The 203708-nt window shown below is 57.0% G+C and overlaps 11 protein-coding genes across 18 annotated transcripts; 6 read left to right on the forward strand and 5 right to left on the reverse strand.

Annotated features, from left to right (window-relative positions):
• Positions 1–510: 510 nt before the first annotated feature.
• SH3GL1 (SH3 domain containing GRB2 like 1, endophilin A2) lies at positions 511–25896 on the forward strand. Of its 4 annotated transcripts, none has more exons than XR_010028418.1 (10): positions 511–674; positions 16395–16463; positions 16566–16638; positions 17110–17253; positions 18680–18813; positions 19712–19870; positions 20264–20367; positions 20975–21099; positions 21535–21997; positions 22092–23402. XR_010028418.1 is itself a non-coding variant. In XM_063161135.1 (10 exons), the coding sequence occupies exons 1-10, from the start codon at positions 630–632 to the stop codon at positions 23603–23605; spliced, it is 1107 nt and encodes a 368-aa protein (XP_063017205.1). In that variant the 5' UTR covers positions 511–629; the 3' UTR covers positions 23606–25896. The 4 variants fall into 4 exon arrangements, 3 of the variants coding, with proteins under 3 accessions (XP_063017205.1, XP_063017207.1, XP_063017208.1); XM_063161135.1 differs by lacking the exon at positions 22092–23402 and adding an exon at positions 23409–25896 and having other exon boundaries at positions 21535–21591; XM_063161137.1 differs by lacking the exon at positions 22092–23402 and adding an exon at positions 23409–25896 and having other exon boundaries at positions 21538–21591.
• Positions 25897–26236: 340 nt separating this feature from the next.
• On the reverse strand, positions 26237–29659 carry MPND (MPN domain containing). Its single transcript, XM_063161327.1, has 11 exons — positions 28862–29659; positions 28029–28497; positions 27874–27958; positions 27698–27794; positions 27507–27579; positions 27358–27434; positions 27116–27284; positions 26969–27039; positions 26761–26850; positions 26468–26560; positions 26237–26394 (listed from the first exon to the last, which is right to left on the reverse strand). The coding sequence occupies exons 1-11, from the start codon at positions 29657–29659 to the stop codon at positions 26308–26310; spliced, it is 2109 nt and encodes a 702-aa protein (XP_063017397.1). The 3' UTR covers positions 26237–26307.
• A 509-nt stretch (positions 29660–30168) lies between these two features.
• Positions 30169–34472, forward strand: STAP2 (signal transducing adaptor family member 2). Its single transcript, XM_063161328.1, has 10 exons — positions 30169–30363; positions 30730–30801; positions 31208–31303; positions 31613–31669; positions 31744–31985; positions 32223–32363; positions 32584–32653; positions 33005–33101; positions 33907–34032; positions 34294–34472. Exons 1-10 carry the CDS (start codon positions 30169–30171, stop codon positions 34353–34355), a joined length of 1158 nt encoding a protein of 385 aa, XP_063017398.1. The 3' UTR covers positions 34356–34472.
• A 180-nt stretch (positions 34473–34652) lies between these two features.
• Positions 34653–41190, reverse strand: FSD1 (fibronectin type III and SPRY domain containing 1). Its single transcript, XM_063161131.1, has 13 exons — positions 41137–41190; positions 40295–40402; positions 40088–40219; positions 39449–39550; positions 38659–38681; positions 38298–38419; positions 37821–38030; positions 37633–37731; positions 37386–37545; positions 37231–37310; positions 36192–36443; positions 35042–35130; positions 34653–34963 (listed from the first exon to the last, which is right to left on the reverse strand). The coding sequence occupies exons 1-13, from the start codon at positions 41146–41148 to the stop codon at positions 34859–34861; spliced, it is 1494 nt and encodes a 497-aa protein (XP_063017201.1). The 5' UTR covers positions 41149–41190; the 3' UTR covers positions 34653–34858.
• A 3994-nt stretch (positions 41191–45184) lies between these two features.
• SHD (Src homology 2 domain containing transforming protein D) lies at positions 45185–48664 on the reverse strand. The gene is made up of 6 exons (XM_063160718.1): positions 48482–48664; positions 47841–47925; positions 47541–47753; positions 47111–47240; positions 46422–46541; positions 45185–45371 (listed from the first exon to the last, which is right to left on the reverse strand). The coding sequence occupies exons 1-6, from the start codon at positions 48662–48664 to the stop codon at positions 45185–45187; spliced, it is 918 nt and encodes a 305-aa protein (XP_063016788.1).
• Positions 48665–50351: 1687 nt separating this feature from the next.
• On the reverse strand, positions 50352–56671 carry YJU2 (YJU2 splicing factor homolog). 2 transcript variants are annotated; one of them, XM_063161147.1, is made up of 8 exons: positions 56577–56671; positions 55928–56028; positions 55542–55686; positions 53448–53582; positions 53080–53261; positions 52584–52707; positions 51397–51574; positions 50352–50488 (listed from the first exon to the last, which is right to left on the reverse strand). In XM_063161147.1, exons 1-8 carry the CDS (start codon positions 56598–56600, stop codon positions 50394–50396), a joined length of 984 nt encoding a protein of 327 aa, XP_063017217.1. In that variant the 5' UTR covers positions 56601–56671; the 3' UTR covers positions 50352–50393. The 2 variants fall into 2 exon arrangements, with proteins under 2 accessions (XP_063017217.1, XP_063017218.1); XM_063161148.1 differs by having other exon boundaries at positions 50358–50488; positions 52584–52704.
• An 837-nt stretch (positions 56672–57508) lies between these two features.
• LOC134420791 (heterogeneous nuclear ribonucleoprotein M-like) lies at positions 57509–65191 on the forward strand. Its single transcript, XM_063161149.1, has 3 exons — positions 57509–57639; positions 59828–59997; positions 64981–65191. The coding sequence occupies exons 1-3, from the start codon at positions 57509–57511 to the stop codon at positions 65043–65045; spliced, it is 366 nt and encodes a 121-aa protein (XP_063017219.1). The 3' UTR covers positions 65046–65191.
• A 178-nt stretch (positions 65192–65369) lies between these two features.
• LOC134420789 (heterogeneous nuclear ribonucleoprotein M-like) lies at positions 65370–75568 on the forward strand. 3 transcript variants are annotated; one of them, XM_063161145.1, is made up of 13 exons: positions 65370–65801; positions 65884–65977; positions 67191–67385; positions 67679–67832; positions 68739–68788; positions 69078–69138; positions 71038–71136; positions 71715–71759; positions 72172–72246; positions 72627–72725; positions 73541–74322; positions 74635–74686; positions 74971–75568. In XM_063161145.1, the coding sequence occupies exons 2-13, from the start codon at positions 65900–65902 to the stop codon at positions 75132–75134; spliced, it is 1854 nt and encodes a 617-aa protein (XP_063017215.1). In that variant the 5' UTR covers positions 65370–65801; positions 65884–65899; the 3' UTR covers positions 75135–75568. The 3 variants fall into 3 exon arrangements, with proteins under 3 accessions (XP_063017215.1, XP_063017214.1, XP_063017216.1); XM_063161144.1 differs by having other exon boundaries at positions 65425–65801; positions 71035–71136; XM_063161146.1 differs by lacking the exon at positions 71038–71136 and having other exon boundaries at positions 65483–65801.
• Positions 75569–76261: 693 nt separating this feature from the next.
• Positions 76262–91525, forward strand: TIMM44 (translocase of inner mitochondrial membrane 44). The gene is made up of 13 exons (XM_063161150.1): positions 76262–76318; positions 77117–77224; positions 77812–77982; positions 78424–78504; positions 78903–79052; positions 79745–79884; positions 80515–80600; positions 81237–81329; positions 82014–82138; positions 83875–83925; positions 85159–85248; positions 87958–88068; positions 90390–91525. The coding sequence occupies exons 1-13, from the start codon at positions 76295–76297 to the stop codon at positions 90507–90509; spliced, it is 1350 nt and encodes a 449-aa protein (XP_063017220.1). The 5' UTR covers positions 76262–76294; the 3' UTR covers positions 90510–91525.
• A 5336-nt stretch (positions 91526–96861) lies between these two features.
• CTXN1 (cortexin 1) lies at positions 96862–116096 on the forward strand. Of its 2 annotated transcripts, none has more exons than XM_063161153.1 (3): positions 96862–96903; positions 114141–114225; positions 114776–116096. In XM_063161153.1, exon 3 carries the CDS (start codon positions 114920–114922, stop codon positions 115172–115174), a length of 255 nt encoding a protein of 84 aa, XP_063017223.1. In that variant the 5' UTR covers positions 96862–96903; positions 114141–114225; positions 114776–114919; the 3' UTR covers positions 115175–116096. The 2 variants fall into 2 exon arrangements, with proteins under 2 accessions (XP_063017223.1, XP_063017222.1); XM_063161152.1 differs by lacking the exon at positions 96862–96903 and adding an exon at positions 108528–108630.
• Positions 116097–119252: 3156 nt separating this feature from the next.
• Positions 119253–188491, reverse strand: LOC134420563 (fibrillin-2-like). Its single transcript, XM_063160719.1, has 64 exons — positions 188337–188491; positions 181016–181098; positions 179957–180055; positions 177829–177924; positions 174687–174782; positions 167581–167778; positions 165559–165684; positions 160095–160220; positions 157138–157290; positions 156213–156413; positions 155699–155842; positions 155475–155594; positions 154744–154869; positions 154303–154425; positions 153285–153560; positions 152147–152200; positions 150740–150865; positions 149948–150073; positions 148809–148928; positions 148279–148416; positions 147975–148025; positions 147565–147690; positions 146925–147152; positions 146079–146204; positions 145706–145834; positions 143700–143825; positions 143178–143303; positions 142744–142866; positions 142398–142523; positions 142168–142293; positions 141706–141828; positions 140968–141090; positions 140123–140248; positions 139640–139762; positions 139268–139390; positions 138537–138698; positions 137673–137741; positions 137331–137456; positions 136870–136995; positions 136454–136603; positions 136109–136180; positions 135207–135332; positions 134797–134922; positions 133721–133846; positions 132481–132597; positions 132261–132389; positions 131740–131859; positions 131356–131481; positions 131126–131278; positions 130774–130839; positions 130388–130513; positions 130031–130150; positions 129409–129531; positions 128893–129024; positions 127854–127979; positions 127190–127396; positions 126210–126335; positions 125030–125152; positions 123701–123817; positions 121903–122031; positions 121383–121502; positions 120182–120413; positions 119901–120069; positions 119253–119627 (listed from the first exon to the last, which is right to left on the reverse strand). Exons 1-64 carry the CDS (start codon positions 188489–188491, stop codon positions 119253–119255), a joined length of 8610 nt encoding a protein of 2869 aa, XP_063016789.1.
• Between the last annotated feature and the right edge of the window lie 15217 nt (positions 188492–203708).

Consider the following 203708-nt stretch of genomic DNA (forward strand, 5'->3'; position numbering starts at 1 on the left):
CCGATGCCGCGGGGGACCGGAGTGGCCTGTCCGCAGCAGCGGGCGGAGGGGGCGGAGCCAGCACTGCCGCCCGCCGCGCCGCTACGGGCATTGAGCCAACGCGCGAAATGGCGGCGGCTCCGGCGGCCAATCAGCGCCCGCCGCTGCGAGGCGCAGGCGCAGTGGCTGTCGCAAGGGATGCTGGGAGTAGTAGTTTTCCATTTGGAGTGTGTGCTGCCCCCTTTTCCCCCTAGCCCTATGGCGGCGCTCCCAGCCCGGTTGTTCCCGTGTCGCACACGCGGTCCGCTCCCCACAGAATCATTCAGGAGAAAGACACGGCTGCATCACAGCCATCTCCCGATATGACCGCCAGTCCCGCGTGTCGCGACAGAACGACTCTCTCGCCGCTCAGTCGGTTCCGCCCGGCCGGCAGGGGGCGCGCTGCGCTGGCGGCGCTCGGGCCGGGCCGCTCGGTGGTGGCGGCCGGGGGGGCGGGGCCGGGCGGCGGCGGAAGCGGCGGCGGGGACGGGCCGGGCTGGGACGGGCGGAGCGTCCAGAGGCTCCCGAGGCTCCCGCCGCCCCCGCTGCAGGTCCCGCCGCCCGCACACCGGCTCCCCGCCGCCACCGGGCCAGGCACCGGCACCGGCACCATGTCGGTGGCGGGGCTGAAGAAGCAGTTCTACAAAGCCACCCAGGTGAGACACCGGCACCTCGCGCCCGTTCCCGCCGCCGTTGGGCTCCGGGGAGGCCGCTGTTCCCTTGGCGGTTCGGAGAAGCCGCTGCTGCCCCGGCGGTGCCCGCTCCCCGCCGTTATCCCGTGCCGGGATCCCGGAGCTGGGCCCGCCGGGCATCCCCGGTATCTCCCGGTGAGGCTCCCGGGGCTCGCTGCGGGCCGTGAGCGGAGCTCAGCAGCCGGGAAGGGCCCGGTTTGGGGGAGCTGTTCTCCGGTGGGACCGGGGCACGGAAGCTCCGGGGGGAGCGGCGGGTGCGGGGCCGGTGACACCGCGGGGATCCCGGGGGTGCTTCCCTTTCCCTAAACCGGGACAGATCCGGCCCTAAACCGGGACGGATCCTGCCCTAAACCGGGACGGATCCAGCCCTAAACCGGCCGGGAGAGGCGGAGGGAGCCCCGGGAGCAGCGGCCCCGGTAACCCCGGGCAGCTCCCGGTTCGTGCGGGGCTGGGGAGCTCCGGAGGTTCGGGAATCGCGGCCAGGACGGAGGAGCTCGTTCGGCCTTGGAGCTCTTCCCTCGGGTTCCCCGCCCTGGAGGTGCCCAAGGCCGGGCTGGAGCAGCCTGGCGCGGTGCAGGGGATGTTCCACGGACAGGAATATTCCATATTCCGCAATTCCCTGCGGGAATGAGCCCCGCACAGGGCTCACGAACTCCTTTCCCTCTCCCGAAACGAGGGGAGACCATCCCCAATCCCCCCGAGCAGAATTCCCCTTCCCAGCGCTTCCTGTTCGCAGCCGTGAGCTTTTGTTAGAGCATTTTGGGAACGGTTCAGGAATCCCAAATCCCCCTCTGCTGCTGCTGCTTTCCTGCCCCTGGTTTGAATTCCAGATGAATTTGGCACGGGTGGTGTTTTCCATCCCTGAATTTAAACCCTTGCAGCTCATCCCACCCCTGTGTGCGGCGTGTGTCGCCTTCCTCCTCGGCTCTGTTTCCCCGAAATCCATTTCATTTACCCAGCAAAGCAAGAGAACAAATTCCTGAAGTCATCCTCCACCCCCTTTCCCACCAGACCCATCCCGGGGTGCTGTTTTGGGTGTTTTTCCACAACTTCCATGGGGAAAAGTCGTGCTGGGGGCTCGCTGTGGGAGGATTTTGCTGTGCTGGGTGCCAGGAGGTGGAAACCCCTTGGTGACTCAGGACTAGCGTGTTCCTAAGCCCAAAAATATCATTTTGAACCCCAGATGAAGCAGTTTTTTTTTTGAGGAATTGCAAATTGCCACCCCTTGCAGTGGTGTCCATGACTTGGGGATGCTCTGACTGGAAACTGCAACTCACTGGTTCCAGTTTGGCCATTTTATTTGTCTCCCCCTTCCTTCCCTTTCCCCCCTTTCTCCCCTCTGGTCCCACTCAGCCCTTGGCTGAAGGAGAGCAGGATTAGTTATTTTTTTGGCTCCCTCCAAGCCATCAGAAGCTGCCAAAGCCCAACATGTGGAAGATCTTTCCTAAAACGTTACGTTTGTTCCACGTCTGTCCTCAATTGAGGGCAAGCAGAGCCAGGAGCGGGGTCTGCACGGACCCCAGAGGGTTTGGGGTCCCTGTCCAGGATCCAGGGGGAGCAGGGCTTGGCTCCTGGGGCTCCTCCATGTAATTCCTGCAAGCCCACGTCTCCCCTGGGTGAGGCAGCCGGGCGCCCACACGCAGGAGAGAGCCTGGAGTATCCTGGATTAAAAAAGAAAATAAATAAAATAAAATAAATCTGAGTCGTGCTGGCAAATGCTGCAGATGGGAAGCAGCTCTGAGTGTGTCCAGAACAGGTTCTGCCTGTTCGCAGCAAACTGTTCTCTAAAAAAAAATAAAAAAAATAAAAAAATAAAGATGTTTCTGGAGGAAACATCCTGAGGAAGGGGGAGAAAGAAACAGCAGCAACAGCTTGGAGCTGGGAACAGGGTGGGAAGTGCCTGGTCCAAGGTTCCATCCAGCCTGGGATTCACAGGGACCTTCTGGTGTGCAGACAGCTTCCTTTGCACCTTTTGGGTTTCGTACAAACTGCTGGGAATCCTCAAATCCTGCAAATCCTCCCAGGCAGTGGGCAGGACAGCGTTCCTGGGGAATCCTGAGGGGTGGGAGCAGCAGCAGGGCTGGGGGGATCCTGGGGTTCCTGCCTCACCTGGAGCAGGAGCAGGGGCAGGAGATGCAGGGATGGGTCTGTGCTGCTCACCTGGAGCTCTCCAGGGATGCAGGGATGGTCTGTGCTGCTCACCTGGACATGGAGGAGCTCCCTGGGGATGCAGGAATGGTCTGTGCTGCTCACCTGGAGCTCTCTGGGGATGCAGGGATGGGTCTGTGCTGCTCACCTGGACCTGGAGGAGCTCCCTGGGGATGCAGGGATGGTCTGTGCTGCTCACCTGGAGCTCTCTGGGGACAGGGGATGGGTCTGTGCTGCTCACCTGGAGCTCTCTGGGGATGCAGGGATGGGTCTGTGCTGCTCACCTGGAGCTCTCTAGGGATGCAGGGATGGTCTGTGCTGCTCACCTGGAGCTCTCTGGGGATACAGGGGATGCAGGGATGGGTCTGTGCAGCTCACCTGGAGCAGGAGCAGCTCTCTGGGGATGGGGAAATGCAGAAATGGGTCTGTGCAGCTCACCTGGACATGGAGAAGCTCTCTGGGGACAGGAGAATGCAAGGATGGGTCTGTGCTGCTCACCTGGAGCTCTCTGGGGATGCAGGGATGGTCTGTGCTGCTCACCTGGAGCAGAGCAGCTCTCTAGGGACAGGCAACCCAGGGCTGGTCTGTGCTGCCCACCTGGAGCTCTTTGGGGTCAGGGAATGCAGAAATGGGTCTGTGCTGCTCACCTGGACATGGAGAAGCTCTCTGGGGACAGGAGAATGCAGGGATGGGTCTGTGCTGCTCACCTGGAGCTCTCTGGGGTCAGGGAATGCAGAAATGGGTCTGTGCTGCTCACCTGGAACAGGAGAGGCTCTCTGGGATGCAGGGATGGTCTGTGCTGCTCACCTGGAGCTCTCTGGGAACGGGCAATGCAGGGATGGTCTGTGCTGCCCTTCCCAGGGCCCAGCTGTGGTGGGAGCTCTGGGATTCCCAGCACAGCTGCTGAGGGTGCTGCCCTGGAGCCCAGCAGGGTTTGGGGTGGAGGAGAGCTCAGAGCTCAGCTCCTTTCAGTGCCCAAGGCCGGGTGGGGCAGTGGCAGGGCTGGGACAGGATGGGATTAAGGTGCCCTCCATTCCAAACTGGATGAACGTGCTCCCAAGGCCTGTGTGAGCTGAGCCTAAACCCTGCCAGGCCTGCCCGGCCTCAGGAGCTCGGGCTGGCCCAAGCCACAGCCCAGACTCCTCCTCCTCCTCCTCCTCCTCACCCAGAGCCATTTTCCAGAAGGGGAAAAGGCAAGTGCTAATTAAATCTCAGCAGCCACACACACACACGTTTCCCTGTGTTTGATGACAGCTCCCAGGGTTTCCAGGGGTATTTTTGGCCACAAAGAGCCCCTTGCTGCCTGGGCCAGCAGGGAGAGCTTTCCTTGCCCTGGGAGCTCCCTCCAGGTGCTGCTGTGGGCTGGGGATGTGCTCCTGTGTGACACTGAGGGACAGCTGCAGCTGCCACGGAGGGCATTTCCCCTTTTTCTTGGCCTTTGTGGTCATTCATTGCTCTTGGTGCTGCTGAACTGGGGTTTCCTTCACTTCTCCCTGGGTTTCCTGTCTTCCTTCCTCAGCCCAGGTTCCCTCTGTGCTGATTTTGTGCTCTGCTTTCGCGCGTGGGGTTTTTCTTCCCTTTCCCAGGTGAACCTTTCAAAAACTCCTCTTTTTTTTGGTTCATTTTGGGTTTTTTTTTTTTTTTTTTGCTACTAACTCAGCCATGCTCCCATTGGCCTCTGCAGGCTTTCTCTTGGAGGTGCCTTTGGGGTAGTTTGGGCAGGAAGGGACCTTAAAGCTCATCCCATTCCATGGGCAGGGAAAGCTTGCACTGCCCCAGAGTGCTCCAAGCCTTGGATACTTGCAGGGCCGGGAGTGCTTGGAGGTGCCCAAGGTCCTGGAGAATCCATCAGGAGGGTCTGGGTTGCTCCAGCCTCCAAGAAAAGCCTCAATTCCCCCCTACTCCCAGGGCGGATTGCAGGGATGGGGCAGCCCCAGCATCTCTGGGGAGCTGTGCCAGGGCCTGAGCAGCCTGTGAGCAAGGAGGGGAGCAGGGAGTTCCCGTGGGAGGGATTTGGCAGCATCAGCCTCTAAGCTCCTTATCTGTACATGGGAATTTGGACTGGGAAGTTGAGGGATTTTTTTTTTTTTGCTGATTCCTGCCAGCCTGGAGCCTCCTGCCAACCTCTGTCCCACGGCACTGATGTTGCTGTGTTAACATTAACCTGGGCTGCATTCCCCTGCCTCTCCTGGGTTTATCTTTCCACATTAACCTGCTCCTGAGGCTGGGGCAAAGCTGGATTTGCTGGGGTGGCATCCTGCAGCTCTGCCAGGGAACGAGGGACAGGAGGGAGGAGCGGCCTCGGTGAGGCTGAAATTTGATATTAATGCAAATTTTTCCATGGAAAAGCTTGTCAGGCAGTGGAACAGGCTGCCCAGGGCAATGAGAGTCCCCGTCCCTGAAGTGTGGATGTGGCCCTTGGGGACTCAGTGGGGAGCCTGGTGCTGGGCTGGACTCAGGGCTCCTAAAGCTCCTTTCCAGCATTGCCCATCCATGACTCCACGTGTGGCAGGTGGAGAGCAGAGGCTGAGTGTCCCCAAACCTCCTGGAGACAGGGATGAGGTGCCAGGGCATCCCCTCAGGGCACTCACAGAGGTGCTTGTGCCACATCCAAGGGAACACCAGGATGATTTCCTGTGGATTCCCTCTCCTTTTCCTGGCTGATTTCCATCAAATTCTGTCCCTGCTCTGGCTGGTCAATCATTGCTGGAGTGAGCAGCCCCAGAACCAAGCAACTTTCATTTTTCCAGGATTGTTTCTCTGCAGAGTTTGCTATAAATTGGCTTTTTCCCCCCACCTTTTAAGGTTGTTTTTGCAGACAATAACAGGAGCTCTGATTCCTGGAAGGCAGAGACAGAAAGCAGAGCTGGGGAAGTGCAGCTCTCCATATCCTGCCCCAGAACCAAGCAGCTTTCATTTTTCCAGGATTGTTTCTCTGCAGAGTTTCTTATATAAATTGGCTTTTCCCCCACCTTTTAGGGTTGTTTTTGCAGACAATAACAGGAGCTCTGGTTCCTGGAAGGCAGAGGCAGAAAGCAGAGCTGGGGAAGTGCAGCTCTCCATATCCTGCCCTGTTTGCTCCCCTTCCTGTGGCTGATGTCAGCCAGGGAAAGTGTTATCCTGTGCCTGCAGCTGGGGGAATCTGGGCTCGGGGCAGGAGCTGTGACTCAGGGATGCTGAATCCACGTCGTGAAATGCTGGATTTATCCAGCTGCCTGCACAGGGGATGCTTCCTGCCTGAGCAAAAGGAAATCCTTCCTCCCCCTTTTCCCTGCCACTGCTTTGCTTTTTCCTCCTGGGAAAGAGCAAGATGGGGATGAGCTCAGGCAGCCTGGCCTGCCTTGTAAAAGCTGATTCATTTCTTCAGCACTTTATTTTTTTTTTTTTTCCCCTCCTTGTTCCTCCTCTCCCCCATCTCTGTGGGAAAACCTCAGGCAGCTCCTCCCAGTGCCAAAAGTGGTGCCTGCAGGGCTGTGAGGGGCTGATCCCGCTGGATCCCTCCCAGGCAGGATGGAGAGCCCCTGAAAAAGCCCAGAAATGAAAGAAATCCCTAATCCAGATGGTTTTGGCTGTGTAATTCCAGCTGAACTCGTTCACATCCCAGCCCTGGGTGTTTCATAACTCTGAGGTTGCTGTCCCTGCTCCCCCCCGTCCCCGACTGCACGGATTCACCCAGCCTGGGCTGTGATGCACAGAGTAGGAGCAGGCAGCAGGCTGAGCCTGCCTTTTCCCGTGGATCTGCTCCCTCTGGGCTGTGCCATGGCTGTGTCTCAGCTTCCCTCCCTGCATCAGATGGGAAAGATCCAGCTCGTGGCCCTGGGAGAGCCCCAGAGCATCCCAGAGCTTCCCTTTTCCTGAGCTGCTCCGTGACAGGACCTAGTGCAGGATCCAGCCCATCCTGGCCTCTCCCTGGGCTCACAAAAATGATAATTAATATCTTTTTACAGATTTCTTGTTCCCCTCAGCCCCATCCCTGCAGTCAGTGATCCCAGGGCTTTCAGGAAAGGTTCCTCTGGCAGGAAGGTCCTGGCCCAGTCTCAGAGCTGGGGCTTCCTCTCCTGCTTTTGGGGCTGGGAGTGCCTGGAGGTGCCCCAGGTCCTGGAGAATCCATCAGCAGAGTCTGGGTTGCTCCTGCCTCCAAGAAAAGCCTTAACCCCCCCTCCCAGCATTGCCACCAATAGCTAATTAATAGAAGCAGCCCTTTTAAAGCCATTGGGAATTTTAGGATCTCCTAATGCCTGGCTATTAATAAAGTTCATGGTACTGTCACTAATTAAATTGCTTTTCTGCTCCAAAGGAGAAAAAAAAGATGAGTTAAACATCTCCATAATGAAATTCTGTCTTTGAGACAGAAGGTTAAATTTGCATGATTAAAGCTTTTAAAGGGCTTTTCCTAATTGAGAAAATGCTTCATAATTCATACTAGAGCCTGAAAACCCGGCTGCACCCCCTGGCTGGGCCAGACTTTATTCCCCAGTGATAATTTATTAACCACTTTCCTGACCAAATCTGGTTTGGCATCCCAGGATTGGCTGCATTTAAACTTAATTTTCCCACTTTCATGATGAAAAAGGCAGAAGAAGGGTAAACAATTATCCACACCCGAAGCAAATCCCTCCAGGAGAAGGTGCTGGGTTGTTTTGGTTTTTATTCCTGATTTTCTTCCCTGGTTTAGGAACCATCTTTTGCTGCTGCTGTGAGTGTGAGGGAGCAGGGGCAGCACAAATGCAGAGTGCCAGATGTTGGAGGAGCTCCTGTCCCAGTAAAGCTCCTCCTGATTGCGCTGGGAGAGGTAGAAAGGGCAAAAGCTCTGTCCTTTTGTGCCTGCCTGGGATAAAACATCATCCAAATGTCATCTCCCAGCACTTCTGGGCCACCCCTGGCAGTGCCTGCAGGGCAGGAGGGCCACAGTGATGCCACAGTGATGCCACAGTGATGCCACAGCGATGCCAAGTGCTGGGGGGGATTTTATCCCAATTAAACCATCCCAAAATGAGTCTCAGTGTGCAGTCAGGGAAGAACCAGATCTCCAGCAGCACCTTGGATGGGCTGGAAGCTTCCAGAAGCCCTGGGACGTGGGGAAGGCCCTGGGGCAGCTCTGGAGGAGCTGATGCAGGAGTTTAATCCAACCCTGGCAGCCTTAGGGGTGCTGGGGTCGCCCCTTCCCACTCTCCCTTTCCTTAGGATGCTGTGCTGTGCTCTGATAGCCACAGAGCCTTTCCTAGAATTCAAAGGAGCGAGGAAAACGAGTGTTTACAGTGTCCTCAGCCACTTGTGTCCCCTTTGATGTGTGAGCCCTGCTCCCCGGGTGGGACGTGCTCTCCCACCCAGCCCACACCAGGAGCAGGACTTTGCCTTCCTCTGGGGGGATTTGGAGCTTTTCTGATGTCCCTGGTGGCTCTAGAGCCGCGTCACCATCTCTGTGTGTCCCCCCAGCCTGGATTGCTGCCATCGTCCTGCAAATCCAGAGGTTTTCTGGCTCCTTCCCAGCTCCTGACTTGCCTCCTGCTGTATCCTCACTTTGGGTGATCCCAGCACCTCAGGGAGGTGTTTCTCCTGCTTTTCACAGGGAGCAGAGATCCCTTGTGCTGCTTGGTGTGTTCTCTCCAGGGATTTACAGCTGTCCACACCCTCATTTTCCCCTTGTTTTTTTGGGAGATCCCTCAGAGCAGCGTGCGGGTGCCGACTGCAGCACAAGGCTGCTGCGTGCTCCTCCTGAAAAGGAGGAAAAGGTGGGGAAAAACCAAGGATTGCCGTTCCTGGGAGGCTCTTTTAGTGCTTTGCACTTTCCTATCCCATCTCAGGAGCAGCTCCAGAGCAGCTCCAAGGCTGCAGGGCGAGGAGCCTGTGCTGCCCCAGCTGCTGGGGCCGGGTGGAGCTGCCCAGGAGCGATGGCTCAGCAGCTTTGGGAGGGCCAGGCTGTGATTCCCTGCGCCAGGCTGTGCAGGAAGTCTGGGTGCAAGGCCACTATTCCATGTTTCCCCTCGATTTACTGAACTTCCTCTCAATTGCTGAAATCACTGGAAGCCTCTGAGGGGAGATCGCTGCTGGGAGAGAGGAGCTGCTGCTGCTGCTGCTGCTGGGTTTGTGTTTTCCCTGGAATTTGACCCAATTCCATGATTTTTTTTATTTTTTTTTCCCCAGCTGAGTAGAAATTGTGTCTGGTTTGGTTCAGAGCATGTGAGAAATAATAACAGGAGAAAACAGGCTGCTGGGAGGTGCCCCCATGCCTCCAGCACGGGCATTCCAACACTCCTGTGGAAACCTTGGCTTGTGCCCTTCTCTGTCTCCTGCTGGAAGAAGGAGCTGGGGGATCACCCCAATGAGCAGGGAGCTCCCAGGCAGGGTCTGGGCTCTGCCCTGCAGCCCAGGAGAGCAGGAATTGAATTGCCAGAGCCAGGAAGGAGCAGCTGCATTGCAGAGCATCCTCCCGGTGCCCTTGGCTGGCCCGGCCCCGGGGCTGCTGCTGCTGCTGCAATCCCGGGTTTGCCTTTAATTCCCGCTGTCCTCGTTCCTGCAGCCCATCTGCTGGATGGAGATGAGTCACCCGAGCCCGAGGAGGAGGAGGAGGAGGAGGAGGAGGGCTGGCAGGTGGCTCCTGGAAAGCTGCCTGTGCCCGTGCAGCTCTTCCCTGGCCGTTCCATGGGATAAGATTACAGCCCGAGGTCACTGGGAAGCCTTTCCTGCTCTGCAGAGGGAAGGGAAGGAGCTGCTCATTGTTCCAGCCTGACCTTCCTGCTGCAGATCAAGGAATTCCTGCGGTGCTGCAGGGAGGGAGGGAGGGATCCCAGGCTCAGCTGCTGGGGGGGTGGGAGGCTCGGGGTGTTCCGAGCCACGTTTTCCCTCAGCACGTGTCTGGAGGCAGCCGAGCACCCCCGGTGCCTTGGCACGAGTCCTTGCCAAGGCAGAGACTCCCTGGTCCCGTCATGGGGCTCATCCCCAGCTCTTGGGGGCGAGGCTCAGCCAGGACCGGCCTGTCGTGAAGGTGGGAATGGGAAATCACAGGGAAGGAGCTGCAGGAGAGGGCTGAGAGTTGGGGAATGGGGTGGAAACGTCCCTGGGAGCCGTTTGTGTGGAAAACCAGACAGTGGAGGGGCTGCTGGAGTGTCCAGGCGTCCCCAGGCAGGTCAGATCCGTGGGGGTGACGCTTGGAGGCAGCAGCAGGGTGTGCTCAGAGGGGCTGGAGCCTGAGAGCAGCCGTTCCTCCTCTTGCTCTGCTTTGCCAGGAGGGGATGTGAAAAATCCCAGAGTGGTTTGGGTTGGAAGGGACCTTGAAGGTCACAGAGCCCCCCCCTGCCGTGGCAGGGACACCCTGGACTGTGCCAGGCTGCTGCAAGCCCTGGCCTTGGGCAGTGCCAGGGATGGGGCAGCCTCTGGGAACTCGGGGTGTGCCTCCCTCTCCCAAGGCTGCAGGGAATTGTTCCTCCCCTCCTCTGCACAACAAACACTGGGATCTGTTTTCTTCTGCTCAAAGTAGGTCAGGAGTTGCTCAGATCAGGGTGAGCTGTGCTGTGGGTGTGCCCAGCTCACCCCAGCCCGGGCTGCCTGCTGCTCTGGGGCAGGCACGGGGCTGGGATCCAGGGATGGGATCCAGGGATGGGATCCTGGGATGGGATCCTGGGCTGGGATCCAGGGATGGGATCTGGGATGGGATCCAGGGATGGGATCCAGGGATGGGATCCAGGGATGGGATCCAGGGATGGGATCCTGGGATGGGATCCTGGGATGGGATCCTGGGCTGGGATCCTGGGCTGGGATCCAGGGATGGGATCTGGGATGGGATCCGGAATGGGATCCTGGGATGGGATCTGGGATGGGATCCGGGATGGGATCCTGGGATGGGATCTGGGATGGGATCCTGGGATGGGATCTGGGATGGGTTGGGATCCTGGAATAGACACAGCCCAGCAAGGCTGGGATCCTGGGATAGGCCGAGCCCAGTAAGGCTGGGATCCAGGGCTGGGATCCTGGGACAGGCTGAGCTTGACAGGGCTGGGATCCTGGGATGGGGTCCTGGGCTGGGATCCTGGGTTGGGGTCCTGGGATGGGATCCTTGGATAGGCTGAGCCCAGCAAGGTTTGGATCCTGGGATGGGCTGATCTCACCAGGGCTGGGACCCTGGGATGGGCTGGGATCCAGGGCTGGGATCCTGGGATAGTCTGAGCCCACCAGGGCTGGGATCCTGGGATAGGCACAGCTTTGGTCCAGGGATGGGCTGAGCCCAGCAGGGCTGGGATCCTGAGATGAGCTTGGATCCTTGGATAGGCTGATCCCACCAGGGCTGGGACCCCAGGATGGCCCAGGACCCTCCCAGGACCAGCTGGTTCTGCAGGGAGCTCCATGGAGCCGTGTGGGGCACTCCAGGAGAGCTTTTCCAGGCTGGTGAGTTTTTCCAGGAGGTTTTGGGACCTTTCCAGCCCTGCCACTGCCCAGCCCCACTGGCTGGGTGGCTGAAGGCCTTTGCTGTGCTCCCAAGCCCTCACACACACGCGGGGCTGGGCAGGGTCACCGTGGCTCTGCGGGATGATGGGGATGACCCAGAATGAAGCTGGATGCCAGGGAGTCACACCCTGCTCATTTAGCTTCCATGGAGCATCCCACAAATGAAACTGGGCACCAGCAATCCCATTTAACCCTGGCTCTCTTCACTCCTTCTCCTGTGCCAAACTTTGGGGGTTCAGAACATTCCCACCCCTTTTTCCCTGGGTTTGTGGGCTGGCTTTCTGCCCTGGGCTGGGATGAAGGCAGCCAGGGTAGAGCTGCTCCTCTGTTTGCTCATCTCTGGGTTTGTTTTTGTATTTCTTGAGGGGAACTCGCTGTTGGGAGGGTGGAGGGGAGGAAGAGGAAGGCTTTGATACCCCAGAGTCTGCAGGAATGAGGTTTTCAGTCGACTGTAGGGAACTGTTTTGATTGCAAGGATGGCAAATGTTTGATGTGTTATAAATAGGGCTGACTGCGATGGAAAAAAGAAAGTGAGTTTAAAAAAAAAACCCTGATTTTTGGGTTTCTCTTGGTGTGTTTTGCCTGTCTGAGGCTGAGGGAATTAGGGATAATTTTCCGTTTTAAAATATTTAAAGGCTGGAGAGCAAAATATCAAAATCTGTGAAATCCCGTGGGGAAGCTGGTGATTAGCAGAGTAACAGAGACTTGTGCTCCCTCATCCATGGGCTGGGCAGATGAGACCTGCAGGGTGGATGTGCTGGAATCTGCCCTTCTCCAGCTTTCCAGGAACTCTTTGGCTGCTGCCACCTTCCCAGGTTTAATCAGGGATTTTGCTGATGGTGCAGCCCAAAAATCACCTTTTATTTCCCACCTCCCCAGCTGGGACTGCCCTGCTCTGCTCCCAGAATCTCTCCTGATCCTCCCTGCTCCTGGATTTAGCCCAGCACACCCCAGCCCAGCTGCCAGGAGAGTCCCTGTACATCCCTCCTTGCCCTTTGCCATGCACACACACCATTCCTGCCTCTCCCCTGGCCACCCTGGCTCTTTCCAACAATGGTTCTTTCATTCCTGACATCTTCCCCCGCACAAGGGGAGGTCGGGATTGTTCCCATTCCCACGGCCCTGCCAAGGAATCTGCAGGAATCCCCTGTGAGCTGCAGAACAAAGCTGTGGAGAGGGGCTGTGGCCAATCCCTGTGGATGAGACCCGCCAAGGAATCTGCCGTGGAATCTGAAGGAATCTGAAGGAATCTGCCATGGAATCCCCCCCTGAGCTCCAAAACAAAGCTGTGCAGTGAGGCTGGAGCATCCTTGGCTGGACAGGGCCCATCTCCAATCCCTCTGGATGAGCCCTGCCAAGGAATCTGCCAAAGAATCTGAAGGAATCTGCCAAGGAATCTGAAGGAATCTGCCATGGAATCTGAAGGAATCTGCCAAAGAATCTGAAGGAATCTGCAGGAATCTGCCATGGAATCTGCAGGAATCTGCCATGGAATCTGCAGGAATCTGCCATGGAATCTGCCATGGAATCTGCCATGGAATCTGAAGGAATCTGCAGGAATCTGCCATGGAATCTGAAGGAATCTGCCATGGAATCTGCAGGAATCTGCCATGGAATCTGAAGGAATCTGCAGGAATCCCCCCCGAGCTCCAAAACAAAGCTGTGCAGTGTGGCTGGAGCATCCTTGGCTGGACAGGGGCCGTGTCCAGTCCCTGTGGATGAGCTCTCCTGAGGATGAGCCTGGCTGGGTGCTGAGCTCCCAGGAATGCTGAGGCAGTGCTCCCATCCCAGGCTGGAGCTGTCTGAGCACACTGGGGCTGTGACATTTTGCTGAAGTGAGGGGTGGCAGCTCCTGGCTCTCAGCTGGCTGCCCCAGCCCTCAGCTCAGTTGTGGAATTCCAGGTGAAATCCCTGCCAGGAGCAGCCAAGCAGGAGCAGATTGTGTCTGCCCAGTGCCAGCTGCAGCGCCCTGGGCCAATATTTGCTCTGGGAGGTGTTTGGCCAAAGGCTCCAGCTCTCACTGCTCCCAGGGTGAACCCCTTGGAGGTTTCCCATCCACAGACCAGGGAGGCCAGACTTGTTCTGCTCTTCCACTCCCAGGGAATGTTTGGTTTGGTTTGGTTTTGTTTTTTAACCATTCCCATGTCTGCCCTCATCCTTTCCCAGTCTGGCTTCAGGAGAGGTGAGATCCCAGCTGGGGGGAGCAGGGATGGAACCCAAACCTTCTCCTGGCTGCTCAGGAAATCAAAATGCAGAAAAATCGTCAGCACATCCTCCAAAAAGCCCCATAGCTGCTTGCTGGGGGAAGGGCTGCTGGAATCTGCAGCACCAGCATTCCTCCAGCTGCCTTCCTTAGGCCGGGCAATGGATGGATAAACCTTTCTTTTCCTTTTCCTTTTCCTTTTCCTTTTCCTTTTCCTTTTCCTTTTCCTTTTCCTTTTCCTTTTCCTTTTCCTTTTCCTTTTCCTTTTCCTTTTCCTTTTCCTTTTCCATTCCATTCGCCTCCCTGAGTGTGCTGAGGCTCCCCAGGTTAAACAAGAAGCTCATCCAGGCTCATGTCTGGGGGGTCTGTGTTGGTTTCTCTCCCTTCCTGGTGGGTTTGGGGGTGTGGGGATGGGGTCCCTCCTCCTTTCCTCCCACGCTGACTCCTCCCAGTTTAATTAGAGCCAGCAGGGAGAGAACCTCAATCTCATTATTCCCTCCCAGCAGGGCAGCAGCAGCATTTCTTGGACGTCAAAAGGAGGATTAAATTAGTCTGGAAATGAGGGGGTTTTGCTTCCTTCGCTTCTCTGGGCTCTCCAGAGGGTGTGGAGCCTCCAGAATCACTGTGGTGATGGGTTCTGCCAGCCTGGCACGCAGGCCCCTCAGAGCAGAGTCCTGCCAGGGGTTATTTACAGCTTCCCAGGCCACAAATCCAGGCTGAAAAGCGGGATTGGAACTGCTTGGGGTGGCTGCACCCTTCCCAGGTGTGTTGGGGAGCAGTGCAGGCTGCCAGGGCTGTGACCTCAGTGCAAGGGATCCCGTTCTGGCTGTGGTGGATTCCTGGCAGGGGACAGGGGTGGCAGCTGGGGCGGAGCTGTGCCCTGCTGAGCCTGTCCTGGCAGGCCTGGCAGCTGCTCCTGGCACCTTTTCCAGGCTCGAGGGAGAAGCGTGCCTGCCCAGCTCGGGGCTGGGGCGTGGAGCAGGCAGCCAAGGAAGGCAGGAAATCACACTCAGAGGGGTTCTGGGGCACCTGGGGGTGATGGGATCCCCTGGAGCTGATTCTGAGGGCTGGGCATGGCAGGGAGCAGGGAATGGGGAGCAGGGATTGAGAGCAGGGAATGGGGAGCAGGGATTGAGAGCAGGGATTGGGGAGCAGGGAATGGGGAGCAGGGAATGAGAGCAGGGATTGAGAGCAGGGAATGGGGAGCAGGGAATGAGAGCAGAGAATGGGAGCAGGGATTGGGGATTGAGAGCAGGGAATGGGAGCAGAGATTGCCCAGCCTGGTCGCTCTGGCTGTGTCCTCTGTCCCTTACCAGAGGGTTCAAGTAAAGAGTGAAACCCAGAGCTGGGTTAACAAAGACAGTTTTCCTTTCTCTTTTTCCCCTTCCCCTTCCCTTCCCTTCCCTTCCCTTCCCTTCCCTTCCCTTCCCTTCCCTTCCCTTCCCTTCCCTTCCCTTCCCTTCCCTTCCCTTCCCTTCCCTTCCCTTCCCTTCCCTTCCCTTCCCTTCCCTTCCCTTCCCTTCCCTTCCCTGTGGCTGCTTTGGTGTCTCCAGGTGCTTCTGAACCTGGACAATTCCCTAAATCATCCCTCCCCCTCTTCCTCAGAAAACATCCAGCCCCATTTTGTATCCTCACGGGAGCAGGAGTGTTCCAGAGGAAGAAAGCCTCGATAAAAATCAAATATTTGATGTTGGAGTAAACAAACCCGATTGTTCCTTCAGATCTGGAGTTTTCAGCACAAACAGGAGGAATCCTGGCAATGCCCCGGGGCAGGCCTGGAGCCCTGGCAGCCAGTGCCAGGTTTCCCAGACCACTTTGGATGTCTGGATGGGGAATTTGCTGTTGTTTGGAGCAAAATAATCACAGATTGCTCCCTGACAGGAGGGTGGAGCCAGGTGGGGTCGGGCTCTGCTCCCAGGGAGCAGCAGGACAAGAGGAAACGGCCTCACATTGCACCAGGGAAGGTTTAGGTTGGAAATCAGGGGAAATCTGTTCATGGAAAGGGTGGCCAGGCATTGGCACAGCTGCACAGAGCAGTGCTGGAGTCCCCATGCCTGGAGGTGCCCAGAAATCACACAGATGTGGCACCTGGGGACGTGGGTTGCAGGTGAACGTGGTCAGGCTCAGTGATGGACCTCAGCCATTCCACGGCTCCAGTTTTGGCCAATTCCCCAATTTGTCCTGCCTCCCCAGGCAGTGCAGGGGCTGGCAAGGGAACATTTCCCTGCCTGGGCTGCAGAGGATGGACAGAAGGACACTTTGGGGGGGTTTTGGGGGGCATTGGTCACCCCTGGGCAGGGAATGCTGCGGGTCAGGGGCTGGGGCTGTTCTTGGGCTGAGGGATCCCCTCAAGAGGCTGCTGAGCCTTCCCATGCAATGAGCCCTGACTTCCCAGCCTGTCAAACGTCTCCTCTGACAATTCCAGCCCCTGTCCCTGATCCCCAGCTGCTCCAGCAGTTCAGAGTGGTGGCTGTGCTCTCCCCCCAGGCTCTCCTGTGCTGCCTGCTGGGAGCTGAGTGTGTTCATTCCCTGTTTACTTGGATTTTGCTGTGTGTGAAACCGAGTTCCTTGGCTCCAAACGGAGCTGAGAGACGTTTGTGCTGCTTGTTTTTTCCAGCAGGCGTTGGAGTTGGAGCCGTGGGCTGGGATTTAGGGAGCTCTGGAGCTCCTGGTGGGTGAGGAACATCCTGGCTGAGCCAAGCTTTGGGTGCTCGGGGATGTTTGGGGGTTTGGTGGGGTATTTTTGAGGGGCTTTGGGCAGTTCCTGCTGCCTCCTTTCTCTTGCAGGAGCTGTGTGGACCCTCCCTGTTCCCATTCTGTCCCAGGGAATTGCTCCTTGAGGTGGGAAGGGTCAATCAGTGCCTGATCCTCCTCCCTTTCCTTTCCCACAGCTGGTCAGCGAGAAGGTCGGAGGGGCCGAAGGGACCAAGTTAGATGATGACTTCAAGGAGATGGAAAAGGTGAGTGGGGAAGCAGAGGAATCCCCCAAATCACCCCGTGGCTCCTGTGGGATTGGCTGAATCCCTGAGCTGACCCTCACTGGGCTCTTGTCTCTCCTGCAGAAAGTGGACGTGACCAGCAAGGCTGTCACAGAAGTCCTGACCAGAACCATTGAGTACCTCCAGCCCAACCCAGGTGAGGGCCTGCACCTGCCCTGGCCCCTTCCCAGGGAAAGAGGGAGCTCAGGGAGATCCCTTTTGCTCCAGGTTTGGAGCAGGGTACCCCTCTTGCCCTGAATCCAGATGCAGCTTTTGCCTCAGACTCAGAGGGGCCCTAAGGGGACCCTTTTTTCTCAGAATGTCCAGGAAAAGTGGTGTTCCTGGGCTGGGAAGGGGTGGCTGGCTCTGTCAGCCCTGCATCCTTCCAGCCAGCTGCTCCAGAGAGCACTCCAGGGACCTGGGAGGGCTGGGGAAGCTCCTTTGGCTTTCCCTAACCAAGCAGTGGGGAATTATTTTTGCTTTGTGTCTCGGAAAAGAACCGAGGGATGTTCCTGGGGGATGGAGACAGTGGAGCCTCTTGGCTTTGGGTGTAGCAGGGGGGGGAACAAACCTGCTGAGGGCTGCAGGGAATGCAGAGGGGGCAGAGGCTGAGGTGTTTGTGTGGCAGCTTCCAGAGCCAAGCTCACCATGCTCAACACCATGTCCAAGATCCGCGGGCAGGTGAAGAACCCCGGCTACCCCCAGTCCGAGGGGCTGCTGGGGGAGTGCATGATCCGCTATGGGAAGGAGCTGGGAGAGGATTCCAACTTTGGTGAGTGCCCCCTGGGCCTAGGGGGGGAGTGGGGCAGGCTGCTGGTTCACTGCTGAGCTGGCACTCTGAATTCTGGGAGGGTTTGGGTGAACTTTGTGGCACTGAACTGTGCGTGGGGCTTAGAGGGGTTCAGAAACTTCCAGAGGGAGGAGATTGCAAGGGAAAGAGGGGAGGTTTAGATGGGATATTGGGAAGAATTCCTGCCTGTGAGGAGGGTGAGGCCCTGGCACAGGGTACCCAGAGCAGCTGCAGCTGCCCCTGGATCCCTGGAAGTGCCCAAGGCCAGGCTGGAGCAACCTGGGACAGTGGAAGGTGGGAGTGGATGGGCTTTAAGCTCCTTCCATTCCATCCCAAATCATTCTGTGATCCCAGGTATCCTGGATGCCAATCCACTTTCTTATTAAACACTGAGATAAATTTGTATAAAATAAAAACTTCCCTCTGAGCTGAGCAGCGAAGCAGGAACGGGACAGAGCAAGACTGGGAGTTTCACACAGCTCTGAAGGATCCCTTCCAGCCCAAACCTTGCTGTGGTTCCATAGGGAGGCTGAAGCCAAGAAATCTTCTGGCTGTTCCTTGGAGCCACGTGTGGCTGGCAGGGAGGAGGGGGTGAAGCCTTTTGGTGACATCAGTTTTAATCCCCTGGAACCCGGGCCAGGCACGTGATGGCCCCCTGGCAGCACAGCTGGCCCTGCCAGGCCAGGGAGGAGCTGCCTTGCCTCAGGAAAATTAAAAACCTCTGGCTGCTCTTGGAACTGACAGAGGGTTTTGGAGATCCTCCCTGGCCAGCTCAGAGCTCTGCATCAGTCCTGGCTCACAGGGACTGAGGAGAGCGAGGCAAGGAAGCTTTCAGGAGAGCACAGCAAACTCTATTTCCTTGATGGCCTCCTTAAAGCAGCACTGAGGACTCCATCCCTCCCTTCCAGGTTATTCAGAGTTACTACAATTGAAAGAACACTTCTGGTCTATTGATTTTTCCAGCTGGACAGTGGAGAGATGTTTTCCCTTGACCCTCTCTCTCACTCCTGTATTTTCCCGTGTTCATGCTCTGCTGCAATTGTTGTTTTGCCAAAGCTGCACAGGAATCATTTCATCTCTAAGTGTTTCCTCTGCACTAAAAAGCCAGCACTGATTATGCTTTGCTGCAAGCCTGCCTGGCTTAAGTGCCAGAGTGGCCAGAGCCTGAGGAAAGGATGGCACTGAACAGGTTTCAGTGAGTGACACTGAGCTCTGGGGCTGCCCCAGGCCAGCTTGGAGCAACCTGGGATGGCTGAAGGTGGCACTGGATGGGCTCTAGGGTCCTTCCAAGCCAAAGCACGCCAGGATTGTGGGACACACGAGAAGGGAGAAGGCGGGGATGTGAGGCAGGTCCCTGGGCTGGGCTGTGTTTGATCCCCTGTCCCTGTCCCTGTCCCTGTCCCTGCAGGGGACGCGCTCCTGGACGCCGGCGAGTCCATGAAGCGCCTGGCGGAGGTGAAGGACTCGCTGGACATCGAGGTCAAACAGAACTTCATTGATCCCCTGCAGAACCTGTGTGACAAGGACCTGAAGGAGATCCAGGTAACCCCCCCTGTGCTCTGCTCTGCCCTCATCTCCCTGCTCTCTCTTTGGCTGCTGCTCTGCAGTGCTGGGAGCAGGGGCTGCCAGGAATTGCCTGCACTCTGTGTGTGTTTTATCCCTCCAGACTCTCTGGAATTTCCTCCCTGCCCCTCCTGAGCAGCCCAAAAGGCTGCATGCAGCTTGCAATGGTTCTCCATTTGCCATGTTTGATGGTGCCGTGGGAATACATCCCAGCACTCCTTCTGGGCTTGCTGAATTGGGCTCCCAGTGCTGGGAGCTTCCACATGGGATCAATTTGGGCTCCAAGCTCGGAGCAAGCTCCTCTCAGGAATCTACTCAGCATGCCAAGGAGCCCTCTGGGGTCTCCCTGGGAGAACAGGGAGCTCAGCAGCTCCCAGTGCTGCACACAGACAAGTGCAGGCCCTGTAACAGGATCCATCCCAACCTCCAATTCCTGAGGGAGTCTTCACTGTCACTGCTGTCCTGGCTGAAATAACCACCAAGTTACCTCAGTGCCTGTCTGTACCCACTTCCATGGGGCTGCTTTAAGCATCCCTGCCCTAAGATCCAGGAGTGCAGTGCCCAGACACCCCCCATTCCTGCTGTCCAGAGATCCCTGCAGCTCCTGGGGAGCTGAGAGGAGCAGCAGAGCTCTTCACCCTCCCAAAAAGCTTCTGTGGGGAGCAGACCTGGAATGGAAAGGCTCTGGAATTGTTCCTCAATGGAAAGGGTCTGGAATCATTCCCCCATCACACCCCAGGGCCTCTGTCCCACCTGGAGCAAAGGTGGGAGCCCCAGGAGATCAGGTTTCTGACACCAGTGAACTCAGCCTGTAACTGGAGCTGCCCTCCCAAGCCTGTGGCTTCTCCCTCTTCCCTGCTCTCTCCATCCTCCCCAGCACCACCTCAAGAAGCTGGAGGGGAGGCGCCTGGACTTCGACTACAAGAAGAAGCGGCAGGGCAAGATCCCCGACGAGGAGCTGCGCCAGGCCATGGAGAAGTTTGAGGAGTCCAAGGAAGTGGCAGAGACCAGCATGCACAACCTCCTGGAGACAGATGTGAGTGTGGGAGGGCACAGCTGGGGCCTTCTTGTGTCCCTGGGGTGGCATCTCCTGAGGGAGGCACTGATTGCACACCAGTTTCCACTTCTCCCGAGTGTGGTTCTGCTCCGGGAAAGCACAGAGCTGACAGCACAGAGCTTTGCTCAACCCCTGACCCAGCTCTGCCTGGCACCAAACAGGCTCCTCTTGGGGTGCTGGGGCATCATTTAGGGAGGTAACCCATCTGGGAAGGGTTTGGGAGGGATTTCCCAGCTGGCAAAGCCAGAGTGGCAGGAATGGGCTCTGTCCTGGCAATCCCAGAGCTCCTCCTGGGCTGCCCACAGCTGCCCCAGGGCTGTGCAGGGCTGTGCAGCTGTGGGCAGGTGCTGATGCCAGCCTGCTGTTGCCCAGATCGAGCAGGTGAGCCAGCTGTCAGCCCTGGTGGATGCCCAGCTGGATTACCACAGGCAGGCCGTGCAGATCCTGGACGAGCTGGCCGAGAAGCTCAAGCGCAGGTGAGTCCCCGTGGAATCCCCTGAGCCCCCCTGGAATCACAGAATCCCACAGGGGTGGGATGGGAAGGGACCTTGGGGCTCACAGAGCAGGGACACCTTCACCAGCCCAGGTTGCTCTGAGCCCTGTCCAAGCTGGCCTTGATAAAGCCAATTCCTTTGGCTGTTCCAGGTGGGATTTGGATTTAGTTGGGTGTTTGATCCAGCCCAGACCCTGGCTGAGGAGGGTTCGTCCCACCTCTCCTTCCTCAGCCTCTGGCAGTGCTGCTCTTCCCTCCTGGGAGCAGCTGCAGAGTGGATCCCGTGCCTGCCCTGAGTTGGGAGGAGCTGGGAGGACCCTGCCAAGTCTGAGCTTCCAAACTACAGCACGAGTGTCCTCTGCTGGCCCGAATTCCTGAGCATTCCCCAGCAAAACCCGGCATGCGTGGGCCCTGTCCAAGGGCAGATCCCAAACCCCGAGGAAATCCCACCTTCCAAAGGCTCCAGCACGGGGGCTTGTGCAAATCCCAGTCTCCAAAGCCCTTCCTGCCCTGTGCAGCCCCCAGGAGGATGAACACCATGTTGTTCCACTCCTCATTGCACTGAGCCTCTTTTCCTTCCCCTGTCCCAGGATGAGGGAGGCCTCCTCCCGTCCCAAGAGGGAATACAAACCCAAGCCCAGGGAGACCTACGACTTCAGGGAGCCTGACCAGTCCAACGGGGGCTTCTCCTGCACCCCCACCCCCAAAGCCTCAGGTAACCTTGTCCCAGGTGTTGCCTGGTGCCTCTGGAGCAGCCTCCCAGGGAAGGAGGGCGGCTGCTCTGCCTGCACGGGATGTTCCTGCTGTGCTGGAGGCTCCCGCACGAGCCTGTGGCTCTGGAAAACGTCAGGAATGCCTCCAGATGGGGCTCTTTTCTCCTGGGACCCAGGAGCCTTTGCTGTGTTGGCTTTGGGGATGTGCCAGAGGGGTCTCCAGCCTGGGCCTCTCGCTGTCAGTGCCAGACAGGAAAGCGAAGCCTCCATTCCTCCCTCCCTCCTTGTCTTCCCTCCCGCTGCCTCCCTCCCTCCCTCCCTGATCCTGGTGGGTTCCTAACAGCATGGGGGCCCTGCTGTTGCTGCTGACAGACCCCTGTGGGCCCTGCCTGTCCCTGTCTCCCGTGGTTTAAGCATGTCTCTCTTTTGTTTGGAAGCAGCTTCCACCTCTTTCCGGTCGGACAAGCCGTCCCGGGCCTCCGTCAGGAGTATCCGTGAGTTTCCTCCCTCTGCACTGCTCCCTGTGTGTCCCCCCCTGGCTGCTCCTCCCTGCTGCTGCTGCTCCTTGGAGCTGCTCATCCCTCTGTGCTGAGCCTGAGCTGAGCCCTGAATTAACCCAGCCATGCCCCAGGCGGATTTTTTGGGGGTTTTGCACCTCCAAAAATGGGACCTGGCTCGCCCGGAGGAGCTGCAGCAGCTCCCAGCACCCAGGCATGTCCTGATCCCCTGGGATCAACACCAGGCATGTCCTGCTCCCCTGGGATCAGCACCCAGACATGTCCTGGTCCCCTGGGATCAGCACCCAGGCATGTCCTGGTCCCCAGGGATCAACACCAGGCATGTCCTGATCCCCTGGAATCAGCTCCCAGACATGTCCTGGTCCCCTGGGATCAACACCAGGTATGTCCTGGTCCTCAGGGATCAGCACCCAGGCATGTCCTGATCCCCTGGGATCAACACCAGGCATGTCCTGGTCCCCTGGGATCAACACCAGGTATGTCCTGGTCCTCAGGGATCAACACCAGGCATGTCCTGCTCCCCTGGGATTAGCACCCACCCAGGCATGTCCTGATTCCCAGGGATCAGCACCAGGCATGTCCTGGTCCCCAGGGATCAGCACCAGGCATGTCCTGGTCCCCAGGGATCAACACCAGGCATGTCCAGGTCCCCAGGGATCAGCACCCAGACATGTCCTGATTCCCAGGGATCAGCACCAGGCATGTCCTGGTCCCCAGGGATCAGGTGCTTTCCCAGAGACATCAGACACCTCAAGGATTTCCCTGTTCTCACAAGCACCCAGCCTGGATCTCTCCCATCCTGCTCCCCATGTCCCTGTGGAAGGCTGGAGGGAGGAGGCAGAGCCTCAGCTCACGGAGTCTGTGGGGTGATGTGGGGTCTGTGGTTCCTCCTGCAGCACCCTGGGATGCTGGGGCTTGGAGCTGCTGTGCTGGGCAGGAGCCTGGAGCAGGGCCGTGGTGGTGGGGCCAGCCTGGTGCTTTGGGGAGTTCTCTCAAGGCCATCAATGTCTGGCTGCTGCTTGTGGTGATTTCTGAGTGCTCTTCCCATGCTGGGCCCTCCCTGCTGTGGGTCCTGGAATCATGGAATGGTTTGGGCTGGGAGGGACCTTCAAGACCATCTCATTCCATGGGCAGGGACACCTTGCAGTGTCCCAGGCTGCCCCAAGCCCTGTCCAGCCTGGCCTGGGACAGTGCCAGGGATGTGCCCTTGCTGCCATTCCCTTGCCCTGGCTGGGACAGCCCCAGCACAGTGGGGAGGGCTGGGGGGTCCTGCAGGTCTCTCTTAGCTCCGTCCCTTCCCACTGGGATTCTCCCAGCTCCAAAGCTGAGCCCCAAAATGCCAGCGCACAGAGCGAGCAGCAGGAAATCCCACAGAAAATCCCTTTGCAGCCTAAAGGTGATGCTTAACTCGTGGAGCTGAGCTGGGGGATGAGATTTTGGGCTTCTCCTGACTTTTGAGGGGCTGCTCGTGGATTTGGAGCCCTGTGGCCAGGGAGGCAGCTGCTGTGCTGTCCCCCTCAGGTGTGGGGTGATCCCATCAGAGTCCCACTTCATGTCCAATGTCACCACCGAGCTCCAGGGCAGGCTCTGAGCTCTCAGCTCGTCTGTGATCCCTGTGAGGTTGGGATTCAGGAGCAGCCCTTGGCTCTGGAGGCAGTGTGGGGCCTGCAGGAGCAGTGAGGGGCACTGGAGCCATCCCTGCCGGTCCCGGCTGGGTGCAGAGCCCGTGGCAGAGTGCCCGGTGTGCCAGGGCACCGTAGGCTCCTGCTGACGTGTCCCCACTGTCCCCGCAGCCCCCCTGGACCAGCCCTGCTGCAAAGCCCTCTACGACTTCGAGCCCGAGAACGACGGCGAGCTGGGCTTCAAGGAGGGCGACATCATCACCCTGACGAACCAGATCGACGAGAACTGGTACGAGGGGATGATCCACGGCCAGTCCGGCTTCTTCCCGCTCAACTACGTGGAAGTGCTGGTCCCGCTACCTCAGTGAGACGGCGCCGCTGCCCCCGAGCGTCCCGAGCTCCATTCCAGCCCCAGCCCCGCCTCCCGCCTCCCCTCGGGGCCAGGCGCTACCAGGGAACAAACCAGAAGGGTCCCACGGCCCCTTCCCCCTGTCAATTTGGTTATTTTCTTTTTTTTTGGTCCTTTTTTTTTTCTTTTTTTTTTTTTTTTTTTTTTTTTGTCCTTCTGGTGCTTGAACTTCGGTACTTTGTGCGCCCCCAGCCCCGGCCGTGCTGCTGGCACTGCCCTGTCCCTGTCCCTGTCCCTGTCCATTCCCATCTTCCCTGTGGGTCCAGCGCGTGGGTGAGGCAGGGAGCACAGCCAGGATGTGTCCTGGCACAGGGGGCACAGCCAGGATGTGTCCTGGGCACAAGTGGCACAGCCAGGATGTGTTCTGGGCACAGAGGTGACCTCAGTGGCACAGCCAGGATGTGTCCTGGGCACAGGGGGCACAGCCAGGATGTGTCCTGGGCACAGGGGGCATAGCCAGGATGTGTCCTGGGCACAGAGGTGACCTCAGTGGCACAGCCAGGATGTGTCCTGGGCACAGAGGTGACCCCAGTGGCACAGCCAGGATGTGTCCTGGCACAGGGGGCACAGCCAGGATGTGTCCTGGGCACAGAGGTGACCCCAGTGGCACAGCCAGGATGTGTCCTGGGCACAGAGGTGACCCCAGTGGCACAGCCAGGATGTGTCCTGGGCACAGGGGGCACAGCCAGGATGTGTTCTGGGCACAGGGGGCACAGCCAGGATGTGTCCTGGGCACAGAGGTGACCTCAGTGGCACAGCCAGGATGTGTTCTGGGCACAGGGGGCACAGCCAGGATGTGTCCTGGGCACAGAGGTGACCTCAGTGGCACAGCCAGGATGTGTCCTGGGCACAGGGGGCACAGCCAGGATGTGTCCTGGGCACAGAGGTGACCCCAGTGGCACAGCCAGGATGTGTCCTGGGCACAGAGGTGACCCCAGTGGCACAGCCAGGATGTGTCCTGGCACAGGGATGGCCCCAGGGCAGGGCAGCCCCAGTCCCACCCTCCTGCCCCAGCCAACACCGCCCCTGTCCCCACAAATCCCAGAGGGATCAGGGGAGGGGAGCTGGGGAACAGCAACACTAAAACAGCCAGAGAACACTAACACAGCCCTGCAGGGCAGGAGCTGAGCCCTGCCTGGGCTTTGGAGCCATCCCTGGGGCTCAGAGCCATCCCTGCCCACCCTGCAGGGACAGCAGGGATGTCCCCTGCCTGCCTGGCCCCCTCCCCACTGAGCTCAACCCCATGATGGGGGGCTGCTCCTTCTGCCCATGTTTTTTTCATGGACCTCAGGCTTTTCCTGCTCCACACTCTCCCAAGGCAGTCCCACCTGCAGGATCACCTGGAAGGGGAGGAACTGGGCCACAGCCCAGGGTATCTGTGTGATGGGACAGAGCTTGTGGCTCCTCTGCCCTTCCTGGGAATCCCTCCTGTGGCTGTGGCTGGAGCTCACCTGGCCCTCAGGTGCCTTCCCTGCACCCCCAGCCACCCTCCCTGCAACTGCTCTGCCCCTGCATTGCTGGGAGAAGGGATGGTTCATCTCAGTGGCACCTCTGCCAGCCCTTCTCCCTCTGCTGTGCTTTCCCTGGCCTGGGCGCGGGCACGGGGTGGGCACGGGGTGGGCATGGGGGGCTGCAGGGCAGCGTGTGCTGGGCCCTGTGGTTTCTCTTGCTGCAAAAGTGGGTGCTGCCCCTCGTGGGGCTGGGATGGGCCCTGCTGTGAGCCCCAGCTGTGCAGGGCTGTGCTGCAGCACCCCTGTCCTGCAGCTCTGTGAGCCCCAGCTGTGCAGGGCTGTGCTGCAGCACCCCTGTCCCTGCAGCACCCCTGTCCCTGTCCCTGTCCCTGTCCCTACTGCTCCTGCCCCGTTCTCTGTAAGGATTTGGTCCGTGCATGTCCACGTGTGTCTGACCCCCCCCCAGCAGTGACCCCGGCCCCGGGGGGGGCACAGGGCAGCCCCCCCTGCTCCCAGCAGGGCAGGGAGCCCATGGGACCGGAGCCCTGGGGGCCCTTCCCGCTGTCCCCTCCCCGCTGGGGGACGCTGGCTCCCGCTCAGGTGGATTGAAATTGAAATGCGTTCTGTCAGCTGGGGGACCTCGCTAGGTCTAGTTTTGGGTTTTGTTTTTGTTTTTGGTTTTGTTTTGTTTTTTTTTTTTTTTTAATGGTTTCTCCTGGTTTTTAGGGGGAAAAATGATGACCCACAATTCTTGACTTGTATCTCTGAATGAAAGTATTAAATGTTTTCTTCTTTCTAAGGGCTGCCTTGTGGAGTCAGGGAATGGCTCAGGTTGGATGGGACCTGGAAGGTCGTGGGCAGGGACACCTCCCACTGTGCCAGGCTGTTCCAGCGCCCATCCAGCCTGGCCTTGGGCACTGCCAGGGATCCTGGGGCAGCCACGGCTGTGCCCACCCTCCCAGGGAGGAATCCCCTCGCACATCCCCTATTCCAGGCCACGGCAGAGCCACCTGTCAGGAACCGCTCTTTAATCAAACTACCACTTCCACAAACCACCGAGCCACAGAGCCCGCGGGCACGGCCACCCCGGGGCAGGGCGGGCTCCGGGGCGCTCCGGGAGCTGCCCCGGCCGGGCCCGGGAGAGCCCCGGGGCTGCGAGCCCCGCCCGGGCTGCGGGAGGCGCCTGGTCCCAGCGAGGGGCCGCGGGCCCTCACCCGCTGAGCTTCAGCAGGCTGAAGATCTGCTCCAGGACGTGGCTGAAGCTCTGGTCTTTGGGGGTGCGGGAGGCCAGGGAGCCCTGAGAGGGGGGATCCCCGCTTGATTCCAGCGCAGGGAACAGCAAAGCCCCCTGCCCCGCCAGCCCTTCCCACCTTCAGCTTGTCCAGGTAGGTCTGATCCTGACTCCACAGCTCCTGGAACTTCACCAGGTCGGGGGCTCCCTTGTAGAACTCCACCAGCAGCGTCTGGAGGGGGGACAGAGGGGCAGCGGGCCTGGGGGTGCCCCAAAGCCAGGCAGGGGGACCCCAAACCTGCAGCACCAGTGGGGGCTGGAGAAGGGACTGCCACCATCAGCAGGGCTAAGGGCAGGATGGGGACAGGTGGTGGGGCCCCAGCCTGCCCCCAGTGGGCTCGGGGGGTTTGGGGGTCCCCACTGCTCTCTCACCATCTCCTGCACGACGTCGTTGGTGAGGAATCCGTCCTGGATGTAGGTGACCTCCACATCCATGGGGATCCCGTAGTCGTTGGGCCGTTGCTGTGGGATGGGGGAGCCAGGCAGGGGTCACCCCACAGCTCTGGCACCTGGCACCACCCTGGGGGCACCCGAGGATGCCAGATGGGGGGACCCCACCCCAAATCCTCCCCCACTTTACCTCTGGCGGCGGCATCACCCAGAAGGGCGCGATTTTGGACTCCACGCCGGGGTTGCCGTGGTAGAAGGGCCCTGTGGGCACAGAGGGGGCTGGCACAGGGGGGTGGCAGCAGCCCCGGCCCCGGGCAGCCCCGGGGGGCTCACGTACCGCAGATGAGCCCCAGGCAGGGCTGGAAGCCGTTGCCGCTGCCCTGCAGTTTGAGCTGATAATCCATCTGCGCGTCGATGTCGTGCAGGGACGGCAGCGCCGGCCCGAAGGGGTGGCTGTGGTACCACCCCACCAGCGACAGCCCCCGCAGGAACAGGCTCTGGCAGATCTGGGGGGGCACAAGCCGTGGGTGCGGAGCCTCCAGAGCCCCCAGAGCCCCCCAGGCTGGATCTGCCCCTCACCTCCTCCTCCACTGCGCCCGCGGCTTCGGCGTCGCCCAGGCGGGTCCGGCAGGGGAAGGCTCGAAGCACGGTCAGCACTGCGGGGACACGGGGCTGGTGACACCCCCGGGCCACGGCAGGGCCGCCCCCACCCCCCGGACCCCACCTACGCTGGGTGTTGGTGTCCCAGCGCCCCCCCAGGTACCCCACCACTTCGCTCCGCGTCAGGTGGCTGTGGAAATCCTAAAGGAAACGTTAAAATCGGCGGTTTAGCACGAAAATAATGGCACAAGGGACACCCCGCTGGCTGCAGGTGTCCCCAGCGCCATCGGCGATGTCCCGGCCTGGGGAGGGGACGCACCAGGAGCAGGAGGACGTTGCTGGAGATGGCCACGTTGAAGGGCTGGAATTTGTTGATGGCGGCAAAGGAGGTCACCTCCACCAGGGTCTGGGGGTTCCTGGAAGAGCCACGGCCCCGCTGTCCGCGCTGTCCCCGCTGTCCCCGGCCCTGCCCCGCGGTCCCCTCGGTGTCCCTACCTGGCCGAGTCGCGGGTGCCCAGGGTGCAGTAGCGGACGGGCACCCGGGGCTTCACCTCCAGCCTTTTCCCCGCGCTGCCTCCATCTGCCAAGGACACGGTCCCGTCACCGCGGCCGGGCCGCCCGGGCCCCCCGGCACCCCCTCGGCAGCTCACCCGTCCCCGCCGGCTCCGCCGGGCCCTTCCCCTGCTGCTTCTTGCTCCTCTCCTCCGGCCTTTTGGGAGCCGCCGGCTCCGGCACCGCCAGCCGACCCTCCCTGGCCGCCTCCTCCTCCTCATCCTCGGGCAGCTCCTCCTCCTCGCCCTCGCTGGCCAAGCTCTGCGGGCACACGGGGCTGGCACCCAGCTCGCCCCGCACGCTGGGGGTGCCGGGGGGAGGCGAGCCCGCTCCCACCTCGTCGGGGGGCGGCACGTTGGGCTGGTGCTTGCGCAGCCAGGCCGCCTTGTACTGGTCCAGCTTCTGGCCCTTGTAGCGCACCGAGGCCCAGCCGCAGCCCGACTTCTTGGCGGGGTTCACCAGGCGCTTGCAGTGCGTGGCCCAGGCGCTGGGCGAGTTGAACACCTGCCCCGTCTCCTGCCAGGTGATCGTCCCGTCCGAGCCCAGGTCCCCCACGAACTTCTTGCCCTGGGGACAATGGCGGGAGTCACATCCCCTTGTCCCCATTACTTCTCCTTCAGCTTCATCACTGTCCCTTGTCCTCATCCCACATCCCCTGTGCTCATCCTGTGTCCTGTTTCCCTTCCTTTTCCCTGTCCCATGTCTCCTGCCCCATCTCTGTCTCCTGCCCCATCTCTGTCTCCTGTCCCACCTCTGTTTCTTGTCCCTCTTCTTATTTCCAGTCCCCATCCCTGTTCCCTGTCCCCATCCCTCTCCCTGTCCCCATTCCTCTCCCTTGTCCCCATCCCTCTCCCTGTCTCCATCTCTCTCGCTGTCCCCATCCCTCTCCCTGTCCCCCATCCGTGTCCCCTGTCCCTGTGCCCAGGCTCACCAGGTAGTAGATGGACAGGACGCCCCTGCCCGGCTCCAGGAGCCCATCTCGGAGCAGGACCCTCAGGGTGATGCCCCTGCGGGTCAGCACCGCCCCCCGGGCCGCCCCCGCCGCCTTGGCCACCTCCGGCTCGGCCTCGGCCTCGTCCAGCCCCGGCTCCAGCTCATCCTCATCCTCCTCCAGCCCCTCGTCCCCGCCGGGGGAGGCGGCCGCGAGCGCTGCGGGGGGGACACGGTGTGACAGCGCCCCGGGTGTCCCCCCAGAGCTCCCTCGGGTCCCCCCTTGGTTTCTGCCTGCGGACGGGGACACCGGGACACAAGCGCGGAGGGGACACACGGACATGGAGGGGCAGGACACGGGGACAGGAGGACTCGGGGGTGGGAGGGGGGACGCTGACACGGGGACAGGGGGGTGAGGGCACAGGAGGGTGGCAGTGAAGGGCTGCGGGCGCGGGGACACGGCTGGCGGGGACGGGGACGGGCTGAGGGACGCGGGGCCGGGATGTCCCCACCGAGGTCCCGCGGGAGCGCGCTCGGGCAGGTGCACGCGCGTGCCCCGGGTGTACGGGGGCGGGGGGCAGTGACCGGTGCGCGTCCCCGCCCGGGGCGCGTGTCCGTGCGCGCGTGTCCGGTTCCCGGTGCGTGCCCGGTACGGGCTGCCCGCTGCGCGCCCGTTGTGCGCGTGCTCGGTACGTGTCCGGTGCCCGGTGCGTGCCCGGTGCGTGTGCGATTCCCCGTTCCCCGTTCCCGGTTCCCGGAGCCGGTGCCCGGTGCGCCCCCGCCCCCCGGTACCTGCCATGCTCCGCTCCCGCCGCTCCCGCCGCTCCCGCCTCCCCCCGGTGCGCGCGGCGGCGGCGGCGGCGACACGTGATGGGGCGGCCCCGGGCGCCCCGCCCCGCCCGGGGGGGCGAGGGGACACCGGCACCGGGGGGGGGAACGGGGGGGACGGGACAGCCCCGCACCTGCAGCACCGGCGGGGGGGACGCGGGGACTCAGCCCCGCGCTGACACACGGACACCCCCCCCACCCACCGGCGGGACCCCCGCCCGCCGCCCCGGCCCCGGGAACGGGAACGGGGGGACATCGGCACCGGCACCGGGCGGGGAACGGGCAGGAACCGGCCGGGCTCGGCCCCGCACCTGCCGCTCCGGGCGGGGGACGGGGGGGGGCTCAGCCCGCGCCGGTCACGGACCCCCAGCCCGGCCGGGACCCCCGGGAGGGGCACCGGGACACCGGGAACGGGAGCCTGTCGGGGCGCACCTGCTGCGTGCGAGGGGAGGGACTCGGGGGCTCGGCCCCGCACCGGGGATGCCCCGGCCCCGCCGGGACTCCCCCCCGCCGCCCTTCGCCCCGCGCCGGGCGGGGCCGGTACCGGGAACTGCGGGCGGCGACTCCTGCGCGGCGGCGGGGATGGAGCGGCCGGTGCCGCTGCCCCGGGGCACCCGGCCCCGCGCCCGGCACTACTACGAGGGATTCGTGGAGAAGCGGGGGCCAGGTGATCAGGTGGGCGACACCGCCGGGACCGACCCCGGTACCCCCGGGACCGACCCCGGTACCCCCGGGGCCGAGCGCCAAGAGCGACCCTCGGGGGTACCCGGGGACCCCGGGACCGCACCCGGCACTCCTGGGCACTGTCCCCCCGGGACCACCGTCTGTGCTCCCTGCCGAGCCCGGTGCCGATGCCAGTGCCGGCTCCCGGTGCCGTTTCCCTGTTCCCGATGCCTTTTGCCTGTTCCCGGTACAATTTCCCTGTTCCCGGTGCCGTTTCCCTGTTCCCGGTGCCGATTCTCTGTTCCCGGTACAATTTCCCTGTTCCCGGTTCCCGGTTCCCGGTTCCCGGTGCGGAACTGAGCCCGTCCCTCCCCGCAGGGCTACCGGAGGGTCTGGGCCGGGCTGCGGGGGCTCCAACTCGCCTTCTACAGCGGGCCCCGGGACCAGGAGGTACCGGGGCTCCTCCGGGCGGGACCCCCCGAGGCTGGGGACACCCCCGGGCTGGGACCCCTCAGGGTGGGACCCCCAGGACAAGAACCCTCGGGTGGGACTGGGGGGGGCTCCCCCAAACCGGGACCTCTGGGATCTGCTGGGGCTGGGACCCCCAAGATTGGGACCCCTCCATCCTCCTGCCCGTGCCCTGGAGATGCCCCTGGGGCAGGATCCCCCCAGGGTGGGACCCCTGTGCCCCCTCCCCAAGCTGGGACTGGTGAACCCCCCCAGGATTGGGGACCCGTCCCCATAAACCCCCCTGGGCTGGGCCCCCCGAGGATGGGACCTTCAGGGGACACTGGGGGGACCCTGCTGAGGGTGGGGGTGTCCCTGGGCCGGGGGTCCCACCCTTGGGTGCCCCCAGCCCCTGGAGCTGCTGGACCTGGGCGAGCTGGTGACCGTGCAGGCCAAGGACGGGCTGCTCATCCTCAGGCTGAGGGGACAAGAGGTGACAATGAAGGTGAGGGGCAGCCGGGGGGGCAATGGGGGTACCTGGAGGGGGGATCTGGGGTACAGAGGGGACACGATTTCAGGACTGGGGGGATGAGGGGACTGGGTTTTGGGACAGGGGCTGCAGGGGGGTAAGGGAAGGATTTAGGGACACAGGATTTTGGGACTGGGGAGACTGGAGAGCACAGCGGACGGACTTGGGGGTACAAGGGATGGCGGGTTTGGGGATTTGGGGCCAGGTTTACGGGGCTGTGGAGACCTGTGTGGGGCACAAGGGACAGGGCACAGGCCACCCTCACGTCCCTGTGCCCCCTGGCAGATGAAGAGCTGGGAGATGCAGGAGATGTGGCGAGGATTCATCCTGACCATGGCCAAGGTGGGTGCGGCACTGCCCGGGGCTCCGGGGGTGACAGGGACCCCTCAGTGCCACCTGCCCGTGTCCCCCCGCAGATGAGGATGCCCCCGGACCTGGCGCTGCTGCCCGGACACATCTCCCAGCTGCTGGAGGCTCTGCGGGAGGAGCGGCAGCGCAGGGGCACCTCCGTGTGTCCGGCCACCCCCGTGTCACCGGCCACCTCTGTGACCCCGGCCACCCCCGTGTCACCGACCACCCCCGTGACCCCGACCACCCCCGTGTGTCCGGCCACCCCCGTGACCCCGACCAGCCTCGTGTCCCCCAGCCCCTCTGAGCCGTGAGTTGGGGGTGTCGGGGGCTGGGGGGGTCCCCATCCTCCCTGGGGACCAGCACGGCCCAGCTTGGGTGGCCCAGTGTGGCTGGGCAGGGCTGGGGGTGACAGTGGGGGGGGGGTCCCCAATGCAGGGTATGGCTGTGGTGACATTGGGGGGTCCCCAGGACAGGGGATGGCTGTGGTGACATTGGGGGGTCCCCAATGCAGGGGATGGCTGTGGTGACATTGGGGGGTCCCCAGGGTCCCCAGCTGTTTTTTCCAGGTGACTCGAGCCGAGGCTGAGCTGCTGCTGGAGCTGAGCGCGCCCGGGGGGAATCTCCTGCTGCGGCCCGGGGGACACGGCCAGGGCGTCTCGGTCACCACGCGGCAGGAGCTGAGCGGGTCCGTGCCGGGGACACCGGGCAGGGGGGCCCCAGGGGGACGGGGGTGGCACGGAGTGAGGGTCCCCATGGGGTGCGGGGTCCCAGGGTGAACGGGGAACCCTCGGGGAGTCCTGGTTCGGAGGGTGGCCCCAGGGGAGGGTCCCTGTGTGAGGGGTGTCCCGCGGGCTGCGAGTGCCCCACAAGGGGGGTGCCCAGCCCCTGAGCCCCCCGACCCGCAGGAGAGCGGTGCTGAAGCACTACAGGGTGAAGAGGGAGCCCCGGGGCTACCTCATCGACCTGGAGAGCCCGGTGAGTGCCACGGGACAGGGCGGGGCTGGCCCTGGGGACAGGGACCCCAACCCCGGGCACCCCCTGAGCCCCCGGGGTGGGACCCTTGGGGTCACCCGAGGGACTGGCACCGTGTGGGCTGTGCCAGCCCAGGGCTGGGCACCCCCAGGGTGGCACCAAGGGGCTGGGGTCCCCCGAGGGCTGGGGCTCAAGGACCTGGGACCCCCAAAAGAAGGGACAGGGAGCCCCTCGTGTTTGGGACCCCCGAAGAGCTGCAGCCAAGGCCGTGGGACCCCCACGCGGGGCGCGGGGCGGAGGGCAGGGGATGGGGGGCACAAGGGGGGTCCCCGAGTGAGCCCCGCGTGTCCCCAGCACCGCTGCTCGTCGCTGGCAGACGTGGTGCAGTTCTTCGTGCGGAGGAGCGAGGGCAGCCTGCGGCCCCTGGAGCCCGAGTACAGCTCCCAGCTGGGTGGGCACGGCTGGGGGCACGGGGGGCTGGGGGGCACTGCTGGGGGGCCGGGGAACACTATTGGGGTGTCGGGGGATGCTATTGGGGTGTCGGGGACACTGCTGGGGTGTCGGGGGATGCTATTGGGGTGTCGGGAGACACTGCTGGGGTGCTGGGGGGCATTATTTGGTATCGAGGGACACTATTGGGCTGTCGGGGGGCACTGCTGGGGTGTCGGGGGATGCTATTGGGGTGTTCGGGACACTATTGGGGTGTCATGGGACATTATTGGGTGGTCGGGGGACGCTATTGGGGTGTCGGGGGGCACTGCTGGGCTGTCAGGGGATGCTATTGTGGTGTCAGGGGACATTATTGGGGTGTTTGGGACACTATTGGGGTGTCGGGGGATGCTATTGGGGTGTTCGGGACACTATTGGGGTGTCATGGGACATTATTGGGTGGTCGGGGGACGCTGCTGGGCTGCCAAGGGACACTATTGGGGTGTCGGGGGGCACTGCTGGGGTGTCGGGGGATGCTATTGTGGTGTCAGGGGACATTATTGGGGTGTTTGGGACACTATTGGGGCGTCGGGGGGCACTGCTGGGCTGTCAAGGGACACTATTGGGGTGTCGGGGGGTGCTATTGTGGTGTCGGGGGACATTATTGGGGTGTTGGGGACACTATTGGGGTGTTGGGAGCAGCCGTGGGAGGCTGGGGGGTGTCTGGGGTGCTCTGGAGAGTTGGGGGGCAGAGCTGCTGGGGTGCCTCAGCCTGGGGGGGCTCAGGGGGGTCTGGAGGGTCCGTGACCCCCCCCCCTCTGCCCCAGAGTTCGTGCCCAGAGAGGGGGACCCTGCCCCGGCTGCAGCCGTGCCCAGGGCGGCCCCGAGGAGGGGCAGGAGCCCCCCGGGTCTGGGGCTGGTGCCCGAGCAGCAGCTCTACATGAACGACCCCGGTGAGGCCGCCCGGGACCGCGGGGAGGGGAGGGGAGGGGGCACCCCCACACCGAGACCCCCCGACCCCGCTGGCACCCCCCAACACAATGAGGGGACACGAGGGTGGGGCAGGGGGTGGCAGCATGGGGACACCGGGTCCTGTCACGGCCTCGGGGGGCAATGGGGAGGAGTGGGGGGGTTCCTGGGGGGTTCCTGGGGGCAGGGGAGGGGGATTCTGGGTTCTCTGCCAGGTGCTCACGGCCCCCCCTTCCCTGGCACAGGCAGGAGCCAGGAGGTGCTCAGGGAGCTGCGCAGGAAGCTGCAGCAGCGCCGGGCTCAGTGATGGGGACACGCTGGGGACACCCCCTTGGTACCAGCAGGGGCAGCGGGACCCCCCTCACCCTCAGGGAAAGCTGTCCCCAGAGTCCCCAGTGTCCCCAGAGTCCCCAGTGTCCCCAGTGTCCCCAGAGTCCCCAGAGTCCCCGGTGTCCCCAGTGTCCCCAGTGTCCCCAGTGTCCCCGGTGTCCCCAGTGTCCCCGGGTTTGGGAACCCCCCTCATGTTTGCAAATAAAGAACCCTGTGCCCACCCCGCCCCGTCCCAGGGACCCCGAATGCCCCCCGTGCCCCATCCACGGCCAGCTCACACCTACATCCCAATTTATTCTCCAGGCCAGAAGCAGCTCTCGGTGCTGGGGGGGCAACGAGCCCCGTGACACGGGGGGCACGGAGTGGGGGGGCCGTGGGCAGCCCCGGGGCTGGCAGCGCCCGGCGGGCAGTGCTGGGGCTGGCAGAGCCCCTGGGCAGCGCTGGGGGTGGCAGGGGGGTACATTCAGTGCCGTGCCCAGCTCAGGGCAGGCTGGAGCTGCTGGCGGTGCTGTTGCGCTTCTGCAGGCACCGCACGGCGCTGGGCACCTGCAGGCCCGAGGTCACCTGGAAGCTGCCACACCACACCTGGGGGCACGGCGCGGGCTCAGGGGGCTGCGGGCAGCCTGGCAGCCCCCCGGGACCCCCGGGCCTGCCCCCGCTTACCATGAAGGCCGGCAGCACGGGCTGTGTGAACTTGGCCTTGAAGGTGTGGAGCAGCTGCTTGGTGCGGGCGTTGTAGAAGGACAGGAAACCTGTGGGGATGGGGCACAGGTGGGCACGGGGTGGGCACAGCCCTGGCACAGTGCCCGGGGTGGTGACAATGGCCACGTGGTGACAATGGAGGTGACAATGGCCACAGTGGTGACAATGGTGGTGGCGATGCCCATGGTGGACATTCGTGTCCATGCTGGAGTATGGACATGCTGGTGCCCATGGAGGTGACAATGCCCATGGTGGTGCCAATGCCCAGGGAGATGTCAATGCCCATGGAGGTGACTATGTCCATGATGGTGACAATGCCTACACCGGTACCCAGGGAGGTGCCAATGCCCATGGAGGTGCCAATGTCCAGGGAGGTGCCAATGCCCAGGGAACTGCCAATGTCCATGGAGGTTCCAATGCCCAGGGAACTGCCAATGCCCAGGGAGGTGCCAATGCCCATGGAGGTGACTATGTCCATGATGGTGACAATGCCTACACTGGTACCCAGGGAACTGCCAATGCCCATGGAGGTTCCAATGCCCATGGAGGTGCCAATGCCCATGGAGGTGCCAATGCCCAGGAAGGTGCCAATGCCCAGGGAACTGCCAATGCCCATGGAGGTTCCAATGCCCATTGAGGTTCCAATGCCCAGGGAGGTGCCAATGCCCATGGAGGTTCCAATGCCCAGGGAGGTGCCAATGCCCATGGAGGTGCCAATGCCCAGGGAACTGCCAATGCCCAGGGAGGTGCCAATGCCCATGGAGGTTCCAATGCCCATTGAGGTTCCAATGCCCAGGGAGGTATCAATGCCCAGGGAGGTGCCAATGCCCATGGAGGTGCCAATGCCCATGGAGGTGCCAATGCCCAGGGAACTGCCAATGCCCAGGGAGGTTCCAATGCCCATGGAGGTTCCAATGCCCATTGAGGTTCCAATGCCCAGGGAGGTTCCAATGCCCATGGAGGTTCCAATGCCCAGGGAACTGCCAATGCCCATGGAGGTGCCAATGCCCAGGGAGGTTCCAATGCCCAGGGAGGTATCAATGCCCAGGGAGGTTCCAATGCCCAGGGAGGTGCCAATGCCCAGGGAGGTGCCACCCCAGCCCAGCCCCACCTTCGTGGAAGTTGCAGTAGACGCCGATGCAGTCGGGCACGGGCACGTCGAGCGCCTTGGCCTTGTTGTTGTGCTTGGCGCTGAAGCTGACCTGCAGCCAGTTGTTGAGGTGCAGGCACCACGACGCCGGGGTCTTGCCCAGCTGGTCGAACTTGCCCAGGCTGCGGTAGGCCACGCCCACGCCGAAGGCTTTGCTGTCGCGGTCGTAGCGCACCTCCCAGTAGTGCTCGTCCCCGTCGATCAGGGTGTCCCCTGGGCACCAGCAGGGTGTGCCTTGGCACCAGGGCGTCCCCTGGGCACCATCAGGGTGTGCCTTGGGACAGGGTGTCCCCTGGGCACCATCAGGGTGTGCCTTGGCACCGGGGTGTCCCCTGGGCACCAGCAGGGTGTGCCTTGGGACAGGGTGTCCCCTGGGCACCGTCAGGGTGTCCCCTGGGCACCATCAGGGTGTGCCTTGGCACAGGGGTGTCCCCTGGGCACTGTCAGGGTGTCCCCTGGGACCGGGGCATCCCCTGGGCACGGCCACGGCTCTGCCCGGGCCGCCCGCGGCTGCCTCACCCTGTGCCCACCCTGCCAAGGGCATCCCCCTGCTCCCCTGGGTGCCTCCTGTGCTCTGGATCCCTCTGTGCCCCCTCCTCACCCGCACTCTTGGGTGCCCCCTCCTCAGTCACAGCCCTGGGTGCCCAAACCCCCCAGCCCAGGTGCCCAAATCCCCCAGCTCAAGTGCCCCTCTCACCCAGCACCATTGGCTGCCCAAACCCCCCCAGTCCAGGTGCCCAAATCCCCCAGGCCAGGTGCCCCAGTGCCCCCCATCCTGGGTGCCCAAACCCTCCAGCCTGGGTGCCCAAACCCCCATACCGATGGGTGCCCGAGTGCCCCACACCGGCTGCCCAAACACCCCATCCCGGGTGCCCCTCTCACCCAGCACCCCCGGGTGCCCAAGCCCCCCAGGCCAGGTGCCCAAACCCCCCAGGCCTGGTACCCCAGTGCCCCCTATCCTGGGTGCCCAAACCCCCGTGCCCCTGGGTGCCCCTCTCACCCAGCACCGTGTAGGACTCCGCAGTGAAGCGATCGCGGCCCCCGCGGCCCAGGGACATCCTCTTGGGCGACTGCACCACCCTGGCACGCGGGGACAGGGCAGGTTGGCACTGCCAGGCCCAGGGGCCGTGCAGGGGGGCCCGGGGGCGGCGTTACCTGGCAGGGGAGTTGGCAGGGGAGGCCGTCCTGCCCTTGCCATCCTTCTCACGAGCCTTGACGTCCTGCAGCTTCCCGCCCGTGGCGTCCCACTCCACGCTCAGCTCCTCCACCCGCAGGTTCTGGTGGCACGTGCTGGCGTCCAGCCGGAACATGAACGCTGGGGACAGCCCCTGTCAGCGGTGCCCGGGCCCCCGGCACCCCACAGGGCTGGCACGGGGGGCACGCGGGCACCCCCCGGACCCACCTCTGGTCTCCAGAGTGACCGGCTCCGAGAACTCGCCCGCCACCGCCTTGTTACACGCCCGCACCCGAAAATTCATGTACTTCATGTCAAACTTCAGCCCTGCGGGCACAGCGGGGTCACCAGGAGGGCACCGCCACCCCCGCGTGCCCTGCAGAGCCTGGGGCGGCCCCGGCACCCCGTGCCCTCACCGGTGAGGGTGTACTCGGTGCCCTTGATGCCCTCGATGACCATCCAGGGCTGGTCCTCCTTGGCACGGGGGGGCCCCTCGAAGTTGGTCCTGCGGTACTCCAGCACGTAGTGGTCGATCTTGCTGTCGTCGTCGGGCATCCTCCAGGCCAGGGTCACACAGTTATCGGCCACCAGCGACTCGGCCAGGTCGATCTCGGGGGCGCTGGGCACTGCCCGCAGGAGCAGCCGTGCCAGTGTCCCCCCTCCCTGCCGCTCAGGGGTTCCCCAGCACTCCCGGGCACCCCCAGGGCACCCCACGAGCTCAGCGAGTCACAGACCTCAGCGTGGCACCCCCGGCACCCAGAGACCCCCGCCGCCCCCCTGGGCACAGCACCCAAACCCCTCATCCTGCCCCCATCCCTGGCGCCATCCCCACGCCGTGCCAGCCTCCCCGGTGCCCTGCCCCGTGCCCCCGTGCCCCCCTGCCCTGGCAGTACCTGGCAGGAAGGCCAGGGCCTGCAGCAGGCGCCGCTCCTGGGCGAAATCCACCATCAGGTGGCTCATGTTGTCACTGACCTTGGCCTTGAGCGACAGCCGGAAGGCCGGGGCCATCGTCACACTGTGCCAGGACAGGGACAGGGCTCAGGGGGGCCGGGCACGCCCCTGCCCTGCTGGGCCCTGGGGAGGGTGGGCACGGCCACCCCAGCACCAACAGGGCCACCCCAGCACCAACAGGGCACCCCAGCACCCTCGGGACCAGCCCTGTGCGGCCCTGGCTGGAGGAGGAGGAGGAGGAGGAGGAGGAGGAGGAGGAGGAAGATGAAGGGTTAGTGGGTGGGGGGCTCGGGGGGGCCGTACCTATCCTTGATCTGTTTGGCCGCCTTGTGAGCGCAGGGGGAAAGAGGAGGAGAAAAAAGCAGCAGTGAGGCAGCAGAGCCGGGCACAGGGGGCACATGCGGGACCTGTACCAGCTGTGGCACCCAGCGGGACAGCATCCCTGCATCCCACAGCATCCCTGAGCATCCCTGCACCCCACAGCATCCCTGCATCCCACAGCATCCCAGAGCATCCCTGCATCCCACAGCATCCCAGAGCTTCCCTGAGCATCCCTGCATCCCACAGCATCCCTGGGCATCCCTGCATCCCACAGCATCCCTGCACCCCACAGCATCCCACAGCATCCCACAGCATCCCTGGGCATCCCTGCATCCCACAGCATCCCAGAGCATCCCTGCATCCCACAGCATCCCTGAGCATCCCTGCATCCCACAGCATCCCTGGGCATCCCTGCATCCCACAGCATCCCTGCACCCCACAGCATCCCTGAATCCCAGAGCATCCCCAAATCCCAGAGCACCCCTGCATCCCGCACCGGTTCCCCTGGCACAGCACCCCTGCACCCCTCTGGCACAGCACCCCTGGCACAGCACCCTTTGTGCCCCGTGGCCCTGCCATGGTGCCCCTCTGCGTCACCCTGGTGTCACCCCGGGTGTCCCCTCTCCCACCCAGCGCCGCCAGGCACAGCCAGCCCAGACAGAAAAAGGGTGCCAAGCCCAGGGTGGCATCGAGCGGGTGGCAAGGGGGGGTCAGGACACCCCCAGCGTGGGGACAGCAAGGCAGGGCCACCCCTGGCACCGCGGGCACCCACCTGGGAGAAGTCTTGGTGGTTGGCCGTGCCCAGGGCCTGGTTGGCCGCCTCCAGCAGCTCCTCGGAGCTCTCCAGGGCCTTGGAGCACGCCACGAGCTGGGCCTGCCCGGGAGGGAGGGCAGAGCTGGGGGGCTCCGGGCTGGGGGGGTCCCGAGCCAGGGGGGGCTCCGGGCTGGGGGGCTCCGAGCTGGGGGGCTCTGGGCTGGGGGGGTCCCGAGCCAGGGGGGGCTCCGAGCTGGGGGGCTCTGGGCTGGGGGGGCTCCAGGCTGGGGGGCTCTGGGCTGGGTGGGTTCCAGGCTGGGGGGGTCCCGAGCCAGGGGGGGCTCCAGGCTGGGGGGCTCTGGGCTGGGGGGCTCTGGGCTGGGGGGGCTCCAGGCTGGGGGGCTCCGGGCTGGGGGGCTCCGGGCTGGGGGGCTCTGGGCTGGGGGGCTCTGGGCTGGGGGGGTTCCAGGCTGGGGGGCTCTGGGCTGGGCAGGTCCTGGGACGGGGGGGGCTCTGGGATGGGGGGGCCCCGAGCCAGGGGGCTCTGGGGTCAGGGGGGTTCCAGGCCAGGGGAGTTTCAGGCCTGGGGGGCTCTGGGCTGGGGGGCTCCAGGCCAGGGGGGCTCTGGGACAGCGTGGCCTCCGTGCTGGGTCTCACCTGCAGCTCGTAGGTGCGGCTGGCTCGCTCCTGCTTGATCTTCATCACCATGTCCTCCTTGAGCTCGTCCAGCAGCGCGTAGAGCGACTGGAACTCGGCCTCCAGGTCCTGCTGCGCCCGCGCCGAGTTGGCCTGGGCACAACGGCGGGGCCTGAGCGGGGGCGGCCCCGCGGGGCCCCGGGGAGCGCGGGGGGCGGCCGGGGCTACCTCCACGTTCTGGAGCATCTGCTTGAGGGAGTAGATGAAGTTCTGGATCTCCTCATTCTTCACGGCGAGCGTGGTGATGATCTTGCGCAGAGACTCCTGCCCGGCGCCCTGCAGCGGCCGTCAGTGCCCGCGGGGCCCGCGCTGCCCCCGGGGCCTGGCCCGCCGTGCCAGGCTGTGCCGTGCCAGGCCGTGCCAGACCGTGCCGGGCCGTGCCAGGCTGTGCCGGGCCGTGCCAGACCGTGCCGGGCCGTGCCAGGCGCCGCGAGGACCCGGCCGGGCTGCCCGGCATGGCGGGGCCATGACTTGGCAGTGTGAGTGTGAGTGTGAGTGTGAGTGTGCCAGCCCCGAGCCCCCCGCTCCCCTCTGTGCCCCCCCACAGCCCTCCTGCACCCCTCCGGCGCCACCCTGAACCCCTCAGCCCTCCATCCATCCATCCATCCTCCACACCTGCGCTCCTCATCCCTGCTTCTCCATCCCCTCTTCCTCTCTTCCTCCCTTGCTCTTCCTCCCATCCCTCCATCCCCACTTCCTCCATCCCTCCTTCGTCTCTTCCTTCCTCTTCCTCCATCCCTTCCTCCTTCCCACCCCTCCATCCCCACTTCCTCCATCCCTCCATCCCCACTTCCTCCATCCCTCCGGCCCTTCCTTCATCTCTCCCTCTCCATCCCTCCCTCCTCCCTCCCTCCCTCCCTCCACCCGTCCATCCCCTCTCTCTCCATCCCTCCCTCGCTCCATCCTCCATCCCGCCCGCCCCTCCCGCTCCATCCCCTCACTCCCGGCTCTCCCGGTCGCTGCTCGGTGCCCCGGTTCCTGCCGCCGGTGCCGGGGGGTGCGGGCCGTACCTGGTCGCCCATTCCGGGCCGGCCCCGCCGCGCTCGGCCCCGCCGACACCAACAAAGGGGGAGCGGCGCCCCCGCCCCGCCCCCGGGGCCCCGCCCCGCTCCCGGCCCCGCCCCGCGCCCCGGGGCACGATGGGAGTTGTAGTCCGGGAGGGGAGGCTGCGACCCCCGCGCGTGGGGAGCGCTGGGGCCGAGGGGAGCGGTGGGACATTGTCCCGCGGGGGGGACGGTGGGGACACGGTCACAGTGAGGGGGGGTCCCAGATCAGGAAGTCTGAGCCCCCCCCAGCCCACTCGGGGCAGGAGGGGCTCCCCTGCTTGGGGGGGTCAGAGGAAATCCCCACGGGGCTCCCCCCAGGCTGGAGGGGGCCAGGATCAAAGGGGAGCCTGAGGAGGTGCTGGCACCTGTCCTCGCTCTGGATGGTGTCCCATATCCCTGTCCCCATCACTGTCCCCATCCCTGAACAAATCCTTGTCCCCAATCACATCACTGTCCCCATTCCTGTCCCTTTCCCTCTCCCTGTCCCCATCCCAGTCCAAATCCCTGTTCCCATCACTGTCCCCATCCCTGTCCCCAATCGCATCATTGTCCCCATTCCTGTCCCCATCTCTGTCCAAATCCCTGTCCCATATCCCTGTCCCCATCCTGAACAAATCCCTGTCTCCAACCGCATCACTGTCCCCGTTTGCCTGCCATCACTGTCCCTATTCCTGTCCCCATCCTTGTCCAAATCCCTGTCCCCAATCGCATCCCCGTCCCCATCCCTGCCCCCATTCCTGTCCCTTTCCTTCTCCCTGTCCCCATCCCCATCCCTGTCCAAATCCCTGTCCCCATCATTGTCCCCATCCCTGTCCCCATCCCTGCCCAAATCCCCATCCCCAGCCCGCCCCCATGTCCCCATCTCTCCCCTGCTCTGGTGCCACTCTCTGTCCCTGTCACCTCCCCCGTTCACAGGGCCGGAAGCCACAGTGTCACAGGAGCTGGCCCGGGTGGCGCAGGGCCAGGAGGCTTTGGGGACAGGCACAGCGTGGGGCTGGGACCCCTTGGGGACACAGCCCCTCGAGGGGGTGGCTGGGCTGGCCCCGGAGGGGGGATGTGGCAGCTCGGGGTCCTCATCCCCCTCCTTGGAGGTGAGTGGGGGACAAGGCTGGCTGGGGGACAGTGGGGACAGCGGGGACAGCGGGGACAGCGGGGACAGTGGGGACAGCGGGGACAGGGACACAGCGCCTGGGACCCTGTGGCGGTGCTGTGGGGTTGGGGACAGGCCACCCAGGGGACAACAGGGGGGCACAGGGCTCAGGCTGGCCCCCGTGTGACACCAGGGGTGAGGGGGGGACATCTGTCCTGGGAGGGAGACCAGAGAGGGGCTGGGGACACAGAGTGGGGGACAGGCATGGGGACAGAGTGGGTGACACGGCTGTGGCAGGGGTGGACAGGATGGAACCGGTGGGGGGTACACAGCATCAGTGGGGACAGGAAGGTGACAGTGGTGGGGGACAGGATGGGGTGTGTGGTCAGAGGTGACAAGGACGCGTGGGCAGCGAGCCTGGAGCGTTCCTGTCCCCCGTCCCCCGGGTGTCCTGGGGGTGCCATCCATCCCCCTGTGACCCCGGCTGTCCCCACAGCGGGCGCCCTGCGGGTGACCCAGGAGCCGGCCGAGCTGCGGGTGGCCGCGGGTGACACGGTGGCCCTGCAGTGCCAGGTGGAGGTGGCCGAGGGCGAGGTCCTGCTGCGGATGGAGTGGCTGCGGGACGGGGGGCTCGGGGCGCTCTGTGCCACCCGCCTGCGCCTCGGCACCCCCCTGTCCCCGCCGCTCTGTGCCCCGAGGGGGGCACGGCTGGCCTGGCACCCCCCCCGGGCCACCCTCAGCCTCCCGCAGGTGCGGAGCAGCGACAGCGGGCGCTACCTGTGCCGGGTGACCCTGGAGATCCCGCGGCACGACACGGCCACCGGCAACGGCACCGAGCTCCGCGTCAGCCCCGGTACCGCGGGGACAGCGGGGACAGCGGGGGGACAGGGGAGGTGGCACCGCCGAGGGGCTTGGGGGGTCACTGAGGGTCCCCAGCACCGTGGGCGGGGTCCTTTGGGGGAGATTCTGGGGGGAAATTGGGTGGCCACAGTGAGGGGGGACAGGAACGGGGACAGGGACAGGGATGGGAACAGGGACTGGGATGGGGACAGGGACAGGGGACAGGGACAGGGACGGGAACGGGGACAGGGATGGGAACAGGGACAGGGGACAGGGACAGGGATGGGAACGGGGACGGGGATGGGGACAGGGACGGGGACTGGGACAGGGATGGGAACAGGGACAGGGACATCTCTGACTCTTTCCCCTCACCGCAGCGGCTCTCGGAGGACATCAGCCAGGTAACTGTGTCCCCCCTGTCTCCCCCCTGTCCCTGCTGTGCCCTCCACCCCGGCACCCCCGGTGTCCCCGGGCAGGGGTGACCCTGGCTGTGCTTGCAGCTCTGCTCTGGGCGCTCCTGGCGGGCCTGGGGAGCCTGGGGGGCATCGTCCTTCTCCTGGGGCTGGCCCTGCTCGGCCAGCGCTGCTGTCACAGGAGCCCAGGTCAGCCTGTCCCCAAATCCCCTCCCTGACACCCAAACGCCCCCGTGCCCGCCTGCCCCACTGACCCCAAACCCCCCCAGCTTGTGCCCCACTCCGGGCACCCCGTGTGTCCCCCGAGGGCGCTGGCTGACAGCAGTGACCCCCACCAGGCGCTGTGCACCCCGACTCGCCCATCTACCTGAACGTGGGGTCCCCCTCGGCGCGGGGCCCCCCAAAGCCGCCGCCCCCCCAGCCGGAGATCAGCCCGTACCAGGTGGAGCCGCAGCGGGCACGGGGCCCTCCCCTGCCCCCCCGGCCCTGAGGGCGCCTCACAGCCTCCCCCGGCTCTGCCTTCCTCAGGAAACCCCCCAAAAAAGGTGTTTGGCAGCATCCTGTCAGCCGGCTCGGCGTGCTCTGTGTGCCCCCACCCCCGGGCCATCCGCTGCCATCGCTGCCATCCGCTGCCACCCGCTGCCATCCGGTGCCCCACGGGCCACAGCGTGTGGGCAGCTCGTGGTCACTGTGCCACAGGGGTGACAGGGACCCCTCGTTCAGGGGAAGCCACTCTGCTGTCCCTTGGACTCCATGGTGTCACCCAGAACCCGAGGGATGTGCTGGGGGTGGGAATCACGGGCCCTCCCCGGAGTGGCAGTGCCACCACCTTGTCCTGCCTTCTCCAGGGATAGCGCAGAGCTGAGTGCCCAGGTGCACCAGAGGGACCCATTCCTGTCCCTGTTCCTGTCCCCATTTCAGTCCCTGTCCCCATACCCATCCCTATCCATGTCCCCCTCCCTGTCTTAGCCTCCCATCCCATCCCATTATCCCATTATCCCATCCCATCCATGCCATGCCATGCCATGCCATCCCATCCCATTATCCCATTATCCCATCCCATCCATGCCATGCCATCCATGCCATGCCATCCATCCCATCCCATCCCATCCCATCCCATCCCATCCCATCCCATCCCATCCCATCCCATCCCATCCCATCCCATCCCATCCCATCCCATCCCATCCCATCCCATCCCATCCATCCCATCCCATCCATCCCATCCCATCCCATCCCATCCATCCCATCCCATCCCATCCCATCCCATCCCATCCCATCCCATCCCATCCCATCCCATCCCATCCCATCCCATCCCATCCCATCCCATCCCATCCCATCCCATCCCAGTGCCATTCCCAGTCCATCCCATCCCATCCCCATCCCATCCCATCCCATCCCATCCCATCCCATCCCATCCCATCCCATCCCATCCCATCCCATCCCATCCCATCCCATCCCATCCCATCCCATCCCATCCCATCCCATCCCATCCCATCCCATCCCTTTCTCCTCCCTGTCCCCACTCCTGTCCCCTTTCTCTGTCCCCACCCCTGTCCCGAATGCCCCCGTGCCCACATGCCCAGATCCCGCTCGGAGGCAGCACAGCGTCCCCAGCCCGGTGGGACAGGGCGGTTTAATGGGGCGGGGGGCGCGGGCGGGGGTCCCGGGCTCACAGGGGCTGCACGGCCACGGGGTAGAGCAGGGACAGGTGGCGGGCACCGCGCACGGGCAGCGCCCGCGCCGTGTAGTGCCCCACGGCCGCCGGCACCGACGGGAAGGCGGCCCCGGCCCGGCCCAGCGTGAAGTGCTGCTCCCGGGTCCGCGTCAGCTTCACGTGCACGAAACCCTGGCTGCTCCTGCGGGACAACGGGAGAATGGGAGAACGGGATAACGGGAATGAGGTGTGGGATAACGGGAGAACGGGATAACGGGAATGAGATGTGGGATAACGGGATAACGGGATAACGGGATAACGGGAATGAGGCGCGGGAGAACGGGAGAACGGGATAACGGGATAATGGGAAATGAGGTGTGGGATAACGGGACAATGGGAATGAGGCGCGGGAGAACGGGAGAACGGGATAACGGGAATGAGGCGCGGGATAACGGGAGAACGGGATAACGGGATAACGGGAATGAGGTGTGGGATAACGGGATAACGGGAGAATGGGAAATGAGGCACGGGAACGGGATAATGGGATAACAGGAGATGAGGCACAGGAACGGGATAACGGGAAATGAGGCATGGGAACGGGATAACGGGAAAACGGGATAACGGGAACAAGAATGGGAACAGGAGCGGGAACGGGATAATGGGATAACGGGAAATGAGGCACGGGAACGGGATAACAGGAGAATGGGAATAGGAATGGGAACAGGAATGGGATAACGGGAACAGGAACGGGAATGGGATAACGGGAAATGAGGCATGGGAACGGGATAACGGGATAATGGGATAATGGGATGGGATGGAATGGGATGGGATTGGGATGGGATTGGGATGGGATTGGGATGGGATTGGGATGGGATAATGTGATGGGGTAAAATGGGGATTGGGATAAAGTGGGGATCTGGACAGGGATGAGGATGGGGACAGGGATGAGGAGGCTGGGACAGGGACGGTGACAAGGAGAGGGATGGGAATGGGGACGGGAATGGGAATAGGGGTGAGGACTGGGGTGGAGATTGGGGCACAGATGTGGACAGCAATGGGGATGAGGTCAGGAATGGGGACCCCATCCAGAGCAGGGGCAGGGGCTGGCACTACCCAGCTCAAATCCAGCCTGTGCCATGCATGGGGACACACCAACACATCCCCACTGGGGCTGGCACAGCCAAACACGGATCCAGCCCCACTCCCAGCCTGGCACGGCCCCTGGCACGGCTGTGCCCGTGTCCCTGCTCACCTGAGGGACAGCGAGTAGTCCTCGGGGCTGGTCTCGCAGTCGCGCACCAGGAAGCTGCCCTCGCGGCACAGCGCCAGCAGCGTCTCTGCGCCCGCCCGCCCGATGGCGCCGTGGTACCAGCTGGGCACAGCGGGGTCACACGGGCACCCCCCGGGCCATGGGGGACCCGACCACACCATGGGGCACACCCTGGGCCACGGGGCACCCCCTGGGCCATGGGGCACCCAGCCACACTATGGGGCATCCCCTGGGCCATGAGGCCACCCAGCCGTGCCATGGGGCACCCAAACACACCACAGGGCACCCAACTATGCCATGGGCCGCCCAACCATGCTATGGGGCACCCAAACATCCTGTGGGGCACCCAACCACACCATGGGGCACGCAACTATGCCATGGGGCAACCAAGCATCCTATGGGGCAACCAACCACACCATGGGGCACCAAACCATGTCATGGGCTACCCAACCATGCTGTGGGGCACCCAGCCATGCCATGGGCCACCAAACTATCCCGTAGGGCACCCAACCCCATGGGATTCACCCACGCCACTGGCCCGTCCACACCCCTATGTCAAAGGGCCCAACCACACCAAGGGACACCCACAAGGAGCCACCCCTGGGGACCTTCCCCGGCGGGTTTGTCCCCGTTTGTCACACGCTGTGCGACTGGGACGCCCCCAGACTCACGCCTGCTTCTCCAGGGGCAGCGAGGTGTCCACGTGCCCGGGGCTGGGGGGGCAGGCGGGCCGGGGGCCGCGGGGGGAGCGGGGCAGCGCCCGGGACAGGCTGGGGGAGCGCTCGGGGCTCTCAAACTGCACTGCGGGGACAAAGGGGCGTCACCGGCTCAAAGGGATATCCCAGAGCGGCTCTGTGCCGCCCTGGTGTCCCACTGCTGGGGACAGGGTGCTCTGGGGGGTACCCATGGGGGGCGCGGGGTGTCGGGGTGGCAGGGGGACATGGCGGGGGGACCCCAGGATGCTGGGGGATGCTGAGATCCAGGTCGGATACCCATGGAAGCTGCGGGATGTGGGGTTGGGGGACCCTGGGGGTGTCCCCACAAGGAGGAGGGAGCCAGGAGCAGCGCCCACCCCGAGGTGGCACCCGGGGCCGCCGTCACCTGCGAACGCCCGTGAGATGTGATCCTTCTTCCACTCCCAGGGCTGGTCGTACTCGTCGGCCGGGCGCTCGTCGTCGCGGGGGAGGCGGCTCTGGCGGGCCGGGGGTGCCCCCGGGCCGTCCCCGGCCGTGTCCCACTCCTCGGAGGGGGTGTCGTACAGCTGGGCACCCCGGCGCGGCCGCACCCGCCGGGCCTCGCCCTGCCGCGGGCACCCTGCGGATGGGGAACGGGCAACGGGGCCGTGGGAGCGCCCGGGACCCCCGCGGGGCCGCTGGGGGGGCCCGGGGTGTCACCACCCACCTGTGGCCTCCTCGTCGCAGCCGCCCTCGGGCGCCGGGTCCTGCTCGCCCTCGAAGGGCTCCGAGTACTCGCTCTCACCTGGGCCCTGGGTGGGGGGTTTCGGGTGGGACGGGACCCCCACTGCCCCCCCCGCAGCCCCCCGGTCCCGGGGTGCCCTCACGGGACCCTTGGGGCTCCCACACCCCGGCACGGGTGTCCCCAGCCCCGTGCCCGCTCCCGCCCACCCGGTCCCTTTGTCCCCCAGCCCCTCTCCCCTTCTCCCCTTCCCCCTCTCCCGGTGCCTCCATCACCCCCAGCCGCCCCCCAGTTCCCCCTCCGGTGACCCCGGCTGCCCCCCGGCTGCCCCCCGCCCCCTTGGCTCTGCCCCGTTCCCGGTTCCCGCTCTCCCGGTCCTCAATCCCGGCCGCTTTGGGTCCCCGTCCCCGCTCCCCGTCTCGCCCATCCCCGTTCTCTGTGTCCCCCCATCCCCTCCGCTCCTCACCCCCCCGTTCACACCTGCCCGACCCCCCCGCTCCTCCCGGTACCCCCGTTCCCCTTCCCCAGCCCCCCCCGTTCCTCCGCCGCCCTCCCCGCTCCTGGCGCTTGGCCGCGGCTCCCGCCCGGTGCCCCCCGGTGCCCCCCGGTGCCCGCCGGTGCCGTACCTGCTGCAGGCGGCGGGGGCCGCCCCCCGGGCCCGCGCCCCCCACCCGCACGAGGCGGTGGCGCGGGGAGGCGGCGGCGGCGGCACCGGGGGGGCCCCCGGGCCCGCTGTAGTCGGGCTGGGGCGGGCGCGGCGGGGAGCGCCGGGCCCCCCGGCCCAGGTACTCCCGGAGCCACTTGGCCATGGCGGGGAGCGGCACCGGGACGGCCGGGACCCAGCGGCGGCACCGGGACCCGCCGGGACCCCCCCCCGCCGCCGCCGCCGCCGCCGCCGGAGCCGCTTTGTGTCGCCGCCGCGCGCGGCGCGGACCGGAGCCCCCGGAACCCCCCCGCGCCCGCCTCGCCGGGGGCACCGGCACGGGGGGGGCGAGACCACCGGGGGGACGGCGGCAGGGACGGCGAGGGCGGGAGCCCGAGAGGCGGGGGGGGCACCGGGACCGTGACACGGCGGGAGCCCCCAGTGACACCGGGGGGGCACCGGGACCGTGACACGGCGGGAGCCCCCAGTGACACCGGGCGGGTCCTCCCCGGTCACAGCGGGAAATGGGGGGACCCCTGCCCAGAGCCCAGCCATGGATCCACACGGGGCTGGGGGCTGCAGGGCTTTGGGGGGAGCGAGGACCCCCCAATCTCCGTCACCCACCGCGGGGAGCTCCTGGGGGGCGCGGGGGGCTCTGCTCCCCCCCGGCCGCGCGGTTTGGGGGGGCTCAGGCACCGCACGGGGGGCAGGAGGTTGGGACCCCCCTCAGCCCTGCCCCGAGTCCCCTCCTGGCATTGTCTGTGCCCAGAACAAAGGTTCCTCTCCCCGGGGTCCCTTTTTGGGTCCCTACTCTCGGGGTCCCTTTTTGGGGTCCCGCCTGGCGCTGGGGGTGATGACAGCTGGGCAGTGGGGGACACACCTGGGAGGACACGGCCTGAGACCCCCCCTCACGCCCCCCAGCCCCTGCTGAGCCCAGTGGCCAGCATTAATATTTGAGGAGGTTAATTAAGGCATGTGCACAGAATGCTAATTGGGATGGGGGGGGGGGGGGCTGGGTTTCTGTCCAGCTCTCCCTGACGCCCCAGAGCCCCCCCCGGGCCCCCCAACCCCTCTGTGAGGGTGTTAATTAACCAGAGGCTGCTCAGCAATTAGAGGGGGTGCCTTGATGAGAGGGAAGTTGATGGCCATGGGTGAGGAGAGCCCCACTCGGGGTGGGTGGGCACTGGGTGCGGGGTCCCTGTCACGGGGGTGGGTGGGGGTCCCACAGTGCCCACGTACAAATCAGTCTCTGATGAAGATGAAGCTCTGGGATGAAGCTCGGATCTGGCTCTGCCTGATCCCATTTATTCCGGAGTGTGGCTGCTGGAACGTGAGGATGGCTTTGTCCCCGAGCTCCTGGGGACATCTGGGGGGGCTGCTGGTGGCAGGACAGCCCTGTCCCCGCACCGAGGGGCTGCAGGAGCCCCCGGGGGTGTGCAAAGGTGGCACCTGACACACCCTGGGAGGGGAAGAGGGGCACTGAGCACCCACCTTCCCTCTGGAAGTTCAGCCCCAAGGTCCCCTTCCTGCTGAAGGGGAGTCAGGACACCCCAAACCCGACCTGGGCACGGTCACTGAGGGGCAGTGAGGGCAGTGGCACCCCCAGAACGGACAGAGCAGAGTCTTGTGCAGCCCTGGCCTTGCAAACACATCCTGGGAGCAGGGCTGGGACCCAGCAGCGCTGCTGCAGAGAAACACCATCCCTGCACCGCTGCTGCAGGGAAACACCTTCCCTGCATTGCTGCTGCTGCTGCTGCTGCTGCAGGGCTGGAGGTGACAACAGCACTGGCCAGGACCCCTCGGGCCCCCGGGGGCGCTTCCAGAGCAGCAGGAGCGGGGACAGCCCCGTCCCTGCCCCGTCCCTGCCCCGTCCCTGCCCCGTCCCCGCTGTCCCCTCAGTCGCTGGCGCTGTCCTCGCTGTCCGAGTAGGCTCCCAACAAACCCAGTGAGGACGTGGCTGCTGCTGCTGCTGCTGCTGCTGGAAGGGAGCCTGGAAGGGGAGGGAGGGAGAGGATCCGGTCAGGTCCAGCCTCCCCGGGGCAGCCTGGGGAGATCCCGGGTGGAGCCGCATCCCTGGATGGACCCTGAGCTCAGGGAGGATCCATCAGGGGATAAACAGCTCCTGCAGCCCTTGGCTGAGCCCCCCTCCTCTACTCTGAGGGAAACACCGAGGTCTGGGACCCCCTTCTCCCTCCACAGCCCCCCGGGAGGCTCCAGACCCTGGGAAGGGAGAGAGGAGCCAGCTCTGGGCTCCCACCACCCCAGGGGACAGCGGCCTGGAGCACGAGGCTGGGGGAGCCCAGGGACAAGGGGACACCTCCAAAAGCTGTCCCTCCCCAGGGATGCCCCAAGGGCAGAGGAACTCACTAAGCCAAAGGCTCAGAACCAACCAGCCCAGAACAAATCCGTCCCCCACGTCCTTCCCCAAACCCACGGCTCCCCTGGCTTGCTGGAAAAACCTTCCAGCTTGTTCTGTGGTCCTTAAAGCTTCCCAGCTCCAGCAGTGAGGCTGGATTTATCACCAGGCCCCAAACCAAAGCAGTTCTCCTGCTGTTCCACCCCTATCTATCTCACTGTTGTGACGTCCCCAGGGCTGTATCTGCTGTTTTGGAGCTCCTGGCCTTGCCAATCTGTCCCCAAGGCGTGGCTGAGAGCCAAGAGCCAGGAGGGAGAATCATCCTCACCAGGAAGCTCCTGGAAATGGGGACAACCCCCTGTTGTCACAGGAAGCTCCTGGAAATGGGGACAACTCCCTGTTGTCACAGGAAACCCCTGGAAATGGGGACAACCCCCTGTTGTCACACCAGCCCACCAGAGAGCCCAGCCCAGGCTCTGAGCACGGTGCCAACCCCACCCAGGAGGTGCCAGAGCCCCCCAGGGCCCAGCCAGGGCAGGTACCAGTGCTGGCCGTGGTGCCTCTGGTTTCCATCCCGTTTTCCAGGGCAGGATCTGCCTTCTCCTTCTCCTTCTCCTTCCTGCGGGCCACCAGCCCTGCCAGCTGGGCCTTGGTGCTCAGCTTGCCCACGCTGCGCTCCCAGCTCTCCATCCTGGGCCTCTTGCTCTGGGGCTGGGGGCCCTGTGGACACAGCCAGGGTCAGGGGGCTCCGGCTTGGAGGGGATTTTGGGGATAAAAGCAGCAGAGACACGAGGAGAGGGGGCTGAGGGGGGATTCTGCCCCTGCAGGGATGGCACAGGACAAAAGGGGATGTGGATCTGCAAAGCTGCCCCTGGAGATCCATGTCCCACAGGCAGAGAGCTAAAGCCAGCCTTGGGATGGCCCTGGGATGCTGAGGAGGCAGAGAAAAGAATCTTAAAGGACCTCAAAGCCCATCCAATCCCACCTTTCACTATCTTAGGTGGCTCTGGGCCCTGTCCAACCTGACCTTGGACACTTCCAGCCACAGCTTCCCTGGAAATCTGCTCCAAAGTCTCCTGAAACCCAATTCAACCCTCCCCTGCCTCAGTTCCAGCCCATTCTCCCGTGTCCTATCCCTCCCTGCAGGGTAGAAGTTGTTTTCTCTGTGTTTTATCAGCTCCTTTCAAGGCCACTGAGCAGCCCTGGGTGCCTGCAGGTGCCCAGCCATGGACCCAGTGAGTCTGGGTGCCCTGGGCACAGGGATTAGTGCCAGGCCAGGGAGCACGGCTGGGATTAACCCCAGGCACGGCAGCTTTGATCCAGCCCAGCAGCCCTGGGGCAGGGGGGACAGCAGGGGGAGGGCAGGGCTGTTTGCTGGGATAATCCCTCCCTCCAGCTCTTTTGTTCTGCCTGAATCCAAAGCCCGGCCCAGAGCACTGAAAGCCTGCCTGGAGCAGCAGCAGGGCCCAGCAGAGCTGCTCTTCCCGAGGAAGGGAGGGTGGGGACAGCGTGGGGACAGCTCCATGCCTGCCTTTGTCACCAGCTCAGCCTGGAATGCCCAAAGCTCTCTGGCTCCTCTCAGCCCAGCGCACAGGCACTCGGCCTTTGGGAGCTGCTCAGGCGTGACACGGCCCGGTGTCACCCACACGGGGACACAATGGGCACACACAGAGCCCCAGGACAGAGCAGAGGGGCTGGGGAAGGGCAGGGCAGCCCGTGCCCCTCTCACCTCCTGCAGGATGTCCGTGGGTTTGCTCTGGGCCGTGGGGTTGGGGCGGGCTTTGGTTGGCTCCTCGTCGGAGTCGGAATCCTCCAGGAGGCGCCGGTTCTGGGCCTGCTCCAGCATGGCCCTGCTGGGACACGGGAGGGCTGGGGCTGCATCCACCCCTCTGCCAGGCCCTGCTGGCTCCAGGGCAGCTGGGGACAGCACAGGAGCCTCGGGATCCCCCTTCCCAAGGGGCTCTGTGCCAGCCTGAGGGGTGGCAGCACTGGCATCTGGAGCTGCAGCCCAGAGCAGGGACTCTGCCCTTCCCAGAGGATTGGAACCCCCCAACAGCCCAGACCCCACAGGATCCCAGCCTGGCTGGGTGGGAAGGACCCCCCACACTCCTTCCCCCTGACCACTCTGCCAGGACAGGCTGGGATCTCCTCCCAGCCCCAAATCCTGGTCACTCATTGCCCCTCTCCCAGCCCAGCCTGGCTCATGGCACCCCCAGCCCTCTCACTTCATCTCCTGCTCGTCCTCCTCCTGCTCCCTGCGCCTCTGCTCCTCCTCCAGCTCCTTGTACTGCTTCAGCATGGCCTCAAAGTCCACGTTGGCCTGCCGCTGGTTGAGCTCCTTCAGCTCCTGCAGGTTCTCCAGGACCTCCATCTCCAGCTTGGAGTCCTTGGTCCGGTTCTCCAGGACCTGGGTGGGAGAAGTTGGGATACTTGAGGCAGCAGAGCCTGATAGGAGCCTCCAACACCTCCCCACAAGAGGATCCTCCTCATCCTCATTTGTGGGTAGGACAGGAAAGCCTGAATGGCTGCAAAGTCACTGCTGGGGCTGGGGGGGGTCAGGCAGAGTGGCAGAGGTTTCCTGCACTCCTTGTACCTTCATGGGATTGTTGAGCTCCTCCTCCTCCCTCTCCTTCTGCATCCTCTTCTCCTCCTCCTCCAGGAGCTTCTCTGCCTGGAAGTTCCTGGTGGCCCCGTGCTCCATGGTGTAATCTGTGTTCTCGGGGTCTGTCTGAGGGGGAACAGCAGCAGCACAAGCACTGAGGGTGGGGATCCTGCTCCAGAAACCCCACAGCCACCCCAGAGCCACACAGCCCCAGCCCCATGAACTGGGCAAGGGCTGATCCAGCCAAAACCCCACCCTGAGACTCAGCTGCTGTGGTTGTGTGGTTCCCCAAACCCACCACACTCTTTAATACATTCACCAGAAATTCTCAAATCGATGAACAAAACAAACCCCTCCACCAGCCTTTGCTGGGCAGGAGTCAGGAGATCATGGAACACCCTGAGCTGGAAGGGACAGCAGCTCCTGCCTCTGAGTGGGACAACCCCACCAACCCCACTGTCCAAGGGCTCCTGGCAGCCCCCATTCCCTGGGGGAATTCAATCCATCACCATGGGGGGAAAAACCTTTCCTTGATCTCCTACTGCCCTGAGGGGAAAAACCTTCCCCTGATCTCCATCCCACCATCCTGGGGGAAAAAACCTTTCCTTGATCTCCATCCCACCATCCTGGGGGAAAAACCTTCCCCTGATCTCCATCCTACCATCCTGGGGGGAAAAACCTTTCCCTGATCTCCATCCTACCATCCTGGGGGAAAAACCTTCCCCTGATCTCCATCCTACCATCCTGGGGGGAAAACCTTTCCCCTTTCCCTGATGTCCATCCTACCATCCTGGGGGAAAAACCTTTCCCTGATCTCCATCCTACCATCCTGGGGGGAAAACCTTCCCCTGATCTCCATCCTACCATCCTGGGGGGAAAACCTTTCCCTGATCTCCATCACACACCCCTGGAGGGGAAAAACCTTTCCCTGATCTCCATCCCACAATCTTGGGGGGAAAACCTTTCCCTGATCTCCATCCTACCATCCTGGGGGAAAAACCTTTCCCTGATCTCCATCCCACCATCCTGGGGAAAAACCTTTCCTTGATCTCCATCCCACCATCCTGGGGGGAAAACCTTTCCCTGATCTCCATCCTACCATCCTGGGGGGAAAACCTTTCCCTGATCTCCATCCTACCATCCTGGGGGGAAAACCTTCCCCTGATCTCCATCACACACCCCTGGAGGGGAAAAACCTTTCCCTGATCTCCATCCCACAATCTTGGGGGGAAAACCTTTCCCTGATCTCCATCCTACCATCCTGGGGGGAAAACCTTTCCTTGATCTCCATCCTACCATCCTGGGGGAAAAACCTTCCCCTGATCTCCATCCTACCATCCTGGGGGAAAAACCTTCCCCTGATCTCCATCCCACCATCCTGAGGGGAAAAACCTTTCCCTGATCTCCATCCCACCATCCTGAGGGGAAAACCTTTCCCTGATCTCCATCCCACCATCCTGAGGGGAAAAATCTCTCCTTAATCTTCATCCCACACCCCTGGGAGAAAACCTTCCCCTGATCTCCATGCCTGGCACAGCTCCAGCCTCTCCCTGGTGTTGAATTTGCAGCAAACCCCAACGAGGGGAGAGATGAGTGAATCTGACTCCATGTTCTTAGAAGGCTGGTTTATTATTTTATCATCTATATTATATTAAAGAATGCTGACTAAAGAATAGGGAAATGATATAGACAGAAGGCTTAACAAGAATGACAATGAACATTTGTGACTCCTTCCAGAGTCCCAAACAGCTGGCTGTGATTGGTCATTAAATAAAAACAATTCACATGAAACCAACCAAACAATCACTTGTTGGATAAAAAAAATTTCGAAAACACATTCCAAAGCAGCAAAACACAGGAGAAGCAACGAGATAATATTGTTTTCATTTTTCTCTGAGGCTTCTCAGCTTCCCAGGAGAGAAATCCTGGCAAAGGGGATTTTTCAGAAAATGTGACAGTGACACCCTGGGATGCTGAGGCCAGGCTGACCCTGGAGGTGATCTCAGCCAGGCAAGGAGAGCCTGGGGCTCAGGGGGGCTCACCTTGGGGGTGATCTCAGCCAGGCTGGGGCTCAGGGGGGCTCACCTTGAACGTGATCTCAGCCAGACACCGAGTGCACTTGATGTAGAAGCGGAAGATGGGCAGCCCCAGGTAGGACTCGTTCTGCACCGTCTCCTTGCGGGCGTTGAACTTCTTGCCCTTGTAGATGTACTCCCCACACGTCTTGCACCTGGCCAGCGGCAGGGACACGTCCTCAGGGGGCCGCAGGGAGGGTGTGGGGTGGTTTTGGGATCGCCAGGATGAAGGAGGGATTGAGAATCTGACTCTGTGTCCCTCCCTGCTCCTGGTGCTGGGGGGCTGTTGAGGCCATTCCAACCCATCCCAACCCATCCCAGGGGGTGACCCAATTATTCCAGCAGTGACCCCACACAGTCCCAGGAGTGACCCCACAGCTCCAGGGCTGCTCTCACCTCATGTTGAAGGGGGCCATGAGCCTCACCACGTACTGCCGGTCCTTGGGCAGCTTCAGCTTTGGGATCTTGGCCGGATCAAAGTCCGGCGGGTAATATTTCTGTGGAGAGAGGAGATTTGCAGGTTCTAGAAATGTTTCTATGGACACAGAGCAGATTTGGGGGTTCTGAGAGTGTTTCTGTGGACACAGAGTGGATCTGGGAATGCTGGAGCACCGGGAATCTCCTCACTCCCCACAGCTCGGACAGGAGGCTGCAGCCAGGTGGGGCTCGGGCTCTGCTGCCAGGGAACAGCAGCAGGATGAGAGGAAGCGGCCCCAGCGGGATTTAAACCGGACACCGGGAATTCCCTCATGGGAAGGGTTGGTAAATTCTGAATGAGCTGCCCGGGGGGGTCTGGAGTCTCCATCCCTGGAGGTGCCCGAGCACGGCCTGGACGGGCACGCGGTGCTCGGGGCTGGGGACAGGGCGGGCACCGGGCACCGCTGGGACTCGGTCCCGGGGCTTTTCCAGCCTCAGTGATCCCGGGATCTCGAGCGACTCCCGAACCAACCGGGACTCCCCAGAGCCCTCGGGGAGCCCTCCCCGGGCCCAGACCGGCTCGGGACGCTCCCGCGGCCTCTCTGACGGGGATTTTTCCCCAACTCACGTTCAGCACTTTCCGTTCCGACATCGCTGCGGCTTCTCCCGGTCCCCGGTGCTGCCGGTGCTGCCCCCGCGCTCCTCACCGCTTCCGGGTGTGGCCCGCCCCCTCCGCCGCTCATTGGCGCAGCGAGCCGCGGCCTCCCGCTCCTCGCTTGTTATTGGCTGATCCAGCTGCCTGTCAAGGGATCCGCCCACGGCTGTTGTACAACCCAGCCCAGAGTCCGCCGGAAAGCCGCGACCTCACAAGGGGTTCCGCACACTCTTGGGTCCTGGCGGGGGGCTGTCATTCGGCTGGGGGACCCCGGGGCTGCGGTCTGGGGCTGGGGAAACTCGACGTTCTCACAGCAACATGGACATCCCATGTGGGCCCCGGTCTCCCCTGATCTCCCCTGACACGTACTCATCATGTAGATAACACTCCCCAAACCGTCTGGTTTGTGTTTAAAATGTCACTTTCTTTCTAAAAACCAAGGACTCTGAGTCCTGTTGAATTTGCAGCCGTTTTTTCGCTCACTCCACTGAGCATGCGCAGCCATGGCAGCCATGCTGTACGGCACCTCCGCACTGCGCATGCGGCGTTGCCGTTGCCGCCATTCCGTACAGCGCACCGCCCAGCGCGGGCAGTCCCAGGGGCCGCTGCCGGCTGCCCCGCCCGCATCGCGTGGCTGCAGCCCTGCGCACTGTCAGATCCTCACTCGCCGGTGCTGCCCGCACCTCCTGCACGGCACTACCACACCGCGCCCGCGCTGATCCGCCATTACCGCCGGCGGTGCCGCCTCAGCGCGCATGCGCAGCGCCTCACGCGCCGGTTTCCGCCGCCCCGCGCACCGCCCGTTCCCCCTCGCGCGCATGCGCGGAGCGGCGCCCCCTGGCGGCCCGGCCTGCGCCGCCGTCCCGTCGTGCCCCGCGCTCCCCACACAAAGGACGCGCTGGGAAATGGCGGCGGCCGCGGCCTCGCAAAACGCCCCCGGGAAAATGGAGCCGCCCCCGGCGGCGGCCGCGGCGGCGGCGGCGGCTCCGCCAGCGCCCAACGGGGCGGCCGGCGCGGGGGGGCCGCCCCCCAAGAGGTAGGAGGGCCGTGAGGGGCCGCGCTGCCGGTGGCGCCGAGGGGCCGCGTGCGGCCTCCGCGCTCCTGGGCCCGGCCTGAGGGCGGCGGGGCGGACCGGGGCCGGCGAGGGGTCCCGGGGAGGTCCGTACCGGTGCGGGGCCGCTCCTGGCGCTGCGGCCGCTGCTCCCTCCGGGCACGCCTTGGGATCCCGGGCGGGGCCTTCCCGGAGGCGCCTCCGGGGCTCCCGCGGCGCTCTGGGCCCGGTCCCGGCGGGCAGCGAGCCCTGGGGTCACCCCAATCCTGTGGGATCCCCTCCATCTCCTGCGATCCCCTCATCCCCTCAGGAAAAGCCGCTGCTGAGTTCTGGCGGAGTTTGGGCGTATTTAAGTTCATTACTTTCTGTGTTCTCAGTAAGTTGTGAGAACTCCGTTGCTCTCAGCACCCCCCTGATCCTGCTGTTCGCTTTTTTGCTCCTTTTTGGAGGTAATTTACGCGTGAGGGGATTTAGGAGCGCAAACACCTCGAGGGTGAGAGTTTAAGGTGGTGCCGGGGAGGGGTTGCACAATCCCTCGGTAAAACGTTACAGAAATTCAAACCAGAATCGGCCCCGCTGCAGTTCCGGCTCTGTGAACGTGGGGATGAAGGGCACAAAAAGCCTCTGCTGCTTCTCACTTCCTCGTGTTGGTGCTCGATGGAAATTCCACAGTTGGCAAAGCCGGTTTTGGTGCCAAATGCACTGAATAGAAAGTTCTTCTCTCCCCCAGGGCGTTTTTGCGCTCGGTTTCATGGCGGGGTGATAAGGATCAGGTTGAACCTGGTGTGCTGTGATTCCTGCTGCAGACTCGAGCTTGGATTTGTGTTTCCCGGGAGCAGGAACAGCTTTCCACGTGTCGCTTTAGGGGAAAAAGATCCATATTCATTTTTTTTTCCATTGGAGAGCAGTCAGACTGTGCTTTGGGCAATAAAACAGTGTCAGACAGGATTTCATTGACTGCAGCTTGAGCCAGGCAGGGGCAGAGACACCCCAGGGACAGGGAAGGCTTTCCCACCCTGGATTTTGTTCCCACCACTCCTGGGAATGTGCAATCAGCAGTTTGTCTGCATGAGCAGCCAGTTAACTCCTGGAAGTATAAATAAAGGTATCTCTGCTGTGATTTTGCTTTTCCTGACCCTGTTCCGTTTGGGATGCCTCCAGGGAATTTGTGTCTGCAGGTGCAGTTCTGTTTGGAGTGTCCAGCTCCACATTTCCACAGGGATAACACCAACACTCCTGTGGCCTTGGGGAAATCCAGTTTAAGAAATAACAACTAAAATCTGAGTGCAGCTTTTAACACAGCTGCATTTTCTGTTATTTCATCAACCAAACAGAAATGGATTGTCCTATTTCAAGTCTAATTTTGGAGTTTTAATTGTTTCATTAATTAAGAAGCTTTTAAAAAGTTTAGTGAGAGAAAGACTGGAAAATTCCCATCCCTGTGCCTGGAGAAGCTTTGGCTGCTGAGTGATGGAAGCAGAACAGAAATATTATCAAAAGAAACCTTCAGAGGTTTCTACATTCTTAATTTCCTTTTTCCCTGCAGGCTGATGTGTTGGAATGGTTCTGAAGGGATTTCCTGGGATTTCTGACCTGGAATTTGCAGGGCTGCACAGTGCTGGGTTGGGAAAAGCTCAGGACAGAGAGATTGTACAAAATTCAGCTTTTTTACCTGACGTGTTCTGAATTCCACCTCAAGATGTGTTGGTGCATCTTCTCCAGCTGCACTGAGTGAGCAAGGAGATTAATTGGATTAGTGAAGAGAATTATATAAGACCGGGTCTGAAGCTTTTTCTTCACTTGGCTTGGTTTTTTTCCTTTCAAGATGGGCTGTGCTGAGGTCCCTTTCCACCAGACTGCTCAGGGGTTCAGTGCTGCAGGCCTGGTTTTGTTCTGTGTCCTTTCCCACCCAAACTGCTCAGGGGTTCAGTGCTGCAGCCCTGGTTTTGTTCTGGCCTTGCTCCATCCCCAGCAGCTCACAGGGCTCTCTGGTTTTGTCCCTCTGGTTTTGTCCCTCTGGTTTTGTCCCTCTGGTTCTGTTCTGGCCCTGCCCCATCCCCAGAGCTCACAGGGGTCTCTGGTTTTGTCCCTCTGGTTTTGTCCCCTGGTTCTGTCCCCTGGTTCTGTTCTGGCCCTGCCCCATCCCCAGAGCTCACAGGCTCTCTCCCTGCAGCGAAGGCGAGCGCCCGGCCCCCAATGAGAAGAAGAAGGAGAAGGGGATGAAGAGGGGAGGGAATCGCTTCGAGCCCTACGCCAACCCCGCCAAGCGCTACCGAGCCTTCATCACCAACATCCCCTTCGACGTCAAGTGGCAGTCCCTGAAGGACCTGGTCAAAGAGAAAGGTAAAGTGCAGCTCAGGTGGAGAGGCTGTGTGTGCTCCAGCCCGTGCCTGGCTCTCTCTGCAGCTCAGCACTCACCTCTGGGTGCACTTGGCCAGAGAATTTGGGAAAGCTCTTCCCGAAGCCTCCTGGGTGTTGCACAACCTCGTCCCCGGCAGCCTTCCAGGGATGGTTCCTGTGGCATGCAGCTGATAGAGCCTCGTCCCAGCATTAGCAGTGTTTTCTTAGGGATCCAGCCCCAGGATTTCAGCAGGTTTTAGTGCAGCAGAACTTTCTGAAGCATGTCAATGTTTCTGGGCATTCAGGGTTACGTGCTGCTCTGGTGTGTGGATATCCAGCGGTGTCCCCAGACTCACAGGGGTCTGGGCTGGCTCCCAGAGCCATTCTGCCATGGCTTGCAGTTCAATGTGTGGAAGGGTGACCTGCACAATCAGGTTGGTGCTTTGGCATGTGCTGCAGCAGAATCAGGGCTTTGGAAATCAGGTTTGTGGTGTTCCCCCTTCCACAATTCCCTTTAATTCCATGTGGATGGGAGCTGCCTTTGCTGACCTGAACACCTTCATCTCTTGAGGAAGATGAAGAGATTGAGCTGAGTACTCAGGTAGTGACGAGTCTAAAGTGGTGTCATTTCTTCAGGCTGGTGCCCAGCTTTCTAGTTTTCAAGTCACTTTGGAAGTGCAGTGGAGTGTCCAGCCTTAAAATGTCTAAAAACCAAGTTCAGAGTACCAGCACAACATTTCCTGTGGGCACTTCTGGATGCAGAGCCTCAGCCAGGGTAGTGGGCAGTGGTCATTGTGCTGGAGCTGGGCAAGGACTGACAGCTCAGGTGTTTGAGGTGTGGCCTGAAGAAGGGGAAAACAAAGTTCCAGAGGGTCTCAATGGTTTGTCTTCGGTGGCAGAAGGGAACAGAGTCTGGAACAGCCATGGGGACTGGGAGCTTCCCTCATGAGGGGCTGTTTGAGGGGCTGCAGTGGCTTTGTGCCACGGCAGCAGTGCCAGCCTCGAGGGCTGCTGGAGCAGACCCTGATGGTGGATGGAGCCCTCAGTGCCCCGTGGCTGCCCCAGAGCCGTCGGTGTTCGGGTGTGGAGGTGTCCAACTCTCTGAGCTGTGTGGGATCCTGTTCCCAGTGGCTGTGGTTTCTCTCCAGTTCCCGTGGATGGCAGAGGCCGGGCTGGGATTGTTTCCTGCCAGGCTGTTCAGCTGCTCATTCCAGCAGGAGCTCCTGAGGGAACCTTGGAGCCTTTTCCTTCTGGCTGCAGGGCTTGTCCTGCTAAATCTGGGGTCATTCCTGGGGTTTGGCACTGCTGGTGAATCCAACAGTTTGGATTTGCCCCAGAGCTGTTCTGGACTTCTCTCAAGCTGTGCTCAGTCCTTGGCCCGAGGCAGAGCCGTTCCAGGCCCCAGGAACTCCCACCCCTTGGAATTCTTGCTTTGGAAGCGTAAGAACGCCAGGCCAAACGTCCCAGGCTCTGGGAGCAGGTGGAGTTCTGTGCCCAAGGGGAAACCCTGGGTGTGTGAGGGCTCTGCAGGGCTCTGTGGCAGCAGGAGCTCAGCTCGGGGCTGTCCCTGCAGCCTGGGGGTGGCCAGGCTGTCCAGGTGCCACCTCTGGCTCTCCCCACGCCGTGGCTCGGGCGTCCCAGTGGATTGGTTGGAGAAACTCAATTACAGGTATGCAGTGGGGATGTTGGTAATGCAATGAAGAGATGTTCTTGCTTGGCACTCCCAGGTTTAGCTGGCAGACACGAGGTGTTACCTTAGTGCACAGTCCCCAGGATTTGGTCCCAGTGTGGGGTTCTGGGGAGCCAGCGAGGGAGGGATGGGGAAGGGATGTGCTGTTCTGCCCTTGGCCTGTTCCCCCTTCTGTTTGCTGGTCTCTGATCAGTTGCTCTGTTTCCCTTGGGCTTTCACCATCTTTCCAAGCAATCTCAGCCCTTCCCTGGCTGCAGGGAGCTTTTCACTCCCTCTGCTGCCCAAGCTCTTCAAGAGCCTAAATCACCTTGTCTGGGTGTTCTCTTGCAAAAGGGAAGTTTCCCTTCCCCATCTGTGACAGAACTGCTGACTGCTGTCTCTGCTTTGGGAAGGTTTTCCTTCTCCCTTTTCAGCCAAAGCTTTGCATATGTAAAACTTGCTCCTCTTCTCCCCCCTGTAACTTTTCAGGGGTTGTCTGTCCCAAGCTTTTGCCTGTGATTGAGGGAGAGCTGTGGCCAGCTCTGCTTTGCCTCACACTGCAAATGTGAAGCTTTCTGATCCTCTTGGATCACTGGTTCTTCACAAGATGAGGAGACATCCAGCCAATTTGGAGTTTACCTTCCATATTTAGTATTTACTTCTGGCCCTGGAGGCCAAGGAATAACTGATTTGAAGCATTTCCCCTGTCCCAGTTCTGTGCTTGCTCCCACTTCCCTTTGAACCTTTCACACCTCTCAGAGCTCTGTGGTTTGTCACAAACTGTTCAAATCAAATTGCCCAAGCTAAAGTTGTTATTTCTGTCTGAGCTGGTTCTGGGGAGTTCCCAGATGTGTCTTGAGGGCCTCAGATCCCCCTGTGAATCCTGACCTGAGATTCCTGGCCAGGCCCTGCAGGGTACTGGAATTCTGCTGGAGCAGCCCAGCTTGGCATTTTCTGTACTGATAAACTTTGGGAAGTGATGCAAAGTTTTAAAGCAGATTAAAAATAATGCCTGTGACAAATAGCACTGAAGCTTCCTTCAATTAGGATTTCTGCTTATTGCAGTAAATTCTGCTCCAGTCTCTTGGTTTGGGAAAAGCTGCATTTCCAAACTTTAAGTGTGAGATTTAAATAAATCCATCAATCAGTCTCCCCTACATGAAGTCTTGAAGACACCATGGGGAAGATGTTCCTTCATGGAACCTGCAGTGACTGGAGCCAGTGTCTTTGGGAAGTTTCCTCCCTTGGGAAGCTCCTGAAGTGACAGTGTTTGTGCTTGGATGAAATTTCTCTGGGATGTTCCCTGTCAGAATCCAGCTGTTCTCTGGCACAAGGGAATCTTGCCAGGGTTCCTGGGCACTTATCCTGGTCCAGCACATGGATATCTGCTCCTGGTACTTTTCCATGCCATCCTGTGCTTTGGGATCTACACAAACACCCCAAAACCCCAAATAAAATGTGACCCGGCCTGGCTTCTTAAAAAATGTTTCCTTTGCCAGCTGCAGACAAGGTTCTCCTGGCAGAGGGGTTGGGTTGGCTCCTCTCACACATTTTAAGGTGAAATTAAAGCATTTTCATGGCAGTGGCTGTGGGCTCTGTCTTGGCTCAGAGCTGTGGCAGTGGGGGTGTCATTGCCCCCTCCTGCTGTTCTGAAATTGGGCTCTTGAGGAAGTTCAGGTGTCCTTCAGAGGAAAGCAGCCACTTCAGGCTGGACATTTGGATTTTCATGGATCTGGAAGGCTCCAGCAGGAAGTTCTGAGCAAAATTGGCACAGACTCAACTTTCCAAGGGATTCCTGGAGATCTTGTGCTTCAGAGTCAGGGACTGGTTACAAGAGCAGATGTCCAATTGTACTGGATATCCTCAAGCTTGGCAGACTCCTTGGGAGCTGTTGGTGAGGAGCTGCAGGTGGGAGAGGAGAGCCCTCACTCTGGGCATGCCAGACCTGGAAGCTGTGGCTCAGAGAGGATTTGGAGTGGAGCTCACTGGGAAGAGCTGAATCCTGCCCAGGTGAGGCTGGGCTGTGGCTGCTGCTGTTGAGCTGGATGGCAACAGAACCTCAGGGCACTGCTGAGCCCCCAGGGCTCCTGGGGAACAGCCCCAGGGTGCTGTGGGAGCTCAGAGGGATTACAGCTGCAATTCCTTCTCAGGCTGATCCCAGCGTGGATCAGCTGCTGGAGCTGTGGCTGGTAATGGACACTGGAGTCCCTTTCAGAGGGACTTGCCAGCCTTCTCCAGCCTCAAACATTGTCCTCCCAAAAGCAGGAGTGGATCAGAGCTGTTCATCCTGTTCTCTGAATGGAATGCTCCTACTGCTAAATTATTGTTTAAAATACAAAATGGAGATTACAAATCAGTGGGTTTGTTGAGCATTCCTGGTTTTTTTCCAGCTTCAGGAGAGCCCTTCCAGGCTGTCAGTTCTCCACAGTGTCCTGTAAATTGCTGGGCCTGGGGAGGTCAGGCTGAGAACCTCCCTGTGTGCCTGGCAAAGTCCTGTGAAACCCCAGTTCAGCTATTCATACTCAGCTGCCTCGTGGTTTCCCACAAATAAAACATTCCACCGTCCAGATAATGCAGCTTGGAGTCCTCCTGGTTTAAATTTAAACCCTAGGACTTCTAAAACCAGAAATGAAAAATATTTTTAGAAAAGTGTTTATTCCATTCTTCTGTATGCCAGTCCCTTCAAAGGCAGCAGCCATTTGGGTAGGTGCATTCTGGAGGTCCCTGCCAGGGTTATTTGGGCCTAGAGAGGCAATCCCAATCCTGTGAGGAAAGGTGGAATTTTTTATAAATTGCCTTTTGCTGTTGACAGTTTTGTCTTGAGAGCAAACATGGCAGATTTAATGCTAAAATAGAATTTATTGTGGATTAAAAACCTGTTAAAATAAATAGCAGGCAGTGATCTCTTGATCTGTTGGTTCAGTGTGACTCCTTTTTTGTTTTTAAATCCTGACAAAAACAAGTGAAATTCTGGATTATGGATCCAGGACTGCATGCTGTGGGAAGCGAAGGAAATTTGTTCCTGCAGCCTTTCCCATGGGTTTGGATTGCCTCAGGTAACGAGTGGGCACTAAAGATCCAGGGAACTGTGGAAATGTGTCTTTTGAGGTGGAGGAAAACCAAGAACATATTGAAGTGCTTGAAGCCTTTACTGCATACCTGTAATTGTCCAGTTTTGTGGTCTAGAGAACATGGAGTGTTTCTGGGCTTTCTTATAAGGCAGAGGCTCCATACACGGTTGTTGATTGTTCTAAATTCCCATTGTTTTCTTGGCTTTTCTCCCTTGGTATCTGTGTCGTCTGGAATCTGATTTGTAGTTGGTGAGGTAACATACGTGGAGCTCTTAATGGACGCTGAAGGAAAGTCAAGGGTAAGTGTTTGAGAGTTTCTTTGTGGATTTTCTACCTGAAATGTTTCTGTGTGCTGGACAGGAGGCCAGGGAGGCTCAGAGTGTGGATGTGCAGTGGCTCTAGGCCAGGAGTGCCGTGGGATGGGAGGAGGTGGGGTGGGCTCTGCAGGCAGGAGCTGTTCCCCGCGTGCCGTTGGCGTTGGCCGTGTGACCCTGGAGCCCAGCAGGCAGGACAGGGCTCTGCAATATTCCTGTGCTTTGGAAAAGTCACTCGAGAGGTTGGCTGAGTTTGGAAGGGCCAGGGTGCGACAGCAGGTGCTGCAAGCTCCACTCCTGGGCCAGGAGAGAGAGGGAAATTGAAATTCCTAAATGTAAACGTTCAGTGCCTTCATGGGCCTTGAGCCCAGGATCAGGGAGGACAACAGGAGCACTCCTAAGTGTCCTGAAGGATATGGATGTAGGGTGAGAGTGTGGAGGGTTTTGCTGTATGCCAGGGAAGAGCAGGTCACAGGAAGCGTGTGGCATTTCTCGGAGAGTCGGGATTTAGTGTTTGTTACCAGCTCAGAGACCCCAGGTTAATCCTGTTAAGGCATAAGAAGTTATGGAATTCCACTATTGGAGGCTTGCCTGTGTAAGGTTACATTTATTGTCTCTGCTAGGGCTTAACTGATGTGATTTGGCTTTAATAATAAAATAGTTTTGTGTGATTTGGGCTTTCACTGACTTTATTTCTTCTCTCTTCCCTCCTGCCTGTGACTGCCCTGGGGAATCACCTCGCCAGGGATGCGCGTAAGTTCACTCTGAATTTTTACCAGAAACCCAAGGAGGCTTCTCCAAACAAAACCTCCTGAGCTGTGCTGTGTCCCCACAGGGTGGTTGAGTTCAAGATGGAGGAGAGCATGAAGAAGGCTGCTGAAGTTCTGAACAAGCACAGTCTTGGTGGGAGACCCCTGAAAGTGAAAGAAGTAAGGAGGGGATCTGTTCTGGCAGGGGTGCAGGGAAGGGGGAGTTCTTGTTGAGGGTTTAGGGCTGACTCAGAGGATAATGGACAGAAAGCAGGACTTTAATAGGATAAAAAACCCCAGTCAGCCTTTTTCTAATCGTTTTAACCACTGCTGAACTGTGATTATCAAGACTAAATTTGATGTGGCAACAAAGCAGGAGTTTGGCTTTAACTGCAGTTCCTTTGTTAATGATCTGACACAGAAACCCTAATGTTTGTTCTTTACAAACTTCCCTTTGGATCTGCATCAGAATGAATGGATTCCACCACCAATTCCATAGAATCAGCTTTTTCCAGGAATACCTCAAAGATGTGTTTCCATTTTAGTGGCTTTGCTACTGACAGCCAGGCCTGGGAGTTCATTCCAGACCCTCTCCAGTGCCACTGGGGGTTTATCAGGGTTTGGAACAGTGTAACAGAGGTTTGCTCTTGGTATTAATGATGAATAAACACCTTGAGAACCAGGAAAATGCCTGGGGAGGAATAACTCAAATAATAAAGGGAACCAATAATAAAGGTGCTGAATTTGCAGGCAACCCTGACAAGGGAAGAGATGCCAATCTTGACTCCATGTTTCAGAAGGCTGATTTATTATTTTATATTATATTAAAATAAAATGATATATTAAAAGAATAAAAGAAAGGATTTCATCAGAAGGCTAGCAAGGAATAGAAAGGAATGGAATAATAATAAAATCTTGTGACTGCTCACAGCCTTGACACAGGTCGCTGTCATTGGTCATCAAGTAAAAACAATTTCACATGCTGGACAAACAATTCTCCAAATCACATTCCAAAGCAGCAAAACAGCTGAAACTTCCCAGCTTCTCAGGAGAAAAGATCCTAATGAAAGGATTTTTCATAAAATATGTCTGTATCATTTAAATGATAAAAAGGTGCTGGGTGTAAATAAAATAAATTGCCAATGAAAGGGAGGCAGTTGGCTGGGATTGCTTGGGGAGCAGATATCCTGGGATAAAGGGAAACTGTCTGTGGCTGGGATTGCTTGGGGAGCAGATATCCTGGGATAAAGGGAAACTGTCTGTGGCTGGGATTGCTTAGGGAGCAGATATCCTGGGATAAAGGCAAACTGTCTGTGCCTGTTGGAGCCCTGGCACTGACTGATGGATGGGGGATCTCATCTGCTCTGCTCTGAGTGTGTGTTTGTGTCCCCAGGACCCCGACGGGGAGCACGCCAGGAGGGCCATGCAGAAGGTGATGGCAGCAGGAGGGATGGGCATCGGGCCCGGCCCTGGTGGCCCTGGCATGATCAACATCCCCCCCAGCATCCTGAACAACCCCAACATCCCCAACGAGATCATCCACGCCCTGCAGGCCGGCCGCCTCGGCAGCACCGTCTTCGTGGCCAATGTGAGTGCTGCAAATCCTGCGTGGGAGCCCCTCAGCTGGGGCAAACTGAGGCAGGAAAAGCCTTGGCAATGCCAGGAAAAGCTCCTCTGTGTCCTGTTGGTTCTCTCTGCAAAGGAGGTTCTCAGTTAAGGTGTACCACGGTGTCTGTTAATTGGCATTTTTGAACAAACCTGTGTACTTTAATTGAATTTTATCTCAGCTCTCTGACAGCTTCAGTGCCAATACCAGGCAAGGACAGGAGCCCACTGAAGCTGCTTTCTCTCTTGCATTTCCAACGCTGCCCTGTTTTCCAGCTGGACTACAAGGTGGGCTGGAAGAAGCTGAAGGAGGTGTTCAGCATGGCCGGGGTGGTGGTGCGGGCCGACATCCTGGAGGACAAGGACGGCAAGAGCCGCGGCATCGGCACCGTCACCTTCGAGCAGGCCATCGAGGCCGTGCAGGCCATCTGTATCCTTGGCAGCAACCTGGCAGTGGGGCAGGGAACCCAGGGAACACACCAAGGGAGAGGGGAAACTGGATTCCAGAGGAGGATGTTGCCATGGCAGGGAAGGTCAGGTGGTAGTGGATGGAAAATGGAATTTTGTCTCTCTTTCGTTTTTCCTTCTTGAAGGAATTGTTGCAGTTTGCTCAGGATCTTTACCAAAGGAAATTCTCTTTCCTGCGTGGATAAATGTGCTTCTATCCCAGATGAGTTTCTGTCTCTAGGTTGTAATTAGCATTAAAATGCAATTGTCTGGAAAGGGGGAAGATCCCCGTGCCAAGGCACACAGAGCTGGTGTTTTCCTGTTCCCTTTCACTGGCCAAGCAATGATTTGCCACCTAGAAACCAAACAGCAATAAAATTCCAGATATGACTCTCTCAGCTCCTGGTTATGGTGTGGATAGGAAGAAAATAATCTCTCTGTCCTTTCCCAAAGTTTCTGTTTGAAGTGTTAATTCCCTTCTGCACTGCACCCACTAAACCTTGTGTGAGCCAGACTTGAGCAGAGGATTTGCTGGCATGGCACACTTCAGAATGTGGTGTTGCTGTGGAGGTTTTCCCTGTTTTCAGTGGATAAAGTGACTGAGAAAACACTTAAACACTTGGGCTGACTTAGAGTTACATTTTATATCTCTTTGTGAACTTAATCTTACCCAGAAATGCACTTTTATCATTCTTTTAAATTTCAAAAAGCCTTTTTTTTTTGGGGGTGTTCAGTATATTTGGATTTCAAGGCTTTTTAGTTTTGGAGAAGGCAGAAGCATTTGGGATAATCTGTGACTGATAACTGAGGAGAGGAGATTTTCTGAGGGTTTTTTGTGCTCCCTGTCAGAGCCCTCAGTGCTTGAACAATGATCCTTAACAACCCCCAGCCATGTTCAATGGGCAGCTGCTCTTTGACAGACCCATGCACGTCAAAATGGTGAGGACACCCCCATTCCCACTGACTGGCAATGCCCTCCTGATCTGGGGGGAATTTGTGGTTCCCAGGATAGATCAAAATCCAGAGGGGGAAATGTGTGATTTGCCTGTTGCCTGCTGAATTGATGTAATCTGGGAAGGTTAATTCAGATTATTTTGCTAAAAGACAAATCAAAACTACAGTCAAGACTGCTTTAACTGAAATTCCTGTATTTTAATTCAAAGTTTAAGGAACCAGGAAATAATTTCCTGATTTCCTTGCCAGCTTTAACGTGTTGAATTCCTTTTAGGATGAACGAGCCTTCCCCAAGGGAGATTTCTTCCCTCCAGAGCGGCCCCAACAACTCCCTCGTAAGTGTCCCCTGCATGATTCAACATCTTCTGCTTTTTATTTGGCTGTTCAGCACCTGGGAGCCAGTCCCAGCCCCAGTAAAACTCTGGTTCAGACTGGAAAACTGGGATCCAAATTCCTGAATCATTTCAGAAAGGGGAATAGTGAAGAAGAGCTGCTCAGTGATTTTTTGGATACTTCTTTCAGCTCATGGCCAGAAGCTTGTCTTAAAACATTCACCTTCTCAAGGCTTCCAGAGCTCTCCATTGCAATTCCAGGATCCCAGAGCCTTCCATTAATAGTGGGATTTAATGGAAAAGCAGTGAATCAGCACCTCCTTCTGTGGGATGGTGCTCTGGGAATGGAATGTTCTCCCTTAAATTGGAAGGGCTGAATTCAGGACTTGAGAGCTTTCCAGGCCTTCACATTTCCAAAGGAGATCTTATCAATGTATTAAATATGGAAAGAAGAGGGGAACCAGGCTCTTCTTGGAGGTGCAGGATGCAGAAAGCATCAACCAAAACCCAGGAGATGAAAATTCAGAATAATTGGCTGCCCCAAGCTGCTCCTTCCAACTTGGAATTTGAATGAACTAAAAGATCAAGTCTAAAGCAGCAGTGGAAATCCACAGGCTCCACGTGGATGTAAGGAAACATTCCTGGGAGGGTGACTGGGTTGCTCAGAGCTCCTGAGGAGTCTCCATCCCTGGCAGTACCCAAAGCTGTGGATGTGATCTGGGCTGAGCTGAGGCCCCTCCCAACCTTGGCCATGCTGGGATGAGATACTGGAATGCTGAAGAGAAGAGTTGGGACTGGAAGAGCTGGAGGCTGAGCTGGTTCAAACATAGCTAAATTGGGGCTGTTGGTGGAATTTGAACTGCCCTGAGCAGCCTGGGCTGTGCAAGGGCAGGGGCTGGGAGTGGATGAGCTTTAAGGTCCCTTCCAACCCAAACCAGTCTGGCATTCTGGGATTCTCTGAATTCACACAGATGCTGTTTTCTTCCTGGGAACCAGGCCTGTGGTGTGCTGCTAAATTGCCCATTATTAATGATCATTAATTAGTCCCTCCCTAGTTCAGCTCTCAGTGCCTGTCTAGGCCCTCCTCAGCAGCAGTGTCACTGTAAGGATGTTCCTCTCTCCAGAACAAACTCACTGGGTTCCAGTTCCATGACCTTGGTGTAAAAGTCCCCAAATCCCTCTGGAAGCCTGGATTTTGGCCTTTCCTGGGGCGGGGAAGGGGGACCTTGTGCTGTTTTAAAACAAGATTCAACACTCCTGTGTTCAGTGCCGAGCTGGAAACGAGGGAATCCTGCAGGCAGAGGATGCCATGAGCTGTTGTTTGTGCCAAGCAGAGAGCTTTCTTCCTGCTTCAGGAAAAACAAAAAAGGGCTTTTCCTTCTTTCTTTGGGCTGGGGAATCCTTGAGGCAGATTGGGCTCCACGCCTGTTGTGTTTGCTCAGAGAGAGGCTGGCTGTGTGCTCCAATTCCATCGGTGGCTGTCAGTGATCCATGGGTGCCTCAGTTCTCCCCTGGCAGGGCTGGAGGTGAGAACTGTGCCCAGCTTTAGGGGATCTTCTCCCCAATTGCCCACTCCACCCTCCTCACATGAGGGCTTTGCCCAAATGAAGCAGTGTTCTAGCCAGTTATTTTTCAGGAGTCAGCTCCAAACCAAGTTTTCTCAGCAGTAAGATGGAAATTTAAATATAAAACCAAATAATTGGAGATAGTTTTTAGCCTGTTTCAAGACACATCTACTCTTGAGTTATTCCACACTTCCCTGCTTTCAGTACACACCCCACAGGGGGGACACAGCAAGCTTTTTTTGGAGAATGAAAGTCAATTACTTAAGAAATAAAACTTGCTGTTTTGTCAAACTATGGACAGAAGGCTTTTTTGATATCTGAATATTTTCTTCAGATGGTCTTGGTGGTATTGGCATGGGATTAGGACCTGGAGGTCAACCTATTGATGCAAATCATATAAACAAAGGCATGGGAATGGGCAACATGAGACCTGGAGGTAAGAAGATTACTCCTATGCTTTTGTTTCATGAGAGCTTTAAGCTGTGTAGAAGGTAGATAGCTTTGTTTGCCTCCCCAAAAAGTTGGTAGCTTCTTAGGAATGTTAAAGCCAAGTGAGTTTTTTTGTTCAGCTTGATAATGGAAACTTGAATTTAACCAACTGCTCCATTTTTATTTTTTTTTTTTTTCACTGTGGACAAGACACAGCTCTCATTTTCTGACTCTTGAGCATGAGCAGCAGACACTGCAAAGATCCATGAAACTCCAAACCATCTCTCACTTTTAACACCTCTAGTGGGCTTGCAAATCTTTGGTGAGGATCTCTTGAAATAGCACAAGTTTCAAAGAGCCACCTAAAACGTAGCACACACTCAGCTTTCCGTGTTGAAATGCCAGTGGGTTTTTCCCCTTTGCTGCTTGATTTTCTGAGCAGGAATGTTGAAATCTACTCAGACTTATCCCATGTAAGCTCTTCAGCCCAAGCCACGGATGTGTTGTGTGGTTTGAGTTCTGCAGCCTTTGGCTGGAATTTTTTGGGTGACACTTGCTATATAAAGCTTTCTCTTTTATTTTGAGGAATGGGAATGGAAGGCATGGGCTTTGGAATGAATAAAATGGGAGGTAAGCTGTTGGTTCTTGATCTGTTCATAGCTTTGTGCAAGTCCTGCAGACTGAGCTGTGTGTGTGTGGCAGGAATTGGTGTGCTGGGGAATCATCACCAATTCGGCAAGAATTGGGTCCTTTTTGGGCATTCCAACTGCTGCAGGTGTGTGGGGAGGGTGGGTACATCCCATAAAACATGGCCTGTGCTTCCTTAGCTCGGGAGATCTGAAGGTGCCATCCCTGGGGCTTGGAACTGGATCCCCAATATCCCAACCCCTCTGTTATTCCATGGTTTTTATAACACCGTGCCCAAATCCTGACCCTTTTTGGGAACTGGTGCTAGGGAGCAGTGTGGGAATGCTGTGTGGCAGCAGGTGCTGGCTGTGCAGTGTGGAATGCCCTGCTGAAGAGCCCCAAATGTGTTTTTCAGGAATGGAAGGTCCCTTTGGTGGCATGGAGAACATCGGCCGCTTCCCCGCCGGGATGAACATGGGCAGGATGAGCGGTAGGCCCTGGCTCTGTGTGTCCTGCTGCCTTCTCTGGCAGATCCCTCTTGCCAAATCCTCTTCTCAGTTTTATGGGAAAAACTTGGGGTTTTTCTAGTTGTATCCCGAAGTTCCTCGTGGTTTCTGAGCTACACAAACCCAGTGATTTATTGATGGAACCTTGTGGGGTTATTTCAGAAATATTCTGGCTCTGTCCCATGTGTTTGGGGTAAATCCTGCTTTTCCTTGGGGCTTTGGGCTCCTGAAGCCATGACAGAATGATCAGGAGAAAATCACAAAAACCTTCCTGTGCTGTGAATCTTCAGGATGATTCCTGTGATAAAATGTTCTCTTAGGAGACATAAAACCCCCTGCAAACTTCTCCACTTCCTCTTTGCAGAGATGGATCGAGCCATGGGAGGGGGATTTGAGAGGGAGTTTGGAAGAAATGAGATGGGAATGTCCCGGAGTTTTGGAGAGCCCCTGGAGAGGGGAATAGGTGAGTGCAGTGTGTGAAATCCATTTCCTGCCTGATTTTCAGCCCTGAACTGCTCACAAAAATTTTGGGGCTGTTACAGATAAGAAAAGCAGATTTTAGATTAGCTGTAGGAATCTGCTGTCTGGCTTTTAAATACTGTTGGGAAGTTTTTCATTTTTGTCAGTGAAAACAAAATCCTGTTTCTCCTGCTACCTGTGTCACATTTAACTTCCAAGCACGTTCCCTGGAAATATTGGGCAATCTCAGTAATGAAGGTGCAGAATTTCAGGAGCAAAGCTGAACCCAAACATTTCTGAGCAGGCAGAGCTCCTCCATCAACTTCCAGATTTAATTTGGTTTAACGACCAAATCACAACATTTCAGAATCAAGGGAACAATTCCCTGTGTCCTGTCCCTCCATCCCTTGTCCCCAGTCCCTCTCCAGCTCTCCTGGAGCACCTTCAGGCTCTGAGCTGTCCCTGGAGCCTTCCCTGCTCCAGGTGAGCACCCCCAGCTCTCCCAGAGCTCCAGAGGGGCTCCAGCCCTGGGAGCAGCTCCGGGGTCTCCTCTGGACTCTCTCCCAGCACCTCCACGTCCTTATTTTGGGGTCCCAGGGCTGGGCTCTCTCCAGCACCTCCACATCCTTCTTTTGGGGTCCCAGGGCTGGGGCAGCTCTGCAGGGGTGTCTGACCTGTCCCTCTGGGTTTCCCTCACCCTGCAGGCGCAGAGCCCTGGCCTGGGGGAGCTCTGAGCACTGGGAATTGATCCCAGCAGAGCGAGCAGCCCTCAGGACTCTGCGCGCCCACCCTGCTGACGCCGTCTGTGCTGTGTTGCAGGTGGTGGCAACGCCAGCATCCCCGGCATCGAGAGGATGGCGCCTGGCATCGAGCGCATGGGCTCGGGCATCGAGCGGCTCCCGGCGGGGATGGGGCACGGCATGGAGCGGGTGGGCTCGGACATAGACAGGATGGGGCTGGTGCTGGACCGCATGGGCTCCAACGTGGAGCGCATGGGCTCGGGCATGGAGCGCATGGCCCCGCTGGGCATCGACCACCTGGCGCCCAACCTGGAGCGCATGGGGCCGGGCATGGAGCGCATGGGGCCGGGCATGGAGCGCATGGGCTCCGGCATCGGCTTCGGCATCGAGCGCATGGGCGCCGCCATCGAGCGCGTGGGCGGCGCCATGGACAGGATGGGCTCGGGCGTGGAGCGCATGGGGGCGGGCATGGATAGGATGGGCATCGGCCTGGAGCGCATGGTGCCCGCCGGCATGGGCGCGGGCATGGGGCAGGTGATAGAGAGGATGCCCGCGGGGCTGGAGCGCATCGGGGGCCCGCCCATGGACAGGATCGGGATAGAGAGGATGGGAGCCGCCCCCATGGACAGGATGGGCCTGGAGCGCATCGGGGCCGCCAACATGGAGAGGATGGGGCCGCCCATGGGGCAGGGCATGGGGGCGGGCATGGAGCGCATGGGGCTGCCCATGGGCGGCAACTTCGAGCGGCCCATGGACATGGAGCGGGGCAACTTCGCAGGGAATTTTGCAGGGTCCCTGGGAGGAGCCGGAGGCCCTGCGCCCGGCGTGGCCCGGAAAGCCTGTCAGATATTTGTGAGAAATGTGAGTGCCCCTTCTTCTCATTTTTGTGCTGCCCCCTTCTCCCACTCCTGGCCTTTCCCACCCCTCCCTTCCCACCCATTGTGACTGACGTGTTGATCTCATCCATGCTCGGTTTCCAGTCCCAGTGTCTGATACTGCATGCTGCCACTCTTTGGGGACAGCTGGAGCCATTTCCTTACCAGGAGAGCTCCTGGCTGCTCATGGTTTTACAGCAGTGGCTGTCCTGGGATAGATTCTGGTTTTGGGGAGCTGGGGGTGCCTGCAGGTCATTCAGCAGAGCCTCAGTAATGGCTTATTCCTCTCTTCCCACAGCTGCCTTTTGATTTTACATGGAAAATGCTGAAAGATAAATTCAATGAATGTGGTGAGTTATTTTCCTCACTGTGAGGAATTAACATGAATAACCTCCCAGAGCTCTGAGTGCCAGGGCTAGGGTGGGGAATTGGGGACTGGATGGAGAGTGCCAAAGCCAAGGTGGGGAGGTGGAGAATTGGGATTGGATGGAGAGTGCCAAAGCTGAGGCGGGGAGCAGTCCTTGGGATAGGGAATTGGGATTGGATGGAGGGTGGCAAAGCCAGGGTTGGGAGCAGTCCCTGGGGTGGGGAACAGGGGCTGGGTGGGGAGTGCCTGACCGTGCTGTGCCCGCAGGCCACGTGCTCTATGCTGACATCAAGATGGAGAACGGCAAGTCCAAGGGCTGCGGCGTGGTGCGCTTCGAGTCGCCCGAGGTGGCGGAGCGCGCGTGCCGCATGATGAACGGGCTGCAGCTGCGCGGCCGCGAGATCGACGTGCGGATCGACCGCAACGCCTAGGCACCGTGCAGGGCTGTGCTGCACCTCTGCAGGGCTGCACCGCTGCAGGGCTGTGCTGCAATGCTGCAGGGCTGCACCGCTGCAGGGCCCGCGCCTCCGCCCTGCACCGCTGCAGCACCACACCTCTACAGGGCTGCCCTGCGCCTCTGCCCTGCACCTCTGCAGGGCTGCACCTCTGCCCTGCGCCTCTGCAGGGCTGCAGCTCTGCCCCGCGCCTCCTCCTTCTCTCTGACTGGATGTAAAGCTGTTCAGCCCGACCCGGTTGCTTTCTGGAGTAATTTTAAGTCCTTTTTTTAACCGAGGGAGCCCCGTTTTACTGGTTTTTTGCATTGGAACTGCCATGTGCACAATCTTTTTTTGTAGTTGTGGCATTTCGTTGACCTGACAGATGTAAACAGTCTGACTTTGATAATAAATGCCAGTTCAGTATTTCAGTCGTAGCATCCTTTACTCTGCTTAAAATCCCTGCCAGCTCAGTTAGGTAAACTCCAGTTTGTCAGAAAAAAATTCAGTGTTCCTCTTGACTTCTGACAGAATCTCTTTAAGATGTATCCAAGGGTGCAGGATCTTCCCTCTTCTCTATCCCACCTAATCCACGGGCTGTCCCAGCTCGAAGATTTTCTCTAGTGGCAATGTTGGTTTAAAAATAATCTTCCCTGCGTGGTGTCGGTGCCAGTGGAAAGGTTTGAACTGAAAATGGGGTTAAAAACCTCTTTATTCTCTCCTGGAGCAGAGGCAGGTAAGGGGCAAACACCTGCTGCAGCTGCAAGGGGGGGAGAATTCCCCTTTTGCTGCAGGAAACGCTTTGAACACAAATGGATCGGGTGTGGGACATGGAGGGGCACTGGGGTGGGGGGGTCCCGGTGGGGCAGGGGACGGTCGGGACAACCTCGAATGGGGAAGGATCGGGGTCAGCCCCGGTGGGGCCGGGGAGGATCGGGGTCAGCCCCGGTGGGGCCCGGGAGGATACGGGACAGCCCCGGTGGCTCCGGAGCAGCCCCGGTGGGGCCGGGGAGGATCGGGGTCAGCCCCGGTGGGTCGGGAGCAGCCCCGGTCCCCCCTCCCGGTCCCGCCGTTCGCGGCCACGTGGCGCGGGCGGCGCGCGGCAGTGACGTCACGGCGCGGCGGCGGCGCGCGGAGGTCACGGGGCGCGCGGGGCGATGGCGGCGGCCGGAGGGTGCCGGGTGAGCGCGGGGGCACCGGCCGGGAGCGGGCGGGACGGGACCCCGGGGCCTGCCCGGCCCGGCGGGCACAGCGAGCGGCGCGGCGGGGCCGGCCCGGAGCCGCCGATCCCTCCCCGCCCGCCGGGCCCCGGTGCTGGCGGCCGCCGGTGCGGACACCCGGCCCGGCGGGGCTCCGGTTCCGCGCTCGGTGCTCCCGCCAGGCCCGGCGGGACGGAGCCTCCAGCGGGTCCGTGACCCCGAGATTGGAGGGGTCGAGGCTCCTGCAGCCCAACCATTCCGGGATCCCGCGGTTCCCGAGCCCGGAGCTGCTCCCGGGGCCTCTCCCGGGGTTCCCGAGCCCGGAGCTGTTACCGGGGCTCTCCCGGGGCTCCATGGGGGCGGTTTTACCGTGAGCTGCCCCCGGAGCTCACTGGCCGGGATGAGCCCGGTGTGCCCGGAGCCTCGGGGTCTCTGCTCCGTTCGTGCCTCTGCTCGGGATCGCTGTCCCGCTCCGCGGCTCCCGCCCCCGGTGCTGCTCGGGAGCCAGCTCAGATTTTTATGGGATTTCCGTGGTTCTGCCCTGAGCTCAGCCCTGACCCCTTCCAGAGCTGGATCTGCGGGTTTGACCTCGGCAAGGGCAGCAGAATCATCCTGGGGTTGTTCTGGGACCCTCCAGAGCTGGGAAAAGTTGGTTTTGGAGGAGTTTTCCCATAAAAACCCCTCAGTGCTTCTCCCATTTCATCTCCGGGTGGATTTGTGCCTGGGTGCCGGGAGCCCTGGGTGCTGCCCTGAGCTCCCCCTGTGCTGTTTTCCTTGCAGAAATGTCTCCTCAGCGGGCCCTGGCTGCTCTCCCGGCGTTATCCCATCCCTGCCTTCCCCAGGAGCGCCCTGGTCAGGATCTGCAGCCCTGCCCTGGGCACCCCCCAGGTTGGTCCCCCCTGAATTTATTCCATTTGCACCCCAGGGTGTGTTCCCAGCAGAGTCCTCAGCCTGATGTGGCTCTGCCAGTTCCAAGCTGGGAATTTCCATTTTTAAAATGGAACTCGAGGAATTTTTGGGGACAGTTCCAGGCTGGAAATCTCCACTTTTTAAATGGAACTCAAGGAATTTTTGGGGACAGTTCCAGGCTGGGAATTTCCACTTTTTAAAAGGAACTAAGGGAATTTTTGGGGACAGTTCCAAGCTGGGAATCTCAACTTTTTAAACGGAACCCAAGGAATTTTTGGGGCAGCTGAGGTTGGACAGGGCGTGGCGCCCCCTGGGGTAGTGGGAGGTGTCCCTGCCCGTGGCTGGGTGGGATTTAAGATCCTTTCAATCCAATCCATGCTGAGATTCCATGAAATCCATTGGCCATGTGGCTCTTTTGAAGGATCAGCTGCTGCTTTTCCAGGCATCTCCATGTTTCCACACATTCTAAAAGTGATCCAGTGATCCTCAAGCCCAAAACTTGTGATTTTTGGGTCCTGTCTGCTCTAATTCCATGGGATTCTCCAACATGGAATGGTTTTCTCCAGTCCAGATGCTACTCCTCGGGAGGAAGGAAGGGATTCATCTCAGGTTTTGTGGAGAACATCAAACAGGAGTTAGCCAAAAACAAAGAGATGAAGGAAAGCATAAAAAAATTCCGAGATGAAGCAAAAAAGCTGGAGGAGTCGGATGCTCTGCGGGAAGCCAGGAGGAAATATGTGAGTGTTTGGGGTTTCCCTGGTTTGTTCCTTGGGTTGTTCCCTGGATTTTTGAGCTTTTACTGCTCTGAGTGAGCATTAAATCCACAGCTGAGCTGTTCTGCCTGGCTGGGAGCACTCAGTGCTAGATGGATGCCTCAGAATGTTTATTTGTTGGAATGTTTTGGGGTTTTTCATTCTAGCGGAAAGTCCTTTCCAGCAGACACTTGGCTGCATTTCTGAGCAGATCAAATAATGAGGCATTAAATTGAGCATCAAATGTTTCCTTTGCATTGTTCAGAGAGCTCTGAACATCATCATTTGCAAAGCTGCTGCTGACTCAGGCCATGAACTCCTGAAATGTTCCTTTTTCTGCCCTCAATTCCAGCCTTAATGGATTGTGCTCCATCCAAGCTGGGTTTGAGTAGTTTCTGTCTCTTGATTAATGTTCTCTTCCCCCAGAAAACCATTGAATCTGAAACAGTGAAGACCTCAGAAGTGATTAAAAAGAAACTTGAAGAAATAACAGGGACGGTTAAAGAGGTAAAAGGATTTTTCCTCAGGGCAGCTCTGCTCAAGTTGGGCTTTTGAGGGGGCTGGAATTGTCATTGCTTGGGGCAGGTGCTGCTGCTCCTGGAGCTTTTAAAACCAGAGGCATTCACAAAATAATGGATTGGGAGTGATCAGAGGAGACCCAGACAGGGATTCCTCTGGGATTTGGGGAGATGGAGAAGAGGGACACCCCACCTGCAGCCTTGGGAGCACAAAATAAGGATGGAGAGAATCCAGAGGAGCCCTCAGGGCTGGAGCCAGGCTGGGAGTGCTCAGGGAGAGCTCAGAGCCTTTCCAGGGGTTGGAGAGGGGCTGGGGCCAAGGTCTGGAGCTGCAATGACTTTTCCCTTCTCCCTTCTCCCTTCTCCCTTTTCCCTTTTCCTTTCCAGAGTTTGGACGAGGTCAGCAAGAGCGACCTGGGCAGGAAGATCAAGGAGGGGGTGGAGGAAGCTGCCAAAACAGCCAAACAGTCTGCAGAGTCTGTGACCAGGGGAGGGGAGAAGCTGGGCAGGACTGCAGCCTTCAAAGCCATCTCCCAGGTACTGCTGCTGCTGCTGCTCCCTGGGCTCCCAGGGCACCCAGAACCTCGGGAGAGCCTTTCTGGGGAGGTTTGGGGTGAAATCTGAAATTCTGCAGGCCTGGAATCTGAAATTCTGCAGGCCTGGAATCTGAAATTCTGCAGGGCTGGAATCTGAAATCCTGCAAGGGTGGAATCTGAAATCCTGCAGGGCTGAAATCTGAAATCCTGCAGGGTTGAAACCTGCATGGGTGAAATCTGAAATCCTGCAGGTCTGAAATCTGAAATTGTGCAGGTGTAGAATCTGAAATCCTGCAGGGGTGAAATGTGAAATCCTGCAGGGATGAAATCTGAAATCCTGCAGATCTGAAATTCTGCAGGGGTTAAATCCGAAGTCCTGCAGGTCTGAAATCTGAAATCCTGCAGGTCTGAAATCTGAAATCCTGCAGGTCTGAAATCCTGCAGGTCTGAAATCACACCTCCCCTGGCAGGGCTGAGCTCCCTGCATGCAGGGTTGCAAAATGTCCCTCTCCAGAGGAATTTTAGCTTTCTCAAATCCCTCTTTTTGCAGGAAACACAGAAAATACCCAATGTTTTATTGCCAGGCTGCGGCTGCCCCACCCCTGCCCCACCCAGGTCCCAAAGCATCACAGGATGGGGATTTTGAGCTGGGAGAGCAATAAACCCATCCTAACGGGGCTGTTTTCCTCGCAGGGAGTGGAAACTGTGAAGAAGGAAATAGATGAGAGCGTTTTGGGGCAGACTGGTCCCTACAGGCGCCCGGAGCGGCTGCGGAAGCGCACGGAATATTCCGGAGAGAGGATCAAAGAGCAGCGAGTGTTTGAAGCCAATGAGTGCGTGAGGGGTCCTCAGGGGGGGATGTTTCTGTGTGTAATTTGATGGGAAAGGTGAAAAAACGGGTCAGGGATTAAAATCCAGGAGCTGTGGGGAGCAGCTGGGGCTCCAGCACGTTCCCAGCAGAGAGTGGGTGATCCCGGATCTTCCTGTGGTAAAACTGGAAATTTCAAATTCTAAAGGTGAAATTTGATGTTCTGAGGTGAAATCCTGAGCTGGGCATTGTTCTGTGTTCAGTTTTAACTTGCAGCTGGGTGATGCTGGCAGGACTAAAGCTCAGCTTCTTTTTTCTGGGCTGCTTTGCTCCTCTGAGCTGAGTTTTATTTGTCTGCTGCTTTATTTATCTGGAGTTTTGTTTATCTAATGTTTTATTTATCTGGGTTCTTATTTGCCTGGTGTTTCATTTATCTGATGGATCATTTATGGGGCTATCATTTATGGGGCTGCAATTTATTGTATAATTGATGGGGCCATCATTTATCTTGTAATTGAGCTCATCATTTCTGTGCTGTCTCAGCCTCAGTGATGCCAACTGCTGCAGGGATATTCCTCAGGGCGTTGTCTGTGTTTGTTACAAGCTAATTTTTCCCAAATATCCACATTTTATCCCTGTTTTCTGCCCTCTCTAGGGAAGCCATGGGCATGGTGCTGCATAAAGACTCCAAGTGGTACCAGCAGTGGAAAGATTTCAAGGACAACAATGTGGTTTTCAACAGTGAGTTGAGCCCATTCCCTTCCCAGCCCTGCTCCCATCTGGGCCTCCAGCCCCAGCAAATCCCAAATTCCCACTTTTCTCTGTGGGCTTGGAGCCTGAAACAAGGAAAATCCTGAAAAATCGAGGGAGGTTCACACAACTTCCAAATTGATGAAAGGTTTAAAAAAAAAAAATTTAAAATCGTGGGATCTTTCTGTCATGTGAAGCTGACCTTTGATATCATCCGAGGCTGTTTCTGGTGCAAATGCCCTGAAAATAATCCCAGAATTTAGGTTGGAAAAGCCCTCCAGGACCTTTGAGTCCAACCTGTCCCTGATCCCCACCTTGTCACCGCCAGTGCCACCTCCAGGGATGGAAACAGCACTGCTCAAAGTGAGCCTGATCCTGGATCTGCTCATTCCATTGGATAAATAGCATTCCCAGAGGGGTTAAATCTGGGTGTTAGCAGAGAAGGAGTTGCTGAGAGATCAGAACATTGCAGGAAAATGGGGAGGAAAATGGGGAATAAAATGGAGAGAAAAAATGGGAATAAAATGGGGAGAAAACCAACTCCCAGGTGATGCCTGGTGCTGGACAAAGGGGTGGAGGAGAGGCTGGGCCCTGCTGGGAGGGCTCTGAGCTCTCTGTTCCCTGCAGGGTTCTTTGAGATGAAGATGAAGTACGACGAGAGCGACAACGCCTTCATCCGAGCGTCGCGCGCCGTCACCGACCGCGTCACCGACCTCATAGGTACAGGGACAGGGACAGCCTGGAGGGGCTCGTGGGGACAGGGAATCAGTCTGAGCTGCTCCTGCAGCCGGGGCTGCCAGCCCTGGGCACGTCCCAGAGCTCTGCAGCACTTCCAGGGTCACTGTGTGGGTGAGGGATGGGAGGACAATCCTTGGGATCAACCTCAGGTTCAGCTTCAAGGTTGGAGTCATTCCCGGGGTGGCTTTTTCTCCTGTCTGTCCCTGTGTCCTGGTGGCTTTTCCTCCTGTCTGTCCCTGTGTCCTGGTGGCTTTTCCTCCCTGTCTGTCCCTGTGTCCTGGTGGCTTTTTCCCCCTCTGTCCCCAGAGCTGTGTCCCTGTGTCCTGGTGTTTTTTCCTCCTGTCTGTCCCTGTGTCCTGGTGTTTTTTCCTCCCTGTCTGTCCCTGTTCCCTGGTGGCTTTTCCCCCCTCTGTCCCCAGAGCTGTGTCCTTGTGTCCTGGTGGCTTTTCCTCCCTGTCTGTCCCTGTGTCCAGCTGTTTTTCCCCCCTCTGTCTGTCCCAGAGCTCTGTCCCTGTGTCCAGCTGTTTTCCCCCCTCTGTCTGTCTGTCCCAGAGCTCTGTCCCTGTGTCCAGCTGTTTTTCCCCCCTCTGTCTGTCTGTCCCAGGGCTGTGTCCCTGTGTCCCTGTGCTGGTGGCAGTGCCAGCACCCACTGGGCTGTTTTTGCAGGGGGATTGTTCTCCAAGACCGAGATGTCCGAGGTGCTGACAGAGATCCTCAGGGTGGATCCCTCCTTTGACAAGGATCGCTTCCTGAAGCAGTGTGAGCGGGACATCATCCCCAACGTGCTGGAGGTGCTCAGCAGCTGCTGCCCCTTCATTTCCCCCTCATTACCCCATGGAAAATGTTTTTTTTTTTCTTTACTTTTGCACTGCTAAAATCAAAAGTTGGGTCAGGATTTGCTTCTCCAGCTTTGCACAGGAAAGGTCTTTGCACAGACCTTGGGAAAGGAATCACATCCCACACTTAGGTTGAAACCATGGGATAATAAATGTATAAATAAATACATAAATATTATAAATATATAGATAATTCCTATTATAAATATATAAAAATATATATAAAGGTAGGTTGAAACCGTGGGATAATAAATGTATAAATAAATACATAAATATTATAAGTATATAGATAATTCCTATTATAAATATATAAAAATATATATAAAGGTAGGTTGAAACCATGGGATAATAAATGTATAAATAAATACATAAATATTATAAGTATATAGATAATTTATATTATAAATATATAAATATGTATATAAAGGTAGGTTGAAACCATGGGATAATAAATGTATAAATAAATACATAAATATTATAAATATATAGATAATTTATATTATAAATATATAAATATGTATATAAAGGTAGGTTGAAACCATGGGATAATAAGTATATTAATATGACAAATATATGTAAAAATTATATTATAAATATATAAACATATGCTATTAACTATATTATAAATAGATATGATTTATATGTTTAAATATAAATATAAATTATTTATAGATATCTATATGGAGCTATATATACATTATATTATAAATATAATATAAATATATATGTTATAAAATATATAATATATATGCACATATTTTTAATATTTATATTTAGACATAAATGCAAATTATATAGATATATAAAATATATAGATAATTATTTTCTGGCCTGGAAAACAGCAAATAGGTGGGATCAGATGGAAGTGGGTAAGCAAATGGTGATAGCAGAGGGATAAGGGAAGGAATTTGGGATTTTCTCCTGGGCTTTTTGATCTGGATTTGGGAAGAGCAGCAGGTTCTGACCAATGGCTCAGTGGTCATAGAAATGTCTGGAATTTGAGGTTTTTAGGGACTCATAGTGATGGGAGATGTGACTGTAAATGGATGTGGATTCCTGTCACTGCAGCAGGAAAGACAGAGGGAATTTGAGATTTGAAATAGAGCAGGAATTGTTCTGAATTTGGGATTTGGAATAGAGCAGGAATTGTTCTGAATTTGGGATTTGAAATGGAGCAGGAATTGTTCTGAATTTGGGATTTGAAATGGAGCAGGAATTGTTCAGAGGGACTCAGGAGAGCCTGGAAAAAACTGGGATTTAAGAAGCCAAACGTGGGATTGTTCTGTTCCTTCTGTGCCCAGGGTTTTGCAGTGTGGGAAATTGCAGCTCTGCTCCCGTTTGATCCCAGGATTTGTGAGCACTGGGAGCTCTGCTGGCTCCCTGGCAGCTTGAACAGGAGGATTTAATGGGAAGGTTCAGCTGGAAGCTTTAAGAGAGTTTAATTATCCCAAGGTTTATGTCCCTTGGCCTCAGCTCCTGTGTTTTTATAGAAATCCTTTTTCCTGTTCCCCTTTTGCAGCTCCAATTTCCCCCCAGAGTCCCACAAAACGTGGGATTTAAGGCTGGAAGGGCTGATTGGTCCCACTTTGATATAGGAGGAGCTTTAAAATGTTCTGTTTGATTTCCTTTGATATAGGAGGAGCTTTAAAATGTTTCTTTCTTTAAAATGTTCCCTCTGATTTCCTCCTCAGGCTCTGATCTCGGGGGAGCTTGACATCCTCAAGGACTGGTGCTATGAGGCCGTGAGTGAAGCTCCCAAAAAACCTCCCCAAAACTTGGGATTCTCCCTTGAAAATGAGATTCTTTTATTCTTTTGAGGGCTTGGAATTCAGGGAGTAACTTCATTCCTCCAAAATTATTGTGCTGTAAAATCCAAAATAATTCTGCTCTTCCAATTCCAAAATTAATCCAAGAACTGATTTTCTCCAAGTGCTGTTCCCCACCACCAGAGGGCTGAAAGAGCCAATTTTTTTTCAATTTAATAAATCCTGATGAGCTTTTTTTTTTTTTTTTTTTTTTTAATATAACAATAATCCAGTCTGAAAGCAAAGAATCTTCCCTGCTTCCAGCAACCTTGGGAATGACACCTTGGATTGCTCTGGAGGGAAGCAGCAGCTTCCCTGCACTTTGTGAAGCCAAAATCCAAAATCAAACATTCCCAAGGCAGCTGGAATTGCAAATGAAGCTCCAAAGTCCAGAGTAATCAGTCAGATAAGCCAGGGGAGGAAATGGGAATCTTATTCCTGAGAACCTGGGGGATAAAACCTCTTAATGGATCCCACGGGTGCTGAGATGGTGATTCTGGTCACTGAACTCCCTCATTTCCCTGCTTTTCCCCTGTTTTTTCCCAGTTTTTTCCCGTTTTTTTCCCAGTTTTTTCCCAGTTTTCCCCCTGTTTTTTCCCAGTTTTCCCCTGTTTTTTCCCAGTTTTTCCCTTTTTTTTTCCCCAGGTTTCCCCTGTTTTTTCCCAGGTCTCCCCAGTTTTTTCCCCATTTTTTTTCCCAGTTTTTTCCCCAGTTTTTTCCCCAGTTTTTTCCCCAGTTTTTTCCCCAGTTTTTTCCCCAGTTTTTCCCCAGTTTTTCCCCTGCTTTTTCCCCTGCTTTTTTCCCCTGCTTTTCCCCCTGCTTTTCCACTGTTTCCCTCTGCTTTCCCCCTGCTTTTCCCTGCTTTTCCTTTATTTTCCCAGTTTTTCCTTTATATTCCCTGTTCCTGCTGTTCAGTCCAGCTGTGAGTCCCTCAGCTCTCAGCTGCTCTCAGGTCCTCACATTCTTCCCAGTAAAAATGGGATTTTTGTGAATCCCAAAGCATTTCCTGCAGTTCTTTAATCCCTTCCTTCACCACATTTACAAAAAAAAAAGTGAATTTTTCTCATGAGGTTTTTTTTTTTCTCTCCAAGCAAAAATTCCTTTTTTTTTATTCTTTGATGACAGAACAATCCCAAACAATTCCCAACCCCAGTTTGTTCATCCCTTTAGACCTACAGCCAGCTGGCCCATCCCATCCAGCAGGCCAAGGCCCTGGGGCTCCAGTTCCACTCCAGGATCCTGGACATTGACAACATCGACGTGAGTTCCCTGTAAAACTCTTCTTTTGGGGGAAAAAAATCCAACTCAGGGGATCAGGAGGGGCTTTTTAGGATCAGGGGGATTGGGAAAAACCCCTCCAGGATCATCCAGTCCAACCTTCTTTGCTCTGAATGCTGGGTTTGAGCTCTGGGGTTTGGGATTTCTGCTCCCAGAAGGGAAATCCCAATACTGGAAGGGAAATCCCATTGCTGGAAGAGAAATCCCATTGCTGGAAGGGAAATCTCATTGCTGGAAGGGAAATCCCAGTGCTGGAAGGGAAATCCCATTGTTGGAAGACAAATCCCAGTGCTGGAAGGGAAATCCCAGTGCTGGAAGGGAAAATCCCAGTGCTGGAAGAGAAATCCCATTGCTGGAAGGGAAAATCCCATTGCTGGAAGGGAAAATTCCAGTGCTGGAAGGGAAATCCCATTGCTGGAAAGGAAATCCCATTGTTGGAAGGGAAATCCCATTGCTGGAAGAGAAATCCCATTGCTGGAAGGGAAAATCCCAGTGCTGGAAGGGAAATCCCATTGTTGGAAGACAAATCCCAGTGCTGGAAGGGAAATCCCAGTGCTGGAAGGGAAAATCCCATTGCTGGAAAGGAAATCCCATTGCTGGAAGGGAAATCCCATTGCTGGAAGGGAAAATCTCAGATATCCAAGATATCTAAAGTATCTTGCAAATTGAGTTAGGCTTGGGTGGAAAATTGGGGTTTTTTTGGATGGATTGAGCTCCAGGTGTGGATTGGGATCAGGGAGCTCATTCCCTGGGATCAGGCATGGGAACGTGGCAGAGCTGTTGAGATTCCCTCAGGGAACAGGAAAATCGCCCTAAAAATAAATTTATTCCTTTGTGACACAGCCCAGCCCTGTCCTGCTGCTGCTTCCTTTATTAGGGATAAAACAGAATGTTTGGGAACATTTCAGAAGAGGAAAATCCTGCTGTCCTCAGTGCCTGTGGCTCCTTTTGGGGCAGCACAGGCAGGAATTCCTGAGCTGAAGAGCAGCATCCCAAAAAAAGGGATGCAAAGAGATTGCCCACAATGGGCAGAAAGAGAATTTAAAAAGAAAAAAGCTGAATTTTCACTCCTCTTGCATTCCAGTGAATATAAAGTGTTTAAATATTTAATGGAACAGCCTGGGAGTAGAGGGGAAAAAATCCTGGCAAACAAAAGTTCCCACCTTGAAGTGTTTCTGGTACAGTTTTTGTCTGGTTCAGAACAATTTCCTGGCAAAAACGGATTTAAAAAAGGAGAAAAGCTCTGTTTGATCCTTGTGGGTCCCTTCCAGCTCCGGATGTTCTGGTTCCAAACATTTCCTTCAGAAAATTGCGGTTTTTTGGAGAGCAGGGTGTCTTTGAATTTGCTTTCTAATTGGAGCTAACGGTGCAAAGCTCGTTCCCATTTCCCAGATTTATGGACTTGGGGAAATAATGAAAAAACCCACAACAGTTTGGGGAAAGCTTTGGGTTCCCAAGGTTTTACTTGGGATTTTTTTTTGGGGGGGGAAACAGCTTTTCCATCCTATCAGAATGATGGAATTGGTGTGGTTGAGCAGCCAGGGGGAAATGGGGGTGTGGGAGATCTTCCATGGGCCTGCAGGAGTGGGGTGATGTCCATGGGGAGGTGTCCATGGGGTTATGGGGTGATCTCTATGGGGTTGTGGGCTGATGTCCATGGGGTGATGTCCATCGGGTTATGGGGTGGTGTCCATCAAGTTGTGGGGTTATGTCCATGGGGGTTATGGGGTGATGTCCGTGGTGTTATGGGGTGATGTCTGTGGGATTATGGGGTGTTGTCTGTGGGGTTCATGGGGTAATATCCATGGGGTTTATGGGGTGATGTCCATGGAGTTTATGGGGTGATGTCCATGGGGTTTTGGGGTGATGTCCCTGGGGTGATGTCCATGGCTTTATGGGGTAATCTCTGTGGGATTATGGGGTGATGTCCATGGGGGTTATGGGGTATTTTCCATGGGGGTTATGGGGTGATGTCCATGGGGTTGTAGGATGATGTCCATGGGTTTATGGAGTGATGTCCATGGGGTAATGATGTCCATAGGGGTTGTGGGCTGATGTCCATGGTGTGATGTCCATGAGGTTTATGGGGTGATGTCCATGGGGTTGTGGGCTGATGTCCCTGGGGTTATGGGGTGATGTCCATGGGCTGATGTCCATGGGGTTCATGGAGTGATGTCCGTGGTGTTATGGGGTGATGTCCATGGGCTGATGTCCATGGGGTTATGGGGTTATGTCCATGGGGTTCATGAAGTGATGTCCATGGGGTTACGGGGTGGTGTCCATGGTGTGATGTCCATGGGATTAATGGCTGATGTCCATGGGTTTATGGGGTGATGTCCATGGGCTTATGTCCATGGGTTTGTGGGCTGATGTCCATAGGGTTTGGGTTCATGGGCTGATGTCCATGGGGTTATGGGGTGATGTCCATGGGGTTCATGAAGTGATCTCCATGGGGTTACGGGGTGGTGTCCATGGCGTGATGTCCATGGGATTAATGGCTGATGTCCATGGGGTTCATGTCCATGGGGTTGTGGGCTGATGTCCATGGGGTTCATGGAGTGATGTCCCTGGGGTGATGTCCATGGGATTAATGGCTGATGTCCATGGGGTTGTGGGCTGATGTCCATGGGGTTCATGGAGTGATGTCCATAGGGTTTATGGGCTGATGTCCATGGGGTTCTGTCCCTACAGCTGGCCATGGGGAAGATGATGGAGCAGGGGCCCGTGCTGATCATCACCTTCCAGGCCCAGGTGGTGATGGTGATCAAGAACCACCTGGGGGAGGTGGTGGAAGGGGACCCGGTGAGTGGGGACACGTCTGGGGCCTGGGACAGGTTTGGGGTTTGGGATTTATTTGGGGTCGGGGACACGTTAGGGATCTGAGACAGGTTTGGGGTCTGGGTCACATTTGGGATCTGGCCACATTTGGGGTCTCCCAGTGCATTCCAGCTCCATCCCATTCCCCCCTGGCCCTGCTGGGGTTCCCTCCCCTTTTCCTTTCCCTGGCTGGGCAGAGCCCTCTGGCGAGCAGGGTGAGAGCAGGGCTGAGTCATTGCATCCAAAAAACCCCAAATCCACATTTTTAGCTCCCCACACTCCCACCAAGAATGCAGGAATTTAATTCCATGAAAATCTCCCAGGGAACTCCCACCCTTGCCTGGAGCTGTGTGGGGTTTTTGGGGAGCAGGGAATGATCTGGGAGACAAATCCCTGGCACCTCTGGGGTACCCTGGGCTGCCCCTGGAGCTCTTCCCTCCTGGTTCCAGGCTCAGCCTGGCCCGTGGAATTCCCTGAATAAATGTTTCTCTCTCCAGGAGGAAAAATAAAAATAAAATAAAATAAAATAAAATAAAATAAAATAAAATAAAATAAAATAAAATAAAATAAAATAAAATAAAATAAAATAAAATAAAATAAAATAAAATAGTTATTATTAATATATAATGAATATAATATGTAATCATTATCTATTATCTATAATTTATATTATATTGTGTTATATTCTATTATATTGTATATAATAGAAATGTTATTATTATTGATGAATATATAAAAATATAATATATATTTTATACTATGTATATATTATATTATATTATATTATATTATATTATATTATATTATATTATATTATATTATATTATATTATATTATATTATATTATATTATATTATATTATATTATATTATATTATATTATATTATATTATATTATATTATATTATATTATATTATATTATATTATATTATATTATATTATATTATATTACTGTTATTGTATTTCTCTCTCCAGGCAGCTCATTTTCCTTGTAATTAATACGGGCATTTAACAAATATTGGCTTTTGCAGCCCTGGCCTTTGGTCCAGGCTGGAAAAATGGGATTCATTTGAATGCTGGGGCCCATCTGGGCTGATTCACAAGCAGGGCAGAAAGAGCTGATCCAGAGATTCCCTGCATTAAACTCCTGCATTCCTGGGAGATAAATATTGATGGGATAATTATTGAACAGGATATCAAAGTCTGTTTGCTGTCAGATCCCTCCAGGGCTGCAATAAATCAGGGAGAGGAATTGAAATTCTCCAGTGCAGCCCAAAGCTCAGCTTTAATCAGGAGCCTGGGCTTGGGTGGAGCTGCTGGAATATTGAACACAGGGAGGTTTGGGGAGAGGGGAGCCTCAAATCCCCTGAGTTTGGGGGTGGAAGGAGCTGGGAGGGTTGGAATTTAAATTTTGGGGGTGGAAGGAGCTGGAAGGATTTGAATTGAGTTTTGGGGTTGGAAGGAGCTGGAAATATTTGAGTTGAGTTTGAGTTCTGGAGCTGGAAGGAGATGGATCAATGTGAGTTTTGGGGCTGGAAGGATTGGAGTTCTGGAAGGAGCTGGGAGGATTTGAGTTTGAGCTTTGGGGTTGGAAGGAGATGGAAGGATTGGAGTTTTGGGGCTGGAAGGAGCTGGGAGGGTTTGAGTTTTGAAGGGTGGAAGGATTTGAGTTGAGTTTTGGGGCTGGAAGGATGTGAGTTTTGGGGCTGGAAGGAGCTGGAAGGATGTGAGTTTTGGGGCTGGAAGGATTGGAGTTATGGAAGGAGCTGGAATGATTGGAGTTTTGGGGCTGGAAGGATGTGAGTTTTGGGGCTGGAAAGGATGTGAGTTTTGGGGCTGGAAGGATGTGAGTTTTGGGGCTGGAAGGATGTGAGTTTTGGGGCTGGAAGGATGTGAGTTTTGGAAGGAGCTGGGAGGATTTGAGTTTGAGTTTTGGGGTTGGAAGGAGATGGAAGGATTAGAGTTTTGGGGTTGGAAGGAGCTGGAAGGATGTGAGTTTTGGGGCTGGAAGGATTTGAGTTTTGGGGCTGGAAGGATGGGAGTTTTGGGGCTGAAAGGATGTGAGTTTTGGGGCTGGAAGGAACTGGAAGGATTTGAATTCAGTTTGAGTTCTGGGGCTGGAAGGAGCTGGCAGGATGTGAGTTCTGGGGCTGGGAGGAACTGGAAGGATGTGAGTTTTTGGGGCTGAAAGGAGCTGGAAGGATTTGAATTCAGTTTGAGTTTTGGGGCTGGAAGGAGCTGTCAGGTGCCCTGCTGGCAGCCTGGCCCTGCCCCTCAGATCAGCCCTCTCCTCTCTGTCTCCCCAGGACAAGGTGCTGAGGATGCTCTACGTGTGGGCGCTGTGCCGGGACCAGGACGAGCTGAACCCCTACATGGCCTGGAGGCTGCTGGACATTTCCTCCTCCAGCACGGAGCAGGTGCTCTGAGCAGGGCTGGGCTCAGGGCTGGGCCCTTCCCACCCTCTGCAAGCTGCTCCAGCCTGGAACCCCCACGGGGAGCTGGGGGATTTGGGATTTGAGCTCCTGATCATCCCAGTCCCCGAGGAATGGGAATCCCTGCTCGGGGACACCTGGGACGAGCAGCTGCTGCTTCATCCTCGTGCCTCAGAGGCTCCTGGGCAGCTGGGGACCCCAGAGCTGTCATTCCCACCTGCTGGCACCCTTGGAGATCCCTGGAAGGGCCTTGGAGGGGCTCCTGGCTGCCAATGTCCTGGCCAGGCTCCAGCCTCGCCTCCCTGCCGTGTCTTGCACTTTCCCAAACCAAATACAACCAAGGACTTTGCACATGGAGGTGTTGGATCCTCAGGTTGGTGGTGGGGTGGGGCTGATAGCTGAATATCCAGGGGGGAGATTTGATTATCCACAGCTTGGAAGGGGGAATGTTGTTGGTTCTGGTCACAAAGAGCCACGGCTGCATCCCTTGGGGTGGTGGGGAGGCTGTGGGACAGGAGGGGAAGGGCAGGGGGAGTGTCTGAGGAGTGGGACTGCTTTGGGAACGCTGAATTTTCCTGTCCCATCCTGATTTTCCTGTCCCGTCCTGTCTCACTGTGCTCCTGGTTCACCTCCCCGGCCTTGTCTGCTCCTCATCCCTGCACAGAGCCCAGATCCAGGAGCAGAAATTCCCCAGTTTGCTGGGGTGAAATCCCAATCTAAAAAATGGGATTGAAAATCCCAAATCATGGAAAAAAAAAAATCCCCAAATTCAGATTCCAGTGGCAGCATTTTGGGGCCCTCACCTTGAGCTTCTTGCAGGGGGAATGGCTGAGAGGGAGCAGAACTTGTGGGGTTTGGGCTTCTGGAGGGGTTTGGGAGCTGAGGAACCCCCTGCCCGTGGAAAGGGAGCTCGGGAGAAGGTTTGGAGAGGAAATCCAAGGATTGCTGTGGTGCTGAGGGTGAGGCAGGCCAGCTCTGCCCTGCCAGAGTGATTAAAGAGAATAATTCCAGTTCCTCTTCTGTGCATGTCTGCAGCTTTGAACGTCCCTGGGATGGGACAGCCCCGGCAGCAGAGGCTGCCCCAGCCCTTGGAGCACCCCCAGGCCCTGGGGGTGCCACATTCCCCGTTTGTGTCATCCCCAGGGCAGGCTGGGGGTGGCATTTGGGTCACAGCCAGCCCAGGGGACGCTCCAGGCTGGGATGGAGCAAGTCCAGGGGAAGGTTTGGACCCCAGGAAAGGCTGAGGGAGCTGGGAAGGGGCTCAGCCTGGAGGAGAGGAGGCTCAGAGGGGACCTGCACAGAGGGGACAGCCAGGGGACAGCAGGCTCTGCTCCCAGGGGACACCAGGACAAGAGGGAACAGCCCCAAGCTGTGCCAGGGGGGGTTTGGGTTGGATATTGAGAAAATTCCTTCATGGAAAGGGTTGTAAACCCTGGCACAGCTGGAGCCCCCAGCCCTGCAGGGATTTAAAATCCTTGGGGATGTGGCACCTGGGGACAGGGCAGTGGTGGCACCTGGGGACAGGGCAGTGCTGGCACTTGGGCACAGGGCAGTGGTGGCACCTGGGGACAGGGCAGTGCTGGCACTTGGGCGCAGGGCAGTGGTGGCACTTGGGCGCAGGGCAGTGCTGGCACTTGGGCACAGGGCAGTGGTGGCACCTGGGGACAGGGCAGTGGTGGCACCTGGGGACAGGGCAGTGCTGGCACTTGGGCACAGGGCAGTGGTGGCACCTGGGGACAGGGCAGTGCTGGCACTTGGGCACAGGGCAGTGGTGGCACTTGGGCACAGGGCAGTGCTGGCTTGGTGCTGGTGGCCCTGGGGGCTTTTCCAGCCCTGGTGCCAAGGCCTGGGGGGTTCCATGGATCCGGGGCACTGCCAGCCCTGCCCTGGCTCCACGCCAGGGATGCTGCAGGGTTGCCATGGGGATGGGGATGCTGGCATGGTGACTCAGAGCTGCTCCTGCTGCCTCTGACACCCCGTGGGCCGTTCCCATCCCGCCGTGGGGGGCTCTGAGCCCCCACATGCCCCAGGCAGCTCCAGCCCAGCCCCGGGCACTGCTGGGGGTTCCACAGGGCTGGAATGAGATGATCCCAACCCCTTCCACATTCTGTGATCCCACAGCTGCCCCTGGGCCATCCCTCAGTGTCACCCCGAGGCTTTTGGGGCTTTTCCCCAGTTCTGTGCTGGATCTGATGGGATGGGATGATGAGGGTGTGCCCAGTGATCCCTCAGTGCTCTTTGCTCCCTTTCTCCTCCCTGCAATGCATTTTTTGAGGGACGCAGCCCCTGCTGCCAGGTGGAATTGTCCTCCCTGGGCCTTTCTGGCACCGGGGCTCCTCTTTCCAGCCTTTAGCACACAAAGCCTCCGTGCCAAACGACAGCTCTGAGCCAAGCCCCGAGCACCAAGCTCGTTTAGGAACAATTCATTAGAGGGGGGAGGATTTTTTGAATGAGGTGTTTTTCATCTGGGACAGATCCATGGAGCAGCAGCCTCCTGTGCTGCCTCCTCTGCCAAAGCCTCGGAGATGGTTTGGGTTTGTTTTATTTTTTTGTGGTGAACGATTCCAAAATGATTTTTCTCCTGTCTCAGATCAGCTCCAAGAGCTGTGAGCTCTCCCTGGAGCTGCTGGAAGGAGCGGGGGCTTTGTCAGGGATGAGTTACTGAGGGATCCTTCTGCCTCTGACTGTTGCTGCCAATGAAAAGAAATAAATAAAGCTCAATTAAGGCAAAGGCTTGGAGAACGCTTCTCCCCACGGAGCACGGGGAGGAAATTCCACTTGCAAAGGTTCTGCCCCATCCCTGGAGGTGTCCAGGTGTTGGATGGGGATGGTGGGAAGGGGTGGGACTCCATCTCGCCTTTCCCTGGGATGTTTTCAGCTGAGGTGCTTTTTAAAACAGCTTTAATTCGTTTTCCCTTGGCTGCTGCAGTGCTGCTAATTGGGAACTGGGACTATCTGACAGGATTTACATAGATTTTGAAACGGGAAGGGAGAAACTTCCAAAAATACCTCCCTTTCTAAAGGCAAAGGCAGCAGAAACTTCACGAAACCGTTTTCTTAAAATACCCTGAAAATCCGCCGTGATTGCCATGGATGGGTCCTCTCTGCCAGCGAGGTTTGCTCTGGGAAAGGAGGGATCCAAACACCCAGGGAGGGTCTGATGGCAGCGGGGCCTGTGGGTGCTGCCCGGAGCTTTCCTGGGATCCAGGGAGGCTCAGCATTAACTGGGATTGAGAGAGGCTCAGCATTCCCTGGAATTGAGGTTCAGCATTCCCTGGAACTGAGGTTCAGCATTCCCTGGAACTGAGGTTCAGCATTCCCTAGGACTGAGAGAGGCTCAGCATTAACTGGGAAACAGAGAGGATCAGCATTAACAGAGAGGCTCAGAATTCCCTGGGATTGAGGCTCAGCATTCCCTAGGATTGAGAGAGGCTCAGAATTCCTGAGATTGAGAGAGGCTCAGCATTAACTGGGAAACTGAGAGAGGCTCAGAATTAACAGAGAGGCTCAGAATTCCCTGGGATTGAGGCTCAGCACTCCCTGGGAATTGAGAGAGGCTCAGCATTAACTGGGATTGAGGTTCAGCATTCCCTGGGAAACTGAGAGAGGTTCGGCTTTCCCTTTGAACTGAGGGTCAGTTTTCCCGGGATCACAGGCTCAGCATTCCCGGGATCACAGCCTCAGATTTCCGGGGAACACAGGCTCAGATTTCCCGGGAATACAGGCTCGGCATTCCCGGGAATACAGTCTCATTTTTCCCGGGAACACAGGCTCAGATTTCCCGGGAATACAGTCTCATTTTTCCCGGGAATACAGGCTCCGTTTTGCCGGGAATAGTCTCATTTTTCCCGGGATCACAGGCTCGGCATTCCCGGGAATACAGTCTCATTTTTCCCGGGAACACAGGCTCCACATTCCCGGGATCACAGCCTCAGTTTTCCCAGGAACATAGCCTCAGATTTCCCGGGAATACAGGCTCCATTTTCCCGGGAATACAGTCTCATTTTTTCCCGGGAATACAGGCTCATTTTTCCCGGGACCGCAGGCTCAGATTTCTTTGGGAAGGTGCCGGGGCTCTGCACCCGCGGCTCCCTCCATCGCTCCCTCGCCCCTCCTGGCGCTGGTTTGGATCCCGGGCTGTGAGTGGGACCTGCCCTGGCGGGGATGAGCCCCGCGGTCTCCATTGGCACCGGCACGTCCGAGTTCCCCGGGAACGTCTGCCACGATCTCCCGTAGCCATGGAGACCCCGAAGCCGTGCACAGAAACACTTTTCCAGGCGTTTTTTTTTCCCTTTTTAATTTTTTTTTTTAATTTTTTCCCCCTCCTCTGCCATCCTCCTCGGGTCCGTGTGACTCTGCTGTGCCCACAGCAAGGGCTGGTGATTTTAAGGAATGGTGGAATTTTCTGTGGAATGCCAGGTGGGAGCCCTGGCAGGGCTTAGCCTTGCTGCCAGCTGCTCCCAGGGTCTGTGCCACCCCAGCGGGCACTTCCCCATCTCCAGCCCAAAGGATTCCATGTGGGACGGGGCTGCGAGAGCCGGGCAAAGGAGGGGTCCGGGGAGAGCTCAGAGCCCCTGGCAGGGCCTGAAGGGGCTCCAGGAGAGCTGGGGAGGGACTGGGGACAAGGGATGGAGGGAAAACAGAGCCAGCCCCTGCTCTGCCCCGCGGATGTGGAAGGCAGCGCTCCAGAGGGACGCATCCAGCCGGGAACGGTGCAGCTGCAGGGATGGGCTGGGCTGCAGGGATGCTCTGAGGGTGCCAGGAGCTCCAGGCTGGAGAGGAGCAGCAGCTCCATCGCCTCGGTCCTGTCCCTGCTGCCAGCCCGTGCTGGCCATGGGAGCATCGCCGGGATCCTCGGCAGGACGGGATGGGCACAAGCGGCAGCAATCCTGGGATTCCAAGCTGGCATTTCGAAAGGATCTTGGCCAAAAAAAACCCCCGTGGGGCCTGGATCCTTCCTGCCTGTCCCAGCACGGGGCTGCTCCAGGGTTTCCTGCCTCCCCCATGGCCCTCCTGTCCCCCACACCCCCGGGGCCGCTCCCATGGATGCCCCTGCAGCCACCTGGACCCCCCAGTCCCGTATTTTCACAGCATCCCCGTGGCTCTGCTCCTCCCTGCATCCCCGGGGTCCTCCTGCAGGACCACACCCACTGCAGCCCCCTGTCCCTGCTGCCAGGGCCGCTGCTGTCACCTCCCCGGGCGTGCCCAGCACGCTCCTTGGCATTGCCCCCACACAGCACAGCCCCTGCACCCCCAGGGACATCCCTGAAACCCTCCCAGGGTATTGCATCCCTAAATCCCCCCAGGTTACCACATCCCTAAATCCCCCAAAGGTATCGCATCCCTAAATCCCCCCAGGTTACCACATCCCTAAATCCCCCAAAGGTATCACATCCCTAAATCCCCCCAGGAACCACATCCTTAAAATCCCCCCAGGAACAACATCCCTAAATCCCCCCAGAAACCTCACCCCTAAAATCCCTCCAGGAACCACATCCCTAAATCCCCCCAAGGTATCACGTCCCTGAAATCCCCCCCAGGTTACCACATCCCTAAATCCCTGAAATCCTTCCAAGGAACCACATCCCTAAATCCCCCCAGGAACCTCATCTCTAAAATCCCTCCAAGGACCACATCCCTGGAATCCCTCCAAGGAACCACATCCCTGAAATCCCCCCAGGAACCACATCCCTGAAATCCCCACAGGTTACCACATCCCTAATATCCCCCCAGGAACCACATCCTTAAAATCCCCCCAAGGACCACATCTCTAAATACTCCAGGAACCACATCCCTGAAATCCCTCCAAGGTGTCACATCTCTAAAATCCCCCCAGGTTACCACATCCCTAAAATCCCCCACGGACCACATCCCTGAAATCCCTCCAAGGTGTCACATCCCCGCATCCCCCCACTCCACCTGCATCCCCGGCTGACCACGTCCCCCAAACCTCCCCCCGCGCCCCCCGGCCCCACACCCCGCGCACTTTTCCGCATCCCCCCGTGTTATCCCATCCCCCGCACCCCCTCCCGCCTCCTGGCAGCCGCCGCCTCCCCCCCACGCCGGTACCACACCCCCGCATCCTCCATCTCCCGCATCCTCCTCGCATCCCCCGCATCCCTCCCCGCCCTCCGCATCCCCGCACCCCGCGCATCCCTCCCCACCCCGTGTCCTCACTCCGCCCCCCCGATCGCAGCTCCCCCCGCGTTCCGCAGCCCAATCAGGGCGCCTCGGAGCAATTCAAACCCCGGCCCCGCAAGCGCCGGCGGCGGCTCCGCTCCGCTCCCGGGCCGGGCAGGCTGCGCCGTGCGGCGGCGGCGGGGCCGGTCCGGATGGGCGCGGGGAGCGGCGGGGCGGGCGCGGCCCCCGCCCGCCGCCCGGAGCGCAGGTGAGCGCGGAGGGACCGGGGGGAACCGGGGGGAACCGGGAAAGTTTGGTGGTGGAGCCGCGGGGCTGCACCGGGCACCGCCCGGCCGCGGCTCCGCAGGGGCGGTGCGGGATGCGCGGGGATCCGCTCCCGGTGCCGCTCCCGGTACACGGGTGGGCTCCTTGCGGGGATGGGGGGTCCCGAGAGCTGCGGTATCCCCGGGTCGGGGGTCTGTGACAGCCTGGGGTGGGCGGGGGAGCGGGAAAAAAAATGGGAATTTTGGAATGAATATCGCTGTTAGATAAAATCTGGGATGGGCGTGTTGGGGAAGAAGAAGTGGAAAACAAGGAATTCCCGCAGCTGCTGCAAAGCCGCTGATTTTGGGGTTCGGCTGTGGGGGAGCCAAGGGGCGGCTGCCGGAGCCCCCGAGGGCTGAGGGGGTTTGGGGGCTCTGGGAGACGGGGGAGGGCGGCTTGGGGGAAACTTTGGGATGAAGCGGAGCCGCTGTGTCCGTGCGGGAGCCGGGGGGTCCCGCAGAGCCCCGGCACAAAGGGCTGAGCCCCGGAGGAACCGGGGCCGTTCCGCTCTCAGCCCCTCGGGAGGAGCCCCGGGAGCGGCACCGGGCATTGGGGAGCTCTGGGCTGGCCGGGGCAGCGTTTGGTGCAGAGCCCCGTGTCGGACACGGGCTGGAGCTCCAGCAGGGCCGATTGAGGCGCTTTGGGACTGCCCGGACCCCGCCGCCGGCCCCTCCTTGTGCCGCTCCCGGGGCTCTGCCCGCTCCCTGCCCGGTGTCCCGGAGCCCGGCAGGGACAGGGCGATGCTCCGGCGGCTCCGGCGGTGCCCGGGCTGGGCTGAGCGCGGGACAGGAGCGGGGATGGCTCTGCTGGCCGAGCGAGGGGTGGCAGCAGGATGTGCCCGGTTGCTGTGGCAGCGCTGCCGGCAGTGCCCAGGTCCTTGGGTGAGGCTCTGGTTTTCCCTGAGCAGCCCTGGGAGGACGCCTGGGATCCGTTCGGGGTCTGTCCCCGCGGTCCCTGTGCCGGCAGGGGAAGGGAGGGAGGTGGGATCAGCCCTGAAAACCGCACGGGTGGAACCCCCGGGCTGAATCCCCCTGGAAAGGAGAAGGACAGGGCCTCAGGCTGTGCCAGGCAGCGTTTAGGCTGGAGACTGGGGGCATTTCTGCACAGAAAAGCTGCTCGAGCCCTGGCACGGTGGCACCGGGGGCGTCCCCATCCCTGCGGATGTGACACTTGGGGACGGGGGTCTGTGGTGGCCTCGAATGGGCTCGGTGATCTCGGGGGCTTTTCCAAGGTAAACAATTCCCTGGCTCCGTGCCCTGGGCCGGCTCCAGGGCCATCAGCAGCGCCTGCTGTCCCCGAACCTCCCCGCACCTGTTGCCGCCGGCCCCGGCCGGGCGCTCCCGCTGCCCCCGCGGCTCCTCCCGCTGCCGGCGGCATCTGCTCGGTGCTCGGGGGCCGGGGCAGCGTTCCCGGGGCTCCGCGGGGCTCCGCGGGCCGTGGGCAGCCCGGGCAGGCCGGGCCGGGGCTGGAGCAGCAGCAGGGCCGTGGGCGGATGCCGGAAAAGCCGAGCTGGGAGCGGCGGCCGCGGTTCGTGAGCTCCGCGCCTCCCCCGGCGCCCGCCACGGTGACAGCAGCGGTGACAGCAGCGGTGACACTCGGGCCGAGCTCTCTGGAGATGCCGAGCGTTGGTAAATCCCGAGCCGAGCTGTGGCAGCGGCTGATCCCGGCAGGAAGCGCTGCCCGGCTGGAGCTGCCTCCGAGGGCTCCCCACAAAATCAAATTGATGGATCGGAGCTCCCGGAGGGACCCCGGGGCCGTGAGGCCGAGCTGCAGCCCGGGGCGGGGCAATAAACCCGGGATTAAAGGAGTGACCGGGGATGGAAAGGGGATTGCGGGATGGGAGCGCTCCAGGGCGAGGGGCAGGGATGGAAAACTGGGATTAAAGGGGAGCTGGGGGCTGTTCCCAGCTGGAACCTGCAGGGGAGAGCTGTGGGGACCCAAAAGAGGGACCTGGAGTGGGTCTGGGATTGTGGATCCCAGTGGTGCCTGGCTGGTGGGACAGGACCAGCCTATCCCCATCCCCATTCCATTCCCCATCCCCATCCCCATCCCCATCCCATCCCCATCCCCATCCCCATTCCATCCCCATCCCCATCCCCATCCCATCCCCATCCCCATCCCAGCCGTGCCTGGGGTTGGCTCTCTCTGGAAACCACCCGGGATGCCGAGACCATTCCACAGGATCCTGTGCTGTGGGCAGGGCAGGATGCTCGGTGCAGCTGGGCTGTGCCTGAGGTGCAGAGCTGGAAGCTCCCAGCATTGGGCAGCACAGCTGAATCCATGGATTTTAACATCTTTAACATCCCCCAAGCCCTTGTGTGGCTTTCCCTCCCTGGCCTGGCAGGGCTTGGTGCCCACCAGGTCTCTACATCCCAACCAGCCAGGCAGAACCTCGTACAGGGGGGATTTTTGGAATCCAAACCTTTCTTTGGAAGCTTCTGCTGGGATTCCCTGGTCCATGGGATGGTTTGGAGCAGAGACCCCTGAGCCCACAGGAGAGCCACAGCTTTGGGGTCATGGAGAGGAGCAGAGTCCTGAGAGGCAGGGCAGGAGCTGCTGGGTGCTCTTCCAGCCTGGAATGGCTCCGGAGGCCAAGCAGGAGCTCCTGGATGCTCTTCCAGCCTGGAATGGCTCCACAGGCCGGGCTGGTGGGGTTTGGAGCAGCCTGGGGCAGTGGGAGGTGTCCCTGAGCCCATTCCATGATGCCACAGCTCCTTTGGGGTGTCCCACGTGAGCAGAGGTGGCTTTGCCGTCCCGGCCTGGCTGTCCCCGTGTTCCCACTGCCCTGGGGCTGGCCCAGGGTTTGGGAATTCAGCTGGGAAATCCCTGGATCGGCCCCGTGGAGCTGCCTGGGCTCCTCAGGGCTCCTCAGGCCGGAGATTCCAGCCCGTGGATCCCTGAATCCCCGGATCTCCCGCAGCCCCTCTGCATTGCAGGGCTGCGGGTTTGTCTTTAATTGTGCCGGGCTGTGCTAACGAAGGGATTAAGGCCTGGGAGGGCGAGCGGTGCCGGCCAAATTCCCGTCCAGATTCCCTCCCTGCTCCAAGGGCTGTTTTGTAACGCTCTCCTTTCATTCCTTCATCCCTGCCTGGAGCATCCCGCACTGGGATCCAGATCTGAGCAGCTGCTGGGGCTGGGCCACGAGTCCCCAGCACTGCTGAGGCTTCCAAGGACTGAGGGATGAGGGAGCTCCTGGATGGGATGAGGGAGCTCCTGGATGGGATCCTCAGCTGCTCCATCCTTGGGATCCTCAACTGCTCCATCCATGGGATCCTCTCCTCTCCAGGTCAGGGATGCACCGCAAAGCTCCTCCAGGGCCTGGAACCAGAGCTGCTGCCAGGGTCAGGAGATGGAGCAAACCCACGGATTGTGCAGGGCTGTGCAGGACAGGGCCATCAGGAACATTCCCTGGGAGCAGCAGGGAGGGAGCCTTGTCCCCAGGGGACCTGGTGTCCCGCCAGGCTCGGGGCAGACGCAGCCCTGGAGCAGCATCCCAGCCCAGCCCGGCTGCCAAGGTGCTTCCAGGAATGCCTGGGGCATGGCAGGGACACCAGGCAGGCGGGGATGGAGAGAGCTTGGCACCGGCCTGGCACAGAGTGTCCTGGCACAGGCGGGAGCAGCCTGGGATGCTGGAACAGGGATGGAGCCACGGAGCTGCAGCCCAGAGCAGGGGGGCACACCCTGGGCAGGATGGGGGTCCCAGCTGTGGATGGACAGAGCTGTCCCTCTGTCTGTCCCTGCCTGGCACAGAGGGAGCAGGACGGGGAAGGGTGCCAGCAGTGGGATGAGAGGATTTGGGCTGCTGGGGATGCTCCTTCCCCCCTGCTCTGCCTCTGTCCCGTTTGTGCCACTCACCAAAACCCAGACCAGACACCCCTGGGGGAGCCATGGAGGAGGTGAGAGATGGGGACGGGCCAGGGGCACCTGGACCTGCTGAGATCCAGGACCCTGCTGGGACCTGGACCCTGCTGGGATTTGGACCCTGCTGGGATTTGGACCCTGCTGGGATCTGGACCCTGCTGGATCCCCCTGGTTTTGATGGAGATTTTTGGTGATTTCGTGAATATTTCGGGGTTTTTGTGGGGATTTTTTGGGTCTGTGGCCATCCCTGCCTTCCCTAACCCCCTCCATCCCACAGCACACCCCTGGAGCACAGTGTGGGTGTGGGGTCTCAAGCAGCTCAGGGCAGCCCCTCGGATCCACCAGCAGCTCCCAGTTCCTTCCCCTGCCCGGTTTGGCCCAAATTCTGGGAACTGTGGCCAGATTTGATCAGGGCCTTCCCCGAGGGAGGCAGCAATGGGATCCCCCTGCAGCCCCTGAGCCTGGATAAAATCCCGGGGAGTTCTCAGCATGGGAACGGCATCATCGATTTCCCGGAGCTGAGCCCTGGCCCTGCCATCGATCTGCATTTTTATCAGCATTTTTATCAGCTCATCTCGGTGACTGAGAGGCTCTGGCACTGCGGGGAGGAGGAGGAGGGAGAGAGGAGGAAAAGGGAGAGAGAGAGAGAGAGAGAGAGGGAGGGAGGGAGGGAGGGAGGGAGGGAGGGAGGGAGGGAGGAAGGAAGGAAGGAAGGAAGGAAGGAAGGAAGGAAGGAAGGAAGGAAGGAAGGAAGGAAGGAAGGAAGGAAGGAAGGAAGGAAGGAAGGAAGGAAGGAAGGAAGGAAGGAAGGAAGGAAGGAAGGAAGGAAGGAAGGAAGGAAGGAAGGAAGGAAGGAAGGAAGGAAGGAAGGAAGGAAGGAAGGAAGGAAGGAAGGAAGGAAGGAAGGAAGGAAGGAAGGAAGGAAGGAAGGAAGGAAGGAAGGAAGGAAGGAAGGAAGGAAGGAAGGAAGGAAGGAAGGAAGGAAGGAAGGAAGGAAGGAAGGAAGGAAGGAAGGAAGGAAGGAAGGAAGGAAGGAAGGAAGGAAGGAAGAAGGAAGGAAAGGAAGGAAGGAAGGAAGGAAGGAAGGAAGGAAGGAAGGAAGGAAGGAAGGAAGGAAGGAAGGAAGGAAGGAAGGAAGGAAGGAAGGAAGGAAGGAAGGAAGGAAGGAAGGAAGGAAGGAAGGAAGGAAGGAAGGAAGGAAGGAAGGAAGGAAGGAAGGAAGGAAGGAAGGAAGGAAGGAAGGAAGGAAGGAAGGAAGGAAGGAAGGAAGGAAGGAAGGAAGGAAGGAAGGAAGGAAGGAAGGAAGGAAGGAAGGAAGGAAGGAAGGAAGGAAGGAAGGAAGGAAGGAAGGAAGGAAGGAAGGAAGGAAGGAAGGAAGGAAGGAAGGAAGGAAGGAAGGAAGGAAGGAAGGAAGGAAGGAAGGAAGGAAGGAAGGAAGGAAGGAAATCACGGAGCACTTGGCATTAGATGTTTAGATTTGGATTTGCAGGTTTTTAGGGGTTTTCTCACAGAGCCTCGGATGCTGCTCCGGGTGTTGCTGCACGTGGAGGGCGGCTCCAAACAGCGCCTCCGACCCAGGAGTGATTAAAAATCCTTTAATTGCAGAGCCGGAGTTCTTGGGAGCTGAGTCTTTGCCCATTTGCTCAATAATTCATGGCAGAGCCCGGTAATTAAATGCTAAAGACCCGATTTGCCTGGCATTGTTTGCAGTTCCATTGCTGCTTGAATGCAAGAAATTACCGAGTCATTTAATTGGTAATTAAAAGTAATGATTGCTTCCCGTGCTCCAGGAATTACTCAGCATTTCTGGGGTTGTTTGCACACAGCAGAAACGCCCTCCCTGCTTTTCCAGGCTGAATTCCTGTGAATTTATCCCTGGGTTGGTGCTGGGGGGGAGCCTCGTGCTGCCCCATCCCCTTTCAATGGCTCATAAAAAGCAGGAAAAATGCGAATTAACACAAAATGAGAAAACTCCTGGGTTTGATCCCATTCCAGGCTCTCCCACTGCCCTATGGCCTTGCACGGGCGGGTTTGGGGGGATTTGGGAATGTCCAGGCGCTTTTGGGGCTGGGTTTGGGTCCTTGGATAAGGAAATGTGGGGCTGCGTTTATAAATAATCCACAATTCCCGACAGGAGCAAATCGGGATCTGCTCCCGGGGAGCAGCAGGACAAGGGGGAAGCTGTGCCAGGGGGGGTTTAAATTGGATATTGGGAAAATTCCTTCGTGGAAAAAGGATTGTCAGGGTGAAGGGCCGGGGGGTGGGATGGGATGGGATGAGAATGGCACTGGGATGGACTGGGAGTGGCATTTGGATGGGAATGGCACTGGGATGGGATGGGAATGACACTGAGATGGGATGCGAGTGGCCCTGGGATGAACTGGAGTGACACTGGGATGGGCTGGGAATGGCGCTGGAATGGGTTGGGATTGGCACTGGGATGGACTGGGAATGGCACTGGGATGGGATGGGATGGGAATGGCACTGGGATGAGCTGAGAATGGCGCTGGGATGGGTTGGGAGTGGCGCTGGGATGGATTGGGAGTGGCTTTTAGGGCACTCCAGGAGCCTTGCCCAGGTTTTGATCCCCAGGCACAGATCCTGGAGTTTTCAGCGTCCCCACATTTGCTGCGTTGACAAAACCCTGAATTTCCTCCCCCTGGGGCTCAGAGACCCCAACCCCGATGGAAACATCCCCTGAACTGTGCAGGGCCCTGGGGGGAGCTGGGAACCCCTCTCAGGGCTGGAGCTGACGCTTCCCAGAGCCTCAGGGAGCGCTGCCCCATCCTCAGACTGGGATTGCAATTCCCAGGTTTGGGACAGGGAATAATTTCATTTTTGTGCAGAGCCGTGGAGCTGAGCGTGTTCCATGCACAACTCCAGGCACGGATAACCTTTGCTTATTCCCAGCCTGGAGTTACCCTGGGCTGGGTTTTTGCTGCCTAAGCCCTTCCAGCTGCCCTTTCCTGCTCTGATTCCCAAATCACCAGCTCTGGAGGCACCTCGGAGCCAGAATGTGAATTAATAATGTGCTAAGAAAATAAAGACACTTCAACAGCCTTTAAATCAAGGGGAACAGCCTGTTAAAGGCTTTGGACAAATCCCATTACTTTGTGTGCAGTTTTAGGGCTGGCAGGAATAAATCTCCGGGCAATTTATGGATGGTGACAAATTTCTTTCAGGAGGAAAGAATCCCATGGGGGGATGCTCCTGGTTATCCAGAGATTCTCCGAGGAGTTGTGGAGTTATTGATGTGTCCCACTGGGAGTGACAACAAAATTTGTGGCCTCTGGGTCACCTGGGTTGGCATCAAAATCCATTTTGGGAGGCTGGGATGCTCCTCCCTGGGGCTGGGGTGGCAGGAGCAGAGCAGGAGAGGACAGGGATGGGAGTTTCCTGTTGTTGGTGGAGGGGACAGGGATTGGGAGTTTCCTGTTGTTGGTGCATGGCCAGGAAGGAGGGATCAGGGAATTTGGGGGCTCTGGAGCTGCTGGAGCCTCTCCTGGGGTGGCTGCAGGGACCTGGAGCCTGTTGGTGTCCCCAGAGCTCCCTGTCCCCTCTCGTCCCATTTTCGGTGTCACAAACCTCTCTAAGTTAACCAGGAAAATCTGGTTTTGACGGAAACCTGTAGGAATTTGGTTGGGATTGTCCACAGCCATGGATTGCCCCGGCTGCAGCCCCCAGTTCCTGTCTCAGGGCTCCCTGGGAATTGGGGTTCCGTCCCTGGAAACTCCTGCTCCAGAAATTTCTCTTTTCCCCTTTGGAACATCCAAAGGAGCAGGATCACCCTCGTGGGCTCTCCTCAGTGGTTCAGGGGAGCTGCAGGGCTGGGGTTCTGTGCAGGGAGCAGCTCAGGTGTGACACATCCCTCACCTGTTCTGGGGTTCTGTGCAGGGCTGGGGTTCTGTGCAGGGAGCAGCTCAGGTGTGACACGTCCCTCACCTGTTCTGGGGTCCTGTGCAGGGAGCAGCTCGGGTGTGACACGTCCCTCACCTGTCCTGGGGTCCTGTGCAGGGAGCAGCTCAGGTGTGACACATCCCTCATCTGTCCTGGGGTTCTGTGCAGGGAGCAGCTCGGGTGTGACACGTCCCTCACCTGTCCCGCAGGGCTCTGCAGGGCTGGGCTTGGCTCGGCAAGGGGCAGCGAGCTGGAATTCTCTGCTTGAGCAGGGGAGCCTGGAGAGGACAGGACAGGACAGGACAGGACAATCCCTCAGTGTCACCAGGAGTGTTGGGAATGAGGTCTCAGACCTCGGGAAGGGGCTTTGGGCCCCCTCAGTGCTGCCCAGGAGGGGAGTTTTGGGAGGGCTTTGGTGTCACCCAGAATAATTCTGGAATTGGATAAAACCTCCATGGCTGTAGGGCCCAACCATCCCCAGCCCTGCCAAGGCCACCCCTGTCCCCAAGTGTCACATCCCCACTGATTTCAACCCCTGCAGGAATGGGAATCCAGCCTGTCCACCCTTTCCATGGGGAAATTTCTCCTCCTGCAGCCACCCAGGCTCCCAATAAGCCCAAGGTGATTTTCTTTCATTTCCATTGGCAGTGAAATCCAGCCTGCCATGGCTGGGAGCTGCAGGAAGCACAAATGGTTTTCCCCCAGCCACGGGCAATGCTTTTTTTTTTTGGGTTTTTTTTTTCACCTGGAACTGGAGCAGCCAAGTGTGGGATTGTCCTCCAAGCAGGAACAGTCACTCGGTGCCACAGGGCTGTACCCAGAGCAGCCACTGCAGGTTCCACAGATCCCTTTGTCAGCACTAAAAAGGGCTCAGATCCTGCTGGAGGCTTCTGGCATTTCATGGGGGAGCTCAGATTAGAGGAACACTGGGATTTTCCTCTCCCCAAAATGCAGGGCTGAGCGTGGGACAAGGCAAAGGCTGAACCTCATTTCATTGCCCAGCAGGAACCTGCTCCTTCCCCCAAAGCCCAGATCCCCCTGAGGCTGCAGCTCCAAAGCTGGCTCTGAGGCAGGGCTGGGGTTGATATTCCTGAGTGCCAGAATGCCTGAATATTCCTGAATCCCTGTGCCTCGGGGCACCTCTGTCCCCAGCTCCCCCCTGAGACCATCCAGCTTTTTGTGCTGTAGGATGAACAATTCCTCAGCACGAGGATCCCTTCCAGCTCTGAGAGCCTTCCAAGGAGAGAGGGCAGAGGGGGAAGCTCCACACAGCAATTCCCACGGCCAGGGGCTCTTTGTCAAGGACTTTGGGAGAGGCAGAGGAATTTTGGGATGAAAGTCTTGAAATTAAACTGGAATTAAAGCCACAAATCCCAGAATGGCTTCAGCTGGGAGGGATCTCAAAGGTCTTCCAGTCCCACCCCTGTCCCAGGGTGCTCCAAGCCCTGTCCAGCCTCACCATGGATGGATGGATGATGGATGGATGGATGGATGGATGGATGGATGGATGGATGGATGGATGGATGGATGGATGGATGGATGATGGATGGATGATGGATGGATGGATGGATGGATGGATGGATGGATGGATGGATGGATGGAGGGAGGGATGGATGGATGGATGGATGGATGGATGGATGGATGGATGGATGGATGGATGATGGATCCATGGAGGGATGGATGGATGATGGATCCATGGATGGATGGATGGATGATGGATGGATGGATGGATGATGGATGGATGGATGGATGATGGATGGATGGATGGATGGATGGATGGATGGATGGATGGATGATGGATGGATGGATGATGGATGGATGGATGGATGGATGGATGGATGGATGGATGGATGGATGATGGATGGATGGAGGGATGGATGGATGGATGGATGGATGGATGGATGATGGATGATGGATGGATGGATGGATGGATGGATGGATGGATGGATGGATGGAGGGATGGATGGATGGATGATGGATGGATGGATGGAGGGATGGATGGATGGATGGATGATGGATGGATGGATGGATGGATGGATGGATGGATGGATGGATGGATGATGGATGGATGGATGGATGGATGATGGATCCATGGAGGGATGGATGGATGATGGATCCATGGATGGATGGATGGATGGATGGATGGATGATGGATGGATGGATGGATGATGGATCCATGGATGCATGCATGGATGGATGGAGAGGGAATCTCTGAGCACCTTGCCCATGTTTTGACTTTGGGGACAGGGACAGAGGATGGATTTCTCCAGAGGGACTCTGGGAACTGCCAGGGCAGCCTCACCAGGCCCCTGTGGCTCTTCCAGGAGCAGGTGGGGAGGAGACCTTCAGGAACTGTCCATCCATACGAGCAGAGCAATTTTAATTTGCCCCTGCTGAGCTGCCCTGTGCCCCGGGCACCAAGCGTTCCCTGCGCTGCTGGAGTGTGGAAAACTCCCCGTGGGCACCTCCCAGGAACCCAAACTCCATCAGCACCGAGCCTGGCAGAGCAGGAAAGCTCAACTCCAGCCATTCCCATGGAATTCTCCCTGTGGGAAGGGGACAGCGGAGCTGCAGCAATTTCCATCCCAAAAAGCTGCATCCCTGCGGATCCTGGGGAGGGGGAATGTGCCCAGGTGTGACCCCAGCGTGTCCCTGAGGCTGATCCTGCTCTGAGTGCCGTGAACAGGGGGGGCAGTGCCAGCCTGGGAATCCTGGAGCATCCCTGGACACGCTGGGGACAGTCCTGGATCCCGGGGGCACAGGGGTGCAGGAGCTTCCCGGGGATCAAAGCAGGAATTTTGGGATGCAGGAGCTCCCCGTGGGATCAGAGGGTTTTTTTGGGGATGCAGGAGCTTCCCGGGTGTCCCAGAAGATTTTTAGGGATGCAGGAGCTTCCTGTGGGATCACAGGGGGGTTTTTTGGGATGCAGGTGCTTTCCAGGGGATCAGAGCAGGATTTTTTGGGATGCAGGAGCTCTCCGTGTGATCACAGAGAATTTTTTGGGATGCAGGTGCTCCCCGTGAGATCACAGGGAATTTTGGGGGATCGCAGGGAGGTTTTCGGGATCACGGGGAATTTTTGGGGATCGCAGGGAGGTTTTTGGGATCACAGGGAGGTTTTGGGGCTCACAGGGAATTTTTTGGGATCACAGGGAATTTTTTGGGATCGCAGGGAGGTTTTCGGGATCATGGGGAATTTTTGGGGCTCACAGGGAATTTTTGGGGATCACAGGGAGGTTTTTGGGATGCAGGCGCTCCCCGTGTGATCACAGGGAATTTTTGGGGATCACAGGGAGGTTTTGGGGATCACGGGGAATTTTTGGGGATCGCAGGGAGGTTTTTGGGATCACAGGGAGGTTTGGGGGCTCACAGGGAATTTTTGGGGATCGCAGGGAGGTTTTCGGGATCGCAGGGAATTTTTTGGGGATCACAGTGAATTTTTGGGGATCACGGGGAATTTTTGGGGATCGCAAGGAGGTTTTTGGGATCACAGGGAGGTTTTGGGGCTCACAGGGAATCTTTGGGGATCGCAGGGAGGTTTTTGGTATGCAGGCGCTCCCCGTGAGATCACAGGGAATTTTTGGGGATCGCAGGGAGGTTTTTGGGATCACAGGGAGGTTTTGGGGCTCACAGGGAATTTTTGGGGATCGCAGGGAGGTTTTTGGGATGGCGGGGATGCGGAGCCGGGGCGGGGGCGCAGCTCAGCCCCGCAGCCCGAGCACTCCCACGGTCTGGCTCTCCCGGGCAGGCGCCTCAGGAAACTTGCCCGGCTCCGATCGCTGCGCTCCACCTTTTATTCTAATGGGCTCCGCATCGCCATAGGAACCCGAGCCCGCCCGGGCGGCAGCGAGCGCCGCCGCTCCCGGGGCCGGGCACGGCCGGGGATGGATGCGGGAGCCCGGGGCAGCCGCCAGGTACCGACCCGGGGGCACCGGGACCCCCAGCCCTGCCCGGCCGGGGGGAGCCGGGAAATGCCCCAGGAGGGTGGGGGGAGAGGGCAGGGAGCCGGGTTTGGGGTGGGAACAGCTTTTCCTGGGGTTGGGTGGGTTTGGGTGAAGGGTCCTTGGCTGGGTCGGGGGTCTCAGAGGTTGGGATTTGGGGTGGGAACAGCCTTTCATGGGGTTTGGTTTGGGTGAAGGGTGCTTGACTGGGTCGGGGGCCTCAGGGGTTGGGATTTGGGGTGGGAACAGCCTTTCATGGGGTTTGGTTTGGGTGAAGGGTCCTTGGCTGGGTCGGGGGCCTCAGGGATTGGGATTTGGGGTGGGAACAGCCTTTCATGGGGTTGGATCGGTTTGGGAGGAGGGTGCTTGGCTGGGTCGGGGGTCTCAGGGGTTGGGATTTGGGGTGGGAACAGCCTTTCATGGGGTTTGGTTTGGGTGAAGGGTCCTTGGCTGGGTTGGGGGCCTCAGGGATTGGGATTTGGGGTGGGAACAGCCTTTCATGGGGTTTGGTTTGGGAGAAGGGTGCTTGGCTGGGTCGGGGGTCTCAGAGGTTGGGATTTGGGCAAATCCATCCCTGCGTGGCTGGCGCTGGGCTGAGCCTCCCCCATGGCTGCTCCTGGAGGGGATGGGACATCCCAGACACTCCGCGGGGCTGATCCACGGGATCTCCCTGGATCCAGGCTCCATCTGCCCCACGCTGCTGGGTCCGGGCAGGATTCCAGCCTGGGAGAGGGGCTGGAGCCCTCCCGTCATCCACAGGATGCTCCAGCAGGGCTGGAGAGGTCCTGGGAGCAGGTTTGGCATGTGAGGGGACACCAGACATCCGAGGGATCCTGACGAGGCTCGGGATCCTCCCTGGGCACAGTGCAGACCCTCCTGCATCCCTTTGTCCATGGCATGGAGAGGGGATGGGATGGGAGGGAGCCCCTGAACGCTTCTGGATGCTCGGGAAGGGCTGGCACTGCCTGGTTCTGGCTTTTCCTCCTCCTCCAGGCTGGGATGGATCTGCTGGAGAGTCGGGAACAGCCAGGCTGGAGGTGCAGGGGGGGCTCAGCATCCCTGGGCATGGACAGGGTGGGGAGAAGGGTCCGACCCTAGCAGGGAATAACGGGGAGGCTGGGAAGGGGAGGTGGACCCCAGTGGGTCCCAGTGGACCCCAGTGGACCCCAGTGGGTCTCAGTGGATCCCAGTGGACCCCAGTGGGTCCCAGTGGATCCCAGTGGGTCTCAGTGGATCTCAGTGGACCCCAGTGGGTCCCAGTGGATCCCAGTGGGTCTCAGTGGATCTCAGTGGACCCCAGTGGGTCCCAGTGGATCCCAGTGGGTCTCAGTGGATCTCAGTGGACCCCAGTGGGTCCCAGTGGGTCTCAGTGGGTCTCAGTGGATCCCAGTGGATCCCAGTGGATCCCAGTGGGTCCCAGTGGACTCCAGTGGATCCCAGTGGATCCCAATGGATGGGATTCCTGCCATGGGGAGCACCTTTACTCCTGCTGGGCCTGGCACAGGGCAGAGGAGCAGCCCTGAGCTGGGGCAGGAGCAGATCGCAGGGGTGACACAGCTTCGGGATTCACAGCAAGGGGACACAGGAAAATCAGGATTCTCCCAGCCCTGTAAAACGGGAGAACAGCCCTGTGCCCTGCAGGAGCCTCACACCCCGCTTTGGCCGGGGCCAGCTCCGTGCCCAGGGCTCGGATCCTGCTGGGAGTTCAGGATTCCCTGGCACAGCCCCTGGATGAGCTCCAGAGGCTGCCAGGCCCCGTCCCAGCAGCTGCATTTACTGAAAAAGGCAATGCAGGGATTGCAGCTGCTCCAGGGCGGGCAGCAGCGTGTCCAGAGAGGGGCACGGAGCCGCCTCTATCCGTCTGTCCTGCTGGACACGACACCAGGACCCGCTGCTGAGGAGGTGAAGGGAAGGAGGGAGGGACCCCCATGGCCCTGACAGTGAAGCCTTTCCCCACCTTTGAGGAGTTCAGGCACCAAAAATCGCGGAAAAAACATTCCAGGGAGATTCTCCAGTGCTTCTCCCATGAGCAAGATGAGGGTGGGGAAGTGGTTTAAGGGAAAAGGGGAGATTTGGGGTGGTGGTTTTAAGGGAAAAGAGGGGAGATTTGGGGTAATGGTTTTAAGGGAAAAGAGGGGAGATTTGGGGTGATGGTTTTAAGGGAAAAGGGGAGATTTGGGGTGGGAATGGTTTTAAGGGAAAAGAGCAAGATGAGGATGGGGAAGTGGTTTAAGGGAAGAGGGGAGATTTGGAGTAATGGTTAAGGGAAAAGGGGAGATTTGGGGTAATGGTTTTACTGGAAAAGAGGGGAGATTTGGGGTAATGGTTTTAAGGGAAAAGAGGGGAGATTTGGGGTAATGGTTTTAAGGGAAAAGAGGGGAGATTTGGGGTGGTGGTTTTAAGGGAAAAGAAGGGAGATTTGGGGTAATGGTTTTAAGAGAAAAGAGGGGAGATTTGGGGTGATGGTTTTAAGGGAAAAGGGGAGATTTGGGGTGGGAATGGTTTTAAGGGAAAAGAGCAAGATGAGGATGGGGAAGAAGTTTAAGGGAAGAGGGGAAATTTGGGGTAACGGTTTTACTGGAAAAGAGGGGAGATTTGGGGTAATGGTTTTACTGGAAAAGAGGGGAGATTTGGGGCAATGGTTTTAAGGGAAAAGAGGGAGATTTGGGGTAATGGTTTTAAGGGAAAAGAGCAAGATGAGGGTGGGAAGTGGTTTAAGGGAAGAGGGGAGATTTGGGGTGATGGTTTTAAGGGAAAAGAGGGGAGATTTGGGGGAGTGGTTTTAAGGGAAAAGAGGGGAGATTTGGGGTAATGGTTTTAAGAGAAAAGAGGGGAGATTTGGGGTAATGGTTTTAAGGGAAAAGAAGGGAGATTTGGGGTAATGGTTTTAAGAGAAAAGAGGGGAGATTCGGGGTGGAATGAGGCAGGAATTTGTTAGGATGAGGGCGGGGAGGGGTGGGATGGAATTCCCATCCCTGGAGTTGCCCCAGGCTGGGGTTTGGAGCAGCTTTGGGCACTGGAAGGTGCCAGGGCTGGCCCTGGATGGGCTTCAAGGTCCTTCCAACCCAAACCTGGATATGGTGCCCTCCATCCCACCTGGATCACACCCAGATCCTGCCTGGCTCCGCGCTGACTCCCTCCTTTGTTCGCAATAAGCATCTCATTAGATATTCCCCGTTCCCAAATTAACATTTAATTCGTGCCTCGTTCCCAGAAAAAACCTGGGCGCAGCCTCCTGGAATTGTTGACAGTGATCCTGTTCCTTTGTGAGCTCTGTCCCTATTAAGCAATTTCCTCGCCTGTGTCTTTTGAGTTACTAAGGGAACAGGAATAAAATCTTAATAAAACTCCATCAACCGTTCCTGAAATAACAGCAGCTCCTCGGAGGGGCCTGAGCAAGGGATGGGGCTCTGCTCCAAATTCCCAGGAAATCCAGAGCACAGAGTCAGGGGTGGGGTGAGTTGGAGGGCTCAAAGCTCATCCAATTCCACCCAATTCCACCCAATTTCACCACCCCAGGGTGCTCCAGCCACAGCTGCTCTGGGAGCCCCCACTGATGAAAAGGCAGCAAATCCCAAAAGGGAATAAATCCTTTATTTGCAGGATAAATAATATTAAATATAAATAATATATAAATTGCAGAAATAATATATTTTGTATTAGTAATATAGAAATATATATAGAAAATAAAATAAAAATATTAAATATAAACAAACACATTAATATTAATATATTAATAATATATAAATAATACCAGGGTTAGCAATTAGCAGGAATTTTTCTCTTTTGTCCTGACTGTGCCTGATCCTCCCTGGATTTGGGACCTGAGCCATTGGGCATCTCCAGATCCAGGATTTATTGCTGTCCTGAGCACCACCAAGGGGAATTTTTCAACCAAATATATCCATGGGAAGCACGGAGAGAGGTTTAGGCTTGGTTTAGGATATTGGGGGAATTCCTCCGTGGAAAGGGGTGGAATCCCCATTCCTGGGGGGGTTTAAAATCTTGTGGATGTGGCACCTGGGGACAGGGTCAGTGGTGGCCTTGGGATTGGTCTGCCTTGCCCTTCCCCATGGATATTGGACATTAAATATTAGATATTGGATATTAAATATTGGATATTGGATGTTGGATATTGAATATTGGGTATTAAATATTGGATACTGGATATTAAATACTGGGTGCTGGATATTGGATATGGGATGTTGAATATTGGATTTTGGAGATTGGGTATCGCTGCCAGGGGGGAGCAGGGGATGTTCCTGAGCTCTCCCAGGGAGATTTTGGGGGTTTTTTTCCTGGAGCCTGAATTCAGGCTCCAGGATGCTGCAAGGGGATATTGGGGTGGATATTCCAGGGCCGATGGTGCGGATATTTCAGGGATATTGATGTGGATATTCCGGAGACTTTGGTGTGGATATTCCAGGGCTGATGGTGTGAATATCCCAGGGCGGATGGTGTGGATGTTGAAGGGATGATGGTGTGGATGTTGAAGGGATGATGGTGTGGATGTTGCAGGGGGGATGGTGAGGATGTTGCAGGGATATTGATGTGGATATTCCAGGGATATTGATGTGGATGCTCCAGAGACTTTGGTGTGAATATTCCAGGGTGGATGGTGAGGATGTTGCAGGGATATTGATGTGGATGCTCCCGAGACTTTGGTGAGGATGTTGCAGGGGGATGGTGTGGATGTTCTCCTGAGGGGGTGGTGTCAATGTTCTCCCAGAGAGGATGACGTGGATGTTTTCCCGGGGAGGTTGTCATGGATGTTCTCCCAGGAATGTTGGTGTGGATATTGCAGGAATATTGATGTGGATATGCCAGGAATATTGATGTGGATGTTCCAGGGACTTTGGTGTGGATATTGCAGTGACATTGATGTGGATATTCCATGGATATTGATGTGGATATTCTAGGGAGGTTGGTGTGGATATTGCAGGGAGATTGGTGTGGATATTCCAGGGAGGTTGGTGTGGATATTCCAGGGAGGTTGATGTGGATATTCTGGGGATGTTGGTGTGAATATTCCTTGGATATTGGTGTGGATATTCCAGGGACTTCGGTGTGGATATTTGGGGATATTGATGTGGACATGCCAGGGACTTTGTTGTGGATATTCCATGGATATTGGCGTGGATATTGCAGGGACATCGGTGTGGATATTGCTGTGGATATTTCATGGATATTGGTGTGGATATTGCAGGGACATTGGGGTGGATATTCCATGGATATTGGTGTGGATATTGCAGGGACTTTGGTGTGGATATTCCATGGATATTGGTGTGGATATTGCAGGGACATTGGTGTGGATATTCCATGGATATTGGTGTGGATATTCCGGGGACTTTGGTGTGGATTTCTCCTGTGCGAGCTCCCCCGGTGCTGGGAATTCCAGAGGCGTCCCGGGATGTGCTGCTGCGCTCCCTGCAGTGGCCACAGCCCCTGTTTGTAACCCTGTCCCTGTTCTCTCTGTCCCAAAGCCCTGGAGAGCCGGAGCCCAGCGCGGTGACGGGGCCCTGTGGGCACAGCCTGGCCCTGCTCCTGTCCCCACGCAGCTGCAGCCAGGTGGGTGCCCCTGTTCCTCGGGAATCAGCTCCCCCTGTCCTTGTTGGGTCCAGGCCTCCCTGAGCAGCCCCTGTGTCCTTTTTGGTGGGGATCCCCTGGGATTTGGGCTTCCAACACCAGCCTGGGCCTCTCCGGGGATTGCTGGGCATTCATGGCCAGAGGAGCAGCCCCTGCACCAGTGCCTGGAGCTGCCCACCCGTGCCTTGTGCCCTCACCAGTGGCTTGCCAGGAAATCCAGAGCTCCCTGAGCACCTCCTGATCCTGTTGCTGCATCCCGTGGCTGGTTCCTCCTCCCCAGCCATCCCTGCTTTCCCCACATCCCATTCCTTCTCCTCCACCATCTGTTTTTCCACATCCAATCCCTCCTCCCTCACCATCCCTGCTTCCCCCACACTCAATTCCTCCTCCCTCACCATCTCTGCTTTCCTCGTGGCCAATTCCTCCTCCCTCACCGTCTCTGCTTTCCTCGTGGCCAATTCCTCCTCCCTCACCGTCTCTCCATGCCCGTACCCATTCCCTGCTCCCTCACCAGCTCTGTTTTTCCCTCCAGGAGCTCTGGGCTCTCCCAGGAGCCGATCCCGAGGGTTTCCCCATGGAATAGGCGCTTTTCCAGGTGCCTGGGCACACGAGAAGCTGAAGTTGGTCGCCCCGGGGCACCCGAACCCGCCGTGCCCTGGAGCCCCCGGCCTCTGCCATGAATGATGCATCCACCATGGATTATGAACTGCTCTCCCCGTCCCTGGTGGAGCACCCCGCCGGCGCCGCGGGCATGGATGCCGAGCAGAAAACTGTCTTTGCCTTCGTCATCTTCCTCCTGGTGTTCCTGGTGATGCTGATGGTGCGCTGCTTCCGCATCCTGCTGGACCCCTACAGCCGCATGCCCGCCTCCTCCTGGACGGACCACAAGGAGGGCTTGGAGCGGGGCCAGTTCGACTACGCCCTGGTGTGAGGGGAGCCCGGGCCGAGCTCCAGCCCCGCTGCCCCTCCATCCATCCATCCATCCATCCATCCATCCATCCATCCATCCATCCATCCATCCATCCATCCATCCATCCATCCATCCATCCATCCATCCATCCTTCCCTCCTTCCCTCCCTCCCTCTGCAGGGATGCTCCGGGCCGGGGGGGGGGCGAGCAGGGGGTCCGGCCCCAGGGAGGTTTTCTAGGCGTTTCTCTCTTTTCTAAGCACTTTTCATTTCTCTCGGCAGCCCGTGGGACGCTGCGGGTGGGACAGGGGGGCTGGACGGGGACCCCGGTGCCCCCCGTGCCCCCGGGCACCGCGGACGGGGCATGGCGGGACCTGCCCTCGGCCCGCGGGGCCCCCGGGCTGGGCTGGGCTCTGCCCGGTGCCAGGCCCGAGCTTTGACCCCCGCCGCCCCCCGTGAGTGCCCCCGTGGTCCAGTGCGTGTCCGTGTGTCCTGTAGCTGAGCCGTGTCCGTCAGGGGTTTCTCGGCACCGGCGCCCAGTGCTGGCTTTGTTCCTCCTCTGTGCCACTCCCGAGCCCCCCAAAAGCGAGGGGAGGCTGGAGACCCCCCCTGTGCAGCCCCCCTTGGGCTCCAGCCCTGTCCGTGCCCAGCTGGTGACAACGGAGCCTGGGGACACCAGGACGGGTCAGGGCTCCCCAAAACACCCGGGAGAGGCTCCTGGGCCATCCCTGCCGGGGTGTCCGGCCCTCCCCGGGCTCTCCGGGGCTCTGCAAGTGGCCCAGGGGCTGCCAAGGGCCGTGGTGGGCAGCGGGAGGGTCCTGCCAAGGAATTTGGGCCAGGGGGGAGGGAGAACCTCGCCCCCCTCCATGGAAATGAAGGGATTTGGAAATGAAGGGATTTGGAAATGAAGGGATTTGGAAATAAAGCAGCACCGTGCCGACCCCAGCCGGCTCCTGCTCCGCTCTGTGCTGCGTGCCGGGAGGGGAACGGGACCCTCCAAAACCCTGGGGGCAGGAGGAGGAGGAGGAGGAAAAGGAGGAGGAAGAGCGAGGGGTCATTGTGGATACTGCAGGAGTGGCCACCAGGTCACTCTGTCCCCAGGGCATGGGGACCCAGCCCGGCCACCTCCTGTCCCAGCACGGTCCGGCACGAATCCCCGCTCACGCACGGAGCTGTTCCGGGACATTCTGCGGCTGTCCGAGCCCCTGTTTGCCCCTGCCCGGGTCTGTCCCCTATGTCCGGGTCTGTCCCCTCTCTCCGGGTCTGTCCCCTCTGTCCGGTGCTGTCCCCTCTGCCCGGTGCTGTCCCCTCTGTCCGGTTCTGTCCCCTCTCTCCGGTGCTGTCCCCGCTCCCTGCCGGCCCCGGGTGCCGCAGTCCCGCCCGCCCTCTGCTGGCACCGGGAAGAGCTTCCAAAAACCGGGAATATCGGCCTGGAAGGAGCGTCTGGGCTGGACCACATCGGCCCGACCCCGGCCGAGCCGCCCGGTGCCACCCGTGCCATGGCAGGGACACCTCCCACTGCTCCAGCCTGGCCTCGGCACTGCCGGGGATCCACAGCTGCTCCGGGAATTCCATCCCGTTCCCTCCCAGCCAGGAATTCCTTCCCAATACCCACCCAAATTCCCCAGTTTGGTCCAGTTTGAGGCAGTTCCCTGCGTCCTGTCCCTCCATCCTTGTCGCCAGCCCCTCTCCTGGAGCCCCTTTAGGCTCTGAGCTCTTCCCCAGAGCCTTCTCCAGGCTGGACAATCCCAATTCCATCTCCAAAGAAAGGTCCAGGCTGGGAGCTCCCAATCTGTGCCCCACACAAAGACACAGCTCCAATTAACCCAAAATAATTTTATTGTTGCCGTTGCTTCTGATACAAAAAAGGAATTCCACAAAGAGCCACCTCTCTGTGCGGGACAAGGGGCACAGGTTTGGGGTTTCAACACTTCCCCCCGAAAAAACCAACCAGCAAGAAATGTCAATATAAAACAAATTAAAAAAAAAAAAAAAAACAAAAACAAAAAAAAAACGAACCAAAACACCACACCAAAGAGGAGGAGAGGAAACCTTGAGCTTTGAGACTTTGGCTCAACACACGCACACAAACCCAGCTCTGCTAATTTATTATTATTATTATTAATACTTTTTGGATTTTGGTTTTTCTTTTTTTCTTTCTTTTTTTTTAAAAAAAGCACCTGTTGGAAAAAAAACAAACCAAAAATAATAATTAAAAAAAAAAAAAAACCAAAAAAAACAATCCCAAACATCAGGCCACCCATCCTGTCACAAGCTCTGGGACTCTTGTAAAATCCAGAGTCTGGAGCTGCTTTGAAGAGTTTTCAAGTTTGCCTGGAGCCCCGATACAGTAAACACACACATCCCCCGCCCCAGAGAAATTCCCACCCCTCCAAAAAAACGTAAAGCTACAGGAAAATGCACTCCTGACAGCACCGAGCCAGCATTGCTTTGGTGGTTTTCCATAAATATGGGAGGGTGGATGGATGGACACAGTGCAGAACGCTGGCCAGGAACCAGCACCCAGGAGCTGTGAGCACCTTGGACTGGGGATGAGGCAGCTCCTGGGAATGAGCACCTTTATCCCGGGAATGAGCACCTTTTATCCCGGGAATCAGCACCTTTTATCGTGGGAATGAGCCTCTTTTATCCCGGGAAGGAGCCTCTTTTATCCTGGGAATCAGCACCATTTATCACGGGAATGAGCACCCTAATTACAGGAATCAGCACCTTCTATCTTGGGAATCAGCACCTTTATCCCAGGAATGAGCACCTTTATCCTGGGAATGAGCATCTTAATCACAGGAATCAGCGCCTTTATCCCGGGAATGAGCAGATCCTCAGCTGGGAGTGTCCTGGATAAGGGGGAGAGGTGGGAGCAGAGGGAGGGGAGTCCCTGCTCAGGAGTTTGGACTCTTTGGCTTTTGGGAGCTTTGTGAGCTGTGGCTCGGGCTTGGTCCCCAGAGCAGAGCATCCCCAGAGGTGCTGATTCCATAGGGACATTCCCCATGGCTGATCCCACAGGGACAGTCCCCATGGCTGTCCTGGTGGTGGCTGATCCCACAGGGACATCCCCATGGCTGTCCTGGTGGTGGCTGATCCTAGCAGGACATCCTCCATGGCTGTCCCAGCAGGTGCTGATCCCACAGGGACATTTCCCACGGCTGATCCTAGTAGGACATCCCCATGGCTGTCCTGGTGGTGGCTGACCCTACAAGGACAGTTCCTGTGGAGGCTGATCCCACAAGGACAGGTCCTGTTGGTGGCTGATCCTACAAGGACAGTTCCCATGGCTGTCCTGGTGGTGGCTGATCCTACAGGGACAGTTCCTGTGGAGGCTGATCCTACAAGGACAGGTCCTGGTGGAGGCTGATCCTACAAGGACAGTTCCTGTGGTGGCTGATCCTAGCAGGACATCCTCCATGGCTGTCCCAGCAGGTGCTGATCCCACAGGGACATTTCCCATGGCTGATCCTAGCAGGACATTCTCCATGGATGTCCTGGTGGTGGCTGATCCTACAAGGACAGTTCCTGTGTAGGCTGATCCTACAAGGACAGGTCCTGGTGGTGGCTGACCCTACAAGGACAGTTCCTGTGGTGGCTGATCCTAGCAGGACATCCTCCATGGCTGTCCCAGCAGGTGCTGATCCCACAGGGACATTTCCCATGGCTGATCCTAGCAGGACATTCTCCATGCATGTCCTGGTGGTGGCTGATCCTACAAGGACAGTTCCTGTGTAGGCTGATCCTACAAGGACAGGTCCTGGTGGTGGCTGACCCTACAAGGACAGTTCCTGTGGTGGCTGATCCCACAGGGACATTTCCCATGGCTGTCCTGGTGGTGGCTGATCCTACAAGGACAGTTCCCATGGCTGTCCTGGTGGTGGCTGATCCTACAAGGACAGTTCCCATGGCTGTCCTGGTGGTGGCTGACCCTACAAGGACAGTTCCTGTGGTGGCTGATCCCACAGGGACATCCCCATGCTGTCCCAGCGGTGGCGGTGGCGGTGGCAGGAGAGGATCCCGTCGTTGTTGCCGGGGTGGGTGGCGAGGGGCAGGGCTGCGCTGTCGGGTGGGACTGGGGGGGGGTCTCTGGTGGCTTTAGTAGAGCTGGAGCTGCAGCTTCATCCTCAGTGCCTGGCCCAGCTCCCCCGCCAAGTAGTCGAGGTGGTTGTCGGCCTCGAGTTTGTGCAGTTCCCGCCGGCGGGGCAGGCCCACGCTGACGATCTCCAGCACGTAGGTGCCCGGCAGGATTTTCTTGCGGCCCAGGTGCAGGAAGCTGAGCCCGTCCCTGTGGTGGATGCGGAACAGCCCCTCCTCGTTGCCCTGGGCGATGGCGTAGCGCACGCGGTTCTCCAGCGGCTCCAGGGCCGGAAGAAGCTCCAGGATGTGCTCCTTGTGCGCCAGCTCCGACAGGTTCAGCGCCATGGACAGCGGCGCCTCCACGTCCATGCTGGCCAGGTTCACCTCGTGATCCTGCTGGGAGCAGCAAAATTAACACACCAACAGCACAAAAACAAGACAGAGGAGTCCTGACTCTCTTTGAATAAAGGGAGAACCGTGCTGGCCAGGTTCACAGTGGCGTGATCCTGCTGGGAGCAGCAAAATTAACACACCAACAGCACGGGTTTGTGCCCAAAAACAAGACAGGGGAGTCGCTGGGGTAACGGGATCCACTCCAGGCCCTGTTCCTGAAGGGATCCAGCCCCTGCCTTGCCCCAGCCCCTCCAGATGCCCCGGCTTCCTCACCTGGTGCCTCTCCGTGCCGTTGACGCTGCGCCGCTGCCGGCCCCTCTTGGGGTACCCGTTGATCTTGCACTCGTAGCACGTCTCGGGGGACAGCAGGTTGTCCTCATCCTCCTCCTGGGGCGCAGGCAGGTAGGGACCCTTCCCAAACCCCAAGCCAGAAATGCAGTGGCTGGTGGCAGGAGAGCAGAGGGAATCCGTGAACCCAACGGGAACGTTCAGCACTCCCGGGTTCCCCGTGTGGGAGGGAAACGCCCAGAGGGCCACGCGTGGACGTGCCTTACCCCTGTCCTGCTCTGAAGTACCCGCCGGGGCAGCCGCACAGGTACCCCCCGTCCGTGTTGGAGCAGCCGTAGCTGCAGGGGCTGCCCCCGGCCGAGCACTCGTCCACGTCCTGGCAGCCCCCGAAGGCCTGGTCGAAGTCGAAGCCCGAGGGACACACGCACTTGAAGCTGCCCAGGGTGTTGTAGCAGGAGGCAGAGCCGCAGGCAGAGGGGCTGGAGCACTCGTTCTCATCTGCAGGGAGACACGGAGGGGGAAAATGGGGGAGTCAGGGAGTCACAGAGCCGTGGGGTGTCACCCATGGGTGCAGGGTGCAGCCCATGGGTGCAGGGTGCATCCCACGGGGACACGGTGCATCCCAGGGGTACAGGGTAACTCCCATGGGTACAGGATACACCCCACAGGTAAAGGGTGACTCCTATGGGTACAGGATACACCCCATGGGTACAGAATACATCCCATGGGTACAGGATACACCCCATGGGTACAGGATACACCCCATGGGTACAGGATACACCCCACAGGTAAAGGGTGACTCCTATGGGTACAGGATACACCCCATGGGTACAGGATACACCCCACAGGTAAAGGGTGACTCCTATGGGTACAGGATACACCCCATGGGTACAGAATACATCCCATGGGTACAGGATACATCCCATGGGTACAGGATACACCCCATGGGTACAGGATACACCCCACAGGTAAAGGGTGACTCCTATGGGTACAGGATACACCCCATGGGTACAGAATACACCCCACAGGTAAAGGGTGACTCCTATGGGTACAGGATACACCCCACGGGTACAGAATACATCCCATGGGTACAGGATACACCCCATGGGTACAGAATACACCCCACAGGTAAAGGGTGACTCCTATGGGTACAGGATACACCCCATGGGTACAGGATACATCCCATGGGTACAGGATACACCCTACAAGTGCGGGGTGCATCCTACAGGTACAGGATACACCCCACAGGTATGGGATCCCTCCCACAGGTACATGATACACCCCACAGAACGCGCCCCACACGTATGGGACACCTTCCCCAGGTATGGGACACTTCCCCCAGGTACAGGATACACTCCTTAGGACGCATCCCACAGGTACAGAATGCACCCCACAGGTATGGGACACCTCCACCAGGTGTGGCACCCCTCCCCAGGTGTGGCAGCCCTCCCCAGTGCCCCCACTCACCCACGCACTGGTTCCACTGGTAGTGCTGCACGTAGCCCTGGGGGCAGCCGCAGCGGTACCCGCCCAGCACGTTCTGGCAGCCGTGCTGGCACCGGTGGTTCCCGTCGCACTCGTCCACGTCTGCACCCAAGGGACACACAGGGACCTCACACACTGTCCCCTGGGCCTGGGGGGGGCTCAGGGACCCGCCTGGCACCCTCCAGGCTGCTCCTGTGCCCCATTCTGGCCCTGCAGTGACACCCCCAGCTCCCACACAGCCCTGCTGGGATGGTCCCTGATCCCAGCTGTGGCCTGAGCTGTCCCCAGCTCTGCTCTGAGATCTCTCCTGCTGGAATGTGGCACCATTCCCTTCCCCAGGGATCCCCCAGTGCAACCCCCAGCCCTGCCCAGACCCCCCAGCAACCCCACCCCATCCCTGAGAGCATTGTCCAAACACTCCTGAGGTTCCCATCAGCACCGAGGCTCCTCAGGGAACCCCAGAGTTCCTCCCCATGGGAGCTCCCTGGAGGCCCAGCCCCACCTTCACAGTTGACCCCGGAGCTGTCCAGAGAAAATCCCTTCTGGCACTCGCAGTTGTAGCTGCCCGGGGTGTTCAGGCACTGCCCCTTGGCTCCACACAGCGAGGGCTGGGCTGTGCACTCGTTGTTGTCTGCAAAACACCACCAGCAGGGCTTTGTGGCCACGAAATCCACCTGGAAATCCACCCGGAATTCCACCTGGAAATCCACCTGGAAATCCACCCCTGACCACCTAGAAATCCACCTGGAAATCCACCTGGAAATCCATCTCTGGCCACCTGGAAATCCACCTGGAAATCCACCCGGAATTCCACCTGGAAATCCACCTGGAAATCCACCTGGAAATCCACCCCTGACCACCTGGAAATCCACCTGGAAATCCACCTGGAAATCCACCCCTGACCACCTGGAAATCCACCTGGAAATCCACCTGGAAATCCATCCCTGGCCACCTGGAAATCCATCCCTGGCCACCTGGAAATCCACCTCTGGCCACCTGGAAATCCACCTGGAAAGACATCTCTGGCCACCTGGAAATCTATCCCTGGTGACCTGGAAATCCACCCGCAATTCCACCTGGAAATCCACCCGGAAATCCACCTGGAAATCCATCTCTGGTGACATGGAAATCCACCCCTGACCACCTAGAAATCCACCCCTGGAAATCCATCCCTCACCATCTGAAAGTTCATCCCTGGTGACCTGAAAATCCATCACTGGCCACCTGGAAATCCACCTGAAAATCCCTCTGGAAACCCACCTGGAAACCCACCCCTGGCCACCTGGATGTCCACCCCTGGCCCTGTGGCCACCTCAGATGGAGAGGCAGAGCAGCAGAGGGGCAATGCAGCCACTGGCAGGGTGATACAGAGGGACAGGGCTCAGTTTGGGGAGTTTGGGGGCTGGGAATTCTCTCACATTCTCTGCTGAGCCAGAGCAGCTCGGTGGGAACGGGAAGAGCAGGAATTAATTGTGCACTGAGGAACTGGGCACTGAGGAATTGGGCACTCACCAGTGCAGGGCAGGAATTGGGCACTCAGGAATTGGGCACTCACTCAGGAATTGGGCACTCACCAATGCAGGGCAGGAATTGGGCACCCAGGAATTGGGCACTCAGGAATTGAACTGGGCACTCAGGAATTGAATTGGGCACCCACCAATGCAGGGCAGGAATTGGGCACTCAGGAATTGGGCACTCAGGAATTGAACTGGGCACTCAGGAATTGAATTGGGCACTCACCAATGCAGGGCAGGAATTGGGCACCCAGGAATTTGGCACCCAGGAATTGGGCACTCAGGAATTGAACTGGGCACTGAGGAATTGAATTTTGCACTCACCAATGCAGGGCAGGAATTGGGCACTCAGGAATTGGGCACTCAGGAATTGAACTGGGCACTCAGGAATTGAACTGGGCACTCAGGAATTTGAATTGGGCACTCACCAATGCAGGGCAGGAATTGGGCACTCGGGAATTGTGCACCCAGGAATTGGGCACTCAGGAATTGAACTGGGCACTCAGGAATTGAATTGGGCACTCACCAGTGCAGGGCAGGAATTGGGCACCCAGGAATTGGGCACTCAGGAATTGGGCACTCAGGAATGGAACTGGGCACTCAGGAATTGAATTTTGCACTCACCAATGCAGGGCAGGAATTGGGCACTCAGGAATTGGGCACTCAGGAATTGGGCACTCAGGAATTGAACTGGGCACTCAGGAATTTGAATTTTGCACTCACCAATGCAGGGCAGGAATTGTGCACCCAGGAACTGGGCACTCAGGAATTGAATTTTGCACTCACCAATGCAGGACGAGTGGTGCTGGGTGAAGCCAGGGGGGCACTTGCAGTTGAAGCTGCCGATGACGTTGACACAGAGGAACTGGCAGTTGTGCTGCTTGGTGGAGCACTCATCCAGGTCTGGGGGGACAGGGAGAGGGTCTCAGTTTGTCCCCTCTGAGGCTGTGACACCTCAGTGTCCCTCTGGATGCACAGCAGCAGCCCCAGCTCCCCTGAAGTTCTCCCAGGGGAAGGACAAACCTGTCCCCACCTCACACCCATTTATTTTCCTTGTTTTTCCTAATGATTTCCCCCAGTTTTGCCCATTATTATTTTCTCCCAATTTCCCCATTATTTTTCCCATTTCCCCCCTATTTTTCCCCTATTATTTTCCACAATTTTCCCTATTATTTCCCCCATTTTTTCCCAATTATTTTCCCCCATTTTCCCTATTATTTTCCCCCATTTTTCCCAATTATTTCCCCCATTTTTCCCCATTCATTTTCCATCATTTCCCCAGTTATTTCCCCCCATTTTTTCCCAATTATTTCCCCCCATTTTCCCAATTATTTCCCCCTGTTGTTTCCAGTTATTTTCCCCCAATTTTCCCAATTATTTCCCCACATTTTTCCTAATTATTTTACCCCCATTTTTCCCTGTTATTTCCCCCCATTTTTTCCCAATTATTTCCCCCCATTTTCCCAATTATTTCCCCCCGTTTTTCCCAATTATTTCCCCCCATTTTCCCAATTATTTTCCCCCATTTTCCCCACTTATTTCCTCCCATTTTCCCCACTTATTTCCTCCCATTTTCCCAATTATTTCCCCCCATTGTTCCCAATTATTTTTCCCATTTTCCCCCATTATTTCTCCAAAATTTTCCCAATTATTTTCCCCCATTTTCCCCAATTATTTTCCCCCCATTGTTCCCAATTATTTTTCCCATTTTCCCCCATTATTTCTCCGAAATTTTCCTGATTAATTTCCCCCAATTTCCCCATTATTTCCCCACCCCACACAGACCCATCAGCAAGATGCAGGGGTGTTCCCCTGCCTCTCCTGCAGGTCACAGGTCCTCCCAGATCCCGAGGCCAGGTTCCCACACTGTGGGGTGGGCACAGCCCCAGCCTGGCTGGTGACAATGCCACGTGCTGGGGACATCCCTCTGAGCTCCCCGGAGCTCAGGATGTGCTGTGCAATCTCCAGGGCAGAGCCAAGAGCATTTTTCCCCTGATGAGCCACACCTGGAGCGCGGAAGGGTCAAACCCTCACGTGTGGCACCTCTCCCCACATCTTCCTGCTGATGTTTTTCCCACATCTGGCTGCCCTGTCCCCAGCTCCCTGCTCCTGTACCTTTGCAGATCTTGCCATCCTCCTGCAGGACGTAGCCCCGGGGGCAGGAGCACTGGTAGCTGCCCTCGGTGTTCTTGCAGATGAAGTTGCAGGGCTTCGGGGACTGGTTACACTCGTCCAGATCTGCACTCCAGGGACACAACACATCAGCTTGTGCTGCTGCTTGGGCAGGGTCCCCTCCACCCCTCCCAGCCCACTCAGGGGCTCCTGAACAGAAGGTTTTGGGCTCAGGGCTGAGATATCCCCATGGATTGTGGCATTCCTGGACAAACACCCCATTGTCACTCTCCAGGAAGCAGCTGAGGGCTTTGGGGCAGCAGCTCAGTTCGAGCCAGCACAACAAATCTGTGACAAATCCTGCAGGGAGAGCGCTGTGATTCCAGATGTTTATGCCAACATCTGGATCCCAGCAGGGCGCTCAGCCTGCCTGGAACCAGCTGTGCTGCCTGGAAGGGGCTGGCAGCTCCCAGATTTCAGCTCAGATCCCAGTCCTGGGCTCGGGGAAGACTGAACTCATTTTTAAGGAGTTAAAGAAAGACTTGGAAGTGAACAGGGCGGAGATCCAGACCCTCAGCTCTGGGGAGTCGAGGGGAGGGTGGGTCCCAGGTGGGGTTAAGGACCAGGAAGGGCAGCCCAGGTGTAGCAGACTCCATGGAGGATTGAGATTTAACAGCAGGAACTGCTGAGTTATGATGAGACAGCAAAATAAGCTCCTGTCTTCTGTCTCGACCTATAGGTTATCTCTGTAACCCCACAGGCCACTTTTCCCTAACCCTTACTATTGGGAAATCTTGGATCCCCCTATACCCTATAAAAGGGGCTGTTTTAGCCCATCTGACAGAAGAGGAGCTGTCACTGGAACCCTCCACAGATCCCTCAATAAACCATTGCTGTGGAACCACAAGGACCTCTCCTTCTCCTCTCTCTCATCTGCTTCTGCCCCAGCCAAAGAGCCAAAGGTGCCCTAGCCAGCAAAGAGCTGAAATCACTAAAGAGCTGAAATCACTAAAGAGCTGAAATCACTGAGCTTGCTAAGGGTAGCCAGCTGACGGGGTATTCGGGCACTCTGTCTCCAAGAGGGACTGAGGTACCCGGAATGGCCTGCATCACTCTGAGATAAGCCCAATATCTGGGTTCTGTCACCCGGGGCTGGTGTGGCTGTGCCCAGTGCCCGGCTCACCCTGGCAGGCCGTGCCCGTGATGTCCGGGGTGTAGCCCAGGCGGCAGTGGCAGCGGAAGGAGCCGATGCTGTTGATGCACTGCCCGTTCCTGCACAGGTTGGGCAGCACCTTGCACTCGTCGATGTCTGCGAAGAGAGGGGGACAGGAGGAGCTGTCAGTGCCAGCGCAGCTCACTCCCCACAAAAAGCTTATCTGGCGCTCGTTATCAGATAATTCACGCAGCTCAAGTGTCTGGGGGTTATTTTGGCAGCTCACAAGTGGCAATAAACATCCCCCTGCTGGAGTGGGAGCTGGGAAGGTGAACTGGATTTGTGGCTGAGCTGTCACAAAGCAGAAATCTTCTGCACATTCCCTGGAGGTGCGTGGGGTTTGTCCCCAGAGCAGGGATGGAGGCTGAGTGAAGGACTCTGTTAATTAATATACTATACTATACTATACTATACTATACTATACTATACTATACTATACTATACTATACTATACTATGCTATAATATTATAAATATAATATAATAAATATAATAAACATAATATAATATAATATAACGTAATGTAATATAATATAATATAACATAACATAACATAACATAACATAATATAATATATATTGTATATTACTAAATCTATATTCTATTAATATTATTAATATTAATACATCAATATAAATATCAATATATTAATATATGTTATAATATATAATATGATATAATACATTATTATCTTATATATTAATACATTAACATAATATTAATATATTAGTATATTAATGTTAATATAATTAATATTGTATATTGTTATTAAAGTTATATTATATTATATTATATTATATTATATTATATTATATTATATTATATTATATTATATTATATTATATTATATTATATTATATTTATCATATCATATCCTTCTAAGAACATGGAGTCAGATTCATTTCCTCCTCCATCCTGGGGACCCAGCAAACACCCCAGTGCCCCACTGACCTCTGCCATCCGTGGAGTAGCCAGGGCCGTGGGGACACATCTTCTTGTAGTGGGCAGTGCCAGGCAGGGGGCAGAGCTCGCACTGGGGGCCCCAGCTGCGCCCGCTGTTGCAGCAGCACTCGGACTTGGTGACCAGGTTGCGGTTGGTGGAGGACATCTGGCACATGGTCTGCAGCACCTCCGTGAAGCAGAAGCCCTGCCGGGTGTCTGGGCACAGAAAGGGGGAGACACAAATTCAGGCTCTGGGGCAGTGCCAGCACCAGGGGGAACCCAGGTGGTGCCGGGGAGCCTGGGGGAGTTTGGATAAAGGGGATGCTCCAACAGCTTTCCTGCTCAGGAGCAAAGAACCCCAGAGTGGTTTGGGTTGGAGAGACCTTAAACCCCCCCGGTGCCACCCTTGCCATGGGCAGGGACACCTCCCACTGTCCCAGGGTGTCCCAAACCCCGTCCAACCTGGCCTTGAACAGTTCCAGGGGCAGCCACAGCTGTGCCAGGCCCTCCCCACCCTCCAGGGAACAATTCCTGCCCAGTATCCCACCCGCCAGCAGGAATGCATCCCCTGTATCCCTGTCCCCAGTCCCTTCCCGCTCTCTGAGCCCCTCCAAACCCCCAACAATCTGCCTGTGCTGCCGGGGGGCACTGCAGCAGCCCAGCAGGGCATTACCGATGCACTCGGTGCCCGAGGCGCTGACTTCGAAGCCCTCGTTGCAGTCGCAGCGGTAACTGCCGGCCGTGTTCACGCAGCGCCCGTTGGGGCAGATCCCCGGCTTGCTGCGGCACTCGTTCTCATCTGCAGGGAGGGCACACACTCAGAGCCCTGCTGAGGGCAGGCACAGACCTGCCCGGCTCCCCACTGCCCGTGGAGAGACCTCACTGAGCCCCTGAGGGTCCCTTCCGTGTCTTTGGGCAGCTGGGAGGAACCTCAACCTGGGGTTCCTCCATGGGGAAAACATCCACCCATCCCAGAGCTCTTCCAGGGCAGGGTGGCCAGAACTCAGCTTCCCTGGCTTGGCCATGCTCCAGCTGCTGCTGGGATTGGATTGGGTTGGGTTGGGTTGGATTGGATTGGGTTGGACTGGGGTTGGGTTGAGTTGGGTTGGATTGGATTGGGTTGGACTGGGGTTGGGTTGGACTGGGGTTGGGTTGAGTTGGATTGGGTTGGACTGGACTGGATTGGGTTGAGTTGGGTTGGGTTGGATTGGGTTGGACTGGACTGGATTGGGTTGGACTGGATTGGGTTGGGTTGGAGTGGATTGGGTTGGGCTGGGTTGGACTGGATTGGGTTGGACTGGATTGGGTTGGGCTGGGTTGGGTTGGACCGGATTGGACTGGACTGGATTGGATTGGGTTGGACTTGATTGTGTTGGGTTGGAGCTGTCTCTGTCCTGTGCAGCTCTGGGCTGTTCATTCCTCCCCATCCCAAAGGCAGCTTGGAACACTCAGAAATACTCAAAGGCAAGGACACCTGGCCCAGGGCGGCTCCAGGGATGGACAAAGGTTTTGTGTGTCCTATTGGGACACTCAGAAAGTTGTGACATGTGGGAAAGCCCAGGGAGGAGCTCAAGGATGTAAAACAGAAAAGGGTGTAAAGCACAGAAGGATGTGAAGCAAAGAAGGATGTAAAGCACAAGTCTGTGGATGATCCCTCAGAGAGGAACACTGCTGTCTGTGCCCCAGGAATGCCCCAGGAATGCCCCTGGTACCTGTGCAGCCCTCGCCGTCGGGCCTGCGCTGCATGCCAGGAGGGCAGATGCACATGAAGGTGCCAATGAGGTTCTTGCAGAGCATCCCCCGGGACTCACAGTCGTGCAGCCCCTCTGCACACTCGTCCAGATCTGCAACGAGACCCATCAGAGCCCCTGCCAGCCCTGCCAGCCCTGCCAGCCTGCACTGCCCCATCCATCCCTTCAGCCTCAGCCAGCCTGGCTGGCACTCAGGTTAAAAAGTGTCATGGAATGAGTTGGGACTTTGACACTCATCCAGTGCCATGGCAGGGACACCTTCCACTGTCCCAGGCTGCTCCAAGCCTTGGACACTTCCAAGGATCCAGGGGCAGCTTTTCTGGGAAACCTGCCCACCCTCCCAGGGAACAATTCCTTCCTGCCAGGACACCGAGGTGGGTGACGGTGAGAAAAGCCAGCTCAGAATTCCCACCTGGCCAGGTGCAGGGGCTGGGGGCACTTTGGGCCGTGCCCTGGGGGCTGCAGAAGGGGTTTTACCTCTGCACATCCTCCTGTCCTCCCGCAGGGCGTAGCCAGAGGGGCAGGTGCACTCGTAGGAGCCGAAGGTGTTGATGCAGCGGAAGGCACAGAGCAGGGGGTTCAGGGAGCACTCGTTGATGTCTGCAGGGAGGAGAGGACAGAACTCACCTGGGTGCCCTCAGGAGCTCCCCAGGGCACATCCACCTTCCTGGGAATCCATCCCACACCACAGCTTTGCTCCACCAAAGCCTCCTGCTGTCTCTGCCCTTGCAGAGGGACAGACCCCTGGTGTCCCAGCAGCTTTGGGGGGAATGGCCTGCTGGTCCTTGGGGAGGCAGCTCCTGTGTTCATCCAGGGCTCCAGGCTTCCTCCTGGGCTCCACAGGGAGCAGAAGGAGCCCAGAGTGGAGAGGAGCCTCACCCAGCTTTCCACACCACCCATGGAGGGCTGGGCCAGGCAGGGAGCAGGGGGTCCCACAAAGCCCAGGGTGGTGGGAATGAAGGGGCTGGGCCAGGCAGGGAGCAGGGGGTCCCACAGAGCCCAGTGGGGTGGGAATGAAGGGGCTGGGCCAGGCAGGGAGCAGGGGGTCCCACAGAGCCCAGTGGGGTGGGAATGAAGGGGCTGGCCCCCAGGTCATTACCTTCACAGGTCATCATGGGCCCCGGCTCAAAGCCCTCGTCGCAGGCGCACTCGAAGCCTCCCACCACGTTGGTGCAGGTGCCATTCCCACAGGGATTGCCAATGGAGCACTCATCCGTGTCTGGGGAGCACAGAACGTGAGGAGGAGGAGGAGGAGGAGGATGGGGAAGGGCTGGGCTCTTGCAGGCAGAGCACTCCAAGTGTCCCAGCAGAGCCGGGATGGAAGGGAAGGGGTGAGGGAGCAGCGATTCCCTCTCTCCACGTGCACATACGGATCCATCCCCTCTGGAGTGATGGGGATGGAGCAGGAGGGAGCGGGGCACCCCCCCAGGCCCCCCAGGCCCCCCCAGAGCCTCACCCACGCAGTTGACCCCGGTGTAGTCCAGGTTGTAGCCGAAGGGGCACTCGCAGCGGAAGGAGCCGTCGGTGTTGATGCAGGCGCCGTTGATGCACACCCCCAGGTTCTCCGAGCACTCGTTCACATCTGGAAATGGAAAATTGGCAGCTTCACACGGCCACAAAAATGCCCTGTCCCCTCAGCACTGCCAGGGGATGCTCAGGGAGTCTCATTTCCTCTGCAGAGCTGAAGGATGAAGCCCTGGTGAGCAGTTTGGGGGATTTGGGGTGCCTAGTCCGGTGTGTCCCCCCCAAGATCCCACCCTGCTCTCCAGCAGCCCAGGACTCATCAATTGCAGGCAACAACCCCCAGCCCAAAGTTCTGCTCGTCCCTCCACACAGCCTCACCTTCCCGGGTGTCACCTGGGCCTGGGATGGCCCCGTGGCCATAGGGACACAGCTCCTGGAAGGCAACTGGGGGAGGAAGGAAAAGCGGGAATGAAAAGACAAAGAAACGCGGGATGTGCTGATGGGGTTCTGCTCCCAGCAGCTGAAACGGGCTTTGGAGGCTTCTGGAAGTGGGGACACACCAAGGACTCTCCCGTGGGGACACAGCCACCGTTCCTACGGGGACACACCCATCCCTCCATAGGGACACACCCATTTCTGTCCCCTGAGGACACACCCATGAGGACACACCCATGAGGACACACCCATCCCCGCTCCCCTGGGGACACCCGTGTCCCCGTCCCCTCCCTACCGTTGCCCTCCTGCGGGCACAGCTCGCAGGGGTCTCCCCAGCCCTCCCCGGGCATTTTGCTGCAGCAGCACCGAGCCTTGGTGGTGTTGAAGGCCTTGGGCACCGAGCACTTCCCGTTGTCGAAGCGAGTGAAGCAGAAGCTCTGGCGGGTGTCTGGGGGAGGATGGGGACGTGCCAGGGTCAGGGAGATTCCGGGGATCCTGCGGGAACCCCAGGGATCGGGCACTGACCGAAGCAGCGGCGGCCGTTGTCAGACAGCACGAAGCCGGGCGGGCACACGCACTGGAAGCTGCCGGGGGTGTTGGTGCACGTCCCAAAGAGGCAGATGTTGGGCTCCTCCTCGCACTCGTTGATGTCTGGGAGCAGCAGGGACACAGCCAGGGGCCATTGGAGGAGGTGAGGCGGGTGAGCACCACCCCTGCCCCACCCCAGAGCCCTCCTGCAGGGGAAATGGGCACAGCAACGCCCCAAAGCCTCCTGTGCCACCAGGGCTGGGCTTGCCTGGCTCCCTGAAGGGATTTGGGGGTGCTGACCCGCCTGGGGTGCCCTGGCCCCCTCAGGAAGGACAGATGGGGTGTGCAGGGGCTGCGATGGGGGCACAGGGCAGGCCTTACCAATGCAGTTGTCGTTCTGCACCTCGTAGCCAGGGGGGCAGATGCAGCGGAAGGAGCCCTCCAGGTTCTGGCAGGTGCCAGGGGAGCAGGTCCCGGGCAGGCTCACGCACTCGTTGATGTCTGGAGAGGGGAAAACAGCCAGGGGTGGGGTCTGGGCTCTGCTCTGAGCACCTCAGGGTGCACCAGGCCCCGCCTTGCCCCAAAGGTGATGTGGAATGGGGGAGATATTTCCAGGATGGTTCTCAGGGCATCCCTGGTAGGACTCTGGGGCGTGGACAGGATGTTCCTCCCACTGCCTGCAGGTCCCAGCTCAGGGAGGGACAGGCCTGGAGGGAGATGGAGGCAGCGAGGGGCCAGCCCAGCTCTCCATGGGCATCTCAGTGAGCAGGCTTTGCTTCCAGGAGACTTTGTGGGTGCTTCTGGAGAATGGAACTGCTGGGAGCAGCTTGGGGACCACATGGACAGCACCAGGCAGGCCAGAGGACCCTGGCCATGGAGCGGACACTGGGGTGGACACTCACCCACACAGTTCTTGCCGTCGGGGGTGCGGTCGTAGCCCTCCTGGCACAGGCACTGGAAGGAGCCCACGCTGTTGATGCACTGCCCGTTCCTGCACACCTGCCCCACCAGCGACGAGCACTCGTCCACGTCTGCAGAGCCACAGCAACAGTGCCAGGCGTCACCCGCGGGTGCCAGCCAGCAGGGCCGGCCCCGGGGGTGTCCCCAGGGCTGGGCACTCACCCATGCAGTCGTTGTTGTGGGTGAGCTCGAAGCCAGGGAAGCACAGGCAGTTGTAGGAGCCCACGGTGTTCTTGCAGGTCCCGTTGCCGCAGGGCTGGCGGTCACACTCGTCGATGTCTGCGGGGACAGGGACACACCTGAGAGGCCAGGGGGCTGCAGGGACAGCCTGGGGACAGGCACAGGCTGGGGAGGGCCCGGGGACAGCCTGGGGACAAGCTGCAGAGCACAGGGACAGCCTGGGGACAGGCTGCAGGGCAGGACACTCAGCTGTCCCTGGCAGAACCCCTGGAGTGTCAGGGACTTGTGTCCCCCTGGGGTGGCACTGACCAGTGGAGTGACACTGACCCAGGTGGGTGACACTGACCCAAGGATGTGACACTGACCCAGTGACCCAGGGAATGTGACACTGACCAGGGGGATGTGACACTGACCCAGGTGGGTGACACTGACCCAAGGATGTGACACTGACCTGGGGATGTGACACTGACCTGGGGGATGTGACACTGACCCAGGGTGGGTGACACTGACTGGGGGATGTGACACTGACCCGGGGGATGTGACACTGACCCAAGGATGTGACACTGACCTGGGGGATGTGACACTGACCCAGGGTGGGTGACACTGACCCAGGGTGGGTGATACTGACCCAGGGAATGTGACACTGACCTGGGGGATGTGACACTGACCTGGGGTTTGTGACACTGACCCAGGGAATGTGACACTGACCCGGGGAATGTGACACTGACCCAAGGATGTGACACTGACTCAGGGTGGGTGATACTGACCCAGGGAATGTGACACTGACCCGGGGGATGTGACACTGACCCAGGGAATGTGACACTGACCCAAGGATGTGACACTGACCCGGGGGATGCGACACTGACCCAGGGTGGGTGACACTGACCCAGGGTGGGTGACACTGACTGGGGGATGTGACACTGACCCGGGGGATGTGACACTGACCTGGGGGATGTGACACTGACCCGGGGGATGTGACACTGACCTGGGGGATGCGACACTGACCCAGGGTGGGTGACACTGACCCAGGGTGGGTGACACTGACCCAGGGTGGGTGATACTGACCCAAGGATGTGACACTGACCGGGGGATGCGACACTGACCCGGGGGATGTGACACTGACCTGGGGTTTGTGACACTGACCCAGGGTGGGTGATACTGATCCAGGGAATGTGACACTGACCCGGGGAATGTGACACTGACGGGGGGATGTGACACTGACCCATGCACATGGTCTGCTCCCCGGTGGCCTTGAAGCCGTTGTGGCAGATGCAGACGTAGCTGCCCTCGGTGTCCACGCAGTCGCCGTGGCTGCACACGTTGGGGATCTCCTGGCACTCGTTGCGACCTGGAACGGGGCCCAGGGGGTGCAGGTGAGGGGCAGGGAGGGGACAGGTGGGGAGAGCAGAGCCCCACCCATGGTTCTGGACAGGTGACTTGATGGACAATGAGATTTGTGTGCTGTCATCCCAAAAAAGGGGGGTGTGATCAGGTGTGTGTTCAGGGTGTGATCAGGTGTGTGTTCAGGTGTGATCAGGTGTGTGTTCAGGGTGTGATCAGGTGTGTGTTCAGGTGTGATCAGGTGTGTCCCAGGTGTGTTTCCCAAGTGTCTCCAGGTATGACCAGGTGTGTTCCAGTGTGTTTCTCAGGTGTGAGTGGCTCAGGTATGATCAGGTGTGCCCAAGTGTGTCCCAGCTGTGATCAGGTATGACCAAGTGTAGACCAGGTGTGTTCCAGGTATGTTTTTCAGATGTAAGTGGCTCACATATGACAAGGTGCGTCCCAGGTGTGTCCAGGTACACTCAGGTGTGTTTCCCAGGTGTGTCCCAGGTACGACCAGGCGTGTCTCAGGTGTGTTTCTCAGATGTGAGCGGCTCACTTATGACCAGGTGCGTCCCAGGTGTGTTTCCCAGGTGCACCCAGGTGTGTCCCAGGTGTGCGTCCCAGGTGAGCTCAGGTGTGTCCCAGGTGTTACCCAGGTGTGCCCAGGTGTTTCGCCCAGGTGTGCCCCAGATGTACCCAGGTGTGCCCCAGATGTACCCAGGTGTGCCCAGGTGTTTCACCCAGGTGTGCCCCAGATGTACCCAGGTGTGCCCAGGTGTGCGTCCCAGGTGAGCTCAGGTGTGTCCCAGGTGTTTCCCAGGTGTGCCCAGGTGTTTCGCCCAGGTGTGCCCCAGATGTACCCAGGTGTGCCCCAGATGTACCCAGGTGTGCCCAGGTGTTTCGCCCAGGTGTGCCCCAGATGTACCCAGGTGTGCCCCAGATGTACCCAGGTGTGCTGCCCAGCTGTGTCCTTACCCACGCAGGCTCCCCCCGGGGACAGCCGGTAGCCCGTGGCGCACTCGCAGCGGAAGCTGCCGGGGATGTTGACGCACTCGGCGTGCCGCTGGCACAGCGTCTCCCCGCTGCTGCACTCGTCGATGTCTGCGGGGACAGAGGGCACGGGGACACTCTGGGGTGGCACCGGGATCAGTGCAGGGGGATCCCGGGAACGGTTGAGCGGGGCTGGGATCACCGATCCCGGTGGGAACAGCTCGGTAAAGGACCACGGGGATTGGGGCGTGCAGCTGCCAGTGCTGGGCGGGCCATCCCAAAAATCCCCTCTGTGGAACAGGACACCCCAAAAATCCCCCCCGTGGAGCTGCCACAGCCCTGCGGCAGTGTCCCAAGCCAGGAGGAGCTGGGACTCCCCGGAATTCCCGAGGTACCTTCGCAGATGAGCAGGATGTTGTTGTAGCTGAAGCCGATGGGGCACTCGCAGCGGAAGCTCCCGATCTGGTTGATGCAGACGCCGTTGGTGCAGATGGCCGGGATCTCGCTGCACTCATCGATATCTGCACCAGTGCAACATCAGCATCCCACCCTCTGAATCCCAGGAATGCTCCACAGCATCAGCATCCCAACCCTGAATCTTGGGAATGCTCCTCAACATCAGCATCCCACCCTGGCATCCCAGGAATGCTCCACAGCATCAGCATCCCAACCTCTGAATCCCAGGAATGCTCCACAGCATCAGCATCCCAACCCTGAATCTTGGGAATGCTCCTCAACATCAGCATCCCACCCTGGCATCCCAGGAATGCTCCACAGCATCAGCATCCCACCCTCGGCATCCTGGGAATGCTCCACACCATCATCATCCCATCCCTGCATCCCAGGAATGCTCCACAGCATCAGCATCCCACCCTCTGAATCCTGGGAATGCTCCTGAGCATCAGCATCCCACCCTGGCATCCCAGAAATGCCCCTCAACGTCAGCATCCCATCCCTGGCATCCCAGGAATGCTCCACAGCATCAGCATTTTGGGAAGGCTCCACCCAGGACACGGCCCCTGCTTGCCCTGAGTGTGTCCCTGCAGTAACAGCTCAGCTCTGGGGATGGAAATGGGGAGCCCAGGGGGTCACTGGAATACTGGGATGGCTCTGGGGTCCCACCATCTCCTTCTGTTGCACTTCCTTCCCAGGAAAGAAGATTAACTCATCTCCACCTCTTCAGTCCCCGGCACTGCCAAGCCTCTTCTCCTTGCCCCAACCTTCCATTCCCTAAGAAAGAAGCTCCCATGGGATGACAGGGGCAGCCCTGGCCCCATGGGATGCAGGATTCACTCACCAATGGGCTTCCCTGTGTGGATGTCAATGATGAATCCAGGGGCTTGGTTCCCACACAGGATCTGGTACTCGGCTGGAAAGGGAACACCGAGCTCATGGCAGTGCCCAGGGAGGGCCAGGAGTGCTGGAATTGGGCTCTGAGAGGCACCAGGGGCTCCCCACTGTGCTGGGAGTCACCCCCAGAACGCTCTCCTTCCTCCCCATTCACTTGTTGGTGCCCACGCCCCAAATTTCATGGGAAAATGGGAAAATTGATGGGACAGGAATCACATGGGAAGGCTTATGGTGGGCAGGGGTGGCACAGGGACACTGTGAGGGCACTTAGGGGTGGCACAGGGACACTTACCGCTGGCAGGGGTGGGACAGGGCTCGCAGGGTTTGTTCCAGGCCTTGCCAATGTTGTAGGAGCAGCAGCACATCTTCTTGGTCATGTTGAAGGACAGCTCGTTCTCGCAGGTGTCGTTGTAGTTGCGGTAGCAAACGCTCTTCCTCATGTCTGCAAGGGCAGTGCCAGGCTTGGGAGAGCCCTGGGAGTGGCACTGCCAGCCCCAGGAATGGCAGGAAAGGCCTCCAAATGGAGCCCAAGCCATCACTCAGAGCAGAGCACCGAGCGCCACATCCATCTCTGAATCCCAGCTCCTGTTTCCAGCACTTCTGCTCCATCCCCTCTGGCATGGCAGTGCCAGCCCCCTCCCCAGAGATCCGGAGCATTCCCCATGGATTTGAGCCCTCCCCAGGAATGCAGAGCACCCAGAGCCGTACCCATGCAGTTGTTTCCCCCGTTGACCTGCATGTACTCAGGTGGGCACACGCAGGTGTAGTTGCCCAGGGTGTTGTAGCAGGTGCCAGGGCCACAGATCCCGATGTGGGCAGAGCACTCATCAATATCTGTGGGAGGAAGGAGGCAGAGCACTGGGCACGGGCAGAGAAGGGCACAGGTGGGGTGGGGGTAGGCTTGGCACGAGGGATGGGTGGGTTTGGCACGGGGAGCAGGCTGGGGACAGGTTGGTGATGAGGGAATCTGGAAAGGGGAAGGGATGCTCCCAACCATTCCCGGGGCAGCGGGCACACGTGGTCATCACCTTGGCACACACACAGTTGCCACCCCTGTGTCCCCAGCCCCTGGAGGAGATGCCACCCCTGTGTCCCCAGCCCCTGGAGGAGGTGCCACCCCTGTCCCCAGCCCCTGGAGGAGGTGCCACCCCTGTCCCCAGCCCCGGTACCCTCGCAGATCCGGGTGTCCTCGTTGAGGTAGTAGCCCAGGGGACACTCGCACTGGAAGCTGCCGAAGGTGTTGACACAATTGCCGCCCTGGCACAGCCCTGGCAGCTCCTGGCACTCGTCAATGTCTGAGGAGGGACAGCAGGGGGACATTTTCAGTGCCTGTGCCACCCCCCAGCTGCAGAGAGCTCAGCCCACCGTGCCCAGCCCTGCTCTGCACAGCCAAGGATAGCCACGCTTTGTGTCCATCACTTGGGGGGCCATGGCACAGAGTGTCCCCACAGCCCTGGGGTCCCCCAGCACCCCATCCCTCAGGAAGGGCCATGGGAACAGGGGTAACTCACCCTCCAGGATGACAGTGATGGGGTTGGGCCGGAACCCTTCTCCCCCAGGGCACAAGGTCTTGTACTCGGCTGTGGAGAAAGGCAGGGGGAGCTGAGGGGGCTGAGGGGCTCCCCTGAAGCAGGAGGGTGGGGAGAGCCAGGAGAGGCCCAGCAGGAACAGCCATGGGGCTGTGGAAGGGCTGGGATGGAGCAGCTCCGTCCCCATCACCTGCTGAGCCAGCCCACAGCCTGCCCTCCCTTCCAGGGGGGATCCCACATTCCCTCCCCAGCCCACTGGGAAGGAAAGATCCCAACCTGGACCCCCAAACACAACAGCCTGGCCTCCCCCCCCCACTTCACCTCTGCCCTGCCCCGCGTGGAGCAGCAAATCCCAAACTCAGCACCTCCAGTTTGGGCTGAGGATCCATGGGGAGTGACCCTGCCCCTCTTCCCTCCTTCTCCCCGTGTCCATCCCAAACTCAGCATCTCCAGATTGGGCTGAGGATCCATGGGGAGTGACCCTGCCCCGGATGGAGCAGCAAATCCCAAACTCAGCATCTCCAGTTTGGGCTGAGGATCCATGGGGAGTGACCCAGCCCCTCTTCCCTCCTTCCCCCCCTGTCCATCCCAAACTCAGCACCTCCAGATTGGGCTGAGGATCCACCAGGGAGTGACCCTGCCCCGGATGGAGCAGCAAATCCCCAACTCAGCACCTCCAGATTGGGCTGAGGATCCATGGGGAGTGACCCAGCCCCTCTTCCCTCCTTCTCCCCGTGTCCATCCCAAACTCAGCACCTCCAGATTGGGCTGAGGATCCATCTGGGAGCGACCCTGCCCCTCTTCCCTCCTTCCCCCCGTGCCCATCCCGAGCCGTTCCCCACTCACTGGTGTTGGCTGGAGGGCAGAGCTCGCAGGGGTTGCCCCAGGCACGGCCCAGGGAGCAGCAGCAGGAGGCCCTGGTGACCCCCACGCCGATCTCGGCGCTGCAGGAGATGCCCCCGTCCCCTCGGTCCTGCGTGTCCAGGAAGCAATTCCCAACGCGGGTATCTGCACAGACACGGGGCTCTGAGCCAGAGAAACTTCTCCTGGAGAGCTTTGGGGGTGCAGGAGGGATGGGATGGTGGAATTGTGGAATGGTTTGGGATGGAGGGGACCTTAAAGGTGACCCCGCTCCACGCCCTGCAAAGGAATGGGAAATCTTCCAGGGATAAGGGAAAATTGGGGGTTACTGGGGCCCTGTGCTGGGAGCGGTGTGGGATCATGGAACCCCAAATGGTTTGGGCTGAAGGGACCTGAAGGACCATCCTGTCCATGGGTGGGGACACCTTCCACTGTGCCAGGCTGCTCCAAGCCCTGTCCAACCCGGCCTTGGGCACTGGCAGGGAATAAAACAGCTCCAGAGCTGCCCTGGAGCAACAAGAGTGCAGTGAGAGTGACACCAGGTGGGACACACTCAGCGGGTCACGGGTTCTGCTGCTGCTGCAGGGTTAAATGCATGGGGGACAGCCAGGCAAGGAACAGGCACAGAGGGACAGCCACCCTCGTTGTGTCCAGCTCCAGCCACACAGGAGCACCAAGAAGGACCCCCAGGTGGGTCAGGGTGGGGTCCCACTCACCCACACAGCCCACCCCCGTGGGGTTCAGCTCGAAGTCCTGGGGGCAGTTGCACAGGTAGCTGCCCGGGGTGTTGACACAGAGCCCGTTGATGCAGTTCACAGGGTCTGCACACTCGTTGATGTCTGAAAGGACGGACAGATGGACACTGAAGATGGAGGTGAGCGCTGCCAGGAAAGCCCAGCCCAGCCCCAGCTCTGTGCCCAGGTGTCTCCCCTGGCAAGCCCTGTGCCACCCTCAGCTCCCTGCCCAGAGGAGGAGCGCAGCCACACTCAGCTGTGCCCCCGGGCCACCCCAGCAGCAAGGACACCACAGGGACCATGGGCTGCTTTCAGGCTGCCACGGATGGGCCCAGCAGAGCCCAGAGCCCTGACCTGTGCAGTTGCCCCCACTCCTGTCCAGCTCATAGCCATCGTCGCAGGCACAGCGGAACATCCCGGGCAGGTTCTGGCAGGTGCCAAAGACACAGATGTTCTGGAAGGTGCATTCATCAATGTCTGCAAAACAGGGACAGCTGGGGACAGGCTGGGGCAGCCTGAGGGCCAGGACAGGCTGCTCCTGCTCCCACCTCCTGCCCAGCTGTGACCAACCCACCCCAGGATGGTCCTGGTGACATGTGAGACAATCTCCTGGGGGAGCTGGGCCCCCCCCACCCTCTCCCCCTCTCTCCCCTCACCCCTTTTCTCCTGGTTTTCCATTTTCAGGAATCCAGGCTCAGTCCAAGGCTGGGCACACCAGTGGCACAGCTGGCACCTCAGGAGCCTGGCACCAGCAGGTGCTGGGGGCTGGCTCATGGAGCAGGAGGTGCCAGCAGAGGCCAGAGAGGCCCAGGAGGGGCTCAGGGCCCGGGCACTCACCCTGGCAGGCCTTGCTGTCCTCGGTGGGGTTGAAGCCCATCTCGCACTCGCAGCGGTACCCGCCGGGGGCGTTGAGGCACTGCCCATTCTCACACAGGTTCACGTTGTCTGCACACTCATCCACGTCTGCAGGGAGGGACACGGGGCTGGGGGCTGCCCTCTGCCAGCCCGGGGAGCCCAGGAGGGTGCCCACCCATGGCTGGGAGGCTGCAGCTCATGGCCCTGAGCCTCCCCTGACACCTGTGAGGAGGGGCTGGAGCCCTGTGGCACGGACCAGGCTGTGCTCTGGGCACCACCCAGCCAGGCTGGTGGTTCAGAGGGGCTGGCCTGGATTGGAAGATAATGTGTGTATTCTATTTCCATATTTGTCAGAGGCGGGGCAGTTATCTTCTGCTCATTGGGCAGTTTTCTTTATTTCTTCCACAACCAATCCTCCCTCCAGGAGCGATCTTCTGTTAATGGGCCATCAATTATTAATCATCTTCTGTTAATGAGCCATTGAGTGTCACTGCATGGCTGATAAAATCCCATCATCCCATTGGGAGATGCTCCACCCAGGGGGAGGAGCCAAGCATTCCTTCCTGGATATAGTCTGAGGTTTTGGGATACCAGAGCAGCATTTTCCCACTGCATTTTCCTAGTGCAGAACTGTTATTCCTATTCCCACATCTTTCCCTGAGAGCGAGCCCCTTAATTTCAAAATTACAATAATTCAGAGGGAAGGGGTTTACATTTTCCATTTCAGGGGAGGCTCCACCTTCCTCAGCAGACAGAATCTGTCTGTTCAAAGCCGGGCAGGGGCTGGGCTCTGTCCCAGCCCTGTTGTGAGCCAGCCCAAGGCTCACCTGAGCAGGAGAAGCCGTCGCCGTTGAAGCCGTCGCGGCAGGCGCAGCGGTACGAGCCGGGCGTGTTCACACAGTTGGCGTTCAGGTTGCACTTGTGCTCCTCAGTTGCACACTCATCCAGGTCTGGGCATGGATAACAGCCTGTCAGTGCCTGGCCTGGCTAATCGGGAATGAGCTTGGGCTCCTGGATGGGCTGGACTCACTCATGGAAGCACGGAGTGGTTTGAGTGGGAAGGACCTTAAGGATCATCCAGTTCCACCCCCAGGGACACCTTCCACCAAGCACTGCCCAGCCTGGCATTTTCGTGGCTTTGCCCTGAGCCTGAGCAGCTACAGGGGCACACAAATGGCCCAGGAGACTGTCTGGAGGCTTCAGCACATTCCCTGAGAACTTCTCTGGTCACCACCAGGACACTGCTGACCCACTGACCATAGTCACCAACTACATCTACATGGCTTTAAATCCCTCCAGGGATGGAGACTGTGCCAGGGCTGGACACTTCCACGAAGACATTTTCCCAATATCCTACCTAAACCCCCTCTGGCCCAGCCTGAGGCCGTTCCCTCTTGTCCTGTTGTCCCCTGTGAGCACAGCCTGACCCCTCAGCTGTCCCCTCCTGTCAGGGACCTTTGCAGCTCCCCTCTGAGCCTCCTTTTCTCCAGGTTGAACCCCTCCATCTCAGCCCAGGCTCCCCAGAGCCCCTGGAGAGGGCTGGCCCTGCCCTGGTGAGCACTCACCGTTGCACTTGAGCCCGTCCCCGAGCCAGCCCGAGCGACACTTGCACTTGAAGCTGCCGGGGACGTTGATGCAGGAGGCGTGCATGTCACAGTTGTGGGCTCCAATCTCACACTCGTCGATGTCTGCAGAGGAAGGACACCAGGGCTGGCCCAGCTCGGCTCCCCCAGAACAGCAGGGCTGAGCTGGGCTGATCCCACTCCCACAGCTCCCGGGGATTTGGGGGAGAGGCTGCCTGGGCTTGGGTGCTGGAGCTGAGGAGCTCAGCCCTGGCAAACGTGCAGGAGGAAGGGCTGGCTCCTGGCTTGGCCAGCACCTGGGAACAGGTGTGTCCTGGCACTGTGTGCCTGCCCAGCACATCCCACAGCATGCCCCACACAGCACCCCGGGCTGGGGCTGCCTCCAGGGCGGTTTCCCAGTTTTCCTCACTGGCAGCCCCAGCTCCAGGCGTGCTGAGCTCCCACCTGTGCACCCCGTGGTTCCCTTCTTGACGAAGTAGCCCAGCTGGCAGTGGCAGATGAAGGAGCCCTTGGTGTTCTCACACTCGCCGTGCAGGCAGATGTTGGGGTTGAGGTCGCACTCGTTCACATCTGCGGGACAAAGGCACCCATGGGACACCCCGAGGATCCCCCAGTGTGGCTCTGGGGACAGGAGGCAGAGGTGGGGCACGCCCAGGGCACAGCCAGGGCCTCACCAATGCAGGTCTTCATGTCCAGGGATGCCATGAAGCCGTCGAAGCAGAGGCAGCGGTACTCGCCGGGGATGTTGGTGCACTGCCCCCCGTCACAGATCTCGGGGTTATCCTCACACTCATCAATATCTGCAGAGAGGAGACCATGCCAAGGTGAACACAGGGAAAGCTGGAGCACCAGGGGGGAAGGAGGAAACCCCAAATTGTGAGCGGCTGGGTGTGGCAGTGCAAAGCAAAATCATCCATCTCTGGAAGGGACTTAAGAATGAGACCCCTAATCCTGGAGCCAGCTGTGGGGGACAGAGAGGTCCCTGGGGCAGCACCTGCAAGAGCCAAGGTGGGCACTGACCTGCACAGGACCTCTTGTCTGGCATCAGGGCGTAGCCTTCGCTGCAGCTGCACTCGTAGCTGCCCTCGGAGTTGGAGCAGTGGGTGTCACAGCCCCCATTGGTGATGGTGCACTCGTCGATGTCTGGGGACAACCACAGCACCCTGAGCTGGCAGGGACCCACAGGGACCCAGCCCTGCACAGACAAGGGCCCAGGCAGCAGTTTGGGTGGCAGAAGAGGACACAAATCTCCCCCAGCCACAAGGGAACACCTCATTCCTTCTGCCCAGCCCCTGGCAGTGCCCTCAGAGCCCTGTGCCAGCAGCACAGATTTGGCTGCCGCCCATCCACGACATTCCCCGTTTGCTTTACCCTCTGAACACAACACCTACAAGCCCAGGAAGGTTCTGGGCTCACCCCAAGGTGCTTGAAGGACCCTTTGGAGGAGCACTCACCCACACAGCCCTGCCTGTCTGGCGTGGCCTGGAATCCAGAGTCACAGGAGCACTGGTAGGTGCCGATGACGTTGACGCAGCGCCCGTTGCGACAGAGGTTGTCACTGAGGGAGCACTCGTTGATGTCTGAGGGGACAAGAGCACTTGGAGCAGCCAGCCCTGCTCAGGCCATCAGCTGGTGCCCAAACTGAATTTTTTCCCACTGGTCAAAGGGAGCAGCAAAATGAACAACACCAATGCAACAAAACGCTGGGAATGAGCTTGGTCTGGATGAGCTCTTGGCCTTGGAATGAGCCCCTCTGGGATGAGCTGGACCCACTTATCATGGAAGCACAGAAGGGTTTGGGTGGGAGGGACCTTAAGGATCGTCCATGGGCAGGGACACGGCCAGGGACCCCTTCCCCCAGCCCAGGCTGCTCCAAACTCTTGGTCACCTCCAGGGATGGGATGTACGGGATGGGAAGGAGACACGCACAGCCCCGCAGGAGCTCTGCCTGTGGGGATTCCCTGCTGAGCCCTCACCAATGCAGGTGTTGCCCTCGGCTGTCAGCTCGTGCCCAGGGGGGCAGATGCACTCGAAGCTGCCGTCGGTGTTCATGCAGATCCCGCCCCGGCACAGCAGCGGGTCCCGCTCGCACTCGTTGATGTCTGCGTGGGAAAATGGGATTGGTCCCTTCCAGAGGCTCCTCCACTGGGGGAGCACCCCAGAACGGGGAATATCACAGGGTTAACAGGGCAGGGAATGTAGGGCTTGGATCCCAGAACAGGGAATATCACAGGGTTAACAGGGCAGGGAACGCTGGGCTTGGCTCCCAGAACAGGGAATATCACAGGGTTAACAGGGCAGGGAAAGCTGGGCTTGATCCCAGAACAGGGAATAGCACGGGGTTAACAGGGCAGGGAAAGCTTGGATCTCAGAACAGGGAATATCACAGGGTTAACAGGGCAGGGAACGCTGGGCTTGATCCCAGAACAGGGAATAGCACGGGGTTAACAGGGCAGGGAAAGCTGGGCTTGGAAAAGCTGGGCTTGGATCCTAGAACAGGGAATATCACAGAGTTAACAGGGCAGGGAAAGCTGGGCTTGACTCCCAGAACAGGGAATAGCACACAGGTAACAGGGAGGGGAATGCAGGGTTTGGATCTCAGAACAAGGAATATCACAGGTAACAGGGCAGGGAAAGCTGGGCTTGGCTCCAGTGGTCTCCTGGTTAGTTTGAATGTTGGGAAATCCCACCTTGTGCCTCAACCTCAGAACCCAAGAGCCCCTCAGAGACAGCAGAGAAAGGAACTGAGGTTGGATATATTTCTAAAAACTCATTTTCCTCTCACGTTTATTTTCCTGACTCCAGCACTGAAGTTAAGAACGGGTTATTTTCCCTGACTTGGCAAAAACACTGATGAGATTTTCAGGTAAAGAGGGCTGGGATACGCCTGAAAATGGGGGTGACAGGTCCCTACCAAACACCCCCAGATCAGTGGGAGCCTGTTCCTGGTGAATCCCAGGCTGCATTTTCACTGCTGGTGCTGTCCCCTGCCCCAGGCTGCACAGAATTCCTCCCTCAGGAGGCTGAAGCCAAATTCTTTGGCCAAACACAGGTGGGAAGAAGTTAATCCTTGACCACAGGCAATGACAAAACGTCACCACCCCCTTTGGGGTGAGATGACTCAGCTCCCTGTCACCCAGAAAAAAAGGATAAAGTGGAATTGGACAAGTAAGAGCGAGCATTAAATTAAAAAAAAAAAAAAAAAAAAAAAGAACAATGAAATTTATATCCTTCTATAAAGATTAGAAATCAGACTACTGCAAGAAGGCAGCAGGTCATGGGTGAGGACTGTGACATTCCCAGGGTCCCAGAAATGGAGCAGGAGGAGGAGGGTGATCAGTGGGAGCTGTGGAAACCCACACTACAAATTGTACGGAAAAGACAAAGCCCCTGCCAGGGACAGTGATTTATTTTAAAGAGCAGAGAGAAGAAAACACGAAAAATAAATAAATGGTGTTGAATCATGGCTTGAAGTGGTTTGAAAGTCCAAGCCAAAGCAGAATATTAAGAGCAGGTCAGTGAGACAAGTGAGTCTGGCTGGACAGAGGACAGGAACGTGGAATGCCAGGAATTAGAGGACAGCAGGAGTCTGGCTGAGCTGTTGGAGACAAACTGAGGTACTGAGGTCACTGATGGGATTTTTTAAGCTCCGAACGAGAAATTATTCAATTGAAAACAGATGAGACTCTGACAGAATAAAAACAAGCCTTGGGCAGGCTGGAGGAGCTGTAAGGAACTGTGTGTGAGGATAGAGGGAGATTTAAAAGGGCAGGTGAAGGGAGCCCCTATAACTGAGAGGGTGGAAGGGGGCAAAGGATGTCCCAGAGGTGGAAGGGGGCACAGGGCGTCCCAGAGCTCCTCATGGAAATGGGAATTGATCCATGCAGTGTTTGGGGAGCTGGGCACCTCTGGCTGTGCCCTGCCTTTCCTCAGGGCCCTGCCCTGTCCCAGGAGGTGCCCTCAGGGGCTCAGCCTTGCTCACCCATGCAGTTCTTCATCATCATGAAGCCGCTCTCGTAGCCCTCGAAGCACTCGCACTCGAAGCTGCCCGGGGTGTTGACGCACGAGCCGTGGCCGCACAGGTCGGGGGAGATGCGGCACTCGTCGATGTCTGGGGGACAGGAGAAGGTTTTAAAATCATAGGAAATTCGGGGAGTTGGAAAGAAAGCCAGGCTTAGTAGGGAAAATGTTAAAGGTAGGCCCTGGGAAGTGTTAGTCCTTGTGTTTGCTGGATCGTGTGAAGCTGCACCAGTGTTGTCAGTATGTGACAAATGATATAATTGTTAGATGTGATTGGATATAATTATTGTTGAAAGAATCGTGAGAAACTATGTTAGGGGTTGGGGGTCCCTCACCTGTGCAGTTCCTCTCCTCAGCATCCAGAGCGAAGCCGTTGCCGCAGATGCACCTGAAGCTGCCGATGGTGTTCCTGCAGGTGCCGTGGGTGCAGAGCCCGGAGAACACCTTGCACTCGTTCACATCTGGGGGATCAGACACATCCAGCCAGGGGGGCTCGCCATGAACCCCCTCGCTGCAGCTGAGAACCTCCTCAGCTCACGCGCCAGCCCTGACTGCCCTTCCTCACCTGCTGCAGTGTGATTTCAGGGTTTACCTCAGAACCTGGGTCCCTCCCCTGAAGATTCCCTCCCAGGTGTGTCAGTCCCCTCTCCTTTCCCCTCCCTGACCCCTGCCCAGCACTGTCTGTCAGTCCTGGCATTCCAGAAGGGATTGGGCAGATTCAAAGGATGCCCTCTACCCCTGGGGGGCATTGGGCCATCCAGGTGTCCTTTGTCCCTTTGTCCCTCCCCTCCTGTCCCTGCCTGGTGGCTCCCTGCCCCTTCCCTGCCCCTCGGGGTTCAAAGGAGCAGCAACCACGGGCTCAGGGAGTTCTGCTGGAGCTGGTGCTGCATTCAGAGGCCAGAACAAAGCTCTGGATCCAAACCCTCCATCAGAACTGACTCCTTTCCTTCACCATTGCCTTAAAGCTTCTCCACAGAGGGAAACCTGAGGAGCAGACTCCACCCCACCACCACCAGAGCTCCTGCAGGCCTGGACTTATCTCCACACGCCCAGCTGCAGCACCCAACCAGCCAAAAGCGTCCTTGGGGTGAAACACCACAGTGCCACTATTTGGTCCAGCACCAAGGGCCAGCCAGTCCGAGGCGCATCCCCACTGTGACACCGGTGGCTCCAGCACCCACCTTTGTAGAAGGGCCGCCCCGAGAGCACGTCGCCGCGGTTGGCGAAGCCGGGCCCGCGGGGACACAGCGCCTTGAACTCGGCAGAGCCCGCGCGGGGACACTCCTCGCAGTCGGAGCCCCAGGCCGAGCCCACGGAGCAGCAGCACATGTCCATGCGGAACTTGCCGGGCAGCGGCTCCGTGCACTCGTCCTCGTCCCAGCGCATGTAGCACTGCTCCACGCGCACGTCTGGGGACACAGTGTGCACACGCGTGGGTCTGCTGCCCACCGTGGGCTTGTCTGACGCGTTGTGGTGTCTCAGAAACCCAATCCCTCCCATGATCATTCCCTCCCAGCTGTGTCAGCCGCCTCTCCCTTCCCCTCTCTGACCCCTGCCCAGCACTGTCTGTGAATCCTGGAATTCCAGAATTCAGTTAGCAGATTCAAAGGATGCTCTCTACCCCCCTGGGGGCATTGGGGCCATCCAGGTGTCCTTTGTCCCTTTGTCCCTCCCCTCCTGTCCCTGCCTGGTGGCTCCCTGCCCCTTCCCTGCCCCTCTCCCCGGGGTTCAAAGGAGCAGCAACCACGGGCTCAGGGAGTTCTGCTGGAGCTGGTGCTGGTGGGGAGGTGGCAAGTGGGAGGGCAGAGGAGGCGTCCTTACCCACACAGGTCCTGGCAGTGCCATCCAGGGTCAGCCCCTCGGGGCACTCGCAGCGGAAGGAGCCGGCCGAGTTCACGCAGCGCCCGTTGGGGCACACGCCCGGGAACACCTCGCACTCGTTCACATCTGTGGGGTGGCACGGGTCAGGGATGGTGGGGGGACGGCACGGGGACACGGCCAGGGGGGGCTCAAGGGGCTCCTGGAGGGGCTGGGAGGAGCCCAGAGCTGCCCACCGGGATCCAAGTGGCAACTTAGCCATGGAAACCGGGCAGAAACAGAGCCAGGATCTGGGCACAGACACACAGACAGACACAGGGCAGAGAGTGGAGATCCCCCAAGGACTCAGAGAGGCAGGAGAACAGTGACCACATTCCCAAGAAGAGCAGTTTTCCCTCCCTGCAACACTTTACCTTCACAGGTGACGCCCTTCATGCGGGCGTAGCCCCGGGGACAGGCGGTGTCTGCAAGGGACAGGGATGTCAGCAGGGAAACCCTTCCAGCTTTCCCACAGAACCACGGAACACCCAGAGCTGGGAGGGACCCACAGGACCACCCAGCCCAGCTCCCGACCCTCCACAGCCCCCCACCAACCCCACCGTGTCCCTGAGAGCGCTGGCGGTGCCCGAGCACCCTGTGGGCATTTCTCCCTGTCCCTGCTCTCCATCCCCACACTCCTGCATTTCCCGGCAATGCCCGGGCCTGGCAGAGCCTCACCGATCTCGCAGCGCTCGCAGGGGCTGCCCCAGGCTGCCCCCAGCGTGGCACAGCACTCGGATTTCAGCGTGGCCCCGTTGATGTTGACCTCGCAGCGCCCGTCCTGGATGTTGAGCCAGCAGGTGCCCTTCATGCTGTCTGCAGGGACACACCGGGGGCTCAGGGGCTGCCCCGTGCCCCCAGACCCGGGGCTGGCAGCCCTGAGAGGCAGCTGGGAGGAGCTGTCCCTCCCAGGGAGTCACTGATCCCTGAGGACGTGGTTGTTCCCACAACCCAGAGCCCTAAAACCCTTCCAGTGCCACCCCTGCCATGGGGACACCATCCCTGGTGCCAAGGTGCTCCAGCCTGGCCTTGGACACTGCCAAGGACCCACAGCTGCTCTGGGAATTCCATCCCAGGCTCCCAACACCCTCCCAGACAGGAATTCCCCCCCAGCATCCCATCCATCCCTGTCCCCGTGCCAGGCCGGGTGACGGCGCAGGGTGACGCTGGCAGTGCCACCCGGGCTGGCAGGAGCTGGCCCTGCTCACCCACACAGATGGTGCCACTGGGGTCCAGTTTGCTGCCCGGGGAGCACTCGCAGGCGAAGGAGCCGGCGTTGTTCCTGCACAGCCCGTTCACACACGGGTTGGACGTGCACTCGTTGATGTCTGAGGGGACAAAGGGACAAGGGGACAAAAGTCACAGAGGGGAGTGACAGGGACACGGCCCTGGGGGGACAAAAACTGGAGGAGGTGAGAGCACAGGGAGTGAAAAATTGTGGGTTTAAATTGTTTTTTACATTGTTTTAAATACAATAATATAATTTAAAATATGTTAAAATATATATTTATATATAAAATATAAATGCATATAAAAATATAAATGTATAAAGTGTGTAATATAAAAATATGTTGTGATATAATAATGATGTAGAACATAAAAATATATTATATAATATATAATGCTGGTATATTATATAATATACCAATATCATATATATAGTATATCATAAATATTTATAATGTATGGTATGTTATATATATTATATAATCGAAATTATATTTATATATTGTATATTATATATTCTATTCTATATTATATATAATATATATAATATACTGTATAATAATATAGCGTAGAATGTAAGAAATACTACATAAATAATAAATTATATAAAAATTCCATATAAATATATAAATTATAGCTAGAAACATGTAATATAGAGAGCCCTAACAACAATATAAAAAAAATACAAGATTTACAAAAAGTATTTGGATTGAGGGTGGTTGGAGCACTTGTGTGCAAAGTGCCAGTTCTCAAATATTTGAGGCCTCTGCGCACAGGAAACCATTTTTTCCTCCTCCAAATCACAGCCTTTCAATCAAATTCCCCAAACCTTGCAATTTTGGTCAGGCCTCAAGCTCAAACTCTGTGGCCCTGGAGGAAATTGCTCTGGTTTCCAGGCTCAGATGTTTTGGGGTCAGGTGCCCATTCTGCTTTGAACCCAGTGTGAAATATCACTAAAAACCACAGGGAAAAAAAACCCTAAAAATGAGGTAAACCCCCCTGAACCCCAAAGGTGCAGCTGCTGCAGTGCAGAGCAGCGCAAAGGGAAGGGAAGCAGGGGTTTGCAGCCCCAGGCAAGAGCTCAGGCTGTGTTTCTGCAGGTGCTGCCCGGCCCCGTTACCTTCGCAGGTGTCGGTCTCGGTGCGGAACACGAAGCCCTTGGGGCAGGTGCAGGTGTAGCTGCCAGGGGTGTTCCTGCACAGCCCGTTGTCACACAGCAGCCGGTTGACGCTGCACTCGTCCACATCTGGGGACAGATGTGGCACCCGTCAGCTGCTTTGGGCTGGGAAGGGTTAATTTCCCCCACGCAGTCACGGGAGGGACCCACGGGATCATTGATCCAACCTCAGCCTCTGCACAGGCTCCCCAACAATCCCAGCCTGTCCCAAGGTGTCCAAAGGCTCCTGCAGCTCTGGCAGGGCTGGGAAGGGACCATTCCCTGGGGAATTCAGTGCCCACCACCCTCAGGGGGAAGAACCTTTCCCTGATCTCCCTCCCAAATCCCAGAACCTTTCCTGATCTCCATCCCAAATCCCAGAACCTTTCCCTGATCTCCATCCCAAACCCCCTGAACCTTTCCCTGATCTCCACCCCAAATTCCAGAACATTTCTCTGCTGTCCATCTTCCACCTCCCTGGCACAGCTCCAGCCATTTCCTGGCTCCTGTCCCTGTTCCCAGAGCAGAAATCAGAGCTGCTGAACACCCAGCCCACGGGGAGCAGGGCACGAATTCCTTGTTTTCCTTTCCCCACTGAAATCCTTATCCCAACCCATGAGCTCCCCAGCTTCCACCCTTCCCATTCTCACCCCAGCCCAGCTGCTGGGGGGAATTTGGATGATGCTCAAGGGGCACCAGGTGCTGCAGCAGCTCCTGGAGGTGCCTGGCACCCCCTGAGCCCCAGCCCTGACTCACCCACGCAGTTCTTGCCCGTGGGGTCGGACTCGTAGCCCAGGTTGCAGATGCAGCGGTAGCTGCCCCGCAGGTTCTCGCACATCCCGTTGGGGCAGATGTCGGGGTTCAGGGCGCACTCGTTGATGTCTGAGAGGCAAAAAGAGGCGCGTGAGCTGCAGCCCAGCAAAGGCAAAGACAGAAACCTTCCATCCCCTGGCTCTTCGCCGCAGGAACCATGGAGTCTCAGAGTAGTTTGGGTTGGAAGGGACCTCAAAGCCCATCTCGTTCCAATTCTACCATTCCAGGCTGGCCTTGGAGAGTCCAAGGATGGGGCAGCCACAGCTTCTCCCTGTCTTGAGCCAGCCTGGGGCTCTGAGCTCAGGAGGAGAGAGCTGGGTAAGGGGCTGGGATAAGCCCAGTTTAATGTCAAGGGCTCTCAGGTCCCAGTGTGACATCCCAGAGTGTTCTTTATCCCAGTTCCAAGCTCAGGAATTGAATTATCCCTGGGTTCAGCACTGAGTGACCCAGAAGGGTGGCAGCCAGGTGGGCACTGCCCCTTCCCTGCAGCAGCATCCCTTCCTCTGCTCTTTTGGAGCCAAGCCCTGGTGCCAGGGCAGAGATTTCAGCCTGGCAAGCCCCAGCCTGGCCCAGCCCAGGCAGTCTGTGCTGGCACCACAGCGTCCCCGCAGTGCCAGATGGCCACGGCTGCCCAGGCACTGCTGGCCTTTGTCCCCACACTCTTGGAGCTCAGTTCCATCGAGGGAAACCCAGCCTGGAGAGCTCTGAGTGCAGCCCTGGCTCCAGGCAGGGGTGGAATGACCAGAGCGTGGCCTTGCTAGAAGGAGTCTCACCATGGCCATGGGACTGCCTCTGGCCAGGACAAGGAGCCCTGGATGGGAGCCCAAGGAGCCACCAGGGCTCTGCCTCTGGCTCCTTCCCTCTGGAAGGCTTGGCAGGGCTGCCTGGCTGCTCTGTGCTCTCCTTGCTGATCCAAGCACTGCCCAGGGCTGGCACTGGCACCTCTTGGAACTCAAAGCCGCCCCTTGGCAGCACAGTTTGTCACCTCCCTCTGCCTGGGACACCCCAAGGAGCAGCTGGAGAGCAGAGGAGGGAAGCAACCAGGAGGGTCCCACTGCTCATTCCCGTCACAGCAGGGATGGGAGCCCAAGATCTCCTGGCACAGCTCCCACAGGAAAAGCAGCTGAGGGTGCTGTGGGATGTGCATGTGGAATCCTGCATGCCCCTGGGGAATCCTGCATGCCCCTGGGGAATCCTGCATGCTCCTGAGGAATCTTGCATGCTCCTGAGGAATCCTGCATGCCCCTGGGGAATCCTGCATGCCCCTGGGGAATCCTGCATGCTCCTGGGGAATCCTGCATGCTCCTGAGGAATCCTGCACATCACATCCCTCTGGAATTCTGCACCCACCTCTGCCATCAGCCGTGATCCCGATGCCGCTGCTGCAGAGAGCCTGGAATTCCGCTGGGGACAGAGCACAACAACAGAGCCATCAGCCTGGCAGGACATTCCCCTCAGGGAGCTTAACGGAGCTGAGGGCTTCAACACACCGAGGTTTAATCCTGTGTTTGTCACAGGGGCAGTTCTAGGCCTGTTTATGCTCATACAACACAGTCACAGGTGTGAGGTGAATTGGGAGGGACCCCAAGGATCATCCAGCCCAACCCCTGGACCAGCCCAGGCACCCCAACAATCCCACCCGTGCCTGGGGGCGCTGTCCAAGCTCCCCTGAGCTCTCCCAGCCTCGCTGCTGTGACCTTGTGCATTTAATGCCGATGCTCCCACTTCCAACTTCCACCCCGTTTATAATTTATCCATAAATTATGGATTATGGATATGGATTATGGATTTTCATTATGGATCTGGATTATGGATATTCATTATGGATATGGATATGGATATGGATATTAATTATGGATATGGATATATTATGGATTATGTATATTGGTTACGGATGTTCATTATGGATTATGGATATTCACTATGGATATGGATATATTGTGGATTATTGATATGGATTATGGATATTCATTACGGATTATGGATATTCACTATGGATATGGATACAGTATGCATTATGGATATTGATTATTGGTTATTGATTATTGATTATGGATATGGATATATTGTGGATTATTGATATGGATTATGGATATTCATTACGGATTATGGATATTCACTATGGATATGGATATAGTATGCATTATGGATATTGATTATCGGTTATCGATTATTGATTATTGATTATGGATATGGAATATGGATATTGATTATGGATATGGATATAATTATGGATTATGGATATTGATCATGGGTTATCATTGTTGATTATGGATATGAATTATGGATATTGATTATGGATATATTATAGATCATGTATATGGATTATGGATATGGATATATTATGGATTATTGATATGGATTATGGATATTGATTGTGGATATGGATTATTGATTATTGATTATGGATTATAGACTGTGGATTATGGATTGCAGATTACGGATGATGTCCCAACCAACGCCACGGCCCAGCCCGGCGTGGCCTCACCCGAGTTCTTGGCCGGGCAGGGCTGGCAGGGCTCCCCGAAGCCGTGGTCGGGGTTGGCGCAGCAGCACTCGGACTTGGTGACGGCGCCGGGGAAGGGGCGGGCGCAGGTGCCCTTCTTGATGCCCCCGTAGCAGGTGCTGCGCATGTGGGTGTCCACGCAGACGCGGCCGTCCACGCCGATGGCCAGGCCCCCCAGGCACTCGCAGCGGAACGAGCCCTCGGTGTTGATGCACCAGCCGTTCATGCAGATCCCCGGCGTCTCGCACTCGTCGATGTCTGGGCAGGGCAGGGCGGGAGAGGGGTGAGATCGGGGAGGAGGGACACGGGGAGAGGGGTGGGGGACAGGGAGAGAGGGGTGGGACATGAGGAAGGGGGACTGGGACACATGGAGAGGTCTGGGACACATGGAGAGAGGGGACTGGGACACACAGAGAGAGGGTTGGGACGTGAGGAAAGAGGACTGGGGTACAGGGAGAGGTCTGGGACACATGGAGAGAGGGTTGGAACATGAGGAGAGAGGATTGGGACACACAGAGAGAAGGCTGGGACATGAGGAAAGGGGACTGGGACACATGGAGAGAGGGCTGGATATGAGGAGAGGGCTGGGACACATGGCCAGAGGGTTGGGACATGGGGAGAGAGGGCTGGGACACATGAACAGGGGCAGAACACGTGGACCGGAGCTCAGGACATGCAGAGAGAGGCTTAGGACACACAGGGAGGGGATCAGGATGCATAGGAAAGGCTCAAGTCACACTGAAAGAGGCTCAGAACACTAAAATGGAAGGTCAAAGACACTGAGAGAGGCTCAGGACACATAGACAAGGGCTCAGAACATGACAACCTTTCCCCTTTTTGCCAATTCTGCCACAAAGGCCCAATGTCTGGCAGCACAGCAGGAGCTGCCTGGCCACACCCTTGGATTTCTCATCTCCCCTTGCCCTGAGGAGCTCACAGGTGCCCTGAGGAATGTGGGCAGGGGCTGGGGCTGGGAAGAGCCCACCCGGGGCTCACTCACCCACGCAGTAGCGCCCGTTGGGAGCCAGGACAAAGCCGGGTTTGCAGATGCACTTGAAGCTCCCGTCCTCGTTGATGCACATCCCGTTGAGGCACATGTTGGTGGTGGCACACTCGTCGTGGTCTGGGGGCACACACAGCACCCCGGAGCTGCAGCGAGACCCTCCTGTGGCCCAAACCCGCCCTGTGCCCCATCCCATGGCCAAACTGTGGGTGCTGGGCCTCCAAGCAGAAAGGGAGATGCTTGGGGAACCTCCAAGAGCATCAGCTGCAAGCCCAGGGTCACCTTTCCTGGTCAGAGCTGCCCTGCTGATCCCTGCACCCCAAACCCCCTCACAGAAACACCTCCCCAGCCCTCTCCTGGGGCACAGCCCAGGTTAACAGCCCAGGGAGGAGGTGGCCCCAGCCCAGCCCTGGGCTGCTGGAGGCAGGGGAGCCTCACCCACGCAGTTCTTGCCGTCGGGGGTGATCTCAAAGCCGGCGTTGCAGATGCACTGGAAGCTGCCGTCGGTGTTGACGCAGCGCCCGTTCCTGCACATCACCCCGTTCATGATGCACTCGTCAATGTCTGCAGGGAAAGCACCAAAAGTGGCAGCAGGGAGAGACAGGAGCGGCCCCAGCTCAACGTCCCCTGTGAGAAACTCTCAGTGCCCTCGGACACGGGAATTCGTCCTCAAAAATCCCACTTGGGAAATCGGAATCTTTTCGCCTCTCCGGGCAGTGGGGGAGGCTTTGGAAGCCACTTTGCAATGGAGGGAGAAAATGAACATTTCAGAGCTTGGGCACTGCCATGGGAATCTGCCTTTTCTCGTTGTTCCCATGTGGAACAGTCCCTTCCCATCCCTCTTTTTTGGCAGTCCCTCACCTGCAGCAGCCTCTTGGCAGAACAGCCTCGCTGGAAATGCTGCATCCACACCAACGTGGCCCAGAACCCCCACTTTCGTCAAATGAAGCTCTCCCAACAGAATTCTGTTCTTGGGGAGGACTCTGCAGCTCCCTTGATTGCCACCAGAAAATTTTAGGGAAAGCCAGAGGAAACTTCTGGAGAGATTCCATCTCACACCCAGCCCTGCTGGGGTCCCCTTTCTGCATTTCACCCTACCACCCCTTTTTGGTGCCGGGGGCTCTGCTGACCCCTCTGCCACCCCCCAAAAAAGGGGGCACAGCCCTTACCAATGCAGGCCTGCTTGGTGGGGGTACTCTGGAAGCCCTCGTGGCACTTGCAGTGGTAGGAGCCCGGCGTGTTGACGCAGTCACCGTGGACGCAGGGGCTGCTCGAGCACTCATCCACGTCTGCAAAAAACCCCAGGTGTGAGGGACCCTGAGGCCCAGCAGAGGCCAGGAGCAGCGAGAGCAGCCTGGAGGAGCCCTGGGAGCTGTGGGACAGCCCCTCTCACCGATGCACTCCCCGCGGACGTCCTGCTTGTAGCCCATGTTGCACTCGCAGCGGTAGCTGGACGGCGTGGGGATGCAGCGCCCGTTCAGGCACAGGTTGGTGAAGTGTTTGCAGATGTCGATGGTCTGGTTCAGGGTGGCTGTTCCTGGCGGGCACACAGAGGGTTGGGGAGCCCTTAGGGGAAGCACTGGGAAGGGTTATGGAGCCCCGGGATGTCCCCAGGACTCAGGATGGGGTGGCAGCTCCTGGAGGACACAGGAAGGGTTGGGGAGCCCTTGGATGAAGCACTGGGAGAGGTTATGGAGCCCTGGGATGTCCCCAGGACTTGGAATGGGGTGGCAGCTCCTGGGAAGCACAGGCAGGGTTGGGGACTCCTTATGGGAAGCACTGGGAAGAGTTATGGAGCCCTGGGATGTCCCCAGGTCTCAGGATGGGGTGGCAGCTCCTTGGGGCTGGGACAAACCGGGACAAAGGCGGGACAAACCAGGACAAAGGCAGGACAAAGGCGGAATTACCGATGCTGGAGCTCCCCTGGCTCATCCCGGGCAGCCCCGGGATCCCGCCCTGCCCGTTGGCCCCGTTGGGGCCGATGCCCCCGGGCCCGTTGAGTCCCGGCCCGACCCCGTTGGGCACGAATGAGGGAATTCCTGGGAAGTTCATGCCGGGGAAGCCTGGCATGACCGGGAGCCCCTCGATGCACAGCCTGCGGTACTCGTCTGAAACGAAAGAGGGCTTTGGCTGCAGTGCCGGCAGCAAAGGGTGGGTCCTGGTGGGAATGGGGGTAGGAAATGTGGGAATGGGGCAGAAGGATGAGGAGGGACTGAACATCCCTCACCCCATGGTGGGGAATTGGGGTAGGGAATGATGGGAATGGGGCAGAAGGATGAGGAGGGATTGAACACCCCTCAGCCCATGGTGGGGCCGGGGGGTCTGGCAGAGGATTTTTGGGACACCTGGCACCGAGTGGTCCCTCCAGGCAGGGAAGGATGGGCATGGAGAAGCTCTGCCCTGCTCAGAGCTGGGGCTGAAGGAGGGGATGCACAGTTTGCTTTGCTGAGAGGGGAGGGGAATGGACCAGGTGCTGGTGCCTCCAAATAGCTGGTGCACCTTGGGGACAGGGTTTGGTGGCACCTGGGAAGCTTTTCCAGCCTCATTTTCCAACAGGCAGGGTTTTGGAGTGCTGGTTTTGGGGTGCAGGGCTTGAGGTGGTGGTTTTGGCGTGCCGGGTTTGGGGTACAGAGTTTTGGGGTGCCGGGTTTGAGATGCAGGGTTTTGGGTCCTGGTTTTGGGGTACAGGGTTTTCCGTGCCGAGTTTGGGGTGCCGGGTTTGGGTGCAGGGTTTTGGGGTGCCGGTTTGGGGTGCCGGGTTTGACATGCAGGGTTTTGGGGCACAGGGTTTTCTGTGCCGGGTTTGGGGTGCCGGGTTTTGGGGTGACTCACCCGAGCCCCGCACGGGGCACACCTCGGGGGTCTGGCCGATGGCCCAGCAGCGCCCCGAGTCGCAGCAGCACTGCATCCTGCTGGCCTGGCCCGGAACGTCCCCGGCACAGCGACCGCCCAGCAGCGCCGAGAAACACGTGCCCAGGCGCTGGTCTGAGGGGACAGAGCGGGGACAGCGTGGGGACAGCGCAGGGAGAGGAAGAGGAATGGGAAGAGGGACAGGGATAGGGACGGGGAAAGGGAGAGGGATGGGAAAAGGGGAGAGGGACAGGAACAGGGATAGGGATGGGGACAAGGACAAGGACAGGGATGAGAACAGGGATGAGGAGAGGGAGAGGGAGAGAGACAGGGAGAGGGACAGGGATGGGAACAGGGACAGGAACAGGGAAAGGGACAGGGATGGGGACAGGAATGAGGAGAGGGAGAGAGACAGGGAGAGGGACAGGGATGAGGACAAGGACAGGGACAGGGGTGGGGACAGGGAGAAAGAAAGGGAAAAGGACAGGGAGAAGGACAGGGAGAGGGAAAGGGACAGGGAGAGGGATGGGGAAAGGGACAGGACAGGGATGGGGACAGGGACAGGGATGGGGACAGGGACAGGGACAGGGATGGGGACAGGGACAAGGAGAAAGAAAGGGAGAAGGACAGGAACAGGGACAAGGACAGGGAGAGGGAAAGGGACAAGGGAGAGGGACAAGGATGGGGATGGAGACAGGGACAAGGACAAGGACAAGGAAGAAGACACAGTCACAATGTGGCACCACCACGCTCTCAGGCAGCTCCTGAGGGCCCATCCCCATGGAATCTCTCCCTGCCATCCCCTGTCTCAGCCTGGCCCCCCCTGACCCCAACCCTGCCCCTTCTGGGGGGATTTTGTGGCTCCTGGCCAAGGCACTGAGGGTCTCTCACATCCAGCAGGCTCCATCCACCTGGCACCGAGCCCTGCAGGAAAACCTGGAATCTTCCCCTCCTGCTCTCCCACCTTGCCTCCTCTCAAGTGGGTTAATGAGGGGGAAAGTCTCCCGGGGTGTGGCTGCCACTTCCCGGGAGTGTAATTGGGATTAATGGCCCGGGGCTGTTTGATCTGGGGCTGGGGGTGCATTCTGCTCCCAGCACAGCTCGGGGACCCCCAGGGCACAGTGACCCCAGTTCAAACCAGCAGCTCCTTCCCCAGAGCTGGCTTCAGGGGGGATTGCTCCTTTCAGGAAACTTTACCCACCAAAAACACCAGCAGACACAAAGCCAGACCTGGAGAGGGGGATTTGGAAGCAAAGCTGGATCAGCCCCTAATCCTCAGGAAGGGGAGGAGAAGCCCTGGGGGTGTTTGGGACCAGCGTGCACAAAACCCCAGAAAAGCAGAAAATGCTGCGGGAGAGAGGGGAGGGGAAATTCCTGCTGGGATTAGGGAGAGCTCAGAGGTGGGGATTGAGCCCTGGGGGTGACCAGGTCCAGCCAGGATGGAAGGGCAGGAGGGGAAGGGAAGGGGGTCCTGCTCATGCTGAGGGGACAGGAGTGATTCCAGGCTGGGTCTGGGGTCTGGCAGGGCAGAGGGGAAGGGGGTCCTGCTCATGCTGAGGGGACAGGAGTGATTCCAGGCTGGGTCTGGGGTCTGGCAGGGCAGAGGGGAAGGGGGTCCTGCTCATCCTGAGGGGACAGGAGTGATTCCAGGCTGGGTCTGGGGTCTGGCAGGGCAGGGGGAAGGGGGTCCTGCTCATCCTGCTGGTGCCCCTCAATACCTTTACATTGTCACCTCTAGGGTATGGCAATGTCCCCTCTCCTGATGCTTTAAGTGCCCACATTGTTCATTATTTATCCATTTCCACTTCCCTGGCTTTGTTTCACGGGACGGGAACCTTAAACTCCCCACACAAAACCCTCCTGGGACAGAGCTGGCACGGTTTGGGTGCCAGGGCAGCCCCAGCCCAGCGGGAGCTGTGGGTGGTGCCAGAACAAACCCAGCCTGTCCCAAAAAGGAGCTGCAGCACCCAGAGCCAGCCCAGGTGCAGTCAGAGCCCACTGCAGCTCCATCAGCTCCACACTATTTTTAAATCTGGGCTTCCGAAATTTATTTATTTTCGTTTCTCGAAGCTCTTGGTTTCAAGGAAAGTGGGGAATGTCCCCATGACTCATCCCAGAGCTGTCACACCCCTCTGGGCTCATGGCAGGGCTGGGAAACAGCAGGGAAAAATTCCATTCCCATTAAAATCTATCAGTTTCCCAAACAAGAGCACTTGGGCTTTACTTTTTACTCACACTTCACAACATTTTTTTTTTCCCTTCTGGAACTAAAACATTTAATTCTGCTCCAGGATCCGTGGCTAGAAAAGAATTTGGAGCTGATTTTTTTTCTTTTTTTTTTTTTCTGAATTCATTTCCACAGAAAGCTGTGCCTGCACCACCAATCCCTGCCTGTGCTGGAGGAATTCCTCTTCCCAAATCTCCTCATTCTCATCTTCCTGAAGGCAAACGGAATTTCAGACCAGGGCAAAAAAAACCCAAAAAACTGGGATTTATTTGCTGAGTGCGAGTAACCACAGAGCTGCTCCCCTATCCCATGAACTGGGGTTTGGTACCAATGGACCATCAGATATCTACAGGAAAGGGAGTTTTGATCTGTTAAAAATCCAAACAATTCACTGCAGGCTATCTGGAGGTTGGAGCGGATTTTTTGAATTTTGGATTTTTTGAAGACATTCCTCCCGATCTCCTCCTCACTGCACCCACATTCCCAGCCCCACACCTTCCTCCCGGCCCTCCTCCTCCTCCTCCTCACACCCTTCCCACCCCATTCCACCACCGAGACCCCTCCACACCCCAAATCCTGGAGAGGAACGAGGACCAAGCCATCCCAGCCGGGCTCGGGACAGAGAACAAGGAACATTCCCCACCCATCCCAAAGCCCTGTGCGGGCATTCCCGGCCCAAATGCCGCCCCAAATCCCTCGTTTTCCCCCTCACCGAGGCAGCGGGAGCCGTCGGGGCTGGTGATGAAGCCTCGGGGGCAGGAGCACACGTAGCTGCCCGCCGTGTTGGTGCACTCGCCTCCGTCGCACACGCCCGCGATGGCCCCGCACTCATCCACGTCTGCAAGGCACAGAAAACACCACAAGGAGCATGGAAAATGTGCCCTTCCCCACCCAAAGCCACGCAGGTGGGGTTTGGGGCGGTCAGGGGGTGATGGGGGTCTGCAAAACTCTGCCATTCGTGGAGTCTCTGCTTCTCTCCGCAGCCTCCCCAAGGGGAAGTTTGGGATGGACACCAGGGGAAAATTCCTCTGAGAAACAGGGACTGGAGACTGGAAAGGGCTGCCAGGCAGGGATGGAGTCCTGGTCCCCAAACCCCATCCAAATCCAGAAAGGCTGGGAGTTGGGTTGGGCCGTGAAGGGTCTCCAAAACTCTCCCATTTGTGGAGCTTCTGCTTCTCTTTACAGCCTCTCCCAGGGGATGGTTAGGATGGACAGAAGGGAATAAATTATTCCCAGAAACAGGGATTGGACATTGGAAAGGGCTGCGAGGCAGGGATGGAGTCCTGGTCCCCCAGGTCACCTTGGTCATGGTCTGCATGCCCAGCCCTTGGTGATGGGTTGGATTTGCAGCCCCCCTTGAGCCCCTCCCAGCCCAGGACATTCCACAATTCCAGTCCCTGATTCTATCCCAGTCAAGAGGAGAGCACAAATCCCAGGACATTCCACAATTCCATTCTCTGATTCTATCCCAGTCAAGAGGGGAACACAAATCCCAGGACATTCCACAATTCCATTCTCTGATTCTATCCCAGTCAAGAGGAGAGCACAAATCCCAGGATATTCCACAATTCCATTCTCTGATTCTATTCCAGGGGAACACAAATCCCAGGACATTCCACAATTCCATTCCCTGATTCTATCCCAGTCAAGAGGGGAACACAAATCCCAGGACATTCCACAATTCCATTCTCTGATTCTATCCCAGTCAAGAGGAGAGCACAAATCCCAGGATATTCCACAATTCCATTCTCTGATTCTATTCCAGGGGAACACAAATCCCAGGACATTCCACAATTCCATTCTCTGATTCTATCCCAGTCAAGAGGGGAGCACAAATCCCTGCTTGGCTCTTCAGGACTCTCAAATTCTGCCCCTGGTCACCCTCTTAGGGGTCCCCTGAGCCCCCCAGTGCTGCTCTGGTTCTTTGATGCTCAGAACAGCCCTGAGAGCTCCCAGGGCAGCAGAGAACACAGAAACACAGAACACAGAAACGCCTCCCCCACCTGGGCCCCTGCAGCCAAAATCAGATTTTATCAGCCAGCCCTGCCCTGTCATCCAACCCCAGCCCTGCCCTGGGCTCCAGCCCACCGAGCTCTGCAAAATAAAGGACTTTAGGAGGGCAAAGCTGGAAAATCCCAGCCCAAAACTTGGGGTGGCACTGGGGAGAATCTGCACAGAGCTTTGCAAGGAAAAGAGCTTTAGGAAGGCAAAGTTAAAAAATCCCAGCCCAAAGCTTGGGGTGGCACTGGGGAGGCTCCCAGACCTGGGGCTGTGCCTCTGCCATCCCTCCCTCACCCCAAGGCAGCAGAGAATCCCATTCCTATGAAAACCAGGGAACCAAAGAGCTTCCATCAATCTGCAGCTCTTTTTTTTTTGCTGAAATCCCTTGAAAATCCCAGCTCTGAGAGCAGGAACAGAGCCCATTCCTGCAGGACTCCACATCCTGTGCTCCAGGAACCCGATCCCTGGGCTTTGTTGTGCTTTCAGCCCATTTTCCTGCTCGGTTTTCCCCTCTGTGAGCGTCCCGTGGTGGTTTGGAGCCGCGCTGACCCGGTGGGAATGGGTTCATTAACAATTAACGCCCCTCTCATTAACGCCCAGAGCCGGGAGGGAATCCTGCCAGCTCCAGCCTGGCTCCTTCCCGGCTTTTCCAACCTTCTGTTCAGAATTAAAGCAGGACCCTGAGCTCTGCTGCTCAGACAATGGCAGGATTCAAGGCAAACGTTGATTTTGGAGCCGGGCTGGGACTGGAGTTGGAATTGGCCTCGTCCTTAAAGGCTGGAAAAGCTTGGAAAAGCCAAAGCTGCAGAGCTGGAGCTGCAAAGCTCATCCCTCATCCCACGGCTGTGGGAACCCCAAACTTTCCTTGCGCTAAAAATCCCCAGGATTTGACGGAGAAAACACCCCCGGGGCTCGAGCCTTGGGATCAGGGACTCGTGAAAGGAAGCACAGAGGGGAAAGTGGGAGCTCCAAACCACCCAGGCGCAGGGGAATGAGCTCTGCACGGAGCCAAACAATGAGCTCTTCAGAGGGGCTCCGCGAGGAAATGGAAAGAAAGTGGTTGTGGGGTTCCATCCACCCGTGGAAAGCTCTGGGGAGCTTCCTCTGGTGCAGGAGCATCAGGAAATTCAGGATTTTGGGCCCTCCTGGCCTGTGGGGGCACATGGAGCACCTCACACCTGAAGGGGTGAGGAACAGAGGTGAGATTCGGGATTTGTTCCCTCCGGCAGAATGTCCTGGAGAGGCCAAAAATGGGCGAATCCTGGCTGAGCTTGTTGCCTGGAGCCTTCCTCTCCCTCTCCTGGTGTCTCTCCATGGGTTTTTGTTTTGTCTCTTATCACCCAGGATGGGTTTTGGATGCAGGACACGTTCCTTTGGGGAGCATCCTGTAGAGGCACTGGCATTACCTCACTGATAGCAGAGCTTGGCCTTTGTCCTGCAGTGCAGGAAGGGCTGTTAAAAAGTGAAATTCTTGGCAGAGAAAGCCTGGAATTATGGCAGGAAAAGCTTTGTCCAGCCAGTGATTCCCCCTTAGCTCCACGCCACGGAATTGCTCCCTTCGGTGTCATTTTTCCAGCCGCTTCCAGGATCATTTAAAAGTGCCCCCAGCCCCCCCTTTCCCCTGTGATTTATGGCTCCAGGTCTCTGGAGCAGCAGGATGTGTCCCAGCTCAGCTTTGATGTTCCCTCTCTCCACTTTGCACCAGGAATTTTCCTGTGTCCTCAACAATTTTCCTCCTGCCGCGTTGAGAACTCGGCTGGATCCCAACCTGCCTCTCATTCCCTGAAAACCTCAACACAGATCCTGCTTTTTTCCCCTTTTTCCACCATAATCCAGCCGTGAGATGGGTTAATTCATCCCTAACCTGGCAATTCCTGCCCTCCTTGCTCATCTTTTTGCGCGGCACAAACACAATTTTGGGTGCTTCCCAAGCCCACCTTGCCTCCAGCGGTTCTTAGGGAGCAGCCTGAGCTTCCCCCTCCCTAAATCCAACATTTCCCTGTTTTCCAGCCCGCCCGGCAAGGGAGCAGTGCCAGAAGCTCCCATCACCCCCGGAGCTCCTCGGAATACAATGGACAATGGGACAAACTCAGCCACCCTCTGGAAGTGCCCCATCCACCAGGGATGAGCCTGGAACGGAGCAAGCCCCGACTTGGAGGAGCTTCAGCTCCAAATCCGGCCTGGATCTATCCCTGAGAGCCAAAGGATTGGTTTTGCTGCTGGATCTGAGCATATTCCAGCTGCAGCTCAGTTATTCCAGTTATCAGCGTGGAATATCTGCCTTGGAAAAGCGTCCTTATCCTCCCCAATTCCAGGTGTTGGCAGATAAGGTTTGGGTTAGGAGATAAGGAAGGCACCGCCGTTATCTCCGTCCCCAGCAGTTCACAGCAGATTATGGCACTGTTAATTAGGGGACGCCGTTAATGAGGGGACGTGGTTAATCCCTGATTCCCCACAGGAATCCTCCAGCACCAAACTCCAGCTCTGGGCAGCTGGGGAGAAACCCCCCCAGAGAGGTTTAATCGGGGTTTGACATTCCCTGGATGCCAGGCTTGGATGGGGAAGCTGAAAATGAGAGGGAAGCAGAGAATTCCCTCCTTTCCCCGGTGTAAAATGAACCCAAAACTCAACGAGGGAACTCCTGCCCAGCTGGGATCGGGGCACACCTGGACCACAAATCCATGCTCTGGTTGTGCTTTGATCAAACCTTGGCTCAAAGTGAGGACCAAGGCAGAGATTTTGGCAGTTTCAGCAGGAATGTGCAGCTCAGGAATTTGATGCTCCATCTGCTGGACCAAATTCCTGATGGATCAAAGGCTGCAGGAAACTCGGAGATGTTCAGGGAGCTCGGGGCCCAAATCTTCAATGTGTCCATAAAGGAGCCCTCTCCGTTCCCCTCTCCACATCATTTTAGGGAATCCCAAAGGCGATTCCACTTTCCTGGGATCCTCCTCCCCCCCTTTGGTGGCCCTGTGGGGACGTGGAGGTGACAGAGCTGGGAGAGGAGCCCTCAAACCTCAAATCCCTGCTGTTTGTGTCGTTCCCAGCAGGACCCCAGACCCAGAGGGAAGCCCCCAGTCCGTGGTGGTGATGCAGGGATGCAGCAGCTCCTGGCAGTGCTGGAGTTGTCCCTTTCTGGGGGCAGTTTGTGCCCACGTGGGGCTGCTCCTCCGGGCTCTGGGGGGAGTGGGAGGCCCCTCACATCTGGAGGACAGACCCAGACAATGGATTTGGTTTAATCTGGGGATGGAGGAGATTCCAGCTCAACCGGTTTCAGATGTGCTCTGCTTCCCCAGCTGCTGGGGGAGAGGCAGGAGCCCCTGCTCCCACTTGGGCCAGGCGAATTCCTGGAATATCACTGGATTCGGGGAGCTGCTCCTTCATCTGACACACAAAAGGGGCTGGTTTGGATTGCCCTGCTTTCAATCCCTGCATGTGGAGCTCGGCAGGAATCCTGTCAGGATTTTAGAGAAAGTCTGCTGGCGCCCTGCCCAGGAAGATGCTCAGACACAGATGTTTCCTGGGGATGCAGGAATGTCCATCCCCCAGCAGGGACTGACCTCTGCAGCTCCTCTGGGCTCTCTTTGGAAACGTTTCCCGAGGGGCTGAACCCAGGGCACAGAATCCTGGAATGGTCAGGGCTGGAAGGACCTGGGAGATCAGCTCATGCCACCTCCTACCATCCCAATTCCAATCCTGGCATTCCAGAGGCAGCCAGAGCCCTCCCTGAGCTCCCAGCACCAGCCTGATGTCCCATTTCACAGTGATTAAATCTTCCCAGCCCTAATGAGGAGCCTCCAAATTAAAAGTTGCTGAGTTTTCAAGGCTTGATCAGACCCAGAACCTGGCAGAGTTTTGGAGGCTGAGCTGAGCCTGGCTAAACCTTCCACAGATCCCTCCAGTGCCATCAGTCTGTGTTCCCATTAAAATATTCTTCCAAAAACCCCTCTGTGAACAAACCAACCCATTTCCTTCTGGTCTGAGGCAAGATCAGGAGATCAGGCAAAGCCCATTCCTCATTTCCTGCCCTTGGCCTGTGGGCAGCAGACCAAAAACCCCTCTGGCAGGGCTGGGCAATGGGATCCAGCCTGGAATGGGAGCTCTGTCGCAGCTCCACTCTGGAAAAAGCCAGGAGTGAGATGTTCCTGGGGCTTGGGAAGAGGAGCATCCCTTACCTTCACACCTGTGGCTGGTCTCGCTCTGCTTGTGCCCTGCAGGGCACTTGCACTCGTAGGATCCCACGGTGTTGATGCAATTCCCACCTTGGCAGAGCCCAGGGATGGCCTGGCACTCGTCCACATCTGCAGGAGGAAGAGGAGGAGGAGGAGGTGTGAAGGAACAGCAGCCATGGATCCATGGGTTTCCCTGTGCTCGAGGAGCTGGATCACATTCCAGAGGGAATTTCCCCCTAAACTGCACCAGGGGATGGACAGGAGTCAATTCCTGCCTCAACAAGAGGGAGACTCAAAGGATCAAAGGATTGGGAGTGCTTCCCCAAAGGATTTGTCCATCCTGTGGTTCTTTGGGAGGAGCAGCCTGTGGCATGGAGGAGCTCACCTGAGAGCCACAGTGTGCCCTGGATCTGTGTGGGATAAAATGGGAGATCCCAGGGGACCCTCCAGGTCCATGGAGGTGCTCCCTGACACACAGGGGGGATTTGGGAAATTCCACAGAGAGTTCTGTGCTTTGGGGCTCTGCTTTGGGGGTTTTGCTCTCTGTATTCTCTGGTTTGGGGTTCTGCTTTGGGGCTGGTTTAGGCTCCTGTTTCAGAGGACTGAAATGGTCTCAGCATTCTCTGTTCTGGGGCTGGTTTAGGCTCCTGTTCCAGGCTCTGCTCTCAGCACTTTGGGGCTGTTTCAGTCTCCCATTCCAGACTCTGCTCTCCCCATCCTCTGTTTCCTCCATTCCAGTCTCCTGTTCCAGACTCTGCTCTCAACATTTCATCCATTTCAATCTCCTGTTCCAGACTCTGCCCTCTACATTTTGAGGCTGTTTTAGGGTCCCATTTTAGACTCTGTTCTCAACACTTTGGGACTGTTTCAGTCTCCTGTTCTGGGCTCTGCTCTCAGCACTTTGAGGCTTGTTTAGGGCCCAGTTTTAGGCACTGCTCTCAACATTTTGGGGCTGTTTTAGGCTCCCATTTTGGGCTCTGCGCTCAGCACTTTGGGGCTCTTTCAGTCTCCTTTTCCAGACTCTGCCCTCTGACAGCATTTTGAGGCTGTTTTAGGCTCCTGTTCAGGACTCTCCTCTGAGCACTTTGGGGCTGTTTCAGTCTCCTGTTCAGGACTCTGCTCTCAGCACTTTGAGGCTCTTTTAGAGTCCCATTTTGGTCTCTGTTCTCAGCACTTTGGGACTGTTTCAATCTCCCGTTCCAGACTCTGCTCTCCCCATCCTCTATTTCCCCCATTCCAATCTCCATCCCTGAACTCTGCTCTCCCCATCCTCTATTTCCCCCATTCCAATCTCCATCTCTGAACTCTGCTATCCCCATCCTCTATTTCCTCCATTCCAATCTCAATTTCTGAACTCTGCTCTCCCCATCCTCTATTTCCTCCATTCCAATCTCCTGATCCAGACTCTGCTCTCTCCACCCCGTGCCCACCCCTCTCACACTGCCTGCCCCTCCCACCCCATGCCCACCCTGTACCCATCCTGTGCCCACCCCGTGCCCGCCCCTCTCACACTCCCTGCCCCTCCCAGCCCTGCCCATGCCATGCCCACCCCATGCCCACCCCATGCCCATCCTGTGCCCACCCCTCTCACACTCCCTGCCCCTCCTGGCCCTGCCCACACCATGCCCACCCCATGCCCATCCTGTGCCCACCCCGTGCCCACCCCTCTCACACTCCCTGCCCCTCCCATCCCTGGCAATGCCATGCCCACCCCATGCCCATCCTGTGCCCACCCCGTGCCCGCCCCTCTCACACTCCCTGCCCCTCCCAGCCCTGCCCATGCCATGCCCACCCCATGCCCATCCTGTGCCCACCCCTCTCACACTCCCTGCCCCTCCCAGCCCTGCCCACCCTGTACCCATCCTGTGCCCACCCCGTGCCCGCCCCTCTCACACTCCCTGCCCCTCCCAGCCCTGCCCATGCCATGCCCACCCCATGCCCACCCCATGCCCATCCTGTGCCCACCCCTCTCACACTCCCTGCCCCTCCCAGCCCTGCCCACCCCGTCCGTGCCCCGTGTCTGACCCTGGCAGGCGCCGGTGCGGATGTTGGGGATGAAGCCGCGCCGGCAGGGGTGCGGCTGGGCCGGGCACATCTCGCAGGGGTGGCCCCAGGCGCGGCCGATGGTGGCACAGCACATGGTCTTGGTGCACACGATGCCACTCAGCTGGCCCTGGCACATCTGGTTGTTCACCTGGCTGAAGCACGGCCCCGTGCGGTAATCTGGGCAGGAAGGAGAGAATACCCGGGTTACACCTGGTGTCACCGCGTCGCTCCGCACAGAGGAAAGCAAGGCACAGTTCCTACCAAGAATATTTCTTTCCCGAGAATAATTCTGGGCTTCACATCCTCTGAACCTCAAAGAAAGGCAAAACAATTTTTTTTTCCTTATTTTCTGTGCCTGCGTTTTTGCAAAAGCAGAATGCAATGTGGGGGTTGTTGGTGTTTTGGTTCCTTGGCCTGTCAGGGCCAAGTGTGTAGTCCCACATTTCTCTTCACAGAGAAAAGCAAGGCACAATTCTTCCCAAAAATATTCTTATCTCATTTGCTGTGCCTGTGGTTTTGCCAAAGCAGAATGTAATGTGGGGATGGAACTTGGAGCACCCTGGGATAGTGGAAGGAGCTGGCAGTGGAATTCCATGGGTTTTATGTTCCCTTCCATCCCAAACCAGTCTGGGATTCTGGGATTCCTAAACTTTCAACTCCCAAACATCCCCTGGCAATTTCAGCTTTAAACCCCAGACACTGCATCTTTCCCACTCCCAATTATGATCCTCCCATCCCTTCAACCCCAAGGATTTTTAACCCAATTTTTTGCAGGGTTCTGCCCTCAGGAATGTGGCTTTGCCACTGCCTGGGCTCCCGTGACCCTTGATGAGGGATATTGGCACAGCAGGAATCCGGCAGGAAGTAAAATCCTTCCTGTGGGATTTTCCCTTGAGGTGGTGGCACAGAAATGTTTGATCTGTGGCTGGGGAAAAAAAAAAAAAAAAAAAAAAAACAACAAGAAAACCTTGGAGCACGTCCTGGTCAGGGCAGAAAATTCCCCGTGGAGTGTCTGAGCAGTCAGGTGCTGGTCAGGCAGCCAGAGCTCAGGGAATTTCCAGGCTGGAATCAAGCAGTAATTAGGAACTGCCCTGACCTCAAATCCCTGCTCCTGGGTTAACCCCCAGATGTCCCTGCAGGGAGAGGTTTGGGTTTGATGTGCTTGAAGCAATAAAAATATTTTAGGAGGGGGGGTGAGAGCACTGGGAGCTCCAGGTAATCATGTCCCAAAATCCATGGAAAACACCCAGGAAATCCTGCTGTCTGGGAAAGAATCAATTAGCAAAGAATTCCTCGTTTCCAGCTTAATGCTCCCTCTGGTTTGTGTGCTGGAGCAGTTTTGTGCTGGGAATTAAAGCTGAGGTTGAGAGGAGAAGGATTTGAGAGGGAAAGAAAAGGAATTGTCTGGAAGTTACATCAGTGTGGAGGTGATGGCATCTCCCAGAAAATCCTTTTTTTGGGAATCTGACCAGAAACATGAACCATGTAATGATCCTTTTTTTTTTTTTGACCCAAATTTTACAAGTTCCCATCGCAGTGCAGGGTGGACCCCCCCAAAAAAACCTCAGGTTAATAAATGAAAAACCCCAAAGTGATGCTCTGAACAGAGAGAAAAGTGGCCAAACCTGCACCTCCCACCTCATCTCCTACCTCATCTCCCCCAGGCACTGCAGGAATTCCTGGAGAGGGATAATAAATGCGGGATTGTGAGGAGAACACCCCCTTTTAAACCCATAATTGCCCAAAATAACTTTTCCTATGCAGATGACTCCTCTGGAGGGAATGAAGCCAAGGAAATCTCAGTCTGGAGAGCCCTGGCTGCCTCCCAGCCCCAGCTGGTGCTAATTTTAATGGGCAAATGATTAAATTTTTAATGAGGCACCGATGAAATTTTATGAAGGAAACAGGGACGCTTAGGAGATGTCTGAAGCCTTTCCCAGTCCCTGCATGGGATCTGTGTTCCAGGAATCCTGCTGCAGGTAGCTGTCCTGCAGGAGCTGGGCTTTTTCCTTGGGAAAGCTGAGGGAAAACTGGGATTGCTGTTCCCTCAGCCTCACAAAAGCAGAGCCCAGAGTGGGACCCAGCTCCAGGTAAATCCCATTAAGGGATTGCAGGAAATCCTGAATTTGGGGGGATTTGGGGAACCCCATGAGCTCTGAATCCCTGGCAGTTCCAATGGCAATTCCTACTGCAAGAAATCCTGGATCTGGGGAGGATCCAGATTTGATCAGGAACTTCTGAGAATATTCACAATAAAAAAAAGTTTCCTCCACTCCTGCAACATCCATGGAGCCAGGAGGGTGTCCCTGAGTCAATTCCAGTGGGAATTCGGATCCCCAGAGAGGGGAAAGTGGGAGAATTCCAGGATTTTCTGTGCTACCTAAAGGACAATCCCAGCCACACAAATCCATCGTGGGAGCAGGTCCAGCACGAGGGAAGGGGAAGGGAATGAGGAGCTTTTCTCTGCTCCCACCCTCTGGAATTCCTTCTCTCCAAAACAAACAAACAGAGCTGAGGAAGAGGGGCTTTTTCCTCTGCCAGAACTCCAATCCCCTCTCACAACAAACAATGGAGGCTTTGCCTTGAAAGCTGCAGGACAAAAGGGGCCTGTGGAGCATCCCCAGGGAGGGGATGGAGACACAAATCCTGGGATTGGGCAGGAGGCCACGGCTGGGGCTGAGCCAGAGCCACCAACGGGAGGGACTGGGACTGGGATCAGGGAGAGACAGGGATTGGGATCAGGGAGAGACACTTCTCCAGGTGTTGTCCAGCCTGGATTGATTGTCCATGTTGTTCTTCAGTGTTTTCCAATTGTTTCTGTTGTTCTCCAGGTGTTTTCCAATTGTCCCTGTTCTTCTCCAGGTGTTTTTCAGCCTGGATTGATCGTCCTTGTTGTTCTCCAGGTGTCTTCCAATTGTCCCTGTTGTTCTCCAGGCATTTCCCAGCCTGGATGGATTGTTCCTGTTGTTCTCCAGGTGTTTTCCAATTGTCCCTGTTGTTCTCCAGGCATTTCCCAGCCTGGATGGATTGTTCCTGTTTTTCTCCAGGTGTTTTCCAATTGTCCCTGTTGTTCTCCAGGCATTTCCCAGCCTGGATGGATTGTTCCTGTTTTTCTCCAGGTGTTTTGCAGCCTGAATCAATTGCTTCTGTTCTTCTCCAGTGTTTTCCAGTTGTCCCTGTTGTCCTCCAGGTGTTTCCCAGCCTGGATGGATTGTTCCTGCTCTTCTCCAGTGCTTTCCAATTGTTCCTGTTGTTCTCCAGCTGTTTTTCAGCCCGGATCAATTGTCCCTGTTGTTCTCCAATTGTCCCTGTTGTTCTCCAGGTGTTTCCCAGTTGTCCTGTTGTCCTCCAGGCATTTTCCAGACTGGATCAATTGTTCCTGTTCTCCGGGTGTTTTCTGATTGTTCCTGCTGTTCTCCAGGTGTCCCTGTTGTTCCCCAGGCGTTTCCCAATTGTCCCTGTTGTTTCCCAGTTCTCCCTGTTGTTCCCAGGTGTTTTCTAATTGTCCCTGTTGTTCTCAGGTGTTTTCCAGCCTGGATGGATTGTCTCTCTCGTTCCCCAGGTGTTTCCCAGTTCTCCCTGTTGTTCTCCAGGTATTTTCCAGTTGTCCCTGTTGTTTCCCAGGTGTCTCCCAGCCCGGCCGTGTCTCTCCAGCCCCAGAGCTGCCCCAGCCCCTCCGTGGCAGCCCCAGGTCCCCCCGAGGGGCTCCTTTCCCATGGAATGCTTTCTCCAGCTCGTCATTTCCTCCCTGCACCCAAACACAGCCACATTCCTCCAGTTTAACTGTTTGGACTTGGTGCAGAGAAGAAAAAGCTGGCGGGGGCACTCTCTAAGGCCAGACATTCCAAGTGCTGGAAAAACACATCCAAAGGAAATTGTAGAGGGGGGACTTTTTCTGAGCTTTCCTGTCCTGCTTTTACTGTTTCCTGATGAAGTCTCAGCCCGATGAAACCCGAGAGAGTTTCAGGGAGGCACAAAGGGCACAGGGAAACGTGGAGCTGGTGGGTCCAGAGCAGGAGGGATGGGTGGAAAAAAATCAGAGCAGGGTTTGGGAACGCCTGGGAGAGCCCTCGGGGTCAGGAATTGTCCTGGAGGGGCTGGGGTGGCAATTCCAGAGCTCCAGGCTCTCCCCAAGCACTCAGGTGGAAACCTGGCACTGCTCAGGGTCCCCTTTGAAGAGACCACAGCTCCTGGAGCCCAGGAAAATCTCCTGGATCCCAAGGAAAAGCTCGTGGATCCTAAGGAAAATCTCCCGGGAAAAGCTCCTGGATCCCAAAGAGCTCCTGGATCCCAGGGAAAAGTTCCTGAGAAAATCTCCTGGATCCCAAGGAAAATTCCCTGGATCCAATGGAAAAGTTCCTGGGAAAAGCTCCTGCATTCCAGGGACAGGCTCCACAGGGAAGATTTAATTTTGGCTGGAAAAACAACCCTAAATGAAAAAAACTTCATCCCTGGAGCCCCAAACATCACCTGATGAGTCAAACTCAGTCACTTTTTCCTGCTTGAGGGAGGGTGGAAGCGGAGCCATGACATCAAAATCCTTCATTCTGCTGTAAATCCACGAGCAGCCCCCGGCCCCACCAGCCCCAGCCCTTGTGGGCTGCAGCTTTTCCTGCCACACTGATGTAATGGGAGCTCAGGTTCCACAAAATATCCCCCCAAAGATGTCAGGGAGAGGGAGGAAATGATGCTGGGATGCTGTGAGTGCCTGCTCCAGGGTATTTCCCTCTGGAGGGGGGAATTTCCTGCATGAGGTGTGAGGGGGGTTGTTCTGCTCCCAGCACAAAGCAGCCTCTGACTGGGGCCGCTCTCAGCACTCAGAAATTCACTTTGTTCCAATTTAAAATTCAAATTATTTCTCGTTGCGGCGGCGGAGAAGTAAATTCAAGTAAATCTGGAGCTGCTGGATGGGTTTGGGGTGGGTGAGCTCTTTTTGCCAGGGATGGGGCTCACAGAATCCCAGGATCCTGGGCTTGGGCATCTCCCAGAACAGCCCAGGGTCACCTGGAGCAGGGGACACAGAACCTGGCAGCTCCCAGCAGGGCCCTGCACTTGGCCCTTGGCAATGAACCCCAATTTCCATGACCAGAAGAAGATTTATTGTATTGTAACAGGGACCTCACTCTCTCATCCTCTTCGCCTCTCTCTTTATCCCTCTCTTGTCTCAAGCCTGCTCTCAGCTATTCCAATTTAAAACTCAAATTATTTCTCGTTACAGCAAAGTAAATTCAAGCGAAGCCCTGAAGTAAATCTGGAGCTGGATGGGTTTGGGGTGGGTGAGCTCTTTTTGGCAGGGATGGGGCTCACAGAATGCCAGGATTGTGGGCTTGGGCATCCCCCAGCACAGCCCAGGGTCACCTGGAGAGCAGGGGACACAGAACCTGGAGGGTTTGGAGAATCCAGACAGGGAGAATCTCCTCCAGGGCTCTGCCACCTCCAGGGAATGAAGTTTTCCCTCCTGCTGAGGTGGAATTTTCCTTGTGTCCTGTTTGCGTTTATGCTCCTCACTCATCGCTCCAGCCATCAGCACAGAGAATTCCACGCCTGGCAGAGCCCAGGACACTCCCTGGCCTTGGGAGGAGATTTATCCTTTGTCCCCGTCAGCACAGGGCTTCGGGCTCTGCTCTGAATCCATCGCTCAACCCTTGGGAATGAGGAGCGGAGCCGCAGCAGGGGCTGGAGTCTCCTCTGGGGACCCCCATGACACAAACCCTGCAGCTCTCAGCAGCCCTGGGGATGGAGGTTTCCCCCCAGGAGGGTGAAGCCGCTCCCCAAATCCCAGATTTCCCCTGCAGGGCCAAGCCCAGGCGCTCACCTGGCTGCAAACCCCCCCAGGAACCATTCCCAGCCCGGCTCTGTTTGCCTTGGCAGGGAGGAGCAGTGTGGACACAGCTGCAGGATTTGTTTTGTCTCTCTCGCACAAGTCTGGCTCGGCCAAATCTCCGCAGGCTTTGTGAAAATGCTCCTTTATGCAAAGAATTTTATACAAAACGGCCCCAAAGCCTCCCCTTGCTCAGCCCCTCTCTCCACGCACGTTACACTTGGATTTTCCAGCCTTCTCCAGAAGTTTCCTGCAGGAATTTCCAGCTCTCTGCTCACACCCAGCCAGCGTCTGGGTGGGTTTGGGAATCTCAGGAGAAAAAAATGAGGAGGAGCTCAGGTTTAGGGGTTTGGGGCGGAATCTCCCAGGGTAGAGCACTGAAGAGAGAAATCCTCCTCATTTTCCATAACTAAAGCAATTGGGGAAAGGCGAGAGTTTAAAGACTCTGTAACTGCTGCAGAACAGGAGAATTGTCCAGAAAATTGGGGATGTCCATCCCTGGAAGAGTCCAAGGCCAGGCTGGAGCAGCCTGGGATAGTGGAAGGTGCTCCTGGATGGTTTTAAGCTCCCTTCCAACCCTGAAACTCTTCCCCACTCTCTTTACCCTTCTCTTCTCTCAAGCCTGCTCTGAGCTATTCCAATTTAAAATTCAAATTATTTCTCCTTACGGCGGCGGCAAAGTAAATTCAAGTGAAGCCCTGAAGTAAATCTGGAGCTGGATGGGTTTGGCGTGGGTGAGCTTCTTTTGGCAGGGATGGGGCTCACAGAATCCCAGGATCCTGGGCTTGGACATCACCCAGAACAGCCCAGGGTCACCTGGAGAGCAGGGGACACAGAACCTGGCAGCTCCCAGCAGGGCCCTGCACTTGGCCCTTTGCAATGAACCCCAAATTCCATGACCAGAAGATTATTTATGGTATTGCAATGGGAATATCACTCTCTCATCCTCTTCACCTCTGTCTTTACCTCTCTTTTCTGCTCCGAGCTGTGGCTGGCAGCTCCCAGCAGCGCCCTGCACTTGGCCCTTTACAATGAACCCCAAGTTCCATGACCAGAAGAAGATTTAAGGTACTGTAACAGGAACCTCACTCCCTCATCCTCTTTACTTCTTTTTTCTTGCTCTTTTCTGCTCCGAGCTGCGGCTGGCACCTCCCAGCACGGCCCTGCCCTTGGCCTTTTGCAATAAACCCAAATTTCCACGCCCTGGCTACAGAGATCTCTCCTCCCCATCCATCCCAGCCCATTGTCCCCCGTCCCTGCTCACCTCGCTCGCACTGGGGCCCGGTGAAGCCATACACGCACGCGCAGCGGTTGGGGCCGATGCACCTGCCCCCGTTCTGGCAGCCGTTCTCACACACAGCTGAGAGGGGAAAACAGAGAATTCCATCACTCCTGCCCCTGGAGGGCCCCTCCGTGGCGCTGGGATGTCACCTCCGCAGTGGTCGGAGCGTCAGAGTTTGGAGTTTCAGCTCCGTGTTCCCGCATCCGCAGAGGAATCTGAGATTTTTGGGTTTTTTCCCTTGGGAAAATTGGTCCCTGTTGCTGCCTGAGCCCCCAACCTTCTGCAGAGGCCACACACTCCTCTTGCACTGGGGAGGATTTCCTGCCCTCTGGAATCTCAGCGTTGGGATTGAAGTGGGATGAGAGGATACAGACGGGGAAATGCCCACAGGGAAAGGTGTGAGGAATGGCACAGCTGGAATGGGAGAAGGGGAGGATGGATGGGCAGGGATTTAACCCCAGAGTGCCCAGAGCAAGGAGCCGGGGTCTGAGCAGCACTTGGGTGCTCCCTGACCTAAAATAGTCACTGGCTTAAAATATTCCTGACCCAAGATATTCCTGACTTACTTAAAATATTCCTGACTTAAAGTATTTCTGGCTTAAACTTAGTCGTGCTACCCTGAGCTGAAGCCCTGCACTCACAGCTGGAGCTAAAGGAATTTTCCTGGTTGGAATCACGGATTGATGGGATCTACAGAGCAGGAAGGGCCCCCCAAGGACCCTGCTCTGCCTGGAGCCCCCTCAGTGCCCAGTTCCAGCTCTGAGCCCAGGCTGGGATGGGGCCAGGGGGTGCAGGACTGGGCTGGATGGGGCCAGGGGGATGCAGGGTTGGATTGGGATGGGGCCAGGGGTACAGGATGGGGCCAGGGGGATGCAGGACTGGATTGGGATGGGGCCAGGGGGATGCAGGGTTGGATTGGGATGGGCCCAGGGGATGCAGGACTGGATTGGGATGGGACCAGGGGATGCAGGACTGGATTGGGATGGGGTCAGGGGGTGCAGGACTGGATTGGGATGGGACCAGGGGATGCAGGATGGGCCCAGGGCATGCAGGACTGGGTTGGGATGGGGCCAGGGGATGCAGGACTGGACTGGGATGGGGCCAGGGGGATGCAGGACTGGACTGGGATGGGGCCAGGGGATGCAGGACTGGATTGGGATGGGCCCAGGGGATGCAGGACTGGACTGGGATGGGGCCAGGGCTGCAGCGTTCCCCAGCCTGCCGGGATGTCCTGCCAGGGGAGCAGAGCAGGATGGAGCTGGGAGCTGCACGTAGTGAGGGCTGCACGTCCCAGCCCGGCCTGGGCTGCTGCTCCTGAGAATTTTCCCAAGCTTTTGCTGCTCAGGATGAAATTTCCCATCTGGAGCCTCTGCCTCTGGCTGAACTCTCGGGGAAGTTTCAGCAGCGAGGGATCAGAGGGAGCTGAGGGGGAGTTTGGGGAGAATTGGGGATTTTGTCTTTAAAAATCCTCAGTGGGAGTGACTCCCACGTGGATACAGGGATTTGGAATTTGGAAAGTTCTAAATTATCTAATTGAGAAGAGATTCTTTCTAAGATACGGTGCTTATTTGCTAACTAAAGGCTTCTTAAAATGTATTACACGGTAAATATATATATAATATTATATAATGTATATCTATATAATATATAAATATATATAATTTATAAATTATATAATTTTATAATAATAATTGTAACATACTAAATATAATTATATAACAATAATATAGTAAGAGAATATATAATTATAGAGATGTATAACTGTATATATAATGTATAGGTGTATATTATATATAATATATTATGCATATATTATATAATATATAATAGTATTATCTAATTATATATACTATATGAGATATATTATGAATATACTATACATTAAATTCTATATTATTAATATGTCATATAGTAGAAGATATAACATATCTATATATTATCTCTATAATATATTCTATACTATCTATATATTACATACAGATAATATAGTATATACAATACTATCCATATCTATTATCTATATATTATAATAGACTGAAAAATCTACATTCTACTAATATATTACACATTATACTGGGAAATCAATTAATCCATTAATGATGTCTAAAATCTGTATTTTGATTCAGAGCTGTGCTGGTCACGAGAGAGGGCTGAGATTCCGAGGGAAGGAGAACACGGTGCTGATGTTGGAGTGTCCTGGGTGCCCTTCCCTATTCCCAATCCCATCCCCAATCCCAATCCCAATCCCAATCACATTCCCAATCACATTCCCACCCCAATCCCAGTCCCACACTCACGCTGCCCACAGTAGGTGCTCATGAATCCCTCGGGACCCAATCCCAATCCCATTCCCATTCCCATCCCTGTCCCCATTCCCACACTCACGCTGCCTGCAGTAGGTGCCCGTGAATCCCTTCTGGCACAGGCAGGACCCATTCCCAATCCCATTCCCATTTCCAATCCCAATCCCAATCCCATTCCCACACTCACGCTGCCCGCAGTAGGTGCCCGTGAATCCCTTCTGGCACAGGCAGGACCTGTTCCCAATCCCAATCCCAATCCCAATCCCATTCCCACACTCACGCTGCCCGCAGTAGGTGCCCATGAATCCCTCAGGACCCATTTCCAATCCCATTCCCAATCCCATTCCCATACTCACGCTGCCCGCAGTAGGTGCCCGTGAATCCCTTCTGGCACAGGCAGGACCTGTTCCCAATCCCATTCCCATTCCCAATCCCAATCCCAATCCCATTCCCACACTCACGCTGCCCGCAGTAGGTGCCCGTGAATCCCTTCTGGCACAGGCAGGACCTGTTCCCAATCCCAATCCCAATCCCAATCCCAATCCCATCCCATTCCCACCCCAATCCCATTCCCACACTCACGCTGCCCACAGTAGGTGCCCGTGAATCCCTTCTGGCACAGGCAGGACCTGTTCCCAATCCCAATCCCAATCCCAATCCCAATCCCAGTCCCACACTCACGCTGCCCGCAGTAGGTGCCCGTGAATCCCTTCTGGCACAGGCAGGACCCATTTCCAATCCCATTCCCATCCCATTCCCAATCCCAATCCCATTCCCATCCCCATTCCCATCCCTGTCCCCAATCCTGTCCCCACACTCACGCTGCCCACAGTAGGTGCCCGTGAATCCCTTCTGGCACAGGCAGGACTCCTCGGAGCAGCTGCCCCCGTTCATGCAGCGCACGCTGCAGCTCTGCACTGGGGACAGGACGGGGACAGGGTCACCCTGGGAATCCCTTCAGGGACAGGGGACACTGCCCTGGGCTGGGAGGGGCTCCCCGGGTCAGGGATCCAGCTCCCGACTCCAGACGCCCCAACAATCCCATCCCAGAGGGTTTTCCAAAGGCTCCTGGAGCTGTGGCAGGTTGGGGATGCCACATTCCCTGAGCTCCATCCCAACCTTTTGGTTTCCCCACAAACCAAAGCCATCCATCCTTTTACTTCCTTAAGGAATCCACCCCAACCAAAGCTTTCCCAGCTCTGTCCTTCCTGCAAACGAGGCCGTGGATGATTCCCTTGTTTTTGACACAACCCTGTCATAATGTTTTCTGTCAGGATTTTACACTTGGCCAATATTTTCCCACCCTTTTTTATCTCTGTTTTCCATTATTGCTCCATTTTCAATCCTTTTCACACTTTGGGCTGTCTAATCTTCCAAATTCCTCCCTCCCAAAGCCCTCTGAGGAGTTTGGGGGGATGGAATTTCCTTGGTGGAGGAAAATCATCAACTTTAAGATATTTCTCCTGCTTTTGCAAACAGAACGTGGCCTCCTTGACAAGATCCAGTTACTGGGAGAGGTTTTTTTTTTAAAAGGAATTTGGAAAGAAAAGCACGAATCCTCCATTCTTCCATGTGAGAGCTCAGCTTTCCCACAGGATTATGACCCACTGGATGTGACTGAGGCACTGCAGGAAAACAATAGCAATAAATAAATTGGGAAGAGTTTTATCCTAGCTGTGGACACCGAGTGTTGGCTTTAACTGTTTCCTCACTGCCTGGTGAAGGAATTTGGGATTTAAGCAGCCCAAAGAGGGATTTAGGTGTGTTGGAGGAAATAATGTGAAAAGTGGATTTCACACAAAAAAACACCACAAATCATGTGAAGAGTGGATTTCACACAAAAACCCCACAGCTCTGGGGGAGGAGGGGATGGAATCTGGCAGCTCCCAGTGGATTTATGGCATGGAGGCTCCTCCAACCCCAATTCCAGGCTGGGAAGAGCTGGGGCCAAGCTCCTGCCAACTTTGGCCTCTGCTGGACCCCCCTGGGCATCTGGAATGCAGAAGAACATCTTCCAACCAGGAATTGCAAGGCTTTGGCAGGATTTGCCAGGGTGGCAGAGGCCAAAGTTGTAGGAAAAAGGAGGATGACAGAAAAAGGAGGATGACAGAAAAAGGAGAGATGACAGAAAAAGGAGAGATGACAGGAAAAGGAGGAATGACAGGGAAAAGGAGGGATGACAGCTCATCCTCATTAACTTTTCCCATTATTGAATTGGATTTGTCCTACAAATTATTGGAAGGGATCAGTGGCTCTGCCAGGGATCAGCTGTGGGGTTTTTGTCTCTACTCACTCACTACTCCACCTAAACACCCTTCAGAGCACTCCTAAACCATCCTTACTCTCTGGAGTAGGACACCAAGCAGGAAACTCCGCTCTTTGTTGTTCCAGAGGAGGCAGGGTGGCTTTCCCTGCCTCTGGAATGCACAATTTGTCTGTTTTTGCAGAGAAATCCAGCCCCCCAACAGCGAACTGCAGATTGCAGAGGAGGCCTCCCCTGTCCCGGGAATGCCAGGGCCGTGCCCGGATGGATGCAGGGCTCCCAGGGCTCCAGGCATTCCTGGAATTCCTCCCTGATTGCTCCCACATGGACCCAGCCTCCAGCACCTTCCCCTCCCCAAGGGCTGCAGGCTGCGGGGATCTGGAGCAAATCCCAGAAATTTCCTTCTCCCAAACACCCCCTGACTGAGCCTTTGAGGGGTCTCTTTTATCTCTGCAGCTGGGCACTGATGGGAAATCAATCTTTGAGATGTCCCTCTCCATCTGAGACCTTAAAAGGCTCCAAAATCCCATTTATTTCTGCAGGGAAAGCACCCCAAAGCACAGAATACATCGTGAAAGGTGGAATATTGGGTGGGCTCTGCCCAGGTCAGGGTGGGGCTGCAGGGATTGGATTCCTTTGCCCTCTGGCAGGGCAGGGAATGAGGATGGGCAGGAGAATTCCCTCACCTCCAGCTGAGCCACAGTTGGGGGAGAGCTGTCCATTGGAGCAGGTGCACATGTTGGGCCGGGAGCAGAATCCGTCCCCACAGGAATTCCTGCAGATTGCTGGGGGCACACAGGGACATGGATCACACCCTGGCAATGCCCAGAGCTGGTTCTGCCCCTGGGACCATCCCTTGGCAATTCCCAGAGCTGTTTTTGGCCCTGGATTCATCCCTCAGGTGAGGAATCACCCAAGGAGGGGCTGGGGCACCTCCCACAGCAGGAGTGGGAAATGAAATGAAATCCAATCCCACTCCATCCCATCTTTATCCCACAGAAATGCAGGACATCACCAATTCATGGATTCTCCAGCTCAGACAGGAAGGAAAACTCCCAGTCCAGGTGAGATTTACCTCAATCACCCTCCCAATCCAGGTGAGATTTATCTGAATCATTCTCCCAATTCCCAATCCAGGTGAGATTTACCTCAATCACCCTCCCAACTCCCAATCCAGGTGAGATTTATCTGAATCATTCTCCCAATTCCCAATCCAGGTGAGATTGATCTCCATCATCCTCTCAATTCCCAATCCAGGTGAGATTTACCTCAATCACCCTCCAAACTCCCAATCCAGGTGAGATTTACCTCAATCACCCTCCAAACTCCCAATTCAGGTGACATTTATCTCAATCACCCTCCCAACTCCCAATCCAAATGAGATTTACCTCAATCACCCTCCCCGTGGCCCCTTAAAATACAAATTCCTGCTGGGGAACACCTCTGGTGACACCAGGTTTGCAGTGTCCCCATCAATTAATGGAATCATTAATTCCATTAATCATCAATCATTTCCTCAGGAGCCCCCTGTCCCACAGCACTGCCAGGGGACACTCGAGTGACGCTCGAGGAGAGGATTAAAATCTGAATTCAGTAACTGGGACCAACTGGGTTTAACTGGGACTGGCAGAGCTGGGAATTCCCAGGAGTTGGGGGCTCCTTGCCCAGGGCTGGGAGCAGGGAAATCCACCTGGGTCAGGTGGATCAGGAGGCTGAAATGGAGGCAGGGACAGGGGGATACTCACGGACAATGCACTGGTTCCCTCCAGGCAGAGTTTTCCAGCCAGGACAGCAGTAGGAGTGGAACCTCGAGCCGCAGACGTTCGGGCTGAAAATCAAACACAGTTTGGGGTTTTTCGGTGGCTTTTGGATAAATCCAGGCTCGGCAGGAAGAGCTCCCTGTGGGACGTTTCCCTCCGTTCCCTCCTGTTTGTAATTTTGGGATGTTTTGGTCAAAATCAGTGGAGGAGGAGGAGGATGAGACATCAGTCCCATGGACTGAGGGAGAAGGGATGGATAAAGTGGATTCATCCAATGGGATGGATAAAGTGGAGTATTTTTAATTAGGGGACAGACTCAACCTCTTTCCCAAAGGGATTTCACCCCAGGATTTCATGCGGGGAGATGGAGGTTGAAACCCAAAAATGCCAATTGTTCCTCCCAAAGTGAACCTTGCTGAGCATCTGCTAAAAATTAGCAGAGTTTCAAAATAAACCATGGGGAGAACCCACTCTGGACGGGCTGGGATTGACGATGGCCCAGCAATGACCCAGGGGGAGAAGGGAATGAGATCCCGAGGCAAAAACGCCAGAAGGACAACGCTGGTCTGTGAGGGGAAAAAAAATATCACCTTCAGCAAACTTGGGATAAAATTAGAGTTATCAGCAGCTTGCTCAGAGCTGGGATCCCTCGGTTCCATCAGAAAGGTCAGGATAAAAGGGATGTCTTAAAATCGTGGAATTACAGAATGGTTTGGGATGGAAGGACCTGAAAACTCCTGGAATTCCAGCCCTGCCAGGGAGAGGGACCCTTCCACTGTCCCAGGCTGCTCCAAGCCCACCCAACCTGGCCTTGGACACTGCCAGGGATGAGGATATCATTTAAAAAAATTAAAATAAATTTAAAATAAAATTTTAAATTAAATTTTAAAATTAAATTTAAAATTAAATTTAAAATCCAAAAGGTTTTTTTCCCTCTCAGCTCTGCCTCCTTGGGGCTCTTCCCAGAGCTGGCAAAGCCCTGGAGCGTTTTTTGTTTTTTCCATGGCTGGCTCGTCCCTTCTCACCTTCCGTGCCTCTAAAAGGGCTCATTAGCTAATGAGAATTATGCAAATGAGGGGAATGTGACCCGAAGAAGGAAGGACAGAGGGAAAACAAACGCTCGGCATCGCCTTTGTGCTCCTTAAACAAACGCCGGGATTAGCGATTAACAGGGAGGGAGCAGCGGGAATTTCAGTGTGGGGGGAAAAGAGGCAAAAAAGAGGGAAAACGGGGAAAAAAGAGGAAAATATATGAATAAAAGAGGAAAAAAGAGGAAAAAGGAAAAAGAGGGGGGGAAAAAAAAGAAAAAGGAGGAAAAGGAGAGGGGAAAAAAAGAAGAAAAAAGAGGGAGGAAGAGGAAAAGGAGAGGGGGAAAAATAGAAAAAAGGGGAGGGAAAAAAAGAGGGGAAAAGAGGAAAATATATGAATAAAAGAGGAAAAGGAGAGGGAAAAAAATTAGGAAAAAAGAGGGAAAAAGAGAGGAAGAAAAAGAGGAGAAAAAAGAGAAAAAGCCCTCTGGAACAGAGCCCTGGGCTGGGAAATGCTGGATGGGAACCCCATCAGCCAATTCCCAACTTTTTCACCTTTTTTTAAAAAAATTACCATTGACTCCAGGTTTTCCCAACCTTCCTTTTGCTTCACCAGTGGCAATTTACCTAATCCCAGGTTAACGAGGATTTCCAGTGCCAAAAGAAGGGGCGTCTGTTTTCCATGGAAAAGCTTCTTTAAGGAAGAGATGGGAAAATTGTTTTGGGGGATTATTTCTGACCCCCCTCCCCGGCAGCCTTTTTCTCATTGTGAAACTCGGACGGAATGGATGTGGATGACTTCAGCCTGTGGTTTTCCAGGGACAATGAACGATCTCACCTCTCCAATCCGGACGTTTTTCCCCCCCCAATTCAGGATTTCGCTCCGCGCCCGGATTTTTGCTGCGCCCTTGGGATCGGCCCTGACAATGGCTGGGGACAGCTCTGGAGCCCCCCTGGCCTCGCTGGCATCGCAGGGGACGATCTCTGGTGCCAGCGATGCCAGGGTGGGTTTGGGAATGCAGCTCATTTTCCACCCCGAGGGATTTGGGATTGTGTCAGAGCAGATCCCAAACAAAGCTTTGGGGTCCCGGGTGGGCTTGTGTCCCCCTCTGCACTGACCAGGAAATGCTGACGGGGTTTATTTCAGTGAATTCCCACTTTGAGGAGTCCTCTGCTCATTCCCCCAGGCCTGGTTGTGTTTGATGAGGAATTTGCAGCGGAAAAATTCCAGAATTCCCCCCTGGGAAAATCAGACCCGCCCCTGTTCAATGGGACAAGGTGCTGCAAATTCCTCCCACCTGGAACCCATCCCTGCTTCTCCAAAGCAGCTCCTGAGGGCTTTAGGAACGGGCTCAAGCCCCGACAATTCCAATTATTCTTGGTTCCAAGAGCTGGTGTTCAGAGGTGAGAGGTGCTGAATGTCTGCACCACAAGGGAAAGCCACAAAGCTCAGAACTTCCAGCAGAAATCTGGGTGTGTGACACTGCCAGCGCAGAAATATTCCAAACTCAGCACGTAGAAACACGGGATCATAAAATCCCAGACTGGTTTGGGCTGGAAGGGCCTTAAATAATAATAATAAAAAATAAACCTCATCCAAACCCAGGGCAGGGACATTTCCCACTGTCCCAGGGTGCTCCAACCCAGCCTTGGGCCCTTCCAGGGATGGAGCAGCCACAGCTGCCCTGGGAATTCTGCTCCAGGGCCTCACCTCTGGGAGGTGGAATTAATATTTTTAATATTTTTAATTATTCTTACTCGGTTTCATCAAAGGGATGAAGGAAAGCAGAAGGAAAGTCGTGCAAAGGCTGTGCAGGGGTTGGGTTGCAGTTGCTCTGGGTTCAAGCCAAATAATCCTGATTATTTTCTATTTTATGTTTTTATGTTATTAAAATCTTGTTAAACACCTTTGCTTTGTCCATAAGAGCATTTTTCCCCCTTTATTGGGTTCTTCCCACATCTCCTCTGAGTGATGGCAGGAAAATCTCCCTCCTTGGTGCATGTTTAATTCAACCCCCACAGACCAGCAAGGAACCTTTCCCTTTGAAAAAAAAAGACTAAAAATCCAACAGATTTCCAGGAACTACTTCACACTTTCATTTGGAACGTGGCACTACCAACCCTTCCATTTCATTATTTTTTTTTCCCCTCTCCCTCCTTAAACTCCGAAATAAATCACAACTTCAAATGCAGCCCTTAAAAACCTCCAGACAAAACCCACACAACCCCTGGCTCCCCCGCCAGATATCCCTCTGCCATTCCAATATCCTCCCTGCCAAAAACAAGAGGAGCCCAGCCACGGCCGGGAGGGCCAAGATCAACCATTTCACAACATAAATCAGGGCCCAGAGGAGAGGCGAGGAACAAAAGCCTCGAGTCAGAGGTTTCCAAGCGCTGCCTTCACGTTGGTGCTGGTGTTGTTCGTAGTATCCCGGCCCTGGCACGGGGAAGGGACGAGGCTGGGACGTGGAGCTGGGAGCAGGAATGTGCTCCAGAGCTGCCTGGATCACGGGGGCAGGACTGCAGCTGCACCTTTCCTCGGGGAAATCTGGGGCTCTTCTTGGTAATTTGGGTTTTTCCACCTCCGCAGTGAGGGGTTCTGGCCTCCTGAAACCCAGGACTGAGTTTAAAATTGGGAAATTTCAGCTTCTGGTGGCTCTCAGGAGCACCTTGGCTCAGAGAATCAGGGAATTGTTGAGGCTGGAAAAGACTCTGAGGTGCTCACCATGTCCCCAGGTGCCACCTCCGCGTGGCTTTGAAACCTTTTCATCCCTAAAATCCTGGTGGAACCGCGGGGTCGGGGATGGACTGGGGTGCAAATCCTGCTGGAAACCCCCTGTGCCCCTCTCTGGGGACGCTCAGAGGTGCTGGAGCTCCATCCTTGGCCTTCAGCATCACCCCAGAGTCAGCTCCAGGCCCGTTTGTGTCCCCTGGCCCCAAATCCCAACCCTGGATTTCCCTCTCCATTGCATCCAAGCTCAAGGAGGTTCTGGAGAACCCCTGAGCTCCTGTTCTTCATCTCCAGAACTTCCCTGTCCATCCACCAATGGAAAATCCAAGCTCAGGGAGGTTTTGGAGAACCTCTGAGCTCCTGTTCTGCATCTCCAGCATTTCCCTGTCCATTCCCCAATGGAAAATCCAAGCTCAGGGAGGTTTTGGAGAACTTCTGACCTCCTGTTCTTCATCTCCAGAACTTCCCTGTCCACCCACCAATGGAAAATCCAAGCTCAGGGAGGTTTTGGAGAACCTCTGAGCTCCTGTTCTGCATCTCCAGCATTTCCCTGTCCATCCCCAGTGGGAAATGAGGAGGTGTCAGCAATCAGCTGGAAGCTGCTTCCTTTTCCCCACAATTAATTTGGTGCCACAAACTCCTCTGCCATCATCTCTCCCCATCCATCTTCTCACTTGCAGGGCCCAGCTGGTAATTAACGGTAATTAATGGGCTTGAGCTAACGAGCTGTGGTTAAAGCCAGGCCTTTACCCCTCCTTGGAGAGTGGCAATGGCAGTGCCAGCCCAGCCCTGCTCCCCTCTGTCCCACACAAACCCCTGGAAAGTGCCCAAGAGTTCATTAAAGCAATAATAAAGCAATAATAAAGCAATAATAAAGCAATAATAAAGCAATAATAAAGCAATAATCCCATCCCAGGCCTTGCCTCAGAACGGGATTTGTCAGGGCTGGGCCCTTCAGGAGAGGCTCATTTGAAATTGTCTCTCCTCTAATGGGTTTAAGGCCAGATTAAAGCCGGGCCTGGGCTGGGATTTATTGCTCCCCATGCCTTTATTAATTGTTATTTGGGGAAGCAGGGCTGGGATAGGAGGCTTGTTTATTTTGCATTTAATCCCTGCTTTGCATTTGTTTCATGCTTTTCCCTTTGCTGAAGGAGGCTGGGATGGGAGTGAGCTCTAAATAAATATAATTGCAGCAGGAACAGCCCCACTCTTTGGCCTGAGCCTCTTCCCAAAGCCTCTCAAGGGCCCTGGAGCATGGACAGCAGCAGGGACAGCTCTGTTGGGCACCTGGAGCCACTGGGAGCAGCTCCTCCCTCCCACCCCATGGATTTGATGGATTCTGGATCATCTCTGAGGCCCTTCCAAGCCAAACCACTCTGGGATTCTGCAAAACCCACAGGAAGTGGTTTGTGCCACTTGCGGGTGATGTTTGAGAGAAACTGAACCAGTGTTTGGGTGTTTTTATCTCCCAGAGATTTAAAAAACTCCCTAAAAAAAAAAATCACCTGAGTCCCATTTTCCTCTCTGAACTTCTGGTGGGGTTCTGTTTTCTCGCCCCGTTTGGGAAACAACAGAATTTGGAGATGGAGGGGGAAAAGGAGGCACAGACAAAGATAAATCCCGGGAGAATCAGGGCTGGAGAACACCTCAGAGATCATCCCAACCATTAACCCAGCAGGGAAGGGCAAAATGCCCAAAGGGAAGGGGAAAATCCCCAAAGAGAAGGGAAAAATCCAAATTTTGTCAGGGTCGGTGACCGTCCCTGGAGCCCTTGGATGTGTCCGTCCCTCACCAGGTTTTTTGGAAAGGAAAACATGGATAAAATGCTCCAGGAACGTCAGGGAAACGTTGTAAAAGACTTTGGGAGCTGGAATAAAAGGTGTGGGAAGGGAAAACTCCGATTAACTCGCGCTGGGGAATGAAATTCTTTCAGGGGACAAACGAAGCAGAGTTGCACCAGCCCAGGAGCCCTGGGAAGGTTTTCCCATGGGAGAACAGCCCTGCCCTGCTCCACCCTCAAATCCAACAGCAAATCCTCCACCTTTGTCCATTTTCCTCCATCCAGACCCAACATCCACAATTTTGGACCCTCGGGTGGTGCCCAGGGAATCTCCAGCTCAGCTGGGCTTTAATCCCAGCTCTGGAATCCCAAATTCCTCCCTGCAAGCCCCGAGCCCAGGCTGGAGCTGGTTTTTTATCTCCCTGAAAGGGAAAGCTGGGAAGGCAAAGCCACAGCAAATATTTGCAGTGGTGACCCGAGCTGCTAAATGGACACCAGGGATAAATGGGATTAAACGTTCGCTGGGTGGCTTTGGGGAAGAGATAATTCCACAAAACGCAGTTGTCGAGGTCACCCACGTGCCCACAGGGTGGAACAAACCCAGATTTAAGATTTAAGCAGCTGAGCCAATCTTTATTGACATTTCCCCCTTGGTTCATTCACCGTGAGAGAAGCAGACATGGAATTGGGACTGATCTGCTTCTCCCAAAGGGAAATCCCACAGCAGCACAGGACCCCGAGGGCTCCAAGCAGCAAAAGCCAGGCCAGGGAAGATCCCAGAATGACAAAATTGGGAAACAACTGCTGAGACCCTCAGGTCCAACCTCCCGACATTGAGACATTGATCCGTAACTAAACTTCCCAGAATTGTTTCAAGGATTCGCTTCCATGAAGGCTGGAATTCCAGGAGGAGATGCCTCCACCCCCAAAGGCTGGAATTCCAGGAGGAGATGCCTCCATCCCCAGAGTCTGGAATTCCAGGAGGAGATGCCTCCACCCCCAAAGGTTGGAATTCCAGGAGGAGATCCCTCTATCTGGACAGGCTGGAATTCCAGGAGGAGATTCCTCCATCCCCAGAGTCTGGAATTCCAGGAGGAGATTCCTCCACCCCCAGAGTCTGGAATTCCAGGAGGAGATTCCTCCATCCCCAGAGTCTGGAATTCCAAGAGGAGATTCCTCTATCCCCATTGTCTGCAATTCCAGGAGTTGATGCCTCCATCCCCAAAGGGGATGCCAAAAGGAGCTCAGAGATCCCAAAGGGAGCTCAGTGTCCCCAAAGGGAGCTCAGAGACCCCAAAAGGAGCTCAGTGTCCCCAAAGGGAGCTCAGAGACCCCAAAAGGAGCTCAGTGACCCCAAAGGGAGCTCAGTGACCCCAAAGGGAGCTCAGTGACCCCAAAGGGAGCTCAGAGACCCCAAAGGGAGCTCAGAGACCCCAAAAGCAGCTCAGAGACCCCAAAGGGAGCTCAGAGATGCCAAAAGGAGCTCAGTGTCCCCAAAGGGAGCTCAGAGACCCCAAAGGGAGCTCAGTGATGCCAAAAGCAGCTCAGAGACCCCAAAAGGAGCTCAGTGACCCCAAAGGGAGCTCAGAGACACCAAAGGGAGCTCAGAGACCCCAAAGGGAGCTCAGTGCCCAGCACTGCTCCCACGGGATCACCCCCCAGACCCAGCTCCTCCTTCCCGAGCCCAGGGAACTGGCCACCCTGCCAGCCCAGCTGTGCCACCCGCCCGAAACCCGCCTCACCCGAGAGCCAAGAGCTCCAACTCACCCTCGCAGCGAGTCCTGGCCCCTTCTCCTCACCCTGCTCGGGGGTCTGTCCTCGTAGGCCGTCAGCCTGTCCGTCTGCAGGTCCCCCTCGTACTGCGCCGCGGCCAGCAGGGCCCAGCAGCCCAGCAGGAGCCCGGCCAGCCCCCGGTCCCCCATGCCGGCCCCGCGTCCAGGAGCGCCCCGGGAGCTCTGTCCGGCCGCAGCCGCCCCGCTGCCCTCGCAGCACCAGCAGGAGCAGCAGGAGGAGGAGGAGGAGGATGGATTGTGGCAGCGGCCCCCGCGCGCCAAGGACCCGTCCTGGAGCTCCCTCGCTGGAAGGAAAAGAGATTTTTGGAGGCTTCTCTCGTTTTTGAGGTCCCCAGCGCCAGTCCCACCCCTGCCTTTCCCCAAATCTTCCTTTCCCAAGAGCTGGGAAGCGGGAGATGCCCCAGAGCTGTGGCTCTGCCCCACGCCGGTTTTGCTGATGGAGAAACAAAGAGCAGCCAAAGTCCTCCAAGGCAGGAGGAGAACGTCAAGAGAGAGCAGCTGCTGCTCGTGGGCCACCATCCCACCTCCAGGAGATGCCAGCTCATCCATGTCCTGGCATGGGGACAGCCCTGGCATGGCATTGATCCCCCCAGGGGTGTCCCCAGGGACGGGGTGGGTGATTTTGAGGGGATGAGGAGAAGGTGGAGGTGGCAAGGCTGGGATCAGGGGGCAGGAGATGAGGGATCCCAAGGGAAAGGCTCTAAAAGGGATCCCAGCCCGTCCATGTCCTGGCATGGGGACAGCCCTGGCACGGCATTGATCCCCCCAAGGTGGCCCCAGGGATGGGGTGGGTGATTTCGGGGGGCTCGGGAGAAGGCAGGGGAGGCAAGGCTGGAATGAGATGAGGAATCCCAAGGGGAAAGGCTCCAAAGGGGACCCCGACCCAAATCGCCCAGCTCTGCCCGTGGGGAGCCCATCCTTCCCCATCCTGCTGCTCCTGGGGGGCTGCCCTCACCTCGGCGCCCCCAAACTGCGGCGCTGCAGGGATGAGGAATCCTCCTGGAACAATCTGAGCTGCGAGAGGCCCCGGGTGGGGAAGGAGAGGCCCCCGAGCCACCCCTGACTGTCCCCCCTGCTCTCCCACTGCAGCCTGCCCAGCCTCGAGAATCAGCGCGGACAGGACACAGAATGTGGCTGAACCACAAAAAAAAAAAACAAAAAACAAAAAAAACCCCAACAAACCAACAAAAAAACCCCACCAGAAAAAAAAAAAATCCCAAACCTTAAAGATAATGGAAAAATAATTAAAATGAATTCAAAGTTCAATTTCCCTCCCAGCGTCCCAGCTGGGAATGTCTCAGCTCTGGAGGGCAGGAATGTTTCAGGCTCTAGGGTTTCAAACGCAGGCAGTGAGGAGGGTGGGAAGGGGAAAGGAGACAAAGAAATGCCCTCCCTGCAGCCCCCCGAGCCTGGCTCTGCGCTTATCTCCAGCCACACAAAAGGCAGAGTGTTCCTTCCCCGTCCCGCAGCTCCCCAGGAAAGGGGCACATGGAGGGGAAAAGTGGCAAAAAAAAAAAAAAAAATTAAAAAAATAAAAAAAAAAATAATGAAAGAAAAAGGCACGAAAAGTTTCGCAGTGCAGCGATTTAAAGCGAAGGAATTCCAGCTGCATCCATTTCCCCGCGGGGGGATGAGGAGCCTGACAAATGATCGATACACGGGACATTCCCGGAGAGCTCACACAGGCATGGAAAAGTCATTTACAGCCGCCAGAGAGTCGCAGCTTCAATGGAATAAAAGCCTCCAAAAGTTCTCTGCAGCGCTGAGAAACTCCAGCAAACCCCACTTGTGAGAAAGGCACTGAGAGAACCGAGCCCTAAAAATCAGATTTTAACCCGGCTGGGGAAAGAAGCAGGAAAACATTTCCAAGGCGAGGCTGCGAGTGTGAAATGAAATCAATTAAAAATAAATACGCGAGACATAATCAGAGGGAGAGAAAAGAAAAGATAAAGAGAAACGAGCTGAGCTGCGGAAAGGGGTGAAATAAATACCTGTGGGTCCTGGGGATGCGCCCAGAGCTCCTTTGTTCGGCGGAGGTGTGGGCAGGACAGACGGACAGGAGGAGCGCAGGGCTCGCTCCCGGGCAGGACAGACGGACAGGAGGAGTGCAGGGCTCGCTCCTGGGCAGGGCAGAAAAGGTGCAGCCCCAGCCGGGCCAGGGGGAGGGCCCGGGCGGTGGGAGTAGCTCAGCGCAGCATCCTGCAGCCAAAATCCTCCCAGGAGGGGCTGGGGGAGCGCTCGGCTCCGGGGGCTCTGCTTTAGGAGAGCTCCGAGCCCCGGTTTCAGCTCCTGACAACGCCTTCGCTTCAAAGACAACCAGGGGTTAATTGGGGTTCAGTGGTAGTTTCGGGGGGAGTGGTGGAAAAGTTTGGAGTGAAAGCGCTTTTCTGGTTTTCCTGGTCTGAGTGTGAAACAATGAAGTGTGACTTGCCCGAACCATTGATTTTTGAAGGAATAGGTGACCCAACCCAGGATTTTCACACCCAAAAGTTGCCTCGGCTCCAGAGGAGGAAAACCTTGGAGGTTAAGAAGCATTTTCTCAAAAGAAATCATTTTAAAAAGAAAAGCATGATGCAGATGTTCAGTCTTCCTTCTGAGGAAGAGCTTTGTCAGTTGGGAGTTCAACTCCACTCTTTGGCTCTGTGAAAAACCAAAACAATAAAACCAAAAAAAAACCCCAATTTCCCTCTGCCTCTTGCTGTGGGCTTCACGACCGATGGCTTTTCTTCAAGCAGAATGAAATGCACACAAACCCTCTCTCTGCTCCGTGCCACTGCACACCCTCGGCCGTCCCCAGGGGTGCCAGCCCGGGATCCTCCGGGGAAAGCCCAAATGCGGCTGATTTCCAGCTCCGGAGGAGCTCCTGCACCGAGCAGGGCCCAAAGGCAGAGCCCAGGATTGCCCGGGGTGACCCCGCACTGGCGCAGCCCTGAGCAGCACGGGGGCTGCGGCTGCATCCATCGGCTCCGTTCCCCCGTCCCAGCAGAGCCGAGCCCTTCTCCTCCGCTCCCTCTGAACCCCCGGGCTCTCCTTTGTTCCCAGCCCTGCTCCCAGGCAGCTCCGGCTGCCGAGGGGTCAGCAGAGGCTCGGCCTAATTAACAGCAGCCTAATTAACAGCAGCCTTGCGGGATGCCTGGGGAAGGCAGAGCTGGGAATGGAGCTGGGCAGGGAGAGCAGCTCTGCCAGGAGAGAATTCCCACTGCAATTCCCATTCCCACTGCAATTCCCATTCCCAGTGCAATTCCCATTCCCACTACAATTCCCATTCCCACTGCAATTCCCATTCCCACTGCAATTCCCATTCCCAGTGCAATTCCCATTCCCACTACAATTCCCATTCCCACTACAATTCCCATTCCTACTCCAATTCCTAATGGAGCTGGGCAGGGAGAGCAGCTCTGCCAGGAGAGAATTCCCACTGCAATTCCCATTCCCACTACAATTCCCATTCCCACCCCAATTCCTATTCGCACTCCAATTCGTATTCCTATTCCCATTCCCATCCCACTCCCATTCCCATTCCCACTCCAATTCCTATTCCCATTCCCATTCCCATCCATTTCATTCCCATTTCTACTCCCACTCCAGTTCCTATTCCCACTCCAATTCCTATTCTTATTCCCATTCCCATCCCATCCCCACTCCTATTCCCATTCCCATTCTCATTCCCATTCCCATTCTCATTCCACTCCCATTCCCATTCCCATTCCTATCCCCATCCCATTCCCCATTCCCATTCCCATTCCCATTCCCATTCCTATCCCCATCCCATTCCCCATTCCCATTCCCATCCCATTCCCATTCCCATCCCATTCCCATCCCCATCCCATCCCCATTCCCATTCCCATTCCCATTCCCATTCCTATCCCCATCCCATCCCCATTCCCATTCCCATTCCCACTCCCATTCCCATTCCCACTCCCATTCCCATTCCCATTCCCATTCTCATTCCACTCCCATTCCCATTCCCATTCCCATTCCCATTCCCATTCCCATTCCCACTCCAATTCCCATTCCCATTCCCATTCCTACCCCCATCCCATCCCCATTCCCATTCCCATTCCCACTCCAATTCCCATTCCCATTCCCATTCCTATCCCCATCCCCTTCCCATTCCTACCCCCATCCCATCCCCATTCCCATTCCCATTCCCACTCCCATTCCCATTCCCACTCCAATTCCCATTCCCAGTCCTGCCCCCATCGCTTTTTAAATCCACCTGGCTTTTACCTGGGAAGGGCAGGACTGGAACATCCCATGGGGAAAAAGACCCAAAAATGACATTTTCCTCCCCCTGAAGGCATTAAACCCAGCTCAGGCTCAGCTCAGGGGGCTGTCACAAACTGCCCAGGAAGGGTTTCACTCCTTAATGAGTGAAGCACAGTGGAAGAATGCCTGTAATTAATTATTATTGTTATTAATTACATGCTCAGAACCTGCAGAGTAATTGAGTTTTCTGCTGCCCTGAGCAGAGTGAGAAATGAAGAGAAAGGAGGAGTCATTTAGGGGTGATTTGATGAATGTTTTAGCTTGACCTGAACACAGAATTTTATTTCAGATAACACAAATTCGGTTTCAAAAGGCTTTTAAATTAATTTTCAATTATTGTATTTATTCAAGCTTCTAAAATGTTGTTTGGAAAAGGAAAAAGCACATGCTATAACTTTACCATTAATGAAATCAAATATTTGCAGATGATTCATTATCTATCCAAACCATTTAACAAACCCAGAATGCATTTATGAGTTTTCCCAGTTTGGATTCAGGAATTTTTGCCATGTGTCCTGTGCAAGCAGGTGGAATTTTGAGCAGTAAATAATGCAAGTGAGGGCAGAGAAAAAGATCCAATCTCCTCATTTTGGGGAGCTCCAGGTGGCACATGGAGGTGGGAAAATCCTGTGGGGAAATGGGATGAGATCCTCATTCATTAATGTCCTTGGAATCATGGAAATGCCCAGGGGAGGGGGCTTAAAGCTGCTTTAAAAGTCGTTAAATTCAACATTTTAATGCTCAGCAAACTCGTGGCACTTTCTCTGGGAGGGAAGGATACCAGGAATTGGGATATCAGGAATTGGGATATTGGGAATTGGGAAATCAGGAATTGGGAAATCAGGAATTGGGATATTGGGAATTGGGATAGCAGGAATTGGGAAATCAGGAACTGGAGAATCAGGAATTGGGATATCGGGAATTGGGATATTGGGAATTGGGATATCAGGAATTGGGGAATCAGGAATTGGGATATTGGCCATTGAGATATTGGGAACTGAGAAATTGGGAATTGGGGAATCAGGAACTGGGGCACCAGGAACTGGGATATCAGGAACTGGGAAATCAGGAACTGGGATATCAGGATCTGGGAATTCAGGAACTGGGAATTCAGGAGCTGGGATTGTCCATCTGCAGAAGTGGAGCTTGGGGTGCCCCAGTTGTGGATTTTCAGTGGCTGCAGGAGCCACAAGAGCCACAGAGAGGGACTTTGTGCAGGGGATGGAGGGCACGGGGAATGGTTTTCCATGGACAGCGAGGGGGTTCAGGGGGGATACTGGGATGGAATTCCTGCCTTTGATGGTGGCAGAGGCTGGGATGGAGTTCCCAGAGCAGCTGTGGCTGCCCTGGACCCCTGGCATGCCCGAGGCACAGGGCAGGTGTCCCTGCCGTGGAAGGGGAGGGATGGGATGAGATTTGGTGTCCCTGCCGTGGAAGGGGAGGGATGGGATGAGATTTGGTGTCCCTGCCGTGGAAGGGGAGGGATGGGATGAGATCTCAGCTCCCTTCCAACCCAAATCATTCTGGGATCATCCTTTGATCTCCCAAGTTGTGACGAGAGCTGGGAATTTGGGTGCCAGCCCTGATTCCTTCAGCTCTTCCCTTCGCTCCTGCATCAAAGCTGAGCTGGTTCAGCCCCACCAGGGCCTGTCAGGAGCCCCCAGCAAAGCTGCCTGAGAGCCCCTTGAGCTTTTCCATTCCTGCCTTTATTGAAAGTGTCACCTAAAAACCGCCCGGGCTAAAATTAGCCCAGTGTTGCTCCTGCCAGGGTGACACAACGCTGTCAGGGCAGCGACAGCTCTGAACCGTGATGTCATCTCAGAAAAAATCAGGGGAAAAAAAAAAAAAAAAAAAAAAAAGGAAAAAGCAAATCCAGGCTCTTGTGCTGCAGTTCTTGCAGAGAGCAGGGTCGGGGAATGTGGGATGGGCGCTGCCCACGCTGCTCAGAGGGATTTGTGTTCATGGGAAGGGGCTAAAAGGGGGTGAGGACACGCTGGGCCTGCGCTGCTCGGGATTTCCAGAACCTCCCCACGGAATTTCAGGAGGAGCTGGAGATCAGCAGCACACACCGAGAGGCTCTCAGGAACCAGCCCAGACAGAGCTTTCCTCAGGGAAATTGTTCCGCAGCATTAACTCCTTCCCTGGCCTCCCACACACAGCCAGCAGGGCTTTGGCCCCAAATCAGGCTGGTTCCTCCTCGTCCCTGACATTAAATCAATAATCAGCCTGATTGATTATTGATTATTATCAATAATCACCTTCCTGCCTCACCTCTGGCTCAGTCCAGTGACCTCTGCTTGCCAAAATCACTTTTAAAAGGTTCTGTGTGGGCACGAGGGCTCCTGAGGACTTTCCAGGCCAGGGAATTCAGAGGATGAGCCCAGGTGATCCCAAGGATGGGAATTAATGGGAATTATTCCATCTCCTGGCAGCAGGGAGTACCTGGCACCTCCTGGGATGATCCACACAAATCTGCTCCTGCACCTTGTCCAGACGCCCTTAAAATGTACCCCAAAAAAAAAAAAAATCCCAAACACAAAAACCATCCCAAAGGATCCCTTAAAATTTACTCCAAAAAAATCCCAAATGCAAAAAATATCCCAAGGGATCCCTTAAAATGTACCAAAAAAAAAAAATCCCAAATGCAAAATGCATCCCAAGGCATCCCTTACAATGTACCCCCAAAAAAATCCCTAATTCAAAAACCATCCCAAGGGATCCCTTAAATTTTACCCCAAAAAAATCCCAAATGCAAAAAATATCCCAAGGGATCCTTTAAAATGTACCAAAAAAAAAAAAAAATCCCTAATTCAAAAACCATCCCAAGAGATCCCTTAAAAGGTACCAAAAAAAAAAAAAATCCAAATGCAAAAAGCCATCCCAAAGGATCCCTTAAAATGTAGCCAAAAAAAAAAAATATCCCAAATGCAAAAAACATCCCAAGGGATCCCTTAAAATTTATCAAAAAAAAAAAAAAAATCCCAAACACAAAAACCATCCCAAAGGATCCCTTTAAATGTACCCAAAAAAAAAAAAATCCCAAATGCAAAAAATAACCCAAGGGATCCCTTAAAATTTTTCAAAAAAAAAAAAAAATCCCAAATGCAAAAACCATCCCAAAGGATCCCATAAAATGTACTAAAAAAAAAAAAAAAAAAAAAAAAAACAAAACAAAAAAAAAACCAAAAAAAAAAATCCCAAAATGCAAAAAATAACCCAAGGGATCCCTTAAAATTTATCCAAAAAAAAAAATCCCAAATGCAAAAAAAACATCCCAAGGGATCCCTTAAAATTTATCAAAAAAAAAAAAAAATCCCAAATGCAACAAACATCCCAACAGCCACAGCATCTCTGGGAATCCATCAGAATTCCCTACATCCTCGCAGCCTCCTGCCATCCCCAGGATTCCCTAAATCCTCGCAGCCTCCTGCCATCCCCAGGGCGGCAGAAACTCCGAATTTCCCCCACCCCTGGGAGGAATGAGGGATCCAGGGACGTGGGGCCGAGGTGCCACCAGCCCCGCGTTCACATTTCCACATTTCCATCCCCCGAGCCTGCCTTTGCAGCATTCCTTTTGTTTTCTAGGAATTCGACTCCACCAAGGAGGGAAACCACAGGGAAATTGTTTCAGCGTGTGTGCTCGGGGTTCGGGAGAGCAGGGATGGGGCCGAGGGATGATGTATCACACGCGGCTCCGCGGCCAAGAGCTTTAGAAAAACACCCTCCGCTTTAAAGCCGGGCAAAGGGACTTTTTCCCTCTTTGCCTTGGCAGGGGCTGAGCCCAGCGAAGGGGAGATCAAAGCCAGGCCAGGCTGCTGCGAAAAATCAAGGCCTGGGCATTTATTAAGATTTTATTCACAAAAAGCCCCTGCTCCGAGCGCGGCGGGATTTCGCCGTGGAACTTTTGACACGGGAGCTGCCCGATTTAGAAGGAAAATTGCCTCTTTCTCCTGCCAGCAGTAAGGTGATCCCTCCATTTCCTGTGAAATTCCAAGCAGGGGCACAAAACACCTTTCTTGACGGAGGCACATCCAGCCCCGGTTCCTGGGCTCTGCACCACGTCCCCAGGCAGATGTGACCGTCCCCGCCACATCTGTCTGCCCCGGCCCCACCTCGCTCCCTCTGCCCTCGGTGGAATTGCGAGTTTCCCGTTTTCCCGAGGTTGTTTTTTTCGCGGCTCTTCCCTCCCCTTTGTGCGATCTGCAGCGCAGGAGTTTGGCTTGGCAGCGGGGCCGGAGCAGATGGAGAGCCCTGGCGCGGCTCCCCAGATCCCAGGAGCTCCTGCTCGGAGCCGTGGGCAGCATTTCCAGCCTCCCACTGCCTGGATCTGCCAAGGCAGAGCCTTAAAAAAAAAAATTAATCAGCTTTCAGATAAAGGAGCCGGAATTTTCTCCGGGACAAATGGCCACACAAGCACTCTCCTCCTGTGGAAGGCGAGAATTCCACGTGAGGTGATTTCGAGGGAAAACAAGAGGGCAGTTTCAGGGAAAGATGGAATATTGATATCCCTTCCTACAGCTCAGTTTGGAGAAACCCCAGGATGGCGAATCCACACTGGATTTTCCTCGAGGCGAGGATGGGGCAGAACTCTGCATTTGCCTTCCAAGCACACCCAAGGCACAGGTTGGAGCCATTCCTCATGGAAAAGATCCTTCTTCTGTCCCCCAGCACTAACAGAGGAGGAAAAGCCACGTCCATGCCCAGGAATGCGGTGCCAATCCATGCCCAGAGCATCAGCTGGCACAAGGAGGAGCAAAGGGATGAATCCACAGGGATTGGAGAGGTCCAGGGGGCAAGGATGGCACCACAGGGTTACTCATGGGTCTCTCAGCTGAGCAGGGCTCTGTGGTGAAGCAAAAATGGGAAAAGAAAGGGAAAATATTGGAGAAAAAACACCAAAATATCCACCTCGTTTGGTGTGTGGAGAGCCCTCCCTTTGGAAAGCAGGTGGGTTCACAGCTCAGGAATGGAGGCAGGAAGAGGAAGATGGGAACAGAGAGACAAGAGGTGCTGGATCCTGCACGGAAAATCTGCTGGGATTTCAGCAGGATGGGAGAACAGCTGTGAGCAAGGCAGAGGAGCTGCTGACAGGGGGTGATTCGGTGAAAATCTGTGTCCTGTCAGGGTTCCTGAGGCCTGGATCAGCCTGATTCCCCCAGCTGTTCCTCACAGGAGAGGGGCTCCATCCCTCTGGCCATGGTGGTCACACAGAGGTGAGGGCGTCCCACACAGGGATGAGTTTTGAGGTCCCCTGGAACCCAAACCACCCCAGAACTGCAGGTTTTAGGGGCCATTTAACTCAGGGTTGGGCTCAGTGGCCTCCCTGGGATGTCCCAAATGCTGGAGCAGAGCCCCACTCAAAGGAAAAGGGGAACAAATTTCATCCAAATGAGCCCAAGGACGGCTGTTCTGCCCTGCAAGCATCACCTTGTGGATGATGTCCAGGTCCCAAACTCCCTTCCTGCCCCAGCTGGTCCAGGGCCTCACTTCTCCTCAGCAGGACATGGAGGACTCCTGTTTCCAGAGGTTTTCATCAGTTTTTATCAGTTTATCCCAAACCCGAGGGTCTGGACGGATACTGGTCTGACTAGGAAAAATCCAAAACCTTCAGGACACATTTGAAAGGAAATTCTGGAAAACACAGCCAGACCCCAAAAAGGGACGGGAAGAAATTTGTGTTCAGCAAAACCTGGGATCCACTGGTCACCTCCTGCACCGGGATGGAGGGGCTGGGTTTGATCCTTAGGGTTTCCTTGCAGCCCAAATCACTCTGGGAGTCCGGGATTCCACAATTCCTGCCCTTCCAGGAGGTGTGTGCAGCCTCCTCTCAGGAAGCGCACACAGCAGAGCCTTTGTGTCTGAGCTGCTTGGCAAAGGCTCCTCCACGTCCCCCCGGGGGGAGTTGCATCATTATTTTGTTGCCTTGCAGGCATTATTAATATTCCAAGGTCTGGGGAAGGAGATTTTCCTTTGGAATCCTCTGGCTCTGCCTCTCGGGGTGGTGTGAGAGCTGGAGTCAGCCCCTCAGCGATGTCACCCGTGGCCAGGACACCCCCAGTGTCCCCAGCCTGTCCTGCAGGGTCCCTCTCCCACCCCAAACAAACCCAGGGCCAGCAGAAAATCAGTTTTCCTGTGAAAATTCACAGGTCGGAGGGAACAGTTCAGCTCTGCCTTCCCTGGAGGTGCAAACCCCCTTTTCTCCTGCTCCTGGAGATGGAATTCCAGAGAAGCTGTGGCTGCCCCATCCCTGGAAGTGTCCACAGCCAGGCTTGGAACAACACAGCAAAAAATGTCCAGGTGCTGCTGGGAACATTTACAGACCCCAAACTGGAGAGGTTTTCCACAGGGATAAGGACAGGGCCACCAAAGGGAAGGAGCTGAGGCCCAGAAGCGGTAAAACTGCTCCAAAAGGGATCAAAGGCCTGGAGAAAGTCCCTGGTCCCAGGGCTGGCAAAGCTGAGGGAGCCACTTTATCACTAAAGGAGTGGTCGGAGGCATGACTTGATTGCCCGGCATGGATATCACTGGAGAGGAAGAATGTGGGGATAGGAAAAAAACCCTTTATTGGGGGAAAAAATTGGGGGAAAAAAATATCATTGGGGGAAAAAATTGGGGGAAAAAATATCATCAGCTGGACGCCAACTCCAAGGATTCCAAGTGAGAAATAAGGAGGGAAGTTTTACCAGCAGCTGGTCTGTGGAAGGAGTCCCTGCCCATGGAATGGGAGCAGCTTTGAGGGCACCTCCAAGGTAAACCAGCCTGGGATTTGCACCCAGATGCCCAGGAAATCGTGGCTGGCTAGTCCTGGGTGTGCTGGGCACGCCTGGGCGTCCTGCAGGAGGAGAGGCACCGCTCAGAGCGAGGGAATGGGCTCAGCACCAGGAAAAATGGGTGAAATTCCGTAATCCCTGGGATCTCTGAGGTCACTCTCCATGATGTAATGTCCCTTCTCTGAAGCTCTGTCACCGTGCAGGTGCCACCACACCTGCTCACTGCACGGGGGATGATTCCCAGTCCTTCCCACTCCTCCCTGGGGCTGCTCACCCCCGTGGAAACAACAACCACAGCAGTGCCAATTCCAGCTAAAAATATCCCATTACCCATTTCCCCCGAGGCTCCTCCTCTGAGCCTCCTTCCCGGGGCATTCCTGCCCAAATCTGAACCCAAACGTCACCACTCGGCTCCCCATGGACATTGTGCCCACTCCTTGTGCCCAAATGTCTCCAACCAGAGACCTGACCCTTCTTTCCTGGGACACCTCCAGGGAGCTCCACATTCATTTCCAGGATAATCTCCTCCTTGAGGAGTGCCTGGTGGGGTGCTGCAGACCCCAGGAGAGGAGGGGGGCGTTTAAACCACCCATGGCCTCTCTGAGGTGAGGCAGGATCGCTCCAGAATATCCAGAATATCCCTCAGGAATATCCAGAAAATATCCTCAATCCACACTTCCTACAATGAGCCAAGCTGGGATAACTTTCTCCTCCTTTCCCACTCTGGAATTTCCCTTTTTCCTTTCCCCTTTTCCCTTTCCCAGTGTCCCACATCTCCTCAGCCGCTCCTGCAGGGTTGGTGCCTCCTCTCCTCCCGGTGTGTGCAGGTTTCCTGGTGCTGCTCACAGGAGACATGAGTTCATCCAGGCTCCCTCCTAATCATTCCCAGGCATGGAAAAAACCCCCTCACACCCCCGAGGAGAACATAAACATGGACGGGATGTGCACAGCTTATGGAGACGGGACTATGGGAAACACATGGTTCCAGTTTAATAAAACTCTTACATTTCCAGGGCCTTTTTTTTTTGGGTTGTTTTTTTTTTTTTTTTTTTAACTTCCCCCCCCCCCCCCCCCATTTTATGGCTTGTTACAGAGCTGGGAATAGCAGGGCTTGTTTTGTTGTTCTTGTTGTGTTTTATGAGGACAATGCCTCGTCCAGAGCTCCAGACATCAGATTCTTTTTGGGGGGGAAGATAAAGCTTCCGGCAAAAGCTCCTGGCTCCCGCCCAGGTCTCCCTTAACTCCTTCTGGGAATGCTCAGGCTCTGACAGCCAGGGATGGGGTGGTCAAGAAGGCCCCAGATGCTCGGAAATATTTGATCTAATCTTGCTCCTTAACTCATTTCGGATTCTTCCATTCCCTCTCTGTGTTTTTCCGGAGGGATTTGGGGTGCAGGGAAGGAGTTTGCCTGGCCGGGGCAAAGGGAGGGGATGTGGGGCATAAAGGCACGTTTGGGTCGTAAATCACAGGATGCCAGGATGGTTTGGGTGGGAAGGACCTGAAGGATTATCCAGTCCCACCCTAGAGATTCCTGAGCATCCCTCCTCCCATTCCTTGCTCACAGCCGGGTGCTGGATTCCAGCTGCTTGGTGAAGTGAATGAGTGAAGGAAGGAAGGAGGAAAATCCAAGCAAGATCCAATCCCAGGGCTTTGGAGGGGATCACAAGTTCCTCCCTCACAGCAAAGGCTGGATCCACTTTCCCAACCATTCATTTTGTGTGTGTGCATTCCCCAGGGAAAGGAATCAAATCAGGCTCAAAATCAACACACCCAGGGTCTGAATCCTTCCCAGAGGGAGGGTGGAACCTGGAAAATCCTTGGAGATTTCTGCTCGCTGCCATTCCACAGAGGCAGCTTCTGCAAGACCTCTGGCCCCCACCAAAGGCTGTTTTTTCTGATCCTGTTTTATTCCTGTTACAAGGAGTGGGGAAGTGACTCTGCTCGTGTTTTCCCCATCACTACAAAAAGAGCCCTGGAACAAACCCCAAACGCTCAGCACTGCCTGGGAAAAGGGAGAGAAATCCCACAAGGAACAATCCTCAGGCTGCAGGAGCTGGGAAAGGACTCAGATCCCATCCCAGCTCTGCTGATTCCCTCAGGATTTCCCCGTCCTGCAGCACCCCCAGCTCTCTGGGATGTTCAGCCCTGTGCTCCTGGTCCATCCCAGCCCTGGCTCTCCCCCTGACCTCTCTCCTCTGTGCTGGACACTGCTGTGTTTATTTTGTTATTAACCAGAAAATCCCATTTTCTGCCGGCTGCAGGGAAAAGGTTTGGTGGGATGAGAGGGAAGGGGATAAAGGGAAGGAAGGGGGTAAAGGGAGGGAAGGGGGTAAAGGGAGGGAAGAGGATAAAGGGAAGGAAGTGGGTAAAGGGAGGGAAGGGGATAAAGGGAGGGAAGGGGATAAAGGGAGGGAAGGGGGTAAAGGGAGGGAAGGGGGTAAAGGGAGGGAAGAGGATAAAGGGAAGGAAGTGGGTAAAGGGAAAGAAGGGGATAAAGGGAGGGAAGGGGGTAAAGGGAAGGAAGTGGGTAAAGGGAGGGAAGGGGGTAAAGGGAAGGAAGGGGATAAAGGGAGGGAAGGGGATAAAGGGAGGGAAGGGGATAAAGGGAGGGAAGGGGATAAAGGGAGGGAAGGGGATAAAGGGAGGGAAGGGGGTAAAGGGAGGGAAGGGGGTAAAGGGAAGGAAGGGGATAAAGGGAGGGAAGGGGATAAAGGGAGGGAAGGGGATAAAGGGAGGGAAGGGGGTAAAGGGAAAGAAGGGGATAAAGGGAGGGAAGGGGGTAAAGGGAGGGAAGGGGGTAAAGGGAGGGAAGCACTTGGGGCAAACGAGGGGCAGGGGGCTCCAAGCCCCAAAGACCACCGGCACACCGAGGGCTGCTGTGCCACAGCAGCATCCTGAGGGACCAAAGAGCAGGGAAACGGGGCTGCTCCCGCTCTCAGCACACCAGGAGGCTCCTGCCCACTTCCTAGAACATTCCTGGAACTGAGGAGCGCGGAGGTGCCGCTCTCCAAAGCCGTCACGTTCCCGGTGCTGAGCTCAGGCTCTGCTCTGCTCCCAGCCCAGCACGGATTCCAGGGCCTTGGCTCCTTCCCCACCTCTGGATGTGCCGGAGTGGGGCTCAGCTCTGCTCCCTCTGTGCCTGAACACAGCAACCCTGCTGCTCTTCCAACAGGAGGGGCACAGGGGGACCGGGGACCCGGGATTCAGGGACAGGACACGGGAATGGCTTCACACGGGTTGGGATTTTGGGAAGGAATTCCTGGCTGGGATGGAATTCCCAGAGCAGCTGTGGCTGCCCCTGGATCCCTGGCAGTGCCCAAGGCCAGGTTGGAGCAGCCTGGGACAGTGGAAGGTGTCCCTGCCCGTGGCACTGGATGATCCTCCAGGATCCTTCCATCCCAACCCATTCCACGATAAATCGGGAATGTGAGAAACACGACAAAGACAAAGCACAGCCTGACACAAAGAGATTGTGAAAGGGTCACTGGGATGCCGGGAGAGGGAGCTGGGACAACCAAAGTGCTGCAGGGATCAGAGCAGCTCCAGATTTCAGGTTCACAGGCAATAGAGCAATCAAAATCCAGTTGGGTTCAGCGACTGGCTTGGAAACCTCCCAGGAATCTCTGGTTTCAGGCAAGCTGGAAATAAAACAAACTATTCTGATGGTATTCAGCCTCTGTGTTCAGACAGAACTCAGCAGCCAGGGAGCCTGAACTTGCTGTTTTTGCAGCAGTTTTTCACAGCCCAGGGATGCTGTGTTTCTAGTCAAAGCTGATCCCAGTTTTTGGAGTTTTCTAATGCAAATTATCCATGCCAGCTACCGAAGCTGGGATCAGGCTCTGGGGATGGTACTAGGCACACAAACACCGAGACCCCACTGAGGACAGCGGGGAAATGGGGGAATTTGGAGGCCAGGAGCATTGGGAAAGTCCTGCCCAAACATCCCATGAGGGTGAAGCATTCCCTGACCTGCACCCCAAGCCCTGACACAGCTCCAGCCATTCCCTGGTCCTGCCCTTGCTCCCACAGGGAAGAGATCAGAGCCTCTCTCAGGAGGAAGGGAATCATTAAACACCCCCAGCAGCCACCTTGTCTGAGGTCCAAGCCCCCCCTTCATCTGCTGTCACTGTCCCTCTGTCCCCAGACAGGACTCTGGGAATGCTCCCAATCCATCTCCTCTCCCAGCCCAGAGCACTGCCCTAAGCTGCTTTAATTAACCAGAGCCTGTGTTTAATTCAGGACCAGCTCAGCCCTGCCAGGGCTGCCCCATCCACCCTCTGGGCTCCTCCTCCTCACATTCCAGGGGT

This window comes from Melospiza melodia, chromosome 7 (assembly GCF_035770615.1).
Source record: "Melospiza melodia melodia isolate bMelMel2 chromosome 7, bMelMel2.pri, whole genome shotgun sequence".
NCBI lineage: Eukaryota > Metazoa > Chordata > Aves > Passeriformes > Passerellidae > Melospiza > Melospiza melodia.

Excerpts from the sequence above, each read along its gene's own strand:
- SH3GL1 (XM_063161135.1), top strand. The coding sequence starts at position 630 with ATGTCGGTGGCGGGGCTGAAGAAGCAGTTCTACAAAGCCACCCAG. Across the intron at positions 16,639-17,109 it reads GTACCTCCAGCCCAACCCAG|CTTCCAGAGCCAAGCTCACC; the intron begins GTGAGGGCCTGC and ends TTTGTGTGGCAG. Across the intron at positions 17,254-18,679 it reads GGGAGAGGATTCCAACTTTG|GGGACGCGCTCCTGGACGCC; the intron begins GTGAGTGCCCCC and ends CTGTCCCTGCAG.
- MPND (XM_063161327.1), bottom strand. The coding sequence starts at position 29,659 with ATGGCAGGTACCGGGGGGCGGGGGCGCACCGGGCACCGGCTCCGGGAA. Across the intron at positions 27,040-27,115 it reads CTGCCTGGGGCTCATCTGCG|GGCCCTTCTACCACGGCAAC; the intron begins GTACGTGAGCCC and ends CTGTGCCCACAG. Across the intron at positions 26,395-26,467 it reads CCTACCTGGACAAGCTGAAG|GGCTCCCTGGCCTCCCGCAC; the intron begins GTGGGAAGGGCT and ends CCCCCCTCTCAG.
- STAP2 (XM_063161328.1), top strand. The coding sequence starts at position 30,169 with ATGCCCCGGCCCCGCCGGGACTCCCCCCCGCCGCCCTTCGCCCCGCGC. Across the intron at positions 31,986-32,222 it reads TCCCCCAGCCCCTCTGAGCC|GGTCCCCAGCTGTTTTTTCC; the intron begins GTGAGTTGGGGG and ends GGGGGTCCCCAG. Across the intron at positions 32,654-33,004 it reads TCATCGACCTGGAGAGCCCG|CACCGCTGCTCGTCGCTGGC; the intron begins GTGAGTGCCACG and ends GCGTGTCCCCAG.
- FSD1 (XM_063161131.1), bottom strand. Across the intron at positions 40,220-40,294 it reads AGATGCTCCAGAACGTGGAG|GCCAACTCGGCGCGGGCGCA; the intron begins GTAGCCCCGGCC and ends CGTTGTGCCCAG. Across the intron at positions 39,551-40,087 it reads GCCGCACCTACGAGCTGCAG|GCCCAGCTCGTGGCGTGCTC; the intron begins GTGAGACCCAGC and ends CCTCCCGGGCAG.
- SHD (XM_063160718.1), bottom strand. The coding sequence starts at position 48,664 with ATGGCCAAGTGGCTCCGGGAGTACCTGGGCCGGGGGGCCCGGCGCTCC. Across the intron at positions 47,241-47,540 it reads CATCTCACGGGCGTTCGCAG|TGCAGTTTGAGAGCCCCGAG; the intron begins GTGACGGCGGCC and ends TTGTCCCCGCAG. Across the intron at positions 45,372-46,421 it reads GACTACTCGCTGTCCCTCAG|GAGCAGCCAGGGTTTCGTGC; the intron begins GTGAGCAGGGAC and ends GTTGTCCCGCAG.
- YJU2 (XM_063161147.1), bottom strand. The coding sequence starts at position 56,600 with ATGTCGGAACGGAAAGTGCTGAAC. Across the intron at positions 53,583-55,541 it reads TGGCTGAGATCACGTTCAAG|ACAGACCCCGAGAACACAGA; the intron begins GTGAGCCCCCCT and ends GTTCCCCCTCAG. Across the intron at positions 52,708-53,079 it reads GAGGACGAGCAGGAGATGAA|CAGGGCCATGCTGGAGCAGG; the intron begins GTGAGAGGGCTG and ends CCCGTGTCCCAG.
- LOC134420791 (XM_063161149.1), top strand. The coding sequence starts at position 57,509 with ATGGCGGCGGCCGCGGCCTCGCAAAACGCCCCCGGGAAAATGGAGCCG. Across the intron at positions 57,640-59,827 it reads GGGGGGCCGCCCCCCAAGAG|CGAAGGCGAGCGCCCGGCCC; the intron begins GTAGGAGGGCCG and ends CTCTCCCTGCAG. Across the intron at positions 59,998-64,980 it reads GGACCTGGTCAAAGAGAAAG|TTGGTGAGGTAACATACGTG; the intron begins GTAAAGTGCAGC and ends TCTGATTTGTAG.
- LOC134420789 (XM_063161144.1), top strand. The coding sequence starts at position 65,900 with ATGGAGGAGAGCATGAAGAAGGCTGCTGAAGTTCTGAACAAGCACAGT. Across the intron at positions 71,137-71,714 it reads GGGCAACATGAGACCTGGAG|GAATGGGAATGGAAGGCATG; the intron begins GTAAGAAGATTA and ends TTTTATTTTGAG. Across the intron at positions 74,323-74,634 it reads GTCAGATATTTGTGAGAAAT|CTGCCTTTTGATTTTACATG; the intron begins GTGAGTGCCCCT and ends CTCTTCCCACAG.
- TIMM44 (XM_063161150.1), top strand. The coding sequence starts at position 76,295 with ATGGCGGCGGCCGGAGGGTGCCGG. Across the intron at positions 77,983-78,423 it reads GGGAAGCCAGGAGGAAATAT|AAAACCATTGAATCTGAAAC; the intron begins GTGAGTGTTTGG and ends CTCTTCCCCCAG. Across the intron at positions 81,330-82,013 it reads CCGCGTCACCGACCTCATAG|GGGGATTGTTCTCCAAGACC; the intron begins GTACAGGGACAG and ends CTGTTTTTGCAG.
- CTXN1 (XM_063161153.1), top strand. The coding sequence starts at position 114,920 with ATGAATGATGCATCCACCATGGATTATGAACTGCTCTCCCCGTCCCTG.
- LOC134420563 (XM_063160719.1), bottom strand. The coding sequence starts at position 188,491 with ATGGGGGACCGGGGGCTGGCCGGGCTCCTGCTGGGCTGCTGGGCCCTG. Across the intron at positions 150,074-150,739 it reads CACGGGCAAGAACTGCGTGG|ATGTGGACGAGTGCAGCGTC; the intron begins GTGAGTCAGGGC and ends ATCTGTCCCCAG. Across the intron at positions 141,091-141,705 it reads GGACGGGCTCAAGTGCAACG|ACCTGGATGAGTGTGCAACT; the intron begins GTGAGTGCTCAC and ends ATCCATGCCCAG.